The 268,550-nt window shown below is 39.8% G+C and overlaps 4 protein-coding genes and 1 long non-coding RNA gene across 8 annotated transcripts; 3 read left to right on the forward strand and 2 right to left on the reverse strand.

Annotated features, from left to right (window-relative positions):
* The first annotated feature begins 21,797 nt into the window (after nt 1-21,797).
* LOC139077246 (uncharacterized) lies at nt 21,798-34,548 on the forward strand. Its single transcript, XR_011529597.1, has 2 exons — nt 21,798-21,891; nt 32,605-34,548. It is a non-coding gene; the product is annotated as an uncharacterized lncRNA (long non-coding RNA).
* GCM2 (glial cells missing transcription factor 2) lies at nt 26,053-33,027 on the reverse strand. Its single transcript, XM_070584053.1, has 5 exons — nt 32,938-33,027; nt 28,705-28,957; nt 28,466-28,578; nt 27,932-28,057; nt 26,053-26,988 (listed from the first exon to the last, which is right to left on the reverse strand). Exons 1-5 carry the CDS (start codon nt 33,025-33,027, stop codon nt 26,053-26,055), a joined length of 1,518 nt encoding a protein of 505 aa, XP_070440154.1.
* Nucleotides 34,549-35,924: 1,376 nt separating the features above from the next.
* Nucleotides 35,925-133,690, forward strand: SYCP2L (synaptonemal complex protein 2 like). The gene is given in 32 exon segments (XM_070585106.1): nt 35,925-35,933; nt 37,254-37,322; nt 38,487-38,624; nt 38,710-38,829; nt 41,939-42,043; nt 42,464-42,488; nt 47,940-48,025; nt 48,137-48,225; nt 50,083-50,117; nt 50,995-51,137; nt 53,222-53,274; nt 53,848-53,893; nt 55,549-55,641; nt 55,741-55,801; nt 62,011-62,153; nt 78,540-78,630; nt 79,123-79,217; nt 80,093-80,150; nt 80,253-80,334; nt 99,599-99,647; nt 101,698-101,848; nt 102,459-102,512; nt 104,279-104,407; nt 105,441-105,514; nt 105,748-105,817; nt 119,880-119,981; nt 121,013-121,119; nt 121,999-122,090; nt 123,865-123,964; nt 124,060-124,118; nt 126,611-126,673; nt 133,130-133,690. Coding segments are annotated over 31 exon segments (2,553 nt in total). The 3' UTR covers nt 126,636-126,673; nt 133,130-133,690.
* Nucleotides 133,691-144,906: 11,216 nt separating this feature from the next.
* ELOVL2 (ELOVL fatty acid elongase 2) lies at nt 144,907-205,106 on the reverse strand. Of its 4 annotated transcripts, none has more exons than XM_070584056.1 (9): nt 204,860-205,033; nt 172,828-172,891; nt 162,667-162,760; nt 162,097-162,284; nt 157,838-157,915; nt 153,858-154,029; nt 151,073-151,197; nt 150,214-150,348; nt 144,907-148,089 (listed from the first exon to the last, which is right to left on the reverse strand). In XM_070584056.1, exons 4-9 carry the CDS (start codon nt 162,259-162,261, stop codon nt 147,964-147,966), a joined length of 801 nt encoding a protein of 266 aa, XP_070440157.1. In that variant the 5' UTR covers nt 162,262-162,284; nt 162,667-162,760; nt 172,828-172,891; nt 204,860-205,033; the 3' UTR covers nt 144,907-147,963. The 4 variants fall into 4 exon arrangements, with proteins under 4 accessions (XP_070440157.1, XP_070440158.1, XP_070440161.1 ...); XM_070584057.1 differs by lacking the exon at nt 204,860-205,033 and adding an exon at nt 204,300-204,548; XM_070584060.1 differs by lacking the exon at nt 162,667-162,760 and having other exon boundaries at nt 204,860-205,106.
* A 32,531-nt stretch (nt 205,107-237,637) lies between these two features.
* Nucleotides 237,638-264,325, forward strand: SMIM13 (small integral membrane protein 13). Its single transcript, XM_008544105.2, has 2 exons — nt 237,638-237,836; nt 260,014-264,325. The coding sequence occupies exons 1-2, from the start codon at nt 237,761-237,763 to the stop codon at nt 260,199-260,201; spliced, it is 264 nt and encodes an 87-aa protein (XP_008542327.2). The 5' UTR covers nt 237,638-237,760; the 3' UTR covers nt 260,202-264,325.
* The last annotated feature ends 4,225 nt before the right edge of the window (nt 264,326-268,550 follow it).

Below are 268,550 nucleotides of genomic sequence, written 5' to 3' on the forward strand. Positions count from 1 at the left end.
TCCCCTTTATGTATGTGAGCTGCCTCCACAGCATGGCCACTGACAGATGAATGGGGTAGGTCCATGCCCAGCAACCAAACCGAGGCCACCAAAGCAGAATATGCCAAACTTAACCACTAGGCCATTGGGGCTGGCCCTATAATTATTTAAAAATAAAAATGTTAACTATTTAATTGAATTGAACTCTTAAGAGCACATGCACTTCATTATATGTACAAGTCAATAAAAATTGATTTGTAGGTTCGTGGGTATTTTATTCTGATTATGCTTCATAATTATGTATATTTCCATATATTCTTCTGTATCAAATGTTGCATAATAATAATGTTAAAAGTAAAGAGTGGATATAAATATCAGATATGATGAAGAGATCAAGTAAGATGAGGAATAAAAAGTGTCCATTAGGATTATTTAGAATTCATCGGTAACCTCAGGGATGGAGTTTTCAGTGGAAACAGCTGGTTTAATTGTAAGTACATAGAATTTTGTTCTAATCTCTCTCCTACCTCTTACTGACTGTGGTTGTTATTTTTCTCTGGCCACAGTACTTGGTATCTCTCATACTCAGTGACCTTTTCTGTAAAATGGGCTAATAAAGCATAACTTTGAAAGTTGTTGGAGGAACTTGAATACTGCCCAGCTCATACTAGTCATCACTTAATATCTATCATGGCCCTTACAATGGTTATTCTCATCATCATTATTCATTATTTTAATAAAATGGAGGCAAGACTGGGGTGGTGTGGGTAATGAATAGGTATGAGGAATTGAAAATAGTGAGTGTAGAATACTTTTTTTTAAAAGTTTTGCTATCAAGAAGAGGGAAAAGATGAATGGGTCAATAAAAGGGAGAAAAGAGACCTGAGGATGTTTGTAAGATTGAGGGGCATGACTGGTAGTGAGGGAAAACAGAGACATAAGAGAAGGAAGAATAATTGGGCAAGAACCTGGGGTAGGGGATGGGGTGTAGAGCTGGACTGGGGCTGGGGGAGGAATTAGCCCTTGATGGGGGAAGATGACTCTCCCTCTGAAGTAGGTCTGGAGGTCACAATAGTCCTTACACCCGAGTGAGTCTGTGTTTGATCAGTTCAGAGTGGTGCCGTGTTCTGCTTCTTACTGAAGCATTATCAGCGGTATCGTCTACTCCTTTTTTGTGTATGTATGTATGCATTTATTTTGGTGGTTTTTAAAAAATTATTTGATTGAGGGCATGTTGGTTTATAACATTGTGTAGATTTCAGGTGTACGTTATTATATTTCAGTTTCTGTATAGACTGCATTGTGCTCACCACCAATAGTTTTTATCCGTCACCATGCGTAAATGCCTCTTTACCCCTTTTGCCCTCTCCCCACCCCTTTCCCCTCTGGTGTTATTTTTGAGGTGTGAAAGGGAAAATGAAGCTATCCATCCTCAATAGATTTATTTAACAAGTCCTCACTGAGCACCTGTTCTTGGTACTGCGGAATACGACATTGAACAAGACTCCCAAAAGTCTACTTTCAAAGTCCTATCTGAGGATGAACACTTAAGGCAAGACCCGAGGTACAGAAGACAGCAGCCGTATAAAGACCGGGTAGAGAGTCTGGAGGAGCCAAGAGCAGGAGGGCCTCTGCCAGAGGGGAGAATGGCATGGGATGAGGTGGGAAGGGGAGGCAAGACGATATCACACAGGCCCTGAAAGGGCTGGGGAGGAGCTTAGATTTTGTTTTATGCGTCATGAAATAAAATTACTTTTGCAGGGAATTAAGTAGAGTGTGAAAGAATCAAGTTTACGTTTTAAATACCTTCCCCAGCCCCCCCATCTGTCACTCTCCTGATCCAAGCCAGCTTCATCTCTGCCTGGATTATGGCAATAGCCTCCCGGCTGGTCAGGTGCTTCTGCCCTTGTTCACTTCAGTATATTCTCACAGCAGCCAAGTGATCCTGTGAAACACAAGGCCGATTTTGTCACTTTGTTGAAAACCCTGTGCTAGGCTCCCGTCTCCCGCCCAAGGTCCGTGTCACGGCCCATAAAGCCTGGAAAGGTTATCCGGCAGCCTTTTATCTACGTGACCTCATCTCCTCCTTGCCTCCCTTCATTTGCTCTGCTGCAGCCACACTGGCCTTCTCTCTGTTGCTTGAGATGAGCCCTTGCTCTGGCCTTCCCTCTGCTGCAAATGCTCACACCCTGGATATCCTCATGGCTCATTCCCTCACTTCCTTTCAGTCTTTATTCAAAACATCGCTTTCTCAGTGAAGCTTTCCCTAGCCACCCCAAGTACCCTACTTCTAACACTTCATGCACACCCCTTTGCTTTGTTTTTTTCTTTTTGGTACTTATCATCATTTAATATATCCTATACGTAACCAGTTTATGTTATTTTCTGCCTCCCTCCCTGGAACGGAAGCTCCCTGAAGGCAGGGATTTATGTGTTTTGATCACCAATGTGTCTGTCCCTTAAACAGTGCCTGACAAATACCAGGAGCTAAAAAAATGCTTGTTGAATGACTAAAAGAATGTTTCCTCTGGCTGCTCTCTGGAGAATGAATTGTAGAGGGCAAGTAGGGAGTTGGCGACCAATTAGGAGGCCTTGGCAGTTGCCTGATTGAGATAGGATGGTGGACTGGAGAGTGGACAGCAGTGGAGGCAGAAGGAAGGATTGTGGTGTCATATCACAAATCAATCGTTAGATTGGTTCAGTTGATTGAAACCTTAGAAGTGCAAGTCTTTGATTGAATCTCCTATGACAGAATGCCTCCTCCCGTCTTAACTTGTTATGGTTCTGATTGTTTAAATTGTCCTTGCATTGAATGGTTACACGTTACTTTGTGGTTCCTGACCATTACTCTGAATTTTGCCCTGTATGATCTGCAGTGGACCTCTTGTTTGGCCTGTCCAGCATTTACTCCTCCCTGTCAGGTATTCCCCCAATTTTCCTTTGGGAAGGTACCTTTGATCCATTTGTCCATGTGGTTCAGCTGCAGGGATGGGCTGTGAGCCCCTCAGAGTCTCAGTGACTGGCTTATATTCATGGGCACAAGATTCTGAGATACTGGGAAAAAAGTACTCCCTTTCTGCTAGAGACACTTAGCAGTAAAATGAGGGCCTGGAGCCGCTGGCAGCCACCTTTGCTGAGAATGAACCCAGAAGAATGCAGAGCTCAGAGGTAATCGACTGTTTCTAGATGATAGCCTTTGAACACCTGCATCCAGCCATGCCTGAATGTACAGTCTGTCGAGGCTGTGTCTTTTAGGTTTGCTTCTCTTTCTTTCTTACAGAGATATTCTTAACAAATTGTTTCTGTTATTTGCTTTTCTGAGCAACTGCTTCGTATTAGAAGCATTTAAAATTTTGTTTAAAACTACAACATTTATTTTTACTTCTTGAAAAATGGATCCATTGGAAAAAATTGGAAAACACAGTCAAGTTTAAAAGGAGAAAATAAGTATTCTCTTCCTCTGTTTACTGTTTAAGATTTTGATGATTTCTTCCCACTTTATTTTTAAACCAAAATTTTATTATAAAGTAAAAGCTGATGTTACTGGAGAAGCCAATTCCTCAAAAGAACGAACAAAAAAGTTTCCGCTCTAAACAAAGCAACCCCTTGCAGGTCGCCATGCCAAGAGATTTCCACTAAAGCAAGAACATGTGGATGGATGTGTTGGTTTTTACCAGTGTTCACAGCTTGTAGCTTTTTAGCAGAGCAAGGATGTCAGTGTGTTCAATAATACACAATGGCGTCTTGGTAAATGCCATCCTCATCAGAGAGGTCCTAGAGGATGCAGGCAGAAGCCAGGGGATCTAGGAGGTCAAAAGATGGTGAACCCAAAACACTGCATTGGGCCTTCAGGCACAAAACATCCCTCTGGATGACCGTGCCCATCTTGAAGGGCCACCGGGCAGGGCTGGGAACCTGAGATCTGGCCCGTCTGTCAAGAAGCAGCTACTTCACTGCGTTGTGCTTAAACAGACTATTCAGTTCACTTCGTTTCTTTCACAAAGAAGTCAAGAGGCTGGCCTGCTTAGGAGGAAGTAATAAATTATATCACCTCGGGTATGTCTGCTTCTGTCAAACGATTTTGTGGAACTGATCTTTATCAATATATTCCTAGGTCCAGCAACTTTGTTTATATGTTTTATTCACTGACTTAGATGATTTTCCTGTAATAGGATATATTATCAAGTTCCAAACCAAAATGCAGTTCAAAAGCTCTGAAATAAAACTAAAAATATTAGAGGGACATCATAAGGACATGTGACTGTTGAAATTCCAGTTTTCGTTCTCAGCTTTTTTGATTTCTTAAAATGCATCTTCTTGATTTGGGTCATAATGGGACATTTATGGGATGCTATGTTAAAAAACTCAGGAAATCAATGCAGTATTTTAAGCACAGGAGGTAAATGCAAGCTTCATGTTTTCAAAACACCACACAAGCCTTTTATTAGTAAGTGTAGTTTTTAATCGGCTTAATACGGAGATTTTAGAGGCATTTATCTAGATATCTTTTTTCATTTAAATGTCAAGATTTACAGGGTTTTTTTTATAGGGAAGAGTTTGTTCTCTTAAGTTTACCAGTTATAAATTAAAAATTAGACAGCACAATACACGAGATATTGTAACAGTGACTTAGGCTCGTTTTTTGTTTACTTGTGAACAGTTTCACAAAGCCTGAATCTTGGGTTAATTAGGAAAAGTAAAGTACTTTTTCCTGAAGATAAATGCTCACCCTTTCAAAGTAAAAACATAACTGCAGAGACTAAAAGTGCAAAGGGGAAGGAAGCTGATATATGCTGGAGACTCAGATGAAGTTCGGCAACCGTGTATTTTGAGGGACCCCAGGGAGGGGCTGGGGTGAGCCTGAAGAAAAGAGGATTGGCTGAAAGTCTAAAAGAAACAGCTAGACCCCCAGATCTTATCTTCCAGCCCACCAACCGGGTGGCTGGCCCTCCCCAGCACGGCAGAAGGCTGGATAAGGCACTGGCTGAAAATGGGAAGATTAAGAGAACGACCCACCACATTTTGGGTGGGGAGACCCTAGGACGCTTTCTCTGCTTGGCTTCCAGGAAGACGTGAACTGCTTTGTGCCGTTGGTAATAGACTGAAACAGCGGTCTCTGGGAAAGTGGACTGGAATAAGAAAAAAATCCTGCAGATACTGACAGTTGAGGCCTCCTAGTTGACAAGCCTAACCCAAATAAAAAATGTGAGACACTTGAGGGAATTCTGTGACTCAGAGGAAACGAAAATAATGCAGGGAACATTAAAAAAAAAAAAAAAAAGTGAAACAAATCAAAACTATGACCAATATTCTCCAAAACATAAAAGAGAAAATGTGTCCATGATTGAAACAGGAGAAGGATTCTACAAAAGGAAGTAAAATTTAGGGAACGATAAAGAAATCTTTGAGGATAAAACTAGGATAGCAGAAACCTAAAGTAAATTAATGGAATAGTTGAAGATAAATTTACGGAAAACTCCTGGAAACTGGAACAAAACAACATAATAGTTTTTTAAAAAAATAAACAGGACAGAAAAGATTAGAAAATAAGAAAATCAAGTCTTTCATCTAACTAATGAACGTGCAGAAAAAAGAAAACAGGAAATGGAATCAAAAATCAGAGAAATAATGCAAAAATAATACAGAATTGAAGGACGCGTTTCCTGATTGAAAGAGCTCACCAAATGCCCAGTAAAGGGTTAGAGGGGCAAAAACCCACATAAAGACGTATCACTGTGAAATTTCAAAAAACTAGTGATAAATGGAAGATTCTAAAAGCTTCCAAAAAGAAAAAACAAGTCACACATGTATGGTTAGGAATCAGATGCTGGAAACTGGGAAAATATCCAAACAAACAAAAAACAGAGCAACGCCTTCAAAATCTGAGGAAAAATTGGTTTCCACCTTGAATTTGACACAGCCATCCCTCAAGTTTGAGATGTGTGCTCTTTCTCCCTTGAACCATCCTGTGCATCCTTTCTCAGGATGCTCCTAGGAAATGTGTCCACCAAAAGGAGAGAGAAATCAAGAAAGAACATATAGATCCTGGATAAAGAGGATCTAACACAGGAGAGAAGAAAAAAATTCCCAGGATAATGGTAGAGGGAAGAAATAGCAGTATAAACCTGTGGTTTAGAAATAGGGAAGTGAACACTAGAAGAAATGCATGAAAGAATTGAAAGTAGTTTCCTCAGGGTAGTGGGAATCAGATATAAGGAAGGCTAGCCCTGGGTTTGCTAAGCTTATCATACTATTTGGAAGATATATATATAAAGAAGTAGTTTTAGAAAAAAATAAAATTAGCTTCAAAATGTAATGGCTCCCTGGTCGTACTGCCCATTGCAATGAGGATCCTGTTATGTCAAAATACTGATTCTAAGGAATTCTTTACGCTGTCTGGCTATTTAGTGAATCATTTTAGAGTCTGCTGAAACAGGTTTAGAATTTGAACTGTATCTATTTGCTGCTGAGATAAGTCAAGCCTAAACTGCTTCTGCTTGCTAAGGATGATGATAGACTAAAGCAAAAATGGCCCACAAACAGTTACTTATGAAAAATGACAGTTCTAGCCATTTGTTGCTGTTGTTTTTATAGAAACGAAGAGACTAGAAAATTCAATAGTTCCCCGTTTCCCCACCTCAACAAACACAATTCCAGATTTTTAACTCTGGAGCAACCTGAATTATATTGCCTCAATTTTCATGTTCGCTTTGTAGATGTGGATTTAACTTATTCCTGAAGCTGAATGACAGATGCTGGAGGAGGAGAATCATTGGATCTGAACAGTGGGTATCACTCTCTTGTTAGATCATCTTAGGAGAAAGTTGCAGCATCAAAATATGCAGGATCTCCACGTATTTCTCTGCCCTTTCGTTACCAAGATGTGGTGAGGCGTTGAGTGATCCACAATGTGTCATCGTAATTAATACTCTTTTCATAAACCTAAACATTTTTTAAGAGACTTGGAGCAACTCCAAAATGAACATACATCTTCAAGAATATAGCAGTTTCTCACCAAAACACTTTCAGTAAGAATAAAGGACTTTCTTTAGCCTAATTTCCTCTCTTTAAAATTATTTCATTTCTAGAGGAATATGCATACAGGGGCTACTGTTTTATTCTGGGAAATGCAAAGAATTCACTTTTTAAAGATTTGAAGTAAAATTTACACACATTGAAATGCCAGATCTTAAGTGCACCGTTCATCGGGTTTTTATAATTGTATACACCTGTGTTATCACCACCCTGATCAAGATGTGGAACATTCCGTCACCCCAGAAAGCTCCCTTCTGTCCCTGACCATCAAGTCCCTACTCCCCTCCCCCATGGGCAACCTTCATCTGATTTCTGTTATCATAGATTAGTTTTGCTTGTTCTTGAACTTGGTGTAAATGCAATCATAGAGGATATACTCTTTTGTGCCTTGCTGCTTTTGCTCAACATAATGTTTTGAAATTCATCTATGTTGCTGTGTTTACACGTAGTTCATTTTTGAAATTATGAAATAGTATTGAATATACTACACAATATATGTTTGCATAGTACATGAATATACCGTAATTTGTTTACTCATCTTCCTGTTGACCGATATTTGGCTAATATAAATAAAGCCGCTGTAATAATTCTTGTACAGATCTTTTTTGCAGGAAGTATGTTTTCATTTCACTTGGGTAAATAACTAGAAGTAAAATTGCTGGATCATAAGGAGGTGGATGTTAAACTTTAAAAGAAACTGCCAAATAGTTTTCCAAAGTAGTTGTACCATTTAATGATTCTACCAGCAACATATAAGAATTCAAGTTGCTCCACATCTTTGCTAACATTTGGCATTGTCCATTAAAAAATAGTTATTCTACTGGTTTCGAAATCTCTCATTCAGTTTTAATTTACATTTCCTTGATGGCTAATAATCTTGAGCATCTTTTCATGTATATATTAGCCATTCATACATTTTCTTCTGTGACTTTTTTGGCAAATTTTTGTCGGGTTGTTTGTCTTCTTGTTGCCAATTAGTTTGAGTTCTTTATATAGTCTTTCTACAACTTTGTCAGATATATATTTTGCAAATATTTTCTTTTTGTGGCTTGCTTTTTCATTTTCCTTCTAGTATCATTTGATCAACAGCAGTTTTAGATTTTGATGATGTCCTATTTATCATTTTTTTTCTTTAGTAGGTAATGCTTTTTATGTTCTAAGAATTTTTGCCCACCACAAGGTTACAAAGATATTCTCCTCTGTTTTCTTCTTGAAGCTTTATAATTTTAGCTTTTACAATTAGGTCTATTCTCCATCACAAATTACTTTTTGTGTGTAGCGTGACGTATGGGTTGAGGTACATTTTTCCCCCAGGTGGATATCTAGTGAATTACATTAACTTTTTGAGTGTTAAATCAAATTTAACCTGGGATAAACACCACTTGAAAATGTTGTATGATCCTTTTTATATATTGTAGGATTCAATTAAATAATATTTTGGTAAGGATTTTTCAATTGTGTTCCTAAGAGATATTAACCTGAATTTTTTTCTGGTAGTGTTTTGTCAAATTATCATATGAGGGCTATGCTAGATTTGTGAAAACGCTGGAATCTGTTCCCTCCTCTTTTATTTCCTGAAAGAATTTGGGTAGACTGATATTATTTTTAAAAAATGTTTGATAGCATTCAACAGTGAAATCATAGAGGTCTAGAGTTTTCTTTGTGGAAGAGTTTTTAATTACAAATTCCTCTTCTTTAGTAATCAATGAGTTATTCATATTTTTTGTTTCATTTTTGCATCAGTTTTGGTAAGTTTTTTTTTTAAGGATTTTTCTCTTTTCCTCTCAATTGTCTAACTTATTGGTTTCCAGTTGTTCCTAATATTTCCTTAGTATCTTTTTGATTCCTGTAGGATGTATCTTTATTTAATTTTTGAAAAACATTTCTGCTGGATATAGACTTCTGGGTCGACACACTTTTTTTCATTCAGAACTTTGAAGATGTATTCTGTCCTCCAGTTTTTCTGATAAAAAGTCAGAAGTTATGCTTAATATTTTCTCTCATTCTGTCTGAAGATTTTAAGATTTTTCTCTTTATTTTTGGTTTTTTAGCTCTTTCACAATGATGAGTCTAGGTATGATTTCCCCTGTAGTTCTCTTTTTGACGTGCACCAACCTTTTTGAATCTGTCTGTTGATGTTTTTCACCACTTTTGGGAAATTTAATACAGTGTTGATTTTATTTTAAGTAGTCAGTTACATTACCAACTAATTATCTTGAACTTGTGGATGCTTGGTATTATACTTTCAAAGGTGGGTTTGTTTTAGTTTTGCTAGTAGTTTTAAGGTAAACTCTTTGGACCTAGGATATAACCTTTAGTCCCTATAGTCCTTCTAGGGTTTCAATGGAAAGCCTACAGTGTTTATCAGACCCTTCCAACTTGATGAGATGCAAACCCAAATTTGGTTTCCCTGGCTGTGGGCAGCAGAGGAGTCTGCTTTTGTGGCTTTCCAGCTGCTGTTTTACATTGGTTTACTTGGAGTCTTGTCTATGCAAGCACAGTTCAGGGTCAGGCAAGAATTTTAAGTGAGTTTATACATAGATTTGGGACTTCCTCTTTTCCAAGACTCCACCCTCAATTTCCAGCTGCTTTGGCAGCCCCAGACTCCATCCTCTGACAAGCCAAAAGCATTACGCAATTATGTTCCAGTTCCAGCTGCTCCATGTCGTGTGCACTGGGGCTCTCAGGAGAGAAGCTGTATTAACATGAACCACAGCCAATGCGCTTCCCTTTTCTCAAGAGTCAAATCCCCTTCAATATCTACCTAACTTTGGTAATTTTTCCAGGGCCTTCAAGTAGTTAAACTTTATATTTGTCCAGAATTTATAATTGTTACCTGAAGGAGAGTTAGTCCAATATAAGCCATTCTACCATTTCCAGAACCAGAAATTAAACAATTTACTTTTAAGTATTGGTACTCCAAATATTTTAGAGCAATATTGTATTTTATGACCCCAAATATTTCTATTTTTATGGATTAACATGTAGATATGTAACAGCAAAATGGCAAACTATGTATTCTGATCTTCAACGTAACACCAAGGTTTTCAGTGGCTTAATATAAATTATTGGGAATCCCCCCGTACACCCTTATCCTCTGTTTTCCATAAATTGTTTCATTCTCAAATAATCAATTTTTCAGTGGTAAAATATCAGTAGAGATTTCTTTCAATTCTCCTAACAGGATGTAGAGTTCAAAAGTGTGTATATTTTTAAACTACCAGCATATTTCTTATCAAAGATTGGCAGTATATCCTTCAGTACGTGATTACCATCAAGACGATGGCTGACCTAGCAGCTTCATGCTCCTTTGAGACTGTGAATGTCACATTCGAGCTTTTCAGTTTCTAGGAAGATAAGCATTCTTGAAGAAGATGTCATTACATGGCTTTCTCAGAACTTCCATTTGTTGACACTTTGTAAGCCTAAAATCAATTGGGAAGCTCTGAACTTCTTAGTATTTAAGATCAGCAATAAAATACTTGAGAAGTAGAACAAGAAAAACTTAAGACTTGCATAAGCCCTATTTTCAAAAAAAAAAAATGTGTTCTACTAAAAACATCTTTTAAAAAGTATCTTTGGTCTTCCAAACAGAGGAGTTAGTGGGCCAATGATTGTTGCTGTGTTATATTCATGAGTAATTGTTGTATTCATGAGTAAAATACTTTATATTTGGATAGTATTTTACAATCTATGAATGCCAAGTATTATTACATGTTGATGATTCCCACGTTTGTATCTCCATTCTGAAATCCAGACATATGTCCAATTGCCTACTCAACACTTCACTTAGAAATCTGGTAGTTTGAACTTAAGATGCTCAAAACTGGGCTCCTAATACCCTCTCCTTCCCCCACTTCCCCAAAGTGCTCCTCCCTCAGCCTTCCCATCTCAGCCAATGGCAACTCCATGATTTCAGCTGCTCAAATCAAATATTTGGTGTGTCATCCTTGAATCTTCTCTCTCTTATTCTCCACATTAACAAAACTCATAGCCTTTACCTTTGTAACATGTCCTGAACTTGACCACGTGTCACCAACCCTGCTGCCCACAACGCGGTCCAAGCCGCCATCATCTCTCACTGCATTATTGCAGCAGACTTTTAACTACCTCCTGCTTCCACCCTTCCCCTCCTCAGTCTCCTCCCAACACATCAGCCAGAGTGATTCTGTCAAAACACACGTCAGACCAAAACCCTCTGCTCAAAACCCCCCTGTGTTTTCCTGTGTCACTCCAAATAAAAGGCACAGTTCTTCCTAAGACCTACAAGGCCCTACCTTACCTCTACTACTCTCTCCTTTGCTGGCTACAGCAAACTGGCAGTTCCAAACATGCTGGCTGTTCCCTCTGCCTGGAAAGCTCTTACGCCATATATCCATATGGCCAGCTTTCGAATTTTCTTCAGATTTTTACTCATTCTTAGTGAGGCGTTCCCTGGATTCTCTATCTAAACTTACACCTCCTCCCAATGTAAGCTTTCCAATTCTGCTCATTTGCTCCATTTTCTTCCTTGGTACTCATCATTATGTGCCGTACTATATGTTTTCTTATCGAGATTCTGTGTATTGTCCATATCCAGGACCAGAATGTAAACTCGGTGAGGGCAGGGATTTAAGTTGGTTGTTCTCTGCTCTGTCTCCAGCGCCTAGACAGTGTCTAGCACACAGTAGAAGCTCCAAACGTATTTGTTGAATGAATAACACAAAGCACTTTTGTACCTATTGCCATAGCTGATCCCCCCTCAATTCTATCTCCATTTTACTGACGAGGAAGGTACGTTCAGGGTGATTACATGACTTAAGCTAAGGCACATAGTCAATTTCACAGAATAACCTTTCTTGTCTTTATAGAAGATTTCTGATTCTGGATTCAGAGATATTTCCATGGCTCTACACTGTCACACCCCAAGCTCGAGACAATCATCTGAATCCGAAGAGCAAATGCGGATGTTGTTTTCATAAACCAATAAAAGGAGAATTTTTAGGTGTCACTATTTCTATATTATTATAAGACTTCCTCTGAACTAGTAATATAGTTTTTTTTTAATTGAGGTGAGATTTATGTAATAAGAATTAATCATTTTAAAGTGAACAATTCAGTGGTATTTAATACATTCACAATGCTGTGCAACCACCATCTTTAGTAATACAGAATTTTAGTGATAGGATTTTTCTCGTCCTTCCTTCCTTTCTTCAGATTGCGTTATGACAAATATAGAGAACAGAGTCAGAAGAAAACTTAGAGAACCCAGAATTCCTTTCTGTGAACCAGTGTCTTCTTTTTTAAACGCTGATACTTTTCTGCCATGCTCATTGGACCATTGCTAGGCACTAGTACTTTTAGGGCTTTAGAAGAAAAATATTTTATAAATAGCACAGCGATATATGCCTTTTTTGATGTATGGTTAGTAATTACTACGCACAGCATATTCTTGATACTTACATTAGAATTATCCATAAAATGTAGCTCATATTATCTGGTGTCTGATAATGGCTTTCCTTGGTCTGTAGTTTTTCTGTAAAACTGTAATTTTTTACATTTAAAAAGTGTATTTTTATTATTTTATTAATTATGTTATATAACATATTGGTATTATATAAATACTAATTATTCTGGTGAGTTTCTCTCAAGCACATACGATGCTCTGTCTTGTAAGGTGCCCCCTCAAGCGTTCACTTTTCCTGAACACCGTCTCTGTTCTCCAGCTGCAAAATTCTCTCCACACCACGAGGCCCAGGCCTACTTCTTCTGTGGAGTCCTCACCAGCAACTAAGTTCACTGATTTTCTTCTTGCCCTGAATTTCTTTCACTGCTCTTATTGTCCGCACCACATGATTGATCACTCAGTTACACCCTGTTCTGTCTTGTTCATTATCCTTTCATCACTAGATACCCTGGGGCCCCACTGCATCTATAAAGTGAGAAGATAAGACTAGATGCCATTTAAAGTTTCTTCCAACTCTGAAAATTGTGATTATGTGTAATAGTTTTTTCCTTCTTGGATTATAAACTTCTTGAGACAGATACATATACTTTTTAATCCCATAAGGCACTCTGTTCAGCACAAACAGATGTTCAGCAAATGACTAGTCCCCATAGACATGTGCATTTATGTGTGCTTAGGAGTGTGGTATGACTCCTAGAAAAGATAATGATCTGTGAGATTGAATTAATAGAGTTATAATGTTCAAGTCTTGGAAGTGGTAGTCTTGCTACTTGTGCTGATCACAGCACACCCAGAAAAATGTGTTGCACTCTAGCAGGCTCACGTTACAATGGAAATCTTTCAATAGGATACAAACAAGTTAGGGTAGATTCTGGAAACCATAATATACGAGGTGTTGAAGGCGTTTAGCCTGGACAAGAAATGATTAATAGGAGACAAGAACACTGTATTCAAATGCTTAGAGATACAGAATGAGGAGCAGAATTATCTTGTGTGGTCCAGAAGATAAATTTAGGACAAATGGATAGCTTCTCATACAGGGGTGATTTCAGCTTAACTCAAGCAACATTGTGATAAATTTCTCATCATTTGAGTTATTTAACAATAGAATGAGCTACTTGCCTTATTTGATCTATTAATTAATTGTACGAATATCTATTGAAAGCCCTACTATAAGCCAGGTACTGTTTTGATGTGAGCAAGTGATGAATGAGATAGTTATAGACCTGCTGTAATAGAACTTATATTCTAGTGGGGCAGAGAAAGCAAAAAAAAATATATAATTTCCACAAAGAAAATGAAATTTCCATGAAGAAAATGAAACAGAGCACTGTGATGGAGAGAAAGTGGGTGGAAAGGGAATGGGGCAAGAATAGGTGGGATGGTCAGAGAAAGCCCCTGTGAAGATAACATTTGAGGTAAGACTAAATGACCAGAAGAACCAGCCATGTTATAGCTCAGGGAAAGGCATTCCAGGCAGTCAGCATGGCAAGGGTAGGTAGATGTCAGAGGGCCCTTGGCCAATGACCCTGTGATGGTTCAAATGTATGCATCCACGTGTCTAGGCTCTGTTGCCCAGCTGTTTGGTCAAACATTCACCCGGGTGTGCTATGAAGGTAGTTTGTGGATGTGATTAACATTTACAATCAGTTGACTTTAAGTAGATTACCCTCCATAATGTGAGTGGGTTTTATCCAATCAGTTGAAGGACTTAAGAGCAAAAACTGAGGTTTCTCTGCAAAGAAGGAATTCTGCCTGAAAATTGCAGCATACATCTTGCTGAGTTTCCAGCCTGCCAGCCTGCTTTATGGATTTCAGACTTGCCAGTCCCTACAAATCATGTGAGGCAATTCCTTAAGATAAATCTCTTTAAATTTATGTGTATGTATGTACATTTTTATATATACATAAACATATATACACACGTATATGTTATACATGTTTGTGTGTGTGTGTATGTATATAATTGCTTCTGTTTCTCTGGAGAACTATGACTGATACAGACTCCTTCCTGGGAGTTTCCGCATTACCTAACATGAAGCATTTATGATTCCACAGCCAATTGAGTGGGTGTGGAGAATAGACTCTGATGGATTATGGTGCCAGAATTATTTAGGGGCCAAAAAAGCTGTGGAGGAGACTTTTAGAAAGTATTCCTACTTCACAAATATTTCTGCCGTCTACTGAATCCTACAGTGTAGTGGGATAGCCTAATGCTGCAAATGTCTGATAAAAAAAAATGGAGAATTCATCCCTTACTCCATTTCTACATTTTAAAATTGGCTTATCATTTAATTTAGAGCTTCCCTTGGAGAACATTTAAAGAGTAAGAGGTAATTGTGGGAGTTCAAATTATATTTGTCCATTCGTTGCTGGATTGTTAAAGTAGTCATATTTATATTTTTGAGAACGTTTATATTTGCAATCCAAGGACTACTCTAGAAATTCAAGGTGGAATGCAGGATGTTACTAGCCAGTAGCCTTTTTTGATTTATGATCTATTACAAATACCTGGGAAATCACCTTGAAATTATTTTTCTGGCATTTGCACAACTGATACAGATCACTGACAACTGGTTATTCTGTCACCACTTGCTACTCCCTTCAAATTCAGCAGATGCCTGGTGTAACGTTTCACAGACTCAAAGCGATTTCTCATCAGAGAACTGAATCTCCGGGGTCTTACGGCCATAGCTGACAGTCATGGGCATCTCTTCGATATTTTCCACCAGCAGTGCAGCATGCAGAAGAATGTCCTTAGCTGCCAAATAGCTAGAAGCAGAGTAAGAATTACAGGTCACTATGGTAAGTTTACCACGCTGAGGAGGAGACAAAAAGTCTTAGATATGCCAACTTTGCTTATTGTTAGTTCTCTTTTCTTCTCCATATAAAATACGCTTTAGTTTTTTAATGCATAATCTTGTCTAAACTTAAATTATGCTACATAAATTTTGTCAAAATAAATCAAAACTTCAGTGTGAGTATTCTAAGCTGTGTTTTATGGATAGGCTGTTTGTGAGTTTGAACTGGACTTTTGTCCTGTATGAATCACGAAAGAATACAAAACAGAAGGTGTGATGGAAATTGACATAGGAAACGTTGGAGTCTCACCTCGTACCTTCCTTCTAAGGATGTGCCGAGTCCCATTTTCAGAGTGCTTAGCTTGATTCACGGATTCCAAGGCCCGGGGAAAAGGCTCTAAACAAAATGCTTTTGCTTAATCCAATGCGTTTTTCTCCAGTCTTTTCCTCTGTACCTTCAACGAGTTGCTTCCAAGCAAATTTCTAGACTACATCTTGTTTTCTGGCCCGCCTTCACTCGATAATTTCAGACTTTAAAGCACATATTTCCTAGGTTCCTGGACAAGTCTTCGAGTAATTCAGAACCTTTGTCCCTGAATAAGAGGCAGAGATTTCAGGTACCCTGAGGGGAAGGGACTGCAGCTCTCACACCATCACAAAGCAGCTCTCCACCCCATCTTCACGGTGCTCACAAGTGCTGGGTTCAAATCTCAGCCCCCACTAAACAGCTGTGTGAGGGCTGACAGCATCCCTTCTCATGCTCACTATTTTCAGTTTTGTCTGAAGACCACGCCCCTAAACTCCACACTATCCTACTTAATCCCATCTCCGCACAAGGTGACATCTCAATATTTCTAGACTTTATCATGTCCCATCTGAGTCTTTTCTTCTAACTAAATATCCCTGGTCCCTCCAATCCATCTTTATCAAGTGTGATGGTTAATTTTATGGGGTAATTTGGCTAGGGTTTGGTCCCCAGTTGTTTGGTCAAACATTATTCTAGATGTTTCTGTGAAGGTATTTATAGATATGATTAACATTTAAATCAGTAGACTTCGAGTAAAGCAGATTACCCTCTATCACATGGAGGGGCCTCACCCAAACAGTTGAAGGCCTTAAGAGGACCCACTAAAGTTTCCTGAAGAAGAAGCAATTCTGCCTCAAAACTGCAACATAGAAACCCTTCTGAGTTTCCAGCCTGCTGCCCCGGGGAATTTGCACTCAAGATGGAAACATCAACTCTTGCCCGAATTTCCAGCCTGTGGGCCTGCCCTACAGATTTCTCACTTGCCTGGCCCCACAATTGCATGAGCCAATTCCTTAAAATCCCTCTCCTTATAAAATAAATCAATAAATAATCCTCATCTAGAGAATATCCTATTGGTGTTTTTCTGGAGAACCATGACTAATACATTAAACAACAGAATTTTTTCATTTTCCCATCCTCCTCCTTACCGTTTTCTTAATATGTTCCATGTCACTAATACCTCACCTAATATACTCAAGGGGTGATGAGCGCAAGGTGGGGCAATATCATTCCCATCTTTTCCCAGCCCCAGGATGACTTAGTGCTTAAGAACACAGCCTTGGATATAGAGAGCCAGATTTAAGCCTCTATCTCACAATTCTGTGACTTAAGCTACTTAACTTCTTTTAATATCGGTTTCTGGAAATCTCTAGATGAGGATAATAACAGTAACCACATCATAGCGTTTTGTGAGGTGAGAATAAAAAGGAAAGAACCAGTTGTTCTTTGGCTTTAGCAACGAGTAATCGCCAGAACCAGATTTAAACGCATCCTAATATCAACGACAACTTCCCATGGTAACCGGGAAGCCAACCGGTGACAGCTCACACTTCTTAAAAACAGCCGACTAGTAACAGCCTCCCTAAAGGACCATCCTCCCGAAGGTCAGCCAGTGAACAACTGTCTTACTGGAATAACTGCGTTTCCAGAGCTATCGACCCATCCCTAATACCTCCAGTTCTGAAAATGCACCGGTCCCTCAGTCCACGTTTGCCCAAACCCTATGTAAGTGCACTTTCTGCTGTGCTCAGAGACACTGTAGCTTACAAGCACAGCTCTCTCTTGTTTAGCGAGAATTTCAGCCTTTTGTTTCAAACATGGAGTGGCTGCCACATCTTTTGACAGAGGATAAAATTGGATCATATATGGAAAGTATTCAGCATAGTGCCTGGCATAGACTAATCACTCAACTGGGACTCATCTGTTGTTTTCCTCGTGATTAGACTGGGATTCTGTTTTTTACAGGGTGAGGTAAAACACAGAGGAGAAGCGCCATTTTTATCACACCATATCAAGGGTACATTCTGTCAACATGACTTATCGCTGTGGATGCTGACCTTGATCACCTGGCTGAAGCAGTGCTTATCAGGTTTCTCCACTGTAAAGTGACTCCTTTTTCCCCCTTCATACAGTACTCTTTGGAAGAGAGTCACTACGCACAGCCTACGCTTAAAGAGTGGGAGTTATGCTCCATCTCCTTGAGGGTGAAGTGTCTGCATAAATTTTTCAGAATTATTTTGCACGGGAAATTTATCTATTCTCTCCCATTTGTTTGTTTACTTATTTATTTAATTATGCATTTATATCCAGATGGACTCGGATTTTTTTTTGTACTTTGGGTTATAATCCAATACTATTTTTTTTCTCAAATTTTTCCAGCTATGGCCATGGGGAGCTCTTTTGTTTGATTCCTGTGCTCTTTTGACACGATTCCATCATTGTGGGGTTTTTTGTTGTTGGGTTTGTCTGTTTGTTCAGTGTTGCCTTACTTTCTAGTCCTACAAGATGCTCCAGGCTCATCTCGCTCATTTGGAAGCAGAGGAGAACTGTTTTAGGGGAGCTGTGTACGATGTTGGCACACAAGCAGCAGGCTGAGATCCCCCTAACCAAGTCCAACCCAGGATGGTGGAGAGGCTGGCCTCGACTTCCAGAGTGGACGCTGGCAGTCTTTAGTGTTCTCCCCTCTTTTCCCCCCTCCACCTTTTTGCAGCACAAGGTCTCAAGTGTCTCAGCTTCAGCAGGGGGTGGTGTGACCCAGTGGATGTGGTACCCACTGCATGTGCAGTGTAAGACAGCAGAATGGCAGGGAGTGAATGCCTTCACGAAGGACATCCACTGGAAGCCAGTTTCCCAGACAGCCAGTTCTCTGAATTTGCTTTTATTTAAGACAAATTATAAAGTTTACAGCAATAACTGCTGGATAGGATGGAGTGTTTTTTGTTAAGTTTTGAGGATTTTTGCAAAATTTTGGTAGGTCAGTTTTCCTTTTGTGTTCCTAACAGCATCTTGAGGAATATTCAGTTTGTCCCTGCCTTTAATGTCCACTGCTGTGATGGAGTTGGTCAGAAAGGGTATTTTTTGCTGAAGGAAAGACAGGGAGCATTGACCAGCAGAGATGGGGAAAATGAGGGCATTAAATTATATTCTTCCCTCATATTTCTTAGTTATAAAAATATACATAACATTTTCCCCTTTATTGAGAACATATTGCTGACACAGAATGTAAGCTGCATGGGAGCAAGGACCATGCCTGTCGTCTCTCTTTACAGACAGGATCTAGAACAGTGCCCAGCACATCACGGGAGCTCAAATATTTGCTTGAATAAATGATCACAAATAGGAACATATTTAATGTCTATCTTCAAAAATAGGTTCTTTAAAAATAGAAACAATGTTATATTCACTATTTTAAGTATATTCTTATGAATATATTAAAATATTCATAATCAAGAATATATTAATGGATACGGTCATTGGATATATTCATGTTCATGAAGAATGTTTCCATAAAGAATATTTTATGAAAAAATTACTTATGGAGTGATTTGAAGAATGTATACATAAAGATTTTTGAAGAACATCTTAATAAAAAATACTAATGAGGAAAATATTTTAATAAGAAAAGGTTGATGATGAAGAAAATATTCACAAGAGTGTTGCTCATCTTCCCCCTCTGTGCCTCTCTGGTTGAATTGTACTGACTTCCCCCTGCACTTTTCTTGGCAGAAGTTTCCTCTGCCCAGCTCTTCTAGCTGTGGAGAGAAATTCCACATTCACAGTTTTAACATTTTCAACAACTCTAAAATCAGCAAGGAAAGATTCTTAGAAACATCACTTTTTAGTTTATAAAATGTTATAATGCATGTGATAATGTAGCCTTAACTGCCACTGAACACACTATTCAGCAAGTCTTATTTCTCTTGCTTGCAAGAAATTTTTGGAAGGCCGAGACCACGTTTTATATTTCTCTGCATAATTCCTATACTGAGCACTTCTCATATAGCTGGTGAATGAATATATTCTGTTGAAAATGTCATGATTTTTTTCAGTCATTTTTGCAGATACAGTCTCTGAAGTAAGCTTGGATTTTTCTTTTTAATCGTAAAACCAAAACATAAGGTTTCACATGCCCCTGTTAGAGACTTCTGTGATGACTGTCCTATTCTTGCAATAAGGATGGTAACACCCAAAGCAGAAATGGATGTGCTTCTGTTCAGAAGCCCACAGGAGCACTTGAGCTGAAGACAGACACCAGAACAGATGACTCCCGTACATCCCTTTCTGGTGTTGCAGTTCTGGGTACACTGGAATTAAGGGGTTTTATTGCTACATCTCGGCAACAGTCAGAAAAGGTCTTTGAAAGCATAGTGCTCAGGGTGGTTAGGAGAAGGAATTCAGGTGGTTTGTGGAAAGCTGGATCAGCAATATGGTCTATTAAACAGCTCATCTCCAGGCAGAAAGCTGTTTCAATTGCGGCTTTTAAAACCTCGCCCTGGAGAAGCACCAGAAAAGAGAATGTTTCTTTTCCACAGGCGGAGGCCTCCACAGGCAGCCAGGTGGCACTTATACTCAGTAGTGCCCTTCTGGTACATCAGCGGGGAGAGCCTCAGGTGGCTGGGGTCACCGAGGGGCTTCTTCAACCTCTTCTCACCACGCCACAGCCCCAGAATGCCTCATATTTAAAAAGATTCATCAGACTATCAAACACAATGTTATGTGGGTAGCTCAGCTGTCTTAGAGAGGATCAGAAGACCCAGCTCTAATGGGCTGATCAATGGAAGATCCATTAATGTAGGATTACATTATGATGTAGGACATGAGGAAAATTCTTTTGCTTTAACCAAGTAGCGTGGAAATATGAACAAACAGGGTGATTATCAGCCGAAGAGCCTAGTGGTACGAACTCTGGTTGTCTGTTCAGTGTGGTTTGTAAATAGAAATGTTGAAGAATGATTCTAGGCTTTTTAAAATCTTTGCTAAGTTTTTGAGGTTTTAATTAACTTTTGTTTTATTAAGCATGATGTTTATGCTTTAAAGGATGATAAAAATATATTCTCTCCCATTAAGTAGACTATATCCAATTAAAATAAATATCTCCTCATAAAAGTCCAGCAACCAAATTGTTTTACCTAAAGACATTTTTAGACATTTATCTTAGTTTATCAAATGTCATTTACCATATTTTGAATAAGAATGAAATTAAATTCTAATATTCTCACCAAGCAGGAGTGCCAGATAAAATACAGGACACTCAGTTAAATTTGAATTTCATATAATAATAAGTAATTTTTGTATGTCCATGCAGTATTTGGGATATACTTATACTAAAAATTTGCTTGTTGTTTATCTTAGTTCAAATTTAATGGGCGTCCTGTTTATTTATTTGCTAACTGGCAACCCTATTGCCAAGACAAGTGTCACTGGAGGAAATCTGAAGCTCTTGATAGTGTTTTTAACCAAGCATATAGACTTTTATTTACAGTTTGAAATCAACTTTAGTTTAATCATAGAGTAATTATGCTGCTTCCAACCCCTCGTGTCTCACTGGCTCTTAGCCCACTCCAGTCTGCCTCAGAGAGCCCATCACACCATGGAAATGGCTTTTGTCACGGTCATTAACTTTTTCCATGTTGCCGGAATCAACGGACACTTTCCTGCCCTCCTCTTAACTTCTCAGCATCATTCGGTGATGTTGGCCTCCCTCCGCCTCTTGACAGAGTTTTGGCTTCTGTGACCCCTCCCCCCCATCCTGGTTTTCTACCTATCTCACAGCTAATTCTGAACTCCTCTGTCAGACCCTGCTCCTCTAATTCCATTTGGAAATTCCTCATGGCTCCATACCAGGTTCCTCTTTCTTCTCCCTCTACGCCAACACTGATCAATAGAAATTTCTGCGAGGATGGAAATGTTCTATATATGCACTAATCAAACACGGCAGTCATTAGTTACACGTAGCTAATGAGGAAACGTGGCTAGTGTGACTGAGGAACTGAATATTTAATTATGTTTAATTAATTTATACTGCCACATATGGACAGTGGCTACCACATTGGATAGCACAACTCCAGGCTACCTTACCAGGTGAGCTATTCTTGGCTTGCTTAGGATTTCTTGGTTTTTATCTATAGCTCAGATCTCTCCACAGAGTTCTAGGGTTATAGCCATCTGATTAACTTGGATGACTCGCAAGCATTAATTGATCATAACTGTTCTTTTTGGCTGCCACTATTTCAGAGAATGGCTCCACCAGCCACTCGATTTGTTGAAGCTAGAAACTGAGTTGTTCTGGATTTTCGCTCTTCCTTACTATCCCACATCCAAAGGTAAGTTCTACTGACTCTACCTCCAAATTGCATTTTGAATCTGTCCACTTCCTTCTATCTCCCCTGCTACTGTTTAATTCAAACCATCATCATTTCTTACCTGGATGGCTTGCAGTCATCTCCGGGCTTCTTGAAGCAGCTTCAAGCCATTATCTACATTGTTTCAAAATGATCTTCTCAAAACATGAGTTGGACCATATCACTTTTCTGTTTACAATTCTTCAGTGATTTGAAACTGCTCCTGGAATAAAATCTAATGCCTTGTCTTGGACTTCAAGACTCTAGACTCTGCTTCCCATTCCAACCCATTTACACCGTGTTTCCTCTTGCACTATGCACTAGCCCTTCTGGGACCGCATGCAGAGCCTTTGCACTTGCTGTTCCTCCATCTGCAATCTCTTCCCTGGCTGTTCCACCTGGCTAACCTTTTCTCATCCTTCAGTTCTTAACTCTGTACTACAGGGAGCTCTTCCATAACCACTTTATCCGAACAGGTTCACTTCTATTTCCTTATTCCCTATCTCAGCACCTGTTTTCCCCTTTACGGCTTTTCCCGTCTCTAATCACAGTGTCTGCTGACCTCTTTATTGTCTGTGTAGCCCACCAGCCTGTTAGCTCCACAAGGGCAGAGACTTCTATTTAACTCACCTCTGTATATCCAATACCAGCACATCATTAATCCATAGTGGAGCTCAGTAAATATTTGTTGAATGAATGAAAGAGCTCATGATTTGACTTGTAGGCAGGGTATTGTATCTAATTTTGTTGCTTTCAAAACCCAATTTTTAATTTGTACTTTAAGTAGCAACAAGTAGATGACTTGGCTCCTGCCAACTCCTTCCCTTTTTCATTAAATGAACAGAACAACGGCATCCAGGAGAAGGTTAGAGATAATAGAGATTAATTACACTAAGAATACTGTCTCTCTTTCAAGCCTCCACGAGACCACATTGCTCTCGGCTTTCTGGGACTACTTATCCCAAAGATCGGAATCACCTGGGAAGCCTTAACATTTACTGATGGCTGGGTCTCACCCCTAGAGGCTCTGATATAATTGGTCGGAGGTGCATCCTTGATCCTAGGATCCTAGGATTTCTAAAGCTCCCCAAGTGATTCTAATGTGTAGAGGGAGGTTGTGAACTGTAGAAGGATGGAGGCAGTGAGAGACCATTTTTCAAATTATTGTCAGTTGTGAATTCTATTCGCAACGGTTTTCTTAGGGCAATGTCTCGCAGATCATTAGTTAATAGTGTTCAATAAGACCCTTAAATTGTGAAAAGAAGCCCATTAGCCTTTCTGACAAATGTTCCATTGAAACTGTCAGAGGTGAGATTCTTCCAGGTGAGTCTATCAAGTGTCCTCCAAGGCCATCACTGTCCAGGAAGACGAAGGAAGGGTTAGAGGCCAGTAAGTTGGGTTTCTGTTTAGTGCCCCTCGGCACTGGGTAAGTCTAACTGGGGACATATGTCTTGATCAAAGGTGTCAGCTATCAGCCTGGCCTCATCTCCTTTGCTTTCTCCTCTGCTCTTAGCATCTGATGTAGTCGTGGGTCCAGCTGCAGGCTTGGACTCTTCAGTTCACGAGCTGATCAGAACAAAGTATGTCAGAAGCTTTGGCAGCTCTCACACTTCCCACATTTGAAAGCTTTAAATTAGTAATAAATAGTTATTAATAACTAGTAGTCATAATTAATATTTCATACAATAAATATGAGTGCTAAGCCCTTGTAAGTTTCCCACTTTCACTCACTTTCCACAAAACTCTTTTGCTCCCTAATAGATCAGTTTTTCAGAGGCCCTAGAGGTGATGCAGAGTCTAAGCCTCACTTGCCTTCCTCAGTTGGCCCAATTTGCAAGAACTGATCTGTGCTACATAGCCACCCCACCCTACAACCTGGCTCCTTAGAGGAGGGGCTAGCTGGGAGCCCTGGCCAACACTTCACCCACCTCTCCTGGGATCGACTCCCACAGCCGGGCTCCTGAGTGCCGCCCTCTGTCTAGATTCCTCAGTACTGTGGTTCGATCTGTGGATGCCCCAAGTCACGGCTGAGCCGGTTTTCCCCCTCATCTTCTGCTTTATGCAGTCTTGCTGTCATCACCATTTACCCTTTCCAGCTGAGCCACTTCGCATCAGCGCCCTGGCCCCTTGCTCTAGGGCAGTGTGTCTCATTATTCCGTGGTCCTCAACCATTTTGATGATTTGTGGCATTTCCTTGCAACATCTGTACTATTATTTGCTTAATAGTTTTCCTTAAATTGTCTTGCTTTAAAACAATAAAACAAAAACCTATTTTGCTTTGTCTAGGCAAAAACAACGTGAAATCACAGGTTTGATGTTATTTTTATCTTCCCCTCTTACACATTAAAATAAATCTGTGACTATGAACATAAAATGTTTTTATGGGAGTCTGTTCACTCCTATCCCTGCCCTTCCCACCTGTCCTGCAAGGATCCCTTAGATCCCATGGTGAGATATAAATACTTACAAGTAATAAAACTCCTTGCTACTCCATGCCAAGTACAACACTTGTTAAGTACAAAGGGAATTTCATTGATAACTGAATACAATCAAAGCCAATGTGACGTGGTGGTGAAGAGCACAGACCCTGGCGATGACCTGAACTCCAGTCCAGCTCTGCCCCCTCCCGTGGCCTTTCCTCTCTCTCAGTAGTTCAGAGCACTGCCACAAGGGTTGCATACATTAACAGGTGTTCCTGACCTAGAACAGCTTTTGGCCCAGGTAATTGCTATGTAATGTTGGATATTATTAGAAGCTGTGCGCTTTGGCAGTGGAAGTCTAAAAAACAAGTAGTCCATAAGAGTACAAGGCATCCTTTCCCTTGAGAAAAAGCTGGCAAGGGAATCATAGGAATGTACTCATATTTATTTAATCTTGTGGCCAGTCCTTCATGTATTTATTACATCAGTGTATTAGGGCTCTGTGAATCCGGTGAGTGATACAGAACACTGTGTGATTCAAAGTGGCCTCTGACTTACTGCAAATTGGGTATTCTATGCAAATTTGAGGATAATACTTCTCCCCTTTCATTCTCAAATTCGTGTAGTTTATTTTTATTTGAAAACTGAATATTTTCACTTAGTATCGGGAGCTGTGCAAAGTGTATGTGTCTGTGCGCATGCAATATTTTGAAGAGGCTTTCTCTTATTAGTATAGCAAATAGTCCTAAAATAAAATACAAAACTGTTAAATAAACTAACATGTTTTAATCTATTATCACAGCTGTTTCCCAGGTCATAATAAGAACAGCATTTTTTTCCTATTTCTGTTTTGAAATAACTCCAGCATCAGCTACATTACTGTAAAATGTCTTTATTGCATTCAATTGATCAACATTATCAATTACCTTTATGAGGAGTGACAAAGGAACAGTAAAGCTATATTTGAATAAAACATTTCAATTCTAATTTTGAAATTTAATCAGAAAAAATATATTTTAGTACAATAATAATCCATTATATACATATCATCATCCTAAGGCTGTCTCTGTTAGGAAAACATTCACCAATGTTAAGAAAAGGTATTCAGCTGATACTGGAAAACAAAATTCTCTTAAAAACAATTGTATTTTATTATTGCAATATTGTAGATTTTTTAAAAAGCTGTAGATGATATGCTTTGGATATAAAATGATCAAAATTACTTCCTGAAGCTATTTTAACAAGTTGTAAATCCTAAATTAAAATCTTATGAAATGACTCAGGAGATAAGAATGTAAAGATTTCTTCCTGAAGCTATTTTCATAATTTCTAAGAGCCAAATAAAAATCTGTGAAACTCTCTAATATGGTCTAGTGGGAAAAGGTTAGAATGAGAACCAGGATTCTTGACTTCTTCTCGAGCTGACAAGCTAAATGGACTTAGCTCATGAGCCTTCATGGTCTCCAGTTTATTTATTTGTTCATTTGGGACAGTCACATTCCAGACCTAATTCTATGTGCTGCAGTGTCCGTTAAAATGCTGTGCGAAATTTCCTTATACTATCGAAAAATTTCCAAGCCATAATTTCCTCATTTTTACTATTTGTTATATGAGTATTTCTGTGCATACGAGATAAATCTCCCAACTCATCAAGAGACAGCTGCCAATTCATGTTTCACTGCCTGCATGGACATCAATATTACGTTGCACCCAGGACTGTTGTTCAAAAGTCGTCATTGTCATAGCTAAAGAATGGACTACCCGCATCTGAATAACTGATTGTGGACCCCAGTCCAGACGGACACGCTTCCCAAGTCTCTGCTCCGTCTGTCCTGGAGGGAGCTGACTCTTGAGGAAAAGCCAAAGTGGGTCTGATGGCCCTGCAATCTCCTGGAATTTTCAAAGGCACTGGCCCTGCTGGAGAGGTTGCCCTGGTGACTGCAGCTGGAAGGTCCAGGGCTTCTGGGTAGATGGACATTGCGGGGTTTTCAGAAGCATAGTTACAGCTCGAAAGGCTAACTTCCCGCACGCTGTCACAGTATTTCAGAGCAGGGGGCTGGTAGGCCTGGTAGGACACTTTGGTGGTGGTGGTGATCACGGTCTGCAGGGCTGGAGCACCTGGTGGGGGAGACGTGAGGTACCTGCAGGGGAGCTCCGGGTTATAACAAGGGCGAGCGGCCACGGCCGGGAACTGTCCATGGTCAGTCCTCTCTCCAAGGCCAGGTTTTCCAAGAGCTGGTTTCCAGCCATGTTGTTTACTGGTGAAATCAAAGCTCCTCTCGAAGTTGCTGTATGAGTTGACATTATAATGTAATGCATTCAGGTGAACCCAGTCTGTGTCAGTAGGGATACTGCTGGAATCTTTATAAAGGGTGGCATATGGGCTTGAATTTGTGGAACCAGGGCCTGCCAATTCATAGCTGCAGGGTGGCCTAGGCAAATAGATTCTTGGCTTTGGATGTTTCTGTAAGGGTGGCATTATGTCTCCTTGAAAGGTGGTGAGGTCACAAGTGGCTTTGTAAGCATCAGAGTTTGGAAAGGAAAAGCCAGGCTGCCCTGGAGCAGGGAAACCAGTGTCAGTAATCATATCAAACTCTTCTGGATTTTCCAGGGGAGGTATGCTGTTGAAATGTCCACTGTTGTTTGGATTCACTCCTGCCTAAAAAATGAGGCAAATTTTTATTTGTAAATAAAAATGAAAGTTGCATGGGCCCCCTCACCTGTAACAGTAGCCAACCAACCAAACAAAAACAAGCTCCCCATTGGTGGGTTCTGTGTTATGGGCACCATGCTGCTCAGGTACATGATTTGGGCATGTGGTATGCGCATTGCATAGCTTGAACTTGCTTAGGCACAAATTCCATGCTGCCAAATGAGGAGGGCTCACACTGGCCAGGAAGGGTGTGTCTGAGTGGCAGATGGTCCTTTTCCCTCCAGTAGTATGTTCATAATAGCAGAGACTCAGGAGCCTGACACAGGCTTGGGTTCAAATCCTGACTATCCCTCATGAATTGAACAAGTTACTTAACCTCTCTGAGCCTCAGATTCCCATTTCAAAATGGGTCTCAATGGTAGTAACCTCCTCTTAAGGCTTTTGTGACCATTTCAAGTGTGAAACTCAGACCCCATGCGCCTGACATATAGAGAGTGCTCAAACAATGTGAATTTCTCTTATTCGCAGACTAACACTCTGCCTGCTTGGCATACTTTGGTTGGAAAGCCAAACTGGATCAAGTTGCCCAAAGAAATATTTTCTGTTCTGTGTAAATAGTGTAAAGGACCCTCTCCGGATGCACCCTTAACTCACCGTTGCTACACACGTATTTCTTTCTTTATGACCATTGGATAATTGCCTTTGTATTAGGATGTCAGCCCACATCCTCTCTATATCATTGACTGTAGAGACAGTTTGCTTTTTTTTAAGAAGAGATTAGAAAACTTATCCAAAATGTTGATTCAATGACATTTGTTAGAGATATATAATTTTCACATAAAATCAAGCATTTCTAATTAGTGGATGACATTCACATTTCACACAATTATCAGTGTATTTTGTGATGAAAATGAACACAGACCACAGTGTAATGTCAGCTCCCCATTACCTCCAGTTCTCGAATTCTCTTTTTCTGAGGTTGGTAAAAAGAGGCCATTTGTCTCTTGAGGGCACTTCTTCTAGCTTCCGTCTCTGATTTACTCTCTGGTCTTGGGTGATCGTGAACTCCCTTAGCCTGTATTAACAAGGAAATGAATCACATATGTGTTCCTCTGAAGGCAGCTGGCAATGTTGGGCAAAACTGATTATGCCTTTCCCAAGTCTTTTGGGAAAATGACATGGGAAAAAATTCTTGAAATAAAAATATATCATCGATAATAGACATCTTAAAAGATTACCTGACAGTCCTCTCACCATATGAAAACAACACTCACTGTAACTGGGTTCCCTCTCCCGCCCTTAAAGCACATGGTAGGTAAGCTAATTCCTAGGAGCCTGGGAAGGCCCTGGGAGCCCCCGCACCTATTTCTGGCCAACAGCGCTGTATTTGGTTTGGTCCAGAGTTCCTAAGGCACGTGGCAGGTGGTTTGGTCCCTACGAGGGATGAAAATATCATTACAAACTGTGGTGTCCTCCCACCTACTTGGAAAAATATGGCGTTGCCCTCAAGCCGCCAGAAGTTGGTCACAGGGTACCCGCTGTGCCCTCGACAGGGAATCAGTTCCAAAGCAGAATGACAGTTGGGGCATGCTTTCTCTGCAAAGCCAGAGGGGAGAAATATTAATAACAACCCCGACCCCAGAAAGGGGAAATTCACTGGGAATAGGGAACTCATGGCTGCAAGGCCACCCACCAGGCGCCCACACCCACGCGCGCGCTCACTCTGCTGCTTCAGCCGCGCCTTGTCGCAGATGGCCGGCCGCAGCTGCAGGCGGGAGCCGTCGGGCAGCATGCAGGCCCGCGCACACACCACCACGCCCAGGCACGACTTCTTGAGGATGTGGCCGTTGTGGTTGTTGGTGTTGCGCATGGCCCATCCACTCAGGTGGCGCTGCGCCTTCTTCTCGTCGCTGCGATAGATGAAGCGCACGTAGCCATCCGGCCACTCGCAGAAGTGGTCAAAGTGGGCTGGCTCCTGGAAAGTGCACAAAAGGATGGTTGGTCAAGGTTATCAAGCACAAATCCAACACAGCACGCTTTTAATTTTCCCCAAACACGTTAGAACAAAAATCGGTTCTTTTTAGATGCAGAAATGTTGTAAAACTCAGAACCTACGTTGTCACAAAGTGACCCTCATCCTGTCAGTGTACAGCCTTTCTGATAACTGGCTAATAATTGATGTATTTATGATGCTTATCTTCTAAATGCTGTCTACGTATCAATTCACCTATACTTCATAACTCACACAGACAATAAGTACTATCCTCATCCCATTTTACCAAATAGAAAATGGAGGCCAGAGAGGTTTATGGAATTGCCCAAGGTCACACAGCTGGTAAGACCTGGCTATAGGATTTGAGCCCTAGCAGTTTGACTCCAGGCCTGTTCTCCTTACCACCATGTTTAAACGTTGAAAACATTTTCAAATTAAGTAGCCAAGTGCCAGGGCAAAAAGTGATGGGAAACCTCTATCCCCAAGATGCGACTGAGGCTGGAAAGATCTTTTCATCAATTCAGTGCTTTTTCTTCAAATGCTCTTGGCTCTATCCCAAACCTGTTGGTCACATCAGCAGTGATACCCAGAGCAATATCAGAGGCAAGAACAGCTGCCCTCACTCCTCCCATCTTAGCTTTCCAAGTTTACAAGGGCATCGCAACGCAGGGCCTGCCCATCAAGGTCAACGGAGCATTGAGTGCAGACTGCTGGGCACCAGACCTCACCTCAGAGCAACGTGGATTGTCATTCTCCCCAGCAAGGAGCCACGTGGCTGAAAGGACGACTTCCATCTAAAATAGTGAGCACTGCTTTACTACTCACATCTGGAGGTCTGTGTCCACATTATGCGCTATTTATACTGCAATGTCTTTCTTGTACGTAAATTTAATATAAAATTACCCTCTAGCGAGCGCGTACTCTTTACCCGGTACTCTCTAGGGCAGGCCTTGAGCAACTAGGAACTGTGGGCCAGATCCAGCCTGCCACTTGTTTTAGTACAGCCCCTAAGCTAAGAAGGATTTTTCGTATTTTTTAATGGTTGGGGAAAAAAATCAAAAGAATTATATTTTGTGACACCTGAAAATTATATAAAATTCAAATTTCAGTATCCATATATTAAGTTGTATTGGGGCATGGCCACATGCTTTTGTCTATGTATTGTCCAGGGCTGTTTTCACACTACAATACAGAATTGAGTACTGGGGACAGAGACAGTGGGGCCCACAAAGCCACATTATGCAGTGTCTGTCATCCTCACAACATCCTTGCATGATGGGCATCCTTACTCTTATTTACTAGACAAGGAAGTGGAAGTTAGATAACCTTCTACAGTGACTATGATATAGACAGAGGCTCTGGGGTGGCAGGCCCCAATGGCTTTATGGGAAGAGAGGCTCAGAAGAGTATTTTCACAATAATAAGCCATTTGCACTTTCTCCCCCTCCCACCACCCTAGGAAAATTCAATATAAAAATATTCTCAGTTGGACAATTCAGACCTGTGTACATCATTAGTACTGTACATTCTAACAGTAATAGGTAAATGGGCAATTTTGTTTCCAAAACCATAGGAATATTGTTAAAATCATTATTACTACTAATAGGCATTACTCGTCTTTTCTTGAAATATTATAATGGACAAACTAATACATTGACAAGGTAAGTCACAAATGAAATATACAATAATGTACTATCAACTCTAAGTTTACACCAAATGCAAATATCTTTGTTTTTAAAGTGAACAGTTCAATTTAAGAACTTTAGTAACAAATAGAGAGTTTTCCAGAAGACAGTATTCCTTTCATGCTCCCCTGTAAAGGTACAGACTAGGCCCCCATGTCACATATCAACTACTAAAGGAGTGACACTAAAAATGAAGCCACAGAGACGGTATTTTTAAATCAAATCAAGCATGGAGGACTCCAGGAGCAGGCTTCACTTGCTCTCATGTGTTGGCACATGCGAGCACAGACACACACACACTCAAATGAGCATGCCCACACTGAACACGACAGTAGAACTGGCTGAGAGTTTAAGATTGTTATCTAGTTCCCCCACTCGATGACAGGTGGGCAGCCTGAGACGAAGGCACGTCCAGGAACTGGCTCAAGGTCAAACAGCCAGCTCAGCTTCTCTCCGACAGTCAAGCCAGAGAGGACGAGGAGCCCATGTTCCCCCGGCTTCTCCTTCTGTATCCCAGTGCCCCTGCCTCTTGAGATGTCACATGCTCCCTGCTTCAGAACCAGTCTCCCAAAGGAAAAATAATTCACGTTTGCTTAGCAAGTCTAGAAAATGCTTGAAAGGAGCCATCTTTCCATTATTTAGATGTGTCTCTTTTCTAAAATGCAAGATTTAGGTTTTTTCCTGCGACAATTTATGCGGACAGAATTCAGTGAGGAGTTGTCCTTGCTGTACTGTGGTCCACTTTCACAAAAATGATACAGTGTGACTCTAAAGTAGGCAGACCTTAAACAAAAGAAACTTACTATAAAAACATCCATTTAAAAAATGGTCTCCTCGGGGCTGGCCCCGTGGCCGAGTGGTTAAGTTCACGCGTTCCGCTGCAGGCGGCCCAGTGTTTCGTTGGTTCGAATCCTGGGCGCGGACATGGCACTGCTCATCAGACCACGCTGAGGCGGCGTCCCACATGCCACAACTAGAAGAACCCACAACGAAGAATACACAACTATGTACCGGGGGGGCTTTGGGGAGAAAAAGGAAAAAATAAAATCTCAAAAAAAAAATAAATAAATAAAAAAATAAAATAAAAAAAAAATAAAAAATGGTCTCCTCGAGCGGCCACACAACCTTGCTAGTGAACTGCTGCTATCTGTCTGGCATCTATATGGCACATGGTAGATGCTGAATAAATGCCAGGTCTCATTCCCCCGCCACAATGATACCAGAAGCCCACCTTTGCAAAGGTTGGGAGGCCACTCCCACTCTGCCACCACCTATACCCAGGACTTTAACGACGTGCCTCAGTTTTTGGCCCCAAACCAGTATGACCAAACATAACGGCCCAATTCATTCCCTGGACTTGGCACCAAACCGCTTTGTTCCATTAGAACAAAACCAAACAGGGGCTGGCCTGGTGCCTTAGTGGTTAAGTTCCTGTGCTCTGCTTCAGCCGCCTGGGGTTTGTGGTTTGATCCTAGGCACGGACCTACACACCACTCATCAAGCCACAGTGTGGTGGCATCCCACACATAAAATAGAGGAAGATTGGCACAGATGTTAGCTCAGCGACAATCTTCCTCAGCAAAAAGAGGAAGATTGGCAACAGATGTTAGCTCAGGACCAATCTTCCTCACCAAAAAAACCAAAACACAAATTCATCCTCAAAGCACATCAATTTCCTTGTCACTAGAGAAGTAAGTTCAGAAGTTACATCCAAAATCCAGATTCCAGAGCCTCTCTGGGCGCGTAAGTTCTGGTTAGCAGGACTATGGAGCTTCCCAGGAGCCGACTTCATCTGGGCAGCTGCGGGCGTTTGAATAAACTGCCCAAGTTGTGCTATTTGTTTAAGATTCAGGTGACCGTGATTTACAGTCCTATCTCACAGCTTCGCTGCGTGAGAAGCAGAGGTATCTACATTCAGAAATTCTCCCTCTACCTTTCTCACAGGTTTCAACGAATGGAGAAGGAGAGAATCACCGGATTTCGACCTTGGTTAAAGGAGAGTGAGGGACGAGGCGTCCTGCTCCCGCCTGACGACTGGGAACCCGGAGCCTGATTGACAGTTCCTGCAGCTGTTGGCTGTTTTCAGACCAGTGCAAGGAAAGAGCTGGGAGAAGACAAATCTCTAAGCCAACCCTGCCATTTGTAGAGTCCCTTTACATTTGAGGGCTCTCAGAGATAGGGGGGAGGAGGTCTGTCCACAGTCTCTGCAAGGGCTTGAATGCCATCCCGCTTCTTTGGGTGGACAGCGCCACGCGCGCGCACACCGGTTTCACGCACCTGAGGCATCTGCGGGTCGTTGATGTCCCAACTGAGCTTCATCCCGTAGGAGCACACACAGTCCGCCCTGCGCCCCGCTTCCGCCGGCATCTGCGCCACCTCGCTCGGGCTCTCCGCCAAGAATCCTGAAAGACAGAAGAAAAAAAACAAACCTAGAGGTGCGCAAGGTGATTTTCCCCCCTCTTTATAAAGAAAGTGGAGAGAGAGCGAGAGAGACAGAAGGAGAACTTATTTAGAAATCCATAAGCGGCGGGCAAGGGTGAGGACCCCGGCGGAGCCCCGCTTCCCGGGCGCGGTGCTGACAGGTCACCTCGCAGCGCAGCACCCGCACTTTTATAAAGACACACGTACCCGCCCCGCCTTCCCTCGCTCCCGCGCCGGCTCCCACGCTCCTGCCATCAGCTAGGCCGGTCACCGCCTCTCCGAAAGAACTAGGAACGGAGGGGAAGCTTGATCTGAGCCCTTGGGGTGACGGGAAACTGAAGACAAGATGTGAAGGGGGCGAAGGTGGGGTTGGGGAAGTTGGAATGTCTCATTCTAGTTGAAAAAAAATTGTTATTCTTTTTATGGCGCCATGCAGTTTCGGATTAGGAGGCTTTTGAGACCGGGGCCTTCCTGCAGAGCGCCCTGAGAGCTAACACTCAATTCCCGCACAGAGCGGGACCTTCCCTAGGATCCTGGGCCGCCGCGGGCGCCACTCTGAGTACCTGCGCCCACGCCACCTAGCTCGGGGCCAGCCCGCTCGGGGCCTCTACTCCCGGGCTCCTGCTGTAGCTGTCGTGCGTGTCCGGGAGTCTGTGCTCGTTCTTTTTTGTTTTTTGTGGGGTAGGGGACGGGAGTGACGTCCAAGGAGATGCCAAAGGCGCACGCATGCTCCCGGGGGCTGCGGAGAGAGCTGCCCAGTGGGAAGAGAGTCTGGGAAAGTGAACTCGGAGAAATGGGGGAGATGAGCAAGGGGGAGGGGAAGAGGGAGGCAGGAAATGAGATTTGCGGCTCAGGGTTTCCGATTAAAGTCCCTTTCACATGGTTGCCACCAAGGTCTGGGAGGAAATGGAGAGACGCGTCCACCCTTCCCCTACCGGTTTCATCCCCAGACTCTCAGAGGATTCACCCACTGCCCGAGGGCCTGGCAACTCCTGTCATTCAGTTGCTTTTGATTTCCAAACGTTAAAATTATGACGCTCTATTTTCGTTTTTACAAATCGATATTTCGTTAATTGCGATAGTTTAAGATAATGTATATTTTGAAATGTTTTAATATAACTTCAAAAATAATTTAAAATCACCTCTGAGAATGCATAGAAATTAATTTCTGGTCTTATTGTAAATCTTGTTAGAATATATCTTGTCTCCGTAATTTTGGGATGTTCCTAGACATTGCTTACCATTCAACAATATACATAAGTACGGTTTTTTAATGTTAAAGCCAAATTAATCATATACGTTTTTCTAAATGGATTCTGGTGTCTGAAGAAATATGTAGAATCTCCACCGTATTTAGTTTGAGAAGAATTAGGATATGTATCCCAAGTCCTCCTGAATTTATGTCTGGGTAAGACACATGAGTGAAAGAAGCTAATTAAAGTGGAAACGCAACAAAATAAAAATAAATCAGCGGGTTTGTTGTTTATTATAGCTTTAACTTCTCCTGAAAATTTGAATGCATTAACAACCATCTAGTTTGGAAAGACATATTTTCCCCCAAATGTCTGAAAATAATTGATTATAAAGTTATCTAATAGTAAGAAAACTTTAATTTTATTATATTTTATCATACTATTTATTTTATATTCTTATATTCTAAAATAAAATGTATTTAAACTGTATTTTGATTATTGTCATTATCCTTCGATTGACCGCTGCACTAACGTTTGCGCTGATTCACAACACTCAGTATTCACAGCTGGCTCTTCTTGACTACTATTCTTATGTAAAAGCCCCTTAATTCAAAAGCAACGGAAGAAGGCTTTGAATTGACTAGGTTTAGATTAGATACATTTACGTAGGTATATTTGCATCATATTTGCCAGGAAATGGTTACGAGGAACTTTGAAATAAGGATCATTTTGGAGGTACTGGCGCACAGTCCTGTGCGGACCAGCAGAGATTCTGGGTAGATTATATTTTGCTTCGATGCAAACAAATAACTTCTGTAAACGACATGACACGAAATGTCCGTCACATCTAATTATAATACAAGTTGATTTTTACACAAGTTATGTTTGGATTTGAGGGGTCGTTTTGTTTGTTGGTTGGTTATGAAAACTCCAGTCAAAATTATTTTTGCCACAGTGTTCACACAACAGTGACAACATATCGGGCGGCCCAAGACCGTCCTTTAGTACACGTTCTTGTCCGGTTAAAGGAAGTGGCCAAAAAACAAGCAAACTGGATGATATTTCTTTGCTTTTTGTTTTGTTTTGTTTTGTTTTGACGAAGTATATCAAGGTATTAAAAAAAAAAACCTTCTTTGGTGATATCAGGAATAAAAGTCACAATTTCAGGTACCAATCTGGTTTCTACGGGGGAAGTTCAGATTCAGTTTATACCAATATCGATGGATCCAAAACAGCTGGACAAGCTGTTAAAGGTGGAGAGAAAACTGCCAACTTCCGCAAAGGGGACGCCTGTCAGTTTCCAATTTCGCATCTAAAGAAGATATAAACGAAGTTGCTCACACCCTTCTGGTAAACGCTTTCTCTTAAGGTGTGTGGGCGTGCGCCCGGGTTTCCAGACCACGATTGCTAGTTACTTGCAAGTGAACCTTGCGTCTCACACACAGTATTCTAGTCGATTTTAGGGGCGGGTTCATCAATTAGAGTTCCCGGCGAAGATCGGAATCCCGGAGCCGCGGGCTGCCCGGGCCCTCGGCGCGGTGCATCCCAGCCCGCCCGGGCCTCGGCGGCCCAACTGCAGGAGGCTGAGCGCGGCGCAGTGCGTGGCGCGCCCTGGGCGCGGGTGCACGGCATCCGGCCGGGAGCCTCGGCATGCAGGCGGTGAGTGACCCCCGGAGGGTGGGCAGGGTGGCCTCCCTGCCACCGTTCTAGTGGGGCACTGTCCGTGGGCGCTCATTCTCGCGTGTACCACTAGAGGCTGGACGCGGCTACAGTCCCCCCGGCAGCCGAGGGAACAGCCCTTCGGAGGCCCTTATGGGTGCTTCAACCTCCTTAGGTTTGCTTGGAGTTTATTGGCAGCTTTCAGCGACGTAACAAGGCAGGATAGAAACCTCTGGTCCTTGCTAATAAAGCGCTCAGGAAGGGAACACTGGAGCGTTAATGCTAGAAGGCAACGAGAAAGTTCTTTTCAAGTTGCGCGGACTGTTTCCCCCCTTGCTTCTACAAAGTGCGTTGACGTTAACCCACCTGGGCCCAGAGCTACGGTCCTGAGCGCTGGGACATCTGCTGACCGCGCGGCGAGGGATGAACCTTAAGACGCCCGCGGCCCCGGGGTCGGGGAGTATCGGATTGGCACCGCCAGTGCTGCTGCTTTTCAGCATTCGTTTAACTGAATACGCTTCTGGTGAAAAAAAATAAGTCTGAATTGGGGTCTTTGAATTCACCATATTTTTTCGTATCTATAAATAATGATAATACTGTAAAATATGCTGACAGTCAAGGATTTTGGTCAAGTACTTGTAGACGTGGAACTGTTAGTCCAAGCTAGATTTTTTTTTTTAAACGCTTTAGAAGAAATTTTTTAAGAATATTTTTTGTGTATTATACTTTTCAATTAAATTGTTGGGGTGAAGTGAGCAGATGAGAGGCTGTTAACATAGCATAATGTGTTGTGAAAACCAGAATGGTATACTTAGGGGTCACTTTTGAAGAAAATGTGTAACAATCCACTAATTTTTTTGCAAATTATCTTCTGGTGGTTGTTGATCCTTGAAGTTTCAGTGTCAGTCCTGGCGTCACATTTAAAATTCGTATACGTCAGAAATATAAAGCTTAAAATCATGACTGGGCTTGAAGGACATTTTTTAAAACTTTATTTTACAAGCTTTCATTCTGAAAACGGTTCATTAGTTAAAAGCTTCCTTTCCATTTTATAGTCATCACTATGCAGTTTAAAATTGTCTATTTTGTGTGTTTGTTACAATGATCTTTGCTGCTTCTGATAATTTGTCACAGCGCTAAAGAAGGTTGGATAAAATTTTGGTTTTTTTCAAAGTAGTACCTTCTTAGACCTGTAATCCATGCCATGAGCAAACAAAAACTATTTGTTCAGGAAAACAATATGAACCTTTATTTCTAAAACTTGAAATAGATTTCTTTGAAATAAAAATTTTTTAAAAAACATCTTTTCACTGTGCACAGGAAAAGGAAGGTCCTTTGCAGTCTGCTAAGGAAGACGATGGGAGTGGAATGGCCGTGGATGCTTTCTACGTAAAGACGGAGTTTATTCTGTGTGTGTGTGTGTGTGTGTGTGTGTACTGTTTCAAGTTGTGAGTTCCCCGGGTGATCAGGACAATTGTTCCTCCACTGCAGACCAAGGCAGAGGGTTTGGATTTATTCTGAGTCTAGAGAAGCCAGGCAGCAGCGTGAGCTTCTGAGTCAAGAGCATCTGAGTGTGACTCAGATTGTGAGTGATCTTACGCCAGTTCTTACCCTTTCCCAGCCACCTTGCCGGGATCATCTCCAGATAAAGACGCTAACCTCTCAGGGTGGTGGCCAGGGTTAAAGGAGGTGGTCTGCAGAACACTTACCACACTTGGCACAAATAGGCTCACTGTGTGGTGACTCGACGAGGAAAATGCTCTGTTTAAATGGAGTAATTTCAAATGCTGTCTCCCCACTTAAGTCAGTACTAAGTGGAACTTTGGGCTGTATACAGGCAAATGCCTCTATTAAAATAATATTGTATATTGTAATTTAGCCTGTAGGATTGGACTGGATATTTTTAAACCAAAAAATCGTATCTCTTATCATATAGATATTTAGGGAAATGTCTGTTATTCAAGTGTACATACTTAGAAGTATGTCTTGCCTAATGTTCAGGCAGAAAAGATCAATTTCAGTCATTAAATTGCATGAGAATGCAAACTCATGGCAATTTGCGTATTAACTTCTATCCGTAATTATTAGTGGTGAATGCATTTTCTTCCATCTATGATGATCATGTATGTCACTTAATGAGTGATAATAGGCTTAGAATTTTCTAGTGTATTAGAAATTCTAACATTACTGAGGATAGTCTCTTTACCCACAGATATCTGTAATTCCAGTGTAGTTTTCCTGAAGTCAGAGGTTCTTGAACTTTAGCATCAGAATCACCTGAAGGGCCCCACCCACCAGAGTTTGAGTCCTAACAAGCCCCCAGGTGATGCCTATGCTGCTCGTGGTCCAGGAACCACGTTTTGCAAACTACTCTCTTAAGCCAACCAGCTCAATTGGCTCCGTGATTATTTACTTCAAGATATAACTCTCTATTCTGTATTTACCATCTATTATTTCCACACCAAATTATTATTGATAATGATAGTTAGAAATGTTGTTATGAAATAAATGCGCTTGGGGAAAAAAGTAATTTGCGAACTATCAACTTTCCAGCTTCAATCGCTTATTACTGATGCTTTCCATGATAAAGGATTTCAAAAAATAGAAGAGTATTTTCAACAGAGAGAGCACCACATTCCTCAAAAATATAATCATCTTCTGTTTAACCGTCTTGACAGATCAATAAGCAAGGCAAGTAAATGGTTTTGCTTTGTGACCAGGATAGCAATGTGTAATTATTTGTAAGCCTTTTAACTTAGTATGGTCTAATACCTAGGAACTGGATAAAAATGAGTTTCGGAATGTTTCACTGTTGCTGAAATGTATTCAGCGCTTCCTCATAGATGGCCTCAGAGAAGATGAGCCTCTGCTAGTCCAACAGAGACTGATCCCAAAGATAAGTGTCAGGTTTTGATTTTGTGTCGCTTTGAGTAACTTAAGGAACTGGCTAATTAAATCTGACATTCTGTTCCTTTGAAATCAAATTTGAAAAGAAATTGGCTCCAATGCTTGTTGCCTATGTCCAATCAAAAATTAAGTTCCACGTGTTTCCTGATGTCCGTGCTGGGCAGGGCACTCTGGGAGTGTACAGGAGCGAGTGAGATCCAGCCCGCTTCTCCACGTGACGAGCCAATGCAGTAACAACGTGTTTTTATTATTTTAGTGAATTTGACTTGGAAATATAGGATGAGAGGGGAGTAGACTATGCCACACTCCCCTCCCCCAACAACGGCTCTATAACTATTTTAATAGACTTTATTAACAAGTTTGGATCTAGATAAATTATCAAATACTTCCCCTTGCTACAGCTCACTTTTCCAAGTTTCTAAATCCCAGTCAAATCTGAAAAAACAAACAGGAAAAACATTTTTTGCTTATTCTAAGTCATACCCCAGGTATGAAGTTCTCTTCTGCTTTTTAATTAACCAGAAGGTAACATCATGAGTGCCTTTATAAATGGCATCTGGAAGCAAAGCAGAGTTTGCAAAATCTCTTGCCTCCATTCTCCTCTTTTCATGATGAGATTTTTGCAGCCCTGAGACGATTTACTTATTGGTGAGCAGATCGGGGGAGGTAGAGGGGCAGAAGGGTGATCTGGCTGGTAATAAAATCTTTGATTTACCCCCCAATACCTGAAGTTTATTAAGACCAGGTTGGGTCAAGGAGATGCGTCTCTGCCTACCACAGCATGGTGTGCCAAGCTGTGCTGTGTCTGCACCTGGGATCTGAACCAGCGAACCCGGGGCCGCTGAAGCGGAATGTGCGCACTTAACCGCTGCGCTACCGGGCCGGCTCCTATTTTATCTTTTTAACAGGCAAAGGCTATTTATTCAGCACTTGCTATAGCAAAGGAGCCAGCTACCATCACTTGAGTTTTGGCAGAGACTCAAAGGCAGGCAGAGGAGTGGAAACGGGGAAGGCTTCGGGCAGGGAGGCTGCTGGCCTGGGGGCAGCTGTAGGTGGGCCAGCTAGAAGTGGGGTATCTTATCTAATTGGCTAGGGGTGCATATTTGGCTTTCTCTAGTTGGTCCTAAGTTGGAAACAGGGACAAAAATGAGGGAAGCTGTCAGTTATTTATGAAGTCCCTCTCAGGGACTTTAAAAGTGTTTGCATGGGAGGTCTAAGGACTGTCCTTATGCAAACTGTATATATTTCATTTGGCATTTAGCCTCACCTAACTCCCTGATATACTTATTCATGCAGAGAACAGATAAAACTGCAAAAGAAATGGGGCAGGATGTCCCAGGGGCACCTTAAGCTTATTTTTGAGGGGGATGAATTGGGGTCTCCCCCAAGCTGAATTTCCTCTTTAGATTTAAGAATACCCTCTCAAGGTTTAAAGTGTCAGATCAAATTTCCATATTCCATTGGAATTCTAGTTGATGACAAAACACTTATAACCATCATTTAGACACATTCTAAAGCGTGTAGTATTATTTCATGTAGGTTTTGGCCAAGGAGAACAGATAGATATTATCAAAGTGAATGGGATACTAGACTCCATGCTTTTAAAGCCAATTGTGTTTGCAGACTCAACACAGTGTGCTGGGAAGTCAGTTCAATAAAATAACGTTTTCCTATAGGAAGGAATATATTTAGTCCTGTGGGATTAAGCAGCTTGTCCTATACCATATGCTTAATGAATAGTAGCTATTGCATCTATAAATATTTCATCTGGCTTCTGGTAATGACACAGCTGTGAGGGCAGACCATGTATGATCCTTGCACATAAATGGGTTCAGAGAGTGACTTCCTACTCCACATCTTGATCACATAATGTGGCATTTCCCCCACTTGTCTATATTTACACTCAACCAATATATTTTGGTGGGCTGGGAGGGGGATAGGATTTGGGGGGATAAATGGAATGGGGACAAAAATGCATCTAAAAGCATAGAATTGAGCATGAACGTAGGCAGGGAGAAAATACTTCCTTCGCAGTGAGTTCTGCTGTATAGAGGGACGTTTCTTCCCTCGGGCTGTTGGAGAAAAGTTTGCTTCAGGAGGCGCGTGATTCAGTCTAATGCAAATATTTGTCTGATTTGAGATAAAAGAAATGTTATTGTAACATAGCTCTCAAGCCTTGTCGTACATTAGAATCAGCTTTAACAAGCCCTACCAGGGTTCCCATCAGAGATTCTGATTTCCTGGCTCTGCGATGAGTCCCAGGCATCGGGGCGGTTCAGAACTCCCCAGGTTTTCCTAATGTGCAGCCAAGGGCGAGATCTCATTGGTTTGTCCATGGTCTTGAGCTGGTGCCTTGGGTTCTTAGCTCTAAAGTGGACGAAGTTTCCAAGGCCTCACTTCTGTCCGAGTTGTTCATCACACACTCATCTTACTAATTTTGTGTTCAACTGATGATTTCTAACTATGCATGAAGGATTTTTTCTTTTTGTAAGAGTAACCAGTGTCAGCAAAAGTGGTCCAAAGGTGGCCTTCACTTTATTGAATAAATACATTCTACGAGGGTTTATAAAAGTTTATTCTAAATCATAACAACCCTAGCAACTTAATGTGAACTTGGATATATGTTCCTATGCAAAAAAAGTCTCCAGTTAGCTAGAAGCTTTTGGCAAAAGAAAGGTAGCCAGGCCTGAGGTGTATTTACGGTACTGCGCAGACTTGTGGAGCACTTTCCAAACTCTGCATCTCCTTTGATAGCCCGTTTTCTACAGCTTCCCGCAGGACGAGACCTCCTGCGTTGGGGAGGCTCATTTATCTCTTAAGCCTCGCTCACTAACCGCCTTATATGGCTTTCTGGCATTGATCCTGGCCAACTCTCCAATTCTTGCTGGTATCTGAGAACTTACTTATTGCAACTCTGTAACAGTGTCATTCCATCCTGGGGTGTTCTAGATGGCCAGGCTTAATTGAAATGTTATGGAACAAAAAAGGTCTTTAAAATTATTCTGCTCTAGTGAAAGAATTAGCCTGACAAATTTTATCAAATAGGCTGTAGTTATTCAGTCGTACTGGTATCCATTAGCGTTTCTTCTCTTGTCTACATGGTTTCCTGGTTTGAAAGAACAACAGGATTTCTGACCATGGCAGATCTAGCCTCCGACACATCCCTGGTTAATGTTACAGAAGACTTCTTTGACACGGCGTTGGTAAGGATGGGGGTGGACGCTCCACGGAGCGGATACCATTGGTAATTTGCAGGAATCTTTGAGTTATTTATAAAACTTGTGTTTTTCTCAGATGTGGGTTTTACTAAAAGACTCTCATATTTTATTATTAGTATATTATGTGAAATAGAAGCAAACGTTAATATACGTAATCAATGTTATAGAAAAATGAAGTGATTTATTTTCATACATACAAATATATCATTCACATGATTGAGGGTGATATGCTGATTTTAATAAAGTGATTGCAGGTCAAATAGGATTTCTCTAAAAATGTTTTTCTACTGTATTTAAAGTCAAAGCCTGCCTGTTAGAGAACTATCATCATTAATGCATTGATGTTATAGTTTATAGTGTTTTTTAAAGATAATACAAGCTTTCCTTTTTCTTTCTGTTTATTAGATTATTTCCACGAGGAGTAGTAAAGGTAAGTGCATTATTTACTACTAATTGGCTATTTACATTTCATTAATAGGTATGGAGAAAAGAATATTTATCTAAATGATATATAGAAGTGAAGTGGGTTTAAATATTACATTTGGATTTATCGACCATCTTATGATAGTCACATTGTGATGCTGAGATGAACTTTGTTGTAAAGTGTGTCCCGGTGTGCCTGAGGGGCATTTTTGTTTAGCTGGTACTGTCACCATTTGGCTACTTGGCTCCATCCAGAAATGGAGCCACTTTTGTCATTCCAAACCAGCAAAAGTTTAGCTACTACTGATTTAACTTGGAGCTGATTCAGATGCCTATCTCTGTTTTTTAAGAGTGTAAAGGGTAAAATTTTAGAAAATTAGGAGGTTAGAGCGATGATTTTGTTCAGTTTAGCTCAAGTTAAAGGTAATTCAACATTTTGAATTATGAAACCGTAAGTTCAAAGATTCACTTACAATATTTGAACATTTCTGTAATTGGGGCCATCTTAAAGTGAGTATGTCCTCTATTGTCCATCTTTTAATTTTTCTTTTGAAAAGCTGTTATTAAAGTAACACTACATTCTACAATGGATGGTATCTTGTAACTGAGGAAATTCAGTACTGGAAGCTTAAGAATGCCTGGTGCTTAGCTGATTTGTGAAAAAGGTCCCCATAATCTAAGCCAGCAGATCCAAATACTTTCAAGTCAATTTTTTATGAACTTCCTAAGTGATGGCTACTGTATCTAAAATCGGTTAGTAGTAAAAATTACTTTGAATTTTGTAACATTTAAAAATAAGCTTGTCTTTTATTAGTTACAACTGTATATATACACTGCGTATTTGAAAAAAATTACATATGGGAGAGATCTAATCAGTCCACAGTTGTTGTTTGGTGCATGTACAGATTCGCATAATCCTTGTAATAACTCCATTGCTCGGCGTGGAGGAAACGCTGCTCCAGATGACTCTATTGGCTCGGGCTGCCATCACAAAATACCATGGGCTGGGCGGCTTAAACAACGGAAATTTACTTCCTCACAGTCCTGGAGGCTGGAAGTCTGAGACCAGGGTGCCAGCACCTGGGGTTCTGGTGAGAGCTCTCTGACTTGCAGATGGCTCCCTTCTCCCGGTGTCCTCACATGACGGAGAGGGAGCCAGCTCTCTAGGGTCTTGTCCTATAAAGGCACTAATCTCATCATGAAGACCCCTCCCTCATGACCTTATCTAACCCTGCTTACCTCCCCAAAGGAGCCCATTTCAAGTACCATCACAGGGAGGTTAGGGCGTCAACATATTTATCTGGGGGGCGGGGGGCAGAATTTAGCTCATAGCAATGACGACTTATGCTTGGAGCCCACTCTGACCACCTCGGGGGCACTGGCCTCTTTGCAAGTGTCAAGTTTTCACATGTGGCCTCTGACAGTCGTTTTGCACGGGTGTTGATAAGCCCAGGCTCTACAGAGCTGAAGTTTAACCTCTCTCTCTCAAGTGCAAGGATGTTTTCTCTGACCTCCTTCCCACATCCTCCTGCCACTGATAGAATTATTCCTCCTTTTTAGGCCAAGATTTGCCATCTTACTGTATGTGTTTTCCATTTGTAGGATTCTTTTGCTTTGTGCTTTGCTGGGTGGATTTGATTTTCTTTCACAATTTCCTCCTTTGTAGTGATTTGAATGGCTCATGTCCTAGTTTTATTCTACTGCTAGTTACTCTTAATTTAATGATCAACATGAAAATGGCAGCACCTATTTCTTCTTTATATAGGACAAGGAATATGGCATGTTTTTATTCCTCCTCTATCTTCTACCCAGACTTCTTTAATCTGGGTAAATTTTAGGGCCCTGTTATGTATCTTTGTAAATAGATTTGCTGTTTGGCTTGTGTTGCAGTCTTATTTACAACATTTATTTAGGGCTCACTACCAACCTGTTTATACCACAATGTCCTCATTCTTGCGTCCTTTATTCTGCTTCATCTCCATCTGCTATAATCTATTTTCAAGAGCGTTATTAGAGTATGAGGCTGGGTCATGGTCAGAGCTTTTTATCATTTAAGAATGTCTTTGTGGCTTTTATACAATGTAACTCTCACTTTACTCTGTTTCATTGCCTTCTAATATTAAGTGTCGTGAGCATGTGCACACGCGTTTGCTTTATGTGGTTTTTGAAGCGCTATTTTGAAATCAAACCTTAATTCAACTCAGGAAATTTTTTTCTTTGATAATTTTGTCAGTTAGAGCAGGGTTGTTCAACTATGGCATTATTGACGGATAAGTCTTTGTTTTAGGGGGCTGTGCTGTACACTATGGGATGTCTAGCAGCACTCGTAGCTTCTGGTTACTATACGCCAATATAGTCCCTCCCACTTCCCCAGTTGTGACAACCAGAAACATCTCCAGACATTGCTAACTGCTCCCTGGGGTAGGGAGTGGGGAATAGGGGGGCAGGGGCAAAAATCATCTCTAGTTGAAAACCACTGAGTTAAAGTGTTTTTGGCATATGTAACAGAATATCTACTTCAAACAGGCTAAAATGATAAAGATGACTTATTGGCTCAACAAACTAAAAAGTCCAGGGACAGAAAGTTTCAGGAGCTCTTTGGTCACAACCATGCTCCGTGCTCTCTAATTCTTTCAGTGCTGCCTTCCTCAGACTTGTCTTCACTCGCAAGTTGGTCTCCCTTGATGATTCCAAGATGGCGGCAGCAACAGAGCTTTGTGCTTCCTGGTTCACATCTCGGGGTGAAATGTTCGCTTTCCACAATGATCATACAAAAGCCCTAGCTTTGCTCTGATTGGATGCCTCCCCTAAATGAACCAATCATTATGGAAAGATGAATGGGATGCCCCCTGCGTGTTTTAAGCCAATCAGGGTCCACCCCTGGAGCTAGCCAGCCCCACCCAATAGCATGACTGCTACATAACAGAGAAGCGGGAAAAGCATGAATGCAATGCACCAAAAAGTCCATTATAGTTAATCTTACAAAGAGAACAGAATAGAAAGAGTTTATCTATTATGCATCCATTGCATCTTTATGGTCTTCATATGCATCTTTCTCTCATTTTTTCCCGTGCATTTTGAGAGTTTTTAAGTCTTTCTTGGAAGCCATTGCTTTAAATTATTCTGTTCTCATTGCCTCCAGTACAGACTTCAATTCTGCTCTTACATCTTTGCTTCCTTGAAACCTGTGGGTGGTGATCTGCCTCTGCTCTCAGATTCATTCCGCGCTCGCTCGCTCGCGCTCGCTCGCGCGCTCTCTCTCTCTCTCTCTCTCGCTCTCGCTCGCTCGCTCTCTCGCTCTCGCTCTCGCTCGCTCGCTCGCTCGCTCTCTCTCTCTCTCTCTCCTTTGTAATGCAGACAACTTTCTTCCCTAGGCTTTCTTACCAACTGGCTTCCTGCTAGGTTTAGCCAATGGCAGGAAATTGGAGGTAGGAGGGAGCAGAGAAGACATTTCTCCCCCTTCCTTCTGCTGAGGTACCATCTCTGAGAGGGACTGCACAGTCCCTGTGGCTCAGGCCTATTTGTGGTTGTCCATTTTGTCAGGTGACCTTGATTCCTCAGATCTGGTAATACCACTTCCTTCCTGTGACTTCCTGGGGAGGAAGTGGGGTAGTAGTGGCCACCTATGGATTTATGACTAATTCCCTGTATTAAATTCCCTCAGATTGAAGTATCTAGAATGGCTTTGATTTTCATATTACGTATTTCTTTTATTTCTCTGTTCTCTATGTTCATCTTAGACTGTTGCATTCTCTTGGAAATCTAATTTTTGTTTCATAGAATTTATGTTCTTTTGAACTTTGAGACAAGCAGATTCCTAAATGTTTAAGTTTCTTGAAGTAAGCATTTCTTAAAAGTCACTTTTCTGCTACCTCTTGACTTACAATACTCCTCTCTTTTTTCATAGGGTTGTATTTGTTAGTTTTTCTTTACTGCTCTTTAAAGAAAAGATTGAATGTCATCTGTTTGCTAATTAACAGGGTATGTAAGTGTCTCTAGGGTCCCCTGCTTCCATGTGGAACACCTGGACCCTGTTAGACTCTTTCTCTTAAGTTTTAAGCTGGCAGGCAAGTTGTTGGTACAGCCCCTAGTCAAATTTCTGGTTTCCAGAGATCATCTGCAGTATAAGTATGGCTTTTTGGGCTGAAGAGGGATGTTTTTTATTTCTACTTCCTGGTTTGGGTTCCTACAATTGCATGAGTTATATGAGGGTTAAAAAGTATGTAATATGTGATTTAAAAACTTGCATATCAAAACTGCACATCTGAACCTATCAAAGTAGTGCCAGGACCTCCTCATGAGTTTTTGCAGTGTATACTACCACTGGCATTTCATATCTTAACATGCATAAATGAAGTCATAAAGGATAGTTTATTGTTTAATAAGCATAAAGTACTACCACGTACCTTGTTTTTTACTATGTACTGACATATATGCAGCTGTTGAAGTTTCTATGATTATGCTATTTAATAAAGACCCAAACTTTATTAAGAAAATTCCTGCTTCTGTTAGCATAAGACCTTATAAAATTTTTATTCTTTAGTTTGTTTTTAAAGATTGGCACCTGAGCTAACTGTTGCCAATCTTCTTCCTTTTTTTTTTTTTTTTTTGCTTTTTCTCCCCAAATCCCCCCAGCACCTAGTTGTATATTTTAGTTGTGGGTCTTTCTAGTTGTGGCATGTGGGATGCCACCTCAGCATGGCCTGATGAGCAATGCCATGTCTGTGCCCAGGATCTGAACCGGTGAAACTGTGGGCCACTGAAGTGGAGCACTTGAACTTAACCACTTGGCCATGGGGCCGGCCCCTAACAATTTTATTTATTTATTTTTTATTATTTTTTTATTTTTTGAGGAAGATCAGCCCTGAGCTAACATCTGCTGCCAATCCTCCTCTTTTTGCTGAGGAAGACTGGCCCTGAGCTAACATCCGTGCCCATCTTCCTCTACTTTATATGTGGGACGCCTGCCACAGCATGACTTGCTGAGTGGTGCCATATCCGCACCTGGGATCTGAACCGGCGAACCCCGGGCCACTGAAGTGGAATGTGTGCACTTAACTGCTGCGCCACGTGGCCAGCCCCTAAAATTTTATTTTTATAAAATACACAATTGTAAGAAACTCATAGAAACTATGGAAAACTGTGTGTAGGAGCTGTCCTTTGCAGTTGCTCAGTCTGGACAAAAAAGAAGCTTTGCTTGAGATTGATCGTCACATACAGCCACGCCTGCATATGCTGCTGCTGATTTCCTCAGTGGTATCTATGCAGTGCGGGTCTGTGTGGCCTGAGGTATCTAGAACTTGAAGCAGGCTCTCATTTGTCCCTTGTCCAGATATATAATTTCTGCAATGTTCACTGCTGCCCTGGCTTTTTCAGTCTTTGCCTCGTCCGGCTGTGTAGCAGTCATTTCCTTATTCTTTTGAGCATCAATTTGATTCTTTTAAAATTATACTTTCAGGGAAAATTCAGATGCTGGATTCCTTCATATTTCCCTTAGGATCTCTGGTGACAGAAAAGACTGTAAATCATTTGATTCAACGGGAGGTAAGGTGCAAATAACAAAACAGATAACAGTTGCTCTGGAACCTTGGAGAAAGTTGTGCATAGGTCTCTGTTTTGTTTCTTCCTCATGAATGCCTCTCTGACTCCAAAAAGGCTTTGAAGACTTTGAACTTCATTTTGCAGGCTGTGCCTCGGGAAGAGAGAAAACAACTCTCCTTGTCAGAAGGCCCGTGTCTTCTTATGTAAGTGATCTTGTACTCGATTATGTGAGGATGTGAGGGCAAAACCTCTCCAGACTGTACGATCTCAATCTTTGTTCTCCTTAGGCCTGATTACTTCCTTCCCTCCTTCAGTAAATACTTTGTGCACCTACTATGGATCAGGCACTTTGTCAAGCCGTGAAGAAGGACTGAGGAAAAAAGCTAGACTCTGCTAACCTCTTTTTTAGTAGTATGTGGTTTTCTTCTTTTTTAAAATCACATTTGTGAGGTGAAATGCTTTCTCAGGCTATAGGTTATTTTTTCACTGCGAGTGTGAACTAAATTAGTAACTCATGGGAGAATGTCAAGGGTACGGACCCTGGAGCCAGACTACTCGGCTTCAAATCCTGGTTTTGCCACTTAAGCTACTTGCATCATTTAGAGCACGGTCTTAACCTCACTGTACCTACCTGAGTTTGCTCACGTGTGAAATGCAGCCAACAGTACCTGACTGAGTTATTATACAGGTTGAATCAAGCAGTCCATTGAAAGTGATTAGCACATTACCTAGTAGAGAGCAAATGCTCCAAGGTTACCCACTGTTAGCTATACCAATAGAGCACGGAGTTTGTACTGCTTTTCAAGTGATGGCTTTTTTTGTTTTATGGTGACCTGGACACAACTATGTAGTTCTGGGGTCATTGAAATTTGGAGGTAAGGTTGTCATGTGTGACCATGGAAAGAGAAAAACCAGCACCCTGTCTTGAAATTTGAACCTAAATATGTGACTGTGTTCTAACCACTAACCAGCATCGATGACCTCACGGGGACAGACCGTCATCCGTGTGATATGCTGCCATGACTGATGAGAGAAAGGCTACCGAGTTTGCGATAGTGTAGGCCTGAAAGAGGTGGTCTCTGAGCCTGGAGCTCATTGCTAGCATATTTGTCCATTGAACTAGTCTTTGCAGGATACGGTTTTTCCACTGGATTTTTCCCCAAAAATATTTATTGAATATGTTAGTGCAGCCATTACTGTTAGCGGTGTATGTAGACTTGGAGAGCAGCTGACCTGATGTTTTCTCCTAAATTTGCAAACCAATCCTATGGTCTTATCTTACTGTTTGTATGTTCTAGAAAGTCTGGAATATTCTGGATTTCAAGTCAGATGCAAAATCTGCAAGCATAAAATAAGGCAGAACTCTTAGTTGTGATGTTTTAAGCCTTCAATTTAATAGTAACAAATTAATCTGCTTACTATGAGAAACTGAATCACAAGATTTCTTAACAAATCTGTTCTTTCGAATGGGGGTTACTTTAGACGTTAAAATCAACATCACACTTGTCATGTAACAATTTCAGTTAAATGCTGATACAATAAGGGAGTCTGTTAGCTACAATAATGTGAGAACTTAATCTCATTATGTCTGTAACTTAATCAGTTTTTGAAATCCATTCAAAAAGCTCATAGGAGAGAGCCACAGCACCCCTTATCATTTCTTCCAGATGTCAAACTATGTAAAAAAAAAAAAAAAAAAAAAGGACACACAACCTCACAGCTGGTAAGGTGATTATAAAATTCCACAATCTTAGCATATCATGAATCCTCAGAGATCAGCAAATTGCATTCACTTTACAGAAAGAGAAATAGAATCTTAGAATATATAGTAGCTCTAGTTTCTTAAACAAAAATAAAAGGACACTTAAGTCATTAATATATAAACTTGAGAAAATTTTTCCATAAAAATTTATTCTTGACATGGAGGAAATTCTGATGCTGAATTTCAAATAAATAATTTCAAACATACACATCTTGGTTTTAAATTTTAATGCCAAAATAATATAGTTTTGACTGTTCATGTTCATTTCAGTAAAACGTAATTTACCTAAATGTTTCAGGAAGGATCTTGCAAGGACAATCTTGACTGTGGGTGGTAAGAAGTGTTTAAAATTTTTCGGTATTAGAATATTAAATATTGGACATGGGGGTTTTATGAGCATGTTGGAAGTATGGGGAATTAATTATGGCCAAGTTGAAAATAGGAATTAGGATTTTATTTTTAATTTATTATGAGAGATTTTAGCATGCTGAAAACAATACAGAATAATTAATGAATACTCATTTGCCAACCAGCTTAGTCAAATTTTATATTTTGCCATATTTGCTTTCAATCTTTTTGAAAATAAATCAGAGTTGCAAGTAAAACCTCTGTGTCCATGTCCTTGATCCCATCCCCTTTCCATTGGTAGAGGGAATCCTTGACTTAGATTTTTTTTTCATTCCTAAGTATATTTTTCTACTTTTTCTCTGTCTTCGTAAGTGACATGTAATACTGTTTTGCAATTTTAAACGTATTCTATAAATTTCATCCTATTGTACATATCCAGTTGCAACTTGCATTTTACCTTTAAAATTACTTGAGATTTAAACACGTTAATATATGTAGTTTTGTTTATATGCTGTGAAATACCACAGTTTATCTTGGAATTTAATCTTTGCAGTGGAAATATTTTTTAAAGGCTGTTTGGACTACTTTTGATGAATGCTTTAATATATCTAAAACATAAAATGCAGAAATACTTATTTTTTAAAAAATTGTTATATGCTGACCTATTTAGATTTTCTCCTAATATTTCTCAAATATTGAATTTAAATGAATATCATTACTCTGGGACACATCTTACTGCTTATAAGACACAATGCTAGTCTTCTAAGATGGAATTTCTTAGAACAAGTGTTAGTTTTGAACTCATTTTTTCTTTTGCTTTGTGCCCAGAATTATTCATGTCTATCTAATTATTCATCTCTAGATTATGACCAGCAGGTTGCTCTCTCTGAAGCGTTGTGTAGACTGACAACGAAGAAGTCAAGGGTTGACCTTGTCCATCAGTGGTTTGAAGATGATGTCATTGCTGAAGCTTTCAAAGAAATTAAGGATCGAGAATTTGAGACGGTGAGATTCCTAGTCATCAAAATTCCATGTAATCCGTACTTATTAAGCAACCTCTCAGTACTTTCCTGTGTTGGAGAGGAATTTTTTCTTAAATGTGATTAAGTTGCCATTCTTAAACTTCCTGTTTCCCACATATTTGAAGCAATTGAGGACAATATGAACAGAAGATTTGTTGGTCAAATATGGGGTTACAGATAGGACTTTATAGGTAACTTAGAAGTTACCTGTATGTAAATTTGATGGATCCAGTCAGAGAAAATGTCATGGGAGGGGGAGCAATTTTCAACAACCATTGAAGGGTGGGAAGAGTTGGAGAAGAAAAGAAAGTACATTTCAGCCTTGCAGGGAGCAGCCGGGGTGATGATGGGATGGTACGCTCTAGTGGCCGAGGAGTGTTATGAGGTGGCTGTGCTGTGAGCCAGCCACCACAGTTTGAAGGGACAGTAATTTCCAGTGTCTTCCATGCGATCTGGGCTCACTGTGATTGTGATTGTGTCCTCAAGCAGCACGAAGATAGCTTATGGCTTTATTGCATACCCACCTTCATCCTAAAATAGCTAAAATGTTCTTCCTCTTTGAAAAAGTTCTTAAAATGAGGGTTAGACACTTGGGAAAAGGTAAAATCCTTAACGACAGTGCTCATGTTGAACAAAGACTTTCTGGTCAAAACTGCTATGAAGCTAGGATTTTATTAAATCCGAACCTTTAAATATGTTAGTAAATATACTGTATTTGACTTTGAGTCTGTTGCCAGATCTGCGGTAGCCAGGATTCAGTTTGGTCTAAATGGAAAGATGGTGAGCCCCAGGTTTGAGTCCCACCTCCCTGACCGACATGATGTATGCATTTTGGCAAGGCAGTTGACTTACAAAGCCCTGGTGTCCTCATCTGTAAAATGGGAATAAAACCCACCTCAGAATTTGGAGAATTAGGGTCTGGCCCAGTGATGTCGTCATTAAGTTTGCACGCTCTGCTTCGGTGGCCAGGGGTTCGTGGGTTTGGATCCCGGGCGCAGACCTACACACCGCTCATCAAGCCATGCTGAGGTGGCATCCTACATACAAAATAGAGGAAGATTGGCACATATGTTAGCTCAGGGCCAGTCTTCCTCAAGCAAGAAAAGATTGGCAAGAGATATTAGCTCAGGGCCAATCTTCTTCACCAAAATTATAATAAAAAATTTGGAGAATTAAGTGAGAGAAACTGAAAGTATCTGGGATGTTATGGGCACTCAGATGTTAGTTTTCTTTCTCCTGTGTCATTTCCTCATCTGCAGGGAAATTTGGTGAAAATAGGAGAAAAGTAATTATCTTGTTTTTCAAATCATCCTCCCTACCCCAGAGCCGTCAGCTTCTTAACTGAACTGCTTTTAGATGAAGTTTGCATTTACTGTTGTCTGTTTAGTGCTGAATATAGACTCTGATGTGAGGACTGATTCCAGTAATCAGCCCTTGATAGCAAAAGGAACAGAAGCCTGGATCAGTGTCTCTTTGGCTTTAGAATTTTGCAGGCAACAAATTTACTTTCCTAATAGCTGTTGGTTACGAGAACCCTAAAAATATGCTTTATTCTCAGGACATATACCAAGGGAGAGAACCCAAGAAGGAGTAGGATAGAGAATTACAGATAAGGAATTGGCCATGGATAATACAGCTGGATAAGCCCAAAGTTGATGAGTTTTATGAGTTTGTGATTGTGTTGTTCTGGGCAGATGTTAGGAGATGGACGCCCAATGGGCTAGTCAAATATTGTGATCTAGGTTATCAGTAATATGGATTTCTCTTGCTTACTCTTCCAACCCAGTGAAACATGATTTTACGTATCACTTTTGGAGACTTAAGCATTTCTCAGCTGAAAATCTCCTGGCTGAGGGATTCGTGCTAGAACATATGTCTGGAGCCTCCTCTTTGTGACACAAAATATTGTTTTAGTTAACATACAATAATGAATCCTTGTGAAGCCTTGAGATTTTACTGGATCCTGGAAATTTAGAAGCAATCACTGGTCTCTACATGCTGGTAAGGGGAGCATTTAACTAAGATATTTGACTTTTTATTAAAATGTTTGCATTATTTGCTTTGAAGGACAGTAGACAATTTCTCAATCATCTAAACAACAGACTTGGTGACCAAAGAAGGTAAGATGTTTCTCTGAGAATTATTGTATTGGCTAATTGTATTCTGAAAATGTCTAATACTAAAAATATACGTATAGGATCTGTTTTAGTTATTTTAGGAGAGAATATAGGATGCATAATTTACTGAGCATTACTGAGTTGTTCATTGAATAGAAATCTCAGAAGATTAGACACATTCTACCCAGTGATTCATTTGTGTGTGTTTAAAAATTATCTCTATCAGTCTTTTAGCATATTTATTTATGGTTTGCAATATTTCTAACATTGTGTCCTCTGGGGAGATTTTATGAAGAGTGATTTCTGATAGACTTGAGGTCACTTGGGATAGGCGTACTATAGACAGTTGAGTCCTTGATGAGAAAGTATTTGCTAACTTCATTCTTTTCATTGGGATGGAGATTTGAAATCTAGTTATAATCTTCATTCGCAGGTTTGAAATCCCCTTCCATACTTTGTACAAAGAGACATAATGGCGTACCCTAGTTCCACATGCTTGCTTGTAGAACATCTGTAGGTTGTGTTTGGGGTCCATCCATATTTTATTTTACTTTTTAATTGTGAGGTGTTTTGCAGGGTCTATTCGTTTCCATGTATGGCTGCTTTTGCTGATGGGAATGAGGTATGTTTGTCTCTCTTGGGGTCCGTGAGGGTGGGATATAATGAAATCCGTAGTTAGGTTTACTTAGGATAAACTGCCCTTGCTACTCAGAAGGGCTTTTTAAAAAAGGAAGCTTAGATTTCCTAGAGGCCCCAACTTGGAAGCTTCTTGTCCCTTTCTCCTGTCTTCTCTCATACCATAACTGGGATGCATTACCAGTAAGTTTAGGGGTCCTACTGTTGCTAGTAGATAAAGGGATTTTAGGGTTTATACTGTGTTCATGAATTACAGGAACCTTGCCTTATTTTGCTCTATTAATGGGTAACGTTATTCATACCCAGATACAGAGGGAAAAGGGCGATTATGCTTCTTTGTATACAGTGGATGGTTCCTACTCTATCCGCAACAAGTGGGACCACTCTCCTTTCTATAGATCATTCTACCTTGTATTTTAAGGTCCAAAATTGAGCCACCTCTTTTCATTCCCTTCTTTTGTTTTTAGAGGAACAAAATTCTTTCTATAAAAGTGCCCCAACCTTATAGCATGTCAACTTTTGGGTAAAACCTTCAGAGGCCTCTGAACCTTCACTCTGTTGGGGTTTCCTGGATCTGTCTTCAGAATGTCCTAATTAACCATTTCTTTGTTTTGGATTCAGAGCATCCTTCTTGGCCTCTGTGAGCTGAACCTTCAACTCATGACTACACTACAAGTTCCTTCTCTCTAGAACTGATTTGGATGGCTTGATTCCTGTATCTCAGTTCTGTCTATTTTTCCTTCTGGTTGTCTGAGGAGTCTGATTGCTGCTTGGCTCTACTTTCGAGGACTTCTGAACTTCCATCAGCTCAATCAGGGCCCTTACACTGGCTTCCAGTAACATGCATTGTGGGTTAAAACCTTCATTCAACTCTATAGCTATTAAAAAGTAGGCATGTATGGTGGAAGGATGTCCATAAAATACTATTTATTGGAAAAGCAGATGGTAGAATAGTAAGTCTAGTGTTTTCTCCATTATTGAGGACTAAAAATTTTTTATATGTACTTCTTGATAAATGTCTATAATACATCTAGGAGGAAACAAAAGCATTATTGATGGTACCTATGGAAAAATTCCTGTGGGAAGTTGGGAGGCAGAGAAAGAGATATTTACTGTTTTTTAAACACCATACTGTTTGACTCTTTCTCTTTTTGTAACTATAAGCATATATTTATAATAATCAATTAAAATGAAAGTAACTTGAAATCTTCAACTCTTAGCTCTGTTCTAACAGATAGTAAGTTAGATGGCAAATCACCACTTATATTTTATAATACCTCCTTCACTACAGGTATCCATATACAGTATAGATTGTTATTTCTTCAACATAGAACTGTTTTCTCTGTGATTCTCACCAGAAAAACAAAGTTTGTGTAGATAGAGTCATCTGACACATTTGAACATCTCTTAAATAGCTAAGGATAGCAAGGTCTTTTTTTTCTAGAAATAGCTTAGTTTTATAAGATTGAGACCTTCCTCTTGTTTTGCAGAAATGAACAAGGCAATACTGAGAGACCCTATAACATTAGGGTAGTCTTATTCTGGGAAAAGCAGGAGTTCTGTTTTTAATGGAATAACTTTCATCTGACCTCTTAACATGATACTTATGTGTATAATTTATGTTGAAATTGTATCTTACAGATGAAAAAACCAGCAGATGAAAAATTAGAGAAATTTTGGATTGATTTCAACCTAGGAAGTCAGAGTGTAACTTTTTATATAGACAATACTGAGGTAATCACGTTTGATTCATGTTTAAGCTTAAGAGCTTAGCGATTGTTCGTATGCACGTATGTGTTATGTGCTCATCAGTTTCGCTTATTGTTTTCCAAGAGCGCTCTGTGGGACTCAATTATACTTTCGAAGGAAGCAGTGATTAATTTCAGCATAATAGGTAAGACGGTAATCCTAAACTACCCCACATTTAGTTCTGAGTATCATTTCTGTTTGTGGTTGTGGTATATGTTTAGTCAATTCTAGAGCAGACTTTGATCATGCCTTGAGATAGAAGGGAGGCAGTGTAGTGTGGTGGAAGGAGCGCGGTGCTCAGGACCAGGATGCAAGGGTGCTGGACTGGTGATTCCTCTGCTTTGTGACTTTGGGGTTCAGTTACTTGCCTGGTTTTCTCATTGTAAAAATGGTTTAGTTCCTCATAAAAATTAAAAGTAGAGTTATCATATGATCTAGCACTTTCACTTCTGGATATACATATCCAGAAGAATTGAAAGCAGGACTTGGAGAAAGATTTAAAGAGAGAACATCCATGTTCATTGCAGCATTATTCACAATAGCCAAGAGGTGGAAGCAACTGAAGTGTGCACTGATGGATGGGTAGATAACAAAATGTGGTATGCACATACAGTGGAATATTATTCAGCTTTAAAAAGGAAAGAAATTCTGACACATGCTACATCATGGGTGAACCTCGAGGACATTATGCTAAGTGAAATAATCTAGTCACAAAAGACAAATACTGTACGATTCCACTTATATGAGGTATCCAAATAGAGACAGAAAGTAGAATGGTGATTACCAGAGCCTGTGGGGAGGGGAAAATGGGGAATTGTTGTTTAATGGGTACAGAGTTTCAGATTTGCAAGATGAGAAAGTTCTGGAGAGCTGTTGTATAACGATGTAAATATATTTGACACTACTGAACTGTCCGCTTAAAAATGGTTAACACCGTAAATGTTATGTTTTGTACCACAACTTAAAAAAATGGTGATAGTACCTGCCCTCTGTCTCCCACAGATTTATAGTAATAATCAATGAGTTTATGTGGGTATGTACCAGCTCTATTTAAATATCATCCCTCTGATTCCTCCATCTTAAACCTCTATCACTCACCTTTTTTTTCCAGCTTGGTATAGACAGAGTTTGAGGGGCATGAAATCAGAGTGATCTTTTCTGGGTGGATACAAGTAACTGGTTAGTTCAGTTGAGCTTTTCAGCTACAACCATACTCAATCAGGATTCCTCAACTGGGTCTTTAAAAAATAAAGGGATGTTTTTGAAAGTAACTCAGTTTACACAACATTTTTAAGTAACTGGGTTTACTGAAGATTTAAAGCTAAATATTATGTAATTATATGAATATTATACTTCACTTCTTTCCACAAAGGATTTAGGTCAGCTTGCATATTTATACCAAAATCATAAAAGTGGAAAATTGGAACCACAGACAAGAATAAAAATGTCTATCATGAAGGCTAATCTAAAATGCCACCATGGGGATTCTAATTTGGTGCTGAGCTTCCTGAAAGCCAGGGTGAAAAGTGAAACATGATCCATAACACGATTCTTATCATACACATCCTGGGGAAAACAAATCCTTCTTAGCCTTGAATTCGAACTGAGGATCCTCCTGTGGGACCACTTAGGATAAGGTAATACTTCTTCAGCCCTGAGTTTCCCCAGCTGGAATTGTTACTGAAACCAAAGTAGGATCACCTCCTGGCGAGTTAAATCAGACTCTACGTCAGAAGCAGTTGTCTCACTAAGTAAAGTATATTCGCAGAAAATAGGAGAAATGAGGAATCATTTCCAAAGTCATGGTGTCCCTGAAGAAAGGGAAGCAGGGACATTTATTTCAGATGGGGAATGAATATTCAAAAGGGAGAGGTGGGTATTCGTTTGCGCTGGCTCAGTTGGAGAACATGCTTCCACATACACTGCAGGTTATGGTGATAAGGCCTAAACTCCTCCTGGAGAGATCTTAGCATTAACAACAAGGCAAAGGTCACAGGCATAGCTTCTGTGGGGAGGCTTGGTCTGGTTCAGGGAGCTTGTTGGTGGAGGTTGGGAGGTTGGCACCTCCTTAACATAACAAATGGAAAAAACCAATCTGGAAAAACAGTTAAATGCTTCCAAACCCATCCTTGAGTTGCTCAGGGCGACCAGTCAGTGACAGAATTTCTTATGTACATAAGTTAATTTCAGCGTTCTGTTAAAGGATAATTTTTGAAAAGGTGAAATCATGACCCTCACACAAACACTAAATGTGAGTTGATTGTTTAATTCATTAATTAACAAGGAAATCAGTAAGATATAATAACCAGTTCAAAGGAGAATTCAAAAAGCCACACATGTATAAGCCATGCTGAAATGAATTTACAGATAGATTGAAGACTAGACAATTGCATTCCACAAACACAATTCATTTGAATTTCTATGGAGAAGATTCATTTTCTTTATCATTAGTTTTCTGCAACTTACAGATTTGTAAAATAGCTCAAAGACAATGAAAAGTGCAGATAACCCAGAAGGGGCTCCTAGACAGGCACCCAGTAATTTTTTGGCCCATTTCAAAATCTTTCACAATCTTCTGTATGTAGTTTTTTCAGTTGCTTGCGAGAAGTTGTTCTGGGGTGCAGGAATTTTGAATTTCTCCTGTTGGATAGTTAGAAAAAGAGGGAGATTTGGGAGAGGGACAGATTAAGCAGTAGAGCAGGTGGCAGGAGAGGAAGAGAGACTTTCGCAGTGAAGCTCGGGGAGAACGAAGGGAAGACAGAGAAGTGAGCCTGGATTTTGGAACTATACCTATTGACATCTGAGGAGGCTGGGAATTGAAAGAACTGGGAGAGATGGTAAAAGAAAACTTGTTTCCTTTGCTCACAACACTTCTGACACCAAATGTGTGGAATTTTCCCTCACATTAAGCAATTCTGACAGTAACGGCCTGGAGTTGGTGCAGACTCCACAGGTTGAGGGTTCAGGCCCACAACACTGCCCCCACTTCAGACAGTTATCCCAAGTCCCGGGTTGCCACTTGTACGTCTGACCAACCAGCTACAAATCCGGGGTTCTCACAACCTTCTTGTCAGGTTTGATAATTTGTGAGAGTGGCTCACAGAACTCAGGGAAACACTTACAAGTTACCAGTTTATTTTAATGGATATTTTTAAAGGATACAGATGAACAGCCAGATGAAGAGGTACACAGAGCAAGATCCAGAAGGGTCCCGAGCACAGGAGCTTATGTCCCTGTGAAATTGGAGCACACCACCCGCCTGACACAAGGATGTGTTCATCAACCTGGAAGCTCTCCAAACCCTAGTTTAGGGATTTTTATGGAGGCTGTGTCACATAGGCATGATGGATTATTAACTCAATCTCCAGCCCCTTCCCCTCCCTGGAGGTTGAGGGGTGGAGCTGAAAGTTCCAACCCTCTACTTCCTGCCTTAGTCTTTCTGGGGCCAGCTCCCATCCTGAAGCTATCTAGGGGCCTCCAGCCACAGTCTTCTCGTTAGCGTACAAAAGACACTCATTACTCTGGGGAGTCCAAGGGTCTTAGAAGCTCTTATGTCAGGAACGGGGGTCAAAACCCAAATATTAGTAGAAGAAAAGATGCTCTTAGCACCCTTAGCACTCAGGAAATTAGAAGGGTTTTAGGAACTCTGTCAGGAACCTGGGAAGAGGCTGAATATATATTTCTCATTGTCACATATGGCAAGAGATAGCAGTTACATAGTCACAGAATTGGAAAGATGGTGTACGTTGCATTGGAATTATCTCTCATCTGTAGTAAAAGAAAGGGGTTTATAAACATCTCACTAGAAATGTAAACTAAATGTAATCATAAGTATAAATTAAAAGTACTCAATTTTTATAGTGATTACCTGTTACTATTAATTTAAGATACATAAAATATCATTGGCATTTACTCTAAGTCAATATTTTAGAAGGACTTCCATGGATTTTCTGACTGGTACTCTTAGCGCATTGCCTTTCGTAATTTAAGTTCCTGAACTCCAAACTTTGCTACTGTAGCAGTTTTTAAGAACCAACTTGCCAAATTAATATTCTATACTTCATTAATATATCACATTTCCATGACACTTTATAATTTATAAAGTTCCTCACAGTATCTAGAGGAAGTAGATGTTACTTTCTATTTTTATAGCCAAAGAAACTGAAGATTGTTTAGCAAACTCTACAAGTAAGACTAGTTTTGTATGCAAAGCTCTCCTTGCCCAGGAGTTGGCAATGTTTTATTAGCGTGTTGAGTGCTTGGTGCAACCCTCAGGCATTTCTTCTGACCTATGTAGTCATGTACTGGGGATATGTTCTGATAAAGGCATCATTACGTGATTTTGTCATTGTGTGACATCATAGGTTGCACTTGTTACTGAACCAAAGTGGGTCTGCTTCTTGGTGAGTTGAAATCAAAGCCTTCACCAGAAGTAGCTGTCACCCAAAGTAAAATTTATTTGCAGCAAATACGGAGATCACAGGGAACCCTTCTAAAGCCGTGGCTCCCTGAGCAAGAGAACCTGGGGCATTTTATTTTAGATTGAGAATGAATATTCAAAAGGGAGAGGAGGGTATTCACTTGCGCAGGCCTAGTTGGAAAACATGCTTCCACATGCATCGCATGTTATGGTAATAAGGCCTAAGCTCCTCCTGGGGTGGAGATCTTAACATTAAAATAAAGCAAAGGTAGGAGCCAGTGCCGTGGCCTAGTGGTTAAGTTCAGTGTGCTCTGCTTCAGCAACCTGGGTTCAGTTCCCAGGTGTACACCTACACCACTCATCGGCCACTGTACTGAGGGAGCAACTCACATTCAAAATAGAGGAAGACTGACGCAGATGTTAGCTCAGGGTGAATCGTACTCAAGCAAAAAGAAGATGATTGGCAACAGATGATAGCTCATGGCAAATCTTCCTCAGCCAAAAAAAAAAAAAAATGCAGAGGTAAGCTCTTGGGCACTTCTTGGCCCATCTGTGCAGGCATCACTCTTGTGATGGGGTTTGGATTGGTTGATGGCAGTGCTTCCAAAACCTCCTTTGAGTTACCCAGGGCAGTTAGTCAGTGATATACTTACACAATGGTACAGCTTACTACACTCCTAGGCTTTACGGTACTAATCTTACGGGACCACTATCATATCTGTGGTCCACTGTTGACTGAAACAGCATTTTGCAATGCATGACAGTGTGTTTGCATTGCAGCCCACAGCCCAACTAGCTATTTACTTTTTCAGATGTTGTTTAAATTACTTTTCTTGCAAGCTTTCAGAGACTTTCCTTGCAGTGACTAAATGTCCCAGAAGATCAGTATTTTGGGGGATTGCAGAGATTTGCTTTAGCCAACACTACCTATAGAAATATAATGTGAGCCACATATTCAGTTAAACATTTTCTAGTAGCCACGTTAAAAGTGGACTAATTTTAATAACATGAGTTTAACCCCGTATATTCAAAATATTAACATGTAATTATTGTAAAAAAATTGATGAGATATTTTACCTTCTCTTTTTTGTACTATCTTCACGAAATGATGTGCATTTCATGTTTATGGCACATCTTGATTTGTACTAGCCATATTTCAAGTACTCAGTAGCCACAGATTTGGACCCAGGTGTGTCTCATTCTTTTTCCCTCTTTCCGTTCTCATCGATTTGTGACTGTTCGCTTTGCCTGCTCTTTTATCGACTTTATTCTCTTCTCTCCTGCTGCTTCCAACTCAGCTTGTACTCACTCTGGGTTTTTCTTGGACTCCCTTTGAATTTTGGTTTAAGCTATTTTCTCTTCTAAAACCAATTTTTATTTGTCAGTAGAGGGCTGATGCCCTGGAAGGGGCCCCAAGGAGACTGTTGTCTGAGAAACACCTCCCTCAAGGAGGTTTCCATTTCTCCCCTTTAAGCAGAGTTTATTCAAGTGAAGGCAGATTATTCCATTTTGCATATTTGGAATAGTGAATTTTAATTTTAGAAATGAGTGAGATCTGAGAGAGAGGATGAATGTTGTATGTAATATATTGGGTAGTAAAATACGGTTGCAGATGATAGCTTTGTATTCACAAAATGCTCTTTAAAAAGTAGTTTTGTGTTCTAAAATTCAATCCACCTCCATTGCTATGCTAAGTTACTTCCTATTTCTGCACGATTGACCACTTAATCATATTGTGTGGACGTGTCTATAAAAACACGTGCATCTAATAAAAATAATTTAGAAGTAACTTTAATATTACTTCTTTTCAACTTCTCATTGTAGAAAAATCTGGACAGTTGTAAAATCCAAGTTCAATGATTTAAAATTATAAAATTTTTAAATACAACTTTTTAGCGTGTTGGTCAGCATTGGTGTACTTTATGTTTTGCTAGAAACCGAGAGGATGAAGATGCTCGTCATTAACCTGAAGCCTATTAATATCAGAAACAAAGAAGTAATGAAAATAGAAATCCATTTTGATTTGCAATTCGACATATCAGAAGCTTCCATTAAAGCATTAGGAGAAGACAAACAGGTAGTGGTTTTAACTCTTTTTGATTATTTAACTGTTTTATTATATTTTCATGTCTCAAATTTCCATGTTGGGCTTTTAAAATTGAGATATAATTGACATATAACATATTGGTTTCAGACGTATAACATAATAATTCACTATTTGTATATATTGCAAAATGATTACCATAGTAAGTTTAGTTAACTGCCATCACCATAATAATTTTTTTTCTTGTCATGAGAACTTCTAATTTACTCTTAGGAACTTTCAAATATGCAATGCAGTATATTAACTATAGTCAATATGCTGTATGTTACATCCTCATAGCTTATTTATTTTACAACATCTTCTTTATCTGTTGATCTACTCATAGACACTTATATTCCTTCCATATCTTGGCCATTGTGAATAATATTGCTGCAATGAACATAGGGGTGCATGTATCTTTTTGAATTAGTGTTTTCATTTTCTTTGCATAAATATCCACAAGTGGTATTGCTGGATTGTTGGCAGTTCTATTTTTAACTTTTTGAGGACCCTCCATTCTGTTTTCCATAGTGGCTGCAGGTACACGATTTGCAGATATTTTCTCCCATTTGGTAGATTGCCTTTTCACTTTGTTGATAGTTTCCTTTGCTGCACAGAAGTTATTTAGTTGCATGTAGTCGCTGTTATTTTTGCTTTTGATCTTTTGCTTTTGGTGTCGTTCCAAAAATCGTTGCCAAGACTGATGTCAGGGAGCTTACTGCCTGTTTTCCTCTAGGAGTTTTATGGTTTCAGGTCTTACATTCAAGTCTTTCATCCGTTTTGAGTTGATTTTTGTATATGATGTAAGATAGTGGTCCAGTTTCGTTCTTCTGCATATGATTGTCCGGTTTTTCCAGCACCATTTATTATTTAATAAAATCCTTTTCTGATTGTATATTCTTGGCTCCTTTGTCGTAAAAGAATTGACCATATATGCATGGGTTTATTTCTGGGCTCTCTGTTCACTTCCATTGGTCTGTGTGCCTATTTTTAATGCTGATACCATACTGTTTGGATTGCTGTAAATTTATAGCGTAGTTTGAAATCGGGGAGCATCATGCCTCTAGCTTTGTTCTTCTTTCTCAAGATTGCTTTGGCTATTTGAAGTCTTTTGTAGTTCCATACAAAATTCAGGATTGTTTGTTTTCATTTCTGTGAAGAATGCCATTGGAATTTTGGTAGGAATTGCATTGAATCTGTAGGTTGCTTTCAATTGTATGGACATTTTAACAATGTTAATTCTTCCGATCCATTTTTTTCATCGATGTCTTACAGTTTTCAGTGTACAGGTATTTTACCTCCTTGGTTAAATTTATTCCTAGGTATTTATTCTTTTTGATGCAATTGTAATGAGATTGTTTTTCAAATTTCTCTTCCTGATAGTGTTATTAATATATAAAAATGCAGCTGATTTCTGTATGTTGATTTTGCATCCTGCAATTTTACTGATTTTGTCTATTAGTTCTAACAGTTTTTTGGTGGCATCTTTAGGATTTTCTATATATAGTATCACGTTATGCAACTAGTAACAATTTTACCTCTTCGTTTCTGATGATGACTTTTATTTCTTTGCCTTGTGTAATTGCTCTGGCTAAAACGTCCAATAATATGTTAAATAAAAGTGATGAAGTGTGCAACCTTGTCTTGTTTCTGATCTTAGAAAGCTTTCAGTTTTTCATTATTGACTGTGATGTTAGCTGTGGGCTTGTCATATATGACCTTTATTATGTTGAGATGTGTTCCCTATATCCCCAAAAATGGATTATCAAAATTGGATTATTTTATAAAAATAATTTATCAAAATCAAACTATTATCAAAAATGGATGTTGAGTATTGTTAAATGCTTTTTCTGTATCTATTGAGATGATCATATGATTTTTATTCTTCATTTTGTTAATGTGGTCTGTCACATTGATTGATTTGCAGATGTTGAAGTGTTCCTGCATCCCAGGAATAAATCCCACTTGTTCATGGTGTAGGATCCTTTTAATGTATTGTTGAATTGAGTTTACTAATGTTTTGTTGAGAGTTTTCATATCTATGTTCATCAGGGATATTGGCATGTCATTTTCTTTTCTTGTGGCATCTTTGTCTGGTTTTTGTATCCGGGGGGTGCTGGCCTCATAAAATGAGTTTGGAAATGTTGCGCCCTCTTCTATTTTTTGGAAGAGATTGAAAAGTATTGGTATTACTACTTTTTTGAATGTTTGGTAGAATTCATCAATGAAGCTGACTTTTATTTATTGGGAGGTTTTTGATTACTGATTCAGTCTCCTTACTAGTAATTGGTCTGCTCTGACTTTCTAATTTCCTGATAATTCAGTCTTGATAGTTTGTATGTTTTAGGAATTTATCCATTTCTTCTACATTGTCCAGTTTGTTGATGTATAGTTTTTCATAGTAATTTCTTTTGATCCTTTGTGTGGTATCAGTTATAATGTCTCCTCTTTTATTTCTAATTTTATTTATTTGAGACCTCTCTCCTTTTCCTGGTAGGTCTAGCTAAAGCTTTGTCAATTTTGTTTATCTTTTCAAAAAACTAGCTCTTAGTTTAATCTTTTCTATTTTCTTTTTAGTCTCTATATCCTTTACTTCCGCTCTGATCTTTATTTCATTCTGTCTAGAAACTTTTCATTTATCTTTCTTTGTCTAGTTTTTGTGGTGAAAAGTTAGTTTATCTGAAATATTTTTTCGTTTTTTGATACAGGCATTTATTGCTATGAACTTCCCCTTTGGAACTGCTTTTGCTGTATCCCATAAGTTGGTATGTTGTATTCCCATTTTTGTTTGTCTCAAGGTATTTTTTGATTTTTCTTTTGATTTCTTCTTTGGTCCATTGGTTGTTCCAAAGCATGTTGTTTAATCTCCACATATTTGTGAATTTTCCACTTTTCTTCTTGTAATTGATTACTGGTTTTATTCCATTGTGGTTGTAAAAGATAGTTGATATCACTCAACTTCTTAAATTCGTTAAGAGTTATGTTGTGGCCTAACATATGATCTATCCTGGAGAATGTTCCGTGTGAGCTTGTATTGCTGTTTACTTCTCCCTTTAGGTCTGTTAATATTTGCCTTATTATATTTAGGTGCTCCTACATTAGGTACATAAATATTTACACATTTTCTGTCCTCTTGTTGGATTAACCCCTTTAGCATTATATGATAATCTTCTTTGTCTCTTATTACATTGTCGTAAAGTCTGTTTTGTCTGATATAAGTATAGCTACCTCCACTTTCTTTGGTTTCCATTGCATGGATCATCTTTCCCATCCCTTCAATTTCAGTCTGTTTATGTCCTTACATCTGAAGTGAATCTCTTGTAGGCAGCATATAGATGGATCTTGTTTACTTTTTTAAAAAAAAAATATTCATCCACTCTATGTCTTTTGATTATAGAATTGAATCCATTTACGTTTAAACTAATTATTGATAGGTATACACTTATTACCATTTTGTTATTTATTTTCTAGCTGTTTTGTAATTCTTCTCTTCCTTCTTCTCTTGCTCTCTGCCTGTGTGATTTGATGATTTTCCATAGTGGTATACTTAGATTCCTCTCTCTTTATCTTTTTTGTATCTACTATAGGTTTTTGCTTTGTGATTAGCGTGAGTCTTGCATAAAACAACTTCTGCTTGTAAGTCTGTTTTAAGTTGATAACAATTTGATTGCATTCTAAAGCTCTAAATTTTTCTTCCCCTGCACCTTTTGTGTTTTTGATGTCACAATTTACATCTTTTTATCTTGTGTATTCCTTAACAAAGATGCATAGTTTTGTTTTTTTTTTTTTACTAATTTTGTCTTTTAACCTGCCTAATAACTTCCTAAGTGATTAACCTACCACCTTTACAGCATTAGATTATTCTGAATTTTACTGCATTTTTACCCTTACCAGTGAGATTTATACTTTCGTATGCTTTCCTGTACTAATCAGCACCCTTCATTTCAGCTTAAAGAAATCCCTTTAACATTTCTCGTAAGGATGGTCTAGTAGTGATGAACTCCTTTAGCTTTTGCTTCCCTGGAAAATCTCTCTCTCCTTCAATTCTGAACTGACAGCTTTGCTGGGTTGAGTGTTCTTGATTGGAAGTTTTTCTGCCTGCAAAGTTTCTGCTGAGAAAACTGCTGGTAGTCTTATGGGGGTTGTCTTGTATGTAACAAGTGTTTCTTTCACTGCTTTTAAGATTCTCTCCTTGTCTTTAACTTTTGACGCTAATTATAATGTGTCTTGGTGTGGATTGCCTTGGATTCACCTTTTTTGGAACTCCCTGAGATTCCTGGATTGGAATGTGTATTTCCTTCCTCGGGTTATGGAAGTTTTCAGACATTATTTCTTCAAGTAAGGTTTCTGCCTCTTTCTCTCCCTCTTCTCCTTCAGGGACCCCTTATAATGTGAATGTGGGTCCACTTGATGTTGTCTCATAAGTCCCTTAAGCTATCCTCACTGTTTTTCATTCTTTCTTTCTTTTTGCTGCTCTGATGGGGTGAGTTCCCTGCCCTGTCTTTGAGTTCACTTATCCTTTCTTCTGCTTCATCTAGTGTGCTGTTGAAACCCCTTGGTGTATTTTTCAGTTCAGTTATTGTATTCTTCAGTTCTGTGACTTCTGTTTGATTATTTTCTCTCTCTTTGTTGAAGTTCTCATTACGTTCATCTATTCTTCTCCCAAATTCAGTGGGTATCTTTATGGCCGTTATTTTGAACTCTTTATCAGGTAAATCACTTATCTCTTTTTCATTAAGGTCTTTTTCTGAAGTTTTATCTTGTTCTTACATTTGGAACATATTTCTGTGTTTCTTCATTTTCCTTGACTCTCTCTGTTTGTTTCTATGCATTAAATACAACAGCCACCTCTCCCAGTCTGAAGGAGTGGCTTTGTGAGCATACAAACCTTGTCATTCAACCCTGCCCAAGCTCTTGGTTGTCTCTGAAACCTTTGTGGTTGTCCAAGCAGCCTATTTTATTTTTAGTGGCTCCCAGTAGTTGAGGGTGTCCCAAAACCTATCAGTGTCCAAAAAGAGAGGATCTCAGTGCCTCGATTTAGGCTGGTTGGAAGGCAGACCCTCAGGCAGCAGCTTTTAAAGTATGTAAATATGTAGAATCCTGTGGGACTGCAAGCACAAGCCTTGCTGGCCACCAGAGCCAGGTGATCTAGAGGTGTTCCCTGGGCAGCAGCCACAAAAATTGGGGCACCAAATGATGGCACAACATCCTTTCTGAGGGATACCCACAAGCTGTATTGTGGCAGAGGGAGAGTGCAAAGATGGCATCCACTGGTCTCTGTCCTTGAGAGTGCCGTGGTAGCCTCTAGACTTGTGTCAACCAAAAGCCTGCCCTTTGGGCCAAAGCTCTCGGATAAGCAAACAGGCCTTTTTCACAGAAAGACTGGGATGTGTTTTAGTCTGCTGTCTATGCTGTGCCTTGGGGTGGTAGCTGGCCAAGAATTGTCTCTCCAGTTTTTACAGTTCTATAGGACACAGGAGCACAAGCCATGCTAGCTACCAGAACCAGGCAATCAAGGGACATTTCCTGGGCAGCAGCCATAAAAACTGGGAACCAGATGTAGAAATGAGGCACCGGATGTGAGTACAAGCTTTTCTCTGGGAGATATTGGTGCTCTTGGGCACAGCAGACAGAGTATGAAGATAGCACGTGCCTTCTGAGGTCTCTGGAGAGGTTTACAGTTGGCCCTTAGATGTGTGTTTACTTGGAAGCCTGCCTCTCCAGCAGCAACTATGAATATAAGCTAGTAGGCCTCTTTCACAGAAAGACTGGGAACCTCAGTCTGTGGCCTCTCTGCTGTGCCTTGGGGCTGGTAGCAGGTTAAGAACTCTTCTCCATTGGTTCTAGTCCTCTGGGACCTGTGAGTGTAAGCCCCACTGGCCACCAGAGTCAGGCAATCTTGAGGTGTCTCCTGAGTGGCAGCCACAAAAATTAGGGTGCAGGACAAGGGTACAAGCTCCTTTCCAGGAGATACTGGTAAGCTGGATCAAGGTGGTGGGAGAGTACAAAGATGGTCCTAGCGGCCTCCACCCCAGAAAGAATCGCAGGAAGCCCCTAGATGTGTGTTAAATTAGATGCCTGCCCCTCAGGCAGATGCTTTAAGATAAGCCTCCTTCACAGAAAGGCTGGGTGCTTTTCAGTTGATTGGCTCCACACTGGGCCAGATGGGTGAGACCATGTGTGCCAGCCCTTTAAGAATTGTTTCTCAATTCACTATAGCCTTGTGGGTCTCATGGATTCAAGCCCTGATGGCTTTCAATGCTAGGTGTTCTGGGGGCTGCTCTCTCAGGTGTGAGTCTTAAGAGTTGGAGGTGCCATATGTGAGGTTGAAACCCTTAGCTTCTCAGAGAGAAGCTCAGGGTTTTGAGTTCCCTCCAAGTTGTGGGTCACCATGCCAGTAGTGGGGTTTATCATGAGATTGTGTCTCAACCTCTCATTGATGTGGGTATTTTCTTGTTCACTTAATGTGTAGGAGCCTCTCAGCTAGATTTTGGGGTTTTTTTCAGAGGAAATTGTACTATATGTAGCTGTAGACTTGGTGTGTCTGTGGGAGGAGGTGAGCTCATAATCTTCCTACATCGCTACCTTGAACTGGAAATTTTTGTTGGGTTTTGATGTGAACATTGGATCAAACAGAAGGCTTGATCTTTTGGATACCATGTAATAAGAGTTGAGAGCTCTGGTTTCTAATCCCAGTTCTTTATTTTCATAAATCATTGTCTTGACTACATAGGATATAAATCCTCCTTGTGCCACGAAATGCTTTATTCCATTTATTTTGAACAGTTGAAAAATTTTCTAGGCTAACACCACCTCCTCATCAGATTCTTCCTGAAGTCCTGAGGGTACTTGCTGTGGACTTCCTTCTCTCTCAGCTCCTTGAAGATGAAGGGAATCACTAGGAATAGAGTTTCTTAGCAAATTTTTCCACAGTTCTGTCTACTGGTCTTATCTTGTGGAAATGGTCCAAGCCTTGTCTAGACTGCTATGGTCTCCATCTTGATAACTATAATATTTCCTATTTATACGCAAAAGCAAGAAGCCTTTCTCTATCACATACAGTAGACAGGGCAAAGAAGTTTGTGAGAAGACATAAAACACTGTGGTAATGGCCAGTAGGGGCTGAGTTAAAATGTTAGAGAACTGAGGAAGGAAGTCTTGAGCTGGCTTCCTTTTGGCTTTGAGTTGTATGTGAAGACATTTTATACATGCTAAAGTGCTCTGAAAATATAGTTTCCAAAGACTCAGCCATGTAAAGGCCATTTTATGCATGAGGATGAGAAATAAGTTGTTAGAATCAATCACTTCATGAAAAACACCTCCTCCATCATATTATGTATAAGTTGGACTGACAGTATAGATTTGCCTTTACTCATGAAAAACATCAGAATTGCATGTATTTCCACATTCCACAAAATGAATAAAATGTTTTGGGGAAGAATTAGGGTTTGCATGTGATTAAGTCACACTTCCTGGGCCATGAGGCCCTGTGAGAAACAGGTGGGATTGGAGAGAGCCTACAGTTGGGAACTAACTACAGACACATCCTGAAGTCAATCCCTGAGTGAAGCAGAGATGCAGGGAGTAGTGAAGGAGGGGTTAGAAGTTAACAGGGGCTAGTCTTGGGTCAGAGGAAGAAGAAGCTGTGAAGACACCCAGGTGGAGTGGCTGAGAGAAGAGAGATGGTCAGCCCAAGCTGATCTTGTAGGAAGCAGGGGAGTAGAGAAGCCAGAAACAGTAAAACGATCCTTCGAAACAGGACGAACTGAAGACTAACTTCTAATTTATCAATGTACAGTGTTGTGAGCTATAAGTTTTTCCTAAAGATTTTTTGTGTTTTTCATTAAATTCTTTGAGGTATAATTGACATATAACAATGTTTCAGGTGCACAACATAATGATTCGATATTTGTATCTGTTGCAAAATGGTCACCACAATGAGTCTAGTTAATGTCTGTCATCATACATAGTTAAAATTTTTTTTGTCGTGATGAGAACTTTTAAGATCTACTCTCTTAGCAACTTTCAAATATGTAATACATTATTGTTACTATGGTCACCCTGCGGTACATTACATCCCCATGACTATTGATTTTATAACTGGAAGTTTGTACCTTTTGACCCTCTTCAACCATTTTGCCCCACCCCCGCCCCCTCACCTTTGGCAACCGCCATTCTGTTCTCTGTATCTATGAGCTTGGTGTTTTTTTTGTTTTTTGTCTTTTTAGATTCCACATACAGTGAGATCACACTATTTGTCTTTCTCTATCTGACTTATTTCACTTACCATATGCCCTTAATAAGGTCCATCCCTGTTGTTGCAAATGGAAAGATTTCATTATTTTTGTATGACTGAATAATATCGCACTATAAATATATATGCACCACATTTCCTTTATCCATTCATCCAGTGATGGACACTTAAGTTGTTTCCATGTCTTGGCTGTTGTAAATAATGCTGCAGTGAACATGAGAATGCATATATCTTTTTGAATTAGCGTTTTCATTTTCTTTGGATAAATACCCAGAAGTGGAATTGCTGGACTGTATGGTATTTCTATTTTTAGTTTTTTGAGGAACCTCCATAATGTTTTCCATAATGGCTGCACAAATTTATGTTCTCACCGACAACGCACAAAGATTTTTTCTGCATATCCTCACCAAGACTTGTTATTTCTTGTCTTTTGGGTAATAACCATTCTAACAGGTGTGAGGCAATATCTCACTGTGGTTTTGATTTGCATTTCCTTGATGATTAGTGGTGGTGAGACTCTTCCTATACCTTTGGCCATCTATATGTTGTCTTTGTAAAAATGTCTATTCAGATCTTATGCCTATTTTTTTAATTGGGTTGTTTATTTGCTGTTGAGTTGTATTAATTCTTTATGTATTTTGGATATTAACTCCTTATCAGATATATGGTTTGCAAATGTTATCTGCCATTCAGTAGGTTGCCTTTTCATTTTGTTGATGATTTTCTTTGCTGTGTAGAAGCTATTTAGTTTGATGTAGTCCCTATGTTTATTTTTGTTTTTGTTGCCTTCGCTTTTGGAGTCAGATCCAAAAAGTCCTTGCCAATACTGATGTCAAGAAGCTTACTGCCTCTGTTTTCTTCTAGGAGTTTTGTGGTTTCAGGTCTTATGTTCAAGTCTTTATCCATTTTGGTTTAATATTTGTGTATGGTGTAAGATATGGTGTTTCAGTTTCATTCTTTTGCATGTGGCTGTCCACTTTTCCAAATACCATTTATCCATTTATTGAAGAAACTGTTCTTTATCCATTTCATATTCTTGGCTCCTTTGTCCTAAATTAATTGACCATATATGCATGGGTTTATTTCTGAGCTCTCTGTTCTGTTCCATTGATCTATGTGTCTGTTTTTATGCTGGTATTGTACTGTTTTGATTACTATAGCTTTGTAATATAGTTTGAAATCAGGGAGCCTGATGCTTCCAGCTTTGTTCTTCTTTCTCAGGATTGCTTTGGCTATTCAGGGTCTTCTATGGTTCCATACAAATTTTAGGATTGTTTGTTCTGTCTCTGTGAAAAATGCCACTGGAATTTTCGTAGGGATTGCATCAAATCTGTAGATTGCTTTGGCAGTATGCAATGTTAATAATATTAACTCTTCCAATTCATGAGTACAAAGTATCATTCCATTTATTTATGTTTTCTTCAGTTTCTTTCATCAATGTCTTATAGTGTTCAGTGTACAGGTCTTTTACCTCCTTGGTTAAGTTTATTCCTAGGTATTTTATTCTTTTTGATGCTAGTGTAATGGGATTATTTTCTTAATTTCTCTTCCTGATGACTTGTAATTAGTGTATAGAAATGCAACAGATTTTTGTATATTGATTTTGCATCCTGCAATTTTTCTGAATTTGTCTATTCTAACAGCTTTTTGGTGGAGTATTTAGGGTTTTCTATATATACTATAATGTCATTCAACTAATATCAGTTTTATCTCTTCGTTTCTAATGATGACTTATTTCTTTGCCTTGTGTAATTGCTCTTGCTGGGACTTCCAATACTATGTCAAATGAAATGGTGAGAGTTGGTATTCTTGACTTGTTTCTGATCTTAGTGGAAAAGCTTTCAATTTTTTACCAGAGCGTATGGTATTACCTGTGGGCTTGTCATACATGGCCTTTATTATTTTGAGGTACCTTTCCTCTATAACTAGTTTGTTGAGAGTCTTTAATCAAAAATGGATGTTGAATATTGTCAAATGCTTTTCTGCATCTGTTGAGATGATCATATGATTTTTATTCTTCATTTTGTTAATATGCTGTATTACATTGATTGATTTGCAGGTGTTGAACCATTCTTGCCTCCCAGAATAAATCCACTTGATCATGGTGTATGATCCTTTTAATATATTGTTGAATTGAGTTTCCTAATATTTTGTTGAAGATTTTCCTGTCTATGTTCACCAGGGATATTGGCATGTCATTTTCTTTTCTTGTGGCATCCTTGTCTTGTTATGATATCAGGGTAATGCTGGCCTCATAAATGAGTCTTGAAGTGTTCTCTTGTATTTTTTGGAAGAGATTGATAAGGATTGGTATTAATTCTTCTTTGAATGTTTGGTAGAATTCACTAGTGAAGCTCCCTAGGCCTGGACTATTGTTTGTTTGGAGGTTTTTGATTACAGGCATACCTTGCAGATATTGTGGATTGAGTTCCAGATTACCACAATAAAGTGAATATCACAAAAAGCAAGTAACATGAATTTTTTGGTTTCCCAGTGCATATAAAAGTTATGTTTACACTATAGTCTATTAGGTTTCCAATAGAATTATGTCTAAAAAGACAATGTACATACCTTAACTACTTTATTGCTAAAAAATGCTGACCGTCATCTGAGCCTTCTGTGAGTCATAATCTTTTTTGCTGGTGGATGGTCTTGCTTCAGTGTTGATGGCTGCTGACTGATCAGGGTGGTGGTTGATGAAAGTTGGGGTGGCTGTGGCAATTTCTTAAAATAAGACAACAGTGAAGTTTGCCACATTGATTGACTCTTCCTTTCATGAACAATTTCTCTGTAGCATGCGATGCTGTTTGATAGCATTTTACCGACAGTAGAATTTCTTTCAAAATTGGAGTCAGTCCTCTCAAACCCTGCTGCTGCTTTATCAACTAAGTTTATGTAATATTCTAAATTCTTTGTTGTCATTTCAGCAATCTTCACAGCATCTTTACCTGGAGTAGAATCCATCTCAAGAAATCGTTTTCTTTGCTCATCCGTAAGAAGTAACTCCTCATCTGTTAAAGTTTTATCATGAGATTGCAGCAATTCAGTCACATCTTCAGGCTCCACTTATAGTTCTAGTCCTCTTGCTATTTCCACCACATCTGTAGTACTCCATTGAAGTCTTGAACCTGTCAAAGTCATCCATGAGGGTGGGAATCAACTTCTTATAAACTCCTGTTGATGTTGATATTTTGACCTCTTTCCATGAATCATGAATGTTCTTAATGGCATCTAGAATCATGAATTCTTCCCAGATAGTTTTCAGTTTATTTTGCCCAGATCCATCAGAAGAATCACCATCTGTGGTAGCCTTAGCCTTATGAAATGTATTTCTCAAATAATAAGACTTAAAAGTTGAAATTACTCCTTGATCTATGGCCTGCAGATTGGATGTCGTGTTAGCAGTCATGAAAACAACATTAATCTCATTGTACATCTCTATCAGAGCTCTTGAGTGACCAGGTATATTGTCAAAGAGCAGTAATATTTTGAAAGGGATCTTTTTTTCTTAGCAGTAGGTTTCAACAGTGGTCTTAAAATATTCAGTAAACAGTGTTGTAGATAGATGTGCTGTCTACAATCCAGGCCTTGTTGTTCCATTTATAGAGCACAGGCAGAGTAGATTTAGCATAATTCTTAAGGGCCTAGGATTTTCAGAATGGTAAATGAGCAATGGCTTCAACTTAAAGTCACCAGCTGCGTTAGCCCCTAACAAAAGAGTCAGCTGTTCTTTGAAGCCAGGCTTTGACTTCTCTCTGGGTATGAAGTCCAGGATGGCATCTTTCAATATAAGGCTGTTTCATCTGCATTGAAAATCTGTTGTTTCGTGTAGCCACCTTCATGGATTATCTTAGCTACATCTTCTGGAGAACTTGCCACAGCTTCTACATGAGCACTTGCTGCTTCATCCTGCACTTTTATGTTATGGAGACAGCTTGTCTCCTTAAACCTCATGAACCAACCTCTGCTAGCTTCGGACTTTTCTTCTGCAGCTTCCTCACCTCTCTCAGTCTTCATAGACTTGAAGAGAGTTAGGGCCTGACTCTGGATTAGGATTTGGCTTAAGGGAATGTTGAGGCTGGTTTGGTCTTCTATCCAGACCACTAAAACTTTCTCCATATCACCAATAAGGCTGTTTCAATTTTCTATCATTAATGTATTCACTGGAGTAGCATTTTTGATTTCCTTCTAGAATGTTTCCTTTGCGTTTACAACTTGCTAACTCTTTGGCCAAGAGGGCTACCTTTTGGCCTGTCTCAGCTTTTGACATGCCTTCCTCACTAAGCTTAAGCATTTTTAGCTTTTGATTTAAAGTGAGACGTAGAACTCTTCCTTTCGTTGGACCTTGGAGACAATTGTAAGGTTATTAGTTGGCCTAATTTCAATATTGTTGTGTCTTGGGTAATAGGGAGGCCTGAGCAGAGGGAGAGCGATGGGGACGACTGGTCAATGGGACAGTCAGAACACACACAACATTTATTGATTAAGTTCACCATACAGATTGTGGCACAGGTTGTGGTACCCCAAAACAATTACAATAGTAACTTCAAAGACCACTGATCACAAATCACCATAACAAATATAATGAGAATGTTTGAAATATTACAAGAAATACCAAATTGTGACAGAGGGACACCAGGTGAGCAAATGCTGTTGGAAAAATGATGCCAATAGACTTGCTGTAAACAGAGTTGCCACAGATTAATCAATGTGATATACCACATTAACAAAATGAAGAATAAAAATCACATGATCGTATCTCAATAGATGCAGAGAAAGCATTTGATGAGCTACAGCATCCATTTATGATGAAAACTCTGAAGAAAATGGGTATAGAAGGAAAGTACCTCAACATAATAAAGGCCATAATGGCAAACTCACAACTAATATCATTCTCAATGGAGAAAAACTGAAAGCTATCTGCCTAAGAACAGGAACCAGACAAGGATGCCCACTTTCACCACTCTTGTTTAACATAGTATTAGAAGTCTTAGCCAGAGCAGTCAAGCAAGAAAAAGAAATAAAAGGGATCCACATTGGAAAGAAAGAAATAAAACTGTTACTATTTGCAGATGACATGATTTTATATATAGAAAACCCTAAAGAACCCACTTCAAAACTTTTAGAAACAATCAAGATGGTCAAGTTGCAGGATGCAAAATCAACATACAAAAATCAATTGTGTTTATATACACCAACAATGAAGTAGCAGAAAGAGAAATTAAGAGTACAATCCCATTAACAGTTGCAACAAAAAGAATACAATATCTAGGAATAAACCTCACCAAAGAGGTGAAAGATCTGTACACTGAAAACTATAACACATTGTTGAAAGAAACTGAAGAAGGCACAAAGTAATGGAAAGGTATTCTGTTCTCTTGGATTGGAAGAATTAACATCGTTAAAATGTCCATACTTCCTAAAGCAATCTATAGATTCAATGCAATCCCTATCAAAGTTCCAACAATATTTTTCACAGAAGTAGAACAAAGAACCCTAAAATTTATATGGAACAACAAAAGACCCCAAATAGCCAAAGGAATCCTGAGAAAAAAGAACAAAGCTGGCGATGTCACACTCCCTCATCTCAAAATATACTACAAAGCTATAGTAACCAACACAGTATGGCACTGGCACAAAAATAGACACATTGATCAATGGAACAGAATTGAGATCCCGTAAATAAACCCACACATCTATGGACAGCTAATTTTCAACAAGGGAGCCAAGAATATGCAATGGAGAAAGGAAAGTCTAGTCAGTAAATGTGTTGAGAAAACTGGACAGCCACATGTAAAAGAATGAAACTAGACCACTATCTTACACTATACACAAAAATTAACTCAAAATGGATTAAATACTTGAATGTAAGACCTGAAACCATGAAACTTCTAGAAGAAAGCATAGGCAGTACATTCTTCGACATCGGTCTCAGCAGCATATTTTCAAGTACTGTGTCTGACTGGGCAAGGAAAACAATAGAAAAAATAAACAAGTGGGACTACATCAAACTAAAAACCTTCTGCACAGCAAAGGAAACCATCAACAAAATGAAAAGGCAACCTAACAATTGAGAGAAGATATTTGCAAACCATATATCAGATAAGGGGTTAATATCCAAAATATATAAAGAACTCATACATCTCAACCAAAAAAGACCCCTAACAACTCAATTAAAAAATGTGCAAAAGATCTAAACAGACATTACTCCCAAAAAGATATACAGATGGCCAACAGGTGTTGAAAAGATGTTCAACACCACTATGAGGGAAATGCAAATCAAAACTATAATGAGATATGACCTTACTGCTGCCAGAATGGCTATAATTAAGATGACAGGAAATAATAAGTGTTGGAGAGGATGTGGAGAGAAGGGAACACTCATCCCTTGCTGGTGGGAGTGCAAACTGGTGCAACCGCTATGGAAAACGCTATGGAAGTTCCTCAAAAAGTTAAAAATAGAACTGCCATATGATCCAGCTATTCTACTGTTGGGTATTTATCCAGAGAACATGAAAACACAAATGTGTAAAGATATTGCACCCCTTTGTTCACTGCAGCATTATTCACAATAGCCAAGACTTGTAAGCAACATAGGTACCCATCCAGGGAGGAATGGATAAAGAAGATGTGGTATATATACACAATGGAATACTCTTCAGCCATAAGAAATGATGAAATTCAGTCTTTAGTGACAACATGGAGGGAGCTTGAGGGTATTATGCTAGGTGAAATAAGTCATAGGGAGAAAGTCAAATACCATATGATCTCACTCATAAGTAGAAGATAAAAACAACAACAAACAAACACATAGCAACAGAGATTGGATTGGTTGTTACCAGAGGAGAAGACGGGAAGGAGGAGGGCAAAAGGAGTGATTAGACATGTGTGTGGTGATGAATTGTAATTGGTCTTTGGGTGGTGAACATGTTGTAATCTACACATAAATTGGAATATAATGATGTACACCTGAAATTTATGTAATATTATAAGCTGCTGTTAGTGCAATAAAAAAGAATTTTAAAGAAAAGCAGTATTTGCCAAGTGCAGGAAAGCAAAGTGCAATAAAATGAGGTATGCCTGTACTCATTCAGTCTCCTTACTAGTAATCAGTCTGTTCAGATTTTTTATTTCTTTTGATTCAGTCTTGGTAGGTTGTATGTTTCTAGGAACTTACCCATGTTTTCTAGATTGTCAAATATTTGACATTTAAATGTTTGTGGTAGTTTCTTATGATCCTTTGAATTTGTGTGATATCAGCTGTATTGTCTCCTTTTGTAATTTTATTTATTTGAGCCTTTTCTCTTTTTGTCTTGGTGAGTCTAGCTAAAGGTTTGTCAATTTTGTTTATCTTTTGATGGAACAAGCTCTTAGTTTCATGGATCTTTTCTATTGTCTTTTTAGTCTCTATTTCATTTATTTCCACTATGGTCTTTATTTCCTTCCATCTACTACCTTTGACTTCATTTGTTCTTTTTTTAGTTCCTTGAGGTGTAAGATTAGGTTGTTATTTGAGATCTTTCTTGTTTCTTAATGTAGGCATTTATCACTATGAACTTCCCTCTTAGAGCTGCTTTTGCTGCATCTCATAAGTTTTGGTATGTTGTATTTCCACTTTCATTTTTCCAAAGATATCTTTTAAATTTCTCTTTTAATTTATTCTTTGGCCCACTGGTTGTTCAGAAGCATGTTATTTAATCTACACATGTTTGTGATTTTCCACTTTTCTTCTTGTAACAGATTTCTAGTTTCATACCACTGTGGTTGGAAAAGATGTTTGATTTAATTTCAGTCTTAAATTTATTAAGACTCATGTTGTAGCCAAACATATGATCTATCCTGGAGAATGTTCCATGTGCACATGAGAAGAATGTATATTTTGTTGCTTTTCAGTGGAATATTCTGTGTATATCTGTTAAGATCATCTGGTCTAATGTGTCATTTAAGGCTGATGTTTCCTTATTGATTTTCTGTCTCAGTGATCTATCCATTGCTGTAAGTGGAGTATTAAATTCCCCTACTATTATTGTATTGTTGTCTATTTCTCTCTTTAGGTCTGTTAATATTAAATTTTTAAAAAAGATTTTTGCTTTTAAAAGTTATATGGCTTTTGACTTCCATTTCAGATGTTGCCTGACCAGACAAAATTCTCAGAACATTTTGGTGAATTTGCGAAAGACGACATTGAATTTCCCAGCAGCGACAAAAGAGAGACAGGTATATTTGGAAATAAAATTTTTTTACTCTGTAGAAGCAGTGATAAAATCTTGGGAGACATCACTGAAAACCTCTGGTCACATAAGAGTAACTAATGTGTTATTGTACCTTTGGAGAAATAAAAGCTGCTAATGAAGCCTTGAATTATTTTCCCTACTGATACAGTCTTTCTTGGGGTCAACTGGAAATCACAAAGGAGAAAAAATGATGGGATGGTGGGAGGCAAGAAGATGGGATTGTGGAGGGGCCTGTCCACCCACAAAGCTGGCCCTGCATGGATTATATATCTCTTATGAGTTCCACCCAAAGGCTGTTTTCCAAAGTGCCCATAGATTTACAAAATAAGATTTGAGGCAGGACCTGATTACCAGCTCTTACCAAAAGATGGTGATGTACCAACAGCATGCATCCCATGGAGAGAAATTGGAGGGTATGACCAGCGTTATGCATGGTTATTGTTATTTTTTAATACTCTTTTCTTAACATGTGCAGACCAAGCAGAAGAATCTACCAAGCTGGCAGAGTTAACAAGTGCTGGAGATGACCGCTGCCTAATAACTCTGCCCTTTAACCAGTCTGAGCCTGCTGTGAGTATGGAAAGCTTAGGACAAGATTCCAACTGTGTCCACCAGGATGCTGACAGGTGGAAGCTGCTTTTCCTGGCTTGTTGTCCATTTTCTCCTGGCCATAATCTCTGGTTTTTTAACCATATGCTCCTTTAGATTATTTTTGCCTGCCGTGTTTATTTGTTCTCTCCTTTCACTCAACTTGGCTCTCCCATGGAATGTGTGTCTTGGCTGGCTCTGCCTCATTCTCTCATTTGGATATGGAGACTGGGATGTAGGGAAAGGAGTCTGATGTTTGAAGTCAGACGTGGTTTTCACTTACTAACTGTGGGAACTTAGGCTAATTACTTAGCTTCACTGAGCCTGAGGGTTCTCATCTATAAAATGGAAGTAATAGCTGGTTCACAGTGTAGTCCTCTTAGGGTTAAAAACATAATTTACATAAAGCACCTAACACACTGCTTGGCGTATATAGGTATTCAGTCTATTTGTCATAGTTTTACGTTTGACTACCAGTACACGTTATACAGAAGTGTTATGGTAGTGTCATGATTTTTTTAAACAAATACACCAAAGATTATCCTTCAGATTGTCTCCTTTAGAAGTTGTGTGTTCATCCCAACAATTCTGATGCTGTTGAAGACATTTTTGTAAGTCGTCTTTTGATATTTCTTTTAATAATTTTGAGATACTCTTCTTGTCTTTGGTAGTGGCAAATCTTCTCCTGAGGGTGGATATCAATTTTTTGGAACAGCCATTAGTCATTTGGAGCCAAGTCTAATGAACAGAGAGCCTGGTATCTTAGTACTCAATGGAAACGCTTTTCTTTGGAGGTGTAAAGGGCTCCAAAAGAATTTCAAAGTCACCATAATTTAATGTGTATGTATTTTTTGCAGCAAACAAGTACACCTAGTCATTCACATGAAAAATCGAAACTGGATGATACAGAAAAAGGTCAGATTTTTAAAAATCTATCATACATAAGATTGAGTGGTGTATTTAAATGTTTACTTGAGATACTCAACAATTTTCGTTTTTAATTTTCATGATCAAAAGTTGCTTCAGAACTTGAGAATTCTTCAGATTTACAAGAAGCTTCAGTAAAAATTCAGGCTTCTAAATTAAATGACAAATCTAGGTAAGTGATTTTCAAAACTAATAAACCATGTAGACTGCTGTTAATGTGATAGTTAATGTACAATTTAACTGTCTAGATTGTCCCCCTTTCCTGCGCCTGGCTATGCCCCAGACAAGGAGAGAGCATTGTGTGCAGTTTTCTGTAGAAGGATTTGAGCAGGACTGGAATGTTCTGACCTATGGGTCTCTACCATTATACCCCCAGTGTTACCTTCAGCAATGTATTTCTCTGCAGTGAAACACTGAATATCCCCAGCTGGAAAACATATATCACTCGGCATTAATTTATTTGCCATGTTTTTATGTAGGCCTCTGAAGAATGGGTCATAGGACATGTGATTTTTTTTTTTTTTACAACTTTGTTAAGGTATACTTGAAATAAAATCAATTGTACATATTTAAACTATAAATTTGGTGAGTTTTGACATATGTCTACATCCAGGAACTATCACCACAATCAAGATAATGACCATATCCATCATCTCCAGGAATTTTCTTCTGCTCCTTTGAAATCTCTCTCTTCTGCCTTCTTTGTTCACACCCTCAGCCCTGGAAATCACTGATCTGCTTTCTGCCACTATAGATGAGTTTATAGTTTTAAAAATCTTATATAAGTGGAATCAAATGTATGTACTCTCCTTTTTTCTAGCTTCTTTCACTCAGTGTAATTATTTTGAGGTTCATCCATTTTGTGTGTAACAACAGTTCATTCTTTTATATCACTGAGTAGTGTTCCATTGTATGGGTATACCACAATTTGTTTATCCATTCACCTGTTGATGGACACTTGAGTTGTTTCTAGGTTTTTGTTGTTACAAGTAATGTCCTTAGGATTAATGTGTAAGAATTTGTATGGACATGTGTTTTCTTTTCTCATGGATAAATACATAGGAATAGAATGGTTGGATCATAGTTGGCTTATGTTTAACTTTTTAAAAAACTGCCCAAATGTTTTCCAAAGTGGTTGTAGCATTTTACGTTCCCACCAGCAGTCTCTGACAGTTCTAATTGCTAGACACTCTTGTCAATGAGATAGGCATGTCAGTCTTTTTCGTCTTAGCCATTCCAGTGGAAATGTAGTGGTATTTCATTGTGTGCTTAATTTGCATTTCCCTAATGACTGATGGTGTTGAGCATCTTTTCATGTGTTTATTTTCCATATATATGTATCATCTTGGGTAAAGTATCTTCAAATATTTTACCCATTTTTTTAAAAATTAGGTTTTCTTATTATTGAGTTATAGGAGTTTTTTTATTTATTCTACATATAAGTCCTTTATCAGGTGTATGTTTTGCATATAATTTCTTCCTGTCTGTGGCTTACCTTTTAATTTTTATAACAGTGTTTTTGAAAGAGCAAAAGCTTTTAATTTTTATAAAGCCCAATTTACGTGTTTCTTTTTACTCTTTATGCTTTTTTGTGACATACTTAAGAAGTCTTAGGCAGGAGCCAGCCCCGTGGCTGAGTGGTTAAGTTCATGCGCTCCGCTTCAGTAGCCCAGGGTTTCACTGGTTCGGATCCTGGGTGTGGACATAGCACCACTCATTAGGCCATGTTGAGGCAACGTCCCACATACTACAACTAGAAGGACCCATAACTATAATATACAACTATGTACTGGGGGGATTTGGGGAGAAAAAGCAGAAAAAAAAAAATTGGCAACAGTTAGCTCAGGTGGTGAGCTTAACAAAAAAAAGAGAAGTCTTAGGCAAACACAAGAACAATAGTATTTTTTCCTATGTATTCTTCTAGAAACACAGTTATAGTTTTGGATCTTATTTCAACTTATGAGCCATTTTACGTTAACTTTTGGATATTGTGTGAAGTATAGGTTGAGGTTCTTTCTCTTTCTTTCTTCCCTCCCTTTGCCCTCTCCCTTATTTCTTTATTTCCTATGGCTGTCCAATAGTTCTAGATCGTTTACTGAAACAATTATGCTTTTCTCTATGAATTTCCTTGGAATATTTGTTGAAAAATCACTTGACCATACACGTGTAGATTTGTTTCTGGACTCTGTACTCTGTTCCATTGATCTATTTGTCTTGCATACTATGTGAATTACTGCAGCTTTACTATATTAACTATTGTATCTCATTTTGAAATGAGGTAGTGTTAGTCTTCAATTTTTTTTCCCAAAGTTGTTTTGACTATATCAGGTCCTTTGCATTTCCTTACATATTTTAGAATCACCTTTACAAAAATGTCTTCTGGGACTTTGACTGGAATTGTACTGAATTTATGGATCAATCTGGGAAGAATTGACATCATAATGATGTTTCCTTGTCTCATACACCTGGTATATCTCTTCCTTTATTTATGGCTTTTTTAATTCCTCTCAGTAATGTTTTGTAGTTTTCAATGTGTAAATCTTGCACATATTTTGATAAATTTATCTGTATGTATTTCATATTCTTTGCTATCATGAATAATTCTTAAAAATTTCAATTTCCGGTTCTATCTAAATGCACTTTATTTTTGTATATTGTTCTTATATCCTGCAACCTTGCTCAATTCATTTAATTTCTTTTTGTAGATTCCATGGGATTTTCTATGTAGAAAATAATTTCATCTACAAATAAAGACAGTTTACTTCTTCCTTTCAGATATAGGTGACCTTTATTCACTTTTCTCCCTTATTGCTCTAGCTAAAGCCTACAGTATAGTGTTTAATAGAACTGGTGAGAGCAGACATCTTTGCCTTTTCCTTCACCTTTTGGGGAAAGCATTGTCTTTCACCACTAAATATACTGTTAGCAGTGGATTTTATGTAGCTGTCCTTAATCAGGTTGAAAGCGTTCTCTTCTATTCCAAATCTTCTGAGAGTTTTTATCAGAAATTGATACTGCATTTTTGTCATGCTCATTCTGCATCTATTGAGATCATCATAGGACTTTTCTTTCTTAGTCAATATGTTGAATTACATTGACTGATTTTGGAATGTTAAACCAACCTTGCATTCCTGGGATAAACTCAACTTGGTTGTGCTGTATTGTCTGTCTATCTTTTTTTTTTTTTTTTTGAGGAAGATTAGGCCTGAACCACCAATCCTCCCTTGTTTTGCTGAGGAAGATAAGCCCTGGGCTAACATCCGTGCCCATCCTCCTCTATTTACATGTGGGACACATGCCACAGCATGGTTTGGTAAGTGGTGCATAGGTTTGTGCCTGGGATCCCAAATGGCAAATGCTGGGCTGCTGAAGTGGAATGAGCAAACTTAACTGCTGCACCACTGGGCCAGCCCCTGTATTGTCTTTCTTATATATTATTAGATTCAGTTTGCTAAACTTATGTTAAGAAGTTTTACTCTATATCATGAGATTCTTTAGTGATTCTCCGTTGTCATTCCCAATGTTGTTAATTTGTCTTCTCTTCTGTTCCTGAACACTCTAGCTAGAGGTGTATCAGTTTTGTTCCTCTTCTCAAAGAACCAGTTTTGGTTTCATTGATTTATGTTCTTTAGTTTTCTGTTTTCTGCTTCTTTGATTTATGCTCTGAATTTTATTTCTATTTTTCTGCTTACTTGGGTTTAATATGCTTTTTCTAGTTTTCTAATTGCTTAAGGTCAAAGCTGAGGTTATTGATTTGCAATTATTTTTCTTTTCTAATATAAGGGTTCAGTTCTAGAAATATCATTATAAGCATTACTTTTGTTGTATCTCCCAAATTTTGATGTGTGATTTTCCTTCATTTCAAAATGCATTTTCATTTTTATTTTGATTTCTTCTTGACCCGTGGCTTATTTAGAAGTATGTTATTTAGTTTCCAAATATTTGGGGATTTCCTGGAGATATTTTTCTAAGCAATTATTAATTTAATTCTGTTATGGTTAGGAAACCTACATTACATGATTTTATTTCATTCAAATTTATTTAAAATGTTTTATGGTCCAGAATATATCTATCTTGGTAAACGTCCCATGTGCCTTTGCAAAGAATGTGTATTCTTCTGCTGTTGAGTGGAGTGTTGCATCAATGGGAATTATGTCAAGATGGTTGACAGTGTTGTTAAAGTCTTCTATGTCCTTCCTAATTTTTTTGTTTACTTATTCTGTCAGTTTTTTACTCTATTACTTATTGAGAGGAGTATTGAAATATCTGATTATAATTCTTATGGATTTATCTATTTCTCTTTTAGTTCTTTTGTTATTGCTACATGTATTTAAAACTCTCTTATTGGTTGTATAACCACTTAGGACTGTGATATTTTCTAGATGGATTGACCCTTTATCATTAGGAAATGTCCGTCTTTACCTTTGGCAGTATTCTTTGTCTGAAACCTACTTTGTGTGAAATTAGTATAGCTACTTGAGCTTTCTTTTTGGCATATCTTTTTCCGTCCTTTTACTTTTAATCTTTTTGGACCTGTATGTTTAAAGTTGGTTTGTTGTAGGCAGCATGTAGTTGTGTTTTGCTTTCTAATACAGTATGGCAATCTCTGCCCTTTAATTGGGGTATTTAAGCCACTTATATGATTATGGATTTGGTTGCGTTTATTATATTACCTTGCTATTTTTTTCTATTTGTCTTGTAGTTTTCTGTTCCACTTTTCCTTATTCTGACTTATTTTGGATAAATTAAGTATTTTTTTATGGTTCCATTTTCTCTCTTTTTTCGTTTGTCTTTTTAGTGGTTACTCTGTGGTTTATATATACATTGTTAATTTACCATCCTTAATCTTCGGGTAACATTACACCACTTCACATATACATCCTTACAACACTGTACTTCCATTTCCCTCTCCCAGTTTTGTGCTACTTTTGTCATGAAGTTTACTTCTACATATCTTATAAACTCCTCATTTTATTAGCTTTGTTTTAAATAATCTATTAACATTTAAGGATATTTTTAAAATAAGAAAAATCACTTTATATTTCACCACATATTTAACATTTCCATTATTGTTCATTCCTTTGCATAGACAGAAATGTCCATCTGGTATCATTTTCCTTTGCTTGAAGGACTTTCTTATTTCTTCCTGTGTAGATCTTTTGGTGATTAATTTCTTTCAACTTTCGTATATCTGATAAAATCTGTTTCAACTTTATTTTTGAAAGATATTTTCACTGGGTGTAGAATTCTAGGCTAATAGCTTTTTATCTTTCAGTACATTAAAGATGTTGCTCCATTGTCTTTTTCATTTGATCATTTTTTTTAATTGAGTTATTGATAGGTTACAATCTTGTGAAATTTCAATTGTACATTAATGTTTGTCAGTCATGTTGTAGGTGCACCACTTCACCCTTTGTGCCCACCCCCCACCCCACCTTTCCCCTGGTATCCACTAAACTGTTCTTAGTCCATAATTTTAAATTCCTCATATGAGTGGAGTCATACACAGATTATCTTTCTCTCGCTGGCTTATTTCACTTAACATAATTCTCTCAAGGTCCATCCATGTTATTGCAAATGGAATGATTTTGTTCTGTTTTGCAGCTGAGTAGTATTCCATTGTATATATATACCACATCTTCTTTATCCATTCGTCTGCTGCTGGACACTTAGGTTGCTTCCACGTCTTGGATGTTGTAAACAGTGCTGCAATAAACATTGGGGTGCATAGGACTTTTGGGATTGCTGACTTCAGGCTCTTTGGATAAATACCCAGTAGTGGGATGGCTGGATCGTATGGTAGTTCTATTTTTAATTTTTTGAGGAATCTCCATACTGTTTTCCATAGTGGCTGCACCAGTTTGCATTCCCACCAGCAGTGTATGAGGGTTCCTTTTTCTCAGCAACCTCTCCAACATTTGTTGCTATTAGTTTTAGATATTTTTGTCATTCTAACGGGTGTCAGGTGATATCTTAGTGTAGTTTTGATTTGCATTTCCCTGATGATCAGCGATGATGAGCATCTTTTCATGTGCCTATTGGCCATCAGTATATCTTCTTTGGAGAAATGTCTGTTCATGTCTCCAGCCCATTTTTTCATTGGGTTGTTTGATGTTTTGTGGTTGAGTTGCGAGAGTTCTTTATATATTAAGGATATTAAGCCTTTGTCAGATATATGACTTGCAAATATTTTTTTCCCAGTTAGTGGGTTGTTTTTTTGTTTCAATCCTGTTTTCATTTGCCTTGAAGAAGCTCTTTAATCTGATGAGGTCCCATTTGTTTATTCTTTCTATTGTTTCCCTTCTCTGAGAAGGCATGGTGTCCGAAAAGATCCTTTTGATACTGATGTCAAAGAGTGTACTGCCTACGTTTTCTTCCAGAAGCCTTATGGTTTCAGGTCTCACCTTTAGCTCTTTGATCCATTTTGATTTTATTTTGGTGAATGGTGAAAAAGAATGGTCAATTTTCATTCTTTTACATGTGGCTTTCCAGTTTTCCCAGCACCATTTGTTGAAAAGACTTTCTTTTCTCCATTGTATGCCCTCAGCTCCTTTGTCAAAGATAAGCTGTCCACAGATGTGTGGTCTTATTTCTGGGCTTTCAATTCTGTTCCTTTGATCTGTGCACCTGTTTTTGTACCAGTACCATACTGTTTTGATTACTGTAGCTTTGTAGTATGTTTTGAAGTCAGGGATTGTGATGCCTCCCGTTTTGTTCTTTTTTCTCAGGATTGCTTTAGAAATTCGGGGTCTTTTGTTGCCCCATATGAATTTTAGGATTCATTTGACCATTTTTGATGAGGTCTGCTGTCTTTCTTATCTTTGTTTCTTTATATATACTCAGGCATATATCAGAGATATTGCAAGTTTGGTTCCAGACCACTGCAGTAAAGCAAATATCACAGTAAAGTGAGTCACATGAGTTTTTTGGTTTCCCAGTGCATGTAAAAATTATGTTTACACTACAATGTAAGGTGTGCCATAGCATTACGTCTAAAGAAAAAAATGTACATAACTTAATTAAAAAATACTTTATTGCTAAAAAATGCTAATCATCATCTGAGCCTTCAGTGAGTCATAATCTTTCTGCTGGTGGAGGACCTTGTAAAAAAAAAATGCAATATCTGTGAAGCGCAATAAAGCAAAGCATGATAAAATGAGGTATCTGTGTAATCTTTTTTCCTTAGAGTGCTGTTCAGATTTTGTCTTTATAGATAATTTTAAGCAATTTGATCATGTTGTGCCTTGGTGTAGTTTTTTAATGATTCTTGTACTTTGGAGTTGTTGGGCTTCTTAAATATGTTTGTTTGTAGATTTTACAAATGTAGAAAAATTTCAGATGTTATTTCTTCAAGTATTTAAGTCTTACCCCCTTTTTCCTCTCCTTCAGGGTTTCTAGTTATACACATATTAGGCTGCTTGAAGTCACTCAGCTCATCTATGATTTGTTCATATTTTTGTGATTCATTTAGATAGTCCCTCTTGCTGTGTATTCAAGTTTACTGATTTTTTTTTTTACAGTATCTAACTATTATTCACCCCATCTAGTGTACTAGTGATCTTAAATACTGTATTTTTCATCTCTAGAAGTTCTTTTTTAATGCCTCTTCTTAACAGGGTCAAGCTTTCCTCAACCTTCTTGACTTCCTGGGCTAGAGTTATAGTAACTATTTTAAAGTCCTTGTCTGCTAGTTATATCACCTGTGCCATTTTTAGGTTGTTTTCACTTGATTGATTTTGCTCCTCACTGCTGGTTATATGCTTTCTTATGTGCCTGGCAGTTTTTGATTGATGCCAGAATTTGTGAATTTTTACCTTGTTGAATATTTTTGTATTCCAGTAACTTCTTAAACTTTTTAATTATTTTAAAACAGTTTGATCCTTTTGAAACTTGCTTTCAAACTTGTTAGGTGGGACCAGAGTAGCCTTTAATTGTAATTTATGGAGTTTTCTGATCAGTGAAAACTGATTATTCTTAAATTGTTTGAATGAGACTCACAGTCAGAAATACATTTAAATTATGACTCAGCACACATACTCACACACGTGAATATGTACATGTTTGAAACAAAATTTCACACAAAAATACCTTACTTTACTATGTACAATAATTTTTTATAAATTCTAGTGTAAGGTCTAATTCTATTAACAGTTACTAAATTTGCTTTGCTAATTGGTCATGACTTGTAGTTTAGAGAAACTGTAGTTTAAAATCCCTAATATAGGGAATAAATTGGAGGGGTTGGATATAGAGCAAAAGACAGGAATTAATGGTTAATGACTGTGGAAGGTATCCAGGCAAGAGAGAATGGTAACTGTTCAGGAAAGGCTCTGGAGGAAGGATGGATTTTCTGGAAGATTGAGTGGATATTGTGGAGTAAGGGAGAAAGTGGAGACTATGAAAACTCCAAAGGTTGTTGGCTTGGCTAACTGGATAATTGGGTAATACAAGAAAGATTAGGTTTTAGGAAGATGATTTATAAGTGTTGATTCTAGGAGCTAGGTTATATGTTAGCCATGGTTGGGAGCTTAGGGGAAAGATCTGGGTTAGAGATAGAAACTAAAGCGACATGGTATTTAGATGTCTTAGGCATCATCTTTGCACTTGAATTTGATAATATTCCTTTTAATATATGGTCCACACTACTGAACCCATTAGTCTTGGTTAGAGCATATGGCTGTTAATTTCCTTGCTTTTAGGTTCTGCTATTCTATTTATGCTAACTAAAATTGCACTCTAAAGGATTTTTTCTTCCTGAAAGATTGGTACATGCGCTAACATCCATTGCCAATCTTTTTTTTTTTTCTTCTTCTTCTCCCCAAAGTCAGCCAGTACATAGTTGTATTTTCTAGTTGTAGATCCTTCTGGCTCTGCTATGTGGGATACCACCTCGGCTTGACTTGATGAGTGGTGCTAGGTCTGTGCCCAGGATCTGAACTGGTGAAACCCTGGGCTGCTGAAGTAGAGCGTGCAAACTTAACCACTTGGCTACGGGACTAGTCCCACTGTATAGGATTTTATCTGCCAATATGCAAATTCACCTTCTGGTTTTTTTTTCTTCAACCTGCCCTTTGAATTTTGATTCTGCCATCTCCTCATTAGCTTTCTCTCAGGCTCTTATTTGGAAGTATCATAGGCTGGCCTTTTAGAGTTTTATTCAAGATGTTGATAAGTTTGAATGAAATAGGATCAAAGACCGAACCATCTGGTTTACCACTTGACGCGCCTCTGTCTATCTCTTTAGATGACTCCTCCTTTTGTTTTTCTTCAGAATAACATAAGACTGCTAGCACTTCCCATCCTTAAATCATTTTCCTTTTTACTCTATTTTCTCTTATCTTTTTGAAAACTGACTTCTTAAATTTTAGCGTTTAGGTATAGAATGTAATATGGTACTGAAATGTGTGCTTTAGAATTGGATTTGCATTCAAATCCTGGTTTTACTCCTTACTTAGTTGTACACGTTGATTAATACTTGTGAGTTCAGTTTTCTTGTCTGTAAAATGGGAAGATTATGAGCTCCAGAAGGAATTGAACTTAGCACAGTGAACAAATACAGGCTAAGAGCCTGGACCCAGGAACCAGGCTAGCTAAGTAGGTTCAAATCCCTGCTGGGTAATCTTGGGGAAGTTACTCTTCTTCTCTTTACTTTAATTGCCTCATCTGTAAAATAGTGATAATAATACCTGCCTCATAGGATTGTGACAATTAAAAGAATGAAGACATGTAGAGGGCTTAGAACAGTGCCTTGTATATAAGGAGAACTCAGGAAATGTTAGCTACTATCACTATTCTTATTACTAATAGCGTTGCTACTACTATTACTACTGCTACTGCTACTACTACTTTGCCCAAACGCTTTTCTTTGTTGGTTATTAACAAAAAAAGAGCCTAAGTGATAAGATCCTCTTCTCTCAAGATTTTCATCACCTCCATTTCCATTTGTTGGTCAGATCTAAATCCAAAGGATTTATTGCCCTCATTGTTCCTGAGAGATGTCATTGTGAAAGCAAATCCCAAACATGTCAGATAAAGATTCTAAATAGACATAGATACTTAAAGTTCCTAACTCAGTACTTTCTTGCTGTTGGCCAATTTCATGATATGACGCAAGAAAACGTGGTTTCTTGTCTTCCTCCAGGCCCAATAGTGTCTATTCCTACAACCACATTGCACCTCTCCTGTTTTTTTGCTCTGTTAGGTTCAGTAATATAACTCTATTGATGGATGGATACACGAATGAATGAACAGAGCTAATATTGGTATGGGCTGTTTCTTCATTCCTCTGCCAGAACCGTGGCTTTTAGGCTGGAGACATGTCTGCCGTAGACATACTGGGCAGGGGCTCCCACCTATGGGATTACATTTTCCTTTGTGCGTCTAATTTCCTTTATTTCCATCATTAACTTTTATCTATTTTTGTGGCTCTACCTCCCCCAACATGATTTTTCTTCTTTAAACTGCTAGATAGCTTTCCTTGTGTTTCTTTGTGTCCACATATGTTATTTTGGGGCTTTAATGGTTAATAATATCTGACAGCTCTATTTCTCCTTTTATGGTGTCACTTTAAGGCACTCTGTCCCACTGAGACTTTTGTTCTTTCTGGATCTCAAAAGATGAATTAGAGCTCACCTGAAGCCTGGAATAGAGCCTATGTTTCTGTCACGCCACGATCCGGGAAATAAAATTTAGTGTTTTTATACTGTCTCTGAGCTCCCTGTTCATTTTTCTGTGGATGTCTGTCAACTAGAAGAGAAATTCTAGCTGCCCTACCCCTGCGCTTCTCCCCATCCCACCTCACAGTCCAGGCGTTCAGTTTCCAATTCTTGTCTTTGAGATCCTCAGGGCACTCCAGTTTCTTCTGACTTCAGTTCTTCCTCTCATGCCTGCCCCAGAAGCAGGGAGCAGGCAGGGGCTTGGCAGCATGCTTTGGAAGTATGCTTCTCTAAGGCACCCCTGCTGTCCTCCTGCCCAAACCAAGCTCCTCCCAGTGACCTGCAGCTGGTCTCCATGTAGCAGCGAGAGGATTCCTCATTCTGGCTTCAGTCTGAGAATCCTCCTCATTCTGGGGAGCACAGAATGTTGTTGCTGCTGCTCCTGGAAGTCCAGATTCATCTTCCAGAAAGGGCTGCATGCTTGTTGTCCTACATAATATTTCCACCTAGAGCAGAAGGATAGGTCTTAGACTTCTGGAGGGTACGTATTTCCCCTAGAAAATGTAGCAAAACCACCACAGACTCTGAGTTAAGGATCCCTGACTGGAGTAATCTGTTCCTCTCTGGGTCTCTGTTTCTTTGTCTGCAAAAGGGTACTTAAATTGAAAGGGGATATTCAAATACCATTGTTGCAAAGACATCTTGGATACTGCTTAGAGCTCTTAGTTCTTTCATGTTGGAATAAAACAATAACTGCTTTTAAATCCAGACTATACACACACACACATACATACTAACATTTAGTAAAAGCATGGCTTCTTTACATAATGTAAAATTTACCATCCTAACCATTTTCAAGTGTACAGTTCTGTGGCGTTAAGTACATTTGCATTGTTATGCAATCCTCACAATGCTCCATGTCCTGAGCTTTTGTGTCTTCCCCAGCTGAAACTCTGTCCCCATTAAACAACTCCCCATTCCTTCCTTCCCCAGCCCCTGGCAACCACCGTTCTACTTTCTGTCTCTATAACTTTGCCCATTCTAGGCCCTTGTATAAGTGGAACCACATGACATTTGTCCTTTGTGTCTGGTTGATATCACTTAGCATGATGTCTTCAGCATTTGTCCATATTGTAGCATGTGAACATTGACGTTTTTTGAATTGATTCTTTTTTCTTGTGATGGTGTCATATTCCTCATCTGTAAAATGAGGTCCGTAATTTTCTGAGGATGTCTGCTTTTGGCCTGGGTGGAGTAACAGCAACCATATTAAAAACCAGGAAAAAAAATGAAATAGTGGTTTTCAAAATATTGGACATCAGGCAACAAAGGACGACAGTGATCCCTGAGAGACATGAGCACTATGATTGCCCATGCTTCCTGCATTAAGAGTTACCAAGGAGGAGCCCTGGCAGAGGCTGATGGTCTTCCGGAGATGAGGAGATGAGGCTAAAAGTCTGGGGAGACCAAGGTAGCTGGAGTGTGCTGGGGAGAGTCCCAGAAACTTTGCACAGAGGAGCTCTGGAGACCTCCGCATTCCACAGCGTACGCTGATCAGTCCACGCAATAAGGAAACTACGAGGCTGGGCGCAGAACCACCTGAAAGGATCAGAGGGCAGAGTATTCAGACCTCACACAGGGCCAGGGGCAGTGACTGTTCTCGCCAGCTGGGCTGGAAGATGTCATAATTTGTGGAGTATTGAGTAGAGTACTCAGCAAGGGTTTTGCCTCAGTGATGAGGAATAATTAGTCTGGAATTAAACACTCTTAAGATACTTTAGACAATTCTAGAAAGCAAGAACTGAGAGAATCAAACAGTTTCCAAGTAACAAACTTCAAAAATATTTATAGGAATATTAAAGTATCTATTTAGCATCTAACAAGGTAAAATTTCACAATATCTGACATTCAATAAAAATTATTAGACAGTAAACGAAAACAGGAAAATATGACCTATAATGAGAAAAATTAGTCAAAACTGGCAAAAAATTGACATGGGTATATTAGAATTAGCACAAAAGTACATTAAGACAGGTATTATGACTATATTCCATATGTCCAAAAAGCTAGAGGAAATACTGAACATCCTAAGTAGAGAAAATCAGTAAGAACTTAAAATACTTCAGTGCTATCAACCAACTTGACCTAAATGACATTGATAGAACCCTCCATGCAACAACAGCAGGATATACTTTCTTATTAAGTGCACATGAAATATTTGCTAAGATAGATCATATTCTGGGTCACAAAATCAGTCCCAGTAAATTTAAAATAAGTCATACAATGTGTGTTCTCTGATTACAATAGAATTAAATTAGATATCAAGAGACATCTGGAAAATCCTCAAATATTGTGAAACTAAATATCACATTTCTAAATAGTCTTTGTCAAACAAATCAAAGGAAAAGGCAGGACAAATTTGTAACTTAGTAAAAATGACAATACAAAATGTGGAAATTTGTGAGATAGAGGAAAGCAATGCTTGGAGGGAAATTTGTAGCACCAAATATCTATATTAGAAAAGAAGAAAGGATCTAAATCAATGAATTCATCTCTACTTTAAGAAACTAAGGGGGCAAAAAGAGCAAATGAAACCTAAAGTAAACAGAGAAAAAGAAATAATATCACAGTAGAAATTATTGAAATGGAAAACATTTAAAAAATAGAGAAAATTAAAACAAAACCTGGTTCTTTTAGAAGATAAATATAATTGATAAACCTCTAGACAGAGTGATTAGTAAGAAAAGCAGAACTTACCAATATTAGGAATGAGAGAGGTGACATCACTACAGATTCTACAAATATTAAAGGGTCAATAGGGGAATGGTAGGAATAACTTTATGCCAAAAAAAGACACCTTCAATGAAATGGGGAAATTCTCTGAAAGAAACAGACTATCAAAACATACTCAAGAAAAAATAGATAACACGAATAGACCAATATCTTTCAAAGAAATGGAATTTGTAGTTAAAAACCTTCCCACACAGAAAGCTCCAGGCCCAGATGGCTGCACTGGTAAATTCTACCAAACATGTTAGGAAGAAATAACACCAGTGCTACACAAATCTTCCAGAAAATCGAAGAGGAGAAAATACTTAATGAACTGATGCTGTGAGACCAGCATTATCCCAACATCAAAACTGGGTAGAGACATAAGACAACTACAGGCCTATAGCCCTCAAGAAAATGGATATAAAAAAATTTAACAAAGTTTTAGCAAATCACATACAACAATATAAAAGGAGTAATTATCCCAGGACTGCAAGGTTGATTTAATAGCAAAAATATCAGTGTAATTCATTATGTTAACAAAAATAAAAACGTGATCCTAGTTGACACAGAAAAAGTGTTGTACAAAATCCATCATCGATTCCTGGTTACAAATGCTCAAGAACCTAGGTATGAAAGGGAACTGCCTCGATTTATTGCAGGGCATCTGTGAAAATCTACTGCTAACAGCGTCCTTAATGGTGAAAGACTGAATGCTTTTTCCTAAGATCAAGTGTGAGGTAACGATATCTGTTCCACTACTTCTATTTCACAGCATACTGGAGGTTTTAGCCAGTGCAATATGGGAAGAAAAAGAAAGAAAAAGCATTCAGATCAGAAAGGGAAAAGAAAACTACATTTGTATGTGATATGATCGTCTAAGTAGAAAATTCAGCAGAATCCACAAAAAGGCTACTAGAGCTAATAAGTAAATTTTTAAATGTTTAATTTTTTTGAAAAGTTGTAAAATACACATAACATAATTTTTTGCCATCTTAACCATTTTAAATTATACAGTTCAATGGCATTAAGTGTATTTGCATTGTTGTGCAACCATCCCCACCAGTCTGTTCCAAGAACTCTCTTCTTCTTGCAAACCTTGTACCCATTAAACAATAACTCCTCATTTCCCCTTCCCCTAATGCCTGGCAACCAGCATTCTGCTTTTTCTATCTCTATGAATTTGACTACTATAGGTACATCATATAAATGGAATCATACAGCACTTATCCTTTTGTGTCCGACTTTACTTCATTTAGCATAATGTCCTCAAGATTCATCCATGCTGTAGCTTGTGTCAGACTTTTCTTCCTTTTTAAGAATGGTATTTCCATTGTATGTATATACACATTTTGTCCATTCATTGATGGACACTTGGGTTGCTTTCACCTTTGGCTATTGCAAATAACACTGCTGTGAACATGGGTGTAGAAATATTTGTTTGAATCCCTGCTTTCAGTTCTTTTGTGTATATACCCAGAAATGGAACTAGATCATATGGTAGTTCTAGTTTTAATTTTTTGTGGAACTGCCATACCATTTTCCATAGCAACTGTATCATTTCACAGTCTCACCAACAGTGCACAAGGATTCTAATTTCTCCACGTCCTTGCTAACACAGTTTTTTTGATGGTGATCATGCTAATGGGTGTGAGATGGTATCCCATTGTGGTTTTGATTTGTATTTCCCTAATGATTAGTGATGTTGAGCATTTTTTTGTGTGCTTATTGGCCATTTGTATATCTTCTGTGGAGAAATGTCTATTCAATTCCTTTGCCAATATTTGAATACAGTCCTTTTGTTCTTGAGTTATAGAAGTTCTTTATAGATTTTGGATATTAACCTCTTATCAAATACATGACTTGCAAATATTTTCTCCCGTTCTATGGCTTGCCTTTTCACTCTGTTGTGTCCTTTGATGCACAGTTTTTAATTTGATGAAGTCCAATTTATCTATTTTTTTCTTTTGTTGGCTGTGCTTTTGGTGTCATATTCAAGAAATCATTACCAAATCCAATGTCATGAAAATTTTCCCCTAAGAATTTTATAATTTTAACTCTTATATTTAGGTCTTTGATTCACTTTGACAATTTGTGTGTATCATGTAAGGTAAGGGTCCAACTTGATTCTTTCGGATGTAAATATCCAGTTTTCTCAACACCATTTGTTGAAAAGAGTGTCCTTTTCCCCATTGAATGGTCTTGACACTTTTGTTAAAAATTATTTGACCATATGTAAGAGGGCTTATTTCTGGGCTCTGTGTTCTATTCTGTTCTATTGGTCTGTATGTCTGTCTGTATGCCAGCACCACGCTCTTTGGATTACTGTAGCTTTGTCATAAGTTATGATATCAGGAAGTATGAGATCTCCAACTTTGTTCTTCTTCAAGATTTTTTTGGCCTTTTGAAGCCCCTTGGGATTCCATATGAATTTTAGGATAGGTTTTTCTGTTTCTGCAAAAGACATTGGGGGTTTTGATAGGGATTGTATTGAATCTGTAGCTTGCTTTGGGTAGTGTTGGTATCTTAACAATGTTAAATCTTCTAATCCCTGAAAACAGGATATCTTTCCATTTAGTGGTGTCTTCTTAATTTCTCCCAGCAGTCTTTTGTATTTTTCAGTGTATAAGTCTTTCACCTCCTTAAGATTATTCCTGAGTATTTTATTCTTTTTGAAGCTATTGTAAGTGGAATTGTTTCCTTAATTTTCTTTCCATATTGTTCACTGTTAGTGTATAGAAACACAACTGGATTTTTGTGTGTTCATTTTGTAGCCTGCAACTTTGTTGAATGTGCTTATTAGAGAACTAATAAATAAATTTAAAAAAATTGAAGGAAACAAGATTAATATACAAAAACCAAATTTCTTTATACTGGCAACAATCAGAAATTTTAAAAAGCAATACCATTTATAATAGTATTAAAAATATGATATACTTAAGGATTAATTTCACAAAAAGTTTGTAAGACCCCTATACTGAAAACTACAGAACTTTTCTGAGAGAAATTAAGGAAAATCTAAACGGTGAGAGATACTGTGCTTCATGCAGTGGAAGACTCAATATCGTTAAGATGCCAGTTCTTCTCAAATTGATCTGTAAATTCAATATGAACCCAACTCAAATCCAGCAGAGTGCTTGGTTTATTTGTTTTTTGTTTGGTTGGGTTTTTAAAAGAAATTAGCAAGCTATTTCTAAATTTTAGGTAGAAATTTGGCAAAACAAATTTCAAAAGGAAACACAAAGTGGCAGGGCTAACACGCTGCCTGTTTTCAAGACTTACTATAAAGCTACAGTGATCAAGAGAGTATGGTATTGGCATAAAGACAGATGAATAAGTGGAACTGACTAGGAAGTCCAGAAATAGACCTACACACATATGGACAACTGGTCTGTGACAAAAATGCAAAGACAATTCAGTGCAGAAAGGATAAGTGGTTTTTTTTTTTTTTTAACAAATGGTGCTAGAACAACTGAATATCCATATATGCGAGAAGATAAATGATCTTTACCTTCCACCATATTAAAACAATTAACTAAAAATGGATCATAGACATAAATGTAAAACCTATTTGAAAGAAAACATAAGAAAAAATATTTGTGACCTTGAGTTAGGCAAAAGTTTCTTAGATATGACACCAAAAGCATAATTTGGTGTAAAACCAATCGTAAAAGAACAAATAATAGAACAAATTGATAAATTGAGGTTAATTAATATTAAAAACTTCTACTCTTCAGAAAACACTGTTAGGGGACTGAAAGGACCAGCTTGCAGAAAATATTTGTAGACGCGTCTATCTGGTAAAGGACTTGTACCCAAAATATATTAAGTACTCTCAAAATTCAATAATAAAAATAGAACCTAATAAAAATATAGGCAAAAAATTTGAATAGCTACTTCACCAAGGAAGATACATAGATGACAGATAAGCACATGAAAAGTCGCCCAACATTATTAGCTATTAGGGAAATGTAAATTAAAACCATATTGAAATATTACTACACATGTATTAGGATGGCTAAAATTAAAAAGACTGACTATAGCAAGTGTTGATGAGAATGTGGAGCTACTGGAACTCTGGTAGTTTCTTAAAATGTTAAATATACACCTATCCTTTGGGCCAGCTATTTCTATGTTTACTCAAGAGAGCATATGTCACTCAAAGGCATGTACATGAATTTTTTTTGGTGAGGAAGAGTGGCCCTGCACTAACATCTGTTCTCTTCTCTTCTTTTGCTTGAGGAATATTGTCCCTGAGCTAACATTTTTGCCAGTCTCGCTCTATTTTGTATGTGGGATGCTGCCACTGAATGGCTTGGTGAGCAGTGTGTAGGTCCGCACCCAGGATCCAAACCCATGAACCCCAGCCCCAGGCCGTGGAAGCAGAGTGCCTGAACTTAACCATTACACCTATGTGAATGTTTACAGCAGCTTTATTTATAACAGCCCCAAACAAGAAACAACCCAAATGTCCATCAATAGATGAATGGGTAAATAAATTTTGTTATATCCATACAATGGAATACTACTTAGAAATAAAAAGGGGTTGGCCCGGTGGTGTAATGGTTCAGTGCACATGTTCCGCTTTGGTACCCCAGGGGTCACTGATTCGGATCCCGGGTGCAGACATGGCACTGCTTGGCAAGACATGCTGTGGTAGGCGTCCCACATATAAAGCAGAAGAAGATGGGCACGGATGTTAGCTCAGGGCCAATCTTTCTCAGCAAAAAGAGGAGGATTGGCAGCAGTTAGTTAAGGGCTAATCTTCCTCAAAAAAAAAAAAAAAAACAGTAGAATATGTGATAAGCAATAAGAAAGTTCTATGCAATTCTTAAAAAAAAAATAAAAAGGAATTAGTGCTCAATAAACACAACATGAATGAATCTCAAAGTAATCATGCCAAGTGAAAGAAGACAGACCAAAACCAAAAGAGTACTACATATTGTATGATTCTATTTATATAAAATACTAGAAAATGCAAAGCAATCTATAGAGATAGAAAGTAGATCAATGGTTTCTTGGAAATGAGGGTGCATTAACTTTTTTTATTGTGATGAGAACACAACATGAGGGGCTGGCCCTGTGGCCAGGTGGTTAGGTTCCACCAAAGTGGAGCACGGGAGCTGAATCACTCGGCCACAGGGCTGGCCCCTGTGTTTTGCTTGTTCCACTTCGGTGGCCCAGGGTTTTGCTGGTTCAGATCCTGGGTGTGGACATGGCACCACTCATCAAGCCATGCTGAGGCTAGTATTCCATTGTCTGTGTATACTGAATTTTCTTTATCCATTCATCCATCAATGGACACACAGATTGTTTCCATATCTTGGCTATTGTGAATAATGCTGCAGTGGACGTGAGAGTGAAGATACCTCTTTGAGATCCTGATTTCAATCTATTAGATATATACCCAGAAGTGGAATTGCTAGATCATATGGTAGTTCTATTTTTAATTTTTTGAGGAAACTTCATACTGTTTTCCATAGTGGCTATACCATTTTACATTCCCATGAACAATGTGCGAGTGTTCCAATTTCTTCATATCTTCACCAACACTTTGGTTTTTTTGATAATAGCAGACTATATATCTGATAAGGGGTTAATATCCAAAATATATAAGGAACCCCTGCAACTCAATAGCAAAAAAATTATTTGATTGAAAAAATGGGGGAAGGATTTGAATAGACATTTCTCCAAAGAAGACATACAAATGGCCAACAGGTGCATGAAAAGATGCTCAGCGTCACTTATCATTAAGAAAAGCTTGCTTTTTCAGCACCCCAGTTGATTCTAAGGTAGAGCCAGATGGGAAACACTGTCGGCAGCAGGGCCACAGCTTGCTGACTGCACCCTGCCCTCCTCTTCTTTGTGTGACTGACAGAGAAGGGCTCAACACAAGTTTCTTCCCATGTGCTGGGCTCACGATCAGAAGGGAAAGAGAGTTAGGGTTGTGAAGTGTGGGGAGGAGAAGGTGACGGTGGGACAGTCCCGTTAATTCGATATGTTTTATTTTAGGGAAGAGTCTGCTTTTGAGGATGACGGAAAGCAGGAAACAAGGATGTCGGTAATGGGGTAACTTTTATTGTTGGGGGGCAATACTTCCTAAATTTTGTTATTTGTCTACCTTCTTCAAATTTTTTCATCACTCTGCTCTTTATTTTTCTTAACTAAACTTATCTTGAACTTATTTTAAAAGGAATTATTTCACTTTCAAATGGAAAATCTACATCAGTTGTAGCACGTTAGTAGGTGAGCCTCCCAAAAATACAACAGAAAATAGCAAAGTTATCATATCGAGCTATCCTTTTACTTGTATTAGGTTTTGAGCCTAAAGCCTGGTCTTGCTTTGTTAAAAAGGATTAGTAAGCAGAAGAGAGTGCTAAAGACCTACCAGCACCTAAGATTTATCCTGAATAGAATCAGAAGTGTTACTGAATCGAACCAGTATTTTTTCACTGAGTTGTTGACACGGTTTTGTTCCTGTGCACAAAATCGCACCTCTGTAGTGTAGCTCTTGCTTTGGGAAGCACCATGCTCTAAGCCTATGGTCAGCGTATTAAAAAACAAAATCTCTTTATGAATATTAAATGAACACTTTTTCTAAAATTGAGATCATGGGCTTCAAACAAATGAGTTAAGGCTCCTGGCTTTCTCTTCACAATGGTCCTCCCTCTCAGCTGCCTGGTCCTCCAACTGGAATCACATGGGGAGCTGAAGAAACTACTGAAGCTTGGGTCCCTTCCCCAAAGATTCTGACTTAATTGATCCGGAGTAGTGTCCAGGCATGGGGATTTTCTTAAAAGCCTCGTCTTGATGATTCTTACATGTAGCCAAATTTAAGAACCACTGCTCTAGATTCTTTCATTTCTGTAAATAACTTTCAACACCTTTTTATATAAAATCAAGAAACTGGGAAGGCCTTGATGGCTGGTCTTTTAATTGGGAGCATTAAATGAAGTAAGGCTTGCTCTTTACAAGTCACTGGGCTGAAGAACTCTGAAACAAATGTGGTGGTAGCCCCAACCCGTTACGAGTAAGATGCAAATAGGCCTGGCTCACAAGGTTCCTTTTAACAATGACCTTCTCTACAAAATGTTGAACTGCTAAGCATTTTAAAGTAGGAGTAATTGGGTCTTTAAAAATGAATTCATTTGAAAAATAGGTAGCTCTCCATCACCCACCTTAAACGTTATGAGTTGTACTATCATAAATAAAGGTGACCCTGGTTCTTATCCTGACGTAGCAATGGCCTCGGGAGCTAATTCTGTACTTCACCGTTCTAGGCCCAGGGGGTGTCCTCCAGCCGGTGCATTTCATATCTGAGAACACTATATTAGATACTGTCACCACTTAATCGGTTTGGATTCATAAGACTCCTCCCGCGCCTGAAAGGATGAATTGTTACCGGCCTAATGGTGGCGCCCCTCCGGAGGCATGGTGGCTTAAGGACTGAGTGCCCTGGAAGGGTACAACAGACAGGGCTCGAAGAGAGTATGCTTTTTTATTGAAAGACACTCCATATAAAAATCCAGCGTAAACATTTATTTGTCAAAGCATTTGTAGAAACGAATCCAAAAGCAAAAAGTTTTTAGATGTATAAATATCAAAGTATAGATGAATGATCCACCAGGATGGATTACACTCGCCCTGAATCTCTACCCTTTAAAGTCCAGGCTCAAGTTCAGAATGCTTTAAGGTTTAAATAGAAATGACCCTCTTGTTTTATTTTGATTCCTCTAAGATCTAGACAAGCATGTCTTTGCAAAAATTATTTTTATATATATATTTTTTGTCGTTTGGGTTAGTTTTTTGAAGTTATATTGTCAAGACAATATTCAGGTGCATCAGCTTTTGAACAGTGACCGTAGTATCTTTTCAGTTGCAAGTATTTGATTAAAGAGGATTTTGTCATCCTTTACAACAGCAGTAAAGAAATAATCCATTTTTCCTTTTCCTGCTCCCTCTGTGCTTCTGTGCCTTTTTATTATATAAGACAGCCCAGTCTTCTAGGAGAAGGAGTTACTTTTCTTTTGTCTAACTTTATAATACGTTTAATTGTACATAAATAGCACTAACATGTCTTTAATAGTTGTCGTTCATCACCTGTGTTGTAGAAGCTTGATTACAGGAAACACCTCTTCTCAGAGAGTAATCCAGATTCAAGCACCAGTACCAGTGAGCTGCCTTGGACAAATGACCAGAAAAGAAAATCCCTAAAACCATATTCTGGTAGAAAAAAGACAAGAATCAGAAGTAGGGTAAAAAGTAAGTTTGGTATATGTCTTCTTTCAAGTCACTTTTCAAATAAATCAGCAGGTATTTTTCAGTACATGATGGGAGAGGGTAATAAATATATGATCATGTGATCCTCCTTGGCTACCATTACACTGGAAAGGCAAAATGTACATGTGTGAAACAGTACAACAGAATATGGAATTGACCAAAAATTGTTCATTCTGAGGTGTAGATAAATGGAGTAGGAGTTCAGATAAGAGGAATCTGACGTGAGCTGGAATCATTAGAAAAAGCTTGAAGGAAGAGGTGGGTGGGACTGGAGCTGATCCTTGGGAAAAGAATAGGATTTGAAGAGCTGTGGAGAAGGGGAAGCATTCTAGGTTAGGTAAAACTACAAGGACAGGCTGAGGATGCGAAGACAGCGTTCAGGGACAGGGTCTAGAGCAGAGAGTTCATGCTGGGTGGTGAGGAACAAGGTGAATAATTAGAAAGGGATCTTAAGAGCTAGATATTGGAGCAAGCTATAGGAAGTGGGAATTGCTTCTGGCGTGGACGTGTGTAACTGGGAGAGGGGGAAATGAATTTTTGTATTTCTCATACATAAACTTATCCATTGTATGCTTGTTTCCTTTCATTTTAGTCTTGCCACTCTTCCCTCCCAGTAGTGGCAGTGACCGTGAGAAAGACGAAGTGAGTATATTTTATCTGGGCTGCCATGTGCCCTTGTGGCATTAACATGACACAGGTCAATCTGTTTAGGGTTAAACTGCATTCAATTCTCAAAAAAACTTGTTTCAGGAATATGAGAATAACAAACCACTGGGTTACTGACATGAAAACAACTGTCAATAAAACTGCAAGAACTCCCAAACATTTAGTAAAGTAAACCTTGGGTAAAGATTTAAGATCTTTCTTCACTGTTCCCAAATGTCGCTGAAAGACTTATTATGAGCAGCGCTTAAAATCTGGGCTATTCTTATTTCCTGCAAATATCTGTGCTTCTAAATTTCCATTTTAAAGTTGGCTTGTTGGTTTAATCCTCCCTTAGTTTCGGTTTGTTGACTTACTACTTTCAAAGCTTTCAGTCATCTAAACATTTAAATTTTTATTTTGCAAGTGGCTGAAATGCCTTCAGGCTTATATACATGTTGAATAAACTCCCCAAGTTTCCTAATTGCCTTCAGTTGTCCTTGTTTTATAGCAAAGAAGTTAAGAATACGGACACCGGTGTCCTCTAGACCAATTCAAAGCCTGGTTTTGCCTGATATTAGCTGAATTACTTCTTTCGGCAGCTGGCTTTTGTTCTCTGTCAAATGATATATATTTATGTGTGTGTATGTATTAAATATATTTGCACACATACACACTAGCGTGTAGTGCCAAGTATATACGAGTTTTCCAAGGGAGAGGCTGCCGGGATTCTGAGGGCATGAACGGCACCCTGCCTGCCTGTGCAGAAATAGCATGCGGTTGGTGCTCCGGTCATAGCTAGTTATCTGCCCCTGACCTGCCTCCTTCCGTCAGCCTGGGGATTGTTGCCCCCTGTGACTCTAAGGAGCTCTCATGTTCTGTAATGACAGAAATAGTTTACAGATTACACCTGTGGGCTAGAGTAAGTACCTAAATATTTGTTGAAATAACGAATTATCAGTTAGAAATAAGCCAAAAGAACAGTTTTTAGTAAATATAGCTTTCGGTTTAAATAAGCCCAAAGAAACATCAAAGCTTTGAGAATCCATGAATTTAAGCTGTACAACCGACAAGAAGTCTATGCTGATTTTCAGTGAGGACATTCCTGACTTGGTACAAATATTGGTATTCAAAATTCACTTCTCTGTGTTGGAGTATAAGAGAATAATTTAGAGCAGGGGTCAGCAAACTTTTCCTGTAGAGGGCCAGGGAGTAAATGTTTCAGACTCTGGGAGCCGTATGGGTTCTGTGGCGACTATTCAACTCTGCCATTGTAGCACGCAAGCAGCCTTGGACAATACCTAAACGAATGGTTGTGTCATGTTCCAATGAAATTTTATTTACAAGAAGAGGCAGTGAGCTATGGTTTGCTGACTCCTGATCGAGGGCAATGGCTCTCAGATTTTAGTGATCATCAGAATGATCAGGGTGGCTTGTTAACATGCAGGTTTCTGGGTCCTGTCCCAGAGTTTCTGATTGAGTGGATCACAGGTGGGGCTTGAGAATTTGCATTTCCACCAGGCCCCGACGTGTTGTGATGCTCTGGTCTGGGACCACACTTTGACAACTTTGATTGAGAGGTATCAACTGATGTATGACCTAATGTACTTCCAACTCTTAGATCTTATGTTCTTAGCGTTTATTTTCAAATGGAGTAAATCTAATACTTAAATTCTATTAAAGGGTATTGGCGATGTCTTAGAGTTCTTTGATAATTTGTTTTGAGTGGTTGTGAATGTTTAACACTTTTAAAAAGTACTCTATTTTAAGCTAAACTTCTATCACCTTTATAGAAAAATACCTCCAGGCAAAATAATGCCACACCTCCAAAAGTTTCTGGAAAAAAATTTCAGGGTAGTTCTGTCTTTTTAACTCCTGAAGATTCTGCCCAGAAAACAGGTACCTGATTTTCTGTTAAGTTTACATAGAAAAAATTATGTTTGGGGAAAGATAGTTGGAAATAAACAAAACATTTTTCTTTTAATATCTGTTGAAGAAAGTGTAAAGATATGATTGCCCTTCCCTTTAATGTCCTCATTGGCAAAAGATACAGGATATTGTATCTTAATTGTGCTTTAACATTTGAGACCAGCTTGTGCATAAGAATCGCTGGTATTTTTCCTCTTTTAAAGAAGCAATAAAACTCAAATGGTGACTTATATCAGGGGTTGATAAATATTTTCTATAAAGAACCAGATAAAAGCATTTTTTGCTTTTTGGTCCATATGGCTTCTGTTGCAAATATTCACCTCGGCAGTCACAGCTCAAAATCAGCCACTGACAAGATGTAAACCTACAGGCGTGGCTGTGTTTCCATAAAACTTTATTTATAAAACCAGGTGGCTGACCTGATTTGGCCTGATGGGTCAGAATTTACCAACCATTCACCTATAAGGTTTATCTTAACCCCCACTGTATTTTATTCAAACTATTCGCATCCTTTAAATTTACGAGAGTAGGGAGTTTGTTTTGTTCTTCACTGTTACTCTGCAGCTTAGCACATCTCCAGGCATACAATGGCGCTTAGTAAGCATGCGACTGACAACCTGTTAGCTTGGCTGCCGCAGGCAGAAAAGAAGAGAAAGGAAAATATAGCATTAGAGAGTAAGAGGAAACAAAGGAGTGGGTCCGAGAGAGAGAAAGAGAAGGATCGCAAGGCGAGGTGGTAGAATCCTCACCCATGTATTTGGGGCCAGATGGGCAGCTACTAAAGATGCTGATCTAGTTGAGGTAGCTGGTTATTCCTTTTATTTACAGATCTACAAACCTAATGCCCATAAATCCCCTGAAAGATACAAAATTTTTTTAATTTAGAACTGTCCCATTTTTTCTGATGGTGAGATTTAATATAGAGAGTAATAGTGCAATGTTATTGCCTAAAGTTGCTCCTTAGTGTGTTTATTCCTTTGAAACTGTTCTCTCTAACACTCAGAACTTCAAAGTCCCCACCCACTGAGCAATCTCTCTTCCTTGGAGCACTCAGGAGTTGAAGAAAATGTATCTAAGGTACTATTTAATTGTTGGTTATTCATCTGGTTTTCAAAAATTAATAGCATACTTGCAAAATGTCCTGGGTTATTTCTTCTTAAGGGATAATGTAGCAGCACTAGTTTCTTTTTTCTGCTTTATCTCCCCAAACCCGCCCTGTACATAGTTGTATATTTTAGTTGCAGGTCCTTCTAGCTGTGGGTAGTTTCTTATTTCTTATGTATTTGCGGTGTGTTTATTTTGTTTTTAAGACTGTGAACCAAGAGTCATTGATGAAAAGTACTAGCTTCAAACATAAACTGCAAAACTTGGAAGACAGAGGTAAGAGAACACTAAACTCTTTTGCAGAATAAAGCAAAATTGATCTGATTTTGGTAGACGGGGCTGTTATTCAAATTGCAGCAAATAAAACAGCTTTACAAAGTGATTGTGGCCAGGCTCTGGAGAGAGCAGTGTGGTCTGCTTACCAGCTCCAAATGTGCGTGAAGGTCAAGGGGAGAAGCAGAGGCCTTCACTCAGGAACAATGGTGTCTCGTGGTGAGAAGCATTCAGCCTGGGACCAACATCCCATCAACCAGCACACCTCCTCTTGGGCTCACAGGAGGGCTCAGTGGGGGTACCATCCCCACGTAGGCAGGTCACTTGCGTTGTATTAGCAATGTTCCAAAAAGTTGTGTGGCTAAGTTATTACAACTTCTGAATTCATTTTCTCATGTATCAGTGGTATAAAGGTTTCCAGGCCAGTTCACAGTGTTGTGAATTAGTGTGGCACCTGACCACTCTTTGGGATGTTTCTGAACTGCTTATTTTTTCTCTATGTTTTAAATTAAGTATCAGGAAGATTCAAATAGTTATAAATTATGTGCAGGATACTTGGTATATCAACATAACAAACATTTGCAAACCACCAACCATTACTGTTTTGAAACCTGGTCTGTTCCCGGCCAAACCCATCTCAGCACCCTGCATCCCGCTTCACAGCGAACTGTTGATCTTGATTTTGTGTTCGATTCTACTGCTTTTAATTTTTCACTTTTACTTTGTGAAAAATATTATACATTCTGAAGAGAATTTAAAACATGTACAGTTCAAAGAATGATTATAAGGTGAACACATATGTAACCACAACTCAGAGAGAGAACTAGAAAGTTTCATTGGCTTAGAATCCTTCCACATGAATCAGACCTTGTTAGTTCCCTCCATCTCTCACAGAGGTAATGACTAGCCTGGCTTTTGTGAAAATCCTGTTGCTTTTTATAATTTTACTTTCTTTGTATGCATCCCTCAATAATATGTAGTTTAGTTTGATTTGATTTGAAATTTAAACAAATGGCATCCTGTTGTATATATCTTGTGTGGCCTGCTTCTTTTGCTCAGAATCATTTCTAAGATCTATTTATGCTGATGCATGCAGGTCATGTATATTCATTTTCATCACAATATAGCATTCGGTTATATGAATATACCATAATTTGTCCATTGTAGTGCCGTGGGATATTTGGATTATTTGCAGTTTTGGTTGTTATAAATAATACCACTGTGAAGAATGAGGTACATTTCTCCTGGGGCATATGTGAAAAATATTCTCTAGGTATATTTTTAGGAGTAGAATTGCTGGGCCATAGAATATATATATCTTTAATAGTTTCAGATGTGCCAAACTATTTTTTCCAATATGCTTGTATCAATTTACTTTCCTACCTGATGTGTATGAGTGTTTTGTTGCTCCACATCCTCACCAATGCTCAGTATTTTACAATTTTGACATGTGTGAGTGGGTGGACGTATATATTGGTTTTAATGTGAATATCACTGATTAAGGTTAAGCATCATTTTATGTTTATTAGCCAGAATTTCCTCTTTTGTGTAGTGTTTAAAATGTCTTTCCTATTTGTGTATAGAATTGTCTTTTTATATCAGCATTTAGGAGTTTGTCATCTGTTCTGGACTTGGTTATATGTCTGGTAAATATCTTCTTCCTCTTTGTGGTTTGTACTTCTCTCTGTGTATGATGCTCTCTCTGTATGTCTTTCTGACCACTTTTTTGATGAATAAAAGTTTTTAATTTTAATGAATTCTAATTTATCAATCTTTTCTCTATGGTTATTACTTTTTAATAATAAGAAATTCTTCCCTACCAAAAAGTCAAAGATATTCTCATATATTATTTCCTATATTATTATTCATTTAATGCTATATACATTTCTCTCTAAGCATTTCTGTAGGTGAATCCCACACATTGTAATATATAATATTTGTTATTATTTTAAAATATTTTTTATTTTGATTTCTTCTTTGACCAAAGGTTACTTAGAAATGTATTTCTTAATTCTCAATGGTATGGGATTTTTCTAGCTGTCTTTTTGTTATTTTCTAGTTTGATTCCATTGTGGCTAGAGAACTTGGTCTGTATCTTTACATCCTTTGAAGTTTTGAGATGTACTTTATGGCCCAGTACATGTCAAATTTCTTGAAGGTTGATTTGTGGTTAAAAGAGTATGCTCCACAATTATTGGGTGCAGTGTCTATATATATACCTATCCGTTATATCACTTTTCTTAACTATGGTCTTCAAATATTTTATATTCTTACTACTTTTTTTCAGTCTACTTACTCTATCAATTGTTGAGCATAGTGTGTGAAAACCTTTCGTTATGATCATGGACTTGCCAGTCACAGGCAAGTTCTGTTCAGTTTTTCTTTATATAAAATAAAAGTGTCCTCAGGTGCTTCTAAATGTAACATAGTTATCCTTATGGTATATTGAAACTTTCATCATTATGAAGTGACCCCTGTATCTCCAGTAATGTTTTTATCTTGAAGTCTGTTATTTCTTTTGTTTAGAATTTGCATGGTATAATTTTCTCCATCCTTTTATGTTTAACATATATATTTTAATTTTATACATATCGCTTGTAAACAGCCTATATTTGGACTCCCCCACACCTTGTATCATAGGATTTGTCTTTTGAGTGGAACATTTAGTCCATTTACATTTAATGTAATTATTCCTATATTTGGAATATGTCTACCAGTTTATTTTGTACTTTGTGTGTGACCCAACCATTTTGTTTTCTTTCTCTTATTTTTAAAATTTTGCATAAGCACTTTTTTCTCATTCCATTTCCCCCTAGTCATTTGTAGTTATGTACTCTATTTCTTTTCACTTACTGGTTAACCTAGAAATAATAACATGCATGGCTTTTCAAAGTCTAACTTTAATCAATAACATTATTTTCCTCCCAGATTATACAGGACCTTAAGACTCCTGAATTCCGTTAGCCTACCCCAACCACATTATGTGGTGGTGTTCTTTATTTTATTTTAAAAGTTAAAATATTATTTATGTAGTCATTTTCACTTTTACATCCCCAAATTTTTACCACTTTGCTTACATTCTTCTTGTGTCTCACACTGTCTATGTGAGACCTCTTTCTTCCTGCCTAAAGCACATCTTTGGTGAGGGCCTGCTGGTGGGAATATCCTCAATTTTTGCTTGTATGAAAATGCCTGTTTCACCCTTATTCTTGAATGAATTATCGCTGGATGTAGAATATAGATGGGCAGAATTTATCAGTACATCAAGGAAATTGTTCCACTGCCTTCTGTTTTCTATTCTTGCTGATGAAAATTCCGCTGTCAATCTAACAGTCACTTTTTGTAGATAATTTGGCCCTTTTTCCCTCCCTCTGAATACTTATAGGATGATTTCTATTTATCTTTGGTAATTTTCCACTGATTAAAATTTATTTCAGTGTGGTCGTCTTTTCATTTTGTTCTTCTTGGCATTTGTTAGGGCATCTTGAATATGTGACATAATGTCTTTCCTCAGTTCTAGAAAAGCCTCAGCCATTATCTCCCCAAATATTGCTTCTGGCTCATTCTTCTTGAACTCTAATTAGATATGTAATATCCTGTCACATTCTATTTTCTGTGCCTCTTAACTACTCTCACATTTTTCCACTTCTTTCTCTATTTGCCTGCTGGATAATTTAATTTGCCTCTTCACCTATATCTGATCTGCTATTGAGTCTATCATTGAATGTTTATTATTATATTTTTTATTTCTAGAAATTGTTTGGTGTTTACAGATCTGCTAGGTCGTTTTACACAGTGCCCTCTTCCCTGAAGCTATGTTTAAGCTTGATTTTATTTCTTTGAAAAGAGTAGGTGTTTTTAACGTGTGTCTGAGGATTCCAGTAGCTAAAATTTTTGTGAATACCTTTCTGCTGTCTGATTCTTCTGCCACTTGCTCATGGTGCATTGTTTCCTTATGTGCTTAATGATTATTTATCTATTTATTTGCAGCTTCTCATTTCCTTAGAAATTATTTATGATACTTCTCTGAAGCCTAAAATGAAGTGATTTGCTTCTTTACCCTTTTGTTGTTCTTTGTTAGTTTAATGCTCTTTGGCCAGAATTCTACTTCATCTATTTTTGCAACTCTTGCTTTCTTTTTGTTTGCATTTGCCAGACAAACTTGTCCATGATTTTATTTTCAACCTGTATAAATAATTTTGTTTCAGGCATTTTTTTTTGTATATAGTATAGTATTGTGTTTTGCTGTATGATCTAATATAAAGATTTTTCTTTGAATAGGTGAGTTAAATCCATTTTTCTTGATATGTCATTATTGTGTGTGATGTTGCCTTTTAAAGGTTTTAAAAATTATTTCACCATATGGTTTGTTTTCTTTTCAAAAATATTTGGTTGGAATTTTTAACTTAGCTTGATTGGGTATAAATTCTTGACTTACTCATTTTTTAAGGACTTTGTGATGTTCCACTGTCTTCTAGGGTTGACCATTTTTCCTTCTAAGTGAATTGAACTTCTTGTTGGAGTGTTCAAAGGATTCCTTGCTTCCTCTCTTTTGTTCATATTCCCCAGTGTCATATCTCTCCATGTAGTAGGTAAGGATCGTAATATGTTTGTTTATTTATTTTGATATACCTGGGGAGACTTTTTCCCTCTGCTTCCATGGATTTTCCCCTCACGTTTATTGAGGTGTAATTGATGTATAAGATTGTATAAAATTAAGATGTACAACTTGTTGATTTGATACACTTATATATTACAGAATGGTTACCACCATAGCTTTAGCTAACACCTTCATTACATCACTTAAGTACCATTTCTTTTTTTGGCGAGAACATTTAAGATCTACTCTCTTAACAGCTTTCAAGTATATACTACAATGTTGTTAGCTATAATTACTATGCTGTACATTATATCTCCAGAGCTTATTAATCTTATGACTGGAAGTTTGCACATTTGACCAACATCTCCCCATTTCCCTTACTCTGTAATGTATTTAATATTCAGCTTTTGTTTACATGTGTTCTTGTAAAATATTAAAAAAAAGTAAATGTGTGTAGTTTTCACTTATGTAAATGGTATTATATCTCGTTTCTTATTTCACTCAGCAGTTTTCATACTGGCTTCACCCATTTACATTCCTACGAACTGTGGGCAAGTGTTCCCTTTTCTTCACCTCCTCACCAACACTTGTTACCGTTTCTTGACAATAGCCATTCTAATAGGGGTGCAGTAATCTCTCATTGTGGTTTTGATTTGCATTTCCCTGGTGATTAGTGATGTTGAGCATCTTTTCCCATGAAATGGCCTGTTAGCCATTTGGGTGTCCTCTTTGGAAAAATGTCTATTTAGTTCTTCTGCCCACTTTTTCATTGGATTTGTTGTTGTTGGTTGAGTTGTTTGAGTTCTTTATACATTTTGGGTATTAACCCCTTATCTGATAGACGGTTTGCAAAATTTTTCTTCCGTTCTATAGCTTGCCTTTTCATTTTGTTAGTTGTTTCTTATGCTGTGCAGAAGCTTTTAAGTTTGACGTAGTCCCACTTGCTGATTTCTGCTTTTGTTATTTATGCTTTTTGCATCTTACCCAAAAAATGATTGCCAAGACCAATGTTAAGGAGCTCCTTTCCTACATTTTCTTATAGAAGTTTATAGTGTCAATGTTATGTTTTAAGTCTTTGATCCATTTTAAGTTAATTTTTGTCTATGGAGTAAGATAAGGTTCTAATTTCATTGTTCTGCATGTGTTTATCCGGTTTTCCCAGCACCATTTGTTGAAGAGACCATCCTTCCCACATTAGGTATTGTTTGCTCCCTTGTTGAATATAAGTTGACCATATATGCAGGACTTAATTTGGGGCTCTCTCTTCTGTTCACTTGGTCCATGTGTCTATTTTTGTGCCAGAACCATACTACTTTTATTACAATTAACTTCGTAGTGTAGTTTGTTTAGCTTGGTTCTAACAGTTCTCCAGGCTGGCAATTAGAAGCCTTTCTTTTGTTTTTCAGAAGGTGGCACTGTAGCGCAAGAGTTGGTTTCTCTTACTGGTGCTAACTCTCACCTCTACACTTGGGAGCACACATGTGAAAAAAGCTGGTGACAGAGTAGGGGGAGGTGTGGGCTTAGCACTTGGGGCTTTTGGGGGTGCCTGCAGCCCAGTAGGGGGATCCTCCAGTGCGGGAGTCCCAGAGGTCCATGGGTGGACCTCCTCTAAAATCTCAGAGTGGACAGCAGAAAACATGTTCCTTCAATGATCTTTGCCTTCTTTCTTTTCCTCTCCCTCCTCCCAGTCAAGGAGGTCCCTCTTCAGAAATCCACGTGTTGTGTACAGAATTGTGTCTTTCCAGATGCACGGCTAGGCAGTTATCACTCACCACATTCACTTTCCACCTCCCTTTTCTGCCACTCTGAGCAGTGGCAGTGGCAGCTCTGGTGAGTGGGGCCACCTCAGCTCATTCCTCCCTTTCCTCTGCCTCCAAACTCATCTCTATCTCATTCCAATGGCTAGCCAAGTTCTCTTGTCAGGCAGGCTAGGCCTCCAAGAATTATCTCCCTTGAGTGTCCACCCAGGTTTGAACTCCCCACATTACCTTTGTCAGCAATGGCAGCAAGTGGGGCAAACTCATGACTTCCGTGGATCCACAGCTTCCTCTGAGATCCTCTCCAACCATTTTTGCATGCACGGGTGCGTGGATCTCTGGGTGTCCTGGTGTACTGTGCAGAGGAACTTTTGTTTGGTTATGGATGTCAAGTTAGTTGTAAATCAAAGGGGAGAGAAAAACGAAATGACTCATGCTGCCATGATGCTGACATGACCAGTATTTTACTGTTTTTGATATTATAAACAGGGCTGTTTTGCTTCTTTCTCAGACAGTTTGTTAGTGTATTGAAACGCAGCTGATTTTTGTATGTTGATTTTGTATCCTTTAACTTTACTGAGTTTATTTATTCTGAGAGTTTTTTGGTAGAGTTTTTAGGATTTTCTATATATAAGATCATATCTTCTGCAAACAGAGATAATTTTATGTATTCCTTTCCTATTTGGATTCCTTTTATTTATTTTTCTTGCCTAATTGCTCTGGCTAGGACTCTCGGTACTATGTTGAATAGGACCAGTGAGAGTGGGCACTTTGGTCTTGTTTCTGATCTTAGGGGAAGAGCTTTCAACCTTTCACCCTTGAGTATGAAGTTAGCTATGAGGTTGTCGTTTATGGTATTTATTATATGTTCCCTCTATACCCAATATGTCAAGAGTTTTTATCATGATGGGATGTTGTGTTTTGTCAAATACTTTTCTGCATTTATTGAGATGATCATATGATTTTTATCTTTTGCTCTGTTATTGTGGTATATAACATTGATCTGCATATGTTGACCAATTCTTGCTTCCTGAGGATAAATCCCACTTGATCATGGTGTATGATCCTTTAAATGTGCTGGTGGATTCTGTTGGCTAGTATTTTGTTTATAATTTTTGTGTCTATATTCATCGGGGATATTGGCCTGTAGCTTTTTTTTCCCTGTGTTGTCCTTGTCTAGCTTTGGTATCAGGGTGATACTGGGCTTGTAAAATGAGTTTGAGAGTGTTCCCTCCTATTCAATTTTTTGATAGAGTTTGAGAAGGATTGACATTAATTCTTTAAATCTCTGGTAGAATTCACCAGTGAAACCATCTGGCCCTGGGCTTCTCTGTGTTGGGAGGCTTTTGGTTACTGATTCAATCTCCTTACTTGTTCTTCATTTGTTCAGATTTTTTATTTCTTCATGATTCAGTCTTGGTAGGTTGTATATTTCTAGGAATTTATCCACTTTTTCTAGTTTTTCAAATTTGTTGGTGTATAACTGTTTCTTATGATCCTTTGTATTTCTGTGGTATCAGTTTTAATGTCTCCTCTTTCATTTCTGATTCCGTTTGAGTCGTCTTTTTTTGTTGTTGTTTAGTTAGTTAAGCTGAAGTTTTGTCAATTAAATATCTCTTAGTTTCATTGATCTTTTCTATTATTTTCTGGTTTCCAATTCATTTGTTTCTACTCTGATCTCTCCTTCCTTCTGCTAAGTTTGGGCTTAGTTTGGTCTTCTTTTTTCTTTGAGGTGCATAGTTAGGTTGTTTACTTGAAATCTTTCTTTTTTCTCAATGTAGGCATTTATCACTATAAACTTCCCTCTTAGAACTGCTTTTGCTCAATCCCATAAATTTTGGTATGTTTTCATTTTCATTTGTTTCAAGATATTTTATTATTTTCCTTTTGATTTCTTTGACCTATTGGTTGTTCAGGAGTGTGCTAGTTTCCACACATTTGTTTTCCTCCTGTTATTGATTTCTAGTTTGATGCTGTAGTATTAGGAAAAAGATACATGGTATAATTTCATGCTTCTTAAATTTGCTAAGATTTGTTTTGTAACCTACCATATGATCTATTCTGGAGAATGTTCTGTGTGTGCTTGAGAAGAATATGTATACTGCTGCTGTAGGATGGAATGTTCTGTATATGTCTGTTTTGTCCTTTTGCTATAAGGTATAGTTTAAGTCCAATGTTTCCTTATTGATTTTCTGCCTGAACAATCTATTCATTGTTGGAAGTGGGGTATTGAAGTACACTACTATTACTGTATTCCTGTCTATTTCTTCCTTCAAGTCCGTTAACGTTTGTTTAATATATTTAGGTGGTCCGATGTTGGGTGCATATATATTTACAATTGCTATATCCTCTTGATGAATTGACTCTCTTATCATTATATAACGACCTTCTTTGTCTTTTATACAGTTTTTGACGCAAAGTCTATTTTGTGTGATATAAGTATAGCTACCTCTACTCTCTTTTGCTTGCCATTTGCATGAAATATCTTTTTCCATGTCTTCCCTTTGAACCTATTTGTGTCCTAAAGTTGAAGTGAGTCTCTTATAGGCAGCATATAGTTAGGTCTTTTATTTTTTAAATCCCTTCAGCCACTCAATGCCTTTTGATTGGAGAATTTAATCCATTTGCATTCAAAGTAATTATTGATAGATAAAGACTTACTAATGCCATCTTATTAATTGTTTTCTGGCTATTTTATAGTTCCTTTGTTCATTTCTTCTTCTCGTTCTGTCTTCTTTTGTAGACTGATGATTTTCCATAGTGGTATGTTTGATTCCGTCTTCTTTATCTTTTATGTATCTACCGTAGATTTTTGCTTAGTGGTTACCATAAGGCTTACATAAAGCATTAGAGATATAATAGTCTATTTTAAGCGGATAACAACTTAAGTTCTACTGCATGCAAAACCTTTACCCTTTGCCTCTCCCTTCCTCCACATTTTATGTTTTTGATGTCACAATTTACCTCTTTTTACATTATGTATCCATTAACAAATTATTATGGCTATAATATTTTAAAATATTTTCCTCCTTTAATCTTTATATTAGAGTTAAGTGATTAACACGTCTCTATATTATAGTATTAGAGTATTCTGAATTTGGTGTACTTACCTTTACCAGTATGTTTTATATTTTCTTATGTTTTCATGTTACCGATTAGCCTTCATTCATCTCAAGGAACTCCTTCCAGCTTTTCTTGTTAGGCAGACATTGTGGTGATGAACTCCCTCAGCTTTTGTCTGGGAAAATCTTTATCTGTCCTTCATTTCTGAAGGACAGCTTTGCCAGGTAAATGATTCTCAGTTGGCAGTTTTTTCTCTTTCAGCACTGTCTGCATATCATCTCACTCTTTCCTGGCCTGCAAGGTTTCTGCTGAGAAACCTGCTGGTAGCCTTATGAGGGTTTCCTTGCATGTGAGCATTTTTTTTCTCTTGCTGCTTTTAAGATTCCCTCTTTGTCTTTGATTTTAGACAGTTTTCTTATAATGTGTCTTGGAGAAGACCTTTTTGGGTGAAACTTTTTGAGGACTTATGGTCTGCATGAACTAGGATGTCAAATCTCTCCAGATTTGGGAAATTCTCAGTCATTATTTCTTTAAGCAAGATTTCTGCTCCTTTCTCTTTTTTATCCTCTGGGATTCCAAGTATGCATAGGTTGTTTCCGTTGATTCACATAGGCTGTCTTTACTCTTTTTCATTCTTTTTTCCTTTGTAAAAATAGATTCTTTCTTCTGCTTGATTAAGTCTGTCGTTGATACTCTCTATTGCATTTTTCATTTCATTCATTGTGTTCTTTGGCTCAAGAATTTCTGTTTAGTTCTCAATTTCTATCTCTCTTTTAAACTTCTCATTTTGTTCACATATTATTTTCCTGAATAATTTTTTTAAAAAAAGCATTCAGTAAATATTTGCTAGGGACCAGAATAAGGAACTTAGAAAATCCTAGCATTTAATGACGAACCTCAGCATAATTCCATATTTGAATAATCATTTATACAAATAAATATTTATTATCAATTGACATGCAGATTTTAAAATGCATTAATCCTTACAAAAGATATTTTAGTAGTTCTCATCAGACTGAGAAACTTACCAGTGAAGAGTGTCTTTAATTTTTCATATTCTCAGCATAGTAAATATTGGCAGAATAAACAAAAGAATTGGCATTGGGAAAGTGCCATAAACATTATGGGGATTTTTTGGTGAAGTCTTGCCCATTGAAGGCTGTTGGCCTTTGTCATTCTAGGCCACAGGGTGTCACTTCAGAGTAAGATTTCAGAAGTCCCTTAACTTAGAGGAACTTAGCTATTAACCATGGATTTGGTTCTGTATAGCATTAAAAATCATTTTATCAGAAGTATGAATAAATAAATGCAATATGGATACCAAACTATGTTCACTAAAACCTGTGCCCAAAAGGCTACCCAGAATAGGTTCAGAAGCTCCTTGGATTGCAAAAGTCTTTAATTTTCATGGAAATCAGGAAAGCTGTATTCAGAAGCAAGAGCAGCCTCCCCCCCACCAGCTACCAACAAACAAATGGAGTAGCATGGTATAAGATTGCTTTAGTTTCACCCACAGTGTATTTACAGTTTGTGTTCATTTTTGAGGTGTTTTGTGTAGGTAGTTTTAATCCCTTTATGAGAATATTGAAAAGTGCTGGTTAAAATGGGCTACAGTTACCATGGAAACAAAACTGCGCCAGCTGCATCACTAAGGACTTGCAGCCTTTATGAGGCACCAGTTCCTCTAGAGTAGCCTGTGCTCTCTGGAGAGCCATTCCTTTGTTACAGGTAAAGGACTTTACAAGATTGTCCCCTCAAAAAGGGTTCTGTTTGCCAAATTATTTCCATGTCCCTGAAGTGGTCCATCTGGACAGTCCCTTGTTAGTAGATTCACAAATTCCAAGCGACTCATTCAAGGGTAACCACGTTATTTACAGTGTTCCTGGATTCCTGTCTCCCCTGAGTGTAATTATTGTCTGTGTCAGCAGATACTCATTTAACATAGGTGGTGCGTGGACATGATAAATTTCAAATTCAAGGCCATGTTTTGAGCTGTTGCTAAAATATGTTGTCACAAAACAAAAATCGAGAAGGGGCAGAACAAGCAGGAAGGAAAGAAATGTAATAGTTGTTCTTCAATGCCCAGGTGGGGCTAGCCGAAATCCTTTCTAAGTGGCTTCTTTGCACCCAGACTGAGAGTATAGACACCATGTGAGATTTAAGCATGAGTGCTGGCTGTTTTGATGCTGGAAGAGAAGGATGTAGCTGTACCTGGATCCTTTCCTTGATTTTTAAAAATCTTTTACTCTTGAAACAATGCAATCCCCTAGAAAATAGCTATCCGAAATTTCCAACAAGTGCACACACCTAAATCTGAGAGCAATGAGAAGAAAGACGTAGTGGCTCCTGCAAGGTAACTCTCCAAGTTGAGAGTATTTCTTACACTTTTCTTATTTTTATTATGGAGAGGCTAGATATTTGCTCTTTCTTTTCCAAGTTCTGCAGAGTGGGAATGTGATCCCTCTAGTGAAGCTTTCAGTTTATGAAAATTCTGTTCTAGCAAACTAGCTAGGGTGTCCGTGAAGATCGCCATTCATGCGTGACCATTTGATCTATATAGCTGGTAGTATTAATTCAGTCCTTCCTGCTTTGGAATCATCCTTTTCTCTCAGTTAGGTAAAACAAGAGAGCTATTAAATACCTTTCTTGTTTTGCTGTTTCCTTTTTTCCCCCTTTAATAGAAAATAATCTAAGTTGACATTTAAGCCTAGGTTATTTATTTTTCTTAAAAATGTATCCTCTATTTTACCACAGAGCATGAGCTATTTTAACACTAACTGTTCTGTATTTTGCATAATTCTAACAGCAAAATTCTCTTTCTTTTCCTTTTGTCACTTGAAGTTTATGATTGGTGTTTCTTACTATGGCGCTATTTCTAAAAATTATTGTATTTACCATTCCTCCCAAAAGGTAATTTAAGCAGATCTTAAAATGTTAAGTTGATTATTTCTATTTGTCTGTTAATGTAGTAGGTATTTGGGTCCCTAAAGTTTTTGATATGCTTCTATCTCTACCCTCACTGATCGTGTAAGATAATTAGAATAAATTCTTATTTATTTTACAAGGTTCTTTTTCTGGATATAAAGTGTCCTGTTTCAGGGGAGCTTGGATATTCTGCAGCATTCATTCAATGAATGTCTATTGAATGTCTCCTACAGTCCAGGCACTTTTCTAGTGCTGGATGTTCTAGTGAACAAAACAGACAAAATGCCTGCCCTCGCTGGGGCTTCCCTTCTAGTAGGGGAGACAGATAATACACAATAAAAGTAAAACATGTAGTATGTTATATTGTGATAAAGGCTGGGAAAAAATTTATCAAGGAAGGGGATTTAAAATGAGAATAGTATTGAAATGTTAGGTTGGATGGCCAGAGGAAAGCGTAGTGCAGATATATGGGGGGAAGATTCAAGGCAGAGTAACAGCAAGTGCAAAGGGCTTGAGGTGAGCATGTGCCTGGGGTGTCTGAGAAACCACAAGGAGACCAGGGTAGAGGAGCTGAGAAACTTGCCTCTGCTTCTCCGCTGTCTGCCAACCATATTGTACAGCTCCTCACATGTAGTAACATCAAATATTCATTGAGTGAATTAATGAAATTGGCTTCCAGAACTTTCAGAGGGAAAATCAACAGTGACTAGCTAGATATGTGAGGAGAGGGTGAAAAGTGAGATGGCTTCATGGCTAAGCTGTGTATGGTGGGGAAGAAAGAGTGGTTTGGGTGGGGAGGAAAAGCAAAGAGTAGGTTTTGAGATGGAGACATTGAGTAGGCAGTTGGAAACACAAGTTTGCCACTTAAGAAAGCTCAGGCAAGAGAGAGATTTGGGAGGTGACAGTTGAAGATACGGGACTGATGAGATCCTCCAAGGAGGTGGCCTTGGACAGGGTCACGGTGTGGGAAAGCAGAAAGAGGTGTGGGTTCATTCTGTAGGCAGGACCTCAGGCCTTGATGATGGAAGAGAAGTGGATGGTGAAGAAAAGCAGGAGTTGAGCCTAATGCTAGTGCTCGATTGACAATGGTGGTGCCATTGATGAGACTGGGTGCCAGATGGGGCAAGGACATGTTTGGGGTGAAAGTGAATATCACAATAGAAAATATTTAGTAAATGCCAAATTGGGAAGAGAACCTGTATTTAAATCTCGTAAGCTGAGGCTCTCAAAGTCACCTGGGCTAGGGAGAAGCCAAGCAGACCTCATTTATGAGGTAGCCCTCAGTACAGCACAGAAGCTCCAGTGTCACCAGCAGATGGCGCACTCCACCAGGTGATCCATGAGCTTCCAAAGGCTCGTCTGCTGGGAAACCTTGCTACCTTGCCATTCATCCTGGAGCCCTGGAAGTGTTTTTGATGCCTCCCATTGCTGCTTTTCGTTCGGAATCCGTCTGTACCATGCTAAGCAGAGCGTTCCTAACTGTTACAGAGCTCGTCAAAGGGATGCCTGTTCCCGTGTGTCCTCTTTCAGAGACTTAGTGCTTTGATACTTGTGCTGTTCTTAGTCAACGTGCCAAATGATATGTAATTGGCAACAGGCAGGGAACAAGTTTCATTTGCTGCTGATCAAGGTTAGATATTAACTGGTGACAAGAGGACAAGATAAATTTGGGACAAAAGGAACGTGTGTGTGGTTATTAATGTGCTGTGTCTGCCTTTAGACATATCAGATGATAGTTTTGCTAAGTGGAAACAGTCAAAATTGGAAGAAGATGATGTTCCAGGCTCCCTTTCCTCAGTGACAGAAGAAGCAGACTTGGCAGGTAACATTATGCACCCAGCCAGCCATTCAAGCAAGAGTGTGACAAATGTGTAAGCACTGAGAGTACCAGTGTGAATTACAGGAGAGTTATAGTTTTAAGATCATAGTCGATACAGACCTAAAGACTAAGCATTTTGTCTTCTTGGAGACAAGTAAATTTTTGCGCAAATTATAGATAAAAGCAAGCACCATCTCCTTCTGGCATTCTGATTTCTGCATCTTAACTCTTTATGGCAAGTGTCAGAGTCTAAGGGTTCTTATAAGTCTCTGCTTTAGTTGATAGTTATTAACTACATTTTCATGTTAGAAATATCCACTCTATACCAATGAAGGAGAATGATTTGAAATATCTGCCTATGTGGGGTTGGCCTTCTGAATGAGTGACCCACTGTGTTTTGAAACAGAAGGTTCCAAGAAGGCAAATTTGGAAGCCCAGAGATGGTAGAGGGTGGTGGTTAAGAGCCGGTCGGCCTGGTTCCAGTTCTGGAACTGTTGGTTTTAGCTTCCACAAGTTATGTGATTTCCCTAAGTGTGGACAAAAATAGTGCCTACCGCACACAGGTTTTGTGAGGATTACATGAGTTTATACATGCAAATCCCTTAGAATGGAGCCAGAAAGCATAAAACTTCTGGCACCCGGAAGCTCTTATGCTAGTTGTGCCACCATAGACATGCCCTACCCATTGTGTCCTCCTTGAAGTCTCTTACAACACCTCAGCCTGCTTCTTAGACAAATGTCAGCTGCTCTGATTTAAAGTCCTGGAAAGTTTTGGATGGAATGAGCACTTGCCAGAGAGTGAGGTTTGATGGGACGCAGCATAAAGCACCTGCCACGGGGACCCTTGGCTCAAGCTGGCCTGGTCAGTCATGGCCAGACTCAGCCATGCTGCAGTCACAGCCAGGCAGCCGATGGGGCTTCCATGGATCATATGTGTGCTTCTGAGTCTCCATCCCCTGGGCAGATGATGGACTCGGCACATCGACTTCAAGCACTTTGTTAGTTTTACTTAATGTTCTGTTTTTGTTGTTCAGAAGGCATTTCTACTCCATCCCTAGAAGTTGTGCTAGAGAACTTGAATGATTCTTCCATTATCACAACCTTTGAAAACTTCACTAGAGAACTGAAAAGACAGTACGAGGTAATGGTCTACTGAGAATGAAAAGCTAGCTTGTTATGAGTTTAAAGTAACAAGCTCGTATTATTCATTAGTACCATTGTTATCCTTCGTATGTGAAGGTGCTTCTGAGTCTCTGGGGAAGTATATTTGTCTTAGCTGTGGTCACTGATTTTAGTGCCTTTGCGAATCGTAGTTTGTATTTATCATACAGCTATTCAGTGTCGATTTGCTACAGTGGGACCAGATGGATCTATATGGAAATCAGACTTGTGGTTTGGTTTCGTTGATAGGATTCTCAAACAATTGAACTACCAGGGAGCAATGATCAGGTCACAGTGATAAACAAGGAGGAAGGGGGAGAAGCGACCGTGTAGATAAGACAAAATGGACAAAGATGGAGGTGGTCAGTTGAGTAGTGGCAGATCTGAGACACTGCACATACAGGCTGTCCCCAAACCTCGTCTACAAAATAAACCTTGGAACTATTTCAATCCTCTCCTTTTTTTGTCCTATTGTTTATAAATCCGTAATGAGTTACTTATTGAGAAAAGTATTTTACCCTAACATACATTCATTTAACTAACTTGGAAGATCTCCAAAATCTGATCTTATTTTCTGCAACACTAATGGAAGCGAATTTATAATGGAAACTTGTTTGTGATATTCAGTCTGTATATTGATTGCATGGATGTAAGTTTTCCTATTTTAGCTTATTGTTCTTCACTAGTACTAAACCTGAGATAATACATGCCAGTGTGTGGCATAGGGCCTCATCACAGTTCTCTAGTGATAATGTTTGCTATGAATATTGCATGCTGGCAGCATTTTTTTAATACAAGGTCTGCACTCGATTTATGGAGTTATGTTTAATGTGATTATTTTGTTGTTGTTATGGTTTAGTTAAGGTACAGAAGGAGTCTACTTCATTCAAAAAATGTAAAGCAAGCACCGGATTGCCTAATGAAACTTTTAAACCAGATACATCAGTGCAGGTAAGTGGGTTTCAAAACAAGTTCATGGAAGCTCACAAGCACTGTTTGTCTCATGACCACTGGGCTGGGGCCGCGAGGAGTTGAAGCCTGAGCACATGTGAGGTTTCATACATCGCTTAACCCTTCCAGAGTTCTGGTTCTTCACTCATACAATGAGTGATTGAACTAAATGCCCTCCTTAAGCCTCTTCATGGTCTACCATTGTTATGATCCTAAAATACTACCCTTAAAAAATTCGTAGTCCCAATGTGAAGACAGGGCAAGCATGGATATATCTATATATCTATATTAAAGAAATACTGCATAAATGATATGTGGTGTATACATATGTGGTATATAAATGATATTGGGATATCATCCAGTGAAATTCTGATACGTGCTACAACATAGATGAACTTTGAGGACGTCATGGTATGTGGAATAAGCTAGATATAAAAGGACAAGTATTATATGATTCTACTTATATGAGGTTCCTAGAATAGGCAAATTCATAGAGGTGGGACATAGACTAGAGGTTTACCAGGGGTCGAGGGAGTGGGAAATGGGAAGCTGATATTTAATCAGTATAGCGTTTCTGTTTGGGATGCTGGAAAAATTCTAGAAATGGATGGCAGGGAACGTTGCATAACATTGTGAATAAACTTAATGCCACTAAGTTGTACACTTAAAAATAGGTAAAAGGATAAATCTTATGTGTATGTTGCCACAATAAAAAAAATGCTACACATCCATGCACACTCACCCCTATGACCATGTAGCAAGAAGTACAAAGGTGCCAGGATTTGAGAGAGATGTGAAGGGTGGGAAAGGAGAGTGGAGAGATGGGTTTCTGTAGTGATCACGGTTAATTGAGAGCGATTCCAATGGAAGTTCTTCTGGAGTGAGATTTTGGAAACAAAGCTTTGAATAGTGTAAGGAAGATGAGTATAGAGATTGATCTTGTGGGAGAGAATGGCCTGTAAATGAAGGCGGGAAGAAGACGATGGCAGGTCAGTTTGCTTAACAGAAGAAGAAAGTTTCTTAGGGCATAATATATCATGTGAACAGAAATTTATAATTTTTTTCAAACTTTTATGCACGCAATGTCATTTGACTCTCAAAACAAACCCGTGAAGGACTTTGGACTTGTGGAATGCCCATTATCTTTCAGAGGGCATACATTCATCCATCTTTTCACTCAGCAAGTGGACACTGGGCAGCGCTGGGTACAAGTCCTGTGCTAAGTAGGGGAGAGCAGTGTGAAGAAGGTCTCAGAGCTTCTTGCCTTCAGGGGACTTCCAGCCTAATGGAAAAGACAGATGATAAGCAAGCAGACAAATAAGCAGTCTCTATGGTGGTTAGATACAGAATAGCAACTGTTAGAAATTTCAGGACTAAAACGTTTAGGTGGAAAAAGAGTTCATTAGCCAATTTCAGCTTCAGGGTCAGCGGAAGGCAGGGAGCAGTGGGGAGCCGTGGTTGGTGTAGTGGCTTCTGGCCCAGGTCTGGCTTCAGTGTCTTCTTCCCTGGAGTCATCTCTGCTTCGCTCTGCTAAGTATGATTTTGAAATACCAGCTTCCTCCGGGCTTCTGGTGAAAGGCGAAATCAAAGTTTGCATAGTTAAGTTTCTAGGGGTGAGGGTGGGCAGGCAGGAGGGGAAGAGATGAGAAGAGAGATGTGTATTCTTAAAAGAAGAAATGTATAGAGAAGAATATGAAGTACTCTTGCGATAAGAGAGTGTCTTTTGTCGCATCCAGGCAGACCCAGTAAAATTTGTTGCTTATATGTTTATCAGACTGAATAAACTAGAGCAGTTTCGCACTTTTGTTCTTCAAGAGCTGAGCAACCTTGAGGAGGCTATTCAGGATCTGAAACACCTTGAGAAGGACGTTCTGGTAAGTTCTTTTTGTTTGTAACATTCTCAGTGACTTAGGATAGAATGCCAGGGTAGAATAACTGCTAACTACTTAAATCTTTTGTTCCGTTTTAGGAATTTTGTAGGAAACAGTCTGACGATCTGAAATCATTCTGTGATCTGCAAGTGTTGAGGTATTTTTTTAAGATTCTTTCTAGAAGTATCTTAGTTGAAGTATGAGGTAATGCTTTGGCTGGAATATGGGTAGTTGATTTTGGTAAAACTTTGCCAAAGTAGCTAAATAGCTACATCTTTTCAAAACAGCCAGTTCTGTGGCACTCCCTGAGCGTAGAGTGTGGCTTATGATATCAATCTAGAAGTGTACCTTTTGAGAAAAACAGGCAGGATCATCCAAACTTCAGTGCTTTTGATCCAAATTGTTTTATTTTTAAAAAATATTTTAAAAATTAAAATGAGTAGATTTTGAGGAAAATATTGAGATTTCTGAGTATAGTTGATTTGCAGTTATATACTGAATCGTGTTCTTGATAGGATATAGTCCATATATATATATATTTTAAATACATATACATATTTTTAAACAACAATTGGGTTTATCCTGCTATGCATTGCTCGCACGGTGATCACTCAGTACACTCTGAGGCTGCTGCTTCTGTCCATTTGGAACATCGTCCCGCTCTCTGGAGTGTGGGGAGTGGGGAGATGGAGAGTGGGGCCCTTCGTGCCTCTGCTTCTGCCCTGGGAGAAATTCTAGTGTTTGCTTTCTGCTTGAGCAATCAAAAGGAATTCCTATATAAATGTGTAATAGCAAAGCTTTATCCACCTGTTGAGAATCAGCTTCTATCACAGAAATCTAAGTCAAATCATTTTAGGAAGGATTTAATTCTGATCACACTAGATATTTCAAACAACAAAAAGTTTTAAAATACGAGTTATCCATCCTTCTGTTACTCCAGTTAACGCGATAAAAAATAATGACAGTATGAGCTATTGATTTTCAAAATTCTTTCATAAACACATCTCCCTCCATGTGCCATTGTCCATGATTAAACTTGGTGTCCTTTAAAACCTCTTCACTGAATGCCCATGGTTGAATGTAAACGGTTCTCAAACTTCTCGGAATTCGGATCTCTTAACGGTTTGGAAATTTATTGAGGCTCCTCAAAGAGCTTTTGCTTTATGAGTCATATCTGAATATTTTCCATGTTAAAAATTGAGACTGAGATTTAAAAAATATATTTACTTAAAAATAACAGAAATAAACCTTTACATATTGTTACAAATAATATTTTTATGAAAAAATAACCAGACTTTTCAAAACAAGGAATATGTGAGAAGAGTAGCATTGTTTTATTCTTTTGTAAATCTCTTTAATATCTGACTTAACAGAAGACAGCTGCATTCTCATAGCCACTTCTGAATTCAGTCAGTTGGGATATCACATGCCACACAGCCTCTGGAAAACTCCGCTATATATTTGTGAAAGAGTAAGAATGAAAAAGACAAATAATGTCTTAGGATATTACTATTATTACCAAAATAGTTTTAACCTCACAGAACCTTTGAAGCTTAGTTTTCTTAGGGGTCCCCAAGGAAAGGGGTCACTTAGGGGTCCCAAAGGTTCACACTTTGAGAACTGCTGATATAAAGCAGTGCTGTAGTAAGCATTAGAGGTTATACTCACTGGTCTTCTGAAACCTGGAGAATTCACTTATTTTGACTAAACCCCAGCTTTTAGACAACTGTCTCTTCAGTTCATACAGATTATATTGTAGAATATTAATTATTATTTGCGTTCATCTCCCTTGAGAACAGGCCACTGTGTGAATTTAGAATACCTCAAAGAATGCAAGTTGCAGGGGCTGGCCCTGTGGCCCAGTGGTTAAATTCGTGTGCTCTGCTTTGGTGGCCTGGGGTTCTCAGTTCGGATCCTGGGCGTGAACCTAGCACTGCTCCTCAAGCCATGCTGAAGCGACGTCCCACATAGCAGAACTAGAAAGACCTACAACTATGTACTGGGGCTTTGGGGAGGGAAAAAGAAGAAAAGAATGCAAATTGCTTCTAAACATATATCCCTCAGCGTTTTGCATTTGGTCTCCTCTCTTCCAAACACCTGAGGAAACCACTGTGTGGCCTGCAGGTGAGAGATGATGGTGATGCTCTCAGCTCACACTGGGTGCTTCCTGGGCACCAGCTCTGGGCAAAGTGCTTGAAGTGCTTGTGAGAATTAGGTTAATTAGCTTGGTTGAGATCCAGTATCTGGATCTGGTTGAGACCCAGTGTCTCTCCTTTTGTCGTGTTTGCACATCGATGATGACTTTACATATTTTTCTGGGGCGATGAGAAGGACATCCCTCAGACTATATTGTTTCAGCCCCTAGCATAGTGCTACAGAGAGTAGCGATTCAATGCTTTGAGTTGTAGTCATGAAATACGTCTACATGTGTTGTGGGCTAATGATATTGACAGAGACAATGCATAAACTAGAATCAAGTGAAAATGTTAATCTCTTATGTTGATATCCTGAATTGGCCATTGACCTTCTTGGCTAACATCCAGTAATGATCTATGAAATAACTTTATGGTATATGTATGTACGTATACAAGTATTCTTATTTTTAAATTGCCTAATGTGAATATAATGCAATGGACCAATTTCTTCCAGGCTTAATCCCATTCAGCCTTCATGAGGAAAACCAAAGCCCAGTTTTATTATCGCATTCCTGGGGTACGTACAAAGGTTTGCTTTGTTCAGTCGATGTGAACTGGAGTAGGGGAAGCAAGCACTAAAAAATGCTCTTACACTTTGTCTATATTGCGTCTTTTCCACTGAGTTTCCTCCTCTTTCATAATATCTCCCATCCTAGAAATTATCCTTTTGGATCCGGGTCATTCATTCAGTCAGTAAATATTTATAATTAAGGCTTGCTCTGCATCAAGCACTAGGCTAAAGATGGAGATACAAAGGTTAACACACAGAGATGTTCCTGCCCCCATTAAGAATAAATTCCTTTAAGGAAGACAAAAAAAGACAAGTAAGCAAATAAAATAATCACAAGTTTACTGAGTGCTTTGAGGGATGCTAACAAGGTGCTTTGGCAGAGAGCAATGGTACGAAGTGTCAGTTTCAGATAGGGTGGTCATCAAAGGTCTGTCTGAGGAAGTAACATTTAGGATGGGGTTTCAAGAACAGGGAGGTACGAGACTTGTGAACAGTTTAAAGCAATAGGATGGGGCAGGGAAGAACCTGACATCGTTGAGGAATCAAAGTTCTTGGATCACAGTGGTGTAAGGGGAACAGTTACCTGAAATGAAGTTGGCAGCATGGCCGACTCTCACTGAGGTAAAGCCTCATTGACCACGTTGAGGAGTTTGAATTTCATACTAAGAGTGAAGGAAAATATGCATGGGTTTTGAGCAAAGGCATTGGGGGTGAGGGTAATATAATCTGATTTATATTGCAAAACAGTAATTCTAACTGCTCTGTTGAGAACTGATTGGAGAAGTGAAGAATAGACGAGGAAGGCTCGACTGGAGGGCTTTGCAGATGGCGAGAAAGGGAGAGACTCCAGATACGTTCTGGAGCTAGAATTAATAACTTACAGACAGATGGAAGCCATAGGTGAAGGAAGGAGAAATAAGGGGACTCCTGGGTTTGTGTCTTTTAGCAACTAGGTGGATGGTGTTGCCAAGTAGAGAATAGGGAAGATTTGGGGTGAGAGAATGTGTGGGTCAAGAAGAAACTAGAGTTCATTGTTAACATTCTAACCTTCAAATGTCTATGACATCCAAGTTTTGATGAGAACCTGGAATAATGGACAATTTTCCAGGAAAACACAGTTTAATGAAATGGATTCTTGAATAGATGGGAAAACTTAGGCAAATATTCATAGAAGAAATAGAGAAAGTTGATTAAGAACTATCATACAAGCAAGTATAGACCCAGATTACATCACAGAGGAATTCTACTTGTCCTTTAAAGAAGGATAACTTGAGTGGTCTTGACTAACTAGGACTAAAGGGTAACTTTAGTACTATTCCAGCATATAGAAGAAGAATAAAAATTCCAAGTTGTGTTTATGAATCTTGCGTTGCAATACCAAAACCCAACAAAAATTGCACAGAGAACCATAGAACAATCTCACTTAACTAAGGCAAAATTCTAAGTAAAATATTGGCAAACATAATTTAGCAGCTTATTAAAGGAATAATATGTCATGACGAAGTGAGATTTATTCCAGGAATACAAAGATGGTTTGATATTAGGGAATCTAATAGTGCATTAATTGCTAACAGATGTAGGAGAAAAATCATTATGATTCTCTCCATGTATTTCAAAAAGCATTTGAAAAGAATTCTACATCTGTTTTTTGAATTTTTATAAAACCTAGTAAAATAGTAATAACTAGATATTCTTTAGTAGGATAAATCTCAGTCAAAGGTCAGTATTATGCTTAAAGAAGAAACTCTAGGTGCATTATTACCAAAATCAAGACCAATGGATGGGGAGCTTCAATAACATAGAGGTGTCAATTCTCACATGATGAAGAGCAGAGCAGAGGAAGCAAGCTCTCTATGATAAGGGCGCTCATCCCATTCATGTGGGCTCCACTCTCATGATCTCATTTAATCCTAATTACTTCCCAAAGGCTCTACTTCTTGATACCATCACATGGGGGGTGGGTAGAGTTTCAGCATGTGAGGTTTTGGGGGGACACAAACATTCAGTCTGTAACATGAAGTTAAAGGATTGACAGTCTCTGTGGGGTCAAAAGTTGTGACAGTGGAGGTAGGAAAGCAAGTAGCTTGGAAAAGCCAGGAAGGTGAGGTCAGAAAGTGGAATGTTGAAAATCAAGATTTCAGAGGTGGGAAGTCTGTGTTGACGAAGAAGTCTGAGAGTGCATGGCTGTGGTGAAATTGAAGAAAATGCTGTGGGAGGTGAGAGTTGGAGAACTGAGAAGCCCGAACATGAAGATAGGTGTCTCCTGACAGTGTTTCAGTGACTACCAAGGCTGACAGGAACCAGGGCTGGGTGAACAGAGGAGCCATAAAGTTGATGGATGCACAGTTCGGACGGATGGCGTAAATGTCAGCAGGGAAGTTTCTACAGGAGAGGGAGTAATGATCTGCGTGTGGCAGTGGGGAGCAAAGAGAATCCCTGCTCCTCCACCTGACCATGAAGTAAAGGGATAGCAGAGAAAAAGTGTTCAATTGAGAGAGGGTGTAAGGACAGGTGGTGCCCTAGGAAGTCAGCCACATTTTAGTTAAAAGAAGGAGGCACGGAGATATTTTCTTCCAAGAAGAGGCTGAGGATATCAGGGAGTTTGTTGCTGACAGACTGAGTTGTAGGGGCTGGAGAGGAAGCCCTTGGTTGGCGAAGGGTAGTTGACTGGGGCAGAAGAGGAGACGTATAACCAGCATTAGGCGAGAATGCGGACAATAACAGCTGTCTTTTTGGTGATTACTAAGGCAAAGAGGGATTTGAGACCGGGTGGGATTGACTCAGAGATTTTTAAAGAAGGAGTTTATGGAATTATCACTGTGAACCCTAATGCTTCCCTGGATGGCCCAGTAGCTCGTGGGTCTACCATTCCATGAACTTTGTGGCAGAGTGGTGAGGCCCACAGAGTAAATAAATAAGGAATGTGCAGAACAACCACCAACTCCTCTGTTCTTGGACCCAGTCACTCTAGGGACAGCCACCATCCCACCCAGTTGGATTCTTTGAATACTCTTTTGTTCATTCTCACAGCATTTAATAATGGGGCTTTTTACACAGATACCAACTCTGAGGTTTTCTTCAATCTAGAGGTCTGAATTAAATTCCCTAAGCGGACCATGTCCAAATACATTTTTATAAGAATGCAATTCCATTTACCTCAAAGAATATAGTAATTATTTTTTAAGAACATGTGTTTTGTTTTATTTTATTTGAGAATAAATGAAGTGGGTGATTTTTTTAAAACTCCTTCCATGTCCAAAATTGTACTTTGTGATTTTTGACCTGGCAATTCCACTTCTAGGAAATTATCTTAAAGATAAAATAGGACTGTGCAAAGATATGTACAATGATATGCATTACAAACAATTCTAAGGGGGAGATACTGGAAAGTGCCTGATTGCCCAGCTAGTGTTTGGTTAAATAGATTGATACATCTATATGATATCCCATGTAGCCATTAAAAAGAGTGATTTAGATTATACTAATTGACTTGGGAAGACATTTAATAGTAAAAAGTAAAAACTTGTTGCAAAGCAGCATATATAACATGATCCCGTTTGTTTTGAATATTAGATGGGGATGTATATGTTCATTCACTCAATGAACTGTTGAGTCTGTTAGCTGCCAAGTGCTGTCTTAGATGCTGGGAGTAGAACAATACCCAGGAGGTCCTGGACCTTACAGAGTGTACATTCTAGTAGGATAAACAGATGGTAAACAAGTAAACAGATAAGAATTCATCTTAGTGGTAAGTACTAAGAAGGAGAAAGTGTGATGAAGGAGAGACTCATAGTGTGGAAGGAGGAGGGTCAAAATCAAACCTTTCAAAGGAAGTGACATTTGAGCTAAAAACTTGACGGGTGAGATGGAGCCAGTGGTGGGGAGAATGGGGGAAGAGCATTTCGGAGGGAATGTCGAAGACAGATGTCTGAGGCTATAAGCCACTTAGTATGTTGTAGAAATTCATAGAGAGCCAAACAAAAGGAGTGAGGGTGGAGTAGCATATGATGAGGTTAGAAGGATGGCGTATGGTGGTGTGGTCATCTAGGGTCTTACCAGCCATGGTGAGGAGATTGGATTTTAGTCTAATTGCGGTGAAAGAGGCAATAGTAAAGGACTCTTCTCCAGGTTGTGTGTGTGTGTTGGGCTGTGGAATGGGAGGATGTGGGTAGTGGGGATGGAGTTGGAAGGGTTGCTGATTATATGGTGGATTATATCAGGCAGGTGGGGAAACAGTAGGATTAAGGATAACTTCCAGATTTGGGGCTTGAGCAGCTAGGTGGAAATTGGTGTCATTTAAGGAGATAGTGAAGATTGAGAAAGGTCCAGTTTCGTTGGTAGGGGAAGACGGCGGATGTGGATAGATATTAAAAGTTTGATTTGGGACATACATTTGATTTTTGATTTCAACATCTGAATGGAGTTCTCAAGTGAGCACTGGAGACTCAAGACTGAAACTCATGGCAGAGGGCTCAGCATGAGACTGACTGAGTTGACTTAGGGACTAAGTATAGAGAGAAGACATGCCAGGACAGAATTCTTGGGCTGCTCCAACATGTTGATGAGGAAGAGTTGTCCAATGAGATAACAAGGACGGGGAGGTGTCACAGAAGATGCAAGTTGGTGTGTATGTATGTCCAAGTATACATAGTAAGAGGTCTAGATTCTAGAAGATATTCATCAAATGTCAACTGTGGTTATTTCTGTGTGGTGACATTTTAGTGAATTTACTGTCTATCTTAGGCTGTTCTGTACTTTTAGCATAATATTTATAGAGAGTTAAATTTGTCCCCTCTCCCTAACCCTCCCTTCTCTCTATGATCCAGAGATAACTGTCTCTTTACAGTTTGGTATATTCTTCCAGACATTTTGTCTATGCTTATAGAAAATGCATACATCTGTCTGCATAAATATACGTATGTGTATTTTTAAGTAACATAAATGATATACTAAATATTACATATATTGTTCTTGCTTTGTTCTCTCAACAAGAAAAGTAGGATTCCTTTGTAAGTCAATAATAAGGATCTGCTTACGTTGTTTAATAACCGCACAATACTTTAGGTTATGGGCATGCTAGAACTTACACATTCAATTCCCTGTTGATAAACATCCAGACTATTTTAACGTACTATTACAAATAAATCTTTAGTGAACACCCTTCTATATATATCTTGAGTGACTTTCCTTATCAGGAAAAAGTTACTATTTTCTTTTGGGGAAACAAAAATAACAACAAATCTCCAAATCAAAATAGTACTAAAAGAGGATATGGAAAAAAGACTAATCTGGGCTAAGAATATTAGAGTAATTCCCAGCCCTAATGGATAATTGGATCAAATGTGAATTAAATGTACATGTTACAGTTGGTCACATGTAACAGAAATCAGACTCAGGCAGCTAAGCCAAACAAGGGTTTGATTTATCTTCCATAAGCAGCAGCCCGAGGAAGGTTATCCAGGGCTGGAGCAGCAGCTTGGAGCGGTCATTAGGGACACGGGTTCTTTTAGCCTCTTGCTCTGCCATCCTCCCTGTAGCTTTGAGATTTATAGCCACAGACTGTCTGCTCTACTTCTAGGCATCTCTTCTACGCTCCAGGCGGAAAAGAGGGCATAAATAAAAGGTAAAAGATGTATGCCAGTAGAATCTATTTCTCTTCCTTTTTTAAATTAGGGAAACAGTTTTCGTGAAGCCCAAACCAATAGACTTTTGTCTCCATCTTACCGCCCATAACTGAGTCACACGGCCCTCCCTAGTTACAAGGGGAACTGGGGTGGCAAGAATTTGAGCATGCTACTGTGCTCCCAAAAGTGGGGTTCTGTCAATAAGGAAGAAGGGGAGAATAGATGCTGGGTAGGTTACTAGTGATGTCTATCATGCCTGAATGCAATTACATGTGCTGAACACAGAAAAAATAGAGAAATAACTTAAATGGCCCGGGTGATTCTGTCTGCCGTTCTTCTCAATGAGCATGCGCCCCAGTGTTTGCATTAGAGTGGGAGAATCTTTTCCTGCGTTGATACCAGCCCCTACCTACCCATTGTTTTATGAGCATTGAATTGGGCTGAATGCCAGTCTGGTTATTAATGTCATGCATTTTTCACACAGCATGTCCCCAAAAGCCAGCCCAGCCACTTCCTCTGGTACTCCACCCAAGAAATAGCTGTCTTTTCTCCAACATTGGAGGAAAAAATAAACTACTGTGTTAGACTGTTGGGACATGGCATGTATGTCTTCAGAGTGGCTCGTGTTTAAGAGGTTTGTGAGGGTGGTTTAGATTCGAGCCAGTTTTCATTCAGTGCACTGACTTTAGGTCCCAGTGGCCACGTGAGATGCAACTTCACTGGATGTCTGAGTTGATAAAAAGGAGTGATATTCATATATTGGTTCCCTGAGTTCTGAGGGACCGAGAGGGGCATAGTTCAGGCTCGACTAACTCCTCCTCTTTTCCCTTCCCACCAGTCTGAGCTGCCTGAGGATGAAGATGGCTCGGCCACACAAGCGGTGCACCGGTGCTCTGTGCTCATGCATTTTGCTCACTCAGGATGGAGTCCCTGAGAGCTGCAGAGTTGGAACAGAAGATGTTGTTAGTTTGCAGTTGTGTTCTTATCCATTTGTTCACAAAAGTTAACCCTTTGCATTAAAATTTGGTCAGAAAATGGGAAGTTAAGGGACTTTAGCAACTTGGAGTAGTGTTGCTTTTTTCTTTTTAATGGTTTTAAAAGTAAAATTGATTTTTATTTGACAAGTGTCTTTAAGTTATGTGAAAAAAAAACCACCTTGGCATCTGTATACATACTACTTAGTGTATCTTTTGGAGGGAGAATTTAATTTGAATGTGATGAAAATAGCTCAGATGAAAATGGTGTTGTATTTTGAGATAGTTATTATTTCATTTGATCTGCAAACATTTCTAGTTTCTCTGGCACCTTAACAAATCCTCCAGCTTTAGCAGAGGAGAACTATTCATCATGTGATAATTACTAAATGCTCTAATAAAGTCTGAGCACAGCAAGTTGTGAATACAGTTGAGCGCTTGAATTTATTTGAGAAAAATGAAACCTATGCAATTTAAGGCCATCTACAAAGTAAATTTATGATTGGTTAAGTACAGTTATAGCCTTGACCAAAAACAGTTTATTCATTATATAATGTAACAGTGTAAGTTACATAATATAGCTTATTTATTTTTTTTTAATTTATTTTTTTTTTGGATGTACATCATATTTCGAATTCTGTATACATTACATCGTGTTCACCACCCGAACACTAATTATAGTGCATCCCCTCACATGTGAGCCTAATCACCCCTTTTGCCCTCCCCCTTCCCCCCTTCCCCAAAGGTAACCACCAGTCCAATCTCCAATGCTATGTGTTTGGTCTTTTTTTTTGTCGTTTTTATCTTCTACTTATGAGTGAGAGCATATGGTATTTGACTTTCTCCCTCTGACTTATTTCACTCAGCATAATACCCTCAAGGTCCATCCATGTTGTCACAAATGGCCGGATTTCATTTCTTATGGCTGAGTAGTAGTCCATCGTGTATAAATACCACATCTTCTTTATCCATTCATCCCTTGATGGGCACCTAGGTTGCTTCCATGTCTTGGCTATTGTGTATAATGCCGCAATGAACATAGGGGTGCAAGTATCTTTATGCCTTTGTGTTTTCAAGTTCTTTGGATAAATACCCAGCAGTGGAACAGCTGGATCATATGGTAGATCTATCCTTAATTTTCTGAGGAAACTCCATACTGCTTTCCATAGTGGCTGCACCAGTTTGCACTGCAACCAGCAGTGAACAAGGGTTCCCTTCTCTCTACACCCTCTCCAACATTTGTCGTTTCCTGTCTTGTTAATTATAGCCATTCTGACCGGAGTGAGGTGATACCTCATTGTAGTTTTGATTTGCATTTCCCTGATAGCTAATGATGTTGAGCATCTTTTCATATGCCTGTTGGCCATCCGTATATCTTCTTTGGAGAAATCTCTGTTCAGGTCTTTTGCACATTTTCTAATTGGATTGTTGTTTTTTTTGTTGTTGAGCTGTATGAGTTCTTTGTATATTTTGGATATTAACCCCTTATCTGATATATAGTTTGCAAATATCTTCTCCCAATTGTTAGCTTGTCTTTTTGTTTTGTTAATGGTTTCCTTTGCTGTGCAGAAGGTTTTTAGTTTGATGTAGTCCCATTTGTTCATTTTTTCTTTTGTTTCTTTTGCCCGGTCAGACATGGGACTTGAAAATATGCTGCTCAGACCAATGTCATAGAGTGTACTGCCTATGTTTTCTTCTAGAAGTCTCATAGTTTCGGGTCTTACATTCAAGTCTTTAATCCATTTTGAGTTGATTTTTGTGCATGGTGTAAGGGAATGATCTACTTTCATTCTTTTGCATGTGGCTGTCCAGTTTTCCCAACACCATTTATTGAAGAGACTCTCCTTTCTCCATCTTATGCTCTTGGCTCCCTTGTCGAATATTAGCTGTCCATAAACATGTGGGTGTACTTCTGGGCTCTCAATTTTGTTCCATTGATCTGTGTGTCTGTTTTTGTGCCAGTACCATGCTGTTTGGGTTACTATGGCTTTGTAGTATATTTTGAAATCAGCGAGTGTGATACCTCCAGCTTTGTTCTTTTTTCTCAGGAATCCTTTGGCTATTTGGGGTCTTTTGTTGTTCCATATAAATTTTAGGATTATTTGTTCTACTTCTGTGAAAAACATTGTTGGAACTTTGATAGGGATTGCGTTGAATCTATAGATTGCTTTAGGAAGTATGGACATTTTAACAATGTTAATTCTTCCAATCCAAGAGCACGGAATATCTTTCCATTTCTTTGTGTCTTCTTCGATTTCTTTCAACAATGTTTTATAGTTTTCAGTGTACAGATCTTTCACCTCTTTGGTTAAGTTTATTCCTAGGTATTTTATTCTTTTTGTTGCCATTGTACATGGGATTGTATTCTTAATTTCTCTTTCTGCTACTTCGTTGTTAGTGTATAGAAATGCAACCGATTTTTGTACATTGATTTTGTATCCTGCAGCTTGACTGTATTCCTTTATTATTTCTACAAGTTTTTTAGTGGACTCTTTAGGGTTTTCTAGATATAAAATCATGTCATCTGCAAAGAGTGACAGTTTCACTTCTTCTTTTCCAATGTGGATCCCTTTTATTTCTTTTTCTTGCCTGATTGCTCTGGCTAGGACTTCCAATACTATGTTAAATAAGAGTGGTGACAGTGGGCATCCTTGTCTGGTTCCTGTTCTTAGAAGGATAGCTTTCAGTTTTTCTCCATTGAGAATGATATTTGCTGTGGGTTTGTCATATATGGCCTTTATTATGTTGAGGTATTTTCCTTCTATACCCATTTTATTTAGAGTTTTTATCATAAATGGATGCTGTATCTTGTCAAATGCTTTCTCTGCATCTATTGAGATGATCATGTGATTTTTATTCTTCATTTTGTTAATGTGGTGTATCATGTTGATAGATTTGCAGATGTTGAACCATCCCTGCATCCCTGGAATGAAACCCACTTGATCATGATTAATGTGTTGTTGTATTCAATTTGCTAGTATTTTGTTGAAGATTTTTGCATCGATGTTCATCAATGATATTGGCCTGTAATTTTCTTTTTTTGTGTTGTCTTTGTCTGGTTTTGGTATCAGGATAATGTTTGCTTCATAGAAGGAGTTAAGAAGCCTCCCCTCCTCTTCAATTTTTTGGAAGACTTTGAGAAGGATAGGTATTAAGTCTTCTTTGAATGTTTGGTAGAATCCACCAGGGAAGCCATCTGATCCTGGACTTTTATTTTTTGGGAGGTTTTTGATTGCTGTTTCGATCTCCTTACTGGCGATCGGTCTATTCAAATTTTCTACATCTTCTTGGTCCAGTTTTGGAAGGTTGTATGTTTCTAAGAATTTATCCATTTCTTCTAGATTATCCAATTTGTTGGCGTATAGCTTTTCATAGTATTGTCTTATTATCTTTTGTATTTCTGAGGTGTCCATTGTAATCTCTCCTCTTTCATTTCTGATTTTATTTTATTTGAGCCTTCTCTCTTTTTTTCTTGGTGAGTCTAGCTAAGGGTTTGTCAATTTTGTTTATCTTTTCAAAGAACCAGCTCTTGGTTTCATTAATTTTTTCTATTTTTTTAGTCTCTATTTCGTTTATTTCTGCTGTGATTTTTATTATTTCCTTGCTTCTGCTGATTTTGGGCTTTGTTTGTTGTTCTTTTTCCAGTACCTTTAGGTGCGATTTTAGGTTGTCTATTTGGGATTTTTCTTCTTTGTTGAGGTAGGCCTGAATTGTGTAGCTTATTTATTAATAGTTTAATCTGCCTGAAACAGATGTTTACAAACCCAATTTGTCGTCATCTTTTCTTTAGAATTTTTTAATGAGCTGTGTTTTGGTATGTTGTTGTAAGCTTTATAGAGTATAAGAGCACTTATTTTTTATGTCCAAAAGATTTAATTAACCTCATTTAATTTACATATTCCAGTTTAAGGCTCACAATTTCTGGTGACCTGGAGTTGTATGGATTTCAGAACCATTACACTGACTGTCTGCATTGAAGGACATTTCAAGAATGTATGTGGGGGCCGGCCCCGTGGCCGAGTGATTAAGTTCACACACTCTTCTTTGGTAGCCCAGGATTCACCAGTTTGGATCCTGGGTGAAAACCTAGCATGGCTCCTCAAGTCATGCTGTGGCAGTGTCCCATATAGAAAAACTAGAGTAACCTACAACCAGGATATACAACTATGTACTGGGGCTTTGTGGAGGAGAAAAAAAAAATGAGGAAGATTGGCAACAGATGTTAGCTCAGGGCCAATCTTCCTCACAAAAAAAAAAGGAAAAAGTATACCTTAAAAAAAAAATGTATATGACTTCCAGTAACTAGTAAACTTATATCTGAGCATTGTTCTCTCCAAGCCTTGAGTTAGCTCATGGGGTGAATGATAGGTTGCCTAAGAGGTGATCTTAGCTAGGAAGAACTTAGTCTAAAGACATCCAGGTAACTGAAAAATCTCAAAGCTGTGTATGACAAGTGCCATAAATGACATGTAAACTGAGCACCATCAGAGTTGTGAGGAGGGAGAGGTCATTTTGTTGGGGGGCTATCAGGAATGGCTTCCTGGAGGAGAAGTGCCATTTGAGATAGATCTTTAAGGATGGGGAGGGTTTTTCTATGGTTAGCAAAGAGAGACTAACATGAATAAAGGAACGGAGACAGAAAAATGCAGCATTTGTTCAAGGCCATAGTACTATGGAGTATTCGCAGAAATTAAATTTGGCTTGGCCTGAACTGAAGTGCCTTTCCTGGCTTGATTAGAAGGACTTTATCCCACAGGTAAGAAAGAGCCACTGAAGACTTCGTGCGGACTGAGCACAAGGCGGTTTCGGAGGATTACTAGTAGCAGTGTGAAGACGGAGCTCAGTTTACCAGGAGGACGCAACTGCAGTAAAGGCCTGCGCTAGGATAGAGGTTCTGGAAGGAAAGGAGGGGACACGTGGGACAGGTCAGGGCAGGTGTAGGAGCTAATTTTGAGGATGGGTGCGTGTAAGTTGCAAAAACCACCAGCTTGAGATATTGGGGGACATCTCTTTGAAAATATCCCCCAAAAAGTATTTGTCGAACACGTCTTATTCAGCGAATCCTTCCCGAGCCCGGACTGTGTGCCAGGCACTGTGCATGGCACCAAGGGTTCAATGATGATATTGTCCCTGCCCTCAAGGAGCCAGCAGACGGAAGGGACAAATAGTTATGCAAAGAAACATGGAAAACAGCTTGATGACGCTCTGCCAGGTTGAGTGAGAAGAGTGGGTGGGGTGGCGGGACGTGGGCGTGGAGGGGCTCTTGTGGGTCACGTGGAGGAGGACAGAGGGCTGCGCGCCACGGGGGAGCTGATTCAGCGAGCTGAGGAGCAACAGCGCCACAGCTCTCCTCACCCGGACCCTGTTGACTTTGTCCCACCACTGCAGGTCTCTGCCCAGCTCTGGACCACTGCTCTCCTCCTTTTGGACTCCCTCTTATTGGGGAGAGCCCCGAACCCCCCAGCGAACTCTGTTACCACCCTGTGGCCTCAGCCTCGTTGGTCATTTCCGACTTTCCTCTGTGCTCTAACCGTCCATCCTCCGCAGTGGCTCTTCCCAGGATTTTCTTCTATCCTCACCTTCCTTCCCCAGCAGGTTGTGTCCTGGCTTTTGTACTTTTACACGGAAGCCAACGGCATGAAGGCCTCCCAGCTCTTTGCATCCTTCCCCACCCTTCTGTGACAAGGAAGGAGTGAGGCCCATTCTTTCCAAGGTTCAGGGCTCCAGTGAGCTGCTTTCAGGGTGTGAGTTGTTCGAGGCCATAGATGACGATACAGTGATTGAGCAGTGAAGTCCTTGAGTATTTTTCCTGTAGAAACAAAGGGACCCAAAGCATCACTTGCCCAGCTGAGGGAGGGGCCTGGCCGCCTGATGCGTACCCTTCCCCTGCAGGTGCATTCAGACTTGCCCTTCAGCTGTTCAACACACACACACACACACACACACACACACACACCTCAGCTTAGCTCTCCCTTTTAGCAACTGCTGTAGCTGTTCCTTCATATCCCCAGTTTTAGACATTATGTTCATGTGATGTGTTTGGGTTATTTTTGGTTCTCATTCATTGTAAAGCCCCCTGCAATTTGCTGACTGCCTCCCACTGACCAAAACGAAGACCTTTTTCCATAGTTGCCCACCTGACCTCCTTGCAGCATTTGTGTAAATGTTGTCTTTCCTTGGCTTCTGGGACATCACTTTCTCCTCTTTCCCTGGCTGCTTTCTCAGCCCTGTTTCTGGTTAATTCTCTGGGAAATGCTGCCTTTCTCTTTGCTTTCTTGTCTCCCCATCTTCTTCCACGCACCAACAGCTTCCTGAGCCCCAGTGCATTTGCACCTGCCCACTAGACAAGCACCAAGTGGGTGTTGTGCACACACCTCAAACTGAAGGTGTCTGCATCTAGGTCTGCTCCTCTGCTGGCCCTGGCCCGTCCCAGTCCACGGCCTCTCCTGCTGAATTCATGGCATTCCCGTCCACTCCTGTCCGTAAGCTCAGAATCAGTGTTTGACTCTTTCCCCCTTCAAAGTTGTGTGGCATCTCCCAGTAAAATCTCCTCTGTGATCTAGCCTAGATTTTTCCCTAATTCTCTGGGGAAAATGCCGCAACGGTGCCTCTGCCCCTGGCTTCTCCCAGCTCTTCTTTGCCCAGTAACCACAAATGATCTGCCCACGATGCCCGTCTAGCCCACCATTCCCATTCTGAAACTGTGATGGCTCCCTGTTAGTGTGGCTCTCAAGGCTGCACGTGTTCAGCCTCATATTCTACTTCTTGCCCTATACTGAAGCCTCCTCTTTACTACTAGAAGTTTCTAGAATGTGCTATGACAGCATTGTCATCATGCCTCTCCACAACTATTATTGCTGCTTCTGCTGGAAACAGTCTTCACCCGATTCTCCCTCTAGTGAGCCCCTAAATGTGCTTCCGGGCCCGGCTCCAGTTCTGTTTCCTTACATGAGGTCCTCCCCACCTCCCGCCCCAGGTCCAGTTAACCAGCCCCTCCTCTGGGCTTGCTTAGTGACCTTGCTCATCTCTGACTTCACACACAGCTCACAGTGTGGTAATGGTTGGCTTACACGTCTGTGGCCTGATCCCCGTGTGCTCCTCAAGCCTTGTTCACCTTTGTGCCTTAGCAGAAATCTTAGCAATCTCAGGGATGGGCTCCTTCACGTTGTCAGAAACCAAAGGACAAGAGAATTTTGAGAGAGAGGCTGTTAACCCTTTCCAGTGTCGATGAAGTCAAGAAAGGTAGGAATAGGCCCTGAGTTCTTGGTCATTTTACCAAGGGAGCATGTGATGGTCAATCTTGTGTGTCAGTTTGGCTCGGCTCTGGGGCCAAGTTGTTTGGTTAAACACCAGCCTAGATATTGTGTGAAGCTATTTTTTAGATGTGATTAACATTTAAATCAGTAGACTTAGAGTAAAGCAGATTACCTTCCAAAATGTGGGTTGAATGCAATCAGTTGAAGGCCTTAAGAGCAAAGACTGAGTTTTCCTGAAGTTGCCTGAAGAAGCAGCAGTTCTGTCTCAAGATTGCAGCATAGGACCCTGCCTGAGTTTCCAGCCTATTGGGCTGCCCTGCAGGTTTCAGGCTCAAGGCTGCACCATCAACTCCTGCCCGATTTTCCAGTCTGCTGGCCTGTCCTACAGATTCCACACTTGCCAGCTCCCACTGGAGCTGAGCCAACTGCGTGAGCCAATTGCTGAAAATCACTCTCTCTCTGTCTCTCTCTCTCTATCTATATATCTCCTATTGGTTCTGTTTCTCCTGAGAACCCCAACTAATACAGAGTTTGTCAAACCCTGTGTCTCAAAGCCAGTGTAGCTGAGACCTTTCCCAGAAGCCTAAGGAAAGAAGCATGATGTGCATGCGTGTGTGTGTGTGTGTGTGTGTGAGGAAGGGCGGGGAGGGGTGTCAGAGTGGTGAGAATATATGGACAACAAGTGTCACTGAGTTCAGAATTTTGATGCTTTTTAGAAAACTAGTATGTGTAAGTAAAGTGATAAATCTCCAAGATGAAAAAACTCAGCTTTGCGTTAGGTCAAGGGTAGCTGGAAAGCTTGTTTCCACATGCACTGGGATTTATTGAGTGGGAGGCCCAGCTGTACTTGGTCCGGCTCTTACTTTTCTGGTCATTGAATGGTTTGATTCTCCTGTTTATGAGATGGTCATTATTACTGACCAGACAATGGAGAAACAAACGCAGCCTGGGTTCCAGAAGCCTGGTTACTGTTGGCTGGAGCTTCTATTACTGAGAATTCGGGTAAGCTAGGTGTTTGCCTTTCAGGTTTTCCACTGGGTCACTGGATTTCTTTCTTTATGTGGCCCAGGTGTGTTGGATTGTTATCACGGGATATGGTGGCTTCGTAACGTGTCGACTTGGCCCGGCTGACTCTGCTCCTGTATGTCTCTGGTGAGAGTGGGCCACGGAGAGTCCGGTGGGCGATCTGGAGGGCAGAGTAGTGGGCCTGCCGTGTTGCGGTGCACATGCGTCATTGCCCATCTGTGGACTCAGGTCGATGCTGTGAGGCAGACGCTGGGCCTGCAGCTGCTCCACCTTCCCTGATCCTCTGTCACTCCTCCTCCTGGCCTGGTGTGTGCATTATAGCTCTATGACACAGGCCCTGGCTTCTGCAGGACACCCTCATCACCAAGATCTGAGGCAACGAGACTGTCAGACAGCCCCCGTCCTCACGGGCTCCAGCTCATGCCGTGGTTCTAGCTTGCTCTTGGTCTTCCCCACGCTACACGCGTCCTCCCTCCCCGACTGCCTGCCCCGTGGACTTCAAGCTCCAGCATCAGACACGATGACAACAGCCTTACAGAGGCGGCTCAGTCACTCCCACAACTGTGTAAGGTCAAATCCCGTTATGGATATATGTGGATGTCTCCTAGTGGTTCTGCTTCTCAGATTGGACCCAACACACAGTGTGATAGTCCTTTTGTTATCACAAGGAGAAAAGAAATATACTTCAAAGTATAATGATTCACACACAGTCATGTCATTTTAATTGTTTTTGTCATTTTTCTCAAGCCGGGACTAGTAGAATGGTGGCGTGACCTGAATCAGTAATAAACAGTGGTCTCAGTGTTCACATTCAGTCCCCCATGTAAATGAGGGGTGACGGTGACTCCTGACACGTTTAGCAGTTGGTATACACAGCCCCTTCCTACAGAATGTGACAGCTGCCTGTTCTCCCTGCAGGAGGTGTCCCCTAACGTGAGCGTGAGAGCAGAGACTTTGTTTCCTTCACCCTTTGATTCCAAGCCTGGGGCAACGCCTGGCTCCCGAGAAAGACTTGCTTGAGGAATGGTGACTCCCCTAAGAATCCCAGGTGTGTAACCTCTGGAATCTCCTTGGACAAAGTTCCCTCCTTCTCTATATGGAGAATTCCTCACCCCTCAAAACTAAGCTCAGCCATTGCCTCCTTCAGGGAACTTTTCTTGGTAAGCTGGTTTCGATACTTCTTTTATAACGAAATGTTTCTCCATCGACTACACCAGACTGGGAACTCCAACGGCAGAGCATTCATCTGGGTCACATCTGTGTCTCGAGCATAATACATACCACTGGGCAAGGTAGACTTGATGACTTTTGCAGTTGAACTTCACTACTGTTTCCAGAGTTTGTCGAAGCCCATAGGACTAAACCAGCTTTCAAAAAATAAAGGCGAGTTCCACATGGACTATCTTAGGTAGAGTTCTTAAATCTTTCAGAGGAATCTGCACCTTCTATTTTTGTTACTAGGGCCACAGCCAACAGGACTGTTACATTCATTTCCCTCTAAGTATGTGACGTCGGTCTAGGCAAAACTGTGCATGATTTTTTCCTTTTGTTGTTCAATGCTCAGGAGTCACAGATTCAAACCCCTTTGGGGGTCAGCTAGGTTAATAGGCAAAATGTAAAAGGATGAGTGATGGTGACTGTGGCAGATACGAGAGCAGAGGCCCGTCTCAAGCTTGCAGGCTGGGTGGGGTGCGTGCGGACGCGAAGGTAGAGCACCAAGGACGCAGAGCCACCCAGGCTGCCACATGTGATTTGGCCTCAGACACGGTCCTAATGGGCTCCCAGTGGGTTGCTCCTAAGAGCCATGACTGCATTTACAAATTGCTCAAGGACGGTATGAATTTGATTGCCTTGTCCTTTTGGTGTCGTCATAATATTCCCTCAGCACAGTTTAAGGCAGAAAAATGACCTACAAATCAATAGTGTTTCCTCTTCTTTCCCCCATGATTGAAAGTCATCTTTTACTGAAGGTCAAGGGCTATTTTAGGTGACTGTAGTTAGTCTTGTAAGAGTGATTGTTTCTCTGCGTGCCCTGGAGTGGAACTCTTCTTTAAATATGTGAATGTAATTTGATTTCGAAGAAAGCCTGCTGTAATAAAAGCATACACTGAAATTTTCTTTATGTAAAGTAACTAAGAAATTCATTTAGTAGAACATTTATCATGTATAAGCAGCTTTTAATTTGCAACAGCAGTTATTAGGCCTTGCCATAGGGACAGGATTTATCTTTTTTTTTTTTTTTTTTTTGGTGAGGAAGATTGGCCCTGAGCTAACATCTGTTGCCAATCTTCCTCTTTTTTTTCCCTCCCCAAAGCCCCCCAACACATAGTTGTATGTCTTACTTGCAAGTCATTTCAGTTCTTCCATGTGAGATGCCACCACAGCATGGCTTGATGAGTGGTGTGTAGGTCCACACCCAGGATCCAAACTGGCAAAGCCCAGGCCGCTGAAGCAAAGTGTGTGAACTTAACCACTCTGCCATGGGGCGGCCCCCTTATCTTTCATTTTTAAGCACAAAGTTTTAATGAACTGGTTCTACCTGCTGTTTAAAATAATGAAAACCCAGTAGGTAACAGGAGGCTCTTTAAAATGCCCACTTTCCCCCTCAAACTCTAGCTCCCATCCAGAGAGTGAATGAAGTTTTGCGTCTTCAGTGCCAGCCTCTCATTCCCCGTGTCTTCCTGTCCAGTTCCCTCCCGGCTCCTGCCCCTCCTTAGTCTAGCCTGCCCCTGCCCCGTTACTATCCAGGAATTTAAGCAGCTCCCTAAGCAGACTTTGAGCACGTCTTGCGTAGCTTTCCTTTGCACCTGTGTCTGGTTCTCAACGTCCCATTCAAAACTCTACACTGACACAGTGACCCTCGGATCCGGCCCCAAGACCACGACTTGAGTCTCCCAGGCTTCACCATGGTCAAGTCCCGGCTCGCATGCCCGTCCTGGGCGGCTGCAGCCCCTGCCTGTCTGGGCGCTCTGCAAGGTGGGGTCCTTGGCTTCTGGCACCACGTGATGTTTGCACCTGATGTCTCCTCGACCAATGTGTGTCCCTCCCGTGTCAGTCTAGACAGCAATTCATTACCTGTTATAACCTTTATAGCCTCTGCTTATTGAATCGGTCTTCATTTTTTCTTGAATGACCATTTTCTGAATAGTTTAACTTGGTATAAGCATACTATGTAAAGGTAATCATGTTACATAAAAGCCCATTGCTTAGTGAAATGAAGGAATAATTAAACATCTAAAATTAATTGCTAAAATATCATTTTATTGTTTAAAAAAATTCCTGAGTAATAGGTCATTTGGAATACCTTGCAGGCACACATTTTAACTTCTCTAAAACAAATAAGAAAAATCACAACCTGCTTTACTTTAGTGTAAAAATCAATTTATTATACAACAATCACACAGAATGCTTTTTATCTACAAAGAAAAATGGCTTTCCCTGCCTCCCTCGCCACCCCAGTCATGATACCATGTTCTTAAGATGTAAGTTCTTTCAAAGGAAAACCAAAAAAGTGATATCCTTATTTTCCAAATAAGCCCCCAGGAACAGCATAAAATGATATTGGAAAGAACTAGAATGTTCTCTTACACACAAAGTGCTGTTCTGCCCATCACAGTAAATACCATTTTGCCTTAAAAATAAGAAATCCCTTTCTGATGGGGGTGGGGAGGTCTTTATCCCCCGATATGCCTAAATAGTTTAATATATAATTTTGATGGGTTGAAAATTTGTTTAATTCTATTAAGTAAATATTCTATTATTTTGTTAGTTTAAAAAATTGTGGGAATTATTAACAGATATGCTTACAATATTCATTTAAGTGTTTTCATTCCTATGAGTAAGAGGACATTTATTTGGGAAAAAACATTTGCCATAACAGATTATACACATTTTTTTTTCTAGAGTTTGTTTTAGGAAAATCACAAAGTAAACATTTTGTTTTTTTAAAGTTGCAACACTTAATGACAGCTTAAAATATTCACTTGATTCAAATATTGTGGCTAAGATAGTTCTGTGTATTTTTACCAGCCCTTGAATGGTTTAAGGCTATAAGTGTTTTATTAAGCTCCTCTAGAATTAAAGACCAAATTGGAAATAAGCATCCTGGAACCTCTAACTAAACTGAGCTTGACAGTGTAAACTACCCGAGTTTTCCCCTTTGATCTGAGAAGTTTCAAGCTGCCTTGACTTAGAGCTGCGTGACCCTGTCACTCTGAATGATGGCATCCCTGGCTGCTCGCAGACATGAAGCCCAGGAGGGCATCCAGAACCGCAGCAGTGCTGCCGAGTGGCGAGACTGGAGTGCCCCACTGACAATTAAGAATAAGCTGAATACAGTGAAGGACCAGGGATGTCCGAGTCTCATTTTTACCTGGAACCAACTAGGATAACAGATTTTAGCCCATGTTTGAGACCTAAAACTGAACTGGAGTCCAGTTGCTCCAAAGGGGCTTCTCCTTAGCCCAGCTTGTGTTCTGTCATAGAGGAGCAACAATAGTGAGACTCCAAGCTAGCCCTTATTTTACAGTGAGTTTCTGGGAGACAGTCCTCACAACACACAGTTGTAATGGGATGGAAGTGGGGGTTAAGCACCCTAGAGCAAATCAGTTTTAGAAAACTAGAGGAATCAATCCAAGAGCAAGTGGGCATCAGACAGAAGATGTCTGTGCAATGGAGATGGAGCAGCTGGCAGGGAAGGGGACGTCAGAGGACACAGCACAGTCACCAGGAGGGCTAGACTAGGATCGCTCACCTTTTGGAAAGGGGCCAGAATCCTGAGAGGGGAGTTGACAGGAAAGAGAAGTTAGCAGAGTCAGTACAATGTCAGTACAAAAGTCAGTGTTTTTTTAAAAAAAAAAAAAAACAGGAAAAATAATTTAAAAGCTCAGGGAAAAAAGAGCTCAGGGAAAAAAAATGGCAAAAAAAAAAAAGGACAGAACGGTGCCCCAAATGGACCGTAATGTGTTGGGGCAATGTGAAAGCGCCTTTCCGGCACTTAAGCATTTGATGTCAATGTTAAGACCTAAAAACTTATTTTAAAAAGGTAGGAAAGAATAAAGTGTCAAAATTGGCAAGTCTTGTTTTATCAGGTAGAAATAACAATTTTATAGGGTATCAAATCTTCAGAAAATAGTTTCCATTCTTGGTACAGTTTAATAGTAAATAACAGTCCTCCACTGAGGGAGAAAGACAATATTCATTAACACCTTCCTTTGCTCTTGTGCTGGGGTCTCAGCAGAGATCGCAGTACCCCAGCGGGGGAAGGACGTGCTGGGTTTGCCAAACGACTTTTCACCGTGGCTCGTTACCAGCCGTGGCTCGTTACCAGCCATGGCTCACTGCTGGGATCTTTCCATAGTCCTCCATCTTTTTCTTCCTACTTTCAAAAACTTGACCTGCAAAGTGATAGCCGGTATTTGGGGAGAATATTCACAAATAGGCTCACGAGAAATAGTTGACAAATTCAATGTCTATTTTGCGCCCCCGTTGCTCTGTTAATTCTGATTTATAAATATTCCAGGGATATATCATTCTAAGGAAAAGGGAAGACTGGGCTTGAGTTCCTGTTCAGAAAGGAAATGGGCATCCAGATTTAGATCCTGCTTGTAATACTGAGCGTTGTGTCTGTCTATATCCTAACCCAGGGGAACTTAACAGGAGAGGTAGGCATGAATATGTGAATAATTAAGGACACCAAATTAAAACGGAGAACTCCTACCCAAAGCCCCTGAGCTATGAGGGTTTGACAGAATATTTTTTTTCTTCCTAAAAAAACGAATCTTCAAAATAAAAAACAATACAAATTTCATTACCATATCATTAAGTTGAGAATTAAGAGCAGTTGTGGGAATTTGACAGACTCTAACTTAAGAGAGAAAAGTTGCTGGATTTCCCATTTATGATCCCATGTCAATATTTCCTGGGGTTGATTCTTAAAGGAACAAATGGGCTGATTACTTTATGCACTGACAATTATTGCTTAATATAGATTAGAACATACCCTGTATTTAGAAGACAATTAACATTTTGTTTTAAACATTTTAATCTGAACAAAACCCTAACTTTTTATTTGCAGACTTGCTGTGAAGAACACTGTTCCCTGTCTCCCGGCTTTGTCTGTGTATAAGGCGTTACGAGGACGTTTCTGGGGAGGGGTTCAGTCCCACCGAGAGGGGAGGATGAGAAGTGGCACCGATTCTGAGGTCTACAGAGCTCAGCCTCACCTCAATGCTGATGGAAGCATTCCGTTAACAGATTAACCTAACAGCAATATATTAACACATTTGGGTACAAATGATTTATAAACTCAAAAGAAATTAGTTTATGTCAAAACATATATAACTTTGAATTCAGTCTTTGCTTTAAAACAAGCGAATCTGTTAGGCTATTATGTATGCTTTGTCTGCCCCTCGACGTTACTGTGCCTTCTTGCCGATCACTCCGTTCGCTGCGGTCAAGTAGGCTTTGGAAAAACCATTCTTCACTTCTTTCCCTGCAGGTGGATCCTCCATGTCTTTCTTCACTGGCTTTTTTCGGTATGTCTGTTAGATGTGTACATTTGGAAGAGAAAAAGAAAACAGGATTCTTTAACAAGACCTTGTCTCTAAGGTGGCATATAGTCTAAAACAGGGCATGACTTTGTTAGATGCTGGACTTTCTAATAAGAATTCTTGTTTGCAGTATGACAATTTTTAAGCTTCTAGTTGAAAATAAAAATAAGGTAAAAACAAGATAAATGCATGAATTCTAATGAAAGGTTTCTTTCACCTTATCTACAGTACGTTACTGTTTTGTATTATGGGATTGGCATTAAAATTATTCTGCATTACTTGTTTACCTGGAAAGGATATAATTTTTTGCGCTTTTTAAAATTGAGGTGTAATTGATATACATGCTATTATTTCCAGGTGTGCAGCGCAATGCTTCGAGGTGTGTGTATTTCGGAAACAATCACGCAGTAAGTCTAGTTAAGAACCGTCACCGTACGCAGTTACACAATTTTCCTTCTCGTGATGAGAACCTTTAAGATCGACTCTCTTAGCAACTTTCAAATAGCCACTACAGTATGATTAACTAGAGTTGCCACGTGGTACATGACATTCCCAGGACTTATTTAAAGATATAATTTTTTAAAAATACAATTCAAGTGAAAAGTGCTGTTACTTGAAAAGTACTAGTACCTGGGACTCTGCCTTAGTTTTTGCACATCCTTCCTATACTGACAAAATACCTCATCTCATCTCATTTTCACCGTTTTTGTGTGTTAGGCAGTCATATTAACAAGGGTCAAGACTGAAAGTCTGTGCTTAGCCGTAATGGACTAGTGCTCAGTCTGAACCCACAGCAGGTTATAGCTGTTGAGCGCCCCGCTGCCAGGCCACACACTTCTCTTCCCGTTTCAGCCCCATGCACCAAAACGGCTCCCTGAGCTTTCCCTTAACCTTTTGCTTTTGTGTGTATGTGTGTGTGTGGCTTTGTTTGGTTCTATCAATGGTTATTTCTTTAGAAATCTCAAAGGAAACTTTTATCTCACAAAACACAAAGCCTCGCCAGTCCAACTTCAGAAACACAAGAGCTGAAAAGCTGTCAGAAGTTCCGTTCCCACAGCTGTGCTTCGTACAAAACTGCTATGGGCTGACTTTCAACAAGCGCACACTGGAAAATCAGAAAGCACTTGTTTGTCAGAAGAAGAAGAAAATACAGTTGAATACAATTTCAAAAGCACTGTTTTGAATATAAATGTGTGTTCTTGTTTTCCTGAAGCTTTGTTTCCCCAGCCCACAAAGGAGAGCACTTTAAAATCTCCAACCACCTGCGGCCTGTGCTCTGCTCTGCTTTCATCAGTTCTGCATAACGGAGTTGCTTTGAAATTGCATTTGAAGCGCTCTTCCATTTAAATTGTTAGTTAAGGGGCTGGCCCCGTGGCCGAGTGGTTAAGTTCGCGCGCTCTGCTGCAGGCGGCCCAGTGTTTCGTTGGTTCGAATCCTGGGCGCGGACATGGCACTGCTCATCAAACCACGCTGAGGCAGCGTCCCACATGCCATAACTAGAAGGACCCACAACTAAGAATATACAACTATGTACCGGGGGGCTTTGGGGAGAAAAAGGAAAAAAAATTAAAAATCTTAAATTGTTAGTTAAAAAGAAAATGACACTTCAGAAAAAGTCAAGGTGACCTTTACACACTGGTTTGCCTTAAAATAATTTTCTCCAAATAAACAGTGAGTCTACAACATCACAGTGGCTGATATGGAAACAATTTTTTAGTATTAAATTCATTTAGCCCACATTTTTCTCCATTCACATATATTTCCTGGATCTGTCTTACGATACACAGTGTTTAATTTTCAGACGTCAAGCTTCGGTCACATGGTGCAAATACATGATACAAATGCATAATATTGCTGTTAGAACTTTACATTCAGGCCTTGAGAAGGGTTTACTAGAATGCCCATGCACCATTCGCAGTAGTGTCCTTCAAGCAGCAGAAGGACTTGGGGAGAGGAGTTAGGAATGCAAGGTTCATGTTTTACTTTGTGCACCTCTAGCAATTGAATTTATCAACAAGCCTGTGCTGCTATATATGTTTAATATAAAATTAAACATATATAATGCAAAAGTGCACAATCTATTGTTTTAATGCTGAATATTTACATTTAACTTACCTGAACATAAAAATTTAAGAATAGGATGACTAATGTAAGCATGTACGAAGACTGGAAGATGAGACAGCCGAAGGGGAAGCCACACGGTTTCACGACAGCACTCATGGTATGCGTAATGGTGAGCACAAACTGCACCTGGAAGGGGGTGGAAAGGGCATCGTGGTGAGGGACTCAGCCCGAGCCATGTAAAAACCCCTCTGAAGTTCTATCCATTTAGAAACCAACTACAGTCATGCACTGTATAATAGCATTTCAGTCAAGGACAGACGGCATATGACATGGTGGTCCCATAAGGTTTGCACCATACAGCCTACATGTGGAACAGGCTATTCCATCCAGGTTTACCTAAGTACAATCTATGATGTTCACACAATGATGAATTCACCGAATGACACATTTCTCAGAACGGATCCTCGTTGTTAAGTGACACATGACTGTACTCTTACTCCCTAAATTTTGCAGGAATAAAACAAACGTGAAAATGCTGAAGCAGCCCACTAGCCTGTCCAGAAACTTTATTTGAAATTATATTAGTACGTATATATAATTGCCCATTAATTTTCTCATAGAAAAGTAGCAGTTGAAATTATTTAGATAAAAATGACTTAACAGAGACATTACCTTTAGAGTATATCTACATTTGAAAGCATGGAATAAACTAATTGAATTGCATACACAAAGAATGTTTTAACACAAGGTTTCACTCTTAAAAGGCCGTTTTTAGAGAAAAATAGGCAGCCTCATCACACTTAGAAAAGCCCCTGACTTCTAAGAAGACAAGTTCCTGTTTCCTTTCCCTCACCCATGAGAATGTTTGGGCGCTTCACATGGAGACGAGCTGAAAGAAGGGAGGACATACCAGCTGAGCCTGCGTGAGATATTTCTTCCACCAAAGGTACTTGTGCATAGACGGAAACACAGACAGCCCATAGTAGGAGTACATGAGAATGTGGATAAAACTGTTCAGTGTGGGTCCAAAGAAACCTGTAGAATGAGAGGATAACAATTCTCTTCTAGAAAGTAGCATTGTTCATTCTTCGTCAAGTGAGATTCTTCCTGTGCATAATTGAAGATGAATAACCAATATGGTGCTAACAAAATTCACACTAAAACTTTGCCCAGATTATCGTGCCTTTACTCCAGGATGCAGCAAAAGCCACCTAGACAGAAGGACCAACTGGGGAGAGCTTTTCAGTCAGAGCGCCAACCACACAGGGAATTCCTGATTTGCAAAGGCTTTACTGTCTCTTTAACTGTCATTACTATCAGCTAATCAGGGAGAAAAAGAAATGTTAGCTTAAAGCCGTGGCAGAATTTGAGAGAGAAGTGTCTTTGCTTTAGCTAAACCTTTGATGAGCCCTTTTGATTGTGGAAAGAGAGGCTTCAGTACGTGGCTGAAAAGGGTGCTAAAGAGTCTAGGAAAATTCGTTGCTCTTTAATTAATAAAATCCACTCAAAAGGGACCTAGGAAACCAGAGATCTGGGGAAGGTGAGAGAATACAGAGGAGAGAGAAGGTCCAGCAGGATGAGAAAAGGCTGAGACTGAGGAGAGACTAGGCAGTGAGCCCTTCCCAGTGGCTGGACCATCTCATGGACTTTTAGGACGAGGAACAGCTGAAATACAGTTTTAGGACATTTGCTGTGCTAAGCTGAGCTGCAGCATTCCCCCATCGTCTGACATCATCTTCACAAAATCTTCTCTATGACTGCCACCAACACGGGCAGATGGTGTTTCAGGAAACCAAGGAGAAAGGGCTAAGATCTGTGTTGGGTCAACTAAGGGTGAAAAAGATTTAGCTGCAAGAGGGGAGATGTCAGAGATGGATCATTTGTTGGAAACAGGGAACTGGCTGTTGTGAGGATTAAATCAATCAATATATGTAAAGTGCCTAGAACAAGGCCCGGCACAAAGTGAACACTATGTGTTGGCTTGGGATCCAGATGGCTGGTCTGTGAGCTGTCAGTCCTGCGCTAGAAGAGACTGTGGAGCTAGAGGACCCCTTATTCGCTATGTCCCCTTGGATGTCACTTTGACTATAAATTTTGATTTCCTCATCTGGAAATGGGTATAATAATAATTACCTCTTAAGGTTGTGCAGGGATTAGCTGAGGTGATGTAATACTATATAAACTAAGAGGCACTGCACATATGCTGCTTAATGAATCCATTTCAATTCCCTAGCCTGGTTTCTCAATCCCAGATTAGAGGTCCATTAGATAAATGCAGATCAATGAATAAGAACAAAAGGAACAATACCACCCCCATCTAGTAAGTTCTTAACAAACACTGGCTGGGATAACTTGTTAAGGAACTTGAATTTACATGAAAATCCAAATGTAGTTTCAGAGTACCAGGTAGCACAATATTAGTGATATTTCTTTACCCACCTGAGTTTTCATTTCCATCACTTAATGAAAAATGAGTAGTTGCAGCATATAATTTTTATAATCTATGTTGAGTAGAAATTGTCACACACTGTATTTTACTCTCAGGAATTCTATGTCTTTACATAGAGATTATTTGAGACTGACCTTTAGGTGCTTAGTGATTTGTAATGAATCGCTTGACAATCACAAAAAATACTTAAACTTGATAACTGTCCTTTGGTGTTGACTATGGTGTTGATTATAGTCTGTATACTGATTACAGCATAAGGCTATTATAGTCTTAATAACTAAACTCAAGAAACTAGATTCTGTCCAAGAGACGTGTGAAAAGCATCTCTTCCGGCCCCCTGCATCCCTGGCAATTTCCTTCTCCACACTGTAGCTTAAATTTGCATCTTCACAGTCACTGACGTATTCTAAACATCCTTGGAGTTTTTAAAAAATATCATCTCTACAAGATCCTAAATCCTAGGACAAATCATTTTGACTTAAGTTTTACCTGTTCTGATTTTTCATAGAATATTTTTAAATTCTTGGGTACAAGACAATATTGAATAGAAAAATACTGTTTTCTCTAGCTCAGTGTTTCTCAAACTGCAGGTCATAACAGACCCATTAGTGAATTGTGAAATCAATGTAAAGAGAGTTGTCATCAGCTTTTTAAAAAAGTGAAATAGAATTTTTAAAAAAATACTTCACACAGAGCCAGGGTAAATATTGTTTATGAAATTTGTTTCATACAAAATACATAGATATGGATGAGTGCATTGAGCTGTGATATTAAATGTATTTCTTATTGTAGTTCTCAGTAAAAAAAAATTGAAAGCCACCGTTTTGGTGTGTCACAGTGATGTGACTTTAATTTTTCAGAATGGAAAAACAAGCCCTAAAAGTTTAAATGACTCAATCTATACCACAGCCAAGTGGTGATTGTGGAAGATGTTATATTTACTTCTATAGCCTCAGGATTTGGAGTAAACCTGCTCTAGCTGGGGTATGTGCTTCTGGCCAGGGGACATTTGGTGCATGGAAAAGCAAATATTTTAAAAATTTAGGGTAACACTCAGATTTTGCCAGTATCAGAAACTAAATGGCCCCTGGCCACCCCGTGCTTCCCCCTGTGACAAAGCAGGCTACGCCTGGCCCCCCTGCCCGCCCTCCTGAGCAGCACGCAACGCTCAGCACAAGACTTACTCGAGGTCTCACAAGATCCATTACACAGAACGGAAAACTTGGAAAACGTAACAATAACTTACTTTGTCCACAAGGTATCCAGTTCAGAACACACCACCAGATGTTGAACATCGACGCATGATGGTATACATGAAGAAAAGTAATCTGACTGGTTTTTTTCCGCAAAACAAAGAAAATTGTGTCCAGGAACTCTATTAATTTGGAGAAGTAGTACCACCACAGCACCTTGGCCACCTATAGGAATTTTCCAACGGGAAGGAGGAAAGGTGAGCAAAGCAACGCTCCCGTGCTGCCCCTCTCAGCACGCTGCGTGTCGCCGTGCTTCACGAGCGGGCATTTCTCTCTCAAACTGTTGAAGAAGCATCTTACCTGGCGTCTTTGCCTCGTTTCCTCTTATTCCCAGCAATCCACCCCACTCTACTGAACATGAATTAATTTTCCAAAATACATATCTGATCAAGTTACTCCTCTGCACTTACAGAACCAAGTCCATGATTCCTAGGCTGACACAGGATCTTCCCCGGCTTACGCTGGCTGCTCTTTCCACCTCCCTCTCCAAGCACACCCCAAGGCATCCTGCATGCTATTAAAGTGGGCTGTTGGCTCCCCCTGGAGCCCCGCTGCCCTCTCTGCTCCGTGCCTCTTAATACTCCTCTCCCTGCATCCAACTCCCCTTCCTCCCTAGTGGCTGGCATGTACCTAGTCACCCTTTATTAACACTCCTCGTAAACGCCCCCTTCTCCCTGGGACTCTACCTAGTCCTCTCCTTGCTTTCCTCAGGCTGAATCAACTGTTTCTTCGTTTGTATTCCCAAACTACTTCCTGCCTCTATTATCAATAACCATAACAAAGGGTAGTTAGTGTTATGAATCTATCTTTTCCGATAGACGGTAAGTCACTTGCAGGCAGAGACTGTCTTGTTCCCCGTTGCTCAGTGCCTAGCACTCAACAGGAGAGCACTCCTGTTTGTGATAGTAGATCTCACTGTTCTCTATGCCTCTGATGCACAGATGTTTCATCTGGAATATCATACTACCCAGAGCAGTCTACGACTACTTCTCTCATGTCTCTTCCAAGAAAAGACTAAAAATCGAGATGCTCCCCTCCTCACCGACAGCAGCAGGCCACGATCACCACTTCCTGCCCCTCCTAGTCCCTTACACAGTCTCATCGACAGGAAGCGCCGTAGTTAAAGGTGCTAACAGTTAAACACACGAGGAGACAGTATAACAGGAACTTTGAAATTAGACTATCACGCCCTACTGCCTACTTCCCAAGAAGATAACCATAATGTGTGGTAGCATCCATCTTAATGTTTGAGGGAGTAATAACCTTCGAAAATATTAAACCAGAAATAAATACAATGACCTCTAGAGAACTGTGTGATATCCCCAAGTGCACTGGTCCATGACAATATATTAGAAATAAAACAGGTGCTTACTGTTTTGTATTATTGCTTTGTAGGTGTTTTAAAATGTTTATCCTAAAGATTTTAATTAAAAGGTTTCTACCATCTCTCTTATTAATAATCTGTTTTTTATTACAGAAATTTTTAAACACAAATGCAGGGAGAATCAGTATGACAAACCCACTGGTATCTACCACTGAACTTCAAAATTTTCAATATGACCCCAATTGCTGAATCAATTCTATTTCCCACCACTTTTTTGGGTGCAAGTGTAGCATTATAAGCAGATCCAAAATGTCATTTTATCTATAAAGCCTTCTAAAAGATGGGGAGACTTTGTTTTGTTTTAACATAACCACCATGACATTATCTTATCTGATAAAATTAATGTTTCCTTAATATCTTCTAATAGCCTAGTCCATGTTCAAATCTCCCTTTTTCAAAAATGTCTTTTTAGAATTGATTTGTCTAAATGAGGATGCAAACAAGGGCCAGCTTGCATCTGTTTGACGTGGTTCTTCAGTCTCTCCTCCTCAGTAATAGTTCCCTTTCCTTGTTCCTCCTTTTTCTTTCATGTCTCTTATCTCTTAAAAAAAAAAAAACAGATCAAGATCAAGGGGCTGGCCCGAAGGCATAGTAAAGTTCACATGCTCCACTTTGGTGGCCTGGGGTTCATGGGTTCAGATTCCAGGTGTGGACCTGCACACTGCTCATCAAGCCATGCTGTGGCAGCGTCCCACACACAAAATAAAGGAAGATTGGCAACAGATGTTAGCTCAGGGCCAATCTTTCTCAGCAAAAAAAAACCAGATCAATTTTTGCCTAACATCATGGATTTGGATGAGTGTTTCTTCCTAGTGTTATCTAACTTGTTTCTCCATCGCCCACATTTTCTGTAACTAGCAATGGGATATAGAGGCTTGGCTGGATTCAGGTTTAAGGTTTTTGGCAAGAGTACTTCATGGGTTGCTCTGTGTACTTCCTATCGCCTCACATCAAGGGGCACATAATCTCTGGCTATTCCACTGACATTCAGACAATCAGTGAGTCCAGGTGTTGACAGCCTAATTCAATCCTTATGAAGTTTCCATCACTTTCACCCAATAGTTTTACCATTTACAGATGACTGCTGTCTGGGTCCATTACTTCACTAGGAGCTGCAAAACACTGATTTTCTAATTCTCTTGTTACTTATACATTTTTCTCTTCTATAGAGAAGAACTCTTCCTCTTTATCTTTTTGGAAATTCACATATAAAAGCCAAGATAAATGTTTAATTCTTTCCCTTTAATTTGTTTTCTAGAATGAGCCGGTGTTCTAGCAACCTTCAAAAGGTAACAATGAGGGCTTTTCTTTGGATCATTTTAAACTCATGGTTTTTAATAAATTTAAAATGTTTCAATCCACTCCGGTCAGTTATCTTTTTGATACTCAGACTGTCCCATCCTTAGCAGTAGAAGTCTCTTCAAGGTGGCTCCTATCTTTTTGTCATTACCCTAGCAGTCTTGGACAGCTTCCTTACTTTCTGTCACAAGATGTCCTAGATTCTTCTTACGTACATTTCCCACCCCAAACCAGGAACTGGCCAATTCTCTAAGAATCCTAATCCCTTCTGCTGAAAAATTATATTTAGAGAGCACACTTCATTGCTCGTTGTACTGGTTGTCATAAACAAGGGCTTTTCTGTACACAGCTAAAAAACATGTTTTGGTTTTATAAAGAATAAAGTTAATTCTGATATTTCCTATTTGAGTCTATGATTACTGGGTTTTAGTTTAACTTTTTTATTGGTATCTCTTTTCTTCTCTGTTTCAAATATTAGTTGTAACGATATTATTATATACTTACTTTATCCTTCAGTGTACCTATAAGTCTCAAAAAAGCAATACAATATTTTTATTAGTAATAGCAAACAAAAAATTACTGAATACTGTTAAGATATATCTCACCAGGGATGTCCAGTCAAAACACTGTATTTTAAAGTCACTTGAAATAATCATTCTTTAGATGGTTATGTCACCAACTTAATATATGGGTAGATTCATTTATATTAGTTTATTTCCATGTTTTTTGGGGGGAGGCTGCGTTACTTTCTGTTTAAATTTAATTTTGTTTTCTAACACTTAATGAGTCAAAAACCAAACATACAAAGCACATCCAGAGAAGTCTGGCTTCCATCCCTATCCCCTCTATCCTGTTTCCTCCCCTAAAAGGAAACAAAACATTTTCTTAGCTTTTGGTTTATTCTGCAGATGTTTCTTTTAAAAACACAAGCAAATACACACACACATATATTCATATCATTTCTTGCACAAAAGCTGCTATACCATGAACGTGGCCTGCAGGCTGCTTTTTTTCACTTAGACATGTCCTGGAGATCATTCTGCCCCAGTGTAGGGGTCGTCCTCACTCCATGTTGCAAAGGGAACCATTACGTGGACATGCCATGGTGTACTCAGCCAGTCCCCATAGTTGGACATTTGGAAAACATCTTTGTGACCAAGCATTTCTATGAGAACAGGAGTCCCTTTCTTCTCTAATCTCAGCCCCCACCCTCATATCTGGAAGGGGAAAGCCTTCTCTCCCCTCAGTGAGAAATGGTTGCAGATAGCTGGTTTACTTCTCAGGACTCACCCGGATATCAGCTTCGCCCGCACTGGCAAGATCCTGACACTGTAAGTTGTAGCCTCCTTCCCAACTGGAGAGAACAAGCTGCCAGAGAAACAGGAAGGGGAAATCAACACAAGAGCCTGGACAAAACGGAATTTGCCATTCATGTTTCCGACTGGCATCTACTCAAGGTTTAAGTAGAAATCTCCAAGAATTGGGGTTTGACTCGATCCTGTCCTCAAACACACATTATCAAAGGATTTAATTCTTGCTGTCAAACTGCTATCAATGGTTATATTCCTTAATTAATATATTTCTATCCTTTATATTGGCTTATATATCAATATTTATCTTATTTTATCATCAATTATATTATGAGGTACATATTTACCATTTTACAGATATGAAAGCCAGGGCTCAGAAAGGTTCTTAAACTGTTTTCTTCATTCTGTTTATGCTACATGGTAATCAATCATTTGTGTGATTATAATTGATTAATGTCTATATTCTCCATTATGCACAAAAAACAAAAAGCTCCATAAAATCTATGCCTCCTCTTTTGCTCATCTTTGTATCTACAGTTCCTTGCCCGATGCCTGACACACAGAAAGCGCTCAATACATATATGATGAGTTAATGACTTGCTCAAGCTTATATGGCTGGAAAGTGGTAGAGCAATAACTGGAATTCAGACCTTCTACTTCCTTGTCTAGTGTTCTTTCCACAACATCATAAGAAAATGAGCTTTTTCATTCTTTGTAGAAAATTCCGCAAAAGAAGTTTTCTCCTTTCTTTCCCACTATTACTGAAGAAACTTAAAATTCTAGAATATAAGGCATTTGGACTTGATTTACATAAGGTATTATACTATATGCAAGAGCCTATTTTCTGTTGCTTATCAGAAATGCATAAAGGTATAGAATGGTTAAAATACATGTGCAGAGCAGGGAGGGATGGGATGTTAATGAACTGGACATTAAAGAGATGAACTACTCAAAACATTTAGGATGCTTTAGAACTTCGGTGAGTCTTTTCTCCACCATCCTGACTTACCACCTCTCTGTCCTTCCAACAAAAGCACCTTCCAGTTAACATCAGGATAATTATAGATTGTCATGAAAAGGAATCTAGTGAAAGTAAGACAGACTGAATTCTCCTGATAGGGTCTATTACAAATCAGGTTATCCCCCACCCTCCCCAGAGCTTTATGTGCCTGGTTCCCAAGTGGGAACCACTGATAGGCTAGAGGGGATCTAGGAAAACCTAAAAGTATATGAAAATTTGTATGTTGGTGCATTTTGCAAAATAAGAAAGCTGTTTAACTTTCTGCAGAAAGATTAACTGAAAAGCTCTATGGTCAGGCTGTAGTTTTGTAGTAAGGGGCTCTAGTCTCTACTTTGTTTACTGACAATAAAGTAGTGGGAGAGGATAGGCCGTATTCTCTATTACCCCATGACATTTCCTTCTTTAGTCAGGTTTATCCAGGCTGTCCCCCACACCTGTGGCACCTGGGCAGAAGCACTTGACAACTTAATAACTAAGTAGTAGAACTAAGCAGCCTATCTTAATACTGGAGGCTCTATCGGCCGCCCCCTGGACCATTCCTAATCCCCTAGCTGCGCTGGTGTACAGGAGCCATCCAACCTATGTACTGAAGAAAAGGAAACCAGGCTGTCAAACAGGATTAGCCTTAAGGAGTTGTGGGCTAACTCACTCCAAAATATGTCTAGAATCCACTGGCTTCTCCCCATCTCCACCACCTTAATCCAGGCCTCCAGCATCTGCTGACTCTAGTTCTGCACTCGTCTCCTAACTGGACTCTTTGCTTCCATTCTTGCCCCCAACTCACTCTCATAGTACACTTTCCATGCAGCAGCCAGAATAATCTATTTTAAAAGGGAAATCATATCACTCCCCTCATTAAAATCCTCCACAATGGCTTTCTGTTATAATTAGAATAAAAGCCAAATCCCTGACAAGGCTCTATGTCATCTGCCACCTCTCCACCTCATCTTGAATCCTTCTCTCCTCTGTCCACTGGGTCCCACCTACATGGCTTCCTTTTATGGTCCTTGAACACCCCAAGCTTGTTTCTGCCCCAAGGCCTTTACACTTGCTGCTCCTTCTGCATCAACATGCTCTCCCCAGATCTTTATTTCCTGGCTTATTTTCATCATTCAGTCTCAGCTCAAACATCACCTCCTCAGAGAGGCATTCCTGCCCCACCACCAGCCCATCACTCTTTATCACACTAGGGCAAAGGCTTTGTTGTGGAATCTAGAATAGAATCTGAAACAGTGTAAGAAATCAATACGTATTTGTTGAAAGAACGTTAATAAGTTTAGCAGTAACTTCCTGGCCTAAGCAAACATCTGGCCGGGGCATAACAGGGTAGCAAGGTTAAATCAACCTGTCACTCGACTAGTGTCTATTAAGCATACCCCAAAAGAGTCAGAGAAAAAACCTGATGCCTGACCTGAAAGCTTACAACCAGGGGAGACTGGGAGGCAATCAACCATAGTGATTTTGAATCAAGAGACATAAAAGTGTGAGAAGAGAAACAGACACAATTCGTTGCAGGAATGAGCTCGGTGCACATGTTCTCCCTAAAAAACACAGAAACCATTTACTTGGTTGTTCAAATACTAAACTGTTGTTCTTGTTCCTGTTGATGGTGACTGATACTCACTTTAAAACTTACCAAGCCTTTTCACATTTACTAAGTCCTCCTTGTGCTGGTCTGTGAGCTCTTCAAGTACAGAAACCATGTCTTACCCACCTTGGCATCCCCTGGGCTCAGTGCAGTTCACACACCTAGAAGGGACTCACTGGAAGCTGGCGAAACAGACTGATAAACCCTTACAACTCACTCGTGAGTTAAGTAGGACAAATAGCACATCTTCTTGTTACAGATAAGTTGCCTAAGGTTCAGAGAGTCTAAGTAACTCCTCTAAAACTACAGAGAAAGTGACAGAGCTGACACTTGAGTTTGGGTCTTCCGACACTACCCCCCAGCTTCCAGCAGGGATTGGAGCTTCCAACGGAGTCAGACCTTCAGGCTGGCCCTCCTGACGCAGCTGCCACTTCTGAAAACAATTTGGGGAAGAGTACCTTTCCCTTTGTGATAAAGAGACACTAACCCCATGAATTACCATCTTGCAAGCTCATCTAGGGAACTAAAATTCACCTGGTAGAGAACCTAAAATAAAAATTCCCCTTTCAGAGGCAGGTAAATTAGTGAGCACCTGTGTGATATGATTTCCAAGTTGTGAGCATTCTTTTCCTGACCCCAGATTCCATCTTCTGTGCTCTGATGCCTAAAATTCCATTATTAGACTTTCATTACAATCGTTTAAGGTAATGGTTATTAACAATTATTAGAATGGTGCATATTAGACTAATGCACAGATTAAATTCTATCAGTGAGAGGACCTATATTTTAGGCAAGGATTTATTTTCTTTGAGAATTCAAGGGCACCAGGAAGGGAACTATCCCTGCCCTGTCATCAGACATTTATAACTTACATGAATGATTTTATCCTAACTTTTCCCTAAAAAAGATTTTGTTATGTTTTGTTCTCTTTTTCTTTCTGGGGCTGCTCGCTAGAGCAGCTTTATTAACCCTTTTAGATCTTCCCTTGTATTTTGGTAAACTAACCTTTGGTTGGATGGGCAGGGGAATCATTACTTGTTCTTTTTCTTGTAAAATTTCTTGGGTTTGGCACCTGACACAGGAATGGGGAGTGCACGAGGGCAGCTAGAGCTGAGCTGGGATGTCAACTCAGCCTCCAGAATTAGTGCTGAGAACAGCTATGCCACTGTCAGTGTCCAAAGATGCGGGAGTATTCTGGAAGGGACTATGTATTTGTATTTCAGTCAGACTAACTTCATTCGCTATTTAATTTAAAAAAGGACTCTGTTACACAATAGCTGTCTATTCTCAGGCAAATCATATAACTTTTCTAAGCCTCAGTATCATAACCTGAAAAAGGATAAAATTACAACATGTTCTTTAAAGGCCCTTTCAGATCTAAATTATGATTTTAAATTATAATGAAAGACTAAGGACTAAAGAAATAGCCCTCAATTGGAATAAGAAAAATCCAAGTTAGAAACAAAGACTTCTAGGACTTTGGGAAGGAATATCAAATGCTGGAACAAGTTCTTGAGATCTTAAAGAACAGTATCGATAGCAACGTTGGATAGTTCCGGTATGCTAGATTTAACTGCTTCTAGAAATCACTCAGTTACCGGACTCCAGCTTTAGCTACATAAATACTTACCTCTACCAGCATATATAGGGAGAGAAGTGTGATTCCGAGATTATACGAGGTGAGAATACCTCTGAGGGAAAGAGCAGGCCTGTTCTTCATATATTTGTTACCCAGCCATATTGAAAGCAGATATATGACAGTAAGGAAAAAGGTAGGAAGGTAAGAGTCCAACATGAACCATCCTCTGACTCGAGAATCTGAAAAGAAACACAAACAGTGAGAATCCTGAAGAGTAACATTTCTGTTTAGTTATAAGATATTTCACATATGTTTCATCTGTACATACCAAATACATCAGGGAACACCATGACACAGCATTAAGTAAGCTGGATTTGGGTTATGGTTCAGAAGAAGAAACCAGTGGGGCTGGAATAGTAAAGGAAGGTTTCATGGAGCAAACAGGAATTAAGCAGAACACTGTGTGACACAGAAAAGTGATAAAGGTGGGAAGTAACGGTTCTTGAACGTCTACTTTGGAACAGTTTTTATGTGTATTTACCCTAACCCAAAAATATGAAGTAAGTACTCTTAGGCCATTTTATGGATGAAAAAACAGCTCAGAAAGCTTTAGTAACTTACAAAATGCCAGACAACATCGGCAGCAGAGTCAGGATTTCAATTCACATCTGACTCCCAGCCCATTAGACCTGCTGCTGCTTCCCGTGGAGGAGATCTGAGTAGGCAGGAGAGAAGGGACATTGACACTGAATTCTAATTGCTGAAACCCACCCTCCCCAGCATTTGCTTATGATCTTTGTGCATTAAACCAGGAATAGGTTTAGAGTTCAGCAGATCCAAACACCGCAATGGGATTACAGAACGGCAAGTGCGGGAAGTTGAAGATGATGAAGGCAAAGCCTTAGAGCTGATGATTCAGAACTGAGAGCAGAAAATAAAACCAAGGACCCAAACTTGACCATGGACTAGAAGTACAAACAGCCAGGAGGCAAGAACCTGGACACATCAAGTGTGCCTTACACTGGAGAGTGAAAATGTAAAAACCTAAGTAAAACACACATAATAGATCTATAATACAATTAGTAATACCTGAAAATAACTGTAGGCACAAAATAATTTTTGTTCTCTACTCTGCTCTTTTTGTTGTTGTTTAAAGAAAGAAAATGATTTGGCCCAGAATTATAAAAAATTGCATGCTGCTTTTTAATCTCCATAAATAGAGGTGAAAGGAGCTGGTTTCTCCAGCAGATAATGCTCTTTTCTTGATCTCTCTGGTTCTCCCACAGTCCAGTCCCTCTTTCTTCTCTACTCTACTCCGTTGATCCCCAGCCTCTCTTTAAACCACCCTGCCCGACAGACAGTTCCACTTCTACGAGCAAAGTGCCTTCTCAAGCTCTAACTGTCCCATCACTTATTCTGTAAACTCTCATTTGTGATAAAGATAAGAAAGGTGCCCTTCTCAGCATTCATGGGACTAACAGATATCAGCTTTCTATAGCTAGCTGGTAATCACGTGCCATACAAGTCTGTGCTCTCTGCCGCTTCCAAATGTTCGTCTCCACATCTAAATCCTCCTACTCCTCTAGGGCCCAGATAAAGTCCTGCCTGCAGAGGGCGGCAGCCACTTCCTCCTGTTCTTTTGTAACTACAGCTCCTCGTCTGCATTACAAAATAATGATTATTATTTTATAATTTACTTGTTACTATGGCTATAACACTATCATTATAACTCACACTTACTGAGCACTTATCTGTGCCAGACACTCTTCTAAAGCCTTTCACGTGTTAACCTATTTAATTCTCAAAGCAATCTTATTATGTAGGTGATATTACTTTTTAACAGCTTTATTGAGGTATATGACTGATATACAAAGAACTGCATATATTTAATGTGTACAATTTGATGAGTTTGGACATATGCAAACACTCGTGATGCCATCACCACAGTCAAGGGGACAGTTTTATTATAGGTAAAAGTACTATCTGCAGTTTATGGTTGAGAAAAATTGAGCCACAGAGGTGAAAAAGTCAAATAACTTGCATTAAACTGCTACCGTAGGAAGGGGCGGAGCAAAATGGCGGCGTGAGCTGACCCGGGATTCTCTCCCCTCCAAAATACAGCAAAAGATTGGAAGAACTGAATTTCAGAGAAGAAACATAATGCCAGCTCGTTAGAGACCTACAATACCAAGAAGGCGGAGATCATAAACCTAGCTTTACACCTTCGGAGGCGCTGGAACGGTAGGAGAGAACATCGCTCCCTCCCCTAGAGTCTGCGATCGCTGCGGTGCGGGTGGGGAAGGAGCGGGGGAGGGGCCGCGCGACCGGGGGATCATCCAGGACTCCTGCCGCTGATTCAGTGGAGACCCGCTGATGGGGCGGGGGGGGGGGGGGAGATTCCGTCCACGGGGACCCTATAAATCAAGGGCCTTGGGAGACCAGAGAACAGAACTGATCTGAACCCAGACCAGCGTGTGTGAGTAACAGCCCTTGCCCCCCAGAAAAGCCAGTGGGCGCAGCCATCTTGCCCCAAGGCGGAGAGCTAACACGCCGCTCTCGACCCCCATCTAGTGGCGACAGGCTGTAACTGCAACTGAATTCTACCACCATTCAAAAAAACCACTCCTCTAACATCCAGCAATTTATAAAAGCCCCAGGCCAGAAGGAAAACAATAAAAACACAGAATTAAGTCCTGAGGACTTGGAATTAGGTAAACTAAGTGATAATGAATTCAGAGCAGCTATAATCAAAAAACTCAATGAGGTAGAGAGAAAGAGAAACAAGCCGAGTTCTGGAGTTACTTCACAAAAGAGATTGAAATCATAAAGAAGAATCAAACAGAATTACTTGAGATGAAAAACACAATGGACCAGATAAAACAGAATATGGATTCCCTGAATGCCCGTGTAGACAATATAGAGGAGCAAATCAGCATAATCGAGGACAGACAGGCTGAATGATGCCAGACAGAGGAAGAAAGAGAACTAAGAATTAAAAAAAATGAGGAAAATCTCTGAGAGATAATGGATTCAATGAGGAGTAAGAACATAAGGATCATAGGAATTCCCGAGAATATGGAAAAGGAAAATAGAGCAGAAAGTGTACTTAATGAAATTATTGAAGAGAACTTCCCAAATCTAGGGATCAACGGAGAAATGTGTGTAGAGGAGGGTTTTAGATCTCCTAGATTTGTCAATGTAAAAAGACTCACCACAAGGCACATAATAGTAAAGTTGGCAAATAGGAATGATAAGGAAAGAATACTCAGGGAAGTAAGGAAAAAAAAGAGAATAACCTATAAAGGAGCCCCTATCAGACTGTCAGCGGATTTCTCTACAGAAACCCTACAAGCTAGGAGAGAATGGAGTGATATATTCAAAGCTTTAAAGGATAAAAACCTTCAGCCAAGAATACTCTATCCAGCAAGAATTTCCTTCAGATATGAGGGAGAAATTAAATCTTTTCCAGACAAACAAAAGTTAAGGGAATTTGTAACTAAAAGCCCTCCATTACAAGAAATCCTCAAGAAGGCTCTCATACTTGAAAAAAGAAAAAAGGGAGAAAGGGGACACAAGCCACAGACTAGGGAGACCGATGGATAGAACCAGAACAGGATAGCAAATATTCAACTATAGCATTAGGGTAAAAATAAGGAAACTACCAAAACAAGGACGATCTTAGCACTCTAACTACAAATTAATAAGACGAGTTGGAATAAAAAATGAAAATAATTATTTAGGAGGGGAAGAGCAAAGGGTCTAAATCAGTATTGGTCGAGTAAGTAAGAGACCACCAGAGAATAGACTATATTATACACGAGATTCTAAATACAAACTTCAAGGTAGACACTAAAATAAAGTACAGAACAGAGTCACAAATCATAGATGAAGAAAAATCTAAGAAACCCAGCATAAGAAATTGCAGTATTAAATGGATAGTCTAAAGCACACAGGAAAAGAAACACAGGAAAACAAGATAATGAGCGACAGATTGACAGCATTAAGTCCACATGCATCAATAATCACTCTCAATGTGAATGGATTGAACTCTCCAATAAAAAGACACAGAGTGGCAAAATGGATTAAAGAACAAGATCCAACAATTTGTTGCCTCCAGGAAACACACCTCAGCCCCAAGGACAAACACAGACTCAGGGTGAAGGGGTGGAGGACAATACTTCAAGCAAATAGCAAGGAAAAAAAGGCAGGTGTTGCAATTCTCATATCAGACCAAGTGGATTTCAAAATAAGACAGGTGAAGAGAGACACAGAGGGACAATATATAATGATCAAAGGGACACTTCATCAAGAAGAAATAACGCTTATAAATATCTATGCACCCAACACACGAGCACCAAGATTCATAAAGCAACTATTAACAGACCTAAAGGAAGATGTTAAAAACAACACAATAATAGTAGGGGACCTCAACACCCCACTCACATCAATGGACAGATCATCCAGACAGAAAATCAACAAGGAAATAGTGGAGCTGAATGTAAAACTAAAACAATTGGACTTAATAGACATATATAGATCACTCCACCCTGAAGGAGCTGAATACACATTCTTCTCAAGTGCACATGGAACATTCTCTAGGATAGACCATATGTTGGGAAACAAGGCAAGCCTCTACAAATTTAAAAAAATTGAAATAATAACAAGCATCTTCTCAGATCATAGTGCTATAAGGCTAGAAATTAATTACAAGAAAAAAGCTGAGAAAGGCACAAAGATGTGGAGACTAAACAACACACTACTGAACAAGCAATGGATCATTGAAGAAATTAAAGAAGAAATAAAAAAATACCTGGAAACAAATGAAAATGATAGCATGCCATACCAACTCATATGGGATACAGCAAAAGCTGTATTAAGAGGAAAATTCATCGCAATACAGGCACATCTTAACAAACAAGAAAAATCCCAAATAAGCAACCTTAAAGCACACCTAACTGAACTAGAGAAAAAAAAACAAATGAAGCCCAAAGTCAGCAGAAGGAGAGAAATAATAAAAATCAGAGCAGAAATAAATACTATTGAAATGAAATGAAAAAGGCAGTAGAAAGGATCAATGAGACAAAGAGCTGGTTTTTTGAGAAGATAAATAAAATTGACAAACCACTAGCCAGACTTACAAAGAAAAAAAGGGAGAAAGCTCAAATAAACAAAATCAGAAATGAGCGAGGAGAAATAACAACAGACTCTGCAGAAATACAACAGATTATAAGAGAATACTACAAAAAACTTATGCCAACAGAATGGATAACCTAGAGGAAATGGATAAATTCTTGGACTCCTACAGTCTCCCAAAGCTCACTCAAGAAGAGGCAGAAAATTTGAACAGACCAATCACAAGGAAAGAGATTGAAACAGCAATCAAAAACATCCCAAAGAATAAAACCCCAGGACCAGATGGCTTTCCTGGGGAATTCTACCAAACTTTCAGAGAGGATTTAATACCCATCCTTTTCAAGCTATTCCAAAAAATTAGGGAAGATGGAACACTTCCTAACACATTCTATGAGGCCAACATCACGCTGATACCAAAACCTGACAAGGACACCAGGAAAAAAGAGAACTACAGGCCAATATCACTGATGAACATAGATGCAAAAATTCTAAACAAAATTTTGGCAACCAGAATTCAGCAATTCATCAAAAGAATCATACATCAGGATCAGGTGGGATTCATACCAGGGACACAGGGATGGTTCAACATCCGCAAATCAATCAACGTGATACACCACATCAACAAACTGAGGAATAAAAACCACATGATCATCTCAATAGATGCAGAGAAGGCATTTGACAAGATCCAACAGCCATTTATGATAAAAACTCTGAACAAAATGGGCATAGAAGGAAACTACCTCAACATAATAAAGGCCATATACGACAACCCCATAGCCAACATCATACTCAATGGGCAAAAACTGAACCCCATCCCCCTGAAAACAGGAACGAGACAAGGATGCCCTCTATCACCACTCTTATTTAACATAGTACTGGAGGTCCTGGCCAGAGCAATCAGGCAAGAAAAAGGAATAAAAGGAATCCAAATAGGGAGGGAAGAAGTGAAACTCTCGCTGTTTGCAGACGACATGATCTTATATATAGAAAACCCCAAAGAATCCATTGGAAAACTGTTAGAAGTAATCAACAACTACAGCAAAGTTGCAGGGTATAAAATCAATTTGCATAAATCAGTATCATTTCTATACTCCAGTAATGAACCAACAGAAAAAGAACTCAAGAATACAATACCATTCACAATCGCAACAAAAAGAATAAAATACCTTGGGGTAAATTTAACTAAGGAAGTGAAGGACCTATATAATGAAAATTACAAGGCCTTTCTGAGAGAATTGGATGACGACATAAGGAGATGGAAAGACATTCCATGTACATGGATTGGAAGAATAAACATAGTTAAAATGTCCATTCTACCTAAAGCAATCTACAGATTCAATGCCATCCCAATCAGAATCCCAATGACATTCTTTACAGAATTAGAACAAAGAATCCTAAAATTCATATGGGGCAACAAAAGACCCCAAATTTCTAAAGCAATCCTGAGAAAAAAGAACAAAACGGGAGGCATCACAATCCCTGACTTCAAAACATACTACAAAGCTACAGTAATCAAAACAGCATAGTACTGGTACAAAAACAGGTGCACAGATCAATGGAACAGAATTGAAAGCCCAGAAATAAGACCACACATCTGTGGACAGCTTATCTTTGACAAAGGAGCTGAGGGCATACAATGGAGAAAAGAAAGTCTTTTCAACAAATGGTGCTGGGAAAACTGGAAAGCCACATGTAAAAGAATGAAAATTGACCATTCTTTTTCACCATTCACCAAAATAAACTCAAAATGGATCAAAGACCTAAAGGTGAGACCTGAAACCATAAGGCTTCTGGAAGAAAACGTAGGCAGTACACTCTTTGACTTCAGTATTAAAAGGATCTTTTCGGACACCATGCCTTCTCAGAGAAGGGAAACAATAGAAAGAATAAACAAATGGGACCTCATCAGATTAAAGAGCTTCTTCAAGGCAAATGAAAACAGGATTGAAACAAAAAAACAACCCACTAACTGGGAAAAAATATTTGCAAGTCATATATCTGACAAAGGCTTAATATCCTTAATATATAAAGAACTCTTGCAACTCAACCACAAAACATCAAACAACCCAATGAAAAAATGGGCTGGAGACATGAACAGACATTTCTCCAAAGAAGATATACTGATGGCCAATAGGCACATGAAAAGATGCTCATCATCGCTGATCATCAGGGAAATGCAAATCAAAACTACACTAAGATATCACCTGACACCCGTTAGAATGACAAAAATATCTAAAACTAATAGCAACAAATGTTGGAGAGGTTGCGGAGAAAAAGGAACCCTCATACACTGCTGGTGGGAATGCAAACTGGTGCAGCCACTATGGAAAACAGTATGGAGATTCCTCAAAAACTTAAAAATAGAACTACCATACGATCCAGCCATCCCACTACTGGGTATTTATCCAAAGAGCCTGAAGTCAGCAATCCCAAAAGTCCTGTGCACCCCAATGTTTATTGCAGCACTGTTTACAACAGCCAAGACGTGGAAGCAACCTAAGTGCCCATCAACAGACGAATGGATAAAGAAGATGTGGTATATATATACAATGGAATACTACTCAGCTGCAAAACAGAACAAAATCATTCCATTTGCAATAACATGGATGGACCTTGAGAGAATTATGTTAAGTGAAATAAGCCAGCGAGAGAAAGATAATCTGTGTATGACTCCACTCATATGAGGAATTTAAAACTATGGACCAAGAACAGTTTAGTGGATACCAGGGGAAAGGTGGGGTGGGGGGTGGGCACAAAGGGTGAAGTGGTGCACCTACAACATGACTGACAAACATTAATGTACAATTGAAATTTCACAAGATTGTAACCTATCAATAACTCAATAAAAAAAATAATAATAATAAAAGAAAAAAACTGCTACTGTAGCTCCTGTTATGGTGTTAGGGTTGAACTGTGTCGCCCAAAAGATGTGTTCAGTTCTAACTCCCGGTATCTGTGATTGTGACCTTATTTGGAAATAGGGTCTTTGCAAGTATAACCAAGTTAAGATGAGGTCATATGGGATTTGGTGGGCCCTAACCAGGGACTGGTGTCCTCAGAGGAAGGGGAGATTTGGATACAGGGACACAAGGAGGACAACACTCTGTGAAGATGGAGGCAGAGACCGGAGTGATGCATCTACAAGCCAAAGAATGTCAAAGATTACTGGCAATGCCCAAAAGCTAGGAGAGAGGCATGAAACAGATTCTTCCCCAGAACCTCAGAGGGAACACAGCACCGTCAACACCTTGATTTCAGACTTCTTGCCTCCAAAACTGTGAAGGACTCAATTTCTGTCGTCTTAAGCCACTCAGTTTGTGGTACTTGTTCCAACAGCCGTAGGAAATGAATGTGCGTGGTTTACTTCATTGCTTTCCAATTGTTTCAGAGTGTTAGCTTTACCTCTCCAAGCACAGTACATGCTCCATGAGCCAAGGATCCAGGTCTTACCTATCTACTCTGTCTCACTTATATTTTATATCCACTTATTGCTGAGGTGAGAGGAAAGAGTCATTAAATACATATCGATTGGCACATTGAGTGAAGCACATATTGCAAAACTAATATGGCACCTGAAGTTTTTCGTTTTCTTTTCTCACAGCCCTGTAAATGTTTGCTGCAGCTGTTAAAGAGAATCATAATTTTCCCAACGAAAAGATAAGAACAAATACTTGCAATGGCATTTATTATCTTTGGGACTTAGCTCTGCATCTGTGTCAGGTATTTGCCCAGAACAATATCTCTTGATGGTACTAATATGATGAAGGTAAAATCAGAAAAGACTAGGGGACACCTAGAAGTGTACTTGACGGCCTGCCAGTCAACTTAAGTTTGTGACACTTTTGGGAGGGGGCAAGGGATTCTTGATGGCCTGCATGCTAGGCTCCCCGTCATTGTGCAGGTCACCTGATCTGGCTGTCAACTGTCAATCCTACACTCTCCCTCCCCCAAAGGAAACTTCCACAGAAATGACCCATGCTGAGTAAACAACTGCAATTCTATCTTTAATTGATCCCATTGCTGCATAATTCCAGACCCCGGTGACCTCACTGATGGCAAAGTTCAGTGAGAATGGCTTGGAGACAACATTGTTTAACCCTCTAGCGGAAGGATCAAATGGAAAGCCACAGTCACCAAGAAGTCCTGCATGCCTAAGTTAGAGGGCCCTGCCCTCCACATCACCCACTAGAACTGCGAGGCAGAGAACGCAGCAGATACAGTGGGTCACGAGATGCAGATAGCCCACCTGCCTGCCCCACAAGATCATCACAAGGATAAAATGGAAAAAAAACAAAATCAAAGACTATGTGAAAGTATTTTTTTAAAAGCTCTATACAATCATAGAGTACCATTATTTTAAAACTATATAAACAGTCACTCTTGGAGAAGTTTATGGAGCCCGTAAAGAAACTGGAGAGTGGCCTAAATAATCCCTAAGTGATTCTGTTTAAAGATTTTGAGAAACAGGTAAGCCTCCTTATTTCCCTCCTCCCCCTACCCAAAAACTTGTACATTTTCCACAGCTTTGTCAACCAGCAAGGCTCAAGTAAAAGGAAACATGTTGTTTAGAATTTATTTATTTGCAACTATATAGCGCCTAATATGTTCCTAGAACTGTAATAAGCCTTGGAGGTAACAGTCATGACTCCTGGCCTCACGGGAGAAAGGGTTTTTAATAACAATAAAGTAGCTGAAGGAAAGAAACAGAGGTTGAACTCGAGAATAATGAGGGGCGTACTTCCGAGGGAAAACTTCCCTACCATCCTTGCCGGGAAGCAGTGAAGCATGAGAAGGGCTGACTACACTGGAGGTGGGTAGGAGACAGGGTGAAGGGATTCCAGGCCGAAGGCGGCATCCAAAGGCATTTCACTTCTTTGAGGAAGTAAAGCATGTCTAGCATGGCTCTGCCAAAGTGGGCGAGGGAGCATGGCACTAGTTGTTGGAGAGGTAGCTGGGGGTGGACACACAGGGGTGTGTAGCCATGATTAGAAGTTTGGTTTCTATCCCAAGGGCACTGGGATTGATGGCATTGGTGAGTTTTAAGCTAGAGTACCACAAATATGATTTAGGCTTTTGAAATATTATGCCAGCTGATACTTTATGGATGACTGGAAGTGGGCAAGTGTGGAGGAAGGAGCCTAGCTAGGAGGTCACTGCAGTGCTTAAGTGACTGTGACAGAGGGCTGATGAGGGGCTCAGAAGGACCCAGACCTTAGAAGTTCAACTGAATGGCCCTGGGCAGAGAAAGCTCACAAATCTTTAAACAGAATTGAGACACATGAGGGCATATGCACACAGGCACATGACTGTGCTTGTGAGGAAGGTGGAAGGCGAATGGGTGGCGGAGAGGGGAAGAGAAAGCAGCAGCCTAGTTTAGAAGGAAAGCTACAACCTGCTCTAGGAACCAGAGACCCCAGAGGAAAGCATGGCACTGGGTCCTGCTCCTGCTTCCTGCTCCCAGAGCTTTAATCTCAGGAGAGGCTGAGCAGGAGAAACGGGATCTTCTGGATGTCTGGGACAGGGTATCAGAGGGGAGGAAGTCTCTAAATGTTAGTTATCATACTATTTTAAGACACCAGAAGAGACAGACTCCTCTTCTATAACTAAATTGTGTTTTTTCCACGTTAAGTTCTCAAGAAGCTTACTCACCTCGAGGTCCAAACATATTGTCCAAAAAAGCATTAATTTCATCATCAAAGGCTTTTAGATGCTCCTGAAAAGATTAAAAAAAATGATTTAAGTAGGGTTTTTTGGGGAACTCTCAAAACACCCTGCTACTGACAAGGTGTAGTTGACAGAATCTCCAGGGGTCCTAGCTTCGGGGACTTTTGACCACAAAGACTTAAGTGGACCAGTAAGTGCAGCCTCACCTTTCACAAGCTGGTAAGGATCTTGAAGGAAACAATTCCTCTTGCATTTGCTTAGGCAAGAGGAGGCCTGGAAAACAGTCTTGGTAGACTTACACACTGAAGAGTTATTACCCTAACTCCATTTCCCTCTACAATGCTTAGAGGCATATGCTGTTCCATAAGCAACTTCCATTGTTACAACTAAGAGGAGTTGTGTGCAAGCAACAGGGAGTCTATACTCACAGGATATAATGTAGTTACTAAATGAAATTTCAGCTGAATTTATTTCACAGAGCTGAATTTAAAGCTTTAAAGAGGACTTGTTTTTCAAGTAAGGAAATTAAGCACTACAGGTATTTTTTCTATTACTTTATGTTCTATTTGCTTTCAAAATGTTTTTAATGTACAGTAACATGTACTTACTATTACAGTAAATCGTGTCACTTGGGTACACACATTGGTTACTGCCACTTTAACTGGATTCAGGTTGGGACTGGAGAATTTCTGCTAAGAATCTTACAGTGAATAAATTGGCTGCTCCCTCGACTTAGCTCCTATTCATGCTGGTCTACTCTTACACTGCTCAAAATACCTGTAACGGTGTGCCCTACCCATGCCACAAAGGTCTGGCACCTCCTCAAGCAAAGGGAGGAAAAGACAGAGCACGACCCAATTGTCCTAGGACAGGTATCTTTGATGAGGATTTTGCACCACTGGGTTGGTCCCTGACTATTTGTGAGTTGAGTATGACGGCGTTCAGGAAGGAAGTTCACAGAGAATTTTCTCTATAGTCAATAGCTGGAGTGCAGTCAAGACACCAAAAGTATCTCATTCTCAAAGAAAGTGTAAGTGCCAAAGAGGAGAATTAATTTACCGGCATCTGAAAAGATCTACACGTTTGGTGATTGGTACATCCCATTTGGACCTATTACTTATCCGTGATTCTGATCCTGAGAAAATTTCAAGGAAACTTAGGTCTTTCAGAACTTCGGTAGCTTGGGAAGGGGGACGGGAATTAGAGACTAACATTTATGTGCACCTGCTACTGCTGGCCAGTGTGTTAGGAACTTTATTATTTCATAATATTTCTGTAAAAAGTATCTGGGTTAAACCAAGCTTGGAAGTTTTTAAACAGGGTTTTTTATCTTTGGTTTCCTTGAAGGACATTTTGGGAGACCTCCAGATTTGAGAAAGGTCAGTTACCCAACAGCACAGTGTGACCAAATATGATTTGTGTTGCCATTTGAACAGGGCATATCTGTCCAGAGGCCTCTCATTCTGGAGCAAAGCAAGTTAACCTCACTGATGCATCAGCCTCACAGCAAATACCAGTGAAATCTTTCCTTCATTGCCACATCCACTGCAAATGTTTAAACCATTTCAGTTTGTTTGCTAAGGTTCAAAATCCATTTTCCAACATCTATAGAGCTAAGAAAACTCTAACTAAAGGTCATAAAGCTTGTAGTATTTCTATCATCTTGCAGAAATTTAGTCACAGTGGAAGAAAAGTAGAAACAGAAGAAAAGAGAGGGGGAGATACGACAAGAGAGCAGAGAATGAAAGAGATGAATAACAAGGGACGTTCTGTTATTTCAGTCATTAATTTACTGATTCATTAACCGATTATCTGAGCATTATGATGTGCCAGCACCACATGAGGTGCTGAAACACAAAGCCCAATGAGACATGGTCCTCATCCTCACACAGGACAACAGACAATTCAGTCACTAATGACAGTACCAGCGCCTTAAATATGATGAGGGAAGTTTACAGAGATGTGCTGTAAGAACACAGAGGAAGGACATTCAGTTTGCATGTCTTAAAAAAAGAAGGCTTCCAGGAAGAGATGCTGCTGTCACTGACTTTTGAAAGACCAGGACATCATCTAGATGGAGAAGGAAAGAGCAAGGATTTCAGGAACGGTCAGCATATACAAATACATCGAGGCACAACTCATTCGGGAGACGTCTAAGGCCAGGGTTTCTAGTGACTTATATGACAGACAGAAATAAAGCCAATGCTAGGGAAAATCAGAAGCCTGGAAAAAATTCTCTCTTTATTTTTGGGTTATTTAATATAGTTACTAAGGATATAGTCTAAAAAGACAACGATGAGATGAGATCAGAAGAACAAACTAAGATTTAGCCTGGATTAGTAAAACGTTAAGTGTAAGCACAGAGTTTGAGTAGCGTTAGTCAACTAAGAATGAACGCTTAGCAAAGGATGACAGACCAGAGCCTGGGCAAGGACTTAACAGCTGTGTACTAGGTTCTATACGTGTAACTGTAAAAGTATGCTGGACAATTTCTCATGACTAACACCAGAGCCTAAGAGTTAAGAAAAACCAACAACCAACTACCCTTCATTCATTCAACCAGCATTTTTGAACAGCTATTACGTATATAATTCTTTGTCAGACATATGAAAAAAAAGGGATAGAGTGGTTGACAAAAAAGCTTGTAGACAAATTGAGAAAATAAGAAATACAGACAAAGGCAAATAGCAAACAATTGAGAGGAAGGAGATCACAGAACAGGCACAATGATGGAAGATATCGTAGGATTGAGGACTGAAGATGAGTTTTTAAAGATGTTTAGAATTCGGACAGGTTAGGAAGGAGGGGAATAGTATTGCCCTTGAACCTCGGCAAGAGGGGTGCTGTCCGGAACTCCACACTTCAGAGGCCCCACTCTGGTCATTCTTTGGCTATAGCCCTCCACGTGGGCAAAGATTTTTTTTTTTCCTCTAGAAAAAAATCTTCTGAGCCAGGGGAAGCGCCTAGCCATGGCCACAGCTTCCCTTCTCCAGACTAAGCTCCAAACTCTCCGGGCCACAGAACTCTCTGCCAAACAACTCTGAGCCCACTTCCAGAACAACTTCAGTGATTTCTCCTTGCCCACAACAGAAAGTCCATGTTCTGCAACTTTGAGTTCAATTTGTGACTGTGTTTAGCAATAGCTGAAGGATGGAAAGATTGGAAGTAGGGCCTTATTTAATTGTGTATCCCTGATCACTTACCACAGCTGGTGAGAATGTAAATGGTATAAACACATCGGGAAGCAGCTGGCTGTTTGGTAAAAACATAAACATTCTCCCCCCATATGATCCTGAATGCCACTTGTAGGTACTTACCCAAGAGAAAATAAAGCATATATCCATGCAATGACTTGTACACAAATATTCATGGCAGCTTTATTTGTAGGAGTTAAAAAATGGAAATGTCCCAAATGTCCATCAACAGGTGAATGGACAAATTGTAGTGTAGTCCTACAATGAAACCCTACTCAGCAACATAAAGGAGTGAACAACTGACACACACACAACACGGATGGATCTCAAAATTATTATGCTGTGTTAAAGATACTAGACCAAAAAAAAGAGCACACACTCTATGTTTCCACTTAGATGAAATTCTAGAAAATATGAATTTATCTACGTGACAGCAAATCAGTGGTTGCTTGGGGGTTGCAGGGATGGAGATATCCTCTAAATAGCCTTCAAAATATGCAGAACATCCGTCAAAAATGAGGGTTGAAATAAGGACATTTTCATGTATGCATAAGTGAGAGAATTTGTAGCCAGCAGAACTGCACTACAAGGTACGCTCAAGATGTTCTTCATGCCAAAGGGAAGCGATTCCATATGGAAAATAGCATTTACAGAAGGAATCGAGTGCACCACATACAGATCTATCTAATCAAAGAACCATAACTCAGAGCACCCCAGAGCAAGCTAGCCTCCACCACCTCATCACGTCCACTGGAACTGCCATCCTCACCTCTTCCTTGTTCTACTGCCAGCAGGATGACCACTCGCAGGTGAGGGTGACCCATCTGAGGCAGACTCACTGGATTGACTTGTTCTAGAAAGATGAGTGGCCATGTGACATACAATTCCCAGTGCTGGTGGATGGGATCACCATGCACTCCCGCCTCAGCTACCATTTTCTGAGAGTACTTGGGAAACAGGAGACCCACGAAGGGCACACCTAGGGTTTTGCCACCATGATGCTGATTGGGACTCCCACCCAGCCCTAACTGCATCAGTTGGAGCTCCACATAAACCATAAACATCTCAAATGGGAAGCCATTTCCTGGTCTGTTCCTGAAAGTATGACCTCTGTGATCACTGTGGGGATGGCCTCATCCTGAACACCTGGATAGCTCACATTTTCTAAAGCAAAGGCAGTCTTGCGATCAGAATCACTATCACCATGACTAAGGGCCATTCTATAGAGGCCAAGACAGGAAGTGAGGCAGAAATAAACCCCACCACAAAAACTCTGCCCATGCCTTCTCTGATCGATAAATGATAGGATTCTAGATTCCATTTTTCTTCTTCCTTTTCTTCTTCCCTTCTTCTCCTTTCTCTGGTCCAGTACTTATCTTGTTCCCTTTCTTGCCTTTTATTCGTGTCTTTCCTTCCTTCCTCCCTTTACTTCCCTCTTTCCACCTTTTCTTCCTCCTCGCTTTCTTCCCCTGCTTCTTCTCTTTCCTCCTTTTTTCACTCATTCCTTCTTCTTTACATTCTTTCCTTTATTTTTTAGACATTTTGTGGTTTTTAGTATTTACCATGGGCATTATGTTATATAAAAATCCAGTGATTCAAGATCTTGGTATTTGTCCTATTTTGTTGATACAGTTTTATAGAGCGCTTTAAAGACGCTTATTCAATCAGAATAGTTATTGCCTACCACCAACTCCCTTCCTCATTGCTTTTTAAACTGAGCAAAAGCGGTTAAGGTCACGCAGCTGACTGTTAAGTTTGGAAGAAGACACAGTATCCAAATCCTTACTTTCCTTTTTTTTTTTGCATATTTCAGAGAAAACTAAATCTGAAGTGTCCAACAGCAGCAGATCAGGAAATGGCATCTGACCAGCTCAGGAATATACCATAGTTCAGACTAACCAGACACAACTCTGAAAGATCCCCAGGAAGCTCAGGGTCCAGGCTGAGTTGTACAGAATGAGAGACAAGGAGATCGTAACCTGCCTCACGGGCAGGGGACATAGGCTGGGTACCATCACACAGTGAGTCCTCTATGTTGTTTCCAGGGTTCAGGATGGTTGTCAAATGCCGAAAACTCTTTTGGCAGACCCCTCAGGGATTGTTACCACCCAGTCTCTCACGTATTTGAAGAGTCTAAACATGTTCACATGTGTGAACGCAACTAGAAGGTTTAGAGGATGGCAAAAAGTGGACATATAAAATTATCTGGTTTTCATGCAGCTGACTTCACACAATGTGTACTCATGCATATTTTACACTGATTCCCCTAAACTGCCTTTGAGAGGCCTACCCACTCAACATCTCCATCTCGCACTGAGTACTCTGGAGGGAGCAACAAAGAGAAGCTGAGGGTAGGGAATAGGTAGGGAATTCTTGTTCATTTATGGGAACTCTAAATTGTTATTATGTATCTCTGGAGTAATTTTCACAAGAATGAAACTAAGCCAGGTATTGAAGAATCCGTAGGAACATTTATATTTGGCTACTACATCTTATGATAGATATGGATCAAAGGAGAGCAGAATATGCCACCCCAATATGCCACTCTGGCATACTGATTATTTTGAATTAAAGTTACTTAAGAAACAGCTGGTGCAGGAAGGACACTCTGACTGTCTTTCTGAAAGCAGGAAATACATCTTCAATGTGAAAGCTACCTTCCCTGAAGCAGGAGAGCAGCAGGCATCCTTATCACCAGAGATGGAAAATTTAGGGCCAAGAAGGCTGGATAAACAAACCTTGTTCCTTCTTCACTCATTTACCATTCCAAGCCCCAACCCTCTATCTTGTCAATTCTTCGGAAATTTGTTGTTTCCTTGTCCAAAAGGTATAAAATCAGCCTGCTTTGGTCACTTCTTTGAGTCTCATATTTTTATGAGGCTCCCATACATACAAAATTAAAATTGTTTTTCTCCTGTTAATCTCTTATGTCAATGTGATTATTACGCCAGCCAAGGAACCTAGAAAGGAAGAAGGGAAACATTTTCTGCCCCTACAAAATGAACTAACTATAATGGTGAATAATAATAGTTCCCATTTATCAAACAATTAATATATGCCAGGCATTTGATGTATATTATCTATGATTTTTACAATAGCTTTGCAAGCTGGGTATTTTCCCCAATTTACAGATGTGGAAATTGAGACTTAGAGCTCAAGAGTGGCACTGTTGTGTGAAACTTGAACTAAGTTCAGTAACAATTAACCACTGTTTTTTATACCTTCAGACTGAAAGGTTTCAGAGCTGGGACAGCAGAGAACGGACTCCGCAGAGCTCATGCTCTTATTTCCTGTGCTGCAGGACATCTCAGCACACTAAGTTAACAAACAAAATATGGGCTGATTTTATTTGCATCCTGGGTTACCCTGAACTGTAGGACAGTTTCACTCAATTAAGGAGATGAAAGATCTTTTTTAGAACAGAAAATATTACTGCACTGTTGTTTGTTATGTTCCACTTCCCCTACATGGCTCTCTATCTCACTTTATTCAGTGTCTGGTCAGATGACAACTCCTTACATGTTTCCCTGATCCATCTCTCATGGGCCTAATTACAAAAGAGGAGGAAAGCAGCTGTCTTGTGGCTTTCTGGTTTGTGGTGCAGAATCACTCTCCATCCTCCTACCTGCTCTATTTTTTCTTTAAAACACTTACCATTATACAAACTTTCACTGGCTAGTTAATCTGATTGTTGTCTGGGTCTTGCACTAAAACATAAACTCCAATGGGCCATTTTATCCCCAATTCCAAAAATAACACCTGGTATATAACAGGCACTTAATATTTATTGTATGGATCAATGAGACTCTTGTTATTTTAAACCTTCACAGTACTCATTTGATACTTATTTCATATTGTTTTGCATTCCTATCTATATTTTCATATATGTGATCTGGTTTCCCATATATTTTGAAAGATCCCTAACACTAAACACTCAGTATATCATCAGGGTCTACTGGACCCAATTTTATTTTTTGAGTTTCTTTTTTAGAAGTTTCATTCTTCCAAAGAACAAAGAAAAAACTGTTTATATATTTTTAAAGTAGAAAACTCATCCTGTCTTGCAATTAACATGAGTCCAGTGGATCCTTTATAAATCTAAGATACACTATGGAATCTTAGTGATGCTATTTTTTGATATCTTAAAACATTTTGCTATTTAATCAACCTAGTAATTACCTCACTAATATTCATCAATCATTTCAATTTATGCTAAAAAAGAAAAATATATGAAAACGTAAGAATGATGGAATTGCCTAGAAGGACAATGCAATAGTCAAATAAGCCATCACTATTGCATCATCCTTCATTTTTCTTACTACTTTACCCAAAGTATTGCATCACACTTTAAGAAGATATAAAAGAAGTTTGGGGACATCATCTTTATAGCTTTTTAAAGCTTTCATTGAACACACTTAAAAGTTTAGAAGTTTTCATGTTCTTAAACTTAATCATACAAATCACTTGAGGATCTAGTTAAAGTGCAAGTGTTCATTCCATTGTTCTAGGATGGGGCCTGAGAGTCGGAATTTCTACCAAGTTCTCAGGTGATGTCAAGGCTACTTGGTCCACAAACCTCACTTTGAGTAGCAATAATTTAGATCAGGGTCTCCTGAAATCTGTTTGGATTATAATCAGGGTGTTAATTTTTTGATGTGCTTTTATTATTAAAAAATACCACAGTCTTGCTTACTTTCTACAAAGATACCAAGCATTTTATTACATATTCTTCTCCATGAAATTCAAACTTGCTATATACTAATTACATCACCATTCATTTCACAGGCATTTTAGTAATTAACTGTCTACACAAGCCCACTTAAACAGTATCCACATTGCTCTAAACAGAAATGTAATCACTGGTTAGCTTGTATTTTCCCTTATATCTGCTGTACCTGAATACAGTATTCTGAAAGTGGCCTACTCAGGGAAGAGCGCAAAAAGACTGGTGGCCTCTCTTGATCAGGGTATTATATTTCTATTAAAGTATCATACGATTGCATTTGCATACTGTATCAGTTAGTGCTTGTCAAAAACATCACTAGATACTTTTCATGTTCACGGCTGTCATATTCAAGCCTTACCCATCCTATACTTACACAACTGATTTTTTTTCTATTTAAATGGAATTTTAAACTTTTATCCCTTTTGAATTTATCTTCTTCATTTCAGCCCCACCTTTGCACTCTGATAAGATTATCCAAATTCCTAACTATACATTTGTTTTCCCTTTAGGTTTAGTATGTTTTAAAATTTTAGCATATTTAGTCAAATTACTAACAAAAAGAAGCTGCACAGGTTGGGTGTTATGGAAGGAATGTTTGTGTCCCCCAAAATTCAGCTTTCGCTGCCCTAACCCCCAATGTGATGGTATTTAGAGATGGGGCTTTGAGGAGATAATCAGGGTTAGATGAGGCCATGAGGGAGAGGGTAGGGAGTAGTGGGGGATGTCTAATGTTTTAGTTTTCAATAATAAACCACTGTCAATATGTTGTATAATTAAAATATTACAACTAAAAATTAAAGGAAATACTGTTAATGGAATGACTAATCGAGGAAAGTTGTGCAATTTGCTTCATAAGTCTTAAACAAATCACAATTCTCAATAGGTTGGTTTCTTCTCATTTATCTAAAATAAAAGGTGAGATGAACTAGATGACATCATATAAAATGACTAAAAGCATGACCCTATTTGAGAAATACTTGACTAAGTATGTGACAAGTACTTAAATTTTTATCAAATTTTTAAAATTATTTTCTGTTGATACACACAGATTAGTGATTATAACAATCAGCCCAAAGCTCATTTTTTGAAAAGATAAACAAAATTGGCAATCCTTTAGCTAGACTAACTCAGAAAAAAGTTAGGAATACTTAGGAATAAATTTAATGAAAGAGGTAAAAGATCTGTACACTGAAAACCACAAGACACTGATAAAAGAAATTGAAGACACAAACAAATAGACATCTCATGCTCAAGGATGAGAAGAAGTAATATTGTTAAAATGTCCATACTACCAAAAATCATCTATGGATTCAATGTAATCCCTTTCAAAATTCCAATGGCATTTTTCAAAGAAAAAGAAAAAAACAACCCTAAAACTTACATGGAACCACAAAATCCTAAATAGCCAAGCACTCCTGAGAAAGAAGCACAAAGTTGGAGGCATCGCACTTCCTGATTTCAATCTACACTACAAAGTTATAGTAATCAAAACAGTACAGTACTGGCATAATAATAGACACATAAGTCAATGGAACAAAATCAAGAGCTCAGAAATAAACTCTGGCATAAAAAGTCAACTAATATTTAACAAGGAAGCCAAGAATACTTAATTGGGAAAGGACAGTCTCTTCAATAAATGGTAGTGGGAAACTGGACAGCCACATGCAGAGGCATGAAATTGGACCCTTCAAACTGAATTAAAGGCTTAGACGTAAGGCCTGAAACCACAAAAGTCCTAGAAGAAAACACAGGGTAAAAGCTTCTTGACATTGGTCTTGCTGATGATTTTATGGATTTGTTACCAAAAGCAAAGGCAACAAAAGCAAAGAGCACAAGTGGGACTACATCAAACTAAAAAGCTTCTGCACAGCAAAGGAAACCATCAACAGAACAAAAAGGCAACCTACAGAATAGGAGAAAATACCTGCAAATCACATATCTGATAAGGGGTTAATCTACAAAATAAAGAACTTATACAATTCAATAGCAAAAAAACAATCCAACTAAAAAACGGGCAGAAGATCTGAATAGACATTTTTGCAAAGAAGAGATACAGATGGCCAATAGGTACATGAAAAGGAGCTCAACATCACTAATCATCAGGGAAATGCAAATCAAAACCATAATGAGATATCACCTCACACCTGTTAGAATGGCTATTATCAAAAATACAAGAGATAACAAGTGTTGGTGAGGATGTAGAGAAATGGGAACCCTTGTGCGCTATTGGTGGGATTGTAAATTGGTACGGCCACTATGGAAAACAGTGTGGAGTTTCCTCAAAAACTTAAAAACAGAACTACCAAATGATCCAGAAATTTCATTCTGGGTATTTTTCCAAAGGAAACAAAAACACTAACTTGAAAAGGTCTATGCACCTTCATGTTCATTGTAGCATTATTTACAATAGCCAAGACTGGAAGCAAACTAAGCGTCCGTCCATGCATGAATGGATAAAGAAAATGTATGATAGATATACATAGAGGTATACATATATATATACAGAGAGAGAGAGAGAGATAGATATAAATAATGAAATATTATTCAGCTAAAAAAGAAAGAAATCTTGCCATTTGCAACAACATGGATAGACCTTGAGGGCATTGTGAAATAAGTCAGAGAAAGACTTGGTCTTACCGATATGTGGAATCTAAAAAACAAAACAAAAAATGAACACATAGACACAGAGAATAGATTGGTGTTTGCCAGAGGTTGGGGTGGTGGGTGGGCAAAATGGGTAAAGGGGGTCAAAAAAGGTACAAACTTCCAGTTATAAATTAAGTCAGTCCTGGGGATGTCATATACAGCATGACGACTATAGTTAATAATACTGTACTGTATATTTGAAAGTTGCTAAGAGAATAAATCTTAAAAGTCCTTATCACAAGAAAAAAAATTTTTAACTATGTGTGGTTATAGATGTGAACTAGACATTGTGGTTATCATTTCGCAATATATACAAATATCAAATCATTACGTTGTACACCTGAAATAATATAATGTTATACCTCATTTTAAAAAACTCAGAGCAAATTCTGAATAGAAGGAAACTTTAACTTGGCAAAGATTACATACTAAAAATTGACGACAAACATTTTATTTAATGGAGAAACTTCAGGTGCATTCTCTATAAAATTGGAAATAAGACAAAGATGCAGACTTTCACTACTATGTCTAATATATACTGAAGATACTGGCCAGTGCTAGGAAGAATGAAAAACGAAAGACACAGGTATTGGAAGGAAAGAGATAATCTATCACTATTTGCAAATGATAGAATCATCTACTTACAACAGCCAAGAGAATCAACAAATAAACTATTAAACCTAGTAAGAATTCAGCAAGGTTGCCAGACATAGGACTAAAAACTAACAGACTCTCTCTACTTTAGCAATAACCAAGTAAAAACCAATAGTAACAAAACTATAAATATCTAGGAACTAACCAACAACTCATAAGCCCTTTACACAGAAAACTTTAGAACTCTAGAAAGGACAGAGACAATGAAATAAATCATATAAATCTTGTGTAGGATGATTTAATATTTTAAAGATGTCAATGCTCTTCAAGTTAATCTATTTAATACAATCCCTATCAACATTTCAGTGAACTTCTTAAGTAATTTGATAAACTTACTTTAAAATGTGTATGAAATGATCCAGCAATTCCATTTCTGGGTATATATTTCGAAGGAAATGAAATCACCATCTTGAAGAGCTATCTGCACCTCCATGTTCACTGCAGCATCATTCACAACAGCCAAGACATGGATACACCCTAAGTGTCCATCAACAGATGAAAGGATAAAGAAAGTGTAGTGTGTGTATACATTTAATGGAATATTATTCTGTCATAAAAAAAGAAGGAAATGCTGCTGTTTACAACAACTTGGATGAACCTTGAGGGCCTTATGCTAAGTGAAACAAGTCAGAGAGAGAAAGACAAACATGTGGAATCTAAAAAAGTCGAAGTCATGGAAACAGAAGAGTAGAGTGGTGGTGACCAGGGGTTAGGGGAAATGAGGAGATACTGGTCAAAGAGTACAAACTTCCAGTTAGAAGATTAACAAGTTCTGGGGACCTAATACGCAGAATTGTGTATACAGTTCACAACACTGTATTATATATACTTGAAAGTTGCTAAGAGAGTAGATAAACATTCTCACCACAAAAAAAGGAATGGTAATTACGTGATGGGATGGAGATATTAGCTAGTGCTATGGTGGTAATCATTTTACAATATATAAGTCTATCAAATCAACATGTTGTACACCTTAAACTTACACAATGTTATATGTTAATTATATCTCAATAAATCTGAAAAAAATGGTAATGAGCCCAACCCTCAACAGTAATTAGCAGGAAGTGTTTGGTTAAATCTTGAATCTCGTGTTACATACTCTAAGCTATCAAAATCCAACTATCTTCAAAAGATCAGGAACACCAGCAGCTGTCTACTCTAGTTCTCCATAGGTCTTTCAGAGATGCTCACAGAAGGGTACAAGAAGGGTCAACTCTTCAGTTACTCCACTCTGCTTTATCCACTAGCACACACCCCCGGAATAAGGTGTCCGCAGGAAGAATGACCCATTCCCACACTAAGGATTTTTCTTTAATCAAAACAAATAAACCCACACAGGGCTTCCCTCAGTGGGTTTGTAGTCTTTCTTCAGAATACTGGGCAGATTACAATTTCATTAAAAGTAAAAACAGTATTTTTCCCCTAGTCTGTTAAAATTATATAAAAGTCAAACCCCAAAGCAAGCTTTGTCTAGCGACAATTCCATTATTTTTATAATTACAAGGGTTGCTACTGTTATTATCATCAATATTTTAATACAATGCAAATAATACAGTACAGAGCTCAGGGGAAGGAAAGTCCACCTTACCAGTGGACCGCACACACTAAGGTAGTCCAGACATGTGTACTACGCATTTTAACCTTCATTCCTTGGCGTCCAACAGGATGTTGTAGGAAGAATTTGCATTCTGTTTAGCATAAAATCTGAGGAATTTTTAAAAAATAAAATAATTGTTACTAAGTGCATTGGCTGACCAGGCCAAAATTCAATGAGGTCTACTCACTTGCCTATGCCTCCTCTTCTTGCAGATGCCTATATGCACTCTGCTGAGGGCACATCCAATTCCCTGTGGCTCCCCCAGTGCATCAACGCTCTCTCCCATGCCTCTGCATGTGTTCCCCCTTTTGCCTGGATGACTCCTCATTGTCTTCTGGTTTTCCCCGACCGCTCTCCTTCTCCCACACTAGTTAAGATCCTTTGGGCCTGGGACACACACACAAGGCACTCAAGAAGCATTTGTGGAATGCATTTAGTAATAAATGAATGAGTCTGCCAAACTCATACCAGGACTATGGCTAGCAAGCTTCAAGGGTCCACTTTTGACCTCTTTCTCCTTTGACAACACTCCTCCTTGACATGTTCAGAGAGTTACCAGGATTACGCATGTATGAGCATACACACAGCAAGTGCAGCGTGCTGGGGAGGAGGAGGAGAGAATGAGCTACTGAAAGAGCTTGGTAAAGTGTCACTGTATTTTAAAGCAGAGGGACATTGAGACAGCAGTAACTCCAAAATTGTAAAAAGACCCATGACTCAGTGGAAACCAACTAGTAAAATGCTTAAAATATCTTTTTTTGTTTTAGATTTTTAAGAGATAAATTACCAATGTTTTAAAATTACTTATTTCAATATGTATTTTAAATAGTTTTCTAGCATGCTATAGGGCATGTATGCATTCGGCCACCTGCTAGATCTATACATTTGGGATGGTGCTTCTGGCTTAGCTCTTGGCTTCAGAATCCTCTGCAAACTGGTGGGCCAGTCCACTTTGCACAAGAGCCCGCGCTACATCCTGAGAGGGAACCCACCCTAAGGAGGTGCAATGATGCAGTGGTCAGACTCTGACACAACTATCTCAGTAACAAAGCTTTGGATGTGAGAGGAGTAAAGCAATGTTAAGTAAAGAGTCTGTTCCTTAGGATTCTTCATGGCTCAGTCCCCTGCGGGTCCCAGGGAGAAGGCAGTGATGAAAGCAGAACGGCATGTACTTGAATTTACACAAGAATATTGGGGTTGCAAGAGAGGAGAGCTTTGCAAGCTCTCCCACACAGAACAGCAAAGGAGAGACAGGAATACTCCTCAGCTTTCCCACAGAACACTGCACAGAGTCTGGCAGCTGCAGGGCTCCTCCGCATCAGCACCAGTGCCCAGCAGAGCACGGGACACTTTGTGTGAGTGAGAGGGACCTCTGCCAAGCAGCAGTGCTCGGCAGGCAATCAGCTCTCCACAGACGCAGGGGTGGACGCTCAGTAGACGTGGCAGCACCAGCCTTACCCAGCAGAAGGGAGTCTGAGCAAGAGGCCTATCCCCACAGATGTCATGAAATAACTGACCAGAACTATTCACGAACATTCCCTGTGAGAACACCTGAGAAAAGTGGGTACGGGTATACGCTGAGGGTGGAGGCCAGTGCAGGTGATTTGTGAGGAGCTGGGGAAGGAACTGGTGAGACATAAATTATAGATAAAGTGTCGTGAGCTATTGCTTAAGTGTGTATCTCTGGAGCAGAGATCTGTCTTTGGTAAACAGATAGAAGATAAGTATAATCTTATTTATTAAGACTCAAAAATAGATTTTTAAACACTTTTAAAACATATTCACAAGGCTAAAATGATTTGTGAATTAACTCACTGGTTACACAGAAATTTACCAAGTGTAAGGAAACTGAAATTTTACTAAACAAATACATATTCTTCACAATGAATATAATAATAAGAGTTTCTTTCTAGTCATTTTGCAAATTATGGCATTCTCTCCAAGAGTATGGAAATAAAATCCAAATAAATATTTCTTTCATAACATTCTGGCCTCATTAAAAGATATTAAATAACTTGCCTTAATTTCAAGTGAATAAAATGAAATCTGCTATACAGAAAAAGAAAGAGCTTCAATTTCACAACTAGAAAATAAAGTCATTCGGTGATTCAATATTGAATATACGAGGCACGAAAAAAGCTAATGCTGCTGCTAAGGTTGCGATTCGAGATATTTGTCATGATTATTACAACCTCCACTTCCACAGGAAGTAGTGAGTGAATACAAAACTCCTTGGAGATTTACTCCAAGGCCAGATAGCTGCATTCAGGACACCTTGGAACTGCACCAGTTTCTGAATCTGGGGACATGGGGAAGAATAAAGCTCATTCACATTTAACAACAGCGATGAAAGGAGATTCTGTTTGGATGTGCTCTGCTTATCAAGTGCTGACCAGAGGGGAAGCAGGTCGGCTATTCTGCATGTACAAGTGGTATCCTTTGAACAGAAAAACAAAAGAAAGCTTTTAATGAGTTATCGGGAAAAACGTGGACCAGATTTTATTTATAATTTTTAAAGCAATAATCAGACCTATATTATTTCTATAAATTCTAAAAATATCTACAGTATTTCAGTATATTTACGGTAAAGTCAAAAGATGTGTTCTTTTACCGCTAATACCGAGCAAGAGACAATCTGTGAGTCACCGGGAGAGACTGTTTCATATTTTCCTTCTTTCGAGCTATAAAATCAACCAATATGGGGATTTACTGAGCAATCCAGATCCTTTGCCTACTGAATGAAACCCCTGTCACATACTTGTTTGTTTGGCAGTGTATTATCACCACAGTGACACCTGAGCCACACTTCTTTGCGTAAAGTCTTTTCTAAGAGGCAGAGGAAAATCATACTCTTCCCTTAGCACTTTAATCCTGATAATGTCAAATCAAACTGAGCATCATCAGCCGGTTCTAATAGGAAAATAAGTCATTAGAAGCCAAAATGCAGCCTGAGCTGTGTGTAAAATAAATGGAAGGACACCCTATTGACCTTTATGATGGTTAGAGTCTTATGAATGAATTTTAGATATTTGAATCTCATGTTATTTTGAGCACCTTCTGGGATATCATCTTCATTCATTCATTCATCCACATTCAATCATTGTGGTCTCCCAAAACATTGGGCTGATGGACAAAGGCAGACCTCTCTGTGGAGGGAGAGGAGAAAGAGGTGACAAGTATTACCTACTTTACAGGTGATAAGAGGCAGAAGACAAAGTGATTTACTACAATTATATACCATGTGTGGCTAAACCCATTGCCTTTGCCAACATAGTGTGTCGAAATAAAGAAAATTATGTAAATGTAAGTCTCTAACTCCCATTTTTTTATTAGCACTGTGTCACACAATCTTCTCTCTGGGTTCTTCTTGAGCTGTTGTTTTGAATCCTGTTAAATGAGCACTTTTATGGAATATTACTATCCTTTTTCTTATCGATAAAGCATTTCTATGCAATGGATAGTAGAAAGTATTTTCTAGTGTGTTTTCTCAACTGTCTTTAAAGTGCCTAACAACAGAGGCTGCAAGCCCTTCCCTCTACTCCCCACCCTCCATCCCTGCTTCCCACCAGACGGCCATCCTGTGCTTTGCCTATGTAAAAGTTTTGAAGCTATTATTGGAAATAAGATAAAACATAATAAAGGAAATAACTAAATTAAAATATTTTTAGCTTCATATACAGTGCCAGTATCTGCAGTATGTAGGAAATGAACTGGGCAGACAGAACTGAAATCTGCAGCCCTTTAAATTAACACTGAGCAATTTCTGTTTGGTAAATTGGTTACTCCAGTCATTTCATTCATTCAACGATTTTTCAGTTTAACTGCATGCAAGCAAGGTCTTTTTTTTTTTTAAAGATTGGCGCCTGAGCTAACATCTGTTACCAATCCCTTTTTATTTTTACCTTCTTCTCCCCAAAGCCCCCCAGTACAGTTATATATTCTAGCTGTAGGTCCTTCTGGTTGTGCTATATGGGATGCCACCTCAGCATGGCTTGATGAGTGGTGCCATGCCCGCACCCAGGATCTGAACCTGCGAAACCCTGGGCCACTGAATCAGAGCATGCAAACTTAACCACTCAGCCATGGGGCCAGCCCCACAAGGTCTTCTTCTGAATGCTTATCTTCAGTGTAACTTGTAATAAGGTAGACGAAATGCTTTAAAGTGAATAAATTCCCATTTGAAACAATTATAAATGTATCAAAAGTTAAAATGGAGTTAGAGAAGCACAACCATATTAAGTCATATAAATAATTTAATTGAATATTACTAAATTTTCCTTAAAAAGTACGAGCATCAATCTATCCCTTTGTCTATTAGAAACTAGCTGACTTCTATAAAATAAAGAAAAATGAGCAAAGTTATTTTCTAATTGTTATTTTCATGATCTTATCATTTTAAAAGTATTCTCTTGGCTAAAGTCTTCACCTAGTTTTAGCCTTTCAGCACTCAAACATTATTTGATTTTTCTTTTTAAATATAGTTTAGAATTGTATCATTATAGAGACTGTTAATTAATATATAGCTAATGCAGTTATAAAAGATTTATAGTGTCTTCCCTCCCAAACTCTACAAGAGAAAGGATGAATTCAATAACACTAATGTCACGGTTGGGTGGTGTTCACTAATGAGTAGTGACTCTCAGCAGGGGAATGAGTGGTTGAGAAAGATTCCCAAGTTTTCTTTAAGAAGATATTTGATGCAGACATGTTTTCAGAAAGATACAGTGGAAGTAGCAATTGCAACAGTTATGAGAGTATGGCTTCCACTTCACTAGTGATCTCAATTGATTAGTGGTTCTAGCTGTTTCTCAAATTGTGACCAAAATTAGTCTTGAGAAAAATAAAGACTTAAAGAAAGTTTCCTGTTCTGATTGTATGAAAATGTGTGTTGGATATAGATACACACTCATGCACCACACAGCAATGTTTCGGTCAATGACGGACCACATATACAACAGTGGTCCTATAAGATCAGTGGTACTATATGGCCTAGGTGTGTAGTAGACTATACCATCTAGGTTTGTGTAAGTACTATAGGGGAGGAAGAAATTTTCCTCTAGTCTTAGGTTCTTCTGGCTGGTCCAAAAATTAAATTGACATGAGACAGATTAACAGGAGAAAAACAAACAAAAGTTTAATAACATGTACACAGGGGAGAAACCCAAGAAAACCAAGTAACTCATCAAAATGACTGAAGCCCTCACCTTAAATACCACCCTCAGCTAAAGACAAAAGAAGATGTTGGGGCTGGGGAGAGTCAGGAACTTCAAAGAGAAGGCAGGCACTTCACAGGAAGTGAAAAGGAGCAAACATTTTGGAAAACAAGTGTTTGGCCACACAGAAACAGAAGAGCACAGAGGGAAGCCCAACAAACAGGCTTTTCTAGCTTCCTCGCTGCCTACCACTAATTCACGTGATGCTACGGTGATAGCTTGCTTCCTGAGACATGTTTTTAAATCTGAATTCTTGTAGCAGTTAAGGGGGAGGTGACAGGAAAAATTTTCTGAGTCCCTTGTTTCTTAAAAATAATCAGCCTAAAATAAACCTCATGTTAAAGAGACATACTTGGGTGGTAAATTGTGTTCCCCTTCAGTACTCTCTGTGATGTTTGCACAAGGATGGGACTGCCTAATGACGCATTTAGAACGTATCCCCATCATTAAGTGACACATGACTGTATTAGAAAAGTGAAAGAAGGAGATGTTAGACTATGAGTTTGTTTGTTTTTTAAAGGAGAAAGTCTGGCCAACTCATTTGTGTAGCTTTAAAACAGCCCAAGGGTTGAAAATGTAAATGACTCCTGTAGCCAGTAGGAAGGTGGGCAGAAGGGTCAAGATAATGCAGTGCTGGGCTGCAAAGACAGAGTTGGGCAGCATGTGGTAGGAAATCCTTTGTGATCCTTCTTGGCTGTAACAGGGGGACAAGCCAACTCTTATACATTAATCCTGGACTTGGAGATGAAGTGTTCTACTACAGATCTCTGGAACAGCCACCAAGAAACTGAGTCTTAAATAGAAAGCCACTTTTGTTTCACTAGACAAACTAGGAATTGTGGGAAAATGAAAGCTGTCTATTAGTATTTTCTTCATGTCCATTGTCTCATTAGTATAGGGTTCTTAAATCCACCAAAAGACTTATTACGAAGGTGGCAGCTGAAAGCAATCAGAAGAGAAAATCTTACAATGGTATATATACACACACACACTCTCATTTGCCACTTTCTCTAACTCTTCCCTTTGAAGGACTGGAGTGAGGAGTTGTCTGACTTTCAACTAATTGTTCATTCTAGCTTGCTATTCATTCAGTCTCTAGAATTCTCTAACATAGGAGTCACTTAAGTATATTCACAGAGACAGTTATTTAACATCATGACAGCAATGATTATTTTAGCTTAGGATAAAATCTTTTAGAATAAAACACATTCATGTCAAACCCACAAGGGCAGCTTGTATGCACTTAGCAGGATGTCAGAATGTAGGATGAACTCAACGTTATTTACATTAATCAAAAATCCTATTTAACCAAAATGGGCTTTCCCAATTCCATAGGGATCTCTTAAAGGGAATGCTCATACATCCAGCCACTGAGTTAAGATTATTGCTTCACTGTAAAGTCAGTAATCATCATAATGAGGCAGAAAGCACTGGAAAATGAATTAAGAGACCCAGGTTCTGTCTTGACTCTGGCACCAACAAGTTTTGTAGCCTTGAACCTCATTTACATAATATAGAAAAAAAAACCACCTTCCTTATGATGACTGAATTAGCTACCACTGAGTGTCATTTACCTGGAAACAAAGATTTAATGACAAGTGTTCATGGAACATATGCCTCAAGATGTCCAACTACATTTTAGAATCAGTAAAACAAGAATACCCTGCGTGTTGTTTTTCATGTGTAATTCCAATATGATCACTAGATTAATGGTACGAAATTTTATCTTTGGCCACACTTTCAACTCATACAAAAGAGTCTCTAACTTTATATGTATCCAGCATATGAAAAATTGAAGAATTAACAGGATTTATTGTCAGTTGATAAACTGTAGCCCGATTTCTTCATATGAACTTTAACACAGCTATATGGAATATTAATATTATTATATCTAACAAAGTATGCTTTTAAGAGTAACTATCTTACTCTAAAAGGAACTATCTTTCCTTACATGGAGATTTAATATCTTTAGGTAAAATAACATTTGAAAATATTTGAAAAGTTTTGATGTGACTACTTCTCCATTTCTCAAACTCACCCTTCTGTGTTTTAAAAACAATAACTTTTAAAATGTATTATGTAAAAATTAACATGTTTATTTATAAGGATTCCTTTCCCATCACACAGCACTATAAAGGCACAAGAATTAGCTCTGCATGATCCAGACAGTTTGTTGTGAATAGAACCATAGGAGAAACACCGAGTGATTTTTTTAAACCTCAGATGAAACAAGGAGCAGCTTATTGGCTCTCATAACTATCAGAGAATCATGGGCATCTAATTCAACCTTCCACCCAAAGCTGGAAATAATTACTTTCTACAATAATTCTGATAGAAATTCATCCTCCTTACTGGAAAAACTCCAGAGAAAGACTTTTCACGACTTTGCAGGGTAGCACATTCTGTGTTTTGAAGGTTTCTTGGTTTTGGAAAGCCCTTTCTTATTTTGTGGTAAAAATCTTTCTCCAGTCAATTGTTACCCATCAATCTTAGTTCTCTCCTTTGAAATCACACAATACTAATATTTTTTCCCCCACATGAGACTTCAGATATTTGATCATAGGCATCACTTCACACCGAGCCTTCACCTTTCCTAGCACACAGCCTCAGTAAATTCAACTTCTCCCCTTCTTTCACTCCCTTCCCCTCTCCCCTAGTTTGTCGTCTGACCTTGCCTCCTTACCTTCCTTCCTCCTTCTACAGGCATTAATTGAATATTCTAGGTATCAGATACATGTACGTATATGACATAAGCTCTAGACCCTTACCTACTTCAGCATTCTCTTCTGGATTTATTCCAGTTTGTTGACATCTTTTTTATACAGCCTTTAGAAGTAAACAAGTTCAGAATCTGGTAGAATTATTACCTCTCTTACTCTGAGAGCCATATTTCTATTGCTATAACCAATTCCTCTTGCCTGTGCCTAGCTAAACTTTCTCCCTAATATCATTCCTCCAACACGGTCTAATTTGGACTTTGGGGTCAGGGGGAGCAGTCTACAGACATGGACTTCTCTTCTCTTCCATCAACCAAATGACAACTCTAGAGTTTCTCTATAGCTATGTATAAGTTGCTTTGGTTACAGGATGTCTTTTCCTATTTGGGGATTTGGTTTTGCTTTAGATTGGCACGTAGCATTTTAACTCCATAGAAGGTTAAAATGAGTCCTTGTTCCAGAACATTGTACACCTCCCTTACTACAGCTGCCCAGTAAGCTACTGCTTGATTTAACCTTCTATTTATCTTGGTCGCTTTATAAAGAGATTTTACTGTTGGCTAGAAGCAGGTGTGGACAAACAGGTTGATCTATGATTGATGGCTTCAGTCCAGAGTAACCAGCTCCAGCAGAGGAGTAAATTGCCTGCCTCCAAGTTGTAACAATGGTTATAGGCTTTCTTTTCCTTTCTTTTTTACTTGTTGATTGGTTTATAAAGAAAAAGATTAAATTCTCCCTCACTACCTACCTACAGCTGCCATGTAGCTTGCTTTTATTTAGTGGCATTTTTTTTCATTTTAAAAGAGTATGTCAAGGAGTTTCTAATTTCAGAATTACCCCCAACATCACTGATTTCTTCATTACAGAAACCACAGATGATAGTAATAATAAATGAAAATAGAATGTGTTTACTAGGTACCATTGTATTCATTGGGCATATTACATACTATTATCTCAGTTAATTCTCCCAATTATTCTAACAAGATAGGTGTTTTTATCTCTCTTGACAGATCAGGAAGTGAGGCTTAGAGACGTAAAGAAGTTGCCTAATTTCACAGAGCTGGTAAATGACGAACCACCATTGTTTAAAGGAATGCTGGGCCTCTTGCCACGATGCAGGCGGTGATGATTTTTAGCCAGTCTTGTGTCTGGCATGTGTGGGAGGTCACTGAACGCTCCAGCAGAAAGAGGCACATCACTCAGTGTGGTCACTGCAAAGAAGGGGAGTTACACACGGGTTCCAGTCTTGGTTCTGACACTAAGTAGCTGCATAACCTTGGGCAAAATGTTATCTCTGAGCAGCGTCTTCGCCATCTATAAAATGAAAAAGAAATCCTAACTTCACAGTGTTGTGAAGATTAACGGATTTCATATTGTAAAAGTATCTATGACAGGCCTGCAGACTGACTAGAAGCTTGACAATCATTCATTTGGTGTCCTGCATTTTCAAATCCCAACTCAGCGGCATACTGTCACATCCTTCTATCTCCCACTGCCATCATACTTGGAAAATCTAAAGGCAGTGAAGTCATAGCGGAGAAGTGTCCCTGCTTTAATTAGTGCTTGTCTCAACAGTGATATCTTTTTTAAAAAAATTACAAGAGGGAATGCAGTGGTGTAAAAAGGAGAGTAACAAAATTCCAGTCTGAATTTTAACACCGGAAAGGGACCCAAGTGATATTCAACAGAACTATTCTCAAAGATGCCGGGTGATTAGGTATTAGAGAGGAGGGCAAGAGAGAGGACGCCAGGGCCAGAGGGCTCAAAAGCCCCTGATGACTGACTTTCCATTAGGAAACACAAATATTTATGGTGTATAATTTGAGTAAAAATGCTCTCCTTATTCCTTTATGCTCCTTTCCCCAGCCTGCCTCTGTTTCCCTGTCTGCAAAAAGGAAATGGCAGTACCAACTGCCAGGTTGCTGAGGACGCGCGAATACAGGAAAGCTTCTGATAACAGCACCTGGCACATAGTAAGAACTCAGTCAATGAGACTAGCTGCTGCTGTTGTCAGTATTTGCTAGTCTCTCTCTTCTCGCACATGGGAAGATAGCCTTATTCCTTTAATTGGTGTTGGCTATGAGAAACGTGCCCTTCTACACGTCCTTTAGTTCTCTAGAACTGCACGGATGCCGAGTGGGACCGTGTAAGGCCTTTCACATGTTGGTTCAGTCAGCCAAGAAGAAAGGATTAGGGTTTAGGGAAACAATAGAAGGCCTCCTGCCACGTGGCTCTCTGTCCTACATGTGCGATACTTACAGGTCTCTGACCTGAGACTCTAAGACAGACGCCAACTCCGAACCTATTTTTAACATGGGAAAAAATGTAAAGGCAAAACATGTAGAGAATAATCAAATAAATATATCACATATGTTAAAATTGTATCATATTTGTTTCAAATCTTTTAAAATGAATTCAATAATTATTGAGTACCCACTATGCTCTGGGAACTGAGACATATAACTGATGAAGCTGTCATTCCCTGTGTACAGCTCCCAATCCTGTGTCCCTAGCTCCTTCCCCAGATATAACTACTGTGATAAATTTGATGTCAAGGCTTCCTGTCTATGTTTTTATATATTTATACACAGATACTCACCAACAAAAATAGCACTGTTTTGTACATTTTAAGGATTTATATAAATGATACTTATCTTTCTGCAGCTTGATCTATTCATGTTGACACATGGAGATCTAGTTCCTTCACTGTAACTGCTATACAGTATTCCATCATATGACTATTCCAAATTGTTATTTAGCCATTTCCTTACTGAGGGATATTGAAGGTTGTTTCCATTTTTCTGCTATTACAAACAATGCTGCTTTTTACAAATCTCCTTATGTTCAGAAGGGAGAATTTCTCTGGGAATAAACTAGTTGTGGAATTGCTGTTGTTTGGGGAATACATTTCTAGTTTTAGTAAAAACTACCATATTACTCTAAAAATTTTATGGGACTTGCTACTGTCAGCGTATTAAATTTTTGCCAAGTGCACGGATAGGATGGTTTTAATTTGCATTTCCTATTACTACTGCAGTTGTGCTTGTCTTTAAATGTCTATTGGCTGAGCGGGGCTCCTCTGCAGTGAGCTCCCGTTAATAAACCTTATCTATGTTTCTAATAGGTTGCTTGCCTTGTTTATTGATTCATAGAAGTCAAATATAGAATCTATATAACAATATAGAAAATATCTTCTAGTCTGTTGCTTGTTGGTTTTTTTATTTGAAAGATTTTAGTTTTCTCCCCAAAGCCCCCCAGTGCATAGTTGTATATTCTCCGTTGTGGGTCCTTCTAGTTGTGGCATGTGGGACGCTGCCTCAGCGTGATTTGATGAGCAGTGCCATGTCCGCGCCCAGGATCTGAACCAACGAAACACTGGGCTGCCTGCAGTGGAGCGCGCGAACTCAACCACTTGGCCATGGGGCCAGCCCCTGTTGGGTTTTTTTAAATCCCTGCCTATGGTGTCTTCTGCCACCCCAAAATTTTAAATTTTGATATGGTCAAATCTGTCACTTTTTATGGTTTGTGTTTTTTCAGTCTCACTGAAAATACCATTGGTATCAGGAAAGGCAGTCAGTATAATGAAACAAGCAATGCAGTAGAAGACAAGAGACATAGGTATAAAGCGGGTTTGAGTCCCCAGTCCACCATTTACTACTTGTATGACTCAATAGAACAACCTCTCTTAGTCTCAGTTTCCTCAAACACGGGAAAGCTACTTTACACATCTGTTCATTCATCCAACAAGTATTCTCTGAGAGTTTCTTCTGTGCTGGCACCATTCTAATGTTGAAATTACAGTGGTAAACAAGACATACAAAATTCTTGCCCTAACAGAGCTTATTTGAAAAGGGGGAAATAGATTATAAACATCAACAAAGATAAGATTGCCATCATTAGGGATGTTGTGGAAAGTTCCTCTAAAGTTGCTCACAAATTAAAGGTGTAATGATGCTATTTTATTTGAAAATGAATTGATAGGGAATCAAGCCATACAAGACAAAATAAGTCTACCGAGCAGGAAAGAATTTTACACTGAAGGGCAATATGGACTTCAACCAGAAACCCAGAGACTCCATTCCGTTTGGTTCAAAGCACTCCTCCAGCCTTTCTCGGGCCAGTCTTTGCAGCAACTTCATGCCAGCCAGGCTGGTCTACTGATGCCCTCAACATGTCCACTGTGTCTTCCACTTTTCCCACCTAATGTTAGCCTCTTCTAACAGTCTCCCCTCCTGGATCACACACAGTCAGTCCTGTATTGTCAACTCATTTCAGTTTTACCCATATACTTAAATTTCTCATCAATTTTCACTACTTGCAAGCTGACAAAAAAAAAAGTAGGAAAAGAAGCTATGTACATATATACATTCTCTTTCCTATTGGGAATCTATATTATTCCCAATATACAAAGCCAATAATCTGCTATATTTATGATTCTAGTAACTGAAATAATGACGATCCAGTGGGAAAGGCAGAGAATGGAAGAAATATTTTCTCATATGACTGATTTTTAGGGCTTAAAACATTAGATTCAGCACTAGTAAGAAGCTCAAGACACAGGCAATTTGATGTAGGTGGTGGGGCAAACAGCTGAGATTTACTCTGATTGCTCCTGGGATTTCCTGAAGCTGTGATTCAAATCCATGGCACAATTTCCAAAATACATTCCGTTCTACAATACGAGTGCTTCTACAGGTGAGAACTATTCACTAAGAAAAATTGTTTTGAAACAAGCACATAATTTAGTTTTTCATTTTTCCCTAATTAACAGAATTCATGCAGCCTAAAGAAAAAGAACCAAAAATCAGAGAATGAAATCTTTATCACATTTTCATTTTCTCCAGAAGAAGTCCTGAATGTCAAAACCAAAATCCATCATTACAGGAATACAAGGATTTTTTTTAATGTAAATACATGTAGATCAATAAGTTAGTTTTTAAAAATATCCCTATTCCAGGCAGAGAAAAAAGTTAGGGTTATAAAGACGAATATGATAAAGTGTCTGTGGGTAATAGCCACCAGTTTTCAGTATCTACTATCACCTAGCTTGTATATTATGAGGGACTTCATATATATTATCTTATTCTTCACTAAGTATTATTATATCTATTTTGTAGATGACATAAATGGAGTAGAGAATTGAACCCAGGAGAGTGTGGTTAGAGACAAGTTTTCAAAAGCTGACAGCATGAAAATAAGCGAGAAGAACTGACATATTAGTTCAGCCCCCTTGTAACCTTATCCAGGCTCTCCCAACTCTAGATATTATGGAAACCAGATTAATCTTCCTAAATGTTGCTTTCATTTGACTCTCCATTTCAAAAGCCTGTGTTCCACTACCTGTAAAAATTTAGGAGAAGCTTCTTAGCCTCAGATTCAAGAAACTTCTTAGCTTCAGATTCAGACAACTTCAAAATCTGACTCGATCCATCCCATAATGCTGTTGGTCTACAGCCCTCACAAATTCAACATTGAGCACCTAATCTGAGCCAGGCTCTGCAAAGACATGGTTGCTCACGGTATAGTCTTTCTCAAACACATCTGTTATTGCTTTCCAGGTCCTTGCTCAGTTATTTCCCCTAAATGGAATGCTCTGCTCGATTCTACACGCCTTTCTTTTCCTACATATCCAACCTATTCAAGATCCAGCATTGATCTCAACTCCTTCATGAAGCACACACTAAACATTTTTGCTGGAAGGTAGTCCCTCATTCCTTGGAGCCTCTAGAGCACTGGATTCCAAATCCGTGTGTATCTGATTCCAGGCATGCAGACTCCAAAGCCCCTCCCTCAGAGATTCTGATTCCCCAGGTCTGGCTTCACCCAGGCTGGGAATGTGCATTTAAACAAGTCTGTCCGATTCCTAAGTTCATCTCCTTCTACCCATGCTCCCTCTCAGACAACTGGTTTGGTTTTTTCCCAATTCATCCTTTCTGGGTGTTAAATGGGATGTGAAGAGAAAAGAGCACTGCACTGGGAGGTGGCAGAAGTGGCCTTGACTTCACCAGCAAGTGTTTGCCATACATCAGGCAGTAGCCTAGATGCCTGAGATGCATTACTGAGCAAGGCGGACAAAAACGTCTGTCCTCATGAAGCTGCATTCAGGGAGGAAGGGACAAAGAAAAATCACATAAATAACAAACAAGTAAATTACTAGAAGGTTCCAAGTGCTATTTAAATAAGTGAACTGCTAGGTTATACGTGCTATGAAAAAAGAGCAGTGTACACGGATCAGGCATGTGTGAATACGGCAGGGCAGCTCCCAGTTTTAAACAGAGAGGTCAGGGTAGGTCTAATGAAGGAGGTATTAAGAAGACAGCCATACACGGGGCTGGCCCCGTGGCCGTTTGCGCGCTCTGCTGCAGGCGGCCCAGTGTTTCGTTGGTTCGAATCCTGAGCGTGGACATGGCACCGCTCATCAAACCACGCTGAGGCAGCGTCCCACGTGCCACAACTAGAAGGACCCACAATGAAGAATATACAACTATGTACTGGGGGGCTTTGGGAAGAAAAAGGAAAAAAATAAAATCTTTAAAAAAAAAGAGGACAGCCATACAGCTCTCTGGGGGAGAGCCAGCCAGCCAGCCAGAAGGAACAGCCAGCATAAAGGCCCTAAGGGATTCTGACAAAAGAACCTTGTGAAAAAGGTAATACCCATTTTGCAGGTGAGTAAACAGTGTCTCAGAGTGACTTGATCAAGGGAATAAAGCTGGTCAACAGTAAAGCCAGGACCAGGAACCAGATTTCTTGACTCCTGGTCCAGTGCCTTTCTTCTGTTCTGTGCCTTTGTTCACCAGGCACAGAGGAAAGCGCTCTGTCTCCTGCAAGCACTGAGTACATGTGCGGTGTCATCACTGCTGTGGTGGTGGTTGTTATTATTATTATTAATCAGGTCCACTTATATTTCTTGAAAGGCAGATAAAGCTCAAAGAATAACTTCATTTTCCCTTCCCACGGTTTATTTTTCTCTTTCCTTTATCTGTGTTTCTTTTCTTGAGCAGATCATTTTAATATTAGATTGTCAATTAAAGTAATTATATTTCTTTGGATATTTAGGAAAGGTGTTAAGCATAGGAATAAGCTATAAAATAGAAACCATTTATGACAACACGAAAAAGAGCTGATGAAAGAGTGGAGAGAATGTGGAGCCCAGTGCTTCCCAGGTAGAGAACTCTGCTTCTCAAGAGAGGTAGGAAGGGAGGGTGGGAAGGGAGGGCGGGAGGGAGGGGAAGGGGGCGGGGAAGGAGCAGAAGGGGGACCTTTGGAACAGGCCAGGACCAGAGCCTCCCAACATCAAGCTACTAAATGCAAACGATGATCGTGGCCTTGAAGAAATAGTGAACTTCAAGTAAAAAAGTAAAGAACAAAGAGACTGCAAAAGAGGAAACCTGTAGAAAAGTCATGGAAATGGGGCTGGAGAGAAGAGATTTAAAGATATTTTCAAGCAAAAATATGAGAATATTATACAATCAACAATATAAAAGAAAAAAGAGTAAGAATCAGATTTCAGACACAGTAGACTTGAGAGCTGGTGGAATTACTAACAGCAAAAGGGAGCAGAGAGGAGTCTGAAAGGTGAGCTTCCTCTCGGTAACGCTGGGTTTAAGGTGGCAGCCAGGTTCTCACGAGTGGAAAGGGGCTAGGAGATAAGAGGCAAACTTGGAGGACATGTATCATCTAGGGTTGTTCTGTCCAACACAGCAGCCTCTAACCACGCAGGGCTCTTGAGCACTTGAAATTGTGGCTAGCCTGAACCAAATGTGCTGGAAGTATAAACGCACAGCAGATTTCAAAGATTTCCTATGAAAAAAAAGAATGTAATCTCACTGGTATCTTTTTACATTGATTACATGTTGAAATAACATTTGCATGGATTAAAAATATTATTAAAATTTCATCTCTCTCTTTTTACTTTTTAATGTTACTAGAAAATTAAAAATTACATATGTGGCTTGCATTATGCTCCTACTAGACACTTGATATAGAGCAATGCTAGATACACATGAGGGTCACATAAGGGCAAGGGACCTCAGGTGAATCACAGACATCATTCTAGATATCTCAACCAGAAACAGCCGGGTGTGGGAGAAAGAAGAGCACACACCGTTATAATAGTTAATATTTACCGAACACTCTAAGCACCATGCTAGACACATTAAGTGCATCATCTTATTTGTTCCTCCCAAGAACGTTATGAAACAATACGACAGTCTTCTTTTACAAAAGAAAAAACTGAAGCCTAAAGAAGGTAGTCTGCCCAAGGTCACACAGTTAAATGCTGGTGTTGGGATTCAAACCCATGACTGACTCCAGATCGCAAGTTCTAAATTGCCACATCATCAATTCCAGAACAATCCATCCTCTGTAATTATTAAATTGTTAGATTTCAAACGGTTATTTTTAAACTAACAATTTATTCAAATAGTTCATTGTCAGAGTCAGTGATATACCAAGGACGTCCTAATTTGATTAAGGAAAAATACAAATGTGTAAGTTTGTAACTTTGAATTATGATAAGTTACTGATGTTGGCATATTTTCACTATGCTGGACCTGAGAGTTTCTAGTGCAAATTCTTGCCCTTTATCAATGTCTATTCCTAAAAACCCAAACCATCAAATTAGATGGTACACATCCGATTGTCCAACAGAGATGATCATGGGCACAACTCTGAACAGCAAGGCCCTGATTTCTGAATACAATTAGCTATACAGTATGCATCCGCTTCAATTTTAAACACTCGCTTTCAAACTATGAAAGTACCTGAACCTCCCAAACTATGATTCAAATATTGGAAGGGAGCTGGATTAAATTGCAACCTTTTGTCAAAGAACCAAAATTTAAGCTTCTCCAAGAGGATTAAAAATGGGTTTTGTACTTCTTGAAAATTCAACACTTTCAAGCAACAGAAAGAAAAAATGGCTTGATACTTTGACTGGAATCATAACATAGCAAAATCTCCTACAAACACAAATTGGGATCAAAAGAATGAGGTGTCTTTCATTTATGTTTGGTTGGCTGGTTTTAATTTCAAATAGAAACTTCTTTCTTTCCTTTTTACCTTAAATTTCTACCACCTATGTGGACAAGACAGTAATCACAGAACCGCTGAACTTATACAATGAGGGCTATAATTACAACATTTTCAGAAACTTGCCCATGTAAATTTTATCAAGCCATTTGGTTGAAATCATAAAAACACTTCCCAGGTTTAAAACAAAGGATTGCCATCAATTTACACTACAGAAATAGAAAAACAAAAGAGAATCCGAAGCCAAACTATTTGTTTTGGAATAAGACTAATTAGCAGAGACATCACAAGAGACAGTTCATGTTGGACGTAGATCCAAAAGGTGTCTCTAACTGATCCACTGATTTACTTATGAATTTAACCCCCTACCCTTCCCACTTCCTGACTCATTTTTTTCTTAAGTGAGATGACTTTGATTTGGATATATTTATAAAAAATATCTCCTCTGAAGACCCAAAGTTTCTGAAAAACGCTTATCTATAGAGGTAGTATCATAATTGTACAGGGTAGAGCTTATAAGAGCTTGCCCTTTATTTTGGCTCTTTCAGGTTAATTCCCACAGCTCTTCCATCCAATTAAGGAGATATCCTTGGACTTGTTCCCTTATTCATTACAATTCATAATAATTTGGAACAAAGAATCAGACCGTGAAGGAGAAAGCTAGTTAGCTCTAAAAATGCCTAGTCCACCCAGGTGCCAAGGTGTCTAGAGCATGAAGTGACTGACCGAGGCATAGGAGATGGCCACCTCTACTCTTATCATTGAGGGTCACCAAATCAAGTCCTTCCTGTTCAAGAGTAGAAACTTCACTTGGAATCCTCATCATTACAACTGTCAGTTGGATAGATAATCCCTGTAATTGCATTGCTGCTTCCCATTTGTACATCAGCATAAAGTGTGCTGCTTTATTGGGTCAATTTTTTTAAAACTTTACTGAGTACCTACTATGCTAGGCACTATTGTAGGTACTGGAAATAGCAGTAAACAAAACGACAAAAATCTCAGCCCTACTGAAACTTACACTCTGGTGGGAACCACATTCAACGAACAAGGTAAATAAATAAAATAGTACGTTAAATATTAGATGCTGAAGAGAAAGCAAAAAAAAAAAAAAAAAAAGCAGTCAGGGGGAACATGACCTGCGGTGGGTAGGGTGGGAAAGACTGGAATTTTGGATAAAGCGGCTAGAAGAGGCTTCACATATAATCAGGTAGACAGAGTGTGCCCGAAAGGATAGAGGGCAAAATCTAGGACTGATTAGTGCTAGCTGGAGGGGGGAAAAGAAAGGAGATTAGCATATTTTAACAAGCCCTGAAGTGGAGAGGAAACCATATGGGAGGGAGGAGAGAAGCAGAGGTAAAATATGGACCACTCAACGCAAACGCGGGCTTCCCATTCTGCCCAGGACTGACTGGTCCTTTGAGCCTGGCACGACACACTTTTTCTTTTTGTAGTCACAGAACCAGGCTCTGCTGCCAAAACTCTCAGGCAGTTCATCAGACGGGGACAGACGGACAGGGACACAGATACACACCCCTCTCTCTCTCCAGAATCCGAGTTTAACGCGAGCACAAAGCGCTATGAATTCAGAGTCGGGGACTGGCCCGGGAAACTGGAGAGAAGTGGTTGGAAGGAACACATCAAAGGCCCCTCCATCCCGGGGTACAGATGGAAACCTACCCCCGACTCCGCTCTGCACACCCAGCGAGGCGCGGGCAAGCACACGGACACACCCCCGGGCTGGCGGGCACGGTGCAGGGCGGAGAGGAGGCATGAAGTCAACGGTTAGAGCCCCAAACCCCGCACTTCCCGAGGCAGGTCGGTCCCGCGCCGGGGCAACGCCACCCCCTAGCCGGGAGCCGGCGGGCGGTGGGCCGGAGCGTGGGCGCGGGAAGAATGGCCGCCGCGGGCGGAGGGGGCCGTTTCGTCGGGCAGGGCCAGCGCCCGGCCGGCCGCGTGCATGCAACAGGGGTCTGCCCGCGAGCGGGGGCGCCGAGGGCCGGGGCGGGACCGCGGGCCGGACAAAGCGGCTCCGGACGAGGGCCGCGGCCCGGCCCGCGCGCCCCCCGCCCAAACGTTCACCGCCCGGCCTCGGGCCTGCGCGGCCGAGCCCGCCGAGAGCCGCGGGTTCCAGAGCTCGAACCCGCAGCTCCCGCGCCGCCGCCCGCTCGGCCCGTTCCCGCCCAGCGTGACGGTCGGGAGAGAAAGGAAGGGCGACGGCGGCGCGCGGCCCCACTCACCATGATCCACGGCCGCGACCCGGGCGGGCGGGCGGCGATGCGCTGTCCAGGGTAGCCAGCGTCCCTCTGCCCCGCGCTCCCGAGGGCCCGCTCCGTTACTACTCCCACGCCCACGCCCGGCGCGCGCACGCCCGCGCTCCCCGCCCCCTCGGGCTCGCGCCGCTCCGAGCTCGTGGCCGTTTCGGGCGCCCGCCCCCTCCCCTCGCCGGGGCCTCGCCCGCAGTGTCGCGAGGCGGCCGGCGGGGGAGGGGCGGGGCAGGCGAGGAGGCAGCCCGTGCGGCCTCGCGCGCCCCCTCCTGGGAGCACGGCTTGTCCCGCGCGGCCGCGGCGCCCCCTGCCGGGAGGGCGGCGATTTGCAGGCCCAGCGGGCTCGCGCCGCGCGCGGCGGGTCCAGGTTGGCCGAGTTGGGAGGGGAACCCGTGTGGACCCACCTTCTGCCGGCTTCAGTCGGCTGCCCTTGGATGCTGCGACAGCTGCGGGAGCTGTGGGAAGGAGGGGTCTACAGAGGCCCAGGGCCTTTATCCTGATCTATAAATTGGGGATAAAAATGGTCCTGCTCTTAGTTGGGCTCCGTGGCTTTCAAGCACAGGTTAAAGGGAGGATGGCCCTCGCTCATGCAGGTTTGCGGGATGTGTATATTGGTGGGGTTCCTTTAGGGATGAGGTCGGGGAGCGGATCAGTCAGAGAAGGAGACTCCTTGTCTCACACAACACTGGATTCTATTCCAGGGGTTTCTCAGTTAATGCCACCAAGTGTTAGTTTAACACTTAATTGTGAACAGAAAGTATGGGATCTTAGATCCTGGGCTTTTAATTTTATATCGCCCAAGCGAAAGATGTTGGGAAAGGTAGACTTGTGTTACATGACCTTTCCTCTTTTCTAGCATTAAGGATGTGTGCTTGCTTGTTTATGTGGCCGACAAGGTACACTAAAATGCAAGCAAAGGTAAGCATGTTTATTGGAGTCAGGAACACCACATCTGGATGTGCGTGGGGGTACCTGCAACGTACATGTAGCACTCCACACCTGAAGTAATGCAGACGTATTTGCAGTTTTGTAAAGTAACAGGATGAATAACCATAGGTGCCGGGGCTAACTCTTAATTGTCCTATAATTACCTAATATTTAGAGTTTCCTGTAGTTGGAGTGTTAAACATCAGGCACATATTTGTTTAGAAGAGGTGGAGAACTTAAGACCATGAACAGGTAGGTATTTGTTAACCAAGTCTCATAAAATCTCACTAGCAGTGGGCTCAGGAGTCAACCCTGCCTCATACTGGCTGTGTGATACCTGGGTACTTAGCTAACCTCTCTGTGCTCCAGTTTCCTGATCTATAAATTGGGGATAAAAATGGCACTTACACTACATATTGTTATTAGGAGTACATCAATACGAGTGAAACAGTAGAAAAATGGCGCAAAAGTACTAGTTATTGATGTTATTGATCTGATGCCTGTGGGAATCAGAAAGTGGTATTCTGTTGAATGCCAGCATATTTTTATTTAAAGTGTCTGGAGGGCCAAAACCAAATATATAATTTGATGCCAGGTCCAGTCATTCATTCACTTTGTTCATTCAACAAACGTTTGAGTGCCTCATATGCCAGGCAATGTAGTAGGAGCTGGGGGTACACTGATGAACAAACCCTGCTATTAGGAGTTTTCAGAATCTGTGATGATCCAAATTATGACATTCAGAGAGTGGAAGGAAATTCACCCAATTATTCACCAAATATTGTGTTTTTCCCCTGAATAACAGTATTGTGGGATGATTTTTTTTCTTTTTCTATTTTCTCTTCATTTTTCAGATTTTTTTAACCTGTTTTACTTTATATTTTTAAAGCCAGAAAAATAGCTTCCACATTCTTTGGATATTGAACTATAAAAATACTGGATCGGAATTTCACTGTATCATTAATCTGATGCAGTAGAATGTGAATCATTAATCTAGACAGTGATTCTCGGATATTATTATGTATCAATTGCACCTGAGGGTTTAATCACCTACAGAGACTTGGGACCTGTCCTGGTGGTCTCAGGCGCAGAACAGGACTACAAACTTTAACAAGCATCACAAGGGAGGCTGATGCAGGCAGATGGCCCTTCGACCACATTTGGAGAACATACGTCCATCATCTACTCAGGAAAAGCTTTAGTCTATTTTTCTAACAACAACAAGGAAAAAAAGTGTGGCGACCACTCTCTAAGCACTCTGCTGTTTGCTGGCAGAAATGGTACCATTGATGTCATCTACACCTTGCAAAGCACACCAGGTTAACTCTTAACCTGAATTATCTCTATTCTTCCCACTACCATTTAGCCTAATAATCATCATTTTACATTTATTATGTAAAAACAGATATCAACCCCTAAGGGCAGGAGGCCTAAAAAGTCTCCTATATCTTATCTAGTCCTCAAAATACTGTTTTATGGCTTTCCTTGTCACCACAATAAAGGCATTTTAATACGCTGTTGACATACCTTTATGAGATCTGCTTCCTTTTATGATTTGTTCTGCTGTACGGATTACACCAAGGCTTGTGTTTCTTAGCTGTAGGGCAAGCCCGCCTTGAGCGTGTGTATCAGCTAAAGGGCCACGATAACAGAACTGTAGCCTAATCATGTGTTAGGTACTCACCTGGGTGTGTGCTAGAGGGAATTAGCATAATCTAAGAATCTTAAACCTAGAAACAGAGATCAGACTCTCTCTCTTTTATGCATATATATATATTTTATATTTTACAGGTGAAGAAAGTCTATCTCAGAAAAGTTAGAGAAAACCGACAACTGGTAGGTCGTAGCTGTAAAGCCTGACCTCTTGACCCCTGGGTCTGTGTTCTCAGTGCCACTCCTGCCTCTCCAGTTCCAGCCTTCCAGCCCTCATCAAAATTATGAGGTCGACGGGGCTGGCCACTGGCACAGCAGTGAAGTTGGCACGTTCCTCTTCAGGGGCCCGGGGCTCACCAACCTGGATCCCAGGTACAGACCTACACACTGCTGGGCAAGCCACGCTGTGGTGGGCGTCCCACATAAAATAGAGAAAGGTGGGCACAGATCTTAGCTCAGAGCCAGTCTTCCTCAGTAGAAAGAGGTGGATAGGTGGCAGATGTTCGCTCAGGTCTAATCTTTCTCAAAAAAAACTATGAAGTTGGCAAACTTTTTCTTCTGTGAGTCTAGTCTTCTTCTGTGGTTTTCTTCTTCTTCATCCCTTCTTTTGACACTTGGTATCTTTGTATTTTATCCTGAGAAAAATACTCGCTTCTAATTTATTATGATTTTAAATCAATCTACTGCTTTTCTCCAGAATATTTGTATTTTTAGGCTAATTATAGAAACAGACTCTGGAAATCATGTCTTTTCCTTGGCCATGTACTCTGCCTTTGTGTAAAGAGAGCTCTATACTTATGAATTTACAAATGAAAAATAATAAGATGAAGAGTAAACCCGGACAAAGTCACATTGGCACAACTGGGTTACCTCCAACAAATTCTGTGCATCTTTTACTCAGTATTATCAAGGCAAAGGATTTAAGACAGAGCACTATATGTATATATTATTCATTTGGTTGGACTAGAGTAACAAGTGGACAATCATTACCTTGTATCAATCCAGGTAAAAAGAGATTCATGACATTTGCTTAAAACTCTTTACTGAGGACAATGTTCTACAGCAGGGGTTGGTGAACCATAGCCACGGGCCAAATCTGGCCAGCTGCCTGTTGTTGTAAGTAAAGTTTTATTAGATTACAACCATGCCCATGCATTTACATATTGTCTATGGTGGCTTTAGAGCTACAATGGCAGAGTTGAGTAGTTGTGACAGAAACTGTATTGCCTGCAAATCCTCAAGTATCTGTTGTTTGGCCCTTTACAAAAAAAGTGAGCTGATCCCTGTAGAATCTAGATGTTGTGAATAAGACCTTGAACTGTATAGATAGATCCTTTGCTTTTATGAAGCTTATATTTTGGTGGGAAGGAAGAAGACAGTAAACAAAATAATTTTAGATAGAGAAGTGTCATGAAAAAAAATTATGATAGAGAGTAACTTGGTGGGAAGAGGCACTTTAGATAGGATGGTCAGGAAAATCTCAGCAGATGATATCTCTTAGGTATCTCTTGGATGAGTTGAGATCTCAATGGCCAAACAAGCCAGCTAGGAAGCCATGAGAAAATCTAGGGGAGATCTTTCTGGGTAGAGAAAACAGCAAATGAAAATGCCCTAAGACAGAAAAATTGGGAAAAATTGAGGAACAGGAAAGTGGCCAGTATGTCTGGAAGCGTGAGTCAGGGGTTGTAGTTGGTTGCAAGTCCATCATCCCTCTTGCCCACTCCTGTAGATAGAGACCCATGCATTTGTTCACACCATGGCCATTAGCCTCTGCCCTGAGGTCCTACCTTTGAGAACCTCAGCCCTAGGGAACCTGGTCCTGGCAGGACATTTTCATATGATGTCTGCTGGTCACCTGCAGCCATCCCAGTTCAAGAAACCCTAGTGGGGCCGTTACTTTGTACTCTTACAGCCATTGGACTTTATCTTTTGTCTTTGTGTTATGTTCATTTTGAAGCATTCATTCACTTTACCATTTTGTCTTTTATATATGCTATTTTTTAATTTATTAATTGCAGTAATATGGGATTATAACATTACATAGCTTTCAGATGTACATCGTAATATATTTCGAATTCTGTGTGGATTACATCATGTTCCCCACCCAAAAACTAATTGTAGTCCATCCCCTCACATGTGAGCCTAATCACCCCTTTTGCCCTCCCCTCTTCCCCTATGGTAACCACCAATCCAATCTCCGTTGATATGTGTTTGTTTGTTGTTGTTTTTATATATGCTATTTTAGTTAAATGGCATTTATTGATTTCATTTTAATAGTCTTTTAAAAAAATTCTTTTATAAATGTCAAGTAGCACAGGCATGAAGTGGGATAGCCTATTTCACAAGGAAGGTGAGATGTCTCAATCCCTCTGGATGACCTGTGATAGCCTTTCCAACCCACACCCTAGGGGGCTGTTCCTTTCTCAGGTGTACCCTCTGAGACTAACCCTAGGCAGTAGCCCCCAGCCTATTTTTGTTGCAAACCTACTCCACACCTAACTTGAAGCCTAGAAATCAGCTGAGGAAAGAGAGAAAGTGCTGATTCAGACCCAACCATTCAGGTCTCAAGGAGGGACACATTGCATGGACTCCCCTGATCCTTTGGAAGTGTGTAAGTGTGAGTGTGTCTGTCAAGGGGAGGGAGTGTGTAGCCACACATCCTTCTCTGCCAGAAATGCTCATGTCTGGAATGAGAGAGGTAGGACTAGAGACTAGGGCCTCATAATTAATCATTTTGAAGTTTATGATTTTTCTGGCCTATAGAAAAACTTGGTCAGAAACAGCTGATCTGTAACAAATCATTTTTACAACATTATCGTAAATTATTGAGATGTGAACAATGTGAGGGTAGGCAATAGCAAAATCTGCGTGAAGCCGTAAAGTGCCACAGACTCCTCCCTGACTTTTTGCTGCAGACTGGTTTGTCTTGCATGTTCTTTCTATCCTCATCCTCTCAGAAAAAAAGGCATTCAGCACTAAAAGCGTATGTGCCAGCAAAAAATTTTACTCAAAAATTTTGTCGATTCCACCTAAATGAAAGTAAGAAATTTGAATGTTTTAAGATGACAGAGTAGTAAAAAAAGTAGCCAGAAGAGTATAGTTTTATTAAAAATTAGCTAGTGCATTATTATCTTTGTTCTAATTGATACTCAGTGAGGATAGAGAACAGCAGGCCCCAAATAGTTAACATTTTATTTCACCAGTATATTGGTGAATGAGCCTTCTAGAGGAAATAGAGACGAGGAACCCAAATGAGGTTCAGGAGTTTATTTCACACAGGTTTCAACCATGTGCATTGTTGCAACCCAAACAACTTCTTCAACATCTGGGAAACAGACCAAAGGGATCCTAAAATTAATCTAGAAGTCATAGCAGGCAGCCTCAGCTTATAACCTCATCATTCTTTTAGCTCAAATGTGGTATTTGCAGGTAACTATTGGATATCTAACATAAACCATGCTAAATGACTTACGACAGTAGCTCATTTAACCCCCACAACAGTTCTGGGACCATTGTATGGATGAGGAACCTGAGGCCCAAAGACATTAGGTGATGTACACAGGGTCACGTGGTCAGGCATGTTGGAAAGTGGGGAAAGCAAGATTCCATCTGAGGCCCATTGGACTCTTCCTACGACACTATGCTGTTCTGAATAATCCTAACATTAAGAACCCTCATAAACTTCGCAGAGACACTTTCTGCAGGTCAGAAGAGCTGATGAAGTATGAGCCTTCTGGCAATTTAATTTCTTTTTAAATTATGGAAAATTTCAATCATCTACAAAAGTAGACAGATACATAATAATGAACTCCAATGCATCCATCTTGCAACTTAAAAAATTATCTACTCATGCCCAATGTTGTTTTATCTGTATCCCTACCTGCTTCTCCCATTCTCATATTTTGAAGCAAATCCCAGATGTAAATAGTTTATCTGTAAAATTTCAGTACATATCACTGAAGACAAGAATTCTTTAAGAAAACACACATAGGGCCAGCCCTGGTGACCTAGTGGTGAAGTTTGTCACACTCCACTTCGGTGGCCCGGGTTTGGTTCTGGGTGCAGACCTACACCACTCATCTGTCAGTGACCACATATGAAAAGAGGAAGATTAGCAACAGAAGTTAGCTCAGGGCGATCTTCCTCAGTAAAAAAGAAGAAAAAACAAAACAAACAAACCACACATGTAATCACAATATCATTACAACGCCTTAAAAGTTAATCATAATTTCTTGATGTCATTAATTATAGACATTGAGTGTACAGATTTCCACAATTGGTCTTTTTAACATTGCAGTTGGTACATACATCTTTTGTCTCTTTTAATCTCTACTTCCCCTCTCCATCTCTTTTTCTTTTTTTTTCTATTGTCTTGCAATTTGTGTGTACGGTAGAATTTCCCACAGTCTCGATTTTCTGGATGGCATCCCCAGGGTGCAGTTTAACATGCTTCTGACCTCTGTGTCTTTGTAAATTGATAACTGTGACTCGCTCGAGAGACTTGATCGGATTCAGGCTAGAATTTTTTTACAGGAATACTTCATAAGTGGTAGTATGGGTTTCCGTCAGGAGGCGCATAATATCTGATTGTCACTCTTTTAGTGATGTTTAGGCGTCGGCTGATGCTCACTGCCTACATCCGGTGATTCATTAGGGGCTGCAAAATCGCAACATTCTAGCTCTATCATTGCTTCTTCATTTGTTAGCTAGAATACTTCCAGAAACTTCCCCTTATATGCTGTGTGGTTACCCGGTAAATTTCCTATAGGAAAGACAGGATAAATGACAGTTTTAAAATGAAGAATTGGTTCACTAGCAATGTAAAAATTGAGAGAGACAGTTCAAAATTTAGATATGGAGATAAGAATAAATAGCAACTGCCAATATCAACAATGCCACATTAACGGTTGTTGTCAAACTTGGTTTTTTTTACATCTACCATATTTCATCTGAAAGTAGAGTGACTTTCAAAGGTTTTTTTAAATTTATATAAGCTCTGAAAAGGAAGAAAAATTAACAGAAGGCTTTAATGTAATTGGTTCTTTTCAAGGGAATAGGTCAGAACTCAGAGGAGAATGAACCATGAAGAATCTTTTGAATAAAATATTATTTGGTTCTCTCATTAAACTAGTTGGATAGAAAAGTACATGTAACAATAATCTTGATATAGCCTGTCACCACTCTACAACTAGTTCTGTTAAAGGTAATCTGTAATTAATTTCGTTCTGCAAATACTTCAGCTTACATCAGAGTTTGACTTAAATTGTTAATTCTGGCTGTTTTTATAGTTTCTGTCACATAGTAGACATTCAATTAATATTTAAGACAGACTCATGCCACCTCAAGTTTCTGTGACATTCTAATGAGAATCTCATTAGATTCAAAGGTCTTTGAAAAGTATATTATTAGCTAATGGGAATGTAGTCCTAACAAATGCTAATTTAATGATATCATTTATATAAAGAGTATCATCAAAAAATGTGGTCGTTAACTCTTTCAGGGCCTACACCATGCCAGCACTGAGGTGTTTACAAAAACATGGGGAGACTTGGTTCCAGCTTTCATCTGTTCAGTGTGATGGTTGCATTAGGAGTTTGTGTCATAGGTTCCAGCATTATCTCTACATTTCTGATAGGGGAGTTAAACATGGTACTAGCAGTAGAGACCCCATCTGACTAGAGCCCATGGGGCCTGTTGAATTCTAATAATACTGCAATTCGGTGAACTAGAAATTCATTTCTAGGAAACTTACAGACGTTAGGGCATGAGATCAGGTTAGCTAGCAAGTGTGCAGCCACGTATCTTCTTTCTTTCTTTATTTTTTTAAGATTTTATTTTATCCTTTTTCTCCCCAAAGTCCCCTGGTACATAGTTGTATATTCTTCGTTGTGGGTCCTTCTAGTTGTGGCATGTGGGACGCTGCCTCAGTGTGGTTTAGTGAGCAGTACCATGTCCGCGCCCGGGATTCAAACCAACGAAACACTGGGCCACCTGCAGCAGAGCGCGCGAACTTAACCACTCGGCCACGGGGCCAGCCCCCACATATCTTATTTCTTATGACCAATAAAAGAAGTAAAATTTAGCTCCTTTCCGTTTTCCTCTATTTTTTGTCCTTGAAAGGACACATCCTTCAATTCCTATGTCCCTATCCTAATCACCCTCCCTGAGGTGAAATTGAATGAAGCGTGGCGATGCTTCCTCTTGAATTTGTGCTCACCTGCTCTTTTACATGAGGTCTATAGCTTTAGAAGGCAATAGCTGGAATTCTTGGTGCAACAATTTTAGTCCATCATTTCTGGTTAGCCAAAGTCACTAAATTCTGGAACTCTGATACACAGTAGTCATGAAGGACCCTACATTTGGAGGATGGCCCTTTCTACCATGCAGCTTTGGACTCACCCTGCTCCTCCAGCCCTCACTCCACCTCCAGACTCTGCTACTAAGTACTGCGTAGCTTTGGACCTCTCTAAATGAACTGCTGCTGCAGACTCTGCATAATTTTACCATCCAGACTAAGCTATATTCCATTGCCAGTCTATCTCTTAGAACTTCAGGCTGCTTTCTCATAATAGCACTCAGAGCATACAAATAAATACAATGGCCTCACCACCTTTTGAATTCCTTAAACAAACAGTTTTAAACAAACTGATGTCCTTTGGAACTGGCTGAGGAACAGGTCGATAGCCTTTACTCCACTTTAGGAAAAAGAAAAACAAATAGAGAAAAATCAAACATGTTTCAATGAAACTAATTAAGATCCTTTATTCTGCCAGAAGATGGGTTGCAAATCAAAATTAAAAATATGAAATAATAGAGACCAAGGGAGAAGTACATAATCTCAGAGGCCTCTAAAGGTCATCTAATAAAGTCCTCATGAAAAGAAGGGAATAGCAACTTTTAATTCTTAGCTACTTTCTGCCAATGAGGAGAGCTGAGAAAGTAAACTGTTAGCATTGAAACAAAGCAGAAACTTCTGCTATAGCCAAGTTGTGGTGGTGGGTGGTCTTCTCAGACACATGTCCCTGTTGGGGTCATTAATGGATGTCCGTTTGTAGTCTGTTTAGTACTATTATTTTGAACTCACTGATACTGAGTATCTATCAAAAGCCTAATTGAGAGAGGAAGCTTTTTATGGGAACTTGGCATTTTTGTAGTCTTGTCTGAATAGTCTAAATTTATCCCGGCATTAAGCCAGATCTTTAGAAAGCCGAGGACATGGACCAAATCAAATTGGCCCCACTAAATTATTTGGCTCAAATGAACTTTGCATGATACCATCATTTTTATTAAGAAATACCATAAGTATTTCCCCTTATGAAATACTTTATTATGTTTATCTTAACATAACCAACTTTCTTCTTGTTATTCACTCTACTAGAAGGGACCTGAGATAGAGATATTTACAGCTTATTTTTATCTGACTTTAATATCTATGTTTGCACTGGAGTAATTTTCACTTGTTATGGTTACCAGAACAATCATCAAAATGAATTCTAAAGAGTTAGTCAAGTAGCAAATACCTTCAGAAATGCCAAACCTCATTCATTCACCCATACAACAGGTTTTTCTGAGCACTTTTCATGTGTGCATTTGCCACCAGCATCCCTTCGTCAGTAAAGAGTCTCTAAATCTCTTGCCCATTTTTCAATGGGTTGTTTGTTTTCTTATTCCTGAGTTTTGAGAGTTCTTCATACATTCTGGACATAAGTCCTTTATCAGATATGCATGGTGCAAACGTTTTTTTTCCAGTCTATGGCTTGTTCTTTATTTTTCTTAACAATGTCTTTCGAAGACAAGCTCTTAATTTTCATGAAGTCCAAGTTATCATTTTTTCATCAATTTTGCTTTTGGTGTTGTATGTAAGAAATATTTGCCTTCCCAAGGTCACAAAGATTCCTCCCTATGTTTTCTTGTAGAATTTTTGTTGTGTTTTACAGTTAGCTCTATGTGATTCACTTTCAGCTAGTTTTTATACTTGGTGCAAAGAATGAGTCAAAGATTTTTGTTTTTTGCAATTGTTTTCCAATTTTTCCCACACTATTTATTGAAAAGACTGCTTTTTCTTTTGAGTTGTGTTGGCACCTTTGTCAAAAATCAATTGACCGTATAAGTGTGGATCTATTTCTGGACTTTCTACCCATGTGTTATTTAGTCATTGTTCATTTCCTAAGATTTGGGTATTTTCCAGATATCTCTTTGTTATGGATTTATAGTTTAATTCTGTTATGGTTAGAAAACATACTTTGTATAGTTTCAATTCTTTCAAATTTTTGGAACCATTTCAGAATATGAATCTATTCATTTAGCTCAGAATGTGGCCTATCTTGGTGAATGTTCCATGTGTACTTGAAAAGAATGTGTATTCTGCTGTTGTTGGGTGGAATGTGGTTTCAGCCAATGTCAGCTAAGTCAAGTTGGCTCATGGTATTAGGTCTTCTGTATACTTAGGTTGCCCTAATTTTTAATTAATTACAGTCTACTGTCAAATAATATTATGCTGCTTCTCATACGGTATAAGAACCGTATGACCATATATTTCCAATTCCCTGCTTCTATCTTTTGTGCTGTTGTTGGCATACATTTTTATTTTATACATACCATAATTCTACAATTTTACAATTCATTGCTACTATTTTTGCTTTAATCAATTATCTTTCAGAGCAATTAAAGACAAAATGTCTTTTACATTTTACTTTCAGTTTAACCATTTCTAGAAATCTTTGCTTCTTTCCAGATATTATAAATTTTGATCTGTGTAGATCCAACTTTCTGTCTAGCATCGTATTCCTCTGCCTATAGAATTTCCTTGATCTTTTCTTGTGGTATGAGTCTTCTGGTAATGAGTTCCAAGTTTTTGTTTGTCTCATATTTATGTGAAATTTTAAATATTTTGCCTGAGGTATATAAGTATCTAAAAATGAATGCCATCAATTTCTTTTTTCCCTGTAAGCACGTTAATAGGTGAAATCTATTTTTCCTCCCCATAAACCTGGGCTGGTCCTGTGACTTGCTGTGACCAATGAAAATGGCAGAAGTAATCATTTGCCGGTTGTGAGTCTAGCCTATAAGGGGACTGGCAGCTTCTGCATTTGCTTGAGGAAACCAGCCTCCTGGATGTAAAGAAGCTCAAGCATACTACTGAAGTATGAGACACCATATAAAGAGAAAAGAGCCACATGGAGGAACACCAGGCACCAGACATATAAGTGAAGCCCTCCTGGGCCTTCCATCCCTGCCCGGCTATCTGCTAAATTCACTTGAGTGACCCGAGCTGATTCCAGATGGAACAGAAGAGTGTGTTTCTGGACTTACTCTAGTCTGGAGAGCCTTGCTGCCTTGCTCAAAGTTACACTCCTCTTCTGTCCAGGTTATGCCCATATCCCATGACTGGTCATGTGAGGATGGAAAGGCCCAGTTCCTTGACCTAATTCAGGATGACTCTGAAGCCCATCGCACCCCCAAGACACCCCATAGGATTGAATGAATCCTTCTCCCACTGCCTCATCTTGCCTCCTTCGTTCCCGCACAGATGCCGATCACATGAGCACTCCCCAGGAAATTTTGTCCATCTCCTCTGCTTCCCAGGGCAAAACTGACTCATGACAACTATATTCAGGTAGCTGAATATTTATAGAAAACTCCAAAATTTCAAATGAATGGCACTGGCATGTAGCCATTACCCAGCTTCAACAAGTGTCAACTGACAGCCAATTTTGTTTCATCTAAACCCTCGCTCACTTCCCCTAATCCCACCCTAGCTTATTTTGAAGGAAAACCCAGATATTATAAAATTTAATCTGTGAATATATCAAGATGTGTCTCTAAAAGATAAAGACTCTTCTTTTTAAAAACTATAACTGCAATACCATTATTACATCTTTAAAAATTAGCAATTCCTTAATACTAACAAAAATAGTGTTCAGTTGGTTTCAGTCAGGATCGTTGTAAGTTCCCTTACATTGCAACTGGTTGATATATCTTTTAACGCTTTTTTGGTCTATAGGTTCTCTTTCTCTCTTTCATCTGTTTTTAAACAATATACTTTTCTTTTTTTTTCTTTTTGTTTTTTAAGGATTGACACCTGGGCTAACAACTGTTGCCAATCTATTTTCTTTCTGCTTTATCTCCCCAAACCCCCCCTGTACATAGTTGTATATCTTAGTTGCAGGTCCTTCTAGTTGTGGGATGTGGGACGCCGCCTCAACGTGGCCTGACAAGCAGTGCCATGTCCGCGCCCAGGATCTGAACCCCGGGCCGCCACAGCGGAGCACGCGAACTTAACCACTCGGCCACGGAGCCGGCCCTAAACAATATACCTTTCAACTTTTATGATTACTATGCTTGAAGTCACAAGAGCTTGTGATAATGCATATGATGCTAACAATAGCAGGCACTGTGGCGAGTGCTTTGCATATATTATCTCATTTAATCGTTACATCCAGCCAGTGAGTTAGGTATTAGGAGCCCCATTTTATAGACAGACAGCTGAGGGTTAGAGAGAGGAAGTAATTTGCCTGAAAACACATAGTTAATAAGAAACAGAGCTGAGATTCAAAACCACGTCATTCTGATTCCAAAGTCCATGTTCTTAACCTCTAGTCTGTACTGCCCGGGGAAAACACATAAGGAGAAATTAACACCACCCTGAGTGTGCGCTTTCTTATTCTTGGTTCTTTTATGGATGTTAGAAATACTTCTTAGGTTAATAAAGGAAGTTGAATGTCATCATAAAATGTCTATGTAGTCAATCTAATTCAACAGACATGTATTGAGCAACTTCTGTATACACAGAACTGGGTAGGAGCTGGGCAGAATCAGCAGATAAACAATATTTGACCACTTCCTTCCAAAATCTCACAATCTGGAGGTCGGGGTCGGGGGAGACAGATAGATACACAAGCCGATGCAATGAGAAGTGGACTGCAGTGAGTGCTACCACAGAGCTGCTGATAAAATGATGCAGAACAGAGGGAGAAAAAGAATTCTATTTTGGGAGGATTAGAAAAAGCTTTTGGTTAACATGGGAGCTCCAAGGCCGTTGAATGATGAGCAGGATATTAGCAAATGAAGTTTAGGTGGAGGGGGAGTGAAGATGATGTGATCGAAGTATGATACCACATTCTGAAGAAGTTCATTGGGGGCTTCTGTTTCCCCTGTTGATTTTGTGGAAATGCACACAGCTTTCCTTGCAGCTTTCTCCACAGCTCAGCAACTTGCACCATAGGCAGATGGGAGCTGGCTCCTCACCTGCCTGCACCGCCTCTCCAGGCAGGATCCAGGTTGGGGTGGCGATAGTAAGGGTGTATTGACCATCCATGTTGACTGCCAGTTATCTTTTTGCTCATCCCTTTAAAAAAGCTCAGGATTGTGTTTGGATTAGTAGTGGCCATGGTCCCTGTGACCCCTGCTGCTATTTATCTTACCAGACTGCTTCTGACCTAAAGCATCCTTTGGCTTTGTTGAGGTCAGGCAACTTGCCAGCTCCACCTTGGCAGGAGAGCCTTGCTTCCCGAGATAACTAGTTTTGTGGCTCTCTGATTACAACCTGATTACAACCCGGGATTATTCCTGGTGAGCAGTGCTGGCTACCACTGCAGGAGGCGGTCGAACTCTGTGCTTAGTGGCAGATCCATCTGAGCTTCCTTTTAGGTCTGTTCCATTAAGAAACAAAGCTCTTCTTTCCAGTACTTTGAAAGACTACTTCATTTTACATCTTTCTTGGAGAATCCTATTTCTCTGGCTTTATGAAGTTAAGCAAAAAGGGAAAACTTTTTTTGCTGCAAAAAATTTGAGCAGCAAATTTTTCATTCCTATTTTGTCACCTATCAGCCGCAAAAGGTTAGCCTCTGGCTGCCTGACCCTTTTTCCCCAGCCTCGTTGTTCCCCTTCCCATCTCCATACACGTACAGCAGGTATTGTATTCTCACATAAGAAAATAGGTTTTAACATTAATTGAAGCAAAACCGAAGTCGAGAAGTAAATCTACTATCTACTCCTACCCTCCAAATCATATGTGACAATGAATTTAAAGGCCAAAAGCAAAATATTTCATTACCCATGCCAGCAGTTCTCACAAATAAGGAAGAATGTCAAGTTGACAATATAGCCTGCCAGCCCTTTACTTGGAAGATATAATGATTACTTCAGAATCAGTGTTGCTATATTATTTCCAGTGACTTTTATTATTATTACATTTGTAGCATGTGGTAGTTACTAGGGCTATCCATCAAATATTTCTGATTTTTCTCCCAGATGCACCATAGTAGTGTATTTCCAGAATTCGACAAGTTACGTGTGGCCGTGTGATTTGCTTTAGTTGAGAAAATGTGAGCAAAGATATTGGATGCCACCTCCAGACAGGCTGTGAGAGCTGATGCATGACAGGCCGTGCTTCCCTGTCCCTCTGCCATGGTGTCTGGTGACCTTCAAGGTGGTGGCTGCTCTGTCAACCTGATGCCCCTCATGATGGCAACATGGGCAGAGCCCCCAGACAATTATGTGATGGAAATAAAGTGCGAGCTAGGCATAAACCTTTGCTGGTGAAGTTACTGAAACTGACATTGTCACCACAGCACCGCCAGCCTTGCTTGGCTGATACATAGGGTTTCTTAAAAGCATCTGAAGATTCAACAAATGAGCCTCCAGCTAAGCATTTAGATAACCTCAGAAAAGTTTTTGGCTTGACTAGTGTGATGAAACACTCACCCTCTACAAATTGGAGGGCCTAATGATAATTTTGCCAAGCTTTCTGAAAATGTTCCTTTCCCAATCTTCTGGTAACTTATGTAATATATAATATATAATATGGCACCCTACAAAAAGTTTTTTTTTTTCAAGAACATTCAAAGTTTTACAAAGTGACAAGGCAACATGGAGGAAATTACCCTTGTATCTAATTGACTATTAAAAATTTCACATTTTTAAAACTTTTGTTCTTAAGACCCCTTACGCCCATATTCTGCAAGACTAGCCAATTTTTAGATATGTTTGCTAGAAGAACCTGACAATCAAGACAGAAGAGGTAAATCTATTCCTCAGCTGAACAAACTTTTGCTAGGCTTCACTGTGCCAAATTTATATTTTAGCACCCTCTGCTGGAGAAATTGTGTTCACCTCTGACAAATGTAGGGGATTCCTGCCAATGTGAGCTTTTTGACTTGTGGTTTTCCAATGCAGGCTCTGGAGAATGTATTATTATATTCTCTACTAAAAGAACTTTATCCTTTACAAAAATGCCCTTCTAACACACCCTCCACCTACCGATGGTATTTGTGTTCTGCAGATTCTGTAGAAACAGAAATATGGACACACAGGCAATTATTTGTGTGTGTATAATTTACGCATTCACGATGTAAAAATATACTAGTGAAAATTGGAAGTCTGTCCTACCATGCCTCTCTCCCCACAACACCCCTCCCCCACACTCACACACGCGTGTTTATCAGCCTCCATCTTTCTACAATGTCTTCTGAGTTATGTGCCAAATCTCAGTACAAATTATGTCACTCCCAATCATTTATTCAGCAAACTATGTGACACGCACAGAGCTAAGGGCAGGAATTCCATTTTGAGCTAAACGGATGTTAAATCTGCCCTCAGGGAGTTTACAATCTTACTGGGGAGCCAGCTTTCAGTAAATGAAGAGATCGATGTGCTTAATTATGAACTGTGGCATGTGCTCTGAAAAGACACAATTCTCTGTGAATATGTAACAGGGAGACCTAACTTAGGTCAGCTAAGTCATAAGGCAGCGACTGACCTGAGAAGAACTGAAGTTGAGGGATAGGAGCTAACCAGCTAAAGAGCAGGTGGGCGGGAAGAGCATTCCAGACCCAGAAAGCCACAAGTGTGGCACTCTGCATTGAGGGGGAGCCTGGATGGTTCCTGGAGTGAAAGACAAACAAGGTTCCATAAAGAGACCAGGGTGGGAGAGGGGAGAGAGGGAGGCAGGACCAGATGAGGGGCCTTGTGGGTCGTGGGAGGGAGTTGTGCTCTTGGACTTAAGAACGATGGGAGCTGGGGAAAAGGGGGTGTGGGAGGTAGAGTAGATGCTACAGGCTGGACGCCATCAGCTCTGTGTTTCAAAACAAAATTACTCCTGCTGGGTTTTGGAGAAGGAATAACTGGATATAACAAGTGGCTTCCCTTCGACTCTAAGATTAAACCAAGTGGCTGAGCCTGACATTGTTGTTGTTAGTGCCATCTAGTTGACCCCTAGTGACACTGTGTACAGTAGAATGGAATCCTGCCCGGTCTTCTTTTGCCATCCTCTCACCTCTGGCTCTATATCAGACAATGCTCTGCTGCTATTCACAGGGTTTTCATGGCCAGTTTTTTCAGCAGTGGGTGACCACGCCTTTCTTTCTAGTCTGTCTAGTCTGGAAGCTCTGTTGAAACCTGTCTACCATAGGTGACCCTGCTGGTATTTGAAATACCAGTGGCGTGGCTTTCAGCATCACAGCAACATGCAGCTACCACAGTATGACAACCGAGACGGGTGGTGTGGTTTCCTGACCAGGAAACAAACCTGGGCCGTGGTGGTGAGAGTGCCAAATCTTGACTACTAGACCACCAGGGCTGGTGAGCATGACATTAGAGTTCTCCGTAACTAGGCACTGTCTATTTCTTCAATATCACTCTTCCATAGCTTCTATCTGTGATTGCTTATTGTTCCCTAGGAACATCCACCAGGCTCACTTGAAATGCCATTTCTTCTCCTCCCCTCTCCTTTCTCCACCTGTAGAATACCATTCATTCTTAAAAGGCCAAACCACCTCCTTCCTTGGGGAACCTTTCTCTGAGTCCCTCAAAATGAATTCTGCTTCTGCTTCCTCTACCCTTCCATAACAAAGGATCTGCATTTCTACACAACACGTTTCACGCTTCTCTCTCCCATGAGATTGTTAAAAATATGAGAGAGACAGTATCCTCCTTATCTTTATACCTCCTCCCCATATTTCCTAGATCATTTTTTTAAACTAAACAAAGGCATTTTAAAGTGAAATTTCATTATACTCCCTAATAAATTTCATGAAATCTAGCATAGATACAAACTAATAAGAATACATCCACACACGCAAATACATTTAGATGTGCACTCCTAAGGGTAGAATGGGCAAAGGGCTCATGTTTTGCTTGGGTTGAGAGAGAACATGGTAGAAAGTAGAAAGAGAAAGGGAGGGGAGGTGGGAATGAGTAGGGAGGTGAGTTAGAGCAGGTAGGCAAGCAGGTGAGAGTGTGAGTGGCAAGTGAGGTGACCAGAGAATGAGGACGTCAATAACCAGGCTTATCTATAAAGGTAAAGTCTTGCTTCAGACAACTTGTGTCTTTCTCATACATTTACATTAAGAGTTGGAAAAATAGGGGTCGGCCTGGTGGCATAGTGGTTAAGTTCATACACTGTTTCAGCAGCCTGGGGTTCACGGGTTCGGATCCCAGGCACAGACCTACATACTGCTCATTAGGCCATGCTGTGGTGCATCCCACATACGAAAGAGAGGAAGATTGGCAACAGATGTTAGCTCAGGGACAATCTTCCTCACCAAAAAAAGAAAAAAAAAACAGAGTTGGAAAAACAAGTTTGTAATAGTCACAGAAAAACCATTATATATATGTATATAATATATTATTATATAATAATTACAGTATATATATATAAACTATATATGTATAACATACATAATATATTATATTACACATATATATGACAAGATGTACCTTGTACTTACTATTCTCCCTTGCCATTTTCTAGTTTAGGGAAAAGTTGCATAAAATCTAAGTTGGTGAATGTTGTTGCCCCAGCTAATACCTAAAAGTCCTGGCTCGTAGGGAGGCTAAGGATGAGCTCAGTGCATGAGTATCAGCTGGGGATCTTGCAGATTTCCACTCAGTAGACGGGGCTGGAGCCCGAGGTTCTGCTTCCAGTGATGCTGATTCTGCCTGTCTGTGGACCACACTTTAGACAGCAAGGGGCTGGATGATTTCTAGTAGTCCTTTCCAGTTCTTTTGCAATTGTTTTGTTGGAAAAACTCTTTGCTTTTTGGGAGTATTCACCTACAAATCACGTATAGCTTAACAGATACCGTTTTAGGTGAAAACAAAATAGGACATTGCAAGGCAAGGAATCCAAAAGTGAAGTAACAGTCTTAAATATACTCCAGAGTTGTTTTTAGGGCAATGAAAATTGTCAAAGCTAGTCGTAAGTGCTAGGCCTGAATTCATAAGGGTGCACTTAAAATCAGGACAGCCGTTGCTGAGTGAAGGTCTGGTCTTAGTCTCACAGGAAGGGGATGCAGACTAGATCAATAAATATCAAAGTTTTTGTTTGCAACTAATAGTAAGAAATACATTTTAGTTTGTGATCCTGTACATAAATAAAAGTTTCGTAAATAAGACAATACCTTTACTCTATGAAAGGAAATCTGATATTTTTTATTCTATTGTAATCCATTAGAAAAATGCTTTTCACAACTCACAAATGCGTGGTGGCCTGAAGTTTGAAAAATCTGAACTAGAGGACCCTTTTGGCTTTCTCTCTTTTTATTTTTGATCACCATTCATCAACAAAATGTCTTAAGACTGTGTTGCATTTAGGTTCCTAAATCATGCATTTGTCTTTCTCATTGTGTGAGATGGACTGTTGGAAGGTGGGATTCTGGGGTAAGCTGGGTGGCAGAAAAGCTGTGCCTTGTCTTCCAGGAGCAATTTATATGATAGTCGCCAATTATTTGATTTTTCACCCAATCTGCAACATAACTACATGTTTGGTACTCGGAATTTTATGGGAGTAAGCTGGAGTACTTTTTTTTCCCCTGTAACCACTTACCTCTCACTTAAGGAGGCAGAATAGCAGAGTGGTTAAGAGCATGGACTCGGGGCTAACTATCTGGGTCTGCATCTTGACTCTCCCATTTATTAATTATGTAACTGGTTTAGTCATTTATCCTCTCATGCCTCAGCTTCCTCAGCTTCCTCATCTACAAAATGGTAATAATAATAGTTCCTACCTAATAGAATTGAGGTGAAGATTAAACAAATTAACATAATAGACAAGTACAACATGTTTTCACCGAGGAAAACATGACACGATTTAGGAAGTTGTTTCTTTTTGTTTACTGCCCTTTATTTCCGTCTTTGTTGTTACCTGATTTTTTGGTAGGTGGAAGTGGTTATGGTACTGTAGAAATAAGATAGATTGACCTACTAATGAAAGAAATATTTCATGGACTAAATGTTTGTGTCCCCCCAAAATTCATATGTTGAAATATTAACCCTCGATATGATGGTATTAGGAGGTGCGGCCTTTGGAAGGTAACTAAGTCATAAGGGTGAAGCCATCGTCAATGGGATTGTGCACTTATAAAAGGGGCCCCAGGGAGCTCTCTTTCTTCTTCTGCCGTGTGAGGACACAGCAAGAAGATGGCCTTTTATAAACCGGGAAGCAGTCCCTCATCAGACACTGAACCTGCTGGCACCTTGATCTTGGATCTCTCAGCCTCCAGAACTGTCAGAAATAAATGTTTGTTCTTTAAGCCTCTCAGTCTATGGTACTTTTGTTATAGCAGCCCGAATGGATGAAGACAACATCCGTTATAAATGTTCAATCTATTAAATTGTGAAAATAATAGTACAGCTATCTTTTCAAGTTCTAAATTGTTTAGCCTTTTCTTTTAAAAAAACTAACAAATTAACCTAAACAACTGCAATATACACTTTTATACATATGGTCTAAAACTGAATATTCTTCCTGTCGTGGGAATACTTAGACCAAGAAAAGCAGTGAGTATCAACTATGCGTGCCTTCTTGCTGGTGACAAGTTGTTGCTGTCTGTGTACATAAAAATCTATTACTCTAGTTAGGTGTTTAAGTTGCCATAGGGAAACTGGTGTGTGTTCAGAGCCTAATTACAACCTAACCAAACCAGTTCTCAGACTCGAACCATAAAGGCTTCAGATATACGTGAATTTCCATGAGGTCAGAATGAGAGTAGGAGACAGCGTATTTGAAATGAAGATATTTTTTCCAAAGAAGCTCTAAAAGGAAAATGTGAACTCTTTCCTTTCCTGGCTCCTCACTCCTGTTAGTCACAAAGCTTGCCCTCCTTAATGAGCTCTCTTGAACCCATCCTCCCCTTTCTACCGGTCTGCTCTCCCCATACCCTTGCCTAGGACTTCAGTCGCCCACCTCTGCATCCCTGCGGCGTCTTTTACATCACCTCCAGACTTGTAGGTGGGGTAAAATTTCGCCTCTACCCTCTTATGTCTCCGGCAGGGCCTAAGAATTAAACTGACATAAGACAGATTGACAAGAGAAAAGCATACAAATTTTATTTAGTAATTTTTTCATGTACGTGGGAGCCTTCACATGAAAAGTGAAGACCCAAAGAAGCAGTTAGAGTCTAAGATTATATACAAGGTTGGACAAAAATAGTAAATTATGAACATGTGACAAAACACACGGGTTTGGGCTGGGGCAGTTAATCATGGAGACGTGACTAGGAAGATAATGGTTAGTTTAACAAGGTTTGTTCATCCAGATTTCTCTCGGCCTTGGCTCCCCATCTCTGGTGATGAGAATGTCTTCTTTCCTCCTGGCACAGGGAGGGCACCTTTCACATGGGAGTTTTATCTCCTGCTTTCAGGAAGAAAAAGGAGGCTCAGAGTGTCTGTCTTGCATCTGCTGTTTCTCAAGTGCTTTTAACTCAAAATATTAATATGCCAAAGTGGCATATTTTGGACAGACATGCTCAGAACCCCTACCAAAGTGGCATATTTTGGACAGACATGCTCAGAACCCCTACAAGATCTAAGATCTTTCCAACATACCTCAACACCACTGATAGGCCTAATCTGCTTTTTTTTTTGGACTTAATCTTTTAAAAACATTGCTTTGATCTTGTCATCTTCTCTGTCTTTTACTTTCCTCACTCCTTTAGCTTTCACTTTCTCAAATTTGCAGATGGCTGCTTGAGTCCTGACCACTCTCGTACACTCCCTCCAGACACACACTGAGCCCTTCCAGCTGAACATCTTTATCCACAGGTCCAATCCTCATGCTCCAAATCCAGCACAGCAAATGTTACATTATCTCTAAGTCAAAGACTTCTGTTCAGAAGCACCAACTTTCCTTGAGTCACTCGGGCTATCAATCTGGAATTTATTGCTGGCTCTTTCTGTGTCCTCAGCAGCACAGACAACTCATGGGTCCTGTCTCCACGGTGTTGTTCCTGTCTGCCCTTCCTTTGCCACACCCAGCGTTCAGTTGTTGTGACTGATGAGTGCAGTGTGCAATATAACACATTGAGGATGTAAAAATAAAATGTGATAAAGTACGTATTTTTGTTTTAGAAGGTAAGAGAGGAGTAAGCTTTCCTAATATTTACTATAAGGATTGACACTGGGCCGTCACTTGGTCCTTATGTCACGTGGTCAGGCATCAAATAGAACACTGGGAAATGTCCTGTGGGCATAGGAGGAGTTCCACTTCCAGTGTATCCCCAGGCATTGCTGTCTCCTTGCTACGAGTTGTTTTCAATGGGTTTAATTTTGTACAAGCAAGACTTTAAAATAATGGATCATCACTAGAATGGCCAGGCAGACCTTTTGTACCACACAGAAGTTTTCTGGTTTTCTCTTGGCAAAGTTTGTAAAGGCAAGTTATGCTTTTTTTTTCCCCCTTTTAAATGAAAGTGTCTCAGTTTGGGTTCCTGGAAAGCAAATTCTGAGACATAGCCTGCAGGAGGATTATGCGAGCACACCCCTGGTTCCCACTTGAGTAGAAGGAAGGGGAAGAAGGGAGCAGGACCGAGCAGAGGGAGAAGTCAGGCTGCACTGCAGGCCAGTGACTCCTTGGCTGACCCCGTGGGAGCTCTGGAGCTAGAATAACATTCTGAGTTGTCCTGAGTTGGGCTGTGTCGACGAAAATAATCCATAACCAATCTATAAATGAAAATTTGGGTGAGTTTATTCTGAGCTGAAATCTGAGGACCATGGCCTGGGGCCTTTCTTCCCGAAGGAAGAAAGGGCACCAAAGAAGTGAGGTATGCAGAGTGGTTATATACCCCCAAACAGGACGTTTCACATATGATTGAAATGTCCCTCCCACAATAGTCGCAAAATTGCCCTGTTGGCACAGCACTTGATGGACACAGCAGGTAGTGGGTAGTGGGTCTGCTCTCTCGGAGGACGCAGCAGGAGGCAAGTCTATTGTCTTGAGCTGGGTGGTCACAGGTGAGCGCAGCAATCAGTTTCTAGCCTAAGGAAAGATGCTTAATCCTTAAGGAAATGCCAACGTTGGGAGGGGGAGGGAAGTTGCACCTTTATCTCAAGGGCCTTTGCTCTTGCCATAGGGAATCTCTAAAGCAGATATACAATGCATGCTCAATGGCCTCGGTCAGGCCCTTTTGGAAAGACAAGGTCAGGCCGAGTTAGGTTTACACAAAATGGCTTCCTCATATACTCCAATATATCCTATTACTTGCCATTTTTATTTGTCAGCTGAGAGGGCCAGATCTTTATATTCCTGCATGGATCAGTCCCTGGTGGTGGGCTGCGCCAGGAACGGGTGTGCCAGGCAACCCCTCAAGTGCCACCAGCACTTCCTGTAGCTGAAGCCACAGTGCGACATCGAGGGGGACGCACATGGGTGGTGGAGGGTCACAGTCTCCATCCTACAAGACAAGTAACACAGTTTGCTGGCCTTTTCTGCAATGCAATGATAGAGTGGCTCTGTATAGCATACTATGCAGCAGATGGTTTTGGAAAAATAAGCACATTTAATGTCTTTCCGCAAGATAAAGAGGATGTCTTAACAATAAATGAGAACGTAGTTGTTTTGAAAAAAATGCACTGTATGGAGAGAATATTTTGAAAACACGTCCACTGTTGTTGACTTAATTGTCAAAAACTACACAACCGTGTCACCCATCTGCACACAAACTTGGAACTAGAATTTTCTCACGTTTAAAAATTTTCCACACAAAGAGTTCTCATGGATTTTTAACCTATTTATCAAAGCAATAAAAATGAAACATCTTCAAATTAGTGCTCAAGAACAACTAATTAACATCGGAAAGATGGAAATTTACTAGCTGAATATCAACAAAAACCTTTGTATGGTAAGTGGAGGGGATTGAAAAAATATGTATCACAACTCAGAAAGTTAGTCAGAGATACCCTCTTTTATTTGGATCTCCAGATCTTTTTGAGCCATCTTTAGAATTATGACAAACATTAAAATTCAGTACTAAGATAAACTGAACATAGATCGTTGAGCTGCTGAATCTCAAAGTATTAATCATTTTCAAAAGCCTTTTCAAAGTAGCGAAGACTATTTGGTGATTGTCATGGGTTGAATTGTGTCCCATTGATGAGGATTATTCTAGGCTGGTTACTTTTAAAACTGCAGATGAGAAGGGGCTGTTTACTTTTAATAAAAGCAACTCTGAGGAGCTTGCCCTCAGAGCTTGCTTGCCCTTTGTTGGGAAACATTTACATTTGTAAGGGAAATCTCCATCTGTAAAGATGCCACCCTCTCTGCACCAGGAGGAAGGCAGAATGGCCTTATCCCTGGAAACTCTTAATGGGGAAGGCAAGGATTTAAGTTGGTTACTGTCTGGCAACCTCGTGTAACTGACCTCTCCCCCCCCCCACATCCTCCTTTGTCTTTAGCTGAAGACAGTATTTAGGGTGGTGGCTTCTGGCATTTGCTTAATCCGATTTGATTCTTATCTAAAAGTTATAGGCCCACCCAGTAGCCAGACCCCACCTGCACTGATGTCATTTTAACAACTTTTTTACATATTCTTTCCTTTGTCTTGTAAAGAGATAACTCAAATACCTATGCCTTAAATTTAGCCTTACTCTCCACCCATGTTTGCAGCAGCAGCAGCAGTATCCCAAGCCAGCAGCATCTCTGACTCCCCGTGGCTCCTGTCCCCACGCAGCAGCTCTGCCTGCCCATGGTTCCTGTCCCCATGCCAGCAGCAGCATGCCGGCACCAGCTCTGCCTGCCCATGGGTCCTGTCCCCATGCTATTCCATGCTATTCTCTAAATAAAAGAGCACTACTGCCAGACCTTGAGAGTCCAAGAAATCTTTCTTTCGACGACTCGGCTCACTGACCCTGCATCACCATGAAGAGATAAGTTGACATCCTCGCCTCCAGGACCTCAAAATGAGTTTATTTGGAAATAGGGTAATTGCAGATATGATTAGTTAAATTAACGACTGACGTCCTTATAAGAAGAGAAAGCAGAGGCACAGAAGGAAGATGGCCATGTGAAGAGGAGGCAGAGATTGGATTTATGTTGCCACAAACCCAGGAATGCCTGGGGCTGCCCAGAGAAGAGGCTTCAGAGGGAGCACGGCTCTGCAGACACCCCGATTTTGTGCTTCCAGCCTCCAGAATTGTAAGAGAACACCTCTCTGTCTTTTTAAGCCATCCACTGGTGGCCTTTTGTTACGGTAGCCCTAGCAAACTAAACAGTGATATTAAAAATGCTTCCTGCCATTAAAAATAAAATTTTAAAAATTTAAATATTTTATTTCATCTCTATCTCATCTTTGTAAGCAAATAAACGTGTGAAAGGTGTGTGCTGATTTTTTTTTAAAACTAAGAATGGCAAGCAATAAAAAAAGGTTTGAGTATGTGCTGGAAACTGTGTTTGAGGTTATATGCAGAAATAATTTGAGGCCTAGGATCTTGAGCTGCTTTGCTTCTGCCAGGTCTTGGGGCTGAGCCATAGTAATCCAGGATTCCCTTAATCCAATTTCAGGATTTGGAATTTTCTGGGTCAGCCAGATCAGTCAAAGCAGACCCAGGCTGCAGGTCTATTTTGGGTTCTCCTTTCCTCCTGCGCTGTGGCCCTTGGGTGTCCTCAGCCCTACCGCCTGGTGGTCTCCCAGCGCCCCGAGCCCAGGACTCCAGCTTCACCCCAGTCCCCTAGAGTTGTGAGAAACCCTGCTCAGTGTCCTCTTCAGGACCTTCCAATGCTCCCCTGGGTAAAAGAGCTCCCAAAGGACCCGCTCACGTTTCTAGATTTCCATTTCCGTCTGCTCTCCAATCTTGGCCCAGTTATTTCTCATTATTTTATTAGTTCTTTGACACTAAGATTTTTTAAAATTCAGATTTCTAAGTTGTATTCAGCCAGAGAGTTGGACCCATTTATCTACTCTACCATTACCAAAAGCACAATAAAAAATATTTAGAGACCATTATCCTAGATGATGCCAACGATCTCTCAACGTTTCCAATCTTTCCTCACTCCCAAATCTCCTCCACTCTGCTGTCAGACCAATATTTTTAAAACATTTCCATCAAGTCACTTCCTTCCTCAAAAAATCCTCAATGACTCTCACTGTGTAGTGACTCTGTACTATGTCAACTGAGCTAGGCTGGAATTTCCCAGAATTTCCTCTCCTATATGGTTCTGGATCAGTGTTGGCTAAGAGAGACATTTTGGATGCTACTTGGGAGACAGAAATGAAGCAGCTGCTAATTACTTTTTTAATGTTTTAATGGCTGGTGGAAGGTGCCAGCCATGTCATCTCTGATCTGCAGCTAGCCCACCTATTGTCATGGGGAAGCACCCAAACCGGAGTTCGTCCATGTACAGGGGTACAGGGTTGAATGGAATTGCCCCCTCCCTTCCCCATCTGCCCCGGAAATTCACATCCACCTGGAATCTCAGAACGTTACCTCATTTGGAAATAGGGTCTTTGTAAATATAATTAGTTACGTTAAGATGAGGTCCTACTAGATCAGGGCAGGCCCTAAATTCAATGGTGGTGTCTTATAAAGACTGGTGTCCTTATAAGAAGGCCATATGAAGACACAAAGATACACACAGGGGAGAAGCCATGTAAAAATGGAGGCAGAGAGTGAAGTGATGCAGCTGCAGGCCAAGGAAGGCCAAGAATTGCCAGCCACCACCAGAAGCTAGAAAAGATTCTCCCCTAGAGCCTTCGGAGGGAGCACAGCACTGCTAGCACCTTGATTTCGGACTTGTAGCTTGCAGAACCATGAGAGAACAAATTTCTATTGTTTTAAGCCAACCGGTTTGTGGTGCTTTGTCATGGCAGCCCCAGGAAATAAATACACTCCAGCTCCTGGCTGATCTCCTCCTCCAGTTTCTTCAACTCCTGGACTCAGTGCGTGGGCAGCTCCATAGCGAAGGGTGCCTGCTTTTCCTACACATCACCTATGGCATCGACGGTGGAGGTGGGCAGAGGCACATGTGGGTTCCAGTTAGTCTTTGTGGGTAACAGTTGTCTTTGTTGGTCTTGGTTTGCCCTTGCGCTGGTCCATATCCAACTTTCCTTCCCACCTGCCGGTGTAGCACCTGGAGACTCAACACTGGACACCAGAGGCAACTGCTGGGGTAGGCTGCCCCACTAGTCACACAGTTGCCTTTGTAGGGGAGGAGGACATTTCCTCTCCCCAAATGGGGGTTCATCTGGCTGGAGAACGAATACTATTCACATGAGACAGAATAGCAAGAGAAAATTAAACAAAGCTTTATGAGGAACCATGGCCCGGGGCCTTTCTTCCCGAAGGAAGAAAGGGCACCGAAGAAGTGGGGTGCACATAGTGGTTATATACCCCCAAACGGGGTGTTTCACATGTGATTGAAATGTCCCTTTTACAATAGTCACGAGGCCGCTCTGTCAGCACAGCGCTTGATGGAAACGACAGATAGGTCTGCTGTCTCAGTGACCGCCGCGGGGTGGCAGGTGTGTTGCCTCGGGCTGGGGGGGGGGTCACAGATGAGCCCCGCAATCGGTTCCTAGCCTAAAGAAAGACGCTTAATCTTTAAAGAAATGCCAACCTTGGGAGGGGGAGGGAAGTCAGTTACAGGAGGTTACCAGAGAAGCACAATAAAATGCAGATTTAAGTCCTTGCCTTTGGTATTGATTAAGAGTTTTTAGAGAGAAGGTCATCTCCTTTCTTCTTCCTGGTACAGAGAGGGAGGCAACTTTCACAGATAGAGATTAACCTTACAAATGTAAACGTGTCCTAACAAAGGACAAGTTCCATTCCTCAGAGCCTCCTTCCCTGTCCCAGTTTATCAAAAGCAATCAGCCTCAAATAATCCTGATGCCAAAGAGACATATCTTGGGGTGGCCAATTCCAGGTCCCCACACCTTTAATTCTTATAATAATTTTATTCCATACCTCATATGGCAGTTCTGCTTCTCTGATCAAACTCTAACAGATTGTTTTCCAAATTAGGCAAAAATGAATTGAACAAAATCAATCCTATTACCCAGTTGCTCTCATTATATGATATTAGAATACATTAGGTTACTAAGATTAATAGTTTCTCATTAAATTCTCAAAACAACTCTATGAAGAAAGTACTATTACTATGCCTATTTTGAAAATGGTTACAAATGTTACCATGTTTACAAATGTGACAGTGGCTTAATCTCTTAGAGAGATGAAGTAATTCAACCAAGTCAGAATTCATACCCACAGTCTAATTACAGAAAAGGAATTCTCAGCCACAATAGTACACCTCTACTCTGAATTTATTGGATCTGAAAGGAATTGTGTCTTTTCCACAGAATCTTAAGGATGCTAACCCCCTACATACACACGCAAAACACATTTTCATGACTTCAAGACTTTGCTCCTGCCTTTTCCGTTAATATTCCCCTTTTCTCAAGAACTTTCTCAATGTCACCCCCAGTCTTGTAGTATAACGGAAACAAAATTTTCTTTTAAGTCAGACTGACCTGGGTTTGAATGTCAGCTCTATCCATTACCTACTATCAATTTTTTCAGGTTCCCTAAGCCTTGATCTCATCTGTAAAAGTTCTATGTTATACATCTAAAAATAATATAGTCACTTATATACATGTCTAGCTCTTCCTGCTAACTACGGATCTTCAACTTTTTAAAAACTGTAACCCACAGGAAGAATATATTTTGCATTGCAATTCAATTCACCCCCCCCCACACACACACATACACATCCATATACATAGAAAACTGAAAGAAGTTTCATGAGTAGTGCTTGCCCTCATTCCTTGTAGCACACGTTGATCTATTCTATTCTATTCTATTCTGTTCTATTCTCTTCCATACCATTCCATTACTTAAGGCGCTGGTCATGACTCACTAAATTGATTTCATGAAGCACAGATGGGTCAATGTTGAAAACACTGAGCCAGTTTGGGTTCTTTCACATAACTGAGCATATTTTATTTGTTTTTGTATTGCTCTGTTTTCGTACTGCTACTGGCAAGCACAATGCCTGGCACAAAGTAGGTATTTGGTAAATACTTGTTGTAGGACTGGGTTTTCCTTGAGGGCAGGAATCTTGTCTCAGTTACCTTGTATCTATCCCACACTTAGCATAATTCTTACTACAATATTTAGAGACGAAATTGCTAAAATTCAGGCCTATTGCCAAGCTTTAGAGAATAAACATTTGGATCAATCAGTATCTCACAAGCGCCTACTATGTGGCAATACATAAATACTGAATTCATGGCTCCTTGCCTTAATTATCGTAAAAGCAGTATGAGATTGCTGAGGGGGAATGATGAATAATGTTGCCCAACTGAGAAATTAAAAAAAGGAGTAAGACACATGGAGGCCAAAGCATCACCTTTATTAATAGTAACAACTAAGTCAGAGAACATACAATAACGTGAAAGCCAGTCAGACCTGTTAATTAAACCCTAAATTGACGCAGTGCTGAACTAGGAGGGCCCTCCCTATGCTGAAAGCCTACACAGAGGAGGCATAAGGCAGCTCACACCCAAGAGGAATGTGGGAGGAGCCGAGGCTCAGCAAACTAGGTTTGTTTTTCCTAAATGCACCCATTCAAGGTCACCCCTCCCCCGACCAGGGACAGAGCGAATAAAAGAGCGTAGAGAGACCAGATAAATTATTATCAATTGAGCTTCCTCCATTAGGAAGGCAAACAGCAGAGGAGAGGTAAGTGTTCCTTCCTGAGAAGTAGATTTGGGGAACAAGATATACAGAACATATGACATACTAAATAATACTATAAAACAATTAAAGGAATATCACGAGGTAGGTACATAATTAATTGCTAAACGTAGTTTGCACTACTGTTTATCAAGTCTGACTGTTCATCAAGACCCGGAGGACATTAATTAGAGACTACCTATATTTCCCCCCTCCCCCCTTCAATATGCCTGGTGTGAAACCCGGGCCTCTGTTTTTAAAGCTTCCTGGATAATTCCAATGTAGAGGTAAGGCTGAGAACCACTGGCTTAGAGGAGCTAGACAGACCAGTGAACAGGAATCAGGGAGGACTTACTGAGGAGGAAATTGGACAGACATTGCTGGGTAAGTAAGATTGAGGGGGTCAGAAAGGAGAGAGCAGAGCACTTATACAGGGATGAGAATGGTAAGTAGCAGGACTCCAGAAATAACTGTAGCTCAAGAGTAACCTCAAGACCTTATTCTTAAAATCCCTTACAGATTTATCCTCATGAGAATGATCTGTGCTAATAAAGCAAATTATAAGACACATGGGCGCAAGGTTTAGTGGAAAAGATCTCGGGCTTTTGAGAGTTGGGAGACCTTGGTTCCTGGCTGTGTGACATTGCCCCTGTCACAACATCCTTCAACAGGAGGTTTAAGGGTCATCTGTAGAGATAGGAGTTCCTAAAGCATTCTGGGGAGATGGTTGTGCAGCCTTACTCATTTCAGGAAACAGCACTGCCATTCACTTGGAAGCTCAGACTAATAACCTGGGCATTATTTTTTATTTCTTTTTCTCACCTGTCCCCGCATCTAAGCCACCAACTAATCCTGATGATTCTTCTTCCCGAACAGATCCCAAATCTGTTCACCTTTCACAGACTCCGTTGATTACTACCTTAATCGAAGCCACCACCTCTCCCCTGGATTACTCCAGAGTTTAGGATTCAATAGGTCTGGGGCAGGGCCTGAGAACTTGCATTTCTAACAAGTTCCCGGCTGATGCTGACGCTGCTGGTCCTGAGACCATTCTTTGAGAACCACCGCTTGAAAGCAATGGTTCTCAACCACGGGTGCACATTAGAATCACTGGGAGGTTTAAAAAACTACTGCGTTTGGGCCGGACCTCCACAGATTATGATTCATTTGGTATGGGTACGAGGTTTGGCCATTTGTAGTTTTTAAATCTCCCTTGGTCATTCAAAATGTGCATCCAGGGTTGAGAAACACTACAAACGCTTAGAGGATTGGCTAAATTTGTTTGCTATTTGTGGCCTTTGCTCTAGCTGCTCCTAGCACCTGGTACACTCTTCCTGGTAGGTTTTTCCATGGCTGGATCCATCTTCTCATTCAGGTCTCAGATTAAATGTCACTTTCTCAGGTAGGCCTTCCCTGATCTCCTAATCTAAAATAACATTCCTATCCTTATCACACTATCCTGCTTTTCTTTCATTATAGGAATTAGCAGTTCATGCGATTTCTCTATGTATGCTTATTGTCTGTATCTTCCAACTATAATAAGCATCTCGAACATAAACACCTTTGCTGGTCTGATTCACTGCTGTATCCCCAGCACTTAGAACAGTTGTTGGCATCTATCAGGTATTCACTATATGTGAATGAAAGAGAAGATAAAAAGCTCTAAAATAAATTCTTTCAGTTCTTCTGTGTGGTTTTCAATTACTCAATTGGATTGTAATAAAATGTCTTTTATTTATGAAAGAGAATTGAACCATCTATGAAAAAAGCATCAATTGATTTTTCTGTAAATATATCTTAATTGAGCTGGGTTCACTCTCTCTTCAAAGGAACCCTGTATTAAATCTGCAAAGTCATTATCCCTTAATGTATTTTCATATACAGTATTTGTTCACAATATTGCAGCTTAGAGAATACAGCTCAGAGTAGGGCAGCTGGCTACGGCCAGGAGATAGCTATTAAACAAACGAATTGCTGCTTAGATTTTATTTGCTTGTTTTTGGAGACAGGACGCAGTAAATTTCAGAAAAACGGAAAGGTAGTGCAGGGAGCCACAGGGTCACATGAAAACATGAGGGCTATATCTCGTTCTTTCTGAAAGTGGGCTACACATTTACCTTCGCCTCTCGTGGGGGCACCTCTTTAATGAATGAATGTAATCTGGTCAAATTGAGAAGTTTTAATTTCAGGTAGAGAGTGTCTTGTTTCCCAGAGGTTTGCTCAAGCCAGTGCAGCAAAATCTTCAGCTGTGGGTTATCTGTCACGTGGTCTCAAAGAAGGGGCTGAATTAATTTTACAATTCAGGTGACTTAAGGGCAAAGCAGATGTCCTTAATTCCTCCGCGGACCATTTCTGAAACGTTACCCATGAAAACACAGAACAACATCTGTTACAGGGGAAAAAGGGAGTTTTCCCGCCTCTAGCCCGTCTCTTTGGCAGGGACGCGGGTATTCCTCAAAAGTCCCATTTATCCAGCCTTTGCCTACAGCAAAGGGGCTGGGTTTACATGCAACCAGTTTTTCAGTCAGCTGCCTGCCCTTTCTTCCCTCTTCGTGCTTCGTCGATCACGACTTTAAACGAAACGACTTTCCGTGTGAAGTAAGGTGGAAATCACTCTGGCGCATCGGTACAGCCCCGAGAAGTAGACAACTGCGCGGGTTCCGAGAACATCAACCAGACAGAGCTTGTGGGTTGAGGAAAATCAAAGGCGGAGGGGGAGCGGGGAAGGGAGAAGCAAAGCAACTGAATTGTCATTGCATTCTGGGAGTTGTAGTCCCTGCAGGGCGGCTTCCTCAAGTCTCCACCTGCCTCTGCACTCCATCTCCCAGCCGCCCCGCGCGCGGAGGAGGCGAGTGGTGGGGACGCTCGGTGATGAGCTGCCGCAGGGGGAGAGGGCTTGGGGCCGAGAGGCAGCCGCGGCGCAGCTGGGAGACGTTAACCTCTACGGTCTTTGGAGGCTGAGGGACCCTCGGGCGAGTGGCGACGAGGGCCGGGTGGCCGCCACGCGGTCCTGTGCTCGCCGTCTCTCCTATCCACGAACGCGCGGCGTCCGCCATGGGAGCGCATCCAGCCGCCGCCGGGGTCTCCGGGCGTCGCGTCCGCGGCTCCCCGGAGCGATGAGGGCGTAGGGACACCCGCGCCAGCCCGCGCCCCGCCGGCCGGGGAGACACGGAGGGTCGGTCGGGCCGGCAGCCGCGCCCGCCCCCGCGCCGCCCCGCCCCGCCCCCTGGGGGCGCTGCCGAGGGGCGCCCGCCGCCCATGCCGGCCCGGGGGCCAGCCGCGCCCGGCGCTCGCCGCTGAAGCCCAGGACGCGCCGCCCGCCCAGCCGCGGCCGCCCGCCCGCCGCCCCCCAAGATGTGGCACAACGTCGGGCTGACCCTGCTGGTGTTCGTGGCCACGCTGCTCATCGTCCTGCTGCTGATGGTGTGCGGTGAGTGGGGCATCGCCGTAGGGCAGTTCCACACCGCGGTACACACGGTGCTGACTTGCTTGTTTGGGCTGGTAAAAAAAAAAAGGCGTGGATGGATTGGTGTCTTAAAGTCATCTGTTGTCCACCATCAGGAGTGGGCTCCGAGGAGATGGACCCCTGACTGATACAGGCCCGCTGGCATGCTGGAGAGGGAAGGAACAGGATCCAGGGCTGGGCATCCTGACTCGGGGTTGAACCAGATACTGCTTCCCCGGCAGCGTCCGCCCTTGATTGCCGTTCTTATCACAGTCTGCCCAGATTTTAACCTTGGCCTGTATTCGAGGGTGAAGTGATTGGTTACTCCTTTTTCTTTTTTGCGGGTTCTGACCCTAATGATAATGAGAGGTTTCGCTTTCTTCATTGAATCCGCGATACGGACAGAGTTGGGTTTGAAGCGCACGTGAAATTGTTTGTTTACTTCGAGTTCAGGCTTAAACTAAATTCCAAACAGAAATATGACACTAGGCAGAACTTAAAAACAGCGGCGATGTTAAACTTCCAGGGTCAGGTAGCCTAAGTCTTAGTTCTGTAATAATGGTGCTCTTTTGTTTGCTGTTGGTTTTTTCCCTCGTGGAATGAGAGGACATAAAACTCCTCTCTCTCAGAGTAATACTAGAGCAATTTTAGATCTTTTCGATTTCCTTAGACACAGTAACTGACAACCACAGGTCTCTTAGCAGAGTGACTGAGCAATTGTGAAAATTTGGGAAGTGTTTAGAACCAGATTCAGTGAATTTTTTATAATTATGATATTGAAGTGTGGGTTCAGGTTGATGCAGGGATTGGCCAGAATTCAAAATAAATACTGTAGGGCTTATTCCTTACATGATTAATGTGCTAAATGCTGAGTATCAGCTGAGTTTGGAGAAGGTATGTGTGCACTTGTGCATATGCGTGCATTTGTGTTTATATATTTATATTTTTAATTTTCTTGATTTACTAAGGCGTCAGAGTTAAAGCTTCTCACTTACACAGCCTTTCTTTTCTGATGATACAGCGATTGAAAAGCCTTTCTCAATTTCCTGCTTGTGATATCAGGATTTAGGGCTAATTGTAGATGTTTAAGATTCTTGAAGTAAGGAAAACCAGATCTTTGTGATTTGTTTGGATGTGAGGAAGGAGAGAAAAAGGAGAAGCATATGCTTTTTTTTTTTTCCTGATTTGGAGATTCAGGCTGCCTGGAGATGGGGATGTGGCACACAGACCATACAACACCTTGGATAGAATATTTGCCAAACTTGCCTTTGGGGCATCAAAATTCCTGATCGCTACATACATCAGACTTGCTCTCTCAGCTCCCAATAGCGATTTGACTTTAATTTTACTTATTTTTCTAAAAGCGCCCTGCCTTTCATTTCAGAAAACATTGTGGAATGAGAGGTGAGGTGTGGTAAGTAAAAGGCCTTATTTTGATTGGAATGGTCAGGAAGTAATAGCTCTAATGAAGAGGTCATCCAAGCCCTTTTTTGTTGGGAGAGCTAATGATGGGCTAGCTTCATGTTTGACTAGGGATTTGGGGAGAAGAGAGAAGGATCCTACCAGATTTGAGAGAGAAACAAGGGTATTGTGTTAGTTTGCTAGGGCTGCCATTAATAAACGACATTACCACAGACATTAAGCAACAGAAATTCATTTTCTCACAGGTCTGGAGGCTAGAAGTTTGAGGTCAAGGTGTCAGCAGGGTTGATTTCTTGGGAGGCGTCTGTCTTTGGCTTATAGATGGCTGTCTTCTCCCTGTGTCTTCACGTGGTCTTTCCTCTGTGTCTGTGTCTTAATCTTTTCTAAGAAGGATACCAGTCATATTGGATTAGGGCCCCACCCTTATGAGTTCATTTAATCTTAACTCTTTAATGGCCCTCTCTCCAAATACGGTCACATTGCAGTTAGAAATCTGTGACAGGGTCTGCCCCAAGAACCTCATAGCGCAGTTTAGTTTAGAACTCTGACTGGCTCTTTCATGTAGTGAATTCTGATTTTCAAATTTCAGGTTCCTCAGGAGGTTTTCCTTCTGCTGTCTATGTTGGTCATGTCTGCTTTCTCACCTCTCAGTCATTCGATAATGTTTTCCGCTCCTGCCATTCACTGAAGCTGCCCTTGTCAAGGTCAATAACAGATGGCCTCCATATTGCCAAGTCCATGGCCACTTATTGGTCCTAATTGTACTTAACTTATCATACTTATTCTGTACAGGTGAGCATTTCTTCCATGAAGCATTTCTCCTGGCTTTTGTACACTATACTTTTATGCTGTTCTTCCTACCATAGTGGCTAGTTTTTATCTTTTCCTGACTTCTCATCCCCTAGAATTTCTTGACTTTTTTGATCATAATTCACAATAGGAAATCACTTTACATTATTCCCAGTACATTCGTAAGTTTATAAATTACGTATATCAATCAGTTTATATATACACCTATCTACCTATCATCTCTCTATCTCTGAAATAAAAATTTTATGGATTAGTACTTGTCCTTACGCCATGAGATGCATGCTGTTTTCTATGAAATTTCTGAAATATGTTATAGTACAGATCTACATTTTTATTTCCTCATTTCTTTTGTTCTCTCTCAATGGATTTTTATCTGGTTCTAAAGATGTAAATATTAACTGTAACTAATGACTAAGTTGATATCTCCAGCTCTCACTTCTGTCCTACACCCCAGGCTCATGCAGCAAATTTTTTTTCTTGATCCCCACTTGGAGATGTAAGAAGCATCTCAGACTTAACACAGCTAAAACAGAACTCTTGATTTCTACCACCTGTCCGCCTGCCCTGCCCCATTCCATTCCCATCTCAGATCAGCCATGTGGCTGTCCTGTCTGTCCTGACCTCACCCCACCCCACGTCGTCCCATCGTCCCCCCTCCCCACCACGCCCCGTCCCATCTCAGATGTTACCAGCAGCCAAGGACGTAGGTGTCGTCCTTGGTTTCTTTTGTTTTGCCCTTCCTCTTACTCCCCATCCCCCTCCCCTTACAAATAACAACTCTATCTGAAGTCTCCTAAGTTTTACCTCTTTTAAAAAATCTGAAGTATGTCGTCTTCTGCATGTCCACAGCCACCACCGCTGTCATCTTTGGCTTGCGTTAGTTTCCTGACTAGTGTTTTTCCACTCCCCCCCTTCTTTATAATGCACTTTTCATATACTAGCCGGACTCTTTTATTAAGACAATATTTTCTTGAAAGTTTTTAACAAAAGAAATAAAGTTTCAAAAGTCACTAGTACTAAAAGACATGAAAAGGTAGTTCCTTTCAACCCTCAGTTTCACTGTTTCCCCTAGTTATTTACTTCCATATTCCTAAATAATATTCATGGCTGTTTCTTGGTTTTGCAATTTCAGACGTTATTTATTAACCATGGTAGAATCCTCATTTCTTTCTCTGCATGCCATTAATGATCATTTTTTGGCTGACTTGGTAGTCAAGGTTTATATTTTGACTATGTAAATAGTCCTTGCTGGTCAAATAGTGTAATATGACCATATGTCCTTCCTTATATGGTTCTCCATTTTTCTTAAAGTTAATAATTGCCTTTTTTTTAATCTAGTATTACTTCTTTCTATGTACACATTGTTAATTGGTCCGCTGCCAATATTCCATAATCTCTTACACGTACTCATCAGTAATATTTATTATGTGTTGAAAGGAGGTATTTCTCGCCTCCCCTGACCCCTTCCTCCAACTCCCTCACCTAGTCCTGGAGCCTTGCTTCCTTCTCGGCAGCTTTCATTCTTTGCTTAACCTTTATTTTCTCAGTTCTAAATCCTGTTTTCAAGATCTTGTGTCATCATCTTTCTCACTTTACACTCTTGTTTTGCTGGAGCATATTTTCTAGTAGCTTTCTAAGAAAGAATGCATGAAAAAAATTCTTTGAGCTAATACCTGCCTGGAAATGTCTTATTTTATTTTCTACCTTTATACTTGATTGATAATGTGAATAGATTTCAGGTTGTAAATAATTTTCTTCCAGAATTTAAAAATTATTACTCCATTGATTTCTAGCTTCCTAGACTTGATTTTGAGAAATCTGATGCCTTCCATTTCCTTGTCCGTATAATTGACTTGTTTCTCTTTCTAGATGCCTTCTGGATAGTTTTTTTTATCTTGTTCTGAAACATCATAATGATGTGCCTTGGTATGTTTCTCTTTCTTTCATTTTTCTGGGCCCTTTTGGTTCAGATTTGTTCTTTATTTCTGGGGAAATTTTCTATTAGATCTTTGACAATTTTCTCTGCTCCATTTTCTTTATTCTTTCTGAAACGTCTGTTAGTTAGATGTTGGACCTTATGGGCCAATTCTTTAATTTTTTCCTTTTATCTCCTATTTTCTATCTTACTTTTCCCTCTCCCTTTCTTCTGGTGTTTTGGGTTTATCTTCAATCTCTTATGTTTTTATTTCAGCTATCAATTTTTAAGTTTAGAGCTTTCTTGTTCAATGATGACTTCTCTTGTGTAATACCTGTTCACTTTTTGGGGGAAGGGGGGCGGTGAAGAAGATTGTTCCTGAGCTAACATCTGTGCCAATCTTCCTCTATTTTTTGTATGTGGGTTGTTGCCTCAGCATGACTTGATGAGTGGTGTGTAGGTCCACGCCTGGGATCTGAACCCATGAACACTGGGCTGCTGAAGTGGAGCATGTAAACTTAACCACCACACCACCACGCCAGCCCCAATATAGTACCTGTTCTTGCTTCATGTGTGTAATATCTTATCTCCATAAGCATATTAGTTATAGTTGTTTTTATTGGGTTTTTTTGTTTTTTTTTTGAGGAAGTTTAGCTCTGAGCTAACTGCTGCCAATCCTCCTCTTTTTGCTGAGGAAGACTGGCCCTGAGCTAACATCCATGCCCATCTTCCTCTACTTTATACGTGGGGTGCCTACCACAGCCTGGCTTTTGCCAAGTGGTGCCATGTTCGCACCCGGGATCCGAACTGGCGAACCGCGGGCCACCGAGAAGCAGAACATGCGCACTGAACCGCTGTGCCACCAGCCAGCCCCTATTGTTTTTTTAATAAAGTGTTTTTCTTGTTTCTACATTGCCTTTGTTTCTTCCATGTATTTTCTTTTTGCTTGTTTGCTTTGGACTCTTTGTGATTGGAGGTTTTCTGTAAATGTCTAGTGATCTGTTCTCTGTTCGTGTTTAAAGGTGGAGTAGTAAAAGATGATGGTGAATCTCAGTGTCAGCTCTGGGCTCAAGGCAGGGTGACTGGGCAGTAGGCTGGCTTCATCCCCAGGGGAGTCCCCAGTTGTTAGTGTCTGGAGGTGTGTTCTCTGTAGGTATCCATCTCTCCAGAGATGAATCCTCTCATTTTCTGCGTCAGAGTTACAGACTTAGCTGCCTGCATGACAGTTCTGTAAATAGACTTTCAGCTAATCCTTTTTCCTTCCCCACCTTCTTCCTATCCCAAGTCCTGATCTTTTCCACACTTCTTGACTGAATTTGGCTCCAATTGGTATCCCCCTCTCCTGCCATCCAGATTTTTGCTTCCTTTGGTCTGCTAGATCAGTTACCACTCTTTTAAAAATGTCACTACTTGCTTAAAACCTGTCCTCCAATGGCTTCCCACTTTCCTTGAAATATAACCCAGATTTCTCACTGTGGGCTCCAAGTGCCTGTGTGCTGTAGCCCCCTCCCACTCGTCTCTCCCTTTTCCTCCCCACTATTCTCGACATTCTGCCACAGGCCAACCCAGTACTCTCCTCTAGGCCTTTGCCCTCAGTTTTCCTTTAGTTCTTCAAATGGCTGGTTCCCTTTCATTCATATTTCACATCAACCGTCATCTCAGAGAGACCTGCCCTGTCTCATTGACCCTTCATTTTCAGACTTCTCACCCTTTCGGAAATGAGCTGTCTTATGTGTTTGTTTCCCCCAGTTAGAGTGTAAGCTTTGTGAAGGCAGGGCCCTCGTTTGCTTTGTTCTCTATCCCTAGATCCCAGACTAGTGCCTGGCATGCAGTAGGCCCTCCTCTATTTGAAGAAGGGATGAAGAAGGATTCCTCAATATAAATTAAGTTAAATTTCCACTACAAATAAGTCCTAAGAACTTACCAGGAACAAACCAGGGTTCTCTCAAGATGGATAACGCATATATTACCGAATAAAATACGCTTAATGAACTCGTATGTTCAGGTGCTGTGGTGGTGGCTGTGGGTGTCCCAACATTAGTAAAGCGTAATGTCTGCACTTGAGGGTCTTATACTCCAGTAGGAAAGACCAGGCTTCTGAGCTCCAGTTCCACGTACACGAGTCTAACTCCTTTTTCTGGTTGTTTCATAGGGCTCAGAATCTTTCCCTGAAACAACTCCTTGTTTTCAGTGTAGGCCCAAAACTTTAGGCATTATTTTACCTTCCTCATTTTTTCTCACTCATTGGGCCATCTGTCATACACTCATTCATCCCCTGGATATTTGAGCATCTCTTGTAAGCATGGGTCTGAGATAGAAAGATAACTGCAACCTGGGCCTACCACCAAGTCACAAGTTCTGGAAGGGGATACAGCTTAGTCATTACTTTCAACAACAGATTGCAGAAGTCTAAGAAAAGGTTTACTAGTGTAGGTATGCTGTACTTTTATATGAAATTCATCAACTCGCATGTGTATATTCATTCCCTATCATCTTCTTTTCAAACAGAAACAAGCTTTTTCTTTGCCCAAGGCTCCAAGAGCAATCAGCAAGCACTCAGTTCATCTCAGTAGGATAATAAAAAATACGTTCAGTCTTTGTCCCTGGTCTCTGTCACAGAGCTCCCTAAATCCTTGGAATTTCCTGAGTTACAGGAGCGTCTTGTGTTATTCATAGCAAGCCCCTTTTGATCATGCCTTAGTCTGTGCTAGTGAGGGTCCTTTAGATAGTTTCAGGGTAGAGGCTGGTCACCGAAAAGACAGAACATATGATTAGAGAGTGGGAAGTTTCAGCTCCACTCCCTGACCTCCTGGGAGGGAGGGGACCTGGAGAGAGGGTTATAAAATCTCTTAAACAATGAATATAATGAGCATTCCAAACTTAGCCTATCTAAAACCACATTCTTGATCTTGCAGCCTTCTCCATCTCTGTAAATGGCAATTTTGTCATTCCAGTTGTCAATGAGGCTTGCCTAGCCTCTCTGTAAGACACTAGCCTCATACACACGTACCCCCTGTCCGCTTCCTCTGCTTCATTTTTACCTCTGGTTCTTCATTATCATTGGACAAGTATGTTGCAGTAACAATGGTATTTGGCACATAGTAGGTGCTCAACGAATATTTGAATGAATGGATAAATAGAATAGCCGTGTGGGCCTACAGGAGAGAGTAGTTATTTGTCTGGTGTGCACACCCTCCCTTCTCCAGAGGTTGGGTTGGTTGTGCCCCCTGGTTCAGCAGACACTTGAAGAATTGACTAGGATGAGGTTATAGATGGGGACAGGAGGCATCCAAATGGTGGCATTAAATTTATAGCATCACCCGCAGAGTGTATGCTTTCTGATGGGCTGTGGGGAGCTGTCTAAGAGTTTTTAGCAGGAACTTAGAATTTTATAGGCTGCTCTAGCTACAGTGTGTGGAGAGTGGGAGGCTAGAAGCAAGGAAACCAGTTAGGAGGTTAGCTTTAACGGTTGATGAAAGTTTGAGCTAAGGCAGCAACAGTAGGGACTGGGAGTGGTGGTGGCCTTCTGATTGTAGTGTGGCCCAGCAACAGTGACGCCACTTCTGTCTGCCTGCCCCTGTGTCAAAAGCGTATGTGACATTTGAAGTCTTTAGGTCGTAGGAGAATAGCAGTGTGGGCCTACCAGAGGAGAGGGAAGTAGTTATTTGTCTGGTGTGCAGACCCTCCTTCTCCAGAGGTTGGCTTGGTTGTGCCCTCTAGTTCAACAGACCCTGGCAGACTGGAATTTGTAGACCTTGTCTAGTACCCAGTCCCAGGTTCCTGCTGTGCTTAAAGGTCAGGGAGTTAGTGGACAGAGTCAGACCCTGGCTGATCTCGCTTTAAAGACTACTAGCACTGCCACTTAATTAGCTCTCTGGCTTGAGCAGTGCACTCAGCCTCGCTCATTTTAGCCAGTAGGTGACTTTGCAAGCAGTGGAATCTGGGAACACTGAGGGTCGACTGTATTTCTGCTTATCTATCTTACATTGAGGTACAGATGAATAAATATGAAGTAATTGGTGTTTGAAAAATAGATTTTCAAAGATTAAATCTGGTTTTAGAAATTTAAACTATCCTTAGTTTAATATCCTTTTACTTAGGATAATATACATTTCAAAGATGATAGAATAAGGTAAAATCTGTTGATCACAGAAAAGTGTGAACAGAAATTACAGAATTTGATGAGTTTTAGCAAATGTATGCAGTAGTGTGACTACCACCAGAATCAGGACACAGAACGTTTTCATCACTCCAGAAAGTTCCCTCGTGTCCTTTTGTAGTCAGTCCTCAAACCCCTGGTGACAACAGCATGGCTTTCCAGAACCATAATTTTGCCTTTTCTAGAATTTAATGTAAACGGACTCATACAACATGCTTTGTGTTTGACTTCTTTCATTTAGCATGATGCTTTTGAAATCCATCTGTGTTGTGTATGTCAGTGATTCGTTGTTTTTATTGATGGATAATATTCGATTATCTGGATGTATCACAATTTGTTTATCCATTTACTTATTGGTGGATGTTAGAGTTGTTTCCAGCTTTTGGCTGTTACAAACATTATTATTGTTATTAACATGCAGTTACAAGTCTTGGGAATGTATATTTTCATTTCTCTTGGGTAACTTTATAAGAAATTGCCAAACATTTTGCATTCTCAACAGTCATGTGATAAAGTGTCTCTTCAAATTTTTTGCCATTTAAAAAAATTGCGTTGTCTTTTATTACCAAGGTGTAACAATTTTCTATGTATTTTGGGTTCAGTCTTTTATCAATAAGATGTATTTTTTGTAAATATTTTCTTCTAATATATATCTGGCTTTTTCATTTTTAAGTATCGTTAGAAGAGCAAGTGTTTTGTATTTTGATTGTCTCATTTATTAATTTTTTCTTTCATATCTCATGCTGTTTGAGTCCTAAGAAATCATTTCTTACCCTAGGGTCACAAAGATTTTCTCCTATGTTTTCTTCCAGGAGTTTTATGTTTAGGTTTTACTCTCATAGGTCTGTGATCTCCTTTGAGGTAATTTTTGTGTATGGTTTGAGTTAAGGATTGGGGTTCTTTTTTCTTTTTATGTAAGGATATCCAACTGATTTAGCATCATTTGTTGAAAAGGCAATTGTTGAAAATCAATTGACACTATATGTATAGGTTTATTTCTGGACTTTTCTGTTCCATTGACCTATATGTCTATCCTTATGTCAATTGTGTAGGTTATGCACTGTTATTCTTTTCAAAATGTTTTGGCTATTTTAGATTCTTTGCATTTCATTTTAAGCTTCAGAATCAGCTTGTCAAGATAGATCTATTAAATCCATAGGTCAAGGTGGAGAGAATTGACATCTTACTGTTGAGATCCATGACCATATTGTATCTCTCCATTTTTTCTTAGGACTTTAATTTCTCTCAGCAACATTTTATATATTTCCATGTATCATATAGTTCTTGCGCTAATTTTGTCAAATTTAACTGTAAAGATTTCATATTTTGATGCTATTGTAAATGGTATTCTTTTATGTTTGCTGCTAATATATAGAAATACAAATGATTTTTGTATATTGACAGTGTATTTGGCAAAACTTTTAAACTTGCTTATTAACTTTATTTTTTGTGAATTCCATAAGCTTTCCTATCCAGAGGCTCGTGTTAACTGCACATGAAGTTTGTTTTACCTGTTCTTTCCAGTGTGTATGCCTTTTAGTTTTTGCCTCACTGTACCACCAGGACAGTGTTGGAAGAGAGCGCTGAGAGCAGACTTTCCTCCTGATCTTTTGAAAAGGGACATTTAATCTTTTACCATGGAATATAATGTCAGCTGTGGGGTTTTTGTAGATATTCTTTATCAGGTTGATGAAGAAAAGTTTCCTTCTTTTCCAACTTTGTTGAGATTTTTTTAAAAAATTAGAAATAGATGGATTTTTTCCCAAATGCTTTTTCTGTATCTTTTGAGATGATCATGTGGTTTTTCTTTGTTAATATGGTGAATTACATTGATTCAGTTTTGAATGTTAAACCAACTCTACATTCCTCAAATAAACCCCTCTTGTTTTAATGTATTATCTTTTTCTTTTTTTTTGAGGAAGATTAGCCCTGACCTAATTACTGCCAGTCCTCTTCTTTTTCTGCTGAGGAAGGCTGACCCTGAGCTAACATCCGTGCCCATCTTCCTCTACTTTATATGTGGGACGCCTACCACAGCATGGTGTGCCAAGCAGTGCCATGTCCACACCCGGGATCCGAACCAGTGAACTCCAGGCCGCTGAACCAGAATGTGCAAACTTAACTGCTGCGCCACCAGGCCAGCTCCTGTATTATCTTTTTTATATATTGCACGATTTGATTTACCAAATATTTAAGGTTTTCCTATTTACATTCATAGGAGTATTTGTAGTTTTCTTAAATGCCTTTGTCTGGTTTGCCCTAAGAGTCATGCAGAGCTCATCAAATGAGTTGGGAAACATTCTTTCTCTCTTGTTTTTTGGAAGAGTTTGTGTAGAATTGCTATATTAGTTTGCTATTGCTGTGTGACAAATTACCACAAACTTAGCATTTTCACATGTGATTATTAGCTCACAGTTTCTATGAGTCAGGAGTCGGTATGGCTTAGCTGGGTCCTTTGCTCCTCATCTCACAAGTCTGTAGTTGCGGTATTGGCCTGGCTCATGTGGTTGTTAGCAGAATTCACTTTCTCGTGACTGTAGGACTTATGGTGGCTTCTTCAAGCATGAGAATCTCTGATACCGGAGAAGGTCTCAGTCTCTCTTCTAAAGATTTTCACTTAAAATTGAGTTAGGTCCGCCTGGGATAATTTCCCTTTTGAGTAACTCAAAGTCAACTGATTGAGACTTTAATTACATCCGCAAAATCCCTTTACCTTTACCATATAACATAACCTTATAATGGGAGTGGCTGTCCCATCACCTTTGCCATATTCTCTTGGTTGGAAGTAGGTCACAGGTTCTGCCCACACTCAAGGGAACAGGTCACACGAAGGTAAAGTCTTGACTCATTGAGATTATGAAAATGTGTCTGCTACAATTCATATTCTCTTTCTTAAAGGTTGGGTAGAGTTAATCTGGGCCAGGACTTTTCTTTTGGGGAGGGTTTTTAACTACAAATTCTTTAATTGATACTGGGCTATTCTAGATAACTGTTGCTTATTGAATGAACTTTGATAGTTTGTGTCTTTTAAGCACTATGTCTATTTAATCTGAATTGTATAATTTACAGGGATAAAGTTTATATCATGCTTTTAATATCTGTAGGATCTGTGGTGATGTCTTCTCTTTCATTGCTGATATTGGTTATTTGTCTTCTTTCTCTTTTTTTCATTATCAGTCTGGCTAGAGGTTTATAAATTTTAATCGTCTTTTTAAGGAATCAGCTTTGGTTTCATTGATTATTTTTTTCCCTCTATTATTTGTCCATATTCTATTTCATTGCTTTATGCTTATATCTTTATTTTATTCTACTTATTTTGAGCTTAATTTGCACTTATTTCTAGTTTCTTACGGTAGAAGCTTAGATTATTGATTTTAGACCTTTCTTATTCTTAAAAAAATAGATATTTATTGATAGAAATTTCTTTCCAGGTATTGCTTTGAATTTTTAAAAAAAAGTTACTCAGTTCAAAATACTTTCTAGTTTCTTATGATTTCTCCTTTGAACCATGGATTATGTAGAAGTGCGTTGTTTAAATTTTGAATATTTGATTATTTCCCATATATCATTTTCTTAATCAATTTCTAGTTTAATTTTGTTATGGTCAGAAAATGTATTTTGTGTAATAAAATTTAAGAGAGTTTACCCTTAAATTTAATGGGACTAATTAATGATCTGTCTTGGTGAAAGTTCTGTATACACTTGAAAAGAATGTTGTGCTTTCTGCTGTTATTGAGTGGAATGTTCTGTACATGTCAGGTCAACTTGGTTGATAAGGTTGTTCACTATCTTTGTGAAAGGTCACCCAGCAGTTACATTTATCAGCTACTATATTATATACTGGGCGTCACCAGAGCTCTGAAATGGGTTAATTAGTGAAAATCATTAAACCTTTAAATTCATGGGTAGTTTGTGTGTGGGTGGGTGGGGAGAGGATGGAGGTTGGTTGATTTGTTTTGAGTATCTACTCTGCCAGATGCTGTTCTAAGGAAGAGAGAGCACAGTGGACAACATTAATAAACCATACATTTCTCTTCCTTAAGAAACTTCTTTCTTGAGGGGATGACAGACAATTAGTTATTCATACAATGAAGGGGGCCAGCCTAGTTTTGTAGTGGTTAAGTTTGTGTTCTCCACTTCGGTGGCCCTGGGTTCGCCAGTTCGGATCCTGGGCATGGACCTACACACTGCTCATCAAGTCATGCTGTGGCCATCTCCCACATAAAAGAACTAGAAGGACTTACAACTAGGATATACAACTATGTACTGGGGCTTTGGGGGGGGGGAGGGAAGAGGAAGATTGGCAACAGATGTTAGCTCAGGGCCAGTCTTCCTCACCAAAAAACAAACAAACAAAAATACAGTGAGGGATAGAAGTGAGCATGAAGTGCTAGATAAATCATCCAAGAGAGCACTATACTGAAGAGATAAATGTACTAGAATGATGGAAAATCATGTATTAATGATGCTTAAAAATTCTCAGTAATAGTGGTAGTAACTTTGTGTCTGTGGAGTTTGCCCTAGAAAGGAAGAGACCAGAGCCTAGGAGATAATAACAGTGGCTAATGTCTCATGAGTGTTTATTATGGGCCAGACATTCTTTTTAGCATGTTACATGTATTCTTTTTATTACCACGTTGACTCTTTGAGCGTGGGTACTGTTATCTCCATTTTATAGAAGAGGAAACTGAGACACATAGAAGTTAACTTGCCCAAGTTGCATCTAAGTTGTTGAGTTAGAATTCAACCAAGCAGTGTGGCTCCAACATGTCTCTGAGATAGGAGATTATAGTGATAATCCAGTTGACAGATAATAAGTATTTGATCTTGGATAAAGAGTGGCACTGGGAATGTACAGAAGGAAACACACGGGAGTGGGTTATTAAGGTAGAATCTATAGCACTGAGGTAAAGTAGGGGAGAGGCAATGTGCCGAAAAGGAACCTTTTCCACCAGAGAGATGGGGAGATGACAGAATACCCATCACAAACATGACAATCAGAAGAAGGAGCTCTTTATGTATATACTTTTATTTATTTATTTTTTACTAAGGAAGATTTGCCCTGAGCTAACATCTGTTGCTAATCTTCCTCTTTTCCTGCTTGAGCAAGATTGTCCCTGAGCTAACATCTGTGCCATTCTTCCTCTATTCTGTATGTGGGACACCACCACAGCATGGCTGATGAGTGGTGCATGTCCATACCAGGGATCCTAACCTGCAAACCCGGGCCACCGAAGGCAGAGCGCACCAAACTTAACCACTGCACCACGGGGCCAGCCCCTGTATGTACTTTTTTAAGGTGTTTCAAGCCAACCAGGTAGAGATTCCTTTCTGGAGTTCAAGAAAAGTAGAAGGTATGGATGAAAAATTTGGCCATCATTTGTAATAGAGGTAATATTTGGATGCATGAGAGTGTTGTGATCACCAAAGGGAGGAGAAAATAGAAAGAGGAGAGGTTTTAAAAGGCAGCTTTAAAAATGTCTTACATTTATTGGATAAAAGAGTTTTGGGTGTGTGGAGGTATTACGGTTCCATCCTGTGTCGATCACTAAGGGTCTCTCCAGGGGCTTGGCTTCCGGTGTTGCCTGGTATGTGGTTCTGAAAGGGCTCGGCAGTGGAGGGAGCATTGTGGAAGCAGTTGGAAGAGCGTGGCTCTGTTTCTGCTGAGCCTGTGTCTGTGGCCTTGGACATGTGATCTTAGAAGGGAGCCTTAGCTGCTTTCAGAGGAAAATGAAAATAAGGTAAGAGGATTGAAGACAGAAAAGAGCTTTCTACAAACTGAGATTACTGCTGAGCTGGTTAGTTAACCACTTAGATACCTTGTGAAGGTGAGATGATGTAACTCTGCTGGAATGATTTCACAAAGATTTGCTAGGAATTTGTGGTTATACTGCACCTGGGCTTTTGACCTAAAAAGATCTTGCTCAGTGAAATCAAATTTTGGTTCCCTAATTACTGTTTTGTGTTTTAGCCATACTTTGAAAATCTGAGAAACTTGATACACTTTTAAATTCACTGTTCTGTTTTGCCTAACCGCCCTCTTCCATGGTTGTAAGTCACTTTGAACCTTTATTTTCTTATCTAGAAAATGGGGATAATATTCCTACTCTAATAAATTCAGAGGGCTATTGGGAGGATTGAATGAGATGTTGAATGTAAAAGCGCTCTGTGAATGGAGAGCTCTATAATTACAGCTCTCCCCTGGGTCTGTGGTGTGTTGATGGTGATGCTTCATCTCTCAAGTTCATCTGGCATCACTGCCCTTCTGCTGCCAGTACATTTATCTTGCATAGAAAAACAGTGTACAGAGTGTTTCATGAAATTCATCCTTTCAACTAACGCTTGGTTATTGGCACACACAAGCAAGTGCTCTTTTGCTTATCCCAGAATACATACCCTCTGTTGCCAGCCAGTTTTCTGACACAGAGTGCTCACCAGCGTGAGGCTGCAGCAAGGCACAGACTTGCCTTTTAAACTATGAAAAACTGCAGTACTTGCTTTAACAGACAAATTTCTGATTATAAGTGCATGGAATTGTGGACAGTCTTTTCCCCCACCTCTCCTTTCTTCTCTCCTTCCTCCTTCCCATGTCTCTTGTTAAATCCCTGGACAGGGTACAAGACACACGCCCTATAGAGTAAGGGTAGGCAGAGAGTTTCTGGTGTGTGTCCCGCAGGTCTGGGTGAGAGGACTGTCGAGCCACACTTGTGTTTAGAGGTCCTGTTTGCTGTAGGCATGCAGGGTCCAAGGGTAAGGCCCTTTTGGTAAGAGGTAGCCTGGGGTCTGGTGGCTATTCGTCCTCCTCTCCTGCTTTCCCCCAAAGATACATACACACACGTGGGAGAAGTTGGTCACTAGGGCCCAGAGTCTAAATTAAGCTGATCTAATGTTAAGTCAAGAATTGTAAATCTGAACTGGTGATTCTATCCTTTGTTTCTGTGGTGCCTCTGCCCCTCCCAACACGCACTCCACTCCCCTATCTGACGTTCTCTTACAACCAGTAACAAGTAGGTAGTGTGACGCTGTATTTTGTATTACATAACTTTCCACTTGTTTTCTCTTACGTTCACTGGATACAAGGGAACGAACTCTGAATACATAAGTGTTATATTAAATCATTTTGATAACCAGACACAATACAGTTCTACTTGGAGCAAAGATATAATCATTCTTTATGTCCAACTTCTGAGCATCCATTTCCTCATTCATCACACATCTCTTGTCCTCCTGCAGCATCGCCCCAGGTCAGTGATGTCAGAGGAGTTTCTTTATAGCTCCCTCTTACATACTCACTTTGTCCAATTAGTAAATACTAATAAGGCTTTTGTTGCTTTTTCTCAAGTGGGATCTTCTCAAATAGGTGATCTGATCAACTGTTGTTCCGTCTTTTCCCACTGGTGCTCCATTGCTAATCTCTTTTTCCTTTTCCCTGGCCAATCTCCATAATTGATCTGCGACAACACTCCTGTTTCTTCTTCACTCAATTTCTCTTTTCCAAACTTGTGTGTGCATCAGAATCATCTAGGGAGCTTTAAAAAAATGAATAAGCACAATCCTTGGAGATTGATTTGGGATATCTGGGATGAGTCATTGGGAGTCTGTAGTTTCTACGTGTTCCCTAGCAGAGTATGGTGAGTAACCGGTTTGAGTGCTGCTGCTTCTGAATGCCTGCAGTGTCGTAATCACATATCTTAACTAGGGCCATTACGTTGGATAATAAATGCTTTTGAACTTACCTTATATTTACATATCTTCTTTTTCCTAAAAGGGAGAATATGACTCCCAGCCTCATCTGATTCCTCCTTACCCCTACCCCAAGTAGTTCCTCTGCTTAAGTGGTTGAGGACCTCTTGCACTGTGGATGTTGGTCAGAGGTCACATTGTGTTGAGGTGTTGAAGGAATCGAGGCAGCTCCCAAGAAGATTGAAGGTTTTGGTTAGACTTTATCCAACAAAAGAATTGCCTGCCCAGCTCAGGGATGGTTTGTTTGGATGACTTCTTTAGAGGAGACCATCCTTCAGGAGGCTATTGCTTAATAAAAGTAGAGGAGACATCTTTACTGGAGTTCTTTCTCCAGGCTATCCCATCCCCCCCCCTCCAATCTCTAAAGTCACCCTTGACTCTTGGAGGTGGCCCGACAGCCATGTTCACAATGCCTGACCCAGGTAACAAGCACTGGTCCTGGGGCTTGACACTTGACCCAAGTTGGGACAAAGATTCTAGGCTGCTTTGTTTTGAGGCTATGAACCAAGAAGTCATATAAAGCTGTGAAGAAGCAGCAGCTATGTGTAAGAGAAGCCTAGAAGAAAGTGAAGCAAGTATGTATGCTGAGAAAATGACCAGTTCACAAGAGTCTTCTTCTAGTTCTAGTCCCTGTAAGGGTGCTTCCTCCCATGCCCTCGATGAGACATTCCTGTAAGCTAATAACAAATTCCCCCTTTTTGATTAAGCTAAGTCAGGGTTTTTGTTACTTGAACTAAAAGCTGCTTTATTAGGATAAGAGGAGATGAACTATGTATATGACTTTCTACTTTGTATTTATTGTAAGATCAGTACAAGCAAAATGCTATGGATGGGGGCTGGCCTCGTGGTGTAGTGGTTGAGTTCGGCACACTCTGCTTCGGTGGCCGGGGTTCACGGGTTCAGATCCCTGGCACACACCTGCACCACTTGTCAGCCATGCTCTGGCAGCAACCCATGTATAAAGTGGAGGAAGATTGGCACAGGTATTGGCTCAGGGCTGATCTTCCTCAAGCAACAAAAAGAGGAAGATTGGCAACAGATGTTAGCTCAGGGTGAGTCTTCCTCAGCAAAACAGACAAATGAAAAACTGGTTGAATAGGACAGGGCCCTATTAATCAGCTACAGGGAGTGTGACATACCAGAAGTATGTGAGTAGACACTTCAGTTAAATTGAATAACAATTTAGCCAATAAATGATATGGGCAAAGCATTTCCTCATAGTACCTGTCCCAAAGTTAAACAAAAGAAGGTTAGCTATTATATATTTCCGTATCTAATTAACATAGCCAGATATTGGCAGTTTTATCTGGCACTATAGTACCTCTCTTAGTTTCTTCTTTGCTAAGTCATGTTTTTCCTGATATACACCCATTGGGGTTTTAATAATGGTTCTTTTTCCAAAATAAATATGTTGTGTATAGTTGTTTTTCTCATCAAACTGCCTGGAATTTTTAGTGTCATCCTTTGTTTGGACTATTAACCTTCTTTGATAAACGATCCGTTGTAGAAGCGTGAGATTTTACCAATCCTAGGTATCACGATCTGGAAATCCCCCGTCCGCCTCCTCCTGCCATCTCTCTCCCCAGAATTACAGCTGTGTAAGAACTTAGTCATTTTCCTTGGAGAGCAGCTTGTTGAACTTCCCTCAATTTCGTGAATACCCCTGCAGTTCTTATCAACACTACAATTTATCTCTTAACTTTGCATTCCCACCCTGTCATTACAGTCGTCATTGTAAAAAACCAAGCACAGTGGATATTTGTTCTTTTTTGGCTGCCCAGCAGATGAACTCCGTATCTCTGTTAGGGGAATTCTCTACCTCTTGACTTTTGGTGGGAAGCAGTGTCACTAACCACAACTCCCCCTCTACCGCCAACCCTCGCATCCCTTACGCCCAGGCAGAGTAGGGAAAAATTAGCATACTTTTCAAGTTTGCTTATCTCTAGATTTAGGGGTAAAAACTAAAGAGATGTGAAGTCTGGTGGTCTAGCTGGTGTGGGTCGAGAGGGGAATGGTGAGTGTGGAGGTAGTGGCTGTATCTTGCTGCTCCAAACTCTGGAGTTCCTCTCATTGGCCACCACATTCTGAATTTTCACTTAACATTGAATCCTTTACATTGTTTGGTTGCTGGCAGTGATTTAAAAAATTTTTTTTCTTTATTAAAATTGGGAAAGAGTTTGTGATCTAGCTGAATGCTCTTATGACTGCTACAGCTATCCTCAGTTCCATATTTTGTAGATTTCTGTGCTGGGAGACTTTGCTTTTCTTAACCATCCCAAAGGCACTATAGTATTTGATGGTGGGAACCCCAGTGGTGACAGCCCTTCAGCATAGTCTCCTTTCAGTCAAAAGACTTCCAGTAACCATCGTTACTTTTCTGTATGGTTATTTTATCCCTTGTAGCTACTTTTGGAATCTTTGGCTTTTGTGAAGTCAAGACTAGATCTTTGAGCTTGATTATAATTTCCCTGGTGGTAAATTCACCTCTATAATCTCTATTTAGCACAGTACCTTGGGCAAATGAGTTCTTTTAACTTTTAGGTTGTATTCTCGAAATTAACCTAAGAGTTAGTGATCTTCCTTAGTATCTGTTGAAATCAACTGGCCTTATTAGTTTGGGCTAATAATAGCATTGGAGTATTTAAAACATAGAAATCTAGAGTGTATTCATGATTTACTTATCAGTTTCTGACTTGTTTTTCTCCTGATTTTCATGATTATCAAAATCATATGTGTCCATCATGGAAAAATTTGGTAAGTACGAAGAACTATTTAAAAAACAGTATAGATCCCCGCATCAGATTCTGTGCAATCCCCATCAAAATTCTGCCTTTTTTGGCAGAAATTGATAAGATAATTCTAAAATTCACATGGAAATGCAAGAGACTCAGAATAGCCAAAACAATCTTGAAAAAAAACAACAAATTTGGTGGACTTATACTCTCTATTTTGAAACTTAATACAAAGCTACTATAATCAAGATGGTGTGGTACTGGCATAAGGATAGACATACAGATCAATGGGATAAAATTGCAAGTCCAGAAATAAACTGTGACATTTATGGTCATTTGACTTTTGACAAAGGTGCCAAGGCTAATGAAGGGAAGAACAGTCTTTTCAACAAATAATTTTGGAACAACTTGATATCCGCATGCAAAAGAATGAATTCTCACCCCTTTCTCACATTAAAATTAAGTAAAAATGGATCAAAGACCTAAGTGTAAGAACTAAAATTAAAACTCTTCAAAGAATACATAGGTATAAATCTTGATGACCTTGGGTCAGTCAGTAGTTTCCTAGCTATGACACCAAAAGTGCAAGAAATCAAAGAAAAATAGATAAATTGGATTTCACAAAGAAAAAATGATAAATTAGGCTTCATCATAATAAAGAACTTTTGTACTTCAAGGAACATTATCAGTACAGTAAAAAGACAACTCACAGACTAGCCGAAAATATTTGCAAATTATATATCTGAAAAGGGTCTAGTGTCAAGAATATGTAAAGAACTTTTACAACTCAATAATAAGACATACAAACTGATTAAAAAATGAGCAAAGGAATTGAATAGACATTTCTCCAGAGAAGATATACAAATGATCAATAAACACATGCAAATACTTTCAACATCTTTAGTCATTAGGGAGATGCAAATAAAAGCCACAATGATATGCCACTTCACACCTGCTAGGATGACTGTAACAAAAATGGTGAGCAGTGAAGTCTTGGTGAGGATGTAGAGAAATTGGAATCTCATACATTGCTGGTGGGAGTATAAAATGGTGCAGCTGCTTTGGAAAACAATTTAGCAATTTCACAAATGACAAAGTGTAAAGTTACTATCTGATTCAGCAATTAAACTCCTAGATATATACCCAAGAGAAATGAAAACATGCCCATGCAAAAACTTGTACCCAAATGGTTATTGCAACCCAAAAACGGAAACCTTGTTTTTGATAATAGCCAAAAAGTAGAAACTACTCACATGTCCTTTAATTCGTGAATGGTTAAAGAAAATATGATGTATCCATACAATGGAGTATTACTATTCAACACTAAAAAGGGATGAAGTAATACATGCAACAACATGGCTGATGAACCTTGAAAATATATGCCAAGTGGAAGAAGCCACACCCAGACTACATATTGTGATTCCATTTATATGAAATCTTCAGAATAGACAAATCCATAGAGACAGAAAAGTAGCTTAGCCGTTGCCAGGGGCCGGGGGAAGGAGCAAATGGCAAGTGACTGCTAATGGGTCTGGTTTCTTTGGGGGTGGATGAAAATGTTCTGGAGTCCGATAATGGTGATGGTTGCACAAGCTTGTGAATAAGCTAAAAACCACTGAATCGTACACTTTACAAGGGTGAATTTTATGGTAGGTAAATTGTAACTCAATAAAAAAAGATGATTAAACAGCAAAATAGAGGTCACCTCAGATTCCACTGCACAGGGACAACCACAGCTCGTGTCAGTTGAGCGTTTTACAGAATCTGAACTCAGTGCCAGGCTCCTGAGCCCTTTAGCTCCCTTCTCATTTTTTCCTCAGAATAGCTTTCTGAATCTTCCATCAGAACTGGGGCCCCTGACTTCTTCTCCAGCGTTCTTTCTACTAATTTGCTGTGCCTGTTTTTACAAAGAAATTTGGGTGAAAAGAGAGCTTGCTAATTTGGAACATCATTAAAGTACTATTTCACAGAGTTAAGTGGTTCATTGAGCACTCAGTGCTCAAGCTTAAAGGAGAGCAAAAACCTGAGAAATGGATTAAATCTCTGAAGTTAGTCTTTTAGTACAAAGGGGTTTATGTTAATCTTTTTTTTTTCAGAGATTGTAAGAAAGAAACACATAAAATTAGGAACTTCCTTAAAGTGGCCATTCCTCTTGGAATGGTGTGATGCTGGGGTTAGAAAAGCTGATTGGATTTTGTTTTCATAAATGCTGGTCATCAGAATATGCTGTGGTCCATTGCTTTTCTATGAGACTAGAGAGTTTAAAGTAGAAGGCATCAAGAAAACATGCCAGCGTGAGAACCTTTGTTACAGTGGTTGATTTTGTTTATTTTGTGCTCTTAGCGTTTCAGAGCAGTCAGTCATGGGCCCAGAGGTTTGTCCTGTACACTCCTTGATTGTTCGTTCCTTATTTGTGGGCATTGACAACTTAGTACATGTAAAACTTCTTGTAAAAATAATGGAAACTTGATTAGTAAATTTTTTTTTTAAGGAGAGTTATTCAAACTTTTTAATCACTTTAACATGAGAATATTGTATTTTTTTTTTTTTGAGGGAGATTAGCTCCGAGCTAACATCTGCTGCCAATCCTCTTTTTGCTGAGGAAAGTTGGCCCTGAGCTAAGATCTGTGCCCATCTTCCTCCACTTTATATGTGGGACGCCTGCCACAGCATGGCTTGATGAGTGGTGTCTAGGTCCCCACCTGGGATCCGAACCAGTGAAGCCTGGGCTGCTGAAGCCGAACATGTGGACTTAACTGCTACGCCATCGGGCCAGCCCCCAAGAATATTGTATTTTTTTAAATCTTGAACTGAAGATACTGGTGCTCTGGCTTTATTCTTTCATCATGTAATTGAAGAAAATTTATTACTTTTCTGTGAAAATTTGTTATTTCTGGAAACTTTTGAATAGCTTGATCCTGACTGAGAAGTTCTCAGGGTGGTGCAGTTGATTCTTGCCATTTAGTGTCTTTAGCATTCTAATTGAAGAAAAGTTGCTTTGAGTAAATATTAGCATAGTATATTCTTTCTTCCCCAGAAAAATGCTCTGAAAAATTTGATTTTAATATAATAAACACTTCTACTTAGGTATCATAATCTCATTAGAATTTTAATGTGGATGGACCAGGCTTGGATTGCAAATTTTGTAAAGGCAGAAACTGTTTTTGCCATTCCTGTATAATCCCAGAGTTTATCCTTATGCCTTATCCATAGTAAATGCTTAATAAGTGTTTATAATGTAAATATATATTTGTGGTCAAATATGTATTTATTTATATTATGTATATTATTTGTAGTATACCTCCCCCCACTAACTGGAATGTTGTCAGTTGATAACATTGTGTGTGATGATTTTTCTTCAATGTTTTTGTCTCTCTTTAGGTTGGTATTTTGTATGGCACCTCTTTTTGTCGAAATTCAAGTTTCTGCGGGAACTGGTGGGAGACACAGGATCCCAGGAGGGAGATCATGAGCCTTCAGGATCTGAAACAGAAGAAGACCCTTCATCGTCTCCGCACAGGATCAGGTCCACTCGCCAAAGGAGGGCAGCTGCTGAAGAAGGCCGCTGACGCAGCCGCAGTCCCGCCCTAGTGGAGGATGGAAGGCAGGTGGGAGCATCTGTCTTTAAGGACGTGGCTTTGCAGTTTGCTTAAAAGATTGAGGAACATTTGCACTTGGATTTTAAATCCAATTCAAACAACGATTTACATGTAAAGCCATATGAAAATAAAGGGAATTAAAACCAAATTGGACCATTTGCAAATTTCATCTTAAAGATAATCTTTTGCTTCACCAGCTTTTACTTATATGCTTGTTCTTTGGCTCCTGGGCTTATTTTCTTGCACTGCTGTGAATCCGGTAAATATTATAGGCTTGAAAAACCGTATTTTATTAGTTCCATAATGTATGTTTTTTGTTTCTGTGGTTTTTGTTTTCACATTTTACCTTGTCTGAAATTGGAATGCATCTCGAGATTGCTGTCAACCGGGCAGTAGTCATGGTGTGATTATCCAGCCTGCCTGTGTGAACTCTCAGCTTGTCATAGCGTCATCACTGTATTGTGGGTATCCGATGTGTCAGTTTTAATTGGCATTTAAAATGTCTTCAAAAAGATTACACTATGATTCAGCATTGAAACGGAAAGTTATTGTGTATGCAGAAATGCATGGGAACAGAGCAGCAGGGCGCACGTTTGATATCAGTGAAGCAAATATCCGTCGCTGGAGGAATGACCGAAATTCCATATTTTCTTGTAAAGCAACAACAAAGTGCTTTACGGGACCTAAGAAAGGAAGATACCCACAGGTAGACGAAGCTGTGCTACATTTTGTCAGTGAGACGCGTGCAAAAGGATTGCCTGTCACACGCCAGGCGATGCAGTTGAAGGCGGGAGAAATTGCCAAAACGCTTGGAATAGATGAAACAAAATTCAAAGCAACACGAGGCTGGTGCGATCGATTCATGCGTCGAGCAGGACTGTCATTAAGGCGGCCAACATCGTTTTGTCCAAAGCTTCCTGCTGACGTTAAACGGAAGACAGCGGTGGAGCACTCTTTCCAGAAATGCTGTGTCACCAGCACTCTCACCGACACCAAGGGTGCTGTCGTGTGGAAGAGTGCACACCTCGGCCGCTGTGGTCTGGGAAGTGGTCCCGAAGAGTCGGTCTCAGAGTTTGAAGTTATAGTTATAACTTAACCAGTTTATTTCATAGACTCTCTTTACTTTTGCACAAGATGGATATGGTAAAAAATCTGTTTGACTCTAAAAGCTGTTTCAATAAATATAAACCTTCTACATGATACAAAAGCATTGCATCGTAGTTTAATTGCCTGTGTTTTTTCTTAGTGATACATATGGTGCATCCTACAATTGATGGTATCTTAGATTAGATAAAAAGTAGTTTGTAAATTTATTTTTTCTTGGATAGCACTTATTTATTGGGAACTTAATTCTGCCTCTTGTTAAGATAGTTATCCTCTGTGATTTCTTTTTGGCAACTTATTCCGGATCTTAGAGTAGTAACTTAGGAACCTGAGTGCTGGCTTCTACTTTAGGAAGAGTAGGATTAGTTACTCCTTTGTGTGGGAGGACTTCATGCTCAAGCCGTGTGTGGTGGAGAAACTACTTCTTCACAAACAATAATTCCGTGACAAGACCTCAGAGATGCAGGGTATTGAGGAAGAGAGAGTGGCTGAAAATGCCTGCTTCACTGTAAAATGAGTCTTGCCAGGTTCCTGTGTTTGTCTTCACTGGACTTTGGACTGTGTTTTTACTGGGGAAGAGAGATGGATCAAAGAACCTTCCTGCTTAGTGTTACCTGCTTTGTGCAAGAGTGAACTGCAAAGCCAACTTATTAATCTAAGTTCTTTTTATGTTTTTAACCTGTTTTCTCAAGAACTAGTCATCACAGCGTATCACCTCTATTTTATGATGGTGTGTAATTTTGTGTTTGATACCTCATACTTGATGCCGATAGATAGTTTTGTTTGTTAACAGCTTGCTTGTTCTGCCCCAAGTTTTATTCCTGATGAACACCTCTGCTGTCACTGTAGCCCTTTGGATATACTAAAAGGGAATTTACAGAATGTAACTTTAATTTTAAGCATTTGCTGGGGAAAACCCCAGCAGCTGAGAGTGGGGCGCAATCTTTCTGTCTTCATTTCCTTGTTGGATGCAGTTTTTTATTTTTATGTGACTGAGGCATTAACGAAACAGTGACACAAGTTTCAAGCATTAATTTTAGTGCTTCATACTAGCTAAATATATTAAAATGATCATCAGAAAAAAAAATTAATGATTAAAAGGCTTCTTGGTACTGGGAGGATATTTAAAGTAGATCTTTCATAGTCTAACATTTTGAGCTGTGGGTTCTGCTTTATAGTGAATATCTTAGGTTTAGATAGTAATAGTTGCTGACAAACTTTAAGTAGCTGATGAGCTTCCATATTGTGTCAGTATTAAAGAGTGATGGCTGATGTAACCTACCCACCTCTCCAAGGGTCTCTACAAATTAATCCATGTAAAGTCTACAGGTTGGTATTATTTATTAATATTTATGCCTCAAGGATGTCTTTCTTAATAGAATTTTGAGAAATTTTCGGTTAGCTTACTTGGGAAGTATACCTGAAAGCATATTCATAGTTCACATCCTGCCATGTTTTAAATCCTAAGAGTCAAAAGAAATCACTGATGCCAATATGAAAATTCTACAAACTAATTCCTTTGTTTAAAATCTTTTTTTTCCCCCCTGCACCCCTCTTCCCCCACATAGTACATATTTCTGAGGCCACTAAAAAGACAAGAAATCGTTGTTAACACAGAATTATCTGTGTGGTATAGTGTTTCTGTTCTTTTCCTGTTTTAGTGCTTTTGTAGCTGAAATTACCAGAACTTCGTTGTAAGTGCATTTTCAGTTTCTCAGTAGGAGACAGACTAGCTTGTGGTTAATTTGGTTTAGAAGGTCCTGAGCATGAAAAACACATACAAGTATTAGTCTTGTCTGAATGCTCACAAACAATAATGGTGATCAAGTATGCCACCTTTGAGGATTAATTCTAAAATTGAGGATTCTGGTAGGTTGTTTCGTTTCCTTCCCAACCAACCATTTCCAGATCTTTCTCTTTTGCCTCTGAAACTTCTGTGAAAATTGCCTGTGTCAGTGTATTGGTAGCATTGCTCTGATTTTAAATGCCAAAAACACTAAATGTTTGTGTGGCACTGTTAAATGAGGTTTTTAATATTTTCATCAAACTAAAAGATTCATCCGATGGATTTAGTAGTACTGTTTTCATCATGGAAACATAAATACTTTGTTATTTGGTGGATAGCCAATTTACACATGTGCTGACCCATTTCTTTAGATGTTATTAGGTTTAAAAACACCTTCACACCGTTATTTTGCTGAAAGTTGAGAGTACTTTAAACAATGGTTTCACGAACTACGGCATTTTAAACCAAAATGTGTTGAAAGATTTGAAAGTAGTTCATTTTTACTTTTAAGAGCAACAATTTTTGAAATTATTTTAAGTCAACAATGTGGTATTTTTTTAAGTCACTTTTTCTTGAAAGGTATGTTTTAATGTAACATGCAACCAATGTAACTAGCTTTTGATGGTAAACTTCAAGTGCTTTTATGTTTCAAGTTGACTTTAAAAAGCCAATGAGCAGCACTCAAAGGTGATAGACCCTCAAGCAACTGGTGGAATAGTATTTTGTTACGGAGTCTAGAATTAAAGCACCTTATACTGTCTGCTTTTAAAGTATCCTATAGTTTTTAACTTAAAACATAAAGAGTAATAACATTTTATCTTATATTGGTAAAAGTTACATTTTCTGTTTGTTAATGTGTGGGTGCTGCTGTCTTATAACCAATGTTTATCGTTAGCCCCCAAGTCAGTTCTATGCATAACCATTCACAAATACTGCTGCTGTGGTTTCTTACAGGAAACATCCTGTGCTGTGCTATATGATGCATTAAAATCTTGCTGCTTGGCAAATAGGCTTATAAGGAGTTAGAATTGTGTGTGTTACTAGTACCTTTGTCTAACAAGATGTAAAATTAGAGATGAGGAATGTGTGTAAATGATCATTCACTGTTTTTGTTTTAAAACTGGTCAGTACTGTAAAGCTGTGGTTTGTATGATGTTTTACCTTTCACTTTAAACTGCACAGAATAAATTAAAATGAAAACAAACGTTGTGTATGTGTCGTTGATGAAGTGTAAAAAGTATGAAGGGTATCTTGCACCTGAGGGATTTGAAAGCCATTTTTACCAATAGTCCTTCCTTCACCTTATTTTTCAAACTCTAAAAATCTATAAGAATTTACACAGGATAGCAGTAGTATTCCTAATGCTGTGAAAGTAATTGACTTAGAACCTGAGGACGTATAGCATTAGAGCTAAATTACATTTACCATGGTTAGCCTTTTGTTTTCTTCTCATACTGTATCCAGTGCCCTCAAGAATGTTTTGATAATCTGTTTACCATAGATCATGTCTCACATTTTTGTTAGTATTAACCACCAGGAGGACTGAGTGAGGAAACTGACCAAAGCCGTGTAGAAAGATGGAGGAATGCCCTTGAAAACCCATTTGAGATAGGAAACCATTAATTGCAGTGGCTGGGGGCCAAGTTTTGATTTTTCTTCGGCAGTGCTCAGCTGCCAGCAATGTAAAGTAGGAAAAAGGGGATTGTGCCAAGGTCAGGCTTTGTGAGGTAGGAGTGTCTAAGGGGCAACGTTGTTCAAGATTGCTGGAGATTGGCCTTGGGATTTGAGCTGGGTTGTAAGAGAAGTCAGATCAGGTAAGGCACTAATAAATTGGATGAATGAGAAGGGGTAGAGATTGAAGATAAAATGGATATGACGTGTATAATGGATAGAATGTGAAGTTTGGGGTAGACTAGGATTTCAGAGGTGAAGCAGGTCTGAGCAGTGACACTGATTACAACCATGGAAAGGAGGAGTCTGAGAACTTTGATTCAATCTAGGGTGTCGTGAACTATCGGCGTGGCCACTGTTGCTTTTGCATGGTGGCTGAAGTTGGGATGGAGATGACCGTGATCTGGGGACCGAGTCAGGCACTTGGAAGACTGATCTGAAGGTCTGGAATGTCAAGTGGTCCTTAAAAGGAAGGAGTTTCCTGAAAATGAAAGAGAAATGTTCTTGGGGAGCTGTGAGAATGCTTTCTCTTCATTTTGGACCCCCTGGCATCTCTACAGGCCAATATATGATTGTTATGCACCAGTAAGTACTTCCGTTATAAAAGTGATGCAGTTTATGGAGAACTTTGTTGGGGGGTTGAGGGAGGAGAGGAGGGAAGGACAGCAAAAGCTTCTCTAGGAATCTTAAAGCGAAGAGTAGGAGTTTTCCAGGTAGAGGACGAGAAGAGGATTCCAGATGAAGAAAGCATGTGCAAAATGAGAGTTGTGGGAAGATGCCTTGCTTGGAGAACTAGATAGTTGGTTATTCCTGGAATAGAGAGTGATGGGGGACACTGGTTTGAAGCTGGAGAAGAAGGACAGATCTAGGTCACAAAACCTTGTTATGCAATGGCAAAGGCTTTGAAGTGCATGCATGTGTGATGGAGAGCGTTGATTCACTTGTTTAACGTGTTGAGTGGCTACTCTTGCAGGCATCTGGACTAAGTACTTGGAAAACTTATGCTGGGGCTGGCCCGGTGGCCCGGTTAAGTTCGCACGTTTCGCTTCTCGGCGGCCCCGGGTTCGCCGGTTCGGATCCCGGGTTCGGACACGGCACCACTTGGCAAAAGCCACGCTGTGCTAGGCGTCCCATGTATAAAGTAGAGGAAGATGGGCACGGATGTTAGCTCAGGGCCAGTCTTCCTCAGCTAAAAGAGGAGGATTGGCAGTAGTTAGCTCAGGGCTGATCTTCCTCAAAAAAAAAAAAAGAAAGCTGATGCTAACTGCAGCAAGGAGCAGTGATTTGGATACACAATGGAGACAGGGTGTCTCTCACTGTAGTCCAAGTAAGAAAATAGAAAGCTAGTGGCTTCTGGAAAGAAGTGACGACTGTGGGAAGTTTGAGGACATGAAGAATCAACAGGACTTGAGACAGGATTTGTGAAGGCAGGTGAAGGAGAAGTGTAAGAGATTTCAACATTGTTTGATATTGCTAATGTTGAGGGGTGCGTATGGAAGGAGTAGCTTTGAGGTTGGCTGGAGGGAGGTGGAAACTGAGAGTCCAGTTTCGGGCATGCATATTTGAATTTAGGTGCTTAAAGGCCATTTGGTGGACAGAAATACTAACCAGTTGTAAAAATAGAATGAGGGCCATGGTTGAAAACACAGACTCAGTTGATCAGTATGTGAATGCATTTGAAGCTGTAGGCAAAAATAGGGTCCAGGGCAGAGGCTAGAATAAGTGACCCGAGGAGTGGCCCCTAAAGAGTATCAATATTTAAGAGGCTGTTAAAAGAAAAAGAGGCCTCTAAGGACATTGAGAAAGACTTAAGATAACTGAGAATGTACCTGGAAGCAAGTAATGTGCTGGAAGCAAGTAATGTGCTGGAAGCAAAACAAAGAAAGAATTTGAAGGAAGAGCAAGTGTTTAAGTGATGTATTTGCAGGATGATGTTGCTCAGATCTTACTATGAAGAAATGGCAACAGGAAACTATTGCAGTAGTCCATGCAAAAGATACGTGAATCTGTGCAAGGCTGTGGCAGTGGGGCCAAATTAAATAGATATTGATGGGAGTTGATTTGTCAGGGTTTGGTGACTGGTTAGATATGGGAGGTGTAGGACAAAGATGAATTGTTGATAGATGGCTGATGGATGTTGCTGGAACGTGTTTGAGGGGACAATTTGGGGATAAGTCCAGGGCTGTGCAAGACCAGTGGAAACGGCCCATCTGGATCTTAGGATGAAGGTCAGGAGAACTGAGTTCCTACCCAAATGCTAGAACTTGGTAGTTGGCAATTGATTCAACCTGTTTCCTGGTCTGCTCCCTGCGAATGATAATGTCTGGGATTGTTGTAAGAAGACAATTTTTAAAAACTCCTGTTTAGCATACCCTTTAATACATAGTAGGCAACCTGTAACTTAACCTCCCATTCTTCTTTCCTTACTCCTTATTCACCTTTGCAACTGTAGGAGTCTTCTTAATGACAGCTGGGTCCAGGAGTTGGCCAGTTCATTGAAAAAGTTGAAATGGAGAGTCACAAAAACATATACATTCATCCTACACTATCTTGAAGTAAGACCAAGACTTTTTTCACCGAATATACATCCCCTAGATTTCAATCTCATTTTCTTTGAAGAGTCAGACTTAATCATTCTGTGATTTCCAGTTTTGGTCTCTTAAAATTGGAACAACAACAGAACCTTGCAAGACAAAGATTTTTACTGTATTTTTTTCATCTTTTACACTTGCCTCACTTGTCCCTAGATGGACAGGATTTTTAGTATCTTGCCTTTATCAAATTTTCCCAAAACATTCAACTGTTTTCATAGAAACAGCACCGCCTATTTTACACTATTTCATTGTAGTACTTATGTAATTATAATATCATAGACAACTGAAATAAGCAGGTTTGGGACCGTTTTGGTTGAACAGAAGTGATTTGGTGAGGACAGAAATGTGTGGATGTGCAGGATACGGCTCGCCTGTCCTTGATGGTGCTCCCGAGCCAGGCAGGTGCTGTGCGTCTTGCAGAGCACACATTGAAGCCTCATGTGGAATCTCCGTACCCTTCCACGGAACTCTCATACCAGTCTCTGTCTATTCCCTCCCGGTGCTTTATAGACCCTTCTGCCTGTCTGAAACCAATACCTCCTCCTGTGCTTTGCATCCTGTTTGCCTCCTACCTTTTCAGCAAATTGTCACTGTCAGTTATTTCTTGTATATATTCAGTCATTGTCTGTCAGCTGGATCATTCTTGTCAACATTTAAACATATTCTATCTTGAAAGAAAGAAGGAAAGCCCTCCTTCTACTCTTTTCCCTCAGCCGCCAGCCACCCTTCCCTTTCCGCTATAGACTCCTGCAACTTGTTCTCTCTCTGACCCCTGACGTGAAATCTGAAGGACATTTTGCAGTTCTCAGCTTTGACCTCCCAACAGTGTTTGTCCTGCTTGCTCCTCCCCTCCTTGAAACATTCTTTTCCTTTGGCTTTAATGATGCTGAATTCTCCTAGCTTTGCAGCATAATTACTAAAATTCTCCTGGTTTAATCCTGTCTGTCTGGCCAACCCCTAAGCCTGCAATTAAATGTCAGAGTTCCCAGGGCCAGGTCCTAGCCCCTTTTCCCTCACCCTGTGCTGTGTCCTGAGGCAGTCCTATCTGTGACTTCGGCTGCCATCTCTTCACCAGTCGGGCCACATTCCTGTCTCTTGGGCCAGCTGCCTTCTCAGGATCTCTTCTTGGTTGTCTTAAACGCTGGTCAAACGCAACACCTGCAA

Source organism: Equus przewalskii, chromosome 19, assembly GCF_037783145.1.
Source record: "Equus przewalskii isolate Varuska chromosome 19, EquPr2, whole genome shotgun sequence".
Classification (NCBI taxonomy): Eukaryota; Metazoa; Chordata; class Mammalia; order Perissodactyla; family Equidae; genus Equus; species Equus przewalskii.

Excerpts from the sequence above, each read along its gene's own strand:
- GCM2 (XM_070584053.1), bottom strand. The coding sequence starts at position 33,027 with ATGCCGGCGGAAGCGGGGCGCAGGGCGGACTGTGTGTGCTCCTACGGG. Across the intron at positions 28,579-28,704 it reads GGCGCGGCTGAAGCAGCAGA|AGAAAGCATGCCCCAACTGT; the intron begins GTGAGCGCGCGC and ends CTGGCTTTGCAG. Across the intron at positions 28,058-28,465 it reads GCAACGCCATATTTTTCCAA|GCTAAGGGAGTTCACGATCA; the intron begins GTAGGTGGGAGG and ends TTGTTAATACAG.
- SMIM13 (XM_008544105.2), top strand. The coding sequence starts at position 237,761 with ATGTGGCACAACGTCGGGCTGACCCTGCTGGTGTTCGTGGCCACGCTG. Across the intron at positions 237,837-260,013 it reads CCTGCTGCTGATGGTGTGCG|GTTGGTATTTTGTATGGCAC; the intron begins GTGAGTGGGGCA and ends GTCTCTCTTTAG.
- ELOVL2 (XM_070584060.1), bottom strand. Across the intron at positions 162,285-172,827 it reads CAATATGTTTGGACCTCGAG|ATTCTCGAGTCAGAGGATGG; the intron begins GTGAGTAAGCTT and ends GTTTCTTTTCAG. Across the intron at positions 148,090-150,213 it reads TCTTAAATTTTTATGTTCAG|ACATACCGAAAAAAGCCAGT; the intron begins GTAAGTTAAATG and ends CACATCTAACAG.